General features: G+C 43.6%; 1 pseudogene; it reads left to right on the top strand.

The window, feature by feature from the left end:
• On the top strand, window positions 84,090-281,263 carry LOC110259450 (annotated as a pseudogene).

Raw genomic sequence — 288,358 nt, 5'->3', positions numbered from 1 at the left:
TGGGTCTTTCCTCACGAAATCAGCGCTTGCCTATTTCTCCCCTAGCCCTATGCTCCTCATAGGGCCAAGGAGGGTCTCGGCTGCCTCTGGCTCCCTGGGCACTGCTGCTTGGCTGCTGGTCTCCGCAGCTTGAAACCAACTCCAAACGTTTTCTTCTTCATGGAGAAGGCTAATTTGGCATGAAAGGCCTTGTTTGCACAGGCCCCAGCCACCCACAATGAGCCAGCTAAGGAGGGACCCACCTAAGGCCTATCTCTGAAACGGTAGAAATCTCGCTTCTAGGAGCTGCATTCCTGCAAAGGGAAACTGGGCTCGGACACACCTCAGCCCCATGCGTCTTTGCTCAAGAACGCAACACTTGCAATGTTTCTCCCTAGCCCTATGCTCCGTAGGGCCAAGGAGGGTCTGGGCTGCCTCTGGCTCCGTGGGCACTGCTGCTTGGCTGCTGGTCTCCGCAGCTTGAAACCAACTCCAAACGTGTTCTCCTTCATGGCAGGAGGCTGATTTGGCATGAAAAGGCCTGTTTGCACAGGCCCCAGCCACCCACTGAGCCAGCTGGGAGGGACCCACCTAGGCCTATCTCTGAAACGGCAGAAATCTCGCTTCTAGGAGCTGCATTCTGCAAAGGAAACGTGCTGGGAACAACCTCAGCCCCAATGCGTCTTTGCTCAGGAACGCAGCGCTTGCCTATTTTCACCCTAGCCCTATGCTCCCCGTAGGGCCAAGGAGGGTCTGGGCTCCAAACTGTCCCTGGCAGCGTGGCTGTCTCGCATGAAACAAAAGGCTTGGGGCTCAGGGCCCCAGCCCACCACCTGAGCAGCTAGGAGGGACCCTCTAGGGCTCTCTCCGAAACGCAGAAACTCACTCCTAGGACTGCATTCTGCAAAAGGAAAATTTCTGGGGAAAAAACCTCAGCCCCAATGCGTCGTTCAGGAACCAGGATTGCCTATTCCACCAACCCTAGGCTCCCAAGTGCCATGGAGGTCTGGGCTGCCTCTGGGCTCCGTAACACTGCTGCTTGGCTGCTGGTCTCTGCAGCTTGAAACCAACTCCAAACGTGTTCTCCTTCGGGGAAAGGCTGATTTGGCATGAAAAGGCCTTGTTTGCACAGGCCCAGCCACCCACAATGAGCCAGCTAGGGAGGGAACGACCGAGGGTCCTATTCTCTGAAACGGCAGAAATTTCGCTTCTAGAGCTGCATTCTGCAAAGGGAAACTATGCTCGGGGAACAAATTTCAACCCCAATGGCGTCTTTCCTCAGGAAACGCAGCGCTTGCCTATTTCTCACCTAGCCCTATGCTCCCATGGGCCAAGGAGGGTCTGGGCTGCCTCTGGCTCCATGGGCTCTGCTGCTTGGCTGTGGTCTCCGCAGCTTAAAACCAACTCCAAACGTGTTCTCTTCGGGATATGATGATTTGGCATGAAAAGGCCTTATTTGCAAAGGCCCCACACCCACCCCAGCCAGCTGGGAGGGACCCACCGAGGGCCTATCTCGAAACGGCAGAAATCTCGCTCTAGGAGCTGCATTCTCAAAGGGAAACTGGCTCAGGACACAAACCTCAGCCCCAATGCGTCTTTGCTCAAGAAGCAACACTTGCCTGTTTCTCCCATAGCCCTATGCTCCCATAGGGCCAGGAGGGTCTGGGCTGCCTCTGGCCCTGGGCTCTGCTGCTTGGCTGCTGGTCTCCGCAGCTTGAAACCAACCCAAACGTGTTTCTCCTTCATGCAGGAGGCTGATTTGGCATGAAAGGCCTTTTGCACAGGCCCCAGCCACCCACCCCGAGCAGCTATGGAGGGACCCAATAGGGCCTATCTCTGAAACGGCAGAAATCTCGCTTCTAGGAGCTGCATTCTGCAAAGGGAAACTGGGCTGGGGACAAAACCTCAGCCCCAGCGTCTTTGCTCAAGAACGCAACACTTGCTGTTTCTCCCTAGCCCTATGCTCCCTCTAGGGCCAAGGAGGGTCTGGGCTGCCTCTGGCCCTGGCACTGCTGCTTGGCTGCTGGTCTCGCAGCTTGAAACCAACTCCAAACGTGTTCTCCTTCAGGCAGGAGGCTGATTTGGCATGAAAGGCCTTTTTGCAAGGCCCCACACCCACCTGAGCCAGCTATGGAGGGACCCACCTAGGGCCTATCTCGAAACGGCAGAAATCTCGCTTCTAGGAGCTGCATTCTGCAAAGGGAAACTGTGCTGGGGAACAAACCTCAGCCCCAAGCGTCTTTGCACACGAACACGCTTACCTATTTCTCCCCTAGCCCTATGCTCCTCATAGGGCCAAGGAGGGTCTGGGCTGCCTCTGGCTCCTGGCACTGCTGCTTGGCTGCTGGTCTCCGCAGCTTGAACCAACTCCAAACGCGTTCTCCTTCAGGAGAAGGCTGATTTGGCATGAAAAGGCCTTGTTTGCACAGGCCCCAGCCACCCACTGAGCCAGCTAGGGAGGGACCCACCTACGGCCTATCTCGAAACGGCAGAAATCTGCTTCTAGGAGCTGCATTCTGCAAAGGGAAACTGTGCTGGGGAACAAACCTCAACCCCAATGGGTCTTTCCACACGAACGCAGCGCTTGCCTATTTCTCCCTAGCCCTATGCTCCTCATAGGGCCAAGGAGGGTCTGGGCTGCCTCTGGCTCCTGGGCACTGCTGCTTGGCTGCTGGTCTCCGCAGCTTAAACCAACTCCAAACGTTCTCCTTCGGGGAGAAGGCTGATTTGGCATGAAAAGGCCTTGTTTGCACAGGCCCAGCCACCCACCCGAGCCAGCTAGGGAGGGACCCATAGGGCCTATCTCTGAAACGGCAGAAATCTCGCTCTAGGAGCTGCATTCTGCAAAGGGAAACTGGCTCGGACACAAACCTCAGCCCCAATGCGTCTTTGCTCAGGAAGCAGCGCTTGCAATTTCTCCCCTAGCCCTATGCTCCCCATAGGGCCAAGGAGGGTCTGGGCTGCCTCTGGCCCTGGGCTCTGCTGCTTGGCTGCTGGTCTCCGCAGATTGAAACCAACTCCAAACGTGTTCTCCTTCGGCAGGAGGCTAATTTGGCATGAAAAGGCCTTGTTTGCACAGGCCCAGCCACCCACCCAGGCCAGCTATGGAGGGACCCTTAGGGCCTATCTCTGAAACGGCAGAAATCTCGCTTCTAGGAGCTGCATTCTGCAAAGGGAAACTTGCTCGGGAACAAACCTCAGCCCATGCGTCTTTGCTCAAGAAAGCAAACGCTTTTTGCCATGCCCTATTGCTCCCCGTAGGCCAGGAGGTCTGTGCCTCTGGCCCCTGGCTGCTGCTGGCTGCTGGTCCGCAGTTAACCACCCAACGTGTTCTCCCTCAGGAGGCTATTTGGCTGAAAGCCTTGTGCTCAGGCTCAGCCACCCACCCTGGCAGTAGGAGGTGACCTTAGGCCTCTCTGAACGCAGAAAGCTTCCTGGACTGCATTCTGCAAAGGAAACTGTGCTGGGAAAACCTCAGCCAAGCGTCTTTCAGACGCACGGATGTTTCTCCTAGCCCTAGCTCCCTAGGGCAGGAGTCTGCTGCCTCTGTCGCACTGTGCTTGGCTGCGTCTCTGCAGCTTGAAACCACTCCACGTGTTCTCCTTCGGGGAGGCTGATGGCAGAAAGGCTTATATCAAAGGCCACAACGCACCCTGACCAGCTAGGGAGGGAAACCTAGGCTATCCCGAAACGGCAGAAATTCGCTTCTAGGAGCTGCATTCTGCAAAGGAAACTTGCCTTGGGAAATTTCAACCCCAATGGGTCTTTCCCACGAAATCAGCGCTACCTATTTCTCCCTAGCTATGCTCCTCATAGGGCCAAGGAGGGTCTGGGCTCCTCTGGCTCCCGGGCACTGCTGCTTGGCTGCTGTCTCCGCAGCTTAAACCAACTCCAAACGCGTTCTCTTCGGGAAAGGTGATTTGGCATGAAAAGCCTTGTTTGCAAGGCCCCACCACCACAAAGCAGCTAGGGAGGGACCCACCTAAGGCTATTCTGAAACGAGAAATTCGCTCTAGGACTGCATCTCAAAGGGAAATGCTCAGACAACCCAGCCCCATTGGTCTTTGCTCAGAAGCACGCTTGCAAATTTCTCCCTAGCCCAATGCTCCCGTAGGGCCAGGGAGGGTCTGGGCTGCCTCTGGCTCCTGGGCCTTGCTGCTTGGCTGCTGGTCTCCGCAGCTTGAAACCATCTCCAAACGTGTTCTCCTTCAGGCAGGAGGCTGATTGGCATGAAAAGGCCTTGTGGGCTCAGGCCCACCACCCACCCTGAGGTCAGCTAGGAAGGGACCCATCCAGGGCCTTTCTCCGAAACGCAGAAACCTCACTCCTGGAGCTTGCATTCTGCAAAAGGAAAGTGCTGGGAAAAAACCTCAGCCCCAATGCGTCTTTTCAGGAACGCAGGATTGCCTATTTCTCACCAAGCCCTAGCTCCCCATAGTGCCAGGAGGTGTCTGGGCTGCCTCTGGCTCCGTTAACACTGCTGCTTGGCTGCTGGTCTCTGCAGCTTGAACCAACTCCAAACGCTTCTCCTTCGGGGAGAAGGCTGATTTGGCATGAAAAAGGCCTTGTTTGCACAGGCCCCAGCCACCCACAATGAGCCAGCTAGGGAGGGAACCACTCGACAGTCCTATGCTCTGAAAACGGGCAGAAATTTCGCTTTCTAGGCGAGCTGCATTCTGCAAAGGCGGATTAAGCTGATGGCTTCGGGGAACAAAACTCAACCCCCAATGGTCTTTCCTCAGGAAACCAAGCGCTTACCGCCTATTGTCTTCCTCCTAGCCTTATGCTACCTCATTGAGCCAAGGAGGTTTCTGCGCTCTGCTCCTCTGGCCCTGGGCTCTGCTGTTGGCTGCTGGTCTCCGCAGCTTGAAACCAACTCCAAACGTGTTCTCCTTTCGGGAGCTAATTTGGCATGAAAGGCCTTGTTTGCAAGGCCCCAGCCACCCACCCCAATGAGCCAGCTATGGGGGGAACCCGACCGAGGTCGCTACTCTCCTGCAAGCGGCAGAAATTCTGCTCCTAGAGCAGCTGTCATTCGTCTTGCAAAGGGAAACCTTGGGCTCGGGACACAAAACTTCACCCCAATGTGTCTTTGCTCAGGAAGGCACACTTGCCGTATTTCACCTATGCCCTCCAATGTTCTCCTCGGGCCGTGAGGCTGATTTCCATAAAGGCCTTGTTTTGCAAGGCCGCAGGCCACCCACTGAGCCAGCTGGAGGAACCGAGGCTATTCAAACGGAGAAATTCGCTCTAGAGCTGCATCTCAAAGGGAACTGCTCGGAACAAATCACCCCATGCTTTCTCAAAGCACCTTGGCATGTTTCCCAGCCATCCCCATGGCCAGAGGGTCTGGGCTGCCTCTGGCCCCTGGTCTGCTGCTGGCTGTGTCTTCCCATTGAAACCAACTCAACGTGTTCTCCTTTGGGGAGGCTATTTGGCATGAAGGCTTTTCACAACACCACACCCCGAGCAGTGGAGGACCAAAGCCTATCTTGAAACCAGAAATCTCGCTTCTGAGCTCATTCTGCAAGAAAATGCTGGCAAACTCACCCCAAAGTCTTGCTCAGAACGCACCTTGCATTTCGCCTAGCTTGCTCCTTATGGCCAAGGAGGTCGGCTGCCTCTGGCTTCCGGGCACTGTGTTGGCTGCGGTCTGCAGCTTGACAACTCAAACGTGTTCTCCTTTCGGGAGGGCGATTTGGATGAAAAGCCTTTTCAAGGCCCACACCACCCTGAGCCAGCTAGGGAGGGACCCACCTACGGCCTATCTCCGAAACGGCAGAAATCTCGCTTCTAGGAGCTGCATTCTGCAAAGGGAAACTGGCTCGGGGAACAAACCTCAACCCCAATGGTCTTTCCTCAAGAAGCAGCGCTTGCCTATTTCTCCCTAGCCCTATGCTCCCATTAGGGCCAAGGAGGGTCTGGGCTGCCTCTGGCCCTGGGCTCTGCTGCTTGGCTGCTGGTCTCCGCAGCTTGAAACCACTCCAAACGTGTTCTCCTTCGGCAGGAGGCTGATTTGGCATGAAAAGGCCTTTGGGCTCAGGCCCAGCCACCCACCCTGAGCCAGCTAGGAGGGACCCCCTGGGCCTCTCTCCGAAACGGCAGAAATCTCACTCCTAGGAGCTGCATTCTGCAAAGGGAAATGTCTGGGGAAAAAACCTCAGCCCCAATGCGTCTTTTCAGGAACGCAGGATTGCCTATTTCTCACCAAGCCCTAGGCTCCCCATAGGCCAAGTTGTTTCGGCACTTCGGCCGCAGCACAGGCTGATTTGGCTGAAGTTGGCCAGCCGAGCAGATCATGGCCTAGGGACCGGCGAATTAGGAGCCTTATCTCTGAAAACGGAGAAAAGCTCCTTGCTCTGCGAGGCTGCTTCTGCAAAGGGGAAACTGGATGCCTCAGGGCACAAATTTCAGCCCCAAAGGCGTCTTTGCCTAAGGACGCAAGCGCTTGCATATTTCCCCCTCCCCTTAAGTCCTTAGCTCCTTCCGTAGGGGCAAGGAGGGTCTGGGCTGCCTCTGGCTCCTGGGCACTGCTGCTTGGCTGTGGTCTCGCAGCTGAAACCAACTCCAAACGTGTCTCCTTCGGCAGGAGCTGATTTGGGCATGAAAAGGCCTTGTTCAAGGCCCACACCCACCTGAGCAGCTAGGGAGGGACCCACCGAGGCCTATCTCCGCAAACGGCAGAATCCTGCTCTAGGAGCTGCATTCTGCAAAGGGAAAACTGTGCTCGGGCAAACGCTCAGCCCCAATGCGTCTTTCCACGAAAGCAGCGCTTGCCTATTTCTCCCTAGCTATGCTCCCATAGGGCCCGGGAGGTCTGGCTGCCTCTGGCCCTGGCCTGCTGCTTGGCTGCTGGTCTCCAGCTGAAACCCCCAAACGTTTCTCTTTGAGAAGGCTAATTTGGCATGAAGGCTTGTTTGCACAGGCCAGCCACCCAAGAGATAGGAGGGAACCTAAGGCTATCTGAACAGAAATCTCGCTTCTGGAGCTGCATTCAAAGGAACTGGGCTGGACAAACTTCAGCCCATGGTCTTTCTCAAAACACTTGATTTTCTCCCTAGCCTATGCTCCTTAGGGCCAAGGTCGGCTGCCTCTGGCTCGTGGGCTGTGCTTGGCTGCTGGTCTCTGCAGCTTGAAACCAACTCCAAACGTTTTCCTTCAGGGAGAAGGCTGATTTGGCAGAAAAGGCTGTTTGCACAGGCCCCAGCCACCCCATGAGCCAGCTGGGAGGGACCCACCTAAGGCCTATCTCTGAAACGGTAGAAATCTCGCTTCTAGGAGCTGCATCTGCAAAGGGAAACCGGCTCGGAACAACCTCAGCCCCATGCGTCTTTGCTCAGGAACGCAGCGCTTGCATTTCCCCTAGCCCAATGCTCCCCATAGGGCCAAGGAGGGTCTGGGTGCTCTGGCCCTGGGCACTGCTGTTTGGCTGCTGTCTCCGCAGTTGAAACCATCTCCAACGTGTTCTCTTCAGGCAGGAGGCTGATTTGGCATGAAAGGCCTTGTGGCTCAGGCCCAGCCACCCACCTGAGTCAGCTAGGAAGGGACCCTCCTAGGGCTTCTCGAAACGGCAGAAACTCACTCTAGGAGCTCATTCTGCAAAAGAAAATGTGCTGGGAAAACCTCAGCCCCAATGCGTCGTTTCAGGAACGCAGGATTGCCTTTTTCCACAAGCCCTAGGCTCCCCATATGCCATGGAGTGTCTGGGCTGCTCTGGCTCCGTAACATGCTGCTTGCTGTGGTCTTGCAGCTTGAAACCACTCCAAAGTGTTCTCTTTCGGGAGAAGGCTGATTTGGCATGAAAAGGCCTTGTTTGCACAGGCCCAGCCACCCACAATGAGCCAGCTAGGGAGGAACGACGAGGTCTATCTCTGAACGGCAGAAATTTCGCTTCTAGAGCTGCATTCTGCAAAGGGAAACTATGCTCGGGAACAAATTCAACCCCAATGGGTCTTTCTCAGGAACGCAGCGCTTGCCTATTTCTCACCTAGCCTTATGCTACCCATTGGGCCAAGGAGGGTCTGGGCTGCCTCTGGCTCCTGGGCTCTGCTGCTTGGTGATGTCTCCGCAGCTTAAACCAACTCAAACGTGTCTCTTTCGGGATATGAATGATTTGGCATGAAAGGCCTATTTGCAAAGGCCCACACCCCCACCACTTGGAGGGACCACCGAGGCCTATCTAAACGGCAGAAATCTCGCTCCTAGGAGTGCATTCTCAAAAAATGGCTCAGGACACAAACCTCAGCATTGGTCTTGCTCAAAAGCAACACTTGCTGTTTCTCATAGCCCTATGCTCCCATAGGGCCAGGAGGGTCTGGTGCCTCTGGCCCTGGCTCTGCTGGCTGCTGGTTCCGCAGATTGAAACCAACCCAAACGTGTTCTCCTTCATGCAGGAGGCTAATTTGGCATGAAGGCCTTGTTTGCACAGGCCCAGCCACCCACCCGAGGCAGATATGGAGGGACCCAATAGGGCCTATCTCTGAAACGGCAGAAATCTCGCTTCTGGAGCTGCATTCTGCAAAGGGAAACTGGCTTGGGGCAAAACTCAGCCCAAAGCGTTTTGCTCAAGAACGCACACTTGCATGTTCTCCCTACCCTATGCTCCTCGTAGGGCAAGGAGGGTCTGGCTGCCTCTGGCTCCGTGGCACTGTGCTTGGCTGCGGTCTCTGCAGCTTGAAACCAACTCCAAACGTGTTCTCCTTCAGGCAAGGCTGATTTGGCATGAAAAGGCCTTATATCTAAAGGCCCCACAACGCACCCTGAGCCAGCTAGGAGGGACCCACCTACGGCCTATCTGAAACGGCAGAAATCTCGCTTCTAGGAGCTGCATTCTGCAAAGGGAAACTGTGCTGGGAACAAACGTCAACCCAATGGTCTTTCCACAGAAATCAGCGCTTACCTATTTCTCCCCTAGCCCTATGCTCCTCATAGGCAAGGAGGGTCTGGGCTGCCTCTGGCTCCGTGGGCACTGCTGCTTGGCTGCTGGTTCCGCAGCTTGAAACAACTCCAAACGCGTTCTCCTTCGGGAGAAGGCTGATTTGGCATGAAAAGGCCTTGTTTGCACAGACCCAGCCACCCACAATGAGCAGCTAGGAGGGAACGACCGAGGTCCTATCTCTGAAAGGCAGAAATTCGCTTCTAGCAGCTGCATTCTGCAAAGGGAAACTATGCTCGGGGAACAAATTTCAACCCCAATGGTCTTTCCTCAGGAACGCAGCGCTTGCCTATTTCTCACCTAGCCTTATGCTACCCATTGGGCAAGGAGGGTCTGGGCTGCCTCTGGCTCCATGGGCTCTGCTGCTTGGTGATGGTCTCCGCAGCTTAAACCAACTCCAAACGTGTTCTTTCGGGGATAATGATGATTTGGCATGAAAAGGCCTTATTTGCAAAGGCCACAACCCACCCAGCCAGCTTGGGAGGACCCACCGAGGCCTATCTCCCAAACGGCAGAAATCTCGCTCCTAGGAGCTGCATTCTTCAAGGAAACTGGGCTCAGACACAACCTCAGCCCCATTGGTCTTTGCTCAGAAAGCAACACTTGCCTGTTTCTCCCATAGCCTATGCTCCCATAGGCCAGGGAGGGTCTGGGCTGCCTCTGCCCCTGGGCTCTGTGCTTGGCTGCGGTCTCCGCAGATTGAACCAACCCCAACGTGTTCTCCTTCATCAGGAGCTATTTGGCATGAAGGCTTGTTTGCACAGGCCCAGCCACCCACCCGAGGCAGATATGGAGGGACCCAATTAGGGCCTATCTCTGAAACGGCAGAAATCTCGCTTCTCGAGCTGCATTCTGCAAAGGGAAACTGGCTGGGGCAAACCTCAGCCCCAAGGTCTTTGCTCAAGAACGCAACCTTGCATGTTTCTCCCTAGCCCTATGCTCCCGTAGGGCCAAGGAGGGTCTGGCTGCCTCTGGCTCCGTGGCAACTGTGCTTGGCTGCCGGTCTCTGCAGCTTGAAACCAACTCCAAACGTGTTCTCCTTCAGGCAGGAGGCTGATTTGGCATGAAAAGGCCTTATATCTAAAGGCCCCACAACGCACCCTGAGCCAGCTAGGAGGACCCACCTAGGCCTATCTCCGAACGGCAGAAATCTCGCTCTAGGAGCTGCATTCTGCAAAGGGAACTGTGCTTGGGGAACAACTCAACCCAATGGGTCTTTCCCACGAAATCAGCGCTTGCCTATTTCTCCCCTAGCCCTATGCTCCTCATAGGCCAAGAGGGTCTGGCTGCCTCTGGCTCCTGGGCACTGCTGCTGGTGCTGGTCTCCGCAGCTGAAACCACTCCAAACGTTTCTCTTCAGGAGAAGGCTAATTTAGCATGAAAAGGCCTTGTTTGCACAGGCCCAGCCACCCAAATGAGCCAGCTGGAGGGACCCACCTAGGCCTATCTCTGAAACGGTAGAAATCTCGCTTCTAGGAGCTGCATTCTCAAAGGGAAACTGGCTCGGAACAAACCTCAGCCCCATGCGTCTTTGCTCAGAAGCACACTTGCATTTCTCCCTAGCCTATGCTCCCATAGGCCAGGAGGGTCTGGGCTGCCTCTGGCCCCTGGCACTGCTGCTTGGCTGCTGTCTCGCAGCTTGAAACCAACTCCAAACGTGTTCTTTCATGGCAGGAGCTAATTTGGCATGAAGGCCTTGTTTGCACAGCCCAGCCACCACCTGAGCAGTAGAGGGACCCATAGGCTATCTCTGAAACGCAGAAATCTCGCTTCTAGGAGCTGCATTCTGCAAAGGAAACTGGCTCGGGAACAACCTCAGCCCAAGCGTCTTTGCTCAGAACGCAACCTTGCATTTCTCCCCAGCCCTATGCTCCCGTAGGCCAGAGGGTCTGGCTGCTCTGGCTCCTCACTGCTGCTTGGCTGCTGGTCTCCGCAGCTTGAAACACTCCAAACGTTTCTCCTCAGAGGAGGCTGATGGCATGAAAGGCCTTGTTCAGGCCCAGCACCACCCTGAGCAGCTAGGAGGGACCCACCTAGGCCTATCTGAAACGGCAGAAACTCGCTCTAGGAGCTGCATTCTGCAAAGGAAACCGTCTGGAAAACCTCAGCCCAATGCGTCTTTCAGGAAGCAGGTTGCCAATTTCTCCCCAGCCCTGCTCCCATAGGCCAGGAGGTCTGGGCTGCTCTGCTCCGTCACTGCTGCTTGGTGCTGTCTCGCAGCTTGAACAACTCCAAACGGTTCTCCTTCGGGGAAAGGCTGATTTGGCATGAAAAGCTTGTTGCACAGCCCAGCACCCACATGAGCCAGCTAGGAGGGACGACCGAGGTCTATCTCTAAACGGCAGAATTCGCTTCTAGAGCTGCATCTGCAAAGGAAACTATGCTCGGGAACAATTTCAACCCCAATGGTCTTTCCTCAGGAACGCAGCGCTTGCCTATTTCTCACCTAGCCTTATGCTACCCATTGGGCCAAGGAGGTCTGGGCTGCCTCTGGCTCATGGGCTCTGCTGCTTGGCTGATGGTCTCCGCAGCTTAAACCAACTCCAAACGTGTTCTCTTCGGGGATAATGATGATTTGGCATGAAAAGGCCTTATTTGCAAAGGCCCCAACCCACCCCAGCCAGCTTGGGAGGGACCACCGAGGGCCTATCTCCAAACGGCAGAAATCTCGCTCCTAGGAGCTGCATTCTTCAAAGGGAAACTGGGCTCAGGACACAAACCTCAGCCCCATTGCGTCTTTGCTCAAGAAAGCAACACTTGCCTGTTTCTCCCATAGCCCTATGCTCCCATAGGGCCAGGGAGGGTCTGGGCTGCCTCTGGCCCCTGGGCTCTGCTGCTTGGCTGCTGGTCTCCGCAGATTGAAACCAACCCAAACGTGTTCTCCTTCATGCAGGAGGCTAATTTGGCATGAAGGCCTTGTTTGCACAGGCCCAGCCACCCACCCCGAGGCAGATATGGAGGGACCCAATTAGGGCCTATCTCTGAAACGCAGAAATCTCGCTTCTCGGAGCTGCATTCTGCAAAGGAAACTGGGCTGGCACAAACCTCAGCCCAAGCGTCTTTGCTCAGAACGCAACACTTGCATTTTCTCCCTAGCCCTATGCCCTCGTAGGGCCAAGGAGGGTCTCGCTGCCTCTGGCTCCGTGGCACTGTGCTGCTGCGGTCTCTGCAGCTTGAACCAACTCCAAACGTGTTCTCCTTCAGGCAGGAGGCTGATTGGCATGAAAGGCCTTATTAAGGCCCACAACCACCCTGAGCCAGCTGGGAGGACCCACCTACGGCCTATCTCCGAAACGGCAGAAATCTCGCTCTAGAGCTGCATTCTGCAAAGGGAAACTGTGCTTGGGGAACAAACGTCAACCCCAATGGTCTTTCCAAGAAACAGCGCACTATTTCTCCCCTAGCCTATGCTCCTCATAGGCCAAGGAGGGTCTGGGCTGCCTCTGGCTCCGTGGCACTGCTGCTTGGCTGCGGTCTCCGCAGCTTGAAACCAACTCCAAAGCGTTCTCCTTCGGGGAGGCTGATTTGGCATGAAAAGGCCTTGTTTGCCAGGCCCAGCCACCCATGAGCCAGCTAGGGAGGACCCACCTAGGCCTATCTCCGAAACGGCAGAAATCTCGCTTCTAGGAGCTGCATTCTGCAAAGGAAACTGTGCTGGGAACAACTCACCCCAATGGGTCTTTCCCAGAACAGCGCTTCCTATTTCTCCCCTAGCCCTAGCTCCCATAGGCCAGGAGGGTCTGGGCTGCTCTGGTCCGTGGGCACTGCTGCTTGGCTGCTGGTCTCGCAGCTTGAACACTCCAAACGGTTCTCCTTCAGGAGAGGCTAATTTGGCATGAAGGCTTGTGCCAGGCCCAGCCACCCACGAGCAGTAGGAGGACCTTAGGGCCTCTCTGAAACGGCAGAAATCTCCTCTGGAGTGCATTCTCAAAGGAAATGGCTGGAACAAACCTCAGCCCCATGCGTCTTTTCAGAAGCAATTGCCTTTTCTCCCCAGCCCTAGCTCCCCATAGGCCAGGAGGTCTGGGCTGCCTCCGGCCCGCCTGCTGCTGGCTGCTGGTCTCGCAGCTTGAAACCAACTCCAAACGTGTTCTCCTTCGGGAAGGCTATTTGGCATGAAGGCCTTGTTTGCACAGGCCCAGCCCACCCCAATGAGCAGCTAGGGAGGGAACGATGAGGCCTATCTCTGAAACGGCAGAAATTCGCTTCTAGCAGCTGCATTCTGCAAAGGGAAACTATGCTCGGGGAACAAATTTCAACCCCAATGGGTCTTTCCTCAGGAACGCAGCGCTTGCCTATTTCTCACCTAGCCTTATGCTACCCATTGGGCCAAGGAGGGTCTGGGCTGCCTCTGGCTCCATGGGCTCTGCTGCTTGGCTGATGGTCTCCGCAGCTTAAAACCAACTCCAAACGTGTTCTCTTTCGGGGATAATGATGATTTGGCATGAAAAGGCCTTATTTGCAAAGGCCCCACAACCCACCCCAGCCAGCTTGGGAGGGACCCACCGAGGCCTATCTCCCAAACGGCAGAAATCTCGCTCCTAGGAGCTGCATTCTTCAAAGGGAAACTGGGCTCAGGACACAAACCTCAGCCCCATTGCGTCTTTGCTCAAGAAAGCAACACTTGCCTGTTTTCTCCCATAGCCCTATGCTCCCCATAGGCCAGGGAGGGTCTGGGCTGCCTCTGGCCCCCTGGGCTCTGCTGCTTGGCTGCTGGTCTCCGCAGATAGAAACCAACCCCAAACGTGTTCTCCTTCATGCAGGAGGCTAATTTGGCATGAAGGCCTTGTTTGCACAGGCCCCAGCCACCCACCCCGAGGCAGATATGGAGGGACCCAATTAGGGCCTATCTCTGAAACGGCAGAAATCTCGCTCTCGGAGCTGCATTCTGCAAAGGGAAACTGGGCTTGGGGCACAAACCTCAGCCCAAAGCGTCTTTGCTCAAGAACGCAACACTTGCATGTTTCTCCCCTAGCCCTATGCTCCTCGTAGGGCCAAGGAGGGTCTCGGCTGCCTCTGGCTCCGTGGCAACTGTGCTTGGCTGCCGGTCTCTGCAGCTTGAAACCAACTCCAAACGTGTTCTCCTTCAGGCAGGAGGCTGATTTGGCATGAAAAGGCCTTATATCTAAAGGCCCCACAACGCACCCTGAGCCAGCTAGGGAGGGACCCACCTACGGCCTATCTCCGAAACGGCAGAAATCTCGCTTCTAGGAGCTGCATTCTTCAAAGGGAAACTGGGCTCAGGACACAAACCTCAGCCCCATTGCGTCTTTGCTCAAGAAAGCAACACTTGCCTGTTTCTCCCATAGCCCTATGCTCCCCATAGGGCCAGGGAGGGTCTGGGCTGCCTCTGGCCCCCTGGGCTCTGCTGCTTGGCTGCTGGTCTCCGCAGCTTGAAACCATCTCCAAACGTGTTCTCCTTCAGGCAGGAGGCTGATTTGGCATGAAAAGGCCTTGTGGGCTCAGGCCTCAGCCACCCACCCTGAGTCAGCTAGGAAGGGACCCTCCTAGGGCCTCTCTCCGAAACGGCAGAAACCTCACTCCTAGGAGCTGCATTCTGCAAAAGGAAAATGTGCTGGGGAAAAAACCTCAGCCCCAATGCGTCGTTTCAGGAACGCAGGGATTGCCTATTTCTCACCAAGCCCTAGGCTCCCATAGTGCCATGGAGTGTCTGGGCTGCTCTGGCTCCGTAACACTGCTGCTTGGCTGCTGGTCTCTGCAGCTTGAAACCAACTCCAAACGTGTTCTCCTTCGGGGAGAAGGCTGATTTGGCATGAAAAGGCCTTGTTTGCACAGGCCCCAGCCACCCACAATGAGCCAGCTAGGAGGGAACGACCGAGGTCCTATCTCTGAAACGGCAGAAATTTCGCTTCTAGCAGCTGCATTCTGCAAAGGGAAACTATGCTCGGGGAACAATTTCAACCCCAATGGGTCTTTCCTCAGGAACGCAGCGCTTGCCTATTTCTCACCTAGCCTTATGCTACCCATTGGCCAAGGAGGGTCTGGGCTGCCTCTGGCTCCATGGGCTCTGCTGCTTGGCTGATGGTCTCCGCAGCTTAAAACCAACTCCAAACGTGTTCTCTTCGGGGATAATGATGATTGGCATGAAAAGGCCTTATTTGCAAAGGCCCACAACCCACCCCAGCCAGCTTGGAGGGACCCACGAGGCCTATCTCCCAAACGGCAGAAATCTCGCTCCTAGGAGCTGCATCTTCAAAGGGAAACTGGCTCAGGACACAAACCTCAGCCCATTGCGTCTTGCTCAAGAAAGCAACACTTGCCTGTTTCTCCATAGCCTATGCTCCCATAGGCAGGAGGGTCTGGGCTGCCTCTGGCCCCTGGGCTCTGCTGCTTGGCTGCTGGTCTCCGCAGATAGAAACCAACCCCAACGTGTTCTCCTTCATGCAGGAGGCTAATTGGCATGAAGGCCTTGTTTGCACAGGCCCCAGCCACCCACCCCGAGGCAGATATGGAGGGACCCAATTAGGGCCTATCTCTGAAACGGCAGAAATCTCGCTTCTCGGAGCTGCATTCTGCAAAGGAAACTGGGCTTGGGGCAACAAACCTCGCCCCAAAGCGTCTTTGCTCAAGCAACTCAACACTTGCATGTTTCTCCCCCGTAGCCCTATGCCTCCGTCGTGGGCCAAGGAGGGTCTCGGCTGCCTCTGGCTCCGTGGCAACTGTGCTTGGCTGCCGGTCTCTGCAGGTTGAAACCAACTCCAGACGTGGTTCTCCTCAGGCAGGAGGCTGATTTGGCATGAAAAGGCTTATATCTAAAGGCCCCAAACGCACCCTGAGCCAGCTAGGGAGGACCACTACGGCCTATCTCCGAAACGGCAGAAATCTCGCTTCTAGGAGCTGCATTCTTCAAAGGGAAACTGGGCTCAGGACACAAACCTCAGCCCCATTGCGTCTTTGCTCAAGAAAGCAACACTTGCCTGTTTCTCCCATAGCCTATGCCCCCATAGGGCCAGGGAGGGTCTGGGCTGCCTCTGCCCCCTGGGCTCTGCCTGCTTGGCTGCTGGTCCCCGCAGCTTGAAACCATCTCAAACGTGTTCTCCTTCAGGCAGAGGCTGATTTGGCATGAAAAGCCTTGTGGGCTCAGCCTCAGCCACCCACCCTGAGTCAGCTAGGAAGGGACCCTCCTAGGGCCTCTCTCCGAAACGGGCAGAAACCTCACTCCTAGGAGCTGCATTCGCAAAAGGAAAATGTGCTGGGGAAAAAACCTCAGCCCCAATGCGTCGTTTCAGGAACGCAGGATTGCCTATTTCTCACAAGCCCTAGGCTCCCATAGTGCCATGGAGTGTCTGGGCTGCCTCTGGCTCCGTAACACTGCTGCTTGCTGCTGGTCTCTGCAGCTTGAAACCAACTCCAAACGGTTCTCCTTCGGGAGAAGGCTGATTTGCATGAAAAGCCTTGTTTGCACAGGCCCAGCCACCACAATGAGCCAGCTAGGAGAACGACCGAGGTCCTATCTCTGAAACGGCAGAAATTTCGCTTCTAGCAGCTGCATTCTGCAAAGGGAAACTATGCTCGGGAACAAATTTCAACCCCAATGGTCTTTCCTCAGGAACGCAAGCGCTTGCCATTTCTCACCTAGCCTTATGCTACCCATGGCCAAGAGGGTCTGGGCTGCCTTCTGGCTCCATGGGCTCTGCTGCTTGGCTGATGGTCTCCGCAGCTTAAAACCAACTCCAAACGTGTTCTCTTTCGGGGATAATGATGATTTGGCATGAAAAGGCCTATTGCAAAGCCCCCAAACCCACCCCAGCCAGCTTGGGAGGACCCACCGAGAGCCTATCTCCCAAACGGCAGAAATCTCGCTCCTAGGAGCTGCATTCTTCAAAGGGAAACTGGGCTCAGGACACAAACCTCAGCCCCATTGCGTCTTGCTCAAGAAAGCAACACTTGCCTGTTTCTCCCATAGCCCTATGCTCCCCATAGGGCCAGGAGGGTCTGGGCTGCCTCTGGCCCCCTGGGCTCTGCTGCTTGGCTGCTGGTCTCCGCAGATAGAAACCAACCCCAAACGTTTCTCCTTCATGCAGGAGGCTAATTTGGCATGAAGGCCTTGTTTGCACAGGCCCCAGCCACCCACCCCGAGGCAGATATGGAGGGACCCAATTAGGGCCTATCTCTGAAACGGCAGAAATCTCGCTTCTCGGAGCTGCATTCTGCAAAGGGAAACTGGGCTTGGGGCACAAACCTCAGCCCCAAAGCGTCTTGCTCAAGAACGCAACACTTGCATGTTTCTCCCCTAGCCCTATGCTCCTCGTAGGGCCAAGGAGGGTCTCGCTGCCTCTGGCTCCGTGGCAACTGTGTTGGCTGCCGGTCTCTGCAGCTTGAAACCACTCCAAACGTGTTCTCCTCAGGCAGGAGGCTGATTTGGCATGAAAAGCCTTATATCTAAAGGCCCACAACGCACCCTGAGCCAGCTAGGGAGGGACCCACCTACGGCCTATCTCCGAAACGGCAGAAATCTCGCTTCTAGGAGCTGCATTCTTCAAAGGAAACTGGGCTCAGGACACAAACCTCAGCCCCATTGCGTCTTTGCTCAAGAAAGCAACACTTGCATGTTTCTCCATAGCCCTATGCTCCCCATAGGCCAGGAGGGTCTGGGCTGCCTCTGGCCCCCTGGGCTCTGCTGCTTGGCTGCTGGTCTCCGCAGCTTGAAACCATCTCCAAACGTGTTCTCCTTCAGGAGGAGGCTGATTTGCATGAAAAGCCTTGTGGCTCAGGCCTCAGCCACCCACCCTGAGTCAGCTAGGAAGGGACCCTCCTAGGGCCTCTCTCCGAAACGGCAGAAACCTCACTCCTAGGAGCTGCATTCTGCAAAAGGAAAATGTGCTGGGGAAAAACCTCAGCCCCAATGCGTCGTTTCAGGACGCAGGGATTGCCTATTTCTCACCAAGCCCTAGGCTCCCCATAGTGCCATGGAGTGTCTGGGCTGCCTCTGCTCCGTAACACTGCTGCTTGGCTGCTGGTCTCTGCAGCTTGAAACCAACTCCAAACGTGTTCTCCTTCGGGGAGAAGGCTGATTGGCATGAAAAGGCCTTGTTTGCACAGGCCCCAGCCACCCACAATGAGCAGCAGGAGGGAACGACCGAGGTCCTATCTCTGAAACGCAGAAATTTCGCTTCTAGCAGCTGCATTCTGCAAAGGGAAACTATGCTCGGGGAACAAATTTCAACCCCAATGGGTCTTTCTCAGGAACGCAGCGCTTGCCTATTTCTCACCTAGCCTTATGCTACCCATTGGGCCAAGGAGGTCTGGGCTGCCTCTGCTCCATGGGCTCTGCTGCTTGGCTGATGGTCTCCGCAGCTTAAAACCAACTCCAAACGTGTTCTCTTCGGGGATAATGATGATTTGGCATGAAAAGCCTTATTTGCAAAGGCCCCACAACCCACCCCAGCCAGCTTGGGAGGGACCCACCGAGAGCCTATCTCCCAAACGGCAGAAATCTCGCTCCTAGAGCTGCATTCTTCAAAGGGAAACTGGGCTCAGGACACAAACCTCAGCCCATTGCGTCTTTGCTCAAGAAAGCAACACTTGCCTGTTTCTCCATAGCCCTATGCTCCCCATAGGGCCAGGAGGTCTGGGCTGCCTCTGGCCCCTGGGCCTGCTGCTTGCTGCTGGTCTCCGCAGATGAAACCAACCCAAACGTTTCTCCTTCATGCAGGAGGCTAATTTGGCATGAAGGCCTTGTTTGCACAGGCCCAGCCACCCACCCCGAGGCAGATATGGAGGGACCCAATTAGGGCCTATCTCTGAAACGGCAGAAATCTCGCTTCTCGGAGCTGCATTCTGCAAAGGGAAACTGGGCTTGGGGCACAAACCTCAGCCCCAAAGCGTCTTTGCTCAAGAACGCAACACTTGCATGTTTCTCCCTAGCCCTATGCTCCTCGTAGGGCCAAGGAGGGTCTCGGCTGCCTCTGGCTCCGTGGCAACTGTGCTTGGCTGTCGGTCTCTGCAGCTTGAAACCAACTCCAAACGTGTTCTCCTTCAGGCAGGAGGCTGATTTGGCATGAAAAGCCTTATATCTAAAGGCCCCACAACGCACCTGAGCCAGCTAGGGAGGACCCACCTACGGCCTATCTCCGAAACGGCAGAAATCTCGCTTCTAGGAGCTGCATTCTGCAAAGGGAAACTGGGCTTGGGGAACAAACGTCAACCCCAATGGGTCTTTCCACACGAAATCAGCGCTTACCTATTTCTCCCCTAGCCCTATGCTCCTCATAGAGCCAAGGAGGTCTGGGCTGCCTCTGGCTCCGTGGGCACTGCTGCTTGGCTGCTGGTCTCCGCAGCTTGAAACCAACTCCAAACGCGTTCTCCTTCGGGGAGAAGGCTAATTTGGCATGAAAAGGCCTTGTTTGCACAGACCCCAGCCACCCACAATGAGCCAGCTAGGGAGGGAACGACCGAGGTCCTATCTCTGAAACGGCAGAAATTTCGCTTCTAGCAGCTGCATTCTGCAAAGGGAAACTATGCTCGGGGAACAAATTTCAACCCCAATGGGTCTTTCCTCAGGAACGCAGCGCTTGCCTATTTCTCACCTAGCCTTATGCTACCCATTGGGCCAAGGAGGGTCTGGGCTGCCTCTGGCTCCATGGGCTCTGCTGCTTGGCTGATGGTCTCCGCAGCTTAAAACCAACTCCAAACGTGTTCTCTTTCGGGGATATGATGATTTGGCATGAAAAGGCCTTATTTGCAAAGGCCCACAACCCACCCCAGCAGCTTGGGAGGGACCCACCGAGGGCCTATCTCCCATACGACAGAAATCTCGCTCCTAGGAGCTGCATTCTTCAAAGGGAAACTGGGCTCAGGACACAAACCTCAGCCCCATTGCGTCTTTGCTCAAGAAAGCAACACTTGCCTATTTCTCCCATAGCCCTATGCTCCCCATAGGGCCAGGGAGGGTCTGGGCTGCCTCTGGCCCCCTGGGCTCTGCTGCTTGGCTGCTGGTCTCCGCAGATTGAAACCAACCCCAAACGTGTTCTCCTTCATGCAGGAGGCTGATTGGCATGAAGGCCTTGTTTGCACAGGCCCCAGCCACCCACCCCGAGGCAGATATGGAGGGACCCAATTAGGGCCTATCTCTGAAACGGCAGAAATCTCGCTTCTCGGAGCTGCATTCTGCAAAGGGAAACTGGGCTTGGGGCACAAACCTCAGCCCCAAAGCGTCTTTGCTCAAGAACGCAACACTTGCATGTTTCTCCCCTAGCCCTATGCTCCTCGTAGGGCCAAGGAGGGTCTCGGCTGCCTCTGGCTCCGTGGCAACTGTGCTTGGCTGCCGGTCTCTGCAGCTTGAAACCAACTCCAAACGTGTTCTCCTTCAGGCAGGAGGCTGATTTGGCATGAAAAGGCCTTATATCTAAAGGCCCCACAACGCACCCTGAGCCAGCTAGGGAGGGACCCACCTACGGCCTATCTCCGAAACGGCAGAAATCTCGCTTCTAGGAGCTGCATTCTGCAAAGGGAAACTGTGCTTGGGGAACAAATTTCAACCCCAATGGGTCTTTCCTCACGAAATCAGCGCTTGCCTATTTCTCCCCTAGCCCTATGCTCCTCATAGGGCCAAGGAGGGTCTCGGCTGCTTCTGGCTCCCTGGGCACTGCTGCTTGGCTGCTGGTCTCCGCAGCTTGAAACCAACTCCAAACGTTTTCTTCTTCATGGAGAAGGCTAATTTAGCATGAAAAGGCCTTGTTTGCACAGGCCCCAGCCACCCACAATGAGCCAGCTAAGGAGGGACCCACCTAAGGCCTATCTCTGAAACGGTAGAAATCTCGCTTCTAGGAGCTGCATTCTTCAAAGGGAAACTGGGCTCAGGACACAAACCTCAGCCCCATTGCGTCTTTGCTCAAGAAAGCAACACTTGCATGTTTCTCCCATAGCCCTATGCTCCCCATAGGGCCAGGGAGGGTCTGGGCTGCCTCTGGCCCCCTGGGCTCTGCTTCTTGGCTGCTGGTCTCCGCAGATTGAAACCAACCCCAAACGTGTTCTCCTTCATGCAGGAGGCTAATTTGGCATGAAGGCCTTGTTTGCACAGGCCCCAGCCACCCAACCCGAGGCAGATACGGAGGGACCCAATTAGGGCCTATCTCTGAAACAGCAGAAATCTCGCTTCTCGGAGCTGCATTCTGCAAAGGGAAACTGGGCTTGGGGCACAAACCTCAGCCCCAAAGCGTCTTTGCTCAAGAACGCAACACTTGCATGTTTCTCCCCTAGCCCTATGCTCCTTGTAGGGCCAAGGAGGGTCTGGGCTGCCTCTGGCTCCGTGGGCACTGCTGCTTGGCTGCTGGTCTCCGCAGCTTGAAACCAACTCCAAACGTTTTCTTCTTCATAGAGAAGGCTGATTTGGCATGAAAAGGCCTTATATCTAAAGGCCCCACAACGCACCCTGAGCCAGCTAGGGAGGGACCCACCTACGGCCTATATCTGAAACGGTAGAAATCTCGCTTCTAGGAGCTGCACTCTGCAAAGGGAAACCGTGCTCGGAGACACACCTCAGCCCCAATGCGTCTTTGCTCAGGAACGCAGCGCTTGCCAATTTTCCCCTAGCCCTCTGCTCTCCGTAGGGCCAAGGAGGGTCTGGGCTGCCTCTGGCTCCGTGGGCACTGCTGCTTGGCTGCTGGTCTCCGCAGCTTGAAACCAACTCCAAACGCGTTCTCCTTCGGGAGAAGGCTAATTTGGCATGAAAAGGCCTTGTTTGCACAGACCCCAGCCACCCACAATGAGCCAGCTAGGGAGGGAACGACCGAGGTCCTATCTCTTAAACGGCAGAAATTTCGCTTCTAGCAGCTGCATTCTGCAAAGGGAAACTATGCTCGGGGAACAAATTTCAACCCCAATGGGTCTTTCCTCAGGAACGCAGCGCTTGCCTATTTCTCACCTAGCCTTATGCTACCCATTGGGCCAAGGAGGGTCTGGGCTGCCTCTGGCTCCATGGGCTCTGCTGCTTGGCTGATGGTCTCCGCAGCTTAAAACCAACTCCAAACGTGTTCTCTTTCGGGATAATGATGATTTGGCATGAAAAGGCCTTATTTGCAAAGGCCCCACAACCCACCCCAGCCAGCTTGGGAGGGACCCACCGAGGGCCTATCTCCCAAACGGCAGAAATCTCGCTCCTAGGAGCTGCATTCTTCAAAGGGAAACTGGGCTCAGGACACAAACCTCAGCCCCATTGCGTCTTTGCTCAAGAAAGCAACACTTGCCTGTTTCTCCCATAGCCCTATGCTCCCCATAGGGCCAGGGAGGGTCTGGGCTGCCTCTGGCCCCCTGGGCTCTGCTGCTTGGCTGCTGGTCTCCGCAGATTGAAACCAACCCCAAACGTGTTCTCCTTCATGCAGGAGGCTAATTTGGCATGAAGGCCTTGTTTGCACAGGCCCCAGCCACCCACCCCGAGGCAGATATGGAGGGACCCAATTAGGGCCTATCTCTGAAACGGCAGAAATCTCGCTTCTCGGAGCTGCATTCTGCAAAGGGAAACTGGGCTTGGGGCACAAACCTCAGCCCCAAAGCGTCTTTGCTCAAGAACGCAACACTTGCATGTTTCTCCCCTAGCCCTATGCTCCTCGTAGGGCCAAGGAGGGTCTCGGCTGCCTCTGGCTCCGTGGCAACTGTGCTTGGCTGCCGGTCTCTGCAGCTTGAAACCAACTCCAAACGTGTTCTCCTTCAGGCAGGAGGCTGATTTGGCATGAAAAGGCCTTATATCTAAAGGACCCACAACGCACCCTGAGCCAGCTAGGGATGGACCCACCTACGGCCTATCACCGAAACGGCAGAAATCTCGCTTCTAGGAGCTGCATTCTGCAAAGGGAAACTGTGCTTGGGGAACAAACGTCAACCCCAATGGGTCTTTCCACACGAAATCAGCGCTTACCTATTTCTCCCCTAGCCCTATGCTCCTCATAGAGCCAAGGAGGGTCTGGGCTGCCTCTGGCTCCGTGGGCACTGCTGCTTGGCTGCTGGTCTCCGCAGCTTGAAACCAACTCCAAACGCGTTCTCCTTCGGGGAGAAGGCTAATTTGGCATGAAAAGGCCTTGTTTGCACAGGCCCCAGCCACCCACAATGAGCCAGCTAGGGATGGACCCACCTACGGCCTATCTCCGAAACGGCAGAAATCTTGCTTCTAGGAGCTGCATTCTGCAAAGGGAAACTGTGCTTGGGGAACAAACGTCAACCCCAATGGGTCTTTCCACACGAAATCAGCGCTTACCTATTTCTCCCCTAGCCCTATGCTCCTCATAGAGCCAAGGAGGGTCTGGGCTGCCTCTGGCTCCGTGGGCACTGCTGCTTGGCTGCTGGTCTCTGCAGCTTGAAACCAACTCCAAACGCGTTCTCCTTCAGGGAGAAGGCTAATTTGGCATGAAGGCCTTGTTTGCACAGGCCCCAGCCACCCACCCCGAGGCAGATATGGAGGGACCCAATTAGGGCCTATCTCTGAAACGGCAGAAATCTCGCTTCTCGGAGCTGCATTCTTCAAAGTGAAACTGGGCTCAGGACACAAACCTCAGCCCCATTGCGTCTTTGCTCAAGAAAGCAACACTTGCATGTTTCTCCCACAGCCCTATGCTCCCCATAGGGCCAGGGAGGGTCTGGGCTGCCTCCGGCCCCCTGGGCTTTGCTGCTTGGCTGCTGGTCTCCGCAGATTGAAACCAACCCCAAACGTGTTCTCCTTCATGCAGGAGGCTAATTTGGCATGAAGGCCTTGTTTGCACAGGCCTCAGCCACCCACCCCAAGGCATATATGGAGGGACCCAATTAGGGCCTATCTCTGAAACGGCAGAAATCTCGCTTCTAGCAGCTGCATTCTGCAAAGGGAAACTATGCTCGGGGAACAAACTTCAACCCCAATGGGTCTTTCCTCAGGAACGCAGCGCTTGCCTATTTCTCACCTAGCCTTATGCTACCCATTGGGCCAAGGAGGGTCTGGGCTGCCTCTGGCTCCATGGGCTCTGCTGCTTGGCTGATGGTCTCCGCAGCTTAAAACCAACTCCAAACGTGTTCTCTTTCGGGGATAATGATGATTTGGCATGAAAAGGCCTTATTTGCAAAGGCCCCATAACCCACCCCAGCCAGCTTGGGAGGGACCCACCGAGGGCCTATCTCCCAAACGGCAGAAATCTCGCTCCTAGGAGCTGCATTCTTCAAAGGGAAACTGGGCTCAGGACACAAACCTCAGCCCCATTGCGTCTTTGCTCAAGAAAGCAACACTTGCCTGTTTCTCCCATAGCCCTATGCTCCCCATAAGGCCAGGGAGGGTCTGGGCTGCCTCTGGCCCCCTGGGCTCTGCTGCTTGGCTGCTGGTCTCCGCAGATAGAAACCAACCCCAAACGTGTTCTCCTTCATGCAGGAGGCTAATTTGGCATGAAGGCCTTGTTTGCACAGGCCCCAGCCACCCACCCCGAGGCAGATATGGAGGGACCCAATTAGGGCCTATCTCTGAAACGGCAGAAATCTCGCTTCTCGGAGCTGCATTCTGCAAAGGGAAACTGGGCTTGGGGCACAAACCTCAGCCCCAAAGCGTCTTTGCTCAAGAACGCAACACTTGCATGTTTCTCCCCTAGCCCTATGCTCCTCGTAGGGCCAAGGAGGGTCTCGGCTGCCTCTGGCTCCGTGGCAACTGTGCTTGGCTGCCGGTCTCTGCAGCTTGAAACCAACTCCAAACGTGTTCTCCTTCAGGCAGGAGGCTGATTTGGCATGAAAAGGCCTTATATCTAAAGGCCCCACAACGCACCCTGAGCCAGCTAGGGAGGGACCCACCTACGGCCTATCTCCGAAACGGCAGAAATCTCGCTTCTAGGAGCTGCATTCTTCAAAGGGAAACTGGGCTCAGGACACAAACCTCAGCCCCATTGCGTCTTTGCTCAAGAAAGCAACACTTGCCTGTTTCTCCCATAGCCCTATGCTCCCCATAGGGCCAGGGAGGGTCTGGGCTGCCTCTGGCCCCCTGGGCTCTGCTGCTTGGCTGCTGGTCTCCGCAGCTTGAAACCATCTCCAAACGTGTTCTCCTTCAGGCAGGAGGCTGATTTGGCATGAAAAGGCCTTGTGGGCTCAGGCCTCAGCCACCCACCCTGAGTCAGCTAGGAAGGGACCCTCCTAGGGCCTCTCTCCGAAACGGCAGAAACCTCACTCCTAGGAGCTGCATTCTGCAAAAGGAAAATGTGCTGGGGAAAAAACCTCAGCCCCAATGCGTCGTTTCAGGAACGCAGGGATTGCCTATTTCTCACCAAGCCCTAGGCTCCCCATAGTGCCATGGAGTGTCTGGGCTGCCTCTGGCTCCGTAACACTGCTGCTTGGCTGCTGGTCTCTGCAGCTTGAAACCAACTCCAAACGTGTTCTCCTTCGGGGAGAAGGCTGATTTGGCATGAAAAGGCCTTGTTTGCACAGGCCCCAGCCACCCACAATGAGCCAGCTAGGGAGGGAACGACCGAGGTCCTATCTCTGAAACGGCAGAAATTTCGCTTCTAGCAGCTGCATTCTGCAAAGGGAAACTATGCTCGGGGAACAAATTTCAACCCCAATGGGTCTTTCCTCAGGAACGCAGCGCTTGCCTATTTCTCACCTAGCCTTATGCTACCCATTGGGCCAAGGAGGGTCTGGGCTGCCTCTGGCTCCATGGGCTCTGCTGCTTGGCTGATGGTCTCCGCAGCTTAAAACCAACTCCAAACGTGTTCTCTTTCGGGGATAATGATGATTTGGCATGAAAAGGCCTTATTTGCAAAGGCCCCACAACCCACGCCAGCCAGCTTGGGAGGGACCCACCGAGAGCCTATCTCCCAAACGGCAGAAATCTCGCTCCTAGGAGCTGCATTCTTCAAAGGGAAACTGGGCTCAGGACACAAACCTCAGCCCCATTGCGTCTTTGCTCAAGAAAGCAACACTTGCCTGTTTCTCCCATAGCCCTATGCTCCCCATAGGGCCAGGGAGGGTCTGGGCTGCCTCTGGCCCCCTGGGCTCTGCTGCTTGGCTGCTGGTCTCCGCAGATAGAAACCAACCCCAAACGTGTTCTCCTTCATGCAGGAGGCTAATTTGGCATGAAGGCCTTGTTTGCACAGGCCCCAGCCACCCACCCCGAGGCAGATATGGAGGGACCCAATTAGGGCCTATCTCTGAAACGGCAGAAATCTCGCTTCTCGGAGCTGCATTCTGCAAAGGGAAACTGGGCTTGGGGCACAAACCTCAGCCCCAAAGCGTCTTTGCTCAAGAACGCAACACTTGCATGTTTCTTCCCTAGCCCTATGCTCCTCGTAGGGCCAAGGAGGGTCTCGGCTGCCTCTGGCTCCGTGGCAACTGTGCTTGGCTGCCGGTCTCTGCAGCTTGAAACCAACTCCAAACGTGTTCTCCTTCAGGCAGGAGGCTGATTTGGCATGAAAAGGCCTTATATCTAAAGGCCCCACAACGCACCCTGAGCCAGCTAGGGAGGGACCCACCTACGGCCTATCTCCGAAACGGCAGAAATCTCGCTTCTAGGAGCTGCATTCTTCAAAGGGAAACTGGGCTCAGGACACAAACCTCAGCCCCATTGCGTCTTTGCTCAAGAAAGCAACACTTGCATGTTTCTCCCATAGCCCTATGCTCCCCATAGGGCCAGGGAGGGTCTGGGCTGCCTCTGGCCCCCTGGGCTCTGCTGCTTGGCTGCTGGTCTCCGCAGCTTGAAACCATCTCCAAACGTGTTCTCCTTCAGGCAGGAGGCTGATTTGGCATGAAAAGGCCTTGTGGGCTCAGGCCTCAGCCACCCACCCTGAGTCAGCTAGGAAGGGACCCTCCTAGGGCCTCTCTCCGAAACGGCAGAAACCTCACTCCTAGGAGCTGCATTCTGCAAAAGGAAAATGTGCTGGGGAAAAAACCTCAGCCCCAATGCGTCGTTTCAGGAACGCAGGGATTGCCTATTTCTCACCAAGCCCTAGGCTCCCCATAGTGCCATGGAGTGTCTGGGCTGCCTCTGGCTCCGTAACACTGCTGCTTGGCTGCTGGTCTCTGCAGCTTGAAACCAACTCCAAACGTGTTCTCCTTCGGGGAGAAGGCTGATTTGGCATGAAAAGGCCTTGTTTGCACAGGCCCCAGCCACCCACAATGAGCCAGCTAGGGAGGGAACGACCGAGGTCCTATCTCTGAAACGGCAGAAATTTCGCTTCTAGCAGCTGCATTCTGCAAAGGGAAACTATGCTCGGGGAACAAATTTCAACCCCAATGGGTCTTTCCTCAGGAACGCAGCGCTTGCCTATTTCTCACCTAGCCTTATGCTACCCATTGGGCCAAGGAGGGTCTGGGCTGCCTCTGGCTCCATGGGCTCTGCTGCTTGGCTGATGGTCTCCGCAGCTTAAAACCAACTCCAAACGTGTTCTCTTTCGGGATAATGATGATTTGGCATGAAAAGGCCTTATTTGCAAAGGCCCCACAACCCACCCCAGCCAGCTTGGGAGGGACCCACCGAGAGCCTATCTCCCAAACGGCAGAAATCTCGCTCCTAGGAGCTGCATTCTTCAAAGGGAAACTGGGCTCAGGACACAAACCTCAGCCCCATTGCGTCTTTGCTCAAGAAAGCAACACTTGCCTGTTTCTCCCATAGCCCTATGCTCCCCATAGGGCCAGGGAGGGTCTGGGCTGCCTCTGGCCCCCTGGGCTCTGCTGCTTGGCTGCTGGTCTCCGCAGATAGAAACCAACCCCAAACGTGTTCTCCTTCATGCAGGAGGCTAATTTGGCATGAAGGCCTTGTTTGCACAGGCCCCAGCCACCCACCCCGAGGCAGATATGGAGGGACCCAATTAGGGCCTATCTCTGAAACGGCAGAAATCTCGCTTCTCGGAGCTGCATTCTGCAAAGGGAAACTGGGCTTGGGGCACAAACCTCAGCCCCAAAGCGTCTTTGCTCAAGAACGCAACACTTGCATGTTTCTCCCCTAGCCCTATGCTCCTCGTAGGGCCAAGGAGGGTCTCGGCTGCCTCTGGCTCCGTGGCAACTGTGCTTGGCTGTCGGTCTCTGCAGCTTGAAACCAACTCCAAACGTGTTCTCCTTCAGGCAGGAGGCTGATTTGGCATGAAAAGGCCTTATATCTAAAGGCCCCACAACGCACCCTGAGCCAGCTAGGGAGGGACCCACCTACGGCCTATCTCCGAAACGGCAGAAATCTCGCTTCTAGGAGCTGCATTCTGCAAAGGGAAACTGGGCTTGGGGAACAAACGTCAACCCCAATGGGTCTTTCCACACGAAATCAGCGCTTACCTATTTCTCCCCTAGCCCTATGCTCCTCATAGAGCCAAGGAGGGTCTGGGCTGCCTCTGGCTCCGTGGGCACTGCTGCTTGGCTGCTGGTCTCCGCAGCTTGAAACCAACTCCAAACGCGTTCTCCTTCGGGGAGAAGGCTAATTTGGCATGAAAAGGCCTTGTTTGCACAGACCCCAGCCACCCACAATGAGCCAGCTAGGGAGGGAACGACCGAGGTCCTATCTCTGAAACGGCAGAAATTTCGCTTCTAGCAGCTGCATTCTGCAAAGGGAAACTATGCTCGGGGAACAAATTTCAACCCCAATGGGTCTTTCCTCAGGAACGCAGCGCTTGCCTATTTCTCACCTAGCCTTATGCTACCCATTGGGCCAAGGAGGTTCTGGGCTGCCTCTGGTTCCATGGGCTCTGCTGCTTGGCTGATGGTCTCCGCAGCTTAAAACCAACTCCAAACGTGTTCTCTTTCGGGGATAATGATGATTTGGCATGAAAAGGCCTTATTTGCAAAGGCCCCACAACCCACCCCAGCAAGCTTGGGAGGGACCCACCGAGGGCCTATCTCCCAAACGACAGAAATCTCGCTCCTAGGAGCTGCATTCTTCAAAAGGAAACTGGGCTCAGGACACAAACCTCAGCCCCATTGCGTCTTTGCTCAAGAAAGCAACACTTGCCTATTTCTCCCATAGCCCTATGCTCCCCATAGGGCCAGGGAGGGTCTGGGCTGCCTCTGGCCCCCTGGGCTCTGCTGCTTGGCTGCTGGTCTCCGCAGATTGAAACCAACCCCAAACGTGTTCTCCTTCATGCAGGAGGCTGATTTGGCATGAAGGCCTTGTTTGCACAGGCCCCAGCCACCCACCCCGAGGCATATATGGAGGGACCCAATTAGGGCCTATCTCTGAAACGGCAGAAATCTCGCTTCTCGGAGCTGCATTCTGCAAAGGGAAACTGGGCTTGGGGCACAAACCTCAGCCCCAAAGCGTCTTTGCTCAAGAACGCAACACTTGCATGTTTCTCCCCTAGCCCTATGCTCCTCGTAGGGCCAAGGAGGGTCTCGGCTGCCTCTGGCTCCGTGGCAACTGTGCTTGGCTGCCGGTCTCTGCAGCTTGAAACCAACTCCAAACGTGTTCTCCTTCAGGCAGGAGGCTGATTTGGCATGAAAAGGCCTTATATCTAAAGGCCCCACAACGCACCCTGAGCCAGCTAGGGAGGGACCCACCTACGGCCTATCTCCGAAACGGCAGAAATCTCGCTTCTAGGAGCTGCATTCTGCAAAGGGAAACTGTGCTTGGGGAACAAACGTCAACCCCAATGGGTCTTTCCTCACGAAATCAGCGCTTGCCTATTTCTCCCCTAGCCCTATGCTCCTCATAGGGCCAAGGAGGGTCTCGGCTGCTTCTGGCTCCGTGGGCACTGCTGCTTGGCTGCTGGTCTCCGCAGCTTGAAACCAACTCCAAACGTTTTCTTCTTCATGGAGAAGGCTAATTTAGCATGAAAAGGCCTTGTTTGCACAGGCCCCAGCCACCCACAATGAGCCAGCTAAGGAGGGACCCACCTAAGGCCTATCTCTGAAACGGTAGAAATCTCGCTTCTAGGAGCTGCATTCTTCAAAGGGAAACTGGGCTCAGGACACAAACCTCAGCCCCATTGCGTCTTTGCTCAAGAAAGCAACACTTGCATGTTTCTCCCATAGCCCTATGCTCCCCATAGGGCCAGGGAGGGTCTGGGCTGCCTCTGGCCCCCTGGGCTCTGCTTCTTGGCTGCTGGTCTCCGCAGGTTGAAACCAACCCCAAACGTGTTCTCCTTCATGCAGGAGGCTAATTTGGCATGAAGGCCTTGTTTGCACAGGCCCCAGCCACCCAACCCGAGGCAGATACGGAGGGACCCAATTAGGGCCTATCTCTGAAACAGCAGAAATCTCGCTTCTCGGAGCTGCATTCTGCAAAGGGAAACTGGGCTTGGGGCACAAACCTCAGCCCCAAAGCGTCTTTGCTCAAGAACGCAACACTTGCATGTTTCTCCCCTAGCCCTATGCTCCTTGTAGGGCCAAGGAGGGTCTGGGCTGCCTCTGGCTCCGTGGGCACTGCTGCTTGGCTGCTGGTCTCCGCAGCTTGAAACCAACTCCAAACGTTTTCTTCTTCATAGAGAAGGCTGATTTGGCATGAAAAGGCCTTATATCTAAAGGCCCCACAACGCACCCTGAGCCAGCTAGGGAGGGACCCACCTACGGCCTATATCTGAAACGGTAGAAATCTCGCTTCTAGGAGCTGCACTCTGCAAAGGGAAACCGTGCTCGGAGACACACCTCAGCCCCAATGCGTCTTTGCTCAGGAACGCAGCGCTTGCCAATTTCTCCCCTAGCCCTCTGCTCTCCGTAGGGCCAAGGAGGGTCTGGGCTGCCTCTGGCTCCGTGGGCACTGCTGCTTGGCTGCTGGTCTCCGCAGCTTGAAACCAACTCCAAACGCGTTCTCCTTCGGGGAGAAGGCTAATTTGGCATGAAAAGGCCTTGTTTGCACAGACCCCAGCCACCCACAATGAGCCAGCTAGGGAGGGAACGACCGAGGTCCTATCTCTTAAACGGCAGAAATTTCGCTTCTAGCAGCTGCATTCTGCAAAGGGAAACTATGCTCGGGGAACAAATTTCAACCCCAATGGGTCTTTCCTCAGGAACGCAGCGCTTGCCTATTTCTCACCTAGCCTTATGCTACCCATTGGGCCAAGGAGGGTCTGGGCTGCCTCTGGCTCCATGGGCTCTGCTGCTTGGCTGATGGTCTCCGCAGCTTAAAACCAACTCCAAACGTGTTCTCTTTCGGGGATAATGATGATTTGGCATGAAAAGGCCTTATTTGCAAAGGCCCCACAACCCACCCCAGCCAGCTTGGGAGGGACCCACCGAGAGCCTATCTCCCAAACGGCAGAAATCTCGCTCCTAGGAGCTGCATTCTTCAAAGGGAAACTGGGCTCAGGACACAAACCTCAGCCCCATTGCGTCTTTGCTCAAGAAAGCAACACTTGCCTGTTTCTCCCATAGCCCTATGCTCCCCATAGGGCCAGGGAGGGTCTGGGCGGCCTCTGGCCCCCTGGGCTCTGCTGCTTGGCTGCTGGTCTCCGCAGATTGAAACCAACTCCAAACGTGTTCTCCTTCATGCAGGAGGCTAATTTGGCATGAAGGCCTTGTTTGCACAGGCCCCAGCCACCCACCCCGAGGCAGATATGGAGGGACCCAATTAGGGCCTATCTCTGAAACGGCAGAAATCTCGCTTCTCGGAGCTGCATTCTGCAAAGGGAAACTGGGCTTGGGGCACAAACCTCAGCCCCAAAGCGTCTTTGCTCAAGAACGCAACACTTGCATGTTTCTCCCCTAGCCCTATGCTCCTCGTAGGGCCAAGGAGGGTCTCGGCTGCCTCTGGCTCCGTGGCAACTGTGCTTGGCTGCCGGTCTCTGCAGCTTGAAACCAACTCCAAACGTGTTCTCCTTCAGGCAGGAGGCTGATTTGGCATGAAAAGGCCTTATATCTAAATGCCCCACAACGCACCCTGAGCCAGCTAGGGAGGGACCCACCTACGGCCTATCTCCGAAACGGCAGAAATCTCGCTTCTAGGAGCTGCATTCTGCAAAGGGAAACTGGGCTTGGGGAACAAACGTCAACCCCAATGGGTCTTTCCACACGAAATCAGCGCTTACCTATTTCTCCCCTAGCCCTATGATCCTCATAGAGCCAAGGAGGGTCTGGGCTGCCTCTGGCTCCGTGGGCACTGCTGCTTGGCTGCTGGTCTCCGCAGCTTGAAACCAACTCCAAACGCGTTCTCCTTCGGGGAGAAGGCTGATTTGGCATGAAAAGGCCTTGTTTGCACAGACCCCAGCCACCCACAATGAGCCAGCTAGGGAGGGAACGACCGAGGTCCTATCTCTGAAACGGCAGAAATTTCGCTTCTAGCAGCTGCATTCTGCAAAGGGCAACTATGCTCGGGGAACAAATTTCAACCCCAATGGGTCTTTCCTCAGGAACGCAGCGCTTGCCTATTTCTCACCTAGCCTTATGCTACCCATTGGGCCAAGGAGGGTCTGGGCTGCCTCTGGCTCCATGGGCTCTGCTGCTTGGCTGATGGTCTCCGCAGCTTAAAACCAACTCCAAACGTGTTCTCTTTCGGGGATAATGATGATTTGGCATGAAAAGGCCTTATTTGCAAAGGCCCCACAACCCACCCCAGCCAGCTTGGGAGGGACCCACCGAGGGCCTATCTCACAAACGGCAGAAATCTCGCTCCTAGGAGCTGCATTCTTCAAAGGGAAACTGGGCTCAGGACACAAACCTCAGCCCCATTGCGTCTTTGCTCAAGAAAGCAACACTTGCCTGTTTCTCCCATAGCCCTATGCTCCCCATAGGGCCAGGGAGGGTCTGGGCTGCCTCTGGCCCCCAGGGCTCTGCTGCTTGGCTGCTGGTCTCCGCAGATTGAAACCAACCCCAAACGTGTTCTCCTTCTTGCAGGAGGCTAATTCGGCATGAAGGCCTTGTTTGCACAGGCCCCAGCCACCCACCCCGAGGCAGATATGGAGGGAGCCAATTAGGGCCTATCTCTGAAACGGCAGAAATCTCGCTTCTCGGAGCTGCATTCTTCAAAGGGAAACTGGGCTCAGGACACAAACCTCAGCCCCATTGCGTCTTTGCTCAAGAAAGCAACACTTGCATGTTTCTCCCATAGCCCTATGCTCCCCATAGGGCCAGGGAGGGTCTGGGCTGCCTCCGGCCCCCTGGGCTTTGCTGCTTGGCTGCTGGTCTCCGCAGATTGAAACCAACCCCAAACGTGTTCTCCTTCATGCAGGAGGCTAATTTGGCATGAAGGCCTTGTTTGCACAGGCCCCAGCCACCCACCCCGAGGCATATATGGAGGGACCCAATTAGGGCCTATCTCTGAAGCGGCAGAAATCTCGCTTCTAGGAGCTGCATTCTGCAAAGGGAAACTGGGCATGGGGCACAAACCTCAGCCCCAAAGCGTCTTTGCTCAAGAACGCAACACTTGCATGTTTCTCCCCTAGCCCTATGCTCCTCATAGGGCCAAGGAGGGTCTGGGCTGCCTCTGGCTCCCTGGGCACTGCTGCTTGGCTGCTGGTCTCCGCAGCTTGAAACCAACTCCAAACGTTTTCTTCTTCATGGAGAAGGCTAATTTAGCATGAAAAGGCCTTGTTTGCACAGGCCCCAGCCACCCACAATGAGCCAGCTAAGGAGGGACCCACCTAAGGCCTATCTCTGAAACGGTAGAAATCTCGCTTCTAGGAGCTGCACTCTGCAAAGGGAAACCGTGCTCGGAGACACACCTCAGCCCCAATGCGTCTTTGCTCAGGAACGCAGCGCTTGCCAATTTCTCCCCTAGCCCAATGCTCCCCGTAGGGCCAAGGAGGGTCTGGGCTGCCTCTGGCTCCGTAACACTGCTGCTTGGCTGCCGGTCTCTGCAGCTTGAAACCAACTCCAAACGTGTTCTCCTTCGGGGAGAAGGCTGATTTGGCATGAAAAGGCCTTGTTTGCACAGGCCCCAGCCACCCACAATGAGCCAGCTAGGGAGGGAACGACCGAGGTCCTATCTCTGAAACGGCAGAAATTTCGCTTCTAGCAGCTGCATTCTGCAAAGGGAAACTATGCTCGGGGAACAAACGTCAACCCCAATGGGTCTTTCCTCAGGAACGCAGCGCTTGCCTATTTCTCACCTAGCCTTATGCTACCCATTGGGCCAAGGAGGGTCTGGGCTGCCTCTGGCTCCATGGGCTCTGCTGCTTGGCTGATGGTCTCCGCAGCTTAAAACCAACTCCAAACGTGTTCTCTTTCGGGGATAATGATGATTTGGCATGAAAACGCCTTATTTGCAAAGGCCCCACAACCCACCCCAGCCAGCTTGGGAGGGACCCACCGAGGGCCTATCTCCCAAACGGCAGAAATCTCGCTCCTAGGAGCTGCATTCTTCAAAGGGAAACTGGGCTCAGGACACAAACCTCAGCCCCATTGCGTCTTTGCTCAAGAAAGCAACACTTGCATGTTTCTCCCATAGCCCTATGCTCCCCATAGGGCCAGGGAGGGTCTGGGCTGCCTCTGGCCCCCTGGGCTCTGCTGCTTGGCTGCTGGTCTCCGCAGATTGAAACCAACTCCAAACGTGTTCTCCTTCATGCAGGAGGCTAATTCGGCATGAAGGCCTTATTTGCACAGTCCCCAGCCACCCACCCCGAGGCAGATATGGAGGGACCCAATTAGGGCCTATCTCTGAAACGGCAGAAATCTCGCTTCTCGGAGCTGCACTCTGCAAAGGGAAACTGGGCTTGGGGCACAAACCTCAGCCCCAAAGCGTCTTTGCTCAAGAATGCAACACTTGCATGTTTCTCCCCTAGCCCTATGCTCCTCGTAGGGCCAAGGAGGGTCTCGGCTGCCTCTGGCTCCGTGGCAACTGTGCTTGGCTGCCGGTCTCTGCAGCTTGAAACCAACTCCAAAGGTGTTCTCCTTCAGGCAGGAGGCTGATTTGGCATGAAAAGGCCTTATATCTAAAGGCCCCACAACGCACCCTGAGCCAGCTAGGGAGGGACCCACCTACGGCCTATCTCCGAAACGGCAGAAATCTCGCTTCTAGGAGCTGCATTCTGCAAAGGGAAACTGTGCTTGGGGAACAAACGTCAACCCCAATGGGTCTTTCCTCACGAAATCAGCGCTTGCCTATTTCTCCCCTAGCCCTATGCTCCTCATAGGGCCAAGGAGGGTCTGGGCTGCCTCTGGCTCCCTGGGCACTGCTGCTTGGCTGCTGGTCTCCGCAGCTTGAAACCAACTCCAAATGTTTTCTTCTTCATGGAGAAGGCTAATTTAGCATGAAAAGGCCTTGTTTGCACAGGCCCCAGCCACCCACAATGAGCCAGCTAAGGAGGGACCCACCTAAGGCCTATCTCTGAAACGGTAGAAATCTCACTTCTAGGAGCTGCACTCTGCAAAGGGAAACCGTGCTCGGAGACACACCTCAGCCCCAATGCGTCTTTGCTCAGGAACGCAGCGCTTGCCAATTTCTCCCCTAGCCCAATGCTCCCCGTAGGGCCAAGGAGGGTCTGGGCTGCCTCTGGCTCCGTGGGCACTGCTGCTTGGCTGCTGGTCTCCGCAGCTTGAAACCATCTCCAAACGTGTTCTCCTTCAGGCAGGAGGCTGATTTGGCATGAAAAGGCCTTGTTGGCTCAGGCCCCAGCCACCCACCCTGAGTCAGCTAGGAAGGGACCCTCCTAGGGCCTCTCTCCGAAACGGCAGAAACCTCACTCCTAGGAGCTGCATTCTGCAAAAGGAAAATGTGCTGGGGAAAAAATCTCAGCCCCAATGCGTCGTTTCAGGAACGCAGGGATTGCCTATTTCTCACCAAGCCCTAGGCTCCCCATAGTGCCATGGAGTGTCAGGGCTGCCTCTGGCTCCGTAACACTGCTGCTTGGCTGCCGGTCTCTGCAGCTTGAAACCAACTCCAAACGTGTTCTCCTTCGGGGAGAAGGCTGATTTGGCATGAAAAACAGGCCCCAGTTTGCACAGGCCCCAGCCACCCACAATGAGCCAGCTAGGGAGGGAACGACCGAGGTCCTATCTCTGAAACGGCAGAAATTTCGCTTCTAGCAGCTGCATTCTGCAAAGGGAAACTATGCTCGGGGAACAAACGTCAACCCCAATGGGTCTTTCCTCAGGAACGCAGCGCTTGCCTATTTCTCACCTAGCCTTATGCTACCCATTGGGCCAAGGAGGGTCTGGGCTGCCTCTGGCTCCATGGGCTCTGCTGCTTGGCTGATGGTCTCCGCAGCTTAAAACCAACTCCAAACGTGTTCTCTTTCGGGGATAATGATGATTTGGCATGAAAACGCCTTATTTGCAAAGGCCCCACAACCCACCCCAGCCAGCTTGGGAGGGACCCACCGAGGGCCTATCTCCCAAACGGCAGAAATCTCGCTCCTAGGAGCTGCATTCTTCAAAGGGAAACTGGGCTCAGGACACAAACCTCAGCCCCATTGCGTCTTTGCTCAAGAAAGCAACACTTGCATGTTTCTCCCATAGCCCTATGCTCCCCATAGGGCCAGGGAGGGTCTGGGCTGCCTCTGGCCCCCTGGGCTCTGCTGCTTGGCTGCTGGTCTCCGCAGATTGAAACCAACTCCAAACGTGTTCTCCTTCATGCAGGAGGCTAATTCGGCATGAAGGCCTTGTTTGCACAGGCCCCAGCCACCCACCCCGAGGCAGATATGGAGGGACCCAATTAGGGCCTATCTCCGAAACGGCAGAAATCTCGCTTCTCGGAGCTGCATTCTGCAAAGGGAAACTGGGCTTGGGGCACAAACCTCAGCCCCAATGGTTCTTTCCTCACGAAATCAGCGCTTGCCTATTTCTCCCCTAGCCCTATGCTCCTCGTAGGGCCAAGGAGGGTCTCGGCTGCCTCTGGCTCCGTGGCAACTGTGCTTGGCTGCCGGTCTCTGCAGCTTGAAACCAACTCCAAATGTGTTCTCCTTCAGGCAGGAGGCTGATTTGGCATGAAAAGGCCTTATATCTAAAGGCCCCACAACCCACCTTGAGCCAGCCAGGGAAGGACCCACCTACAGCCTATCTCCGAAATGGCAGAAATCTCGCTTCTAGGAGCTGCATTCTGCAAAGGGAAACTGTGCTTGGGGAACAAACATCAACCCCAATGGGTCTTTCCTCACGAAATCAGCGCTTGCCTATTTCTCCCCTAGCCTTATGCTACCCATTGGGCCAAGGAGGGTCTGGGCTGCCTCTGGCTCCCTGGGCACTGCTGCTTGGCTGCTGGTCTCCGCAGCTTGAAACCAACTCCAAACGTTTTCTTCTTCATGGAGAAGGCTAATTTAGCATGAAAAGGCCTTGTTTGCACAGGCCCCAGCCACCCACAATGAGCCAGCTAAGGAGGGACCCACCTAAGGCCTATCTCTGAAACGGTAGAAATCTCGCTTCTAGGAGCTGCACTCTGCAAAGGGAAACCGTGCTCGGAGACACACCTCAGCCCCAATGCGTCTTTGCTCAGGAACGCAGCGCTTGCCAATTTCTCCCCTAGCCCTCTGCTCCCCGTAGGGCCAAGGAGGGTCTGGGCTGCCTCTGGCTCCGTGGGCACTACTGCTTGGCTGCTGGTCTCCAGAGCTTGAAACCAATTCCAAATGTGTTCTCCTTTGGGGAAAAGCCTGATTTGTGCCTTCTTTGCAGAGGATATCAACCCTTGCTTTTTCCACAGATGGATTTTTCCCATTAATGTGGTACAGTATCCCAAGTGTTCCATCTTTACCTCAGCCCTGGTATGGTGCATTGTCTCTCCAGTGCATTAAAGGCATTTCAAAGTTTTATCCTTTTGGGAGTTGGCACTTTTGCATTGACCATGCCTTGTTTTCACAAACGGGAAGCAGCACATCGCTATTTCATAGAAACAGGACATAATGTTCTTCAAAATAAATCCAGAAAGCCAGAGATTTCAAGCAATGTGGTTGTTTTGTGTATTCACTTCTGTATACGGACAATATCCCCAATTCCTCTTTGCTCAGGAAACCACTGTTGCCTCTTTCCCACTTTGAATTCTCCTATCATTATGGCAAAGACACCAATGTCCTTCTTCTACCTCTCTGAACACTGGTGTGAAACAGGGAATTTCTATTGCCTGAATAGAATTCCAAAGTGTTTTCTGTAGAGGAAGGGTCTGATTTGGCCTGAGAATTCCTTCTTTGCAGTATTAGGGAGTATGAGCACAGAGCTAGTTCATACAACCAGGGCAAAATTGATATTTCACAAACATCACAAACAAGAGTTTGGAAGCATCGTGGCTGGAGAGGATATTCACCTCAATGAGTGAACACCAGCCCCAATATGTCTTGGTTCAGGAATGCAACCCTTGCCTGTTTCCTAAATACACGTATAAAATTGCATGGAAAATTACAATGAGCTGCCTCTTGCTATCTGAGCCCTGGTGCAATGCACGGATTTTCCATCTCTCAAAATGCACTCCAAATATGTTTTCCCTTGTGGAGACCTCTGAGGTGGAATGAGAAATCCTTATTTTCCATATCAGGGAAAAGAAACACATAGCCAGTTCCTACAACCAGGGCTAAAATATCCTTACACAAATTCAGCAACCAAGCGTTTGGAAGCTCCCTGTTTCAACGGGTAAACCAAACCCATGAATGTACAGTAGCCCCAATGCCTCTGAGCTCAGGAAAGCAACCCTTGCTTATTTCCCACCTAGACTTTTCCAGGAATTATGGCTCATTAGCAAATATGCTGCCTCATCCTCTCTGAGTGATAGGTTGGTGCAGGAAGTTTAGATGGCTTGAAAGCCACTGCAAACGTGTTCACCTTAGAAGTGAAGTCTGATTTGGCTTGAGAAATCCTTCTTTTTGATATCAGTGATAAGCAGCACATAGCTAGTTCATATCAGCAAGACTAAATGGCCTTTATAGAAACATCACCAACAAGAGATTGGAAGCAACATTCTTGCAAAGTGTATGCATTTCAGAGAAAAGACACTAGCAAAAGACATCTATGCTCCGGAAAGAAACCATTGCCTTTTTCACCCATAGAGTTCTCCTACAGGTTGCAGGAGGTAAACCAATGTGTTGCCTCTTGCTCTCTGAGTACTGGTTCCTTGCATGGTGTTTTTATCCCATGAAAGGCATTCCAAACTTTGAGGAGAAGCATCATTTGGAAAGGGAATTCCTTCTTTCACTTATCAGGGAAAATCAGCACAGAGCTAGTTCATACAACCTTGGAAAAGAACCATTTCCCAAACACCTTGAGGAAGAGTTTGGATGCTTCCCTGTTCAACTGTATCATCAAACCCATGAATTCTCCCCAGCTCCGTTGTGATTTCCCTCAGGAAATCAACCCTTGCTTTTTCCACAGCTAGGCTTCTTCTATAATTAGGGCACAGAATCAAATGTGCTACTTCCTGGAATCAGAGCCCTGTTTTGGTGCAGGGACATTCCACTGCCTGAAAGACAATTCAAACGTGTTCTCTGTTCAGGAGATGGCAGGTTGGGCATGACCATGCCTTGTTTGCACAAGCAGATAAAAGCAGCACATGGCTCTTTCAGACAAACAAGGCAGAATGGCCACCACAAAAACTCCAGAAAACAAGAGACTTGAAGCATCCTGGTTCCTTCATACATTCATCTCAGTATACAGACTCCATTTCCAATGCCTCTTGGCTCAGGAAATCCACCCTTGCCTATTTCACATGTAGACTTCTCCTATCATAAAGGCAAAGAAACCAATGTTCTGCCTCTTCTTCTAGGAACACTAGTGTGTGGCAGGTAGTTTACTTAGAAGGCATACCAAAAGTGGTCTCTGTAGAAGAGGAATCTGATTTGGCATAAGAATTGTTTCTTTTCAATACCTGGGAATATCAGCACATAGCTAATTCATATGACCAGAGAAAAATGGACATTTCACATACTTCAGAAACAGGAGTTTGGAAGCATCATGTTTGCACAGGATATTCAACTAAATGAACAGACACCAGCCCCAAAGCGTCTCGGTTTATGAAATCCACACATGCCTATTTCCAAACTAGACTTCCCCTACAATTGCAGGAAACAATCCAATGTGTTGCCTCTTGCTCTCTGAGCCCTGTTTAATTGCATGAGTGTGCCATCACTCAAAAGCACTCCAAAAGTGTCCTCCTATGTGGATAATTTTGTGGTGGCATGAGAAATCTTTCTATTCCATATCAGGGAAAAGCAGCATGTAGCCACTTCATACAATTGGGGCAAAATGCCATTTCACAAACTCAGCCACCAAGCGATTGGAGGCTTCCTGGTTCAACAGGGAAAACAATCCCATGAATGTACAGCAGCCCCAATGCCTCTGTGCTCAGGGAAGCAACTTTTGCCTATTTTCCACCTAGACTATTACAGTAAATATTGCTCATATGCAAAAGTGCTGCCTCATCCTCTCTGAGCAATGGTTTGGTTCAGGAAGTTTAGATGGCTTGAAAGCCACTCCAAACGTGTTCCCTTAGAAGAGAATTCTGACTTGGCAAGTGAAGTTCTTCTTTTCAATATCAGTGATAAGCATCACATAGCCAGTTTGTACCACCAGGGCAAAACAGCCTTTACACAAACATCACCAACAAGAGAATGGAAGTGACAGTAATGCATCATGTATTTGACTCTGAAAAGACACTATCCCAAATGCATCTATGCTCAGGAAATCAACCCCTGCCTTCCCCGCCCTCAGATCTACTACACATTGCTGGATACAAACCAATGTGTTGCCTTTTGCTTTATGAACATGGTACATTGTACGGATTTTCCATCATTAAAAAAGCACTACAATCCTCTCCTCCTTTGTGGAGAACTCTGAGGTGACATGAGAAATCCTTCTTTTCCATATAAGGGAAAATCAGCACATAGCAAGTTCATACAATGAGGGTAAAATTGCCATTTCCCAAACTGAGCCACCAAGCTTTTGAAGATTCTGGGTTGAATATGTAAACCAACCCAGTGAATGTACAAGATCCCCAAGGCCGCTGTGCTCAAGAAAGCAACTCTTGCCTATTTCCCACCTAGATTTTTCTAGGAAATATTATTCATAACCAAATTGCTGCATCATCCTCTGAGAAATATGTTGCTGCAGGCAGTTTAGATGGCTTGAAAGCCAATACAAAAGTGTTCTTCCTAGAAGAGAAGACTGATTTGGCATGAGAAATCCTTCTTTGCAATATTGGGGATAAGCACCACATAGGAAGTTAATACTACCAGGGCAAAAAGGCCTTTACACAAATGTCACCAAAAAGAGTTTAAGTGACATTGGTGCAAAGTGTATTCAACTCAGTGAAAAGACTCTAGCCCAAATGCATCTATGATCAGGAAAGCAACACTTGCCTTTTTCTCCCCTAGAAATCTCCTACACATGGTGGGAGATAAACAAATGTATTGCCTCTTGCTCACTGAGTATAGTTATTTCATCCCATGAAAGGCACTCCAAACTGGATTTCCTTTGAGGGGAAGCCTGATTTGGCAGGAGCTTTCCCTCTTTTCCATATCAGGGAAAAGCAGCATGGAGCTAATTCATACAACCTGGGCAAAAGAGCCATTTCCCTAACACCCCTTAGAAACCTCCTACACATTGCAGGAGATAAACCAAAGTGCTGACTCTTGCTCTCAGAGTACTGGTTCCGTGCATGGTGTTTCCATCCCATGAAAGGCACTTCAAACTGGATCTCCTTTGAGGAGAAGCCAGATTTTGCAGGAGAATTCCATCTTGTCCATATCAGGGAAAAGCAGCACGGAGCTAGTTCATACACCCAGGGCTAAAGAGCCATTTCACTTACACCACAAAAAAAAAAAAAAAAAAAAAGAGTTTGTCAGCTTCCTGTTTCAACTGTGTCATCAAATACGTGAATGTAATCCAGAACCATTGTGATGTCGCTAAGGAAACCAATATTTGCTTTTTTCACAGCTACACATCTCCTATAAATAGGGCACAGATAACAATGTGCTTCTTCTTGTTCTCGGATCCCTGGTTTGGTGCAGGGACATTCCATTGCCTGAAATGCACTTTAAATGTGTTCTCCATTCAGGAGAAGGCAGATTGTGCCTGACAACGCCTTGTTTGCACAAGCAGGGAAAAGCAGCACAAGGCTAGTTTGTACAAACAGGGCAGAAAGGCCATCACAAAAACTCCAGAAAACAAGAGATTGGATTCATCATGGTTGCTTCATACATTCACCTCAGTATATGGACTCCATCCAACATGCCTCTTTGCTCAGGAAAGCCACCCTTGCCTCTTTCCCACATAGACTTCTCCTATCATTATGGCAAAGACAGCAATGTCCTGCCGCTTCCTCTCTGAGCACTCATGTGTAGGATGGAGTTTCCTTTGCTTGTAAGGCATTCCAAAAGTGTTTTCTTGTAGAGGAGGAGTCTGATTTGAAATGAGAATTTCTTCTTCAATATCTGGGAAAACAAGCACATAGCTAGCTCATACCACCAAGGCAAAATGGGAATTTCACAAAATTCAACAGCAAGCGTTTGGAAGCATCCTGGTTGCAGAGGATATTCACATCAATGAATGGACATGAGCCCCAATGCACCTTGTTTCAGAAAAACAATCTTTGCCTATTTCCAAACTAGACTTCCCCTACAATTGCGGGATGTAAACCATGTGCTTCCTCTTGCATGGATTTTCCGTCACTCAAAATTCACTCCAAACATCACCTCCTTTGTGCTGAACTCTGAGGTGGCATGAGTAATCCTTCTTTTCCATATCAGGGAAAAGTAGCATATAGCCAGTTCTTTCAAACTGGGCAGAATTGCCATTTAACAAACTCAGCCACCAAGCTTTTGGAAGCTTTCTGATTCAACAGGTAAACAAACCCCATAAAGTTACAGAAGCACCAATGCCTCTGTACTCAGGAAAGCAACCCTTGCCTATTTCCCACCTAGATTTCTCCAATAATTATGACTCATAAAAAAAGTCCTGCTTCATCCTCTCTGAGCAATAGTTCTATGCAGGATGTTTAGATCACTTGAAAGCCAATCCAAATATGTTCTCCTTAGAAAATAATTCTTATTTGGCATAGACATCCTTCTTCCCTGTATCAAGGAAAATCAGCACATAGATAGTTCATACCACCAGGACAAAATGGCATTTAAACTAACATCACCATGAGATTGGAAGTGACATTTTTGCAATGTGTATTCAACTCAGTGAATACACACTAGCCCAAATGCACCTATGCTCAGAAAATAAACCCATGCCTTTCCCCCTATAGAAATCTCCAAGTTGTCAGAGAAAAACCAAAGGGTTGCCTCGTGCTCTCTGAGCACTGGTTCTGGGCATGGTGTTTCCATCCCATGACAGGCACTCCAAACTGGATCTCCTTTGAGGAGAAGCCAGATTTTGCAGGAGAATTCCTTCTTTTCCATATCAGGAAAAACCAGCTCAGAGCTAGTTCATGCACGCAGGGCATAAGAGCTATTTCACCTTATTTCATCACAAACAAGAGTTTAGAATTTTCCCTGTTCAACTGTATCATCAAATCTGTGAAAGCACCCAGACCCCATTGTGACTTCACTCAGGAAATCAACCCTTGCTTTTTTCACAGCTAGACTTGCCCTATAATTATGGCACAGAAACTAATGGGCTCTATTTTGGTCTCAGAGACCAGGATTGTTGCAGGGACATTCCATTGCCTGAAAGGCACTTCAAAAGTGTTCTCCATGCAGGAGACCACAGATTGGGCATGACAATGCCTTGTTTGCACAAGCAGGTAAAAGCAGCACATGGCTAGTGTGCAATAACTGGGCAGAATGGCCATTGCAAAAACTCCAGAATACAAGAGATTGTAAGCATCCTGGTTGCTTTGAACATTCACTGCAGTTCATGGACTCCATCTCCAATGCCAATTTGCTCAGTAATTCCACCCTTGCCTCTTTCCAACATAAATTCTCCTATCATTATGGCAAAGACACCAAAGACCTGCCTCTACCTCTCTGAGCACTGGTGTGTGCAGAGATTTTCCATTGCTTGAAAGTCATTTGAAAAGTGTTCACTGTAGTGGAGGTGTCAGAATTGGCCTGAGAATTCCTTCTTTTCATTATTGGGGAATATCAGCACATAGATAGCTCATACAACCAGGGCCAAATGGACATTTCACAAACTTCACAAACAAGAGTTCAGAGGCGTCCTGTATGCAGAGGATATTTAACTCAATGAACAGACATCACCCCAATGAGTCTTGGTTCAGGAATGCAACCCTTGCTCATTTCCAATCTAGACTCCCCTACAATTGTGGGATGTAAACCAATGTGCTGCCTCTTGCTCTCTGAGCCCTGGTTCATTGCACAGATTTTCCATCACTCAAAAGGCACTCGAAACCTGTTCTCCTTTGTGGAGAACTCTGAGGTGGCATGAGAAATTCTTCCTTTACTTATCAAGGACAAGCAGCACATAGCTAGTTTGTATGACAAGTTCAAATTTGCCATTAAACAAACTCAGCCACGAAGCTATTGGAAGTGTCCTGATTCAACAGGTAAACCCAGACAATGAATATACAGCAGCGCCAATGCATCTGTGCTCAGGAAAGCAACCATTGCATATTTTGCACCTCGAGTTTTCCAGTAATTATGGCTCATAAACCAATGTGCTGCCTCATCCTCTCTGAGCAATAGGTTGCTGCAGGAATGTTAGATGGCTTTAAAGCCACACCATATGTATTCTTCTTTAAAGAGATATGTGATATGGCATGAGAAATCCTTCTTTCCTATATCAGGGATAAGCAGCACTTAGCTAGGTCATACCACCAGGGAAAAACAGACTTTTCACAAATATCACCAACAAGGGATTGGAAGTGATATTATTTCAACATGTATTTGACTCAGTGAAAAACATTACCCCAAATGTATCTATTCTCAGGAAAGCAACCCTTGACTTTTTTCCCCCTAGAGTTCTCCTTCACTTTGTGGGAGATAAGTCAAAATGTTTCCTCTGTTCTCTGAGCAATGGTTACATGCTTGGTGTTTCCATCCTTTGAAAGCCACTCCAAACTTGATTTCCTTTGAGCAGAAGCCTGATTTGTCAGAATTCCTTCTTGTCCATATCAGGGAAAAGGAGAACAGAGCTAGTTCATACAACCAGGGCAAAATAGACATTTCTCAAACCCCACAAGCAAGGGTTTGGAAGCTTCCCTTTTCAATTCTATGATCAAATCCGTGAATGCAATACAGACCCATTGTGACTTTGCTCAGGAAATCAAACCTTGTTTTTTTTCACAGCTAGACTTCACATATCATTATGGCACAGAAACCAATGGGCTCCCTCTTCCTCTCAGAGCCCTGGTTTGGTGCAGGGACTTTACATTGCCTGAGAGGCACTTAAAACATGTTCTCCCTTCAGGAGATGGAAGATTGGGCATGACCATGCCTTGTTTGCACAAGTGGGAAGAAGCAGCACAGGATAGTTCATACAGACATGGCAGAATGGCCATTGCAAAAACTCTAGAAAACAAGAGATTGGATGAATCCTGGTTGCTTCGTACATTCGCCTCAGTATACAGACTCCATCCCCAATGCCTCTTGGCTCAGGAAATGCCACCCTTACCTCTTTCCCACATTAACTTCTCCTATCATTATGGCAAAGACAGCAATGTCCTGCCTCTTCCTCTCTGAGCACTGGTTTGAAACAGGGAGAGTCCTCTGAAAGAAAAGCATTCCAAAAGTGTTCTCTGAGAGGAGGATTCAGATTTGGCATGAGAAGTCCTTTCAATATCAGAGAATATCAGCACATAACTTGTTGAGATGACAAAGGAAACAGGGACATGTCACAAACTTCACAAAAAAGACTTCCCCTACATTGGTGGGAAATTAAATAAAATTAAACAATGTGCTGCCTCTTTCTCTTTGAGCCCTGGGTAATTGCACTAAAAAGGCATTCCAAACATCATCTCTTTTGTGGAGAACTCTGAGGTGGCATGAGAAATTCTCCTTTTCCACATCAGGGAAAAGCAGCACATATCCAGTTCATATATCCAAGGCAAAATTTCCATTTCACAAACTCAGCCACCAAGCATTTGAAAGCTTCCTCATTCAACAGGTAAACCTAGCCCATGAATGTACAGCAGCCACAATGCCTCTGGGTTCAGGAAAGCTATCCTTGCCTAATGGCTCATAAACAAATGTACAGCCTCATTGCATCCTTGAACACACATCAGCCCCAATGTGAAATTATCAGGAAATCAACCCTTGCTTTTTTCACAGCAAGACTTCTCCTATAACTATGGCACAGAAACCAATGGGATCCCTGGTTACTTCATGCATTCACTTCAGTATATGGACTCCATCCCCAATGCCCCTTTGCTCAGGAAACCACCCTTGCCTCTATCCCATAATGATTCTCCTATCATCATGGAAAATATATCAATATTCTGCCTCTACCTCTCTGAGCATTGGTGTGCCACAGGGAGTTTCCTTTGTTTTAAAGGCATTCCAAAAGTGTTCTCTGTAGAGGAGGAGCCTGATTTGGCATGAGAAGTCCTTCTTTGAAATATCAGGGAATATCAGCAACTAGACAGTTCATATAACCAGGAACAAATGGACATTTCACAAACTTCACAAACAAGAGTTTGGAAGTGTCCTGTTTGCAGAGGATATTCAACTCAGTGAATGGACACCAGCCCCAATGCATCTTGGTCCAGATAATCAACCCTTGCCCATTTCCATTCCAGAATTCCCCTAAAATTTTGGGAAATAAATCAATGTGCTGCCTCGATCTCTGAGCCCTGGCTCATTGCAAGTTTTTGTTCATCACTTAAAAGGCACTCCAATCGTGTTCTCCTTTGTGGAGAACTCTGAGGTGGCATGAGAAATCCTTCTTTTCCATATCTGGATAAGTGGCACATAGCCACTTCTTAGAAACTGGGCAGAATTTCCACTTCACAAACTGAGCCACCAAGCATTTGGAGCTTCCTGGTTCAACAGGTAAGACAACTATGTGAATGTACAGCAGCCCCAATGCCTCTGTACTCAGGAAAGCTACCATTGCCTATTTCCCACCTAGACTTTTCCTGTAATTATGGCTCATAAACAAATTTTCTCTCTCATCCTCTCTGAGCAATAAGTTGGAGCAGGAATTTTAGATGGCTTGAAAGCCACTCCAAGGTGTTCCCCTTAGAAGAGAAGTCTAATTTGGCATAGACATCCTCTTTTCTCTACAGGGGATAAGCAGCACATAGCTACTTCATACCACCAGGTCAAAACCGCCTTTACACAAACATCACAAACAAGCAATTGGAAGGGACATAGTTGCAACGTGTATTTGACTCAGTGAAAAGACACTAGCCCAATTGCATCTATGCTCAGAAAATAAACCCATTCCTTTCGGCCTCCTAGAATTCTCCTACACGCTGTGGGAGATTAAACAATGTTTTGCCCCTTTCTCTCTGAGCACTGGTTCCAGGCATGGTGTTTCCATCCCATGAAAGGCACTCCAAACATGTTCTCCTTTGAGGAGAAACCTGATTTGGCAGGAGAATTCCTTCTTTTCCATATAAGGGAACATCAGCACAGAGCTATATCATACAAAGAGGGCAAAGTAGCCATTTCATAATCACCACAAACAAGAATTTGGAAGCTCCCCGGATGAACTGTTTCATCAAATCCATTAAAGCACACTAGCCCCAATATGACTTCACAATAACTAAAGAAAACAAGAGATTGGAAGCATCCTTGTTGCTCACTATATTCACTGCAGTATATGGACTCCTACACAATTGCTCCTTGCTCAGGAAATCCACACTTTCTTCTTTTCCACATGCACTTCAGTTATCATTATGGCATAGTCAACAATGTCCTCCAAACTAGACTTCCCTTACAGTTGCTGCAAATAAACCAATGTGCTACCTCTTCCTCTCTGAGCCCTGGTTCATTGGGTGGATTTTCCATCACTCAAAAGGCACTCCAAATGTGTTCTCCATGCAATGATGTCGCTTCCAATCTCTGTTGGTGATATTTCTGTAAAGGCCGTTTTGCCCTGTTTGTACGAACTAGCTATGTTTTGCTTATAAACAAGATGGAAAAAAATGATTTCTCATTGCAAATCAGACTTCTCTTCTAAGGAGAACACATTTGTATTGGTGATCAAGACATCTAAACTTCCTGCACAAACCCATTTCAATTCGTACATCCAAGGCAAAAGAGCCATTGCACGAACACCACAAAAAAGAGTTTGGAAGCTTCTATGTTTAGCTGTATCATTAAAACCGTGAACATATACCAGTTCCATTCTGACTTAGATCAGAAAATCAACCCTTGCTTTTATCACAGCTAGACTTCACCTATCATTATGGCACAGAAACCAATGGGCTCCCTCTTCCTCTCAGAGCCCTGGTTTGGTGTAGGGATATTCCATTGCCTGAAAGGCACTTCAAACGTGTTCTCCCTTCAGGAGATGTCAGATTGGGCATGACCATGCCTTGTTTGCACAAGTGGGGAGAAGCATCACAGGGCTAGTTCATACATATGTGGCAGAATGGCCATTGCAAAATCTCTAGAAAACAAGAGATTGGACGAATCCTGGTTGCTTCGTACATTCACCTCAGTATACGGACTCCATTCCCAATGCCTCTTAGCTCCAGAAATCCACCCTTGACTCTTTCCACAGGAATTCTACTATCTTTATGACAAAGTCACCAATGTCCTGCCTCTTCCTTTCTGAGCACTCATGTGTGGCATGGACTTTCATTTGCTTGAAAAGGCATACCAAAAGTGTTCTCTGAGAGGAGGATTCAGATTAGGCATGAGAAGTCCTTCTTTCAATATCAGGGAATATCAGCACCTATCTAGTTCATATGACCAGGGCCAAATGTGCATTTCACAAACTTCCCAAACAAGAGTTTGTAAGCATCCTGGTTGCCAAGGATATTCAACTCCATGAATGAACACCCGCACCAATGTGTCTTGTTTCAGGAAAGCAACATTTGTCTATTTCCAAACAAGACATACCCTACAACTGTGGGAAAAAAATTGTTTGGCATGCCTTTCAAGTGATGGAGACACCACACACTGAATCAGTCCTCACAGAACTCGAGGCAGCACATTGGTTTATTTCCACACATTGTGAGAGAACTTTAGATGGGAAATAGGCAGTGGTTGCTTTGCCAAGCACAGTGGCACTGGTGTTCACTCACACAGTTGAAAAGCATTTTAAACCCAGATGCTTCCAGGTTCTGGTGTGTGTATTTTGTGTGATGGTCATTTTGCCTTGGTTGTCCAAACTAGCTCTGTGGTGTTTTGCCCGCTTATTGAAAAGAAGGCATTTTCATGCCAAATCAGGCATCTCCTGAATGGAGAACATGTTTGGAGTACTTTTTAAGTGATGAAACCTCCCTGAACCCAGCTATTGCTCAGAGAGCCAGAGGCAGCCCATTGGGTTTTTTCTGTGTTTATAGGAGAACTATGGGGGGAAAGAGGCAAGGGTTGGGTTCCCAAGCAAAGACACACTGGGGCTAGTGTCCTTTCCCTGTGTTGAGTTTACTTAGCAACCAGGATGCTTCAAAGCTCTTGTCTTGTGGCATTTGTAAGGTGGCCACTCTTCCCTGTTTGTCCTAGCAAACTATGTGCTACATTTCCCCGCTTGTGAAGAGAAGGTGTTGTCATGCCAAATCAGAATTCTCCCCCAAGGAGAACATGTTTGGAGTGCCTTTCAAGAAATGTAACCTTCCTGCACCAAACCAGGGCTCAGAGAGGAAGAGCCAGCCCATTGGTATCTTTGAGAGAGTTATATGAGAAGCTTAGGTGGGAAATAGGCAAAGGTTGCTTTCCTGAGCCAAGATGCATCGGAGCTGGTGTTCGTTCATGGAGTTGAATATCCTTTGGCACCAGGGTGCTTCCAAACTCTCATTTCTGGAGTGTGTGAGATGGCCATTTTGCCCTTGTTGCATGAATTTGCTCTGTGCTGCTTTTCCCTGCTATTGGAAAGAAGGGTTTTTCATGCCAGCTAAGGCTTCTCCTAAATGGAGAACATGTTGGCCATGCCTTTGAAGGGATGGAAAATCTCTGCACCAAACTACTCCTCAGAAAGCAAGAGGCAGCACTTTCATACATTTGGTGTTGTTATAGGAGATGTCTAGGTGGGAAATAGGCAAGGCTTGCTTTCCTGAGCAAAGATACATTGGGGCAGGTGTTGGTACACTGAGCTGAATATACTTTGCCACCAGGATGCTTCCACACTCTTGTTTTCTGGAATAGGTGACATGGTCATTTTGCCCTGGAGGTATGAACTAGCTAGTGCTGCTCTTTCCTGATATTAAAAAGAAGGCATTGTCATGCCAAACCAGGCTTCTTCTGAGTGCAGAACACGTGTGAAGTGCCTTTTAAGCAGTGGAAACTTCCTGCACCAAACTATTGCTCAGAGAGCAAGAGGCAGAACATTGGATTTTTTGCCCTATGGATAAGAGAAGTCTAGGAGGGAAATAGGCAAGGGTTTCATCCAGGAGCGAAAACGAACTGGGGCTTGTGTCCTTTCACTGAGTTGAAATTATTTAGCAACAATGAAGCTTCCAAGTACTTGTTTTGTGGGATTTGTGCGATGTCCACTCTGACATGTGTGTATGAGCTAGCTATGTGCTGCTTTTTGCCACTAGTGAAAACAAGGCATTGTCATGCCCAATCAGACTTCTCCTCAAAGGAGGATATTTTGGAGTGCCTTTCCATCAATGGAAACTCCCTTCCACCAAACCAGTGCTTGGAGAGGAAGAGGATGCTCACTGGTCTATTTGCCAGAGTTGTAGGAAAAGTCTAGGTGGGAAATAGGCAAGGGTTGCTTTCCTGAGTAAGATTCATTGGAGCTGGTGTTCGTTCACTGAAGTGAATATACTTTTGCACCAGGATGCTTCTAGACTCTGGTTTCTGGAGTGTGTGAGATGGCCATTTTGCCCTGGTTTTACAAACTGGCTCTGTTCTGCTTTTCCATGATATTGAAAAAATTGGTTTTTCATGCCAAATCCTGCTTCTGCTCCAAGGATAACACATTTGGTGTCACTTTCAAGAGATGGAATATCCTTGCACTAAACCAGTCGTCCAAGAGATAGAGGCAGCATATTGCTTTCTTTCTCTTAGTTAATGGAAATATTAAGTGGAAAATAGGCACTGGTCTCTTTACATAGCTCAGAAGCATTGAGGCTTGTGTTTGTTCACACAGTTAAAAATATCTTTGAATGAGGACGCTTCCAATCTCTGGTGTGTCTAGTCCAAATGATGGTCATTTTGACCTGGTTTTACACATTAGCTCTGTGCTTCTTTTCCCCAATATTGAAGATAAGGCCTTTTTCATGCCAAATCAGGCTTCACCTAAATGGAAAACACATTGGCAGTGACATTGAATGGATGAAAACTCCCTGCACCAAACTATTCCTCAGAAATCTAGAGGCAGCACTTTCTTTTCCTTGCCCTAGTTATAGATGTCTAGGTGGGAAATTGGCAAGACTTGCTTTCCTGATCAAAAATGCATTGGGCCATTGTCAGTACACTGAGTCGAATATACTTTGCAACCAGGACACTTCCAAATTCTTGTTATCTGGAATACGTGACATGGTCATTTTGCCCTGGTCTTCTCTGATTTTGAAAAGATGGCATGTTCATGCTAAGTCAGGCTTCCCTGAGGGAAGAACACATGTGGAGTGCCTTTAAAGTGATGGAAACTCCTGGCACCAAACTATTGCTCAGAGAGCAAGAGGCAGCACGTTGGGTTATTTGCCCTATGTATAAGAGAAGACTAGGTGGGAAATAGGCAAGTGTTGCTTTCCTGAACATGACGCATTGGAGCTGGTGTTCGTTCACTGAGTTTAATATACATTTTCACCAGGATGCTTCCAGACTCTGGTTTCTGGAGTGTGTGAGATGGCCATTTTGCCCTAGTTCTAAGACCTGGCATTGTGCTGATTTACCCAGATATTGGAAAGAAGTGTTTTGCATGGCTAATCAGGCTTCACATCAAAGGAGATCAGGTTTGGAGTGCCTTTCAAGCGATGGAGACACTGTGCACTGAATCATTTCTCAGAGACAATAAGGCCACACAATGGTTTGTTTCCACAAATTGTAAGAGAATTTTAAATGGGAAATAGGCATTTGTTGTATTGCAGAGCACAGAATCTTTGGGACTGTTGTTCGCTCACACAGTTGAAAAGACTTTTGAATGAGGATGCTTCCAATCTCTGGTTTGGGGAGTTCGTGTGATGCTCATTTTGCCCTGGTTTCATGAGTTTCTCTGTGCTGCTCTTCCCTGATTTTGAAAAGAAGGCCTTTTTCATGCCAAATCAGGCTTCTCATAAATGGGGAACACATTTGCAGTGCCTTTAAAGGGATGTAAAATCCCCTCACCAAACTATTCAGAATGTAAAAGGCAGCACTTTCATTTCCTTGCCCTAGTTTTAGGAGATGTCTAGGTTGGAAATATGCAAGGCTTGCTTTGCTGAGCCAAGACAAAATGGGGCAGGTGTCAGTACACTGAGTTGAATATACCATGCCAAATCAGACTTCTCCTCAAAGTAGAAATGTTTGGTGTGCCTTTCAAGCAATTGAGACACTGTGCACTGAATCAGTACAGGACTATTCCAAGCTCTTGTTTTATGGCATTTGTAAGATGACCACTCTTCCCTAGTTGTTGTAGCAAATTATGGGCTAAGTTTTTCCGCTTGTGAAGAGAAGGTATAGTCATGCCAATAGAGACTTCTCCAAGAGAACACTTTTGGAGTGGCTTTCAAGCAATGGAATCTACCTGCACCAAACCAGGGCTCAGATATGAAGAGGCAGCCCACTGAAGTTTTTGAGATAGTTATAAAAAATACTTGAGTGGGTAATAGGAAAGCGCTGTTTTCCAGAGCCAAGATGCATTGGAGCAGGTGTTCACTCACTGACCTGATGATGCTTTGCAACCATGATGCTTCCAAACTCTTGTGTGTGCAGTTTGTGAAATGTCAATTTAGCCCTGAATGTATGAACTACCTATGTGCTGTTAGTACCTGATATTGAAAATAAGGAATTCTCATGCCAAATAAGACTCCACCACTACAGAGAACACTTTTGGAATGCCTTTCAAGAAAACAAAGCATGGTCATGCACAGTCTGCCCTCTGCTGAGAGAATAAAATATTTGAAGTGCTTTTCAGTCAATGGAATGTCCCTTCACCAAAACAAGGCTCTGAGACAAAGATGGATCCATTGGAAATATGTGCCATAATTATAGATGTCCAGCTGTGAAAAAAGCAAGGGTTGACATCCTAAATTACATTTGGGCTGGTGTGAGTTCATGGATTTCATGGTACAGTAGAACCAGGAATCTTCCAAACTCTTGTTTGTGGTGTTTTGGAAATGGCTATTTTGCCCTAGTTGTATGAACAAGCTATGTGCTGCTTTTCACTGATACAGAAAAGAAGGATTTCTTCTGCCAAATCAGGCTTCTCCTCAAAGGAGGTCAAGTTTGGAGTGCCTTTCATGGGATGGAAACAACTTGCACTTCACCATTGCTCAGAGAGCAAGAGACCACACATTGGCTTATCTCCCCCTATGTGTATGAGAATTGTATGGGGGAAAAAGGCAAGGGTTGCTTTCATGAGAATAGATGCATTTGGGCTAGTGTCTTTTCACTGAATTGAATACACATTGCAAAAATGTCGCTTCCAGTCACTTGTTGTGAGGTGTGAGCAAAGGCCGTTTTCCCCTAGATGTACAAACTACCTATGTGCTGCTTAGCCCTGATATTGAAAAGAAGGACTTAGCATGCCCAGTAAGACTCCTCCTCTACAGAGAACTCTTTTGGAAGGCCTTGCAAGCAATAAGAACTCCCTATGATAAATCAGTGCTCAGAGAGGAAGAGGCAGGACATTGCAGGAAAGAGGAAAGGGTGGATTTCCTCAGCCAAGAGGCATTGGGGATGGAGTCCGAATACTGAGGTGAATGTACGAAGCAACCAGGATATTTCCAATCTCTTTTTTCTGGAGTTTTTGCAATGTCCATTCTGCCATGTCTGTATGAACTAGCCCTGTGCTGCTTGTGCAAACAAGGCATGGTCATGCCCAATCTGCCATCTCCTGAAAGGAGAATATGTTTGAAGTGCCTTTCAGGCAATGAAAAGTCCCTGCACCAAACCAGGGCTCTGAGAGGGAGAGGGAGCCCATTCGTTTCGGCACCAGAATGATATGTGAAGTCTAGCTGTGAAAAAAGCAAGGGTTGATTTCCTGAGCAAATAACAATGGGGCTGGTGTTTGTTCATGGATTTGATGATACAGTTGGACCAGGAAGGTTCCAGACTCTGGTTTGTGGTGTTTGTGAAATGGATATTTTGCCCTGGTTGTATGAACGATCTCTGTTCTCCTTTTCCCTGATATGGAAAAGAAGAAATTCTCCTGACAAATCATGCTTCTCTCCAAAGGACATACAGTTTGGAGTGCCTTTCATGGTATGGAAACACCATGTAAGGATCCAATGCTCAGAGAGCAAGAGGCAACACATTGCTTTATCTCCAGAAATGTGTAGGAGAATTCTAGTGGGAAAAATGGCAAGGGTTCCTTTGTGGAGCACAGATGATTTTGGGCTAGTGTCTTGTCACTGAGATGAATACACATTGCAACAATGTCTTTTCCAATCTCTTGTATGTGAAGTGTGTTTAAAGGCCATTTTTTGCTGGTTGTATGAACTAGCTATGTGTTTCTTATCTCTGAGACTGAAAGAAGGATTTCTCAGCCGATTCAGACTTCTCTTCTATGGACAACTCGTTTGGAGTGGCTTCCAAGACATCTAAACTTCATGCACCATTCTATTGCTCAGAGACAATGAGGCAGCACATTGGTTTATGAGCCATAATTACTGGAAAAGTCTAGATGGGAAATAGGCAAGGGTTTCTTTCCATGGCACAGAGGCTTTGGGGCTGCTGTACCTTCATGGGTTTGTTTTACATGTTGAACCAGGATGCTTCAAAATGTTTTTGGCTCAGTTTGTGAAATGACAAATTTCCCCTGGTTGTATGAACTGGCTATGTGCTGCTTTTATCTGATATGGAAAATAAGGATTTCTCATGCCATCTCAGAGTTTTCCACAAAGGATAACACTTTTGGAGTGCATTTTCATTGATGGAAAATTCGTGCAATGAACCAGGGCTCAAAGAGAAAGAGTCAGGACATTGGATTATTTCCTCCAATGGTAGGGTAAGTCTAATTTGGAAATAGGCAAGGGTTGATTTCCTGAACCCAGTTGCATTGGGGCTGGTGTCCATTCACTGAGTAGAATATTCTCTGCAAACATGAGGCTTCCAAACTCTTGTTTGGGAAGTTTTTGAAATGTCCAATTTGCCCTGATCATAGGAACTATTTGTGGATATTCACCGATATTGAATAGAAGTAACTTGTCATGCTAAATCAGATTCCTCCTCTACATAGGACTCTTGTGGAATGCCTTCCAGCAATGGAAACTCCTTGCCACCAACCAGTGCTCCGAGAGAAAGAGACAGGACATTGGTGTCTTTGCCATGATGATAGGAGAATTCTATGTGTGAAAGAGGAAAGGGAGGGGTTCCAGAGAATGGAGGCATTGGGGATGGAGTCCATTAACTGATGTGAATATAGTAAGCTACAAGGATGCTTTCCAAACTCTTTATTTATGGAGTTTTTGAAATGGCCATTCAGACCTGTTTGTACAATCTAGACATGAGATTTTTTTGTCTTTTTGCTATTTCTTGGGCCACTTCTGCAGCATATGGAGGTTCCCAGGCTAGGGGTCTAATCGGAGCTGTAGCTGCCAGCCTACACCAGAGCCACAGCAGTGCCAGATCATTAACCCACTGAGCAAAAGCAGGGATCAAAACCGCAACCTCATGGTTCCTAGTCGGATTCATTAACCACTGTGCCACGATGGGAACTCCATAGCCATGAGATACTTTACCCTGCTCATACAAACAGGCATTGTCATGCTCAAGCTGACGTCTCTGGAAAGGAGAACACATTTGAAGTGCTTTTTAGGCAATGGAAAGTACCTGCACCAAACCACCACTACAAGACAAAGAGTGATCCATTGGGTTATGTGCCATAATTATAGAAGATGTCTAGCTGTGCAAAAAGCAAGGTTTGATTTCCTGAGAAAAGTCACATTGGGGTTGGTGTGCATTCATGGATTTGATGATACAGTAGAATGAGGAAGCTTCCAAACTCTTGTAGGTGGTGTTTGTGAAGTGGCAGTTATGACCTGGTTGTACGAACTAGCTCTGTGCTGCTTTTCCCTGATATGGAAGAAAAGGAATACTCTTGCCAAATCAGCCTTCTGCTCAAAGGAGATCAAGTTTGGTGTTCCTTTCATGGGATGGAATCACTGCGCATGGCAACAGAGCTCAGAGAGCCAAAGTCAAAATATTGGCTTATCTCCCTCAAAGTGTAGGAGAATTCTAGGGGGAAAAAGCAAGGGTTGTTTCCTGAGCATAGATGAATTTGGACTAGTGTCTTTACTAAGTTGAATACACATTGCAAAAATATTGCTTCCAATCTCTTGTATGTGAAATTTGTGAAAAGGAATTTTGACCTTTTTTGTACGAACTAGCTAGGTACTGCTTATCCCTGAAATTGAAAAGAAGGATTTCTAATGCCAAACCAGACTTCTTATCTATGGAGAACACGTTTTGAGTGCCTTTCAAGCCAACAAAACTTCCTGCAACAACCTATTACTCAGAGAGGATGAGGCAGCACAATGGTGTATGAGCCATAATTACTGGAAAAGACTAGAAGGGAAAAGGGAAGGGTTTCTTTCCTGAGCATAGATGCTTTGGGGCTGCTGTAAAATCCTGAGGTTGGTACATGTTGAACCAGGAAGCTTGAAAACTCTTGGTGGCTGAGTTTTTTAAATGGGAATTTTACCTATGTTGTACGAACTTGCTATGTGCTGCTTGTCCCTGATATGGAAAAAAAGGATTTCTCACACCACCTCAGAGTTTTCCACAGAGGCGAACATGATTGGAGTGCATTTTGAGTGATGGAAAAATATGTGCAATGAAGCAGGGCTCAGAGAGCAAGAGGCAGCACATTGGTTTATTTGCCACAATGGTAGTGGAAGTCTAGTTTGGAAATAGGCCAAGGTTGCTTTCCTGAACCAAGATGCATTGGGGCTTGTGTCCGTTAATTGAGGTAAATATCCTCTGCAGCCAGCACGCTTCCAAACTCTTGTTTGGGAAGTTTGTGAAATGTCCATTTTGCCCTGCTCATACGAACTATCTAGGTGCTGATATGCCCAAATATTGAAAAGAAGGATTTTGTATGCTAAATCAGAGGCCTCCTCTTGAGACAACAATTGTGGAATGCCTTTCAAGCAATGGAAACACCCTGCTGCACAGGAGGGCTCACTTAGGAAGAGGGAGGACATTAGTGTCTTTGCAATATGATATGAGAAGTCTACTTGGGAAAGAGGCAAGGGTGGCTGACCTGAGCAAAGAGGCATTGGGGATGGAGTCTGTATACTGAGGTTAATGTACAAAGCAACCAGGATGCTTCCAATCTCTTGTTTCCGGAGATTTTGTGATGGCCATTCTGCCCTGTTTGTACAAATTAAACATGTGCTGATTTTCCCCTCTTGTGCAAAAAGTAATGGTCATGCCCAATCTGCCATCTTTAACAGGAGAACAATTTTGAAGTGCCTTTCATGTAATGGAAATGACATGCAGCAAACAAGGGCTCTGAGACAATTAGGGAGACCAATGGTTCCTATGCCATAATTATAGGAGAATTCTAGCTGTTAAAAAGCAATGTTTGATTTCCTGTACAAACTCAAAATGACCTGGGGTGCGTTCACGGATTTGATGATACAGTTAAACCAGGAAGCTTCCAGACTATTCTTTGTTGTGTTTATGAAGTGGCAATTTTGCTCTGGTTGTGTGAATTAGTTATGGGCTGCTTTTCCCTGATATGGAATAGAAGGAAATCTCCTGCCAAATCAGGCTTCTCCTCAAAGGAGATCAAGTCCGGGGTGCCTTTCATGGGATGGAAACACCATGCATGGCAAAAATCCTCAGAGATAAAAGGGCAACCCATTGGCTTATATCCCACAACATGTAGGAGAATGCTGGGGGGATAAAGCAAGGGCTGCTTTCCTGAGCATAGACGCATTTGCTCTAGTGTCTTTTCACTGAGTTGATACACTTGGCAAAAATGTCACTTGCAATCTGTTGTTGCTGATGTTTGTGTAAAGGATGTTTTGCCCTAGTGGTACAAACTAGCTATGTGCTGTTTATCCCTCAGTTTGAAAAGAAGGATTTCTCATGCCAAATCAGATTTCTCTTCTAAGGAGAACATGTTTGGAGTGGCTTTCAAGAAATCAAAAATTCCTGCACCAACATATTGCTTAGAGAGGATGAGGCAGCACAATGGTGTATGAGCCATTATTCCTGGAAAAGTCTAGGTGGTAAATAGGCAGGAGTTTCTTTCCTGATCACAGAGGCATTGGGGCTCCTGTACATTCTTGTTGTTGGTTTACCTGTTGAACCAGGATGCTTCCAAATGCTTGGTGGCTGAGTTTGGGAAATGTCAATTTGCCCAGGTTGTACTGGCTCTGTGTTGCTTTTCCCTGATATGGAAAAGAAGGATTTCTCATGGCACCTCAGAGTTCCCCACAAATGAAAACACGTTGGGAGTGCAATTTGAGTGATGGAAAATCCGTGCAATGAACCAGGACTCAGAGAGCCGGCAGAAGGACATTTGTTATTTCCCACACTTTCAGGGGAAGTCTAGGTTGGGAATAGGCCAGTGTTGCTTTCCTGAACCAAGATGCATTGGGGCTGGTGTCTGTTCATTGAGTTGAATATCCTCTGCAACCATGAGGCTTCCAAACTCTTCCTTCTGAAGTTTGTGAAATGTCCATTTTGCCTAGGTCATAAGAACTAGCTATGTGCTGATATTCCCCGATATTTAAAAGGAATATTTCTCATGGCAAATCAGAAGCCTCCTCTACAGAGAACACTTTTGGAATGTCATTCAAGCAAAGGAAACTCCCTGCTGCACACCATTCCTCAGAGCAGAAGAGGCAGGACATTAGTGTGTTTGCCATAATGATAAAATTCTATGTAGTAAAGTGGTGAGGGTGGCATTCCTGACCAAGAGTCATTGGGAACGGAGTCTGTATACTGAGATGAATATACGAAGCAACCGGTTGCTTCCAATCGCTTGTTTTCTGGAGTTTTTGTAATGGTAATTCTGCCCTGTTTGTATGACCTAGCCATGTGCTGCTTTGCCCCACCTGTGCAAAAAGCTATGGTCATGCTCATTCTGACATCTAATGAAAGATAACAGGTTTGATGTGCCTTTCAGGCAATGGGAAGTCCCTGCACCAAACCAGGGCTCTAAGAAAAATATGGATCCATTAGTTTTGTGCCATTATTATAGAAGATATCTAGCTGTGAATAAAGCAAGTGTTACTTTCCTGAGCATAGTCACCATGGGGCTGGTTTCTGCTCGCGTATTTGATGATACAGTTGAAACCAGAAGCTACCAAACTTTTGTTTGTGGTGTTTGTGATATGGCAATTTTGCCCTGGTGGTACAAACTACCTCTACAAAGCTATTACCTCAAATGGAAATGAAGGAATTCTCCTGCCTGATCAGGCATCACCTCAAAGGAGTTCAAGTTGGGAGTGCCTTTCATGGGCTGGAAACACTGTGCAAGGAACCACTGCTCAGTGAGCAAAAGGAAACACTTTGGCTTATCTCCCACAATGTGTAGGAGAATGCTAGAGGGGAAAAAGATAAGGGTTACTTTCATAAGCATAGGTAGTTTTGCGTTAGTGTCTTTTTACTGAGTTGAATATACTTTGCAAAAATATCATTTCCAATCTCTTGTTGGTGATGTTTGTGTAAAGGCGCTTTTGCCCTGGTGGTACAAAGTAGCTATGTGCTGCTTATCCCTGAGATTGAACAGAAGAATTTCTCATGCCAAATCAGACTTCTCGTTGAAGAAGAACACATTTGGAGCAGCTTTCAAGCCATCTAAACTGCCTGCACCAACCTAGTACTCAGAGAGGATCAGGTAGCACATTAGTTTATGAGCCATAATTCCTCAAAAAACTAGATGGGAAATAGGCTAGGGTTTCTTTCCTGAGCACAGAGGCATTGGGGCTGCTGTACATCCATGGGGTTTCTTTACTAGTTGAACCAGTAATCTTCCATACGCTGAGTGGCTGAGTTTCGAAATGTCAAATTTGCCTCAGTTGTACAAACTGGCTACAAGCTACTTTTCCCTGATATGGAAAAGAAGAGTTTCTCATGCCCCCCTCAGAATTCTCCACAAAGGGAGCATGTTTGGAATGCCTTTTGAGTGATGGAAAATCCGTGCAATGAACCAGGGCTCAGATAGCAAGAGGCAGCACATTGGTTTATTTGCCACAATGGTAGTGGAAGACTAGCTTGGAAATAGGCCAGGGTTGCTTTCCTGAACCAAGAGGCATTGTGGCTGGTGTCCATTCATTGAATTGAATATCCTCTGCTACAATGATATTTCCAAACTCTTGTTTGGGAAGTTTGTGAAATGTCTATTTTGCCCTGGTCGTACGAACTAGCTAGGTGCTGATATTCCCTGATATTGAAAAGAAGCACTTCTCATGCCAAATCCGACTACCGCTCAAAAGAAAACGCTTTTGGAGGGCCTTTCAAGCAATGGAACCTGCCTGAACCAAACCAGTGTTGAGAGTGGAAGAGGTAGGTCATTGCTTTTTTTGCCAAAATGATAGGAGAAATCTATGTGGGAAAGAGGTAAGGGTTGCTTTCCTGAGCAAAGAGGCATTGGGGCTGGAGTCTGTGTACTGGGTTTAATATACTAAGAAAACATGATGCTTCCATAATCTTGTTTCCTGGAGTTTGTGAGATGGACATTCCACCCTGGTGGTACAAACAAGCTATGGCCTCCTTTACCCTGGTTGTGCAAACAAGGAAATCTCATGCCCAATCTTAAGTCTCCTGAATGGAGAACACTTTTGGAGTGCCTTTCAGGCAATGGAAAGTACCTGTACCTATCCAGGACTCTGAGAGGAAGAAGCAGCCCCTTGGTTTATTTGCCATAATTGTAGGAGTAGTCCTGGTGGGACACAAGAAAGGGTTGCTTTCCTGAGCAAAGACCCATTGGGGCTGGTGTTCGTTTACAGATTTGATTATACTGTTGAACCAGGGATTTTCCAAGCTCTTGTTTTTGGAGTGTGTGGAATGGCTATATTGCCCTGCTCGTATGAACTAGCTATGTGCTGCTTTTCCCTGCTTTTGAAAAGGATTTCTCATGTCAAATCAGGCTTCTGATCTAAGGAGATCAAGTTTGGAGTGCCTTTAATGCAATGGAAATTCTGTGCTTGGCTCCAGTGCTCTGAGAACAAGAGGAAACACATTGGTTTAGCTCCCCAACATGGAGGAGACATCTAGGGTGGAAAAAGGCAGAAGTTGCTTTCCTGAGCAAAGATGGATTTGAGCTAGTGTCTTTTCACAATGTTGAATACACATTTCCACAATGTTGCTTCCAATCTCTTGTTTGTGGTGTTTGCGTAAAGGCCATTTTGCCCTGGTTGTACAAACTAGCTATGTGCTTCTTATCCCTGAGATGGAAAAGAAGGATTTCTCATATCAAATCAGAGTTCCTTCTAAGGAGAACATGTTCGGAGTGCTTTTCAATCAATCTAAACTTCCCTCACCAGTCTATTGCTCAGAGAGGATGAGGCAGCCATAGCTATTGGAAAAGCCTAGAGAGGAAATGAGCAAGGGTTTCTTTCCTGAGCACAGAGGCATTGGGGGTGGTGTTCATTCACCAATTTGGTTAGAGGGTTGAACAAGGATGATGCCAAACGCTTGTTGGCTGAGTTTGTGAAATGGCAATTTTGCCCTGGTTGTGCAAACTGGCTATTTGCTGCTCTTCCCCAATATGGAAAAGAAGGATTTCTCATGCCAAACCGAGTATTCCACCAAGGAGAACACGTTTGGAGTGCCTTTTGAGTGGTGGAAAATCCGTGCACTATATCAGGACTCAGAGAGCAAGAGGCATCACATAGGTTTCTTTCCCCAAGTTGTAGGGAAATCTAGTTTGGAAATAGGCAAGGGTTGCTTTCCTGAACCAAGGGGCATTGGGGCTGGTGTCTGTTTCCTGAGTAGAATAGCCTTTGAAACCATGATGCTTCCAAACTCTTGTTTGTGAGGTTTGTGTAATGTCCATTTTGGCCTGGTTGTACAAAATAGCTATGTTTTGATATTTTCTGATATTGAAAAGAAGCACTTCTCATGCCAAATCAGAGTACTCCTCTACTGAGAACACGTTGGAAAGCCTTTCAAACAATGGAAACTTCATGCCCCAAAATCAATGCTCAGAGAGGAAGAGTCAGGGCATTGTTTTATTTTCCATAATGATAGGAGAATCTATGTGGGAAAGAGGCAAGGGATGATTTCCTGAGCAAAGAGGCACTGGGGGTGGAATCTGTATACTGAGTTGAATGTACTAAGCAACCAGGATGCTTCCAAATTCTTGTTTTGTGGAGTTTGTGAGATGGCCATTCTACACTGGTTGTATAAACTAGCTCAGTGCAGCTTTTCCCCGCTTGTGCAAAGAAGGATTTGTCATGCCCAATCAGATGTCTCCTGAAAGGAGGACACATTTGGTGCGCCTTTCAAGGAAAGTCTTTGCCCCAAACCAGGGCCCTGAGAGGAATAGTCTCCCCATGGGTTTATTTGCCATAATTATAGGAGAAATATAGGTGTAATAAAAGCAAAGGTTGATTTTCTGAGCGGCGACCCATTGGGGCTGGTGTTCATTCACATAATTGATTATACTGTTGAAACATGAATCTTCAAAACTGTGTATGTAGTGTTTGTGAAATGGCTATTTTGCCCTGGTGGTATGAACTATATATGTGCTGCTTTTCCCTGATATTTAATAGAAAGATTTCTCCTGCCCAATCAGGCTTCTCCTCCAAGGATATCAAGTTGGGAGTGCCTTGCATGCAATGGAAACTCCGTGCACTGAACCTTTGCTCAGATATCATGAGGCACAACATTGGATTAGCTACCAAATGTGGAGGAGAAATCTAGGGTGGGGAAAGGCAAGGATTGCTTTCTTCAGCAAAGATGCATGTGGACTAGTGTAATTTCACGGATTTGAATACTAATTTACACAATGTCGCTTCCAATCTCTTGTTTGTGATGTTTGTGTAAAGCCCAATTTGCCCTGGCTGTATAAACTATGTGCTGCTTATCCCCAAGATGGCAAGTAAGGATTTCTCATGCCAAATCAGACTTCCTTCTAAGGAGGTCACGTTTGCAGTGCCTTCCATGCCATGTAACCTTCCTACACCAATCTATTGCTTAGAGAGGATGATGCAGCCATAGCTATTTATGAGCCATAGCTATTGGAAAAGTCTAGATGTGAAATAAGCAAGGGTTGCTTTCTTCAGCACAGAGGCATTGGGGGTGGTGTTCATTCACCAATTTTTTTAGAGGGTTGAACCCTGAAGCTCTCAAAGTCTTGTTGGCTGAGTTTGTGAAATGGCAATTTTGCCCTGGTTGTATGAATTGGCTATGTGCTCCTTTTCCCCGATATGGAAAATAAGGATTTCTCATGATAAAACCAAGTATTCCACCAAGGAGAACATGTTTGGAGTGCCTTTTGAGTGGTGGAAAATCCGTGCAATATACCAGGGCTCGGAGAGCAAGAGGCAGCACATTGATTTCTTTCCACAAATTGTAGGTGAAGTCTACTTTGGGAATATGCAATGGTTGCTTGCCTGAACCAAGACACATTAGGTCTGGTGTCCATTCACTAATTTGAATACAGTTCAAAACATAATGCTTCCAAACTCTTGTTTTGGAAGTTTGTTAAATTTCCATTTTGCCCAGGTTTTAAAACTAGCTATGTGCTTCTTATCCCCAATATTGAAAAGAAACACTTCTCGTGCGAAATTGGACTACTCCTCTATGTAGAACACGTTTGGAGTGACATCATGCAATGGATACTCCCTGCACCAAACCAGCACTGGGGGGATATAGGCAAGGGATGATTTCCTTAGCAAAGAGGCTTTCGGGCTAGTGTCGTTTACTGATTTGGTTATTCTGTTGAATCATGAAGCTTCCAAATGCTTGTTTGTTGTGTTTTTCAAATGCCAATTTTTGCCTTGGCTGTACTAAATGGCAATGTGATGCTTTTCCCTGATATGGAAAAGAACTATTTTCATTCCCAATCAGAGTTATCCACAAAGAACATATTTGGAGTGATTTTTAGTGATGGAAAATCCATGCAATGAACCGGGGCTCAGAGAGCAAGAGGCAGCACATTGGTTTATTTTCCCAAATTGTAGGAGAATTCTATATTTGAAATAGGCAAGGGTTGCTGTTCTGAACCAAGATGAATTGCGGTGGTGTCCCTTCACATAGCTGAATATCTTTTGCAAAAATAATGCTTCCAAACTCTTGTTTGTGGTGTTCGTCAAATGGCTATTTTGCCTGGTTGTACAAACTAGCTATGTGCTGCTTTACCTTGATATTGAAAAGAAGGAATTATCCTGCCAAATCAGGCTTCTCCTCAAAGGAGATCAAGTTTGAAGTGCCTTTCATGGGGTGGTAACACCGTGCACTGCATCAGTGTTCAGTGAGCCAGAGGCAACACATTGGTTCATCTCCCCTATGTGGAGGAAAATTCTAGGGTGGTAAAAGGCAAAGCTTGCTCCCCTGAGCTAAAATGGTTTTGGGCACGTGTCTATTCACTGAGTTGAATACACATTGCAACAATATCCCTTTCAATCTCTTGTTGGTGAAGTGTGTTTAAAGGCTGTTATTTGCTGGTTGTATGAACTAGCTATGTGCTTCTTATCCCCGAGATGGAAAAGAAGGATATCTCATGCCAAATCAGACTTCCTTCTAAGGAGTACAAGTTTGCAGTGTCTTTCAAGTCATCTAAATTTCCTACACCAGCGTATTGCTCAGAGAGGATGAGGCAGCACATTGGTTTACGAGCCATAATTACTGGAAAAATCTATGTGGGAAATAAGCAAGGGTTGCTTTCCTGAGCCCAGAGACATTGGGGCTGCTGTTCATTCACCGAGTTGTTTGTGCTGTGAACCAGGATGCTTACACATGCTTCCTTGCTGAGTTTGTGAAATGGCAACATTTCCTTGGTTGTCTGAACTGGCTAGGTTCAGATTCTCCACGATGCGGAAAAGGAGGATTTCTAATGCCACATCAGAGTTCTCCACCAAGGAGTACACTTTTGGAGTGCCTGTTCAGTGATGGAAAATCTGCGCAGTGAACCAGGGCTCAGAGAACAAGAGGAAGTACCTTGGTTTATTTCACCAAATTGTTGATGAAATATGTTTGGAAATAGGCAGGAGTTGCTTTCCTGAACCAAGATACATTGGGGCTGGTGTCCATTAACTGAATAGATATACTTTACAAACATTACGCTTGCAAACTCTTGTTATTGAAATTTGTGATATGTCCATTTTGCCCTGGTTGTAAATACAAGCTATGTCCTGATATTCCCCAATATTGGAAAGAATAAGCTTTCATGAAAAGCAGAGTATTTCTCTAAGGAGAACACGTTTGGATTGCCTTTCAAGTAATGGAAACTCTCTGCACCAATCCAGTTCTCAGAGAAGAATTTGCAGGTTATTTGTTTATTTGCCATAATAATAGGAGAAGCCTATGTGGGAAAGAGGCAATGTTGCGTTTTGGAGCAAAGAGGAATGGGGGATGGATTTCGTATACTGAGTTGAATGTACTATGCAACCAGGATGCTTCCAAACTCTTGTTTCCTGGAGTTTCATAAATGGAAATTCTGCCCTGGTTGTATGAACTAGCTGGTTGCTCACTTTCCTCGCTTTTGCAAAGAAGGAATTGTCATGCCCAATCTGAGGGCTCCTGAAAGGAGAACACTTTTGGATTGGTTTTCAGGCAATGGAAAGCCCCTGTACAAAACCAGAACTCCAAGAGAAAGAGACAGCCTGTTGGTTTATTGCCATAATTATTGGAGATGTCAAGGTGGGAAAAAAGTAAGGGTTTATTTCCAGAGTGAATACCCATTGGGGCTGGTGTTAATTCAAGGATTTGATTACACTATTGAACCAAGAAGCTTCCAAACTCTTGTTTTTGGTGTTTGTGAAATGGCTATTTTGCCCTGGTGGTATGAACTAGCTATCTGCTGCTTTTCCATGATATTGAAAAGAAGGAATTCTCCTGCTAAATGAGGCTTCTTCTCAAAGGAGGTCAAATTTGGAGTGGCTTTCATGCGATGGAATCTCCTTGCACTGACCAGTGATCAGAGAGCTAGAGTGAACACATAGATTTATCTCTCCAAATTAGAAGAGAAATCGGGGCGGGGGGGAGGAAGTGGTTGCATCCTTAGCAAAGATGTATTTGGGCTAGTGTCTTTTCACTGAGTTCAGTACACATTGCAACAGTGTCACTTCCAATCTTTTGTTGGTGACGTTTGTGTAAAGGCCATTTTGCCCTGGTTATAAGAACTGGCTATGTGCTGCTTAACCCCGATAATGAAAAGAAAGATTTCTCATGACAAATCAGGCTTATATTATAGAGAATACACGTTTGGATTGCCTTTAAGCCATCTAAACTGCCTGCACCAACCTATTGCTCAGAGAGAATGAGGCAGCACATTGATACTTTATCCATAAATATTGTAAAAGTCTAGGTGGGAAATATGTAAAGTTGCTTTCCTGAACCAAGATGCATTGGGGCTGCTGTTCATTCACTAAGTAGAATACCCTTCACTATCATCATACTTAAAAACTCTTGTTTGTGAAGTTTTTAAATTGTCCATTTTGCCCTGGGTGTAGGTAATAGCTATATGCTGATATTTTGAGATACGAAAAGAAGGACTTCTAATGAGAAATCAGACTACTCCTCTAAGGAGAACATGTTTGGAGTGCATTTCAAGCAATGGAAACTCCCTGAACCAACCCAGTGCTCAGAGAGGAAGAGGCAAGGGATTGGTTTATTTGCCACAATGACACGAAAAGTCTATATGTGAAAAAGTCAAGGGTTGCTTTCCAGAGTAAAGAGGCATTGGGGATGAGTCTGCATACAGATTTGAATTTACTAAGCAACCATGATGCTTCCAAAGTCTTATTTCCTGGAGATTGTGAGATAGCCAATCTGCCCTGGTTGTATGAATTAGCTAGGTGCTCCTTCTCCCCACTTGTGCAAAGAAGGTATTGTCATGCCCAATCTTAAGTCTCCTGAAAGGAGAACATTTTGAAGTGCCTTTTAGGCATTGGAAAGTCCATGCACCAAACAATGACTATGAGAGGAAGAGGCAGCCCATTGGTATATTTGCCATAATTATAGGAGTAGTCCTGGTGGGACAAAAGCAAGGGTTGATTTCCTGAGTGAATGCCCATTGGTTCTGGTGTTCATTCACGGATTTTATTATTCTGGTGAACCAGGAAGCTTCCAAAATCGGGTTTGTGGTGTTTGTGAAATGGCTGTTTTACCCTGGAGGTAGAAATGAGTCACATGCTACTTTTCCCTGATATTGAAAATAAGGTTTTCTCATGCCAAATCAAGCTTCTCCTCAAAGGAGATCAAGTTTGGAGTGCCTTTCTTGTTTCTTGAATCTCCGTGCACTGAACCAGTGGTCAGAGAGCAAGAGGCAACACATTGGTTTATCTCCCCAACGTGTAGGAGAAATCTGGGGGGGGGGGAAGGCGAGGGTTGCTTTCCTGAGCATATATGCATTTGGGCTAGTGTCTTTTCACTGAGTTGAATACACACTGCAAAAATGCCTTTTCCAATCTCTTGTTTTTGAAGTTTGTGTATAGGGTGTTTTGCCCTGTTTGTATGAACTAGCTATGTGCTTATATTCCCCGATAATGAAAAGAAGGATTTCTCATGCCAAATCAGGCCACTCTTCTAGGAAAACACTTTTGGAAAGCCATTTCATCAATCTAAATTTATATCACCAGCCTATTTCTAAGAGAGAATGAGGCAGCCCATTGTTATATTTGCCATAGTTATAGGAGAAGTCTAGGTGGGAAAAATGCAAGGTTTGATTTCCTAAGTAAAGAAACATTGGGGCTGGTGTTCTTTCACGGATTTGATTATACTGTTGAACCAGGAAGCTTCCAAATTCTTGTTTGTGGTGTTTGTGAAATGACTCTTTTGCCCTTTTGTAAGAACCAACTCTGTGCTGCTATTACCTGATATGGAAAAGAAGGAATTCTCCTGCCAATTAAGGCTTCTTCTCAAAGGAGATCAAGTTGGGAATGCCTCTCATCTGATGGAAAGTCTGTGCCCTGAATGAGTGCTCAGAGCACAAGAGGCAGCACATTGATTTATCTGGCCACCATTTAGGAGAAATCGGGGGGGGGAGGCAAATATTGTTTTCCTGATCAAAGAGGCATTGGGCTTGTGTCTTTTCACTGAGTTGAATACACATTGCAACAATGTCACTTCCAATTTCTTTTTTGTTAAGTTGGTGAAGAAGCCATTTTGCCAAGCTTGTAAGACCTATATATGAGCTGCTTATCCGCGATATAGAAATGCAGGATTTCTCATGCCAAATCAGACTTGTCTTCTAAGGACAACATGTTTGGAGTGCCCTTGAAGCATATAATCTTCCTGCACCAACCTATTGCTCAGAGAGTATGAGGCAGCACAGTGGTTTGTGATCCATAATTATTGTAAAATATAGTTGGGAAATAGGCAAAGGGTTGCTTTGCCATTGGGGCTGGTGTACCTTCAGGGTGTTGATTATAGTGTTGAACCTGGAAACTTCAAAATGCTTGTTTGGTGAGTTTGTGAAATGGCAATTTTGCCCTGGTTGTACATAATGTCTATATGCTGATTTCCCCCAGTATGTAAAAAAAGTATTTCTCATGCCAAATCAGAGATCCCCACAAAGGAGAACATATGTGCTCTTTAAGTAATGGAAAATCCATGCAATGAACCAGGGCTCAGAAAACAAGAGGCAGCATAGTGGATTATTTCCCTAAATTCTAGGGGAAGTCTAGTTTGGAAATAGGCAAGGGTTATTTTCATGAACCAAGATGCATTGGGCCTGGTGTCAATTCACTCAGTTGAATATCCTTTGCAACCATGATGCTTCCAAACTCGTGTTTGTGAAGTTTGTGTAATGTCCATTTTGCCCTGGTTGTACAAAAAAGCTATGTGCTGATTTTCACTGACATTGAAAAGAAGGATTTCTCATGCCAAATCAGGTTACTACCCTAAGGATAGCATGTTTGGTGTGTCTTTCAAACAATGGAAACTCCCTTCACCAAACCAGTGCTAAGAGAGGAAAAGGCAAGACATTGTTTTATTTGCCATAATTATAGGAGAAGTTTATGCAGGAAATAGGCAAGTATTGCTTTCCTGAGCAAATTCACATTGTTGCTTTTGTCTCTATCCTGAATTTAAAGTACTAAGCAACCAGGATGCTTACAAACTCGTGTTTTCTGTAGTTTGTGAGATGGCCTTTCTGCCCTGCTTGTACAAACTAGCTATGTGCTTATTTTCCCACTTGTGCAAAGAAGGCATTTTTATGCCCAATCAGACGTTTTCTGAAAGGAGACCACATTTGGAGTTCCTTTAAAGCAATGGAATGACCATGCACTAAACCAGGGCTCTGAAGGGAAAAGTAGCCCATTGTTTTTTTGCCATGATTATAGAATAATACTAGATGGAAATAAGCAAGTGTTGATTTCCTGAGCACAGACACAGTGGGGCTATTGTTCATTCACAGATTTGATTATACAATTGAACCAGGAAGCTTCCATACTTTGGTTTGTGGAGTTTGTGAAAGGGATATTTGTCCAGGTTTTACAAAATAGCTATGTGCTGATTTTCCCTGATATTGAAAAGAAGGATTTCTCATGCCAAATCAGGCTTCTCCTCGAAGATCAAGTTTAGAGTGTCTTCCATGTGATGGAAACTCTGTGCAATGAACCATCTCTCAGAGAGTAAGAGGCAACATATTGCTTTAATTCCCCAAGGTGTAGGAGAAATCTGGGGGGGGGAAGGCAAGGGTTGCTTTCCTGAGCATAGATGCATTTGGGCTAGTATAAATTCACTCAGTTGAATGCAAATTGCAACAATGTCACTTCCAATCTCTTGTTTGTGAAGTTTACTAAAAGGCCATTTAGCACTGGTTGTATTATCTAGCTATGTGCTGATATTCCCTGATAATGAAAAGAAGGAGTTCTCAAGCCAAATCAGACTCCTCTACTAAAAGAGAACACGTTTGTTGTGCCTATCAGGCAATCTAAATTTCCTGCTCTAACCTATTGATCAGAGAGTATAAGGAAACACAATGGTTTACTAGCAATAACTATTGGAAAAATCCAAATGGGATATAAGCAAAGGGTTTCTTTCCTGAGCAAAGAGGTTGGGGCTTATGTTAATTCACTAGTTTGGTTATACTGTTGAACTAGGAAGCTTCAAAACATAGGATTGTTGAGTAGGTGAAATAGCAATTTTTTAATTTTATTTTCCAACTGTACAGCAAGGGGATCAAGTTATATATATTACATTTTTCCCCACCATTTGTTCTGCTGCAATAAGAGTATCTAAACATAATTCTCAATGCTACTCAGCAGGATCTCCTTGTAAATCTATTCCAAGTTGTGTCTGATAACCCCAAGTTCCCGATCCCTCCCACTCCCGCCCTCTCCCATCAGGCAGCCACAAGTCTTTTCTCCAAGTCCATGATTTTCTTTTCTGAGGAGATGTTCATTTGTGCTGGATATTAGATTCCAGTTATAAGTGATATATGGTATTTGTCTTTGTCTTTCTGGCTCATTTCACTCAGGATGAGAGTCTCTAGTTCCATCCATGTTGCTGCAAATGGCATTATGTCATCCTTTTTTATGGCTGAGGAGTATTCCATTGTGTATATATAACACATCCTCCAAATCCAATCACCTGTCGATGGACATTTGGATTGTTTCCATGTCCTGGCTATTGTGAATAGTGCTGCAATGAACATGCGGGTGCATGTGTCTCTTTGAAGTAGAGTTTTGTCCGGATAGATGCCCAAAAGTGGTTTGCGGGGTCATATGGAAGGTCTATGTATAGGTCTCTAAGGTATCTCCAAACTGTTCTCCATAGTGGCTGTACCAGTTTACCTTCCCACCAACCGTACAGGAGGGTTCCCTTTTCTCCACAACCCCTCTAGCGCTTGTTATTTGTGGACTTATTAATGATGGCCATTCTGAATAGTGGGAGGTGGTATCTCCTGGTAGCTTTTGATTTGCATTTCTCTTATAATCAGCGATGTTGAGCATTTTTTCATGTGTTTGCTGGCCATCTATATATCTTCCTTGGAGAAGTGTCTATTCAGGTCTTTTGCCCATTTCTCCATTGGGTTGTTGGCTTTTTGGCTGTTGAGTTGTATATGTTACTTATATATTCTAGAGATTAAGCCCTTGTCGGTTGCATCATTGGAAACTAGATTCTCCCATTCTGAAAGTTGTCTTTTTGTTTTCTTTTTGCTTTCCTTTGCTCTTCAAAAGTTTGTCAGTGTGATGAGGTCCCATGGGTTTATTTTTGCTCTAATTTCTATTGCTTTGGGAGACTGACCTGAGAAAATATTCATGATGTTGATGTCAGAGAGTGTTTTGCCTATGTTTTCTTCTAGGAGTTTGATGGTGTCCTGTCGTCTATTTAAGTCCTTCAGCCATTTGGAGTTTATTTTGGTGCCTGGTGTGAGGGTGTGTTCTAGTTTCATTGCTTGGCATGCAGCTGTCCAGGTTTCCCAGCAATGCTTGCTGAATAGACTTTCCTTTTCCCATTTGATGTTCTTGCCTCCCTTGTCAAAGATTAATTGACCATAGGTGACAGGGCTTATTTCTGGGTTCTCTATTCTGTTCCATTGTTCTGTCTGTCTGTTTTGATACCAGTACCACACTGTTTTGATGACTGTGGCTTTGTAGTATTTCTTAAAGTCTGGGAGAGTTATGCCTCCTGCTTGGTTTTTGTTTCTCAGGATTGCTTTGGCGATTCTGGGTCTTTTGTGGTTCCATATAAATATTTGGATGGTTTGTTCTAGTTCTGTGAAAAATGTCCTGGGTAATTTGCTAGGGATTGCCTTGAATCTGTAGAATGCTTTGGGTAGTATGGCCATTTTTACAATATTGATTTTTCCATTCCAGGAACATGGAATATCTTTCCATTTTTTTACATCTTCTTTGATTTCTTTCATTAAAGTTTTTTTTTTTTCCCACTCTACAGCAGGGGGTCAGGTTATCCTTACATGTATACATTGCAATTACAGTTTTCCCCCACTCTTTCTTCTGTTGCAACATGAGTATCTAGACATAGTTCTCAATGCTATTCAGCAGGATCTCCTTGTAAATCTATTCTAGGTTGTGTCTGATAAGCCCAAGCTCCCGATCCCTCCCACTCCCTCCCCCTCCCATCAGGCAACCACAAGTCTCTTCTCCAAGTCCATGATTTTCTTTTCTGAGGAGATGTTCATTTGTGCTGGACATTAGATTCCAGTTATAAGTGATATCATATGGTATTTGTCTTTGTCTTTCTGGCTCATTTCACTCAGTATGAGAGTCTCTAGTTCCATCCATGTTGCTGCAAATGGCATTATGTCATCCTTTTTTATGGCTGAGGAGTATTCCATTGTGTATATATACCACTTCTTCCGAATCCAATCATCTGTCGATGGACATTTGGGTTGTTTCCACGTCCTGGCTATTGTGAATAGTGCTGCAATGAACATGCGGGTGCATGTGTCTCAAATCAAAACTACCATGTGATACCACCTCACACCAGTCAGAATGGCCATCATTAATAAGTCCACAAATAACAAGTGCTGGAGGGGCTGTGGAGAAAAGGTAACCCTCCTGCACTGCTGGTGGGAATGTAAACTGGTACAGCCACTATGGAGAACAGTTTGGAGATACCTTAGAAATCTATCCATAGAACTTCCATATGACCCTACATTCCCACTCTTGGGCATCTATCCTGACAAATCTCATTAAAGTTTTATAGTTCTTAGCATATACGTCCTTTACCTCCTTGGTCACATGTATTCCGAGGTATTTGATTTTGTGAGGTACAATTTTAAAAGGTATTGTAATTTTGTGTTCCTTTTCTAATATTTCATTGCTGATATACAGAAACGCCACTGACTTCTGAATGTTAATCCTGCTACTTTGCTGAATTTATGAATCAGTTCAAGTAGTTTTGGGGTTGAGTTCTTATGGTTTTCTATGTATAGTATCATGTCATCTGCATACAGTGACAGTTTGATCTCTTCTCTTCCTATATGGATGCCTTGTATGCATTGTTTGTCTGATCGCTGTGGCTAGGACTTCCAACACTATGTTGAAGAGCAGTGGTGAGAGTGGGCATCCCTGTCTTGTTCCAGATTTGAGTGAGAAGGCTTTCAGTTTTTCCCCATTGAGGATTATATTTGCTGTGGGTTTATCATAAATGGCTTTGATTATGTACAGGAATGTTCCCTTTATACCCACTTTGGTGAGGGTCTTGATCATGAATGGATGTTGAACTTTGACAAATGCTTTTTCTGCGTCTATTGAGATGATCATATTATTTTTGACTTTTCTTAATGTGGTGTATGATGTTGATTGATTTGCGTATGTTGAACCATCCTTGTGAACCTGGGATGAACCCTACCTGGTCATGGTGTATAATCTTTTTGATATGTTGTTGGATTCGGTTGGCTAAGGTTTTGTTGAGAATTTTTGTGTTTATATAAATCAGTTCTATTGGGTGATAGTTTTGTTTTTTGGTGGTATCTTTGTCTGGTTTTGGAAGGAGGGTGATGGTGGCCTCATAGAATGTCTTTGGGAGTATTCCTTCTTCTTCAACCTTTTGAAAGAGTTTAAGGAGGATGGGCACCAATTCCTCTTTATATGTTTGGTAGAATTCACCTGTGAAGCCATCTGGTCCTGGGCTTTAATTCGTAGGGAGTATTTTTAATGACATCTTCAATTTCATTTCTAGTGATCGGTCTGTTCAGTTGGTCTGTTTCTGCTTGATTCAGATTTGGCAGGCTGTAAGATTTTAGAAAATTGTCCATTTCTTCCAGATTGTCAAATTTGATGGCATATAGTTGTTCATAGCATTCTCTTTTGTTTGTTAGGTTTTTTTTTTTTTTGTATTTCTGCTGTGTCTGTTGTGATTTCTCCTTTTTCATTTCTAATTTTGGTTATTTGGGTTCTTTCTCTCCTCTTTTTAGTGAGTCTGGCCAGGGGGTTGTCAATTTTGTTGACCTTTTGAAAGAACCAGCTCTTGGTTTTATTAATTTTCTCTATTGTTTTTTGAGTCTCTATTTTATTGATTTCTTCTTTGATCTTTATAATTTCCTTCCTTCTGCTGACTTTAGGAGTTTTTTGTTCTTCTTTCTCTAATTCGTGTAGGTGGAGGGTTAAGTTTTCTATTTGGGATCTTTCTTCCTTTTTGAGAAAGGCCTGCATTGCTATAAATTTCCCTCTGAGCACTGCTTTCACAGCATCCCATAGATTTTGAGAGGTTGTGTCTTCATTATCATTTGTTTCAAGGTATTTTTTAATTTCCTTCTTGATTTCCTCATTGACCCATTGGTTTTTTAGTAGCATGTTGTTTCATCTCCATGTAGCAGGTTTTTTCTCATTTCTTTTCCCATGGTTGATTTCTAATTTCATGGTGTTGTGGTCAGAGAAGATACTTGAGATAATTTCTATGCTCCTAAATTTATTGAAGTTAGCTTTGTGTCCCAATATGTGGTCGATTCTTGAGGATGTTCCATGTGCAGTTGAGAAGAATGTGTATTCTGATTTTTTCGGATGTGTGGTGTCCTGAAGGTATCAATGAAGTCTAACTTTTCTATTGTTTCCTTTAGGCTCTCTGTTGCTTTAATGGCTTTCTGTCTAGAGGATCTGTCCACTGGTGTGAGGGGGGGATTAAAGTCTCCTACTCTGATTGTATTCCCATCGATTTCTCCCTTTATGTTTGTAAATATTTGTTGTATGTATCTGGGTGCTCCTGTATTTGGGGCATATATGTTGACGATAGTAACATCCTCTCCTTGGATGGATCCCTTAATCATTAAGTAGTGTCCTTCTTTGTCTTTCTTTATGCCTTTTGTTTTAAAGTCTATTTTGTCTGATATGAGTGTTGCAACTCCTGCTTTTCTGTCACGTCTATTGGCGTGAAATAGTTTTTCCCACCCTTTCACTTTCAATCTATATGTATCCTTTGTTCTAAGGTGAGTCTCTTGTAGGCAGCATATTGAAGGTTTTTGCCTTTTTATCCACTCAGCCACTCTGTGTCTTTTGATTGGGGCATTCAGTCCATTGACATTTGCATTGATATTGATAGATGATTATTTATTGCCATTTTGAACCTCGTGTTCCAGTTGATTCTTGGTTCTCCATTCTTCCCTTCTTTTTTTGGGGGGGGGTGGATGGTCTCCAGTTATTATCTGCTTGAGTGTATTCTTTTTTTTTTTTCATTTTTTGCGAATGCAGTGTTTGGTTTTTTCTTGTGGTTGCCCTGTTTCTTAAGTATGGTAACCCCTTCCTATAATTGTGTGTTTTAGCCTGATGGTCCTGTGAGTTCAAACACTTCATTACTATATTAAAATTAAGAAGAGAAACAAACAAAAAGTGTCTCTTTATTTCCTAACATCCCTTGCCCACATTTTATGATTTTGATGTTTCTTTTTAATTTTATTTTGTTTGAAGCATGTTCATGATTAAATCTGTATGCTGGCTTATTTGAGTGACTGCTCTCTGATTGCCGTTTCCTCAGTCCTAGTTTATCTACTTTTTTTTTCTTCCCTTTCTTACCTTCCTTTCTTTTTGGTTTAGAGAAGCCCTTTCAGTATTTCTTTTAGCCTGGGTTTTGTGTTGCTGTATTCTTTTAGCTTTTGTTTGTTGGAAAAAACTTTTATTTCCCCTTCTATTTTAAATGATATTCTTGCTGGATAGAGTATTCTAGGTTGCATATTTTTTCCTTTTAGCACTTTAAATATCTCTTGCCATTCCTGCCTGGCCTGTAGTGTTTCTGTAGAGAAATCAGCTGATAATCTTATGGAGGCTCCCTGGAAGCTAACATTCTGCTTATCTCTTGCTGCCTTAGGATCCTCTCTTTATCACTAATTTTGCCATTTTTACTATAATGTATCTTGGTGTGGGTCTATTTGGGTTCAACTTGTTTGGGGCCGTCTGTACTTCCTGTATCTTGTACTCAGTATCCTTTAGATTTGGGAAGTTTCCAGCGATAATTTCCTCAAATATGTTTTCCATCCCCTTATCTTTTTCTACTCCTTCTGGAATTCCTATTATGCATGGATTGGCCTGCTTTATATTATCCCATAGGTCTCTTATATTGCTTTCCTGTTTTTTCATTTGGTTTTCTGTCTGCTGACCAGATTGAGTGATTTCCATTATTCTACCTTCCATATCACTGATTCATTCTTCATTGTTCATTCTGGTGTTTACTGCCCTTAGCTCAGTTTGTATCTCTGCAAGTGAATGTTCTAGTTTTTCTTAGCTCCTCCTTATATTTTCTAGCTCCTTTCTGAGGGTGTCTGCATTACTGTTCATATCTTCTCTTAATTCCTTCAGTAGTGTCACTATTTCTCTTTTGAACTCCAGGTCTGTCAGAGTGCAGAGATCTGTTTCATTGTTGACTGTTTTAGGTGAGTTCTCCTGTTGGTTTAACTGGGGGTGGTTTCTCAGCTTCTTTATCTTGCTTGTTGTTTTCTTTCTCCTGAGGGAGTTGTACTTTCCGTTATCGGGAAGTGTTTGCCTTGTCACTGCCGTGGAATGTTTCCTGAGGTCTGGCATTATTTGTCATTTTTGAAGCCGTGTGGCTTTTCTGGAATGTAGATGGGATGAACAGGGTCTCTTTGAAGCATAGGAGGACTTCCTGAGGGCAGACAGGACTAGGAGGTCCACACCACGATGGTAGCAGATTTCACTCATCTGGGGAGAGCTTGCTCTGGTTTTTTTAGGTTGTGGGAGTCTTGCAGGGGATTGGTGGCTTTCAGAAGATGTTCCTTAGGAGTGCCACACCCCCCATGGTCTGGAGCAGCTATCTGCGTCACTGAGAACTCGAGAGGCTCTTCCCCAGGGCAGCCTGACTCAGAAGGACTGTCTGAGAATGTAGGCAGACCTTTTCATGGCCAAGCCAAGCTTGTTGTAGCTTTTCTGGACTGCATGAGCTCCTGCAGGGAGCTGGCAGTCCTGTGCAGCTGTCCAATGGGAGTGCAGCACCCCCTGAGGGCTGGAGCGGATAGCTGGGCTGCTGCGAACCCAAGAGGCTCTTCCAGGGCAGCCAGACTCGGAGGGACTGTCAGAGAATTAGCCAGATCTTTTCACAGCCTGTCCAAGCTTGTTATAGCCTTTCTGGACTGCAGACCTTTTCTCAGGGGCTGGTAGTGCTTGGTGCTGCTCAGTGGGGGTAGCCCCTCCAAAGGGCTAGCAGGCCAGGACAGGGACAGCCCCTGAGGTGGTAGGCTTCTGGCAACTGTTGAGACCAGCCCTTCTGGATGGCAGTCAGCCCCAGGCCAGGCATGGGCATAGGGGTGTCAGGTGCTGGGGGAGTGGATGCACTGGGAAGCACAGCTTTCTGATAGCTAGCAGGCCGGTAAGCTTGCTGTGTCATGGGGAGTATTCTATGGGGGCCCACTCCTTCTCCTCTCCCCTCCCCAACACTGGTGCAGACCCAGCTCTTCTCCCATGTTCCCTCTGATGTGGCTTTCCCCTTCCCTGCCCTTAGCATATTGCTCCCTCCCCCTGCAACATTCTGTTTTCTAGTCTCCCAGGCTCTCCCTGCCCTGTCAAACTTGACAGACTGGTTTCTAGACCCCCCAAGCAGTCTCCATTCCACCCCCCCCAGCCCTTTCCTGTGGACTAACCTCAGGAGCCGAGGTCTTGGTGCCCAGCCCCCACCCAGGTGTCTCAATTTTTGGTGACTCTGCCAGTAGTTCAGATGATCTGTTCGGTTCTTGCTCTGCTTTTCAGAACTCCAACTTACTGCTACACTCTTCTCTGCATCCGGAGATTCCTCCAGTTTGGTTGATCTTTCCCTCGAGTAGGTGACTTTCCAGGGTGCAGGATCCCTTTCTCCTCTGCAGTTCCCTTTTGGGAGCTCCCATCTAGCTTGGATTCACCTTCTCTCACTCTCCTCTTTTCTCTTGTTTTACCTAGTAATGTCACAAAATTCTTGCCATTATTGGAGTTTAGGTTCTTCTGCTGTTCTATGTGAGTCGTTTATCCTGTAGATGTGTTTTTGTGTGTGTGTGTGTGTGTTTGTGGGAGAGGGCGAGCTTTTCCCCCTACTCTTCCATCATCTTATCTCTTTATCCTGAAATGACAATTTTGACCTGGTTATATGAATTGGCTAAGTGCTACTTTTCCTCCATATGGAAGAAGTATTTCTTTTTTTTTTTTTTTTGTCTTTTTGCTATTTCCTGGGCTGCTCCCATGGCATATGGAGGTTCCCAGGCTAGGGGTCCAATCGGAGCTGTAGCCCCTGGCCTACACCAGAGCCACAGCAATGCAGGATCTGAGCCATGTCTGCAACCCACACCACAGTTCACTGCAACGCCGGATCATCAACCCACTGAGCAAGGGCAGGGACCAAACCCGCAGCCTCATAGTTCCTAGTCGGATTCGTTAACCACTGTGCCATGATGGGAACTCCCTGGTAGAAGTAGTTCTCATGCCAAAACAGAGTTAACTACAAAAGAGAGCACGTTTGGAGTGTCTTTTATGTGATGGAAAATCCATGCAATATACAAGTGCTCAGAGAGCAAGAGGCAGCACATTGGTTTATTTCCCCAAATTGTAGGTGAATAGTAGTTTGGAAATATGAAAGAGTTGTTTTCCTGAGCCAAGAAGCTTTGGGGATATTGCCTGTTCACTTAGTAGATTATGTTTTGCAACAATGATGCTTCCAAACTCTTGCTTGTTGTGTTTGTGAAATGGCTGTTTTGCCCTGGTTGCATGATCTAGCTATGTGCTGATTTTACCTGATATTGAAAAGAAGGATTTCTCATGCCAAATTAGGACTCTCCTCAAAGGATATCATGATTGGAGTGCCTTTCATTTAATGGAAAATTTGTGCCATGAAACAGTGCACAGAGAGAAAGAGGCAGCACATTTTTTTATTTCCACAAATTTTTAGGAGAATCTGGGGGGGAGGGCAAGAGTTGCTCTCCTGAGCAAAGTTGCATTGGAGCTACTGTCTTTTCACTGAGTGGAATACACATTGCAACAATGTCGCTTCCAACCTCTAGTTTGTGAAGTTTGTGAAAAGTTCGTTTTGCCCTGGTTTTATGGACCTGCTATGCTGCTTTTCCCTGAATTGAAGAGTAGAATTCATCATGCCAAATCAGATTTCTCTTCAAAGGAGAACACGTTTGCTGTACCTTTGAAGCAATGGAAACTCCATGAACCTAACCATTCTCAGAGAGGAAGAGGCAGGACATTGTTGTCTTTGCCATGATGATTGGAGAATTCTATATGGGAGAGGCAAGGGTTGCTTTCCTGAGTAAAGACACTTTGGGGCTGGAGTCCATGTACTGATTTGAATGTACTGAGGTACCAGAATACTTCAAAAATGTTCTTTTCTGTAGTTTATGGGATGGCCATTCTGCACTGGTTGTACGAATTATCAATGTCCTGCTTTTCACCACTTGTGCAAAGATGCCCAATCTGATGTCTCCAGAACAGAGAATACGTTTGGACTGCATTTTAAACAATGGAAAGTCCCTGCACCAAACCAGGGCTCCAAGAGGAATAGGCAGTCCATTGGGTTATTTGCCATAATTATAGGAGAAGTCCACGTGGTATAAAAACAAGGTTTGATTTCCTGAGTGAAGACCCATTGAGGCTGGTGTTCATTCACGGATTTGATTATGCAGTTGAACCAGGAATCTTCCAGGCTCTTATATGTGGTGTTTGTGAAATGGCTATTTTTCCCTGGTTGTATGAACATGCTATGATCTGTTTTTCCCTGATATTGAAAAGAAGGATTTCTCAGGCCAAATCAGGCTTCTCCTCAAAGGAGATCAAGTTTGGGATCTCATTCATATTTTGGAAACTCAATGCATTGAACCATTTATCAGAGAGCAAGAGGCAACACAAACGTGTAGGAGAAATCTAGGGGGGTGAATGGCAAGCATTGCATTCCCGAGAAAAGACGCATTTTGGCTAGTGTCTATTCATCAAATTGAATTCTCATTTCAACCATGTCGCTTCCAATCTCTTGTTTGTGGAGTTTGTGTAAAGGCCGTTTTGCCATTGTTGTATGAACTAGCTAGGTGCTGCTTATCCCCAATTAAAAATAATTATATCACTAGCTAAATCAGACTTCTGTTCTATGGAGAACAAGTTTTGTGTTTCAAGCAATATAAAATTCCTGCACCAACCTATATCAGAGAGAATGAGGCAGCACATTGGTTTATTAGCCATAATTTTTGGAAACATAGAGGGTGGGGTACAGGCAAGTGTTGTTTCCTGATCAAAGATGTATTGGGGCTGGTGTTCCTTCCCGGATTTGATTATACTGTTGAACCAGTAAGCTTCCAATCTCTTGTTTGTTGAGTAGGTGAAATGGCAATTTTACCCTGGTTTTATGAACTGGCTATGAGCTGCATTTCCTTGATATGGAAAAGAAGTACTTCTCATGTCAAATCAGTGTTCTCCACAAAGGAGAATGCATTTGGATTGCCTTTTGTGTTTGAAAATCCATGCAATGAATAAGCACTCAGAGAACAAGGGGCAGCACATTGGTTTATTCACCAAAATTGTAGGGGAAGTCTCGTTTGGAAATAGGCAAAGGTTGCTATACTGAACCAAGATGGGGCTGGTGTCCGTTCACTGTGTAGAATATCCTTTGTAACCATGATGCTTCCAATCTCTTCTTAATGAAGTTCGTGAAATGTCCATTTTGCCCTGGTTCTACAAGCTAGCTGTGTGGTGATATTACCCCATAATGAAAATAAAGACTTCTCATGCCAAATCCAACTACTCTTCTAAGGAGTACACATTTTCAGTGTCTTTCAAGCAATGGAAACTCCCTGCCCCAAACCAGTGCTCAGAGAGGAAGAGGCAGGTCATTGATTTATTTGCCATAATGATAGGAGAAGTTGATGTGGGAAAGAGGCAAGGTTGGCTTTCCTGAGCAAAGAATAATTGGGGATGGTGTTTGTATACTGAGGAGAATATACTCAGCAACCATGATGCTTCCAACCTCTTGTATTCTGGAGTTTTGGGGATGGCATTTCTGCCCTGGTTGTATGAACTAGCTATATCTTGCTTTTCCTTGCTTATGATAAGAAGGCATTGTCATGAAAATACTGAGGTCCCCTGAAAGGAGAACATGTTTGGGTGCCTTTCAGGCAATGGAAAGTCCTTTCACCAAACCAGGGCTCTGAGAGGGAGAGGCAACCCATTGGTATATGGCCATAATTATAGGAGAAAGCTAGGTGTGAAAAAAGATGGGGTTGATTTCCTCAGCAAAGTCACATTGGGGCTGTGTTCATTCACATATTTGATTATACTGTTGAAGCAGGTAATTCCAAACTCTTGTGTTTGGAATTTGTGAATTGGCTATTTTGCCCTGTTTGTACGAAATACGTATGTGCTACTTTTCCCGGATATTGAAAAGAATGATTTCTCATGCCAAATCAAGCTTCTCTTCAAAGGTTAACAAGTTTGCTGTGCCTTTCATGTGATGGAAACTACATGCACTGAACCATATCTCAGAGAGCAAGAGGCAACTCATTAGTCTATCTCCCTAACTTGTAGGTAGGAGAAGTCTATTGGGGGGGGGGAGGCAAGGGTTGTTTTCCTGAGAAAATGTGCATTTGGCCTATTGTCTTTTCCCTGAGTTGAATATACATTTCCATAATGTCACTTCCAATGTCTTGTTTGTGAAATTTGTGTAAAGGCCATTTTACACTGGTTGTACGAACTAGCTATGTGCTGCTTATTCCTGAATTGAAGAGGATTTTTCATGCCAAATCAGACTTCTCTTCTAAGGAGAACACATTAGGAATGCCTTTCCAGCCACCTAAACTTCCTTCACCAACCTATTGCTCAGAAAGAATGAGGCAGCACATTGGTTTATTATCCATAACTATTGGAATTTAATGCACTAAGCATGAAGAATGCTTCCAAACACTTGTTTTCTAGCCCTTGTAAAATGGCCATTCTGACCAGTTTGTAGGAACTAGTTTTATGTTTCTTTTCCCCACTTATTCAAAGAAAGCATTGTCATGCCCAAAACTGAAGTCTCCTGAAAGGAGAACACGTTTGGAGTGCCTTTTGAGCATTGGAAAGTCCCTGCACCAAACCAGGGCTCTGAGATGAAGAGACAGCCCATTGGTTTATTTGCCATAATTATAGGAGAAGTATAGGTGGGAAAAAAGCAAGAGTTGATTTCCTGATCCAAGACACTTTGCCACTGGTGATTGTTCACGTATTTGATTATAGAGTTGAACCATGAATCTTCCAACTCTTGTTTGTGGAGTTATTTAATTGTCTCTTTTACCCTGGTTGTACAAACTGGCTATGTGCTGCTTTTGTCTGATATTGAGAAGAAGGTTTCCTCATGTTAAATAAGGCTTCTCCTCAAAGGAGATAAATTTTGGAGTGCCTTTCATGCAATGGAAACTCCATGCACTGAACTATTTCTCAGAGAGCAAGAGGCAACACATTATTATTTCTCCCAATTGTGTAGGTGAAATCTGTGTGTGGGGGGAAAGACAAGGGTTGTTTTCCTGAGTAATGGTGCATTTGGGCTAGTGTCTTTTCACTGAGTTGAATAAACTTTTCAGCAATGTCACTTCCGATCTCTTATTTGTGAATTTTGAGTTTAGGCCGTTTTATCCTGGTTGTACAAACTAGCTATGTGCTGCTTGTTCACTGAGGTGAATACACATTGCCACAATGTTGCTTCCAATCTCTTGATTGTGAAGTTTGTGAAAAGGCCATTTTGCCGTGGTTGTACCAACTAGCTATGTGCTGCTTATCTGCAATATAGAGAAGAATGATTTCTCATGTCAAATCAGATTTTCTTCTATAGAGAACACGTTAGGTGGGGCTTTCAAGAAATATAAAGTTTATGCATGAAAATATTGCTAAGAGAGCATAATGCAGCACATTTTTTATTTAGCCATATTTATTGGAAAAGTCTAGGTGTTAAATAGGCAAGGATTGCATTTCTGACCAAAGACGCATTGAGGCTGGTGTTCCTTCATTCTTTTGATTATACTGTTGAACCAGGAAGCTTCCAAATGATTGCTGAGTAGGTGAAATGGCAACTTTGTCCTGGTTGTACAAACTGGATATGTGCTTCCTGTAGCCCATATGGAATAGAAGTCCTTCTCATGACAAATCAGAGTTCTCCACAATTGAGAATAAGATTGGAGTGCCTTTTGAGGGATGGAAAATCCTTGCAATGTGCAATGGCTCATAGAACAAAAAGCAGCACATTGGTTTGTTCCCCAAAATTGTAGGTGAATTCTAGTATGGAAATAGGCAATGTTGATTTCCTCAAACAAGATGCATTGGGCCTTGTGTTAGTCCACATGGTAGAATGTACTATGCAAACATGACTCTTCAAAGCTCTTGTTTTTGAAGTTTGTGAAATATCTATTTTGCCCTGGTTGTACAAAATAGCTATGTGCTGATATGCCCCCATATTGAAAAGAAGGATATCTCATGCCAAATCAGACAACTCCTCTAAGGAGAACATATTTGGTATGCCTTTCAATCAATGAAACTCCCTGCACCAAACTACTGCTGAGAGGAAGAGGCAGGACATTGGTTTATTTGCCATAATGATAGGAGAAGTCCCTGTGGGAAATAGACAAGGATTGCTTTCCAGAGCAAAGTTTCATTGGCACTGGAGACCGTATGCTGAGTTTAATGTATAAAATAACAAGGGTGCTTCCAAACTCTTATTTTCTGGTGTTTTTTAGATGGCTATTCTGCCCTGTTTGTACAAACTAGCTATGTGCTGCTTTTCTCTGCTTGTGTAAAGAAGACATTGTCATGCCCATTCTGAAGTTTCCTGAAAGGAGAACACGTTTGGAGTGCCTTTCAAGCAATGGAAATACACTGCACCAAACCAGGGCTCCAAGAGGAAGAGGCAGCCCATTGGTTTATTTGCCATAATTATAGGAAATGTCAGGATGTGACAAAAGAATATGTTGATTTCCTGAGTGAAGACACATTAGGGCTGGTTTTCATTCATGGATTTGATTATACTGTTGTACCTGGAAGCTTCACAACTCTTGTTTGTGGTGTTGTTAAAAAGATATTTTGCACTGGTTGTACAAACTAGCTTTGTTCTGCTTTTCCCTGATATTGAAAAGAATGATTTCTCATGCCAAATCAGAATTCTCCTCAATGCAGGTCAAGTTTTGAGTGCCTTTCATGCAATTGAAACTCACTTCATTGAACCATTTCTCCTCAGACAGCAAGAGGCAACACATTGGTTTATCTCCCACCATGTGTAGGAGAATTCGAGGGGTGAAAAAGGTAAGGGTTGCTTTCCTGAGCAAAGATACGTCTGGGCTAGTTTTTTCACTGAGTTTAATACACTTTGCAACAATGTCTCTTCCAATCTCGTGTTCTTAAAATTTGTAAAGTCCGTTTTGCCTTGTTGTATGAGCCGCCTATGTGCTGCTTATCCCTGATATTGAAAATAAGGAATTCTCATGCCAAATCAGATTTTTCATCTAAGGAGTACACGTTTGGTGTGCCTTTCAAGAAATCTAAACTTCCTGCACCAACTTATTGCTTTGAGAGAATGAGGCAGCACTTTGTTTATTAGCCATAATTATTGGAAAATCTAGTTTGGAAGTAGGTAAATGTTACTTTCCTGAGCAAAGGGGCATTGGGGCTGGTGTTCCTTCAATGAGCCTCAAAATGCTTGTTTGTAGAGTTTGTTAAATGGCAATTTTGCAAAGGGGCATTGGGGCTGGTGTTCCTTCAATGAGCCTCAAAATGCTTGTTTGTAGAGTTTGTTAAATGGCAATTTTGCCCTGGTTTTATGAACTGGCTATGTGTTTATTTTCCCTGATATGGAAAAGAAGGACTTCTAATGCGAAATCAGGCTAATCCTCTAAGGAAAACACATTTGGGGTGCCTTTCAAACAATGGATACTTCCTGCACCTAGCAAGTACTCAGAGATGAAGAGGCAGGACATTTGTGTATTTGCAATAAATGTAGGATAATTCTATGTGGGAAATAGACAAAAATTCCTTTCCTGAACAAAGAAGCATTAGGACTGGTGTCTGAATACTGAGTTCAATGTTCTTAGCAAATAAAATGCTTCCAACCTCTTTTTTTCTGATGTTTTTTAGATGGTCTTTCTGCCCTGGTTGTATGAACAAGCTATGTACCCACTTGTGGAGTTTGTGATATGGCTATTTTGCCATGGTTGTACGAACTAGCTCTGTGCTGCATTTTTCTGGTATTCAAAGAAGCATTTCTTGTGAAATCATGCTTCACCACAAAGGAGATCACTTTTGGAGTACCTTTCAAGTTATGGTAACTCTGTATACTGAATCTTTGCTCAGAGAACAAGAGGCAGCCCAATGGTATATCTCCCCAATGTGTAGGAGAATTCTAGGTGGAAAAAAGGCAAGGTTTGCTTTGCTGAGCTAAGATGTTTGGGGCTTCTGTTTGTTCACTGAGTTGAATACATTACAACAGGATGCTTGCAAAATCTTGTTGTTGAGTGTGTGAAATGGCCATATGCCCTCTTTGTAGGAATTATCTATGAGCTGATTTACCCCAATATTGTAAAGATGGACTTCCCATGCCAAATCAGACTACACCTCTAAGGAGAACACGTTTGGAGTGCTGTTCAAGCAATGGAAAATCCCTGAACCTAACCAGTGCTCAGCGAGGTAGAGGCAGGACATTGGTTTATTTGCCATAATTATTGTAGAAGTCTATGTGGGAAATAGGCAAGGGTTGCTTTCCTGAGGAAAGACACATTGGGGGTGGAGTCTGTATACTTAGTTGAATGTATTAAGTAAAGAGGGCTCTTCCAAACTCTTGTTTTCTGGAGTTGTGAGATGGCCATCCTTCCCAGGGTGTACAAACTAGCTACGTGCTGTTTTCCCTGCTTGTGCATAGAAGGTGTTGTCATGACTAATCTAACTTCTGCTGAAAGGAAAATATGTTTGGAGTGCCTTTCAAGCAGTGGATAGTCCATGCAAAAAAAAACAGGTTCTCATAGAGAAAGAGGCAGGTCATTGCGATATTTGCCAAAGTTATAAGAGAATTCTATGTGGGAAATAAGAAAGAGTTGCTTCCCTGAGTGAAGATGCATTGAGGATCCAGTCTGAATACTGAGTTGAATGTATTAAGAAACCAGGAGGCTTCCAATCTCCTGTTTTCTGGAGATTGTGAGATGGCCATTCTGCCCTGGTTTTAAGAACTAACTATGCGCTGCTTTTCCCTGCTTGTGCAAAGAAGGCATTTTCATGCCCAATCTGATGTCTCCTGAAAGGACATCACGTTTGGACTACCTTTCAAGCAATGGAAACTCCCTGCACCAAACGAGTGCTGAGAGAAGAAGAGGCAGGACATTGTTTTATTTGCCATAATTATAGGAAAATTCTATGTGGGAAAGATGCATTGGGGCTTGTGTCTTTTCATTGATATGAATACACATTGCAACAATCTTCCTTCCAATCTCTTGTTTGGAAATTTGACAAAAGGCATTTTGCCCTGGTTGTAAAAACTTGGTGTGTGCTGCTTATCCCCGATATGGGAAAGAAAGATTTCTCATGCCAAATCAGATTTTCTTCTAAGGAGAACACGTTTAAGTGCCTTTCAAGTAATCTAAACTTCCTGCATCAACCTATTACTCAGAGAGATTGAGGCAACACATTGGTTTGTTAGCCATAATTGTTGGAATATTCTAGGTGGGGAATAGGCAAAGGTTGAATTCCTGAGCAAAGAGGAATTTGGCTGATGTTCATTCATGGAGATGATTATACTTTGAACAAGGGAGCTTGCAAACTCTTGCTTGTGGAGTTGGTAAAATGGCTATTTTGCCCTGGTTGTACGAACTAACTCTGTGCTGATTTTCCCTGGTATTAAAAAAAAAGGATTTCTCATGCCAAATCACAATTTTCTGCAAAGGAGATCTCGTTTGGAGTGCCTTTCAAGCGATGGTAACCCTGTGCACTGAACGAGTGTTCAGAGAGCAAGGACAGCCCATTGATTTATTTTCCAAAATTGAATGAGAAATCTGGAGGGTGGACAGCAACGGTTGCTTTCCTGAGCTAAGATACATTGGGGCTGTGTCCGTTCACTGTGTTGAATATACATTTCAAACATGAGGCTTCCAAATTCTTGTTTTTGAAGTTTGTGAAATGGCCATTGTGCCCTGGATGTCGAATTTGTTAGGTGCTGCTTATACCTGATATTGAAAAGAAGGTCTTCTCATGCCAAGTCAGACTACTCCTCTAATGAGAACATGTTAGGTTTGCCTTTCAAGAAATGGAAACTCCCTGCACCAAACCAGTGCTCAGAGAAGAGGCAGGATATTGGTATATTTGCCATAAGTATAGAAGTCTATGTGGGAAATAGGCAAGGGTTGCTTTCCTGAGCAAAGACACATTGGGGCCAGAGTCCATATACCAAATTGAATGTACTAAGCAACCAGAACACTTCCAAACTCTTGTTTTCTGGAGTTTGTGAGATGGCCATTCTGCCCTGGTTGTATGAACTAGATATGTGCTGATTTTCCCCGCTTGTACAAAGAAAGCGTTGTTGTGACAAATCTGACATCTCCTGAAATTAGAACACGTTTGGAGTGCCTTTCAAGCAATGAAAAGTCTCTGCAACCTAAAGGGCCCAGAAAGGAAGAGGAAGCCCACTGGTTTATTTACCATAATTATAGGAGAAGTCTAGTTGGGAATAAGTCATGGGTTGATTCCTGAGAGAAGACACATTGGGGCTGGTGTTTGTTCATGGAGTTGATTATACTGCTCAAACAGGAAGCTCCCAAACTCTTCTTTGTGGAGTTTTTGAAATGGCTATTTTGCTCTGGTTGTACAAACTAGCTATATGCTGCTTTTTCCGGATTTTGAAAATAAGTATTTCTCATGCCACTTCTGACTTCTCCTCTAAGGAGAACACATTTGGAGTGCCTTTCATGTGATGGAAACTCCATGCACTGAACCAGTGTTCTGAGAGCAAGAGGCAGCACATTGGTTTATCTCCACAAAATGTAGGAGAATTATAGGTGGGGGGAGGCAGGGGTTGCTTTCCTGAGCAAAGATGCATTGGGGCTTGTGTCTTTGCACTGACTTGAATACACACTGCAACACTCACTTCAAATTGCTTGTGTGAAGTTTTTGAAAAGGTATTTTGCCCTGGTTGTATGAACTAACTATGTGCTGCTTATCCTGATATTAAAGGAAGTATTACTGATGCCAAATCAGACTTTTCTTGTAAGGAATACACGTTTGGAGTGCCTTTCAAGCAGTCTAAACTGACTGCACCAACCTATTGCTCAGAGAGGATGAGAAAGCACATTGGTTTATTAGCCAAAAATATTGGAAAAGTATAGGTGGGAAATAAACAAACTTTGCTTTCATTGGGGCTGGTGTCCACTCCTGGAGTTATTTATCCTGTTGAATCAGGTACCTTCTGAACCCTGCTTTTGGAGTTTGTGAAATGGCCATTCTGCCCTGGTTGTATGAACTATCTATGTGTTGCTTTTCCCTACTTGTGCAAAGAAGGCATCGTCATGCCTAATCTGATGTCTCCTGAAAGGAGAACATGTTTGGAATGGCTTTCAGGAAATGGAAAGTCCCTGCACCAAACCAGGGCTCTGAGATGAAAAGGGAGCCCATTGGATTATTTGCCATTATTATAGTAGAAATCTAGGTGGTAAAAAATCATGGGTTGATTTCCTGAGCAAAGACTCATTGGTGCTGGTGTTTGTTCATGGAGTTGATTATACTGCTCAACCAGGAAGCTCCCAAGTTCTTGTTTGTGGAGGTTTTTAAATGGCTATTTTGCCCTGGTTGTACGAACTAGCAATGTGATGCTTTTCCTGGTATTGAAAAGGATTTCTCATGTGAAATATTGTTTCTCTGTAAAGGAGATCACGTTTGGAGTGCCTTTCAAGAGATGGTAACTCTGTGCAATGAACTAGTGCTCAGAGAGCAAGAGGCAGCCCATGATTTTATTTTCCCAAATTATTGGTGTTGTCTGGGGGGAAATAGGCAAGGGTTGCTTTCCTGAGTAAAGAGGCATTGGGGATTGTGTCCATTCACTAGGCTGAATATACATTGCAAACATGAAGCTTCTAATCTCTCGTGTTTTAAGTTTGTGAAATGGCCATTTTCCCTAGTTTTATGAAGTATCTATTTGCTGATTTTCCCTGATATTGAAAATAAGGCACTCCAAACATGATCTCCTTTGAGGAGAAGCCTGATTTGGCAGGAGAATTCCTTCTTTTCAATATCATGGAATAATAGTTTGACAAGAGTGCAAAATAGCCACTTCACAAATACAACAAACAAGAGTTTAGAAGTTTCCTGTTTCAACAGTATAATCAAAACCCTGTAAGAATACCACTCCCAATGTGTCTTCAATCAGGAAATAAACCCTTGCTTTTTTCCAAATTAGACATCTATAATTATGGCAAATATACCAATGGGCCCCTCTAACACACAGAGCCATAGTTTGTTGCAGGGATTTTCCATTGCTTGAAAGGGAAAAGAGTTCTCGATTCAGGTGACATCAGATTGGTCATCACATAGCCTTATTTGAACCAGCAGGAAGAAGCAGCACATAGCTATTTTGTACAACCAGGGAGGAATTGCCATCTCACAAAAGCCAGAAAACAAGAGTTTGGAAGAATCCTGGTTGCTTAGAACATTCAACACTATATACGGATTCCATCCCCAATGCCTCTTTGCTCAGGAAAGCAACACTTGCATATTTCCCCACGTATAATTCTCCTAGAATTATGGCAAATAAATCAATGCCTGCCCCTTCATCTCTGAGCACTCATTTTGTTTGTGGAGTTTCCATTGCTTGAAAGGCACCCCCAAATGTGTTCTCCTTAGAGCAGTAGTCTGATTTGGCATGAGGAAACCTTCTTTTTAATATTGGGGAATATCACACATAGAATTTTATACAACCAGGGGAAAATTGACATTTTACAAACCTCACAAACAAGCGATTGGGATCATCATGTTTGCAAAGTATATTCTACTCAGTTTATGGACACCACCCCAATGCGTCTTGGTTCAGAAAAGCAACCCTTGCCTATTTCCAAAGTAGACTTCACCTACAATTTGGGGGAATAAACCAATATGCTTCCTCTTGCGCTCTGAACCCTTATTCATTGTGTGGATTTTCCATCACTTATAAGGCACTCCAAACCTGTTCTCCTTTTGGGAAAACTCTGATTTGGCATGAAAATTACTTCTTTTCCATATTGTGGAAAAGCAACACATACCCAGTTCCTAAAACCAAGGCAAATATGCATTTTGCAAACTCAACAAACACGCATTTGGAAGCTTTCTCATTCAATAGTATATTCAAATCCATGAGGGAACACCAGTCACAATGCTGTTTTGCCCAGGAAAGCAACCCTTTCCTATTACCTGTCTAAACATTTCCAAAAATTATGGCTAGTAAACCAATGAGCTTCCTCATCCTCTCTGAGTAATAGGTTGGTGAAGAAAGTTTAGATTGCTTGAAAGGTACTCCAAAATTGTTCTCATTGGAAGAGAAGTCAAATTTGGCATAAGAAATCCTTCTTTTCAATTCATAGTTAAGCAGCACATAACTCATACATACAACCAAGGTAAAATGGCCTTTAAACAAAATTCACAAACAAGATATTGGAAGTGACATTGTTGTAATGTGTATTCAAATCACTGAAAAGACACTAGCCGCAATGCACCTTTGCTCAGGAAAGCAAGTCTTGCCTTTTTCCCCCATAGATTTGCTCCTCAAGTTGGGGAGATAAACCAATGTGTTGCCTCATGCTCTCTGAGTATTGTATCAGTGTATAGAGATTGCATCACATGAAAGGCACTCCAAAAGTGATCTCCTTTGAGGAGAAGCCTGATTTTATATGAGAAATCTTTCTTTTAAATATCAGGGAAAAGCAGCACATAGATAGTTTGTACAATTAGGGCAAAATAGCCATTTCACAAACACCACAAAGCTTCCTAGTTTGGAAGCTTCCTGGTTGAACAGTATGATCCAATCCATGAACAAACATCAGCACCATTGCATCTTTGCTCAGGAAATAAACCCATGCTTTTTTCCCACCTAGATTGCTGTTATAATTATGGCAAATAAACCAATGGGGTCTCCCTCCTCTCTGAGCCCTGGTTGGGTTCAGGAACTTTCCATTGCTTGAAAGACCTTCCAAATGTGTTCTCCTTTCAGGGGAAGTCAGACTGTGCATGACAGTTCCTTCTTTGCACAAGTGTGGAAAATCAGCACATAGATAGTTCATACAACCAGGGCAGAATGGCCATCTCACAAACTCCAGAATACAAGAATTTGCAGGCTGCCTGGTTGCTTAGTACATTCAAATCTGTGAATGGATACAAGACCCAATATGTCCTGACTTATCAATGCAACACTTGCCTTTTTCCCACCTAGATTTTTCCTATAACTTTAGCAAATAAAAAATTGTGGTGCCTCTTCATCTCTGAGCTATATTTTGTTTCAGGAAGATTCCATCACTTAAAAGTAACTCCCAACGTGTTCTCCTTTGAACTTAACTCTGATTAGTAATGAGTAGTACTTCTTTTATATATTGGGGGAAAGCAGGACATGGCACGTTTTTACAAACAGGACAAAATCATCAATTCATAAAATCCACAATCAAGAACACTCCCTAACACTATACACAAAAATAAACTCCAAATGGATTAAAGACCTAGATAGAAGACTAGACACTATCAAACTCCTAGAGGAAAACATAGGCCAAACACTCTCTGACATAAACGACAGCAACATCTTCTCAGATACACCGATCAGAGTGTTGACAATAAAAAGAAAAATAAACAAATGGGATCTAATCAAACTTCGAAGTTTCTACACAGCAAAGGAAACCCTAAACAAAATGAAAAGACAACCCACAGAATGGGAGAAAATCTTTGCAAGTGGATCAACTGACAAGGGATTCATCTCCAAAATTTATAAACACCTTCTGCAGCTCCATACCAAACAAACAAACAACCCCATCCAAAAATGGGCAGAAGATCTAAACAGACAATTCTCCAAAGAACACATACAGATGGCCAAAATACACATGAAAAGATGTTCAGCATCACTCATTATTAGAGAAATGCAACTCAAAACCACTCTGAGGTACCACCTTACACCAGCCAGAATGTCCATCATCCAAAAGTCTACAAACAATAAGTGCTGGAGAGGGTGTGGAGAAAAAGGAACCCTATGACACTATTGGCGGGATTGTAAATTGGTGCAACCACTGTGGAAAGCAGTATGGAGATGCCTCAGAAAACTAAACATAGAACTACCATTTGACCCAGTAATCCCACTCCTGGACATCTACCCAGAGAAAACCACGACTTGCAAAGACACATGTACTCCAATGTTCATTGCAGCACTATTTACAATAGCCAAGACATGGAAACAACCTACATGTCCACACTGGAATATTACTCAGCCATCAAAAAGAATGAAATACCAGCATTTTTTGCAACATGGATGGACCTAGAAACTATCATGCTAAGTGAAGTCAGCCATACAATGAGACACTAACATCCAATGCTTTCACTGACATGTGGAAACTAAAAAATGGACAGACTGAACTTCTTTGCAGAATAGATGCTGACTCACAGACATTGAAAAACTTATGGTCTCTGTAGGAGACTGTTTGGGGGTGGGGGGATGTGCTTGGTCTGTGGTATGGAAATCCTGTGAAATCAAATTGTTATGATAATTAAAAAAAAGAATTTTTAAGTATATTGCTTCAACAGTGTCATGAAATCCATGACCAAAACCAACCCTAATGTGTCTTTCTCAGGAATGCAAAATTTGCCTTTTCCCTTTTAGATTTCTGCAATATACAGGGCAGAAAGCAATGTGCTGCCTCTTGCTCTCTGAGCAATAGTATGGTTCAGGGAATTTCCATCAGTTAAAAGGCATAACAAGAGTGTTCTCCTTTGAGAAGAAACCAGGTTTGGCATGAGGCATCCTTATTTTCAATATTGGGGGAAAGCAGCACATAGCTAGTTTGTACATTGCAAAATGGCCATCAAATGAACACCAGAAAACAAGAGTTTGCAAGCAACATGTTTGCAAAGTATATTCTACCCAGTGAAAGAACACCAGCCCCACTGCATCTTGGTTTGGGAAAGCAACACTTTCCTATTCCCAAACTGGACTTCACCTACAATTTGGGGAAATAAACCTCGATCTCTCTGAGCCCTGGTTCATTGTGCAGTTTTTCCATCACTCAAAAGGCACTCCAAAAGTATTCTCTTTGCATAGAACCCTGATTGGCATGAGAAATAATACTTCTTTGCCATATCGGGGAAAAGCAGCACTAGGCTAGTTTGTAAAACCAGGGCAAATTTGCCACTTCACAAAATCAACAAACAAGTGCTGGAAGCTTCCTGGTTCAACAGTCTAATCAATTCTGTGAATGAACACCAGCCCCAATGCCTCTTTTTTCAGGAAAGCAACATTTGCCTATTTACCACCTAGATTTTTCCAATAATTATTGATAATAAACCTACGTGCTTCCTCATCCTCTCTGAGTAATATGTTGGTGCAGAAAGGTTAGATTGCTTGTGAGGCACTCCAAATGTGTTCTCCTAAGAAGAGAAGTCTGATTTTTGAGAAATTTTTCTTTTCAATATTGGGTTTAAGCAGGACATTGGTAATTCTTACAACCAGGGCAAATGGGACTTTACAAAAACTTCACAAACAAGAGATTGGAAGTGACATTGTTGCAATGTGTATTTGACTCAGTGAAAAGGCACAGGCCCAATGCATCTTTATTCAGGAAATCAAAGCTTTCCTCCCTACCCCCAGATTTCTCCTACATGTTGGGGAGATAAAACAATGTGCTTACTCATGCTCTCTGAGCACTGCTCAGTGCACGAAGTTTCCATTGCATGAAAGGCACTCCAAAAATGATCTCATTTGAGGAGAAGCCTAATTTGGCATGAGAAATCCTTGTATTCAATATCAGGGAAAGGCAGCACATAGCTAGGTTGTACAATCAGGCCAAAATAACAATTTCACAAACACCACAAACAAGATTTTGGAAACTTTCTGTTTCACCAGTGTAATCAAATTCGTGAAGAAACACCAGCCCCAATATGTCTTTGCTCAGGAACTCAACCCTTCCTTTTTTTTCTACCTAGACCTCCCCTATAATTTTGGCAAATAATAAAATGGGCGGCCTCTCACTCTCAGAGCCCTGGTTTGGCGCAGGGACATTCCATTGCTTGAGAGCCACTCCAAACATATTCATTCTTGAGAAGTCAGATTGGACATGACAATGCCTTCTTTGCACAAGCAGAGAAAAACTGCACATTGCCAGTTTGTACAACCAGGGCAGTATTGGCAATTCACAAATTCCAGTAAACAAGTGGTTGGAAGCATCACGGTTGCTTAGGACATTCAACACAGTATAGGGACTCCAGCCCCAATGTGTCTTTGTTCAGACCAGCAACACTTGCCTATTTCCTACATAGACATCTCCTGTAATTATGGGAAAAAAATGAACAACTTGCCTCTTTCTCTCTGAGCACTGATCAGGTGCAGGGACTTTCCATTGCTTGAGAGAAACTCCAAACGTGTTCTCCATAGAGGAGTTGTCTGATTTGGCATGAGAAATCCTTCTTTCCAGTTTTTGGGAAATCTGCACATAGCATGTTTGGAAAACCATGGCAAAATAGCCATTTCACAAACATCACAAACAAGAATTTTGAAAAGTCATTGTTGCAATGTAAATTCAACTCATGGAAGGGACACAAGACCCAAAGCATCTTAGCTCAGGAAAGCAACACTTGACTTTTTCAACCCTATATTGCTCCTAAAACTGGGGAAGTAAAACAAAGTGCTACTTCTTGATCTCTGAGCACTGGTTTAGTGCACAGTGTTACCATCGCTTGAGAGTCAATCCATAGTTGATTTCCTTTGTGGATAAGCATAATATCGCATGAGAAATCCTTCTTTTCAATACCAGAGAAAAGAAGCACATAGCTTGTTTGTACAATGAGGGCAAATGGCCATCACACAAACTCCATACAACAAGAGTTTGCAAGCATTCTGGTTGCTTAGTACATTCAAACCAGTGAACAGAATCCAGCTGCAATGTGTCTTTGCTCAAGAAAGCAAACATTTCCTATTTCCCACATAGATTTCTCCTATACTTATGGCAAAAATACCATTGTCCTGCCTCTTCCTCTCTGAATGCTGGTTTGGTGTAGGGAGTTTCCGATGCTTGAAAGGCACTCCAAACGTGTTCTCCTTAGAGGAGGAGTCTGATTTGGCATGAGAAGTCCTTCTTTTCAATATCAGGGGGAATCACCACATAGCTAGTTCATACAACCAGGGCAAATAGGCCATTTCATAAACTTCAAAAACAAGAGTTTGGAAGCATCATGTTTGCAATGTATATTCAATACATGGAAGGGGCACAATACGCAGGGCATCTTAGCTCAGGAAAGCAACCCTTGCCTTTTCCAATATAGACTTATGCTGAAATTTAGGTAAATAAACCAATTGGCTGCCTCCTGCTCTCTGAGCACTGGTTCGGTGCACAGAGCTACCAGAACTTGATAGGCACACAAAATGTGTTAACATTTTCAGAGTATCTTGATTAAGCATGATAAATATTTCTTTTCATTACCAGGGAAAAGAAGCACAGAGCTTGTTCTTACATCCAGGGCAAAGTAGCCATTTCAATAACTCCACAAACAAGAGTTTGGAACTTCCTGGTTCAACAGTATAATCAACTCCATCAGCCCAATCGCATCTTTGCTTAGGAAGTTAACCCAGGCTTTGTCCCCCCTAGATTTCTCATATAATTAAGGCAAATAAACCATTGGGCTGCCTCTTCTTCTCAGAGACCTGGATTGGTGCAGGGACTTTCCATTGCTTGAAAGGCACCTCAAAATTTTTCTCCATTCAGGAGAAGCCAGAATTGGCATGACAATGCCTTCTTTGCACAACCAGGGAAAAGAAGCACATAACTAGTTCATACAAACAGGGCAGAGTGGCCACCTCACAATCTCCACAATACATTACTTTGGAAGATGCCTGGCTGCTTAGTACATTCAACTCTGTGAACAGACATAAGACACAATGCGTCTTGAATCAGGAATGCAGCACTTTTCCTTTTCCCCACCTTGATGTTTCCTATGACTAGGGCAAATAAACCAATGTGCTGCATCTTACTCTCTGAGCAATAGTTGGTTGCAGGGAGTTTCCCTCACCTAAAAGGCACAACCAACGTGTTCTCCTTTGAGCATAACTCTGATTTTGTGAGAGAAATACTTCTTTTCAATATTGGGGAAATCAGGACATAGCTTGTTCATACAACCACCGCACAATGGCCATTTCCAAAACTCAACAGGCAGTGGTTTGTAAGCCTACTGCTTAAGCAGTGTACTCAATTCTGTGACCAAACATCAGCCCTAATATGTCTTCACTCAGGAAAGCCTTTTCCCATCTAGATGTCTCCAATAACTAGGGCAAATAAACCATGTGCTGCCACTTGCACTCTGAGCAATAGTTTGATTCAGGAAATTTCCATCATTTAAAAGGCATGAGAGTGTACTCCTTTGAGAAGAATCCTGATTTGGCATGAGACATCTCTCTTTTCAAATTCGGAGAAAAGCAGCACATAGCTAGATCACACAACCATGGCAAGATGGCCGTCATATGAACACTGGACAACAAGATTTTGCAAGAATCATGGTTGCAAAGTATATTCTACTCAGTGAACAGACACCAGCCCCAATGCGTCTTGGTTCAGGAAGGCAACACTTGCCTATTTCCAAACTAGATTTAACCTACAATTTGGGGAAATAAACCAATGTGCTGCCTCTTGCTCTCAGAGCCCTGGTTCATTGCATGGATTTTACATCGTTTAAAAGACAATCCAAGACTTTTCTCCTTTCAGGAGAACTCAGACTTTGAATGAGAAATACTTCTTTTCCATATTGGGGAAAATTAGCACACAGCCAGTTAGTACAACCAGGGCACAATTGCCAATTCACAAAGTCAAAAAACAAGCATATGGAAGCGTCCTGGTTCAACAGTATAATCAACTCCTAGAAGGAACACCAGCCCCAATGCCTCTTGGATTATGAAAGCAAACATTGTCTCTTTCCCATGTAGACTCTCCCATTTAATTTTGGCTCATAAATCAATGGGAAGCATCGTCCTATCTGAGCAATAGGGTGGTGCACGATGCTTAGACTGCTTGAAAGCCACCACAAACTTGTTCTCTTTAGAAAAGAAGTCTGATTTGGCATGAGAAAAATCACCTTTTATATTCAGAAAAAAGCAGATCATAGCTAATTTGTACAACCAGGGTGAAACGGCCTTTACACAAACTTCACAAACAAGAGACTGGAAGCAACATTATTGAAATGTGTATTCAATTCAGTGAAAAGACATTATCCCAAATGTATCTTTGATGAGAAAAGCTACCCTTGCCTTTTTTCCACCAAGATTTCTCCTGCACGTTGGGGAGATAAACCAATGTGTTGCCTCTTGCTTTCTGAGCCCTGGATTAATGAACGAATTTTCCATCGCATGAAAGGCACTCAAAACTTGATCTCCTTTGAGGAGTAACCTGATATGGTATGAGAAAGCCTTCTTTCAATATCAGGGAAAAGCAGCATACAGCTGGTTTGTACAACCAGGGCAGAAAGGCCATCTCACAAATGCCAGAAATAAAGAGTTGGAAGCATCCTTGTTGCTTAGTACCTTCAACACAGTATATGGGCTCCAGTTCCAATGCGTCCTTGCATAGGAAAGCAACCCTTGCCTATTTCCCAGATAGACCTCTCCTATAATTATAGCAAATATAACAATGTCCTGCCACTTCCTCTTTGAGTACTGGTTAGGCAAAGGGATTTTCCATTGCCTGAAAGCTGCTCCAAAAGTGTTCTACATAGAGGAGTAGCCTAATTTGGCATGAGAAGTCCTTCTTTATAATATCAGGGAATATCAGCACATAGCTAGTTCATACAACCAAGGCAAAACTGCCATTTTATAAGCTTGACAAACAAGAAGCATCATGGTTGCAAAATATATTATAAACAGTGAATGGATACCAGCCCCAATGATTCTTGGTTCAGGAAAGTAATGCTTGCCTATTTCCAAACTAGAATTCGCCTACAATTTGGGGAAATTATCCAATGTGCTGCCTCTTTTCACTGAATGCTGTTCATTACAAGTATGTTCCATCACATAAAAGGCACTCCAAATATGGTCTCCTTTGTGGATAATTCTGATTTGGCATGAGAAATACTTCTTTTTCCATTTGGCATGAGAAACAAAGGCAGTTTGTACAATTAGGGAAAAATTGCCATTTCACAAACTTAACAAACTAGCATATGGAAGCTTCCTCTTTCAACAGTATAACCAAATCCCTGAAGGAACAGCAGCTCCAATGTGTCTTTGCTTAGGAAAATCACCCTTGCCTATTGCCCACCTAGATGTTTCCAGTAATTATGACTCATAATCCAATGTGTTGCCTCATCTTCTCTGAGCAATAGTTTGGTGAAGAAATTTTAGATTGCTTGAAAGGCACTCCACACGTGTACTCCTTAGAAGAGAAGTATGATTTGGCATGAGAAATCCTTATTTCCAATTTGTGGATAAACAGCACATAGCTAGTTCATACAACCAGGGCAAAACCACCTTTACGCAAACTTCACAAACAAGAGATTGGAAGCGACATTGTGGCCATGTTTATTCAACTCAGTGAAAAGACACAAGCCCCAATGCATATTTGCTCCCAATAGCAACCATTGCCTTCCCCCACCCAGATCTCCTTAACGTTGGGGAGATAAATCAATGTGTTGCCCCATGACTTCTGAGAAATTGTTCAGTGCATGGAGATTCCATCACAGAAAAAGCACCCCAAACTTGATCTCCATTGAGGAGAACCCTTTTTTGGCATGAGAGTTCCTTCTTTTCAATATCTGGGAAAAGAAGCACATAGATAGTTCATACAACCAGGGAAAAATAGCCATTTTACAACCACAACAAATAAGAGTTTGGAAGATTCCTAGTTCAACAGTATAATCAATCCATGAATGAACACCAGACCCAATGTGACTTTGCTCAGGAAATCAAACCTTGCTAGACTTCTCCTATAATTATAGCAGATAATCCAGTGGGCTGCCTCTATCTCTCAGAGCCCAGGTTTGGAGCTGGGATTTTCCACTACTTGAAAGACACTCCAAACGTTTCCTCCTTTCAGGAGAGGTCAAATTGGTCACAACAGTTCTTTCTTGGCACAAGCAGGCAAAAGCTGCACATAGCTAGTTCATGCAACGAGGGCAGAATGGCTATCTCAAAAACTCCAGATATCAAGAGTTTGGAAGCATTCTGGTTGCTTAGTACATTCACCTCAGTGTATGGACTCCAGCACTGATGCCTCTTTGCTAGGAAAGCAACTCTTGCCTATTACCCATCTATACATTTTGAATAATTATGGCTAATATACCAATGTGCTACCTCATACTCTGTGAGCAAAAGTTTGGTGCAGGAAGTTTACATGGCTTGAAAGCCACTCCTGCACCAAACTTTGATTTGGCATGAGAAATCCTTCTCTTCACTCTCGAGGATAAGCAGCACATAGCTAGTTTTTACAACCAGGGCAAAATGGCCTTTACATACACTTCACAAACAAGATATTGGAAGTAACATTGTTGAAATGTGTATTCAAATCTGTGAAAAGACAATAGCCTATTTGCATCTTTGCTCAGGAAAGCAACCTTTCCTTTTCCACCCTAATTTTCCCCTACACTTTGTGGAGATAAACCAATGGTTTTCCTCTCACTGTCTGAGAAATTGTTCAGTGCGCAGAGTTTCCATCCCATGAAAGGGACTCCAAACTTGATCTCCTTTGAGGAGAAGCCTGATTTGGCATGAGAAAGCCTTCTTTTCAATATCAGGGAAAAGCAGCACAGAGCCATTTCACAAACACCACAAACAAGCAATGGAAGCTTCCTGGTTCAACAGTATCATCAAATCCATGAATGAACACCAGACCCATTATGTCTTCACTTAGGAAATCAACCCTTGTTTTTTTTCCCACCTAGACTTCTCCTATTATTATGGCAAAAAAAAAATGGCTGCCTGTTGCTTTTGGAGCCTTGGTTTGGTGTAGGGACTTTTGATTGCTCAAAAGACACTCCAAACGTGTTCGTTTTCCTTTCAGGAGATATCAGATTGGGCATGACAATGCCTTGCTTGCACAAGCGGGGAAAAAACAGCACATAGCTATTTCATTCAAAGAGGACAGAATAGATTCTCACAAACTCCAGAAAACAAGAGTTTGGCAGCATCATGGCAGCTGAGTACATTCAATACAGAATATGGACACTATCCCAAATGTCTCTTTGTTCAGAAAAGCAACCCTTGCCTATTTCCCAGATAGAATTATCCTATAATTATGGCAAACAAACCAATGTTCTTCCCCTTCCTCTCCTAGCACTTATTTGGTGGAGGGAGTTTTCAATGCTGGAATGGCATTCCAAAAGTGTTCTCCTTGTGGGAGTAATTTGATTTGACATGAGAAGTCCTTTTTTTTTACTGTCCAGAACATCAGCACCTAGCTAGTTAATGCAACCAGGGCACAATGGTGATTAAACAAACTTCACAAACAATATTTTGGAAGGGTCATGTTTGCTGAGTATATTCTACTCAGTGAACAGACACCAGCCCCAATGCATCTTGGTTCAGGAAAGCAAGCCTTGTCTGTTTCGAAACTGGAATTCACCTACAATTTGGGGAAATAAAACAATATGCTGCCTTTCATTCATACAGCCCTAGTTAATTGCATGGAATTTCCTCCAATTAAAAGGAACTACAAACGTGTTTTCCTTTGTGGAGAACTCAGATTTAGCTTGAGATACTTCCTTTCCATATCAGGAAAAGAAGCACACAGCCAGTTTGTACAACCAGCTCAGTAATGCCACTTCACCAACATTACAACAAGCACTTGGAAGCTTCCCGTTTCTACAGTATAATCAACTCCATGAAGGAAAGCCAGCCTGAATGCCACTTTTATCAGGAAAATGACCACTGCCTATTTGCCACCTAGACATTTCCAATAATTATGGCTAAATTACCAATGTGCTGCCTCATCCTCTCTGAGACATAGGTTGGTGCAGGAGGTTTAGATTGCTTGAAATAAACTGCAAATGTGTTCTTCTGAGAAAAGAAATCTGCTGTGGAATGAGAACAATCTTTTATATTAGGAGATAAGCAGAACAAAGCTAGTTCGTACAGCAAGGGCAAAACAGCCTTTACACAAACATCACAAACAAGAGATTGGAAGCGACATTGTTGAAATGTGTATTCAAATCTGTGAAAAGACAGTAGCCCAAATACATCTTTCTTCAGGAAAGCTACCCTTGCCTTTTTTACATCTAGATTTCCCCTACACCTTAGGGAGATAAACCAATGTGTTGCTTCTTGTGTTCTGAGCTCTGGATTAGTGAACGAATTTTCCATTACATAAAAGAAACTACAAACTTGATCTCCTTTGAGGAGAAGCCTCATATGATATGAGAAAGACTTCTTTCAATATCAGGGGAAAGCAGCACACAGCTAGTTCATACAATCATGGCAGAAAGGCCATTCACAAATGCCATAAAACAAGAGATTGGAAGCATCATTGTTGCTTAGTTCATTCAACACAGTATACGGACTCAAACCCCAATGCCTCTATGCTCAGAAAAGAAAACCTTGCCTATTTCCCAGAGAGAATACTCCTATAATTATGGAAAATATATCAATGTCGTGCTACTTCCACTCTGAGCAATGGTTAGGTACATGGAGTTTCCATTGCTGGAAAGGCATTCCAAACAAGTTCTCAGTAGAGGAATGGTCTGATATAGCATGAGAAGTACTTCTTTTGAATATCAGGGAATATGAGCACATAGCTAGTTCTTATGACCCAGGCAAAATGGACAATTCACAAACACAAAAAAAACAAGAGGTTGGAAGCTTCCTGGTTCAACAATATCATCAAATACGTGAATGCACACCAGTTCCAATATGAGTTCGCTCAGGAAGACAACCCTTGCTTTATTCACAGCTAGAATTCTCCTATCATTATGGCACCAAAACCAATGGTCTCCCTCTTAGACTCAGAGCCCTGGTTTGGTGCAGGGACTTTCCATTGCATGAAAGGCATTTCAACAACATTGTCCTTTCAGGAGATGGCAGAAAGGGCATTACAATGCCTTATTTGCACAAGGGAGGCAAATTAGCACATGGCTAGTTTGAACAAAAAGGGAAGAATGGCCATCACAAAAAACACCAGAAACAAGAGTTTGGAAGCATGTTAGTGGTTTGGTGAATTCACCTCAGTATACTGACCCCATTCACAATGTCTCTTTGCTAAGGAGAGCCACACTTGCCTCTTTTCCCACATAGATTTCACTGATCATTATGGCAAAGACAAAAATGTCCTGCCTTATCCTCTCTGAGCACTTGTGAATGGCAGGGAGTTTCCATTGATGAAAGGAATTCCAAAAGTGTTCTCTGTAGAGGAAGAGTCAGTTTGGCAAGAGAAGTACTTCTTTTCAATATGGGGAATATCAGCATATAGCTTGTTGGAAAACCAGGGCAAAATGGACATTTCACAAACCTCAAAACAAGAGTTTGGAAGCGTCAATTTGTGGTGCATATCCTAATCAGTGAATGAACAATATCCTCAAAGCGTCTTCATTGAGGAAAACAGCCCATTCTTATTTATATATGAGAATTACCCCAAATTGGGGGAAATAAAAAAAGTGCTGCCTATTTCTCTCTGAGCACAGGTATATTGCACGGATTTTCCATCCCTCAAAAGGCACTCCAAACGTGTTCTCCTTTGTGGATAACTCTGAGGGGCATGAGGAACCCTTCTTTTCCATATCAGGGAAAAGCAGCACATAGCCAGTTCATACAACCAAGGCAAAAAATGCCATTACACAATCTCAGCCAACAAGCCTTTGGCAGCTTCCTGGTTCAACAGGGAAACTAACCCCGTGAATGGACAGCAGCCCCAAGGCATCTGAGCTCAGGAAAGCAACCTTTGCCTAGCTCCCACCTAGAGGTTTCCAGTAATTATGGCTCATAAGCCAAGGTGCTGCTTCATCCTCTCTGAGCAATCGGTTGGTGCAGGAGGCTTAGATGACTTGAAACCCACTCCCAACGTGTTCTCCTTCCAAGAGAAGTCTGATTTGGCATGAGAAGTCCTTCCTTTCCATTTAATGGATAAGAAGCACATAAGTAGATCATAAAAAGAGGGCAAAATGACCTGTAAACAAAGGTCAATATCAAGACATGAGAAGCGACTAGGTTGCAAAGTGAATGAAACTCATTGAAAAGACAATAGCCCAAATGCATCTATGATAAGGAAAGCACCTTTGCTTTTTCCCCCCTTCAATTTTCCTACACACTGTGGGAGACTAAAAAATGTATCTCTCAAAGAACTATAGAAAAGTGGCTAGAGCAAATGAATGTATGCTCAAATTTTGACTTGGTATATGAAATAAACTCTTACATTTTCACGGATAGAATTCTATAATTAGGGCTGCTCTGCCCTGTTTGTACAAACTAGCCATGTGCTACTTTTCCCTGCATCTGAAAGGCATGGTCATGCCCCATCCACTATCTCCTGAAGGGAGAACACATTTGAAGTGCCTCTCAGGCAATGGAAGGTCCCTGCACCAAACCAGGGCTCCAAGAGGGAGAGGGAGCCCATTCATTTCAGTGCCAGAATGATGGATGAAGCCTAGCTGTGCCAAAAGCAAGGGATGATTTCCTGAGTGAAGTCACATTGGGGCTGGTGTGCATTCCTGCATTGGGTGATACAGTGGAACCAGGAAGCTTCCAAACTCTTGCTTGTGGTGTTTGTGAAATGGCTCTTTTGCCCTGGTTGTACGAATGAGCTCTGTTCTGCTTTCCCCTGATATGGAAAAGAAGGAACTCTCCTGACAAATCAGGCTTCTCCTCAAAGGAGATCCAGTTTGGAGTGCCTTTCGAGGGATGGAAACACCATGCCTTGAACCAGTGCTCAGAGAGCAAGAGGCAACACTTTGGTTTATCTCCCCCATTGAGGAGGAGCATTCTGGGGGTGGGGGGAAGACAATGGTTGCTTTCCTGAGCAAAGATGCATTGGGGCTGGTGTCTTCTTCACTGAGTTGAAGACGCATTGCCAGCCATTCGCTTCCAATGTCTCATTTGTTCAGTGTGTGTGAAGGCCGATTTGCACTGGTTGTGTGATCTAGCTATGTGCTGATTATCCCCGATAGTTCAAAGAAGGATTTTGCATGCCACATCAGACTTCTCTTTGAAAGCAACAACGTTTGGTGTGGCTTTCAAGCCATGTAAACTTCCTGCACCAACCAACCAGAGAGAATGAGGAAGCACGTTGGTTTATGAGCAATAATTCCTGGAAACGTCTAGCACAGATGCATTGGGGCTGCTATACACTCATGGTGTTGCTTTACCTGTGGAACCAGGAAGCTTCCAAATGCTTGGCGGCTGCATTTGTAAAATGGCAATTTTGCCCTGGTTTTACAAATTAGCTCTAGGCTGTTTTCCCCTGATATGGACAAGAAGGAATTGTCCTGCTACATCAGGCTTCTCCTCGAATGAGATCACCTTTGGAGTGCCTTTCAGGGGATGAGAACACCGTGAGGTGCACCAGTGTTCAGAGAGCAAGAGGCAACCCATTGGTATATCTCCCACCACCTGGAGAATTCAAGGGGCTGAGGAAATGCAAGGTGTTCCTTCCTGAGCACAAATGCATTTGCACTCGTGTCTTTTCACTGAGTTCAGTACCTGTTGCTAAAATGTTGCTTCCCATCTCTTGTTGGTGATGTTTGTGTAAAGGTGGTTTTGCCCTGAGTGTACAAACTAGCTATGTGCTGCTGATCCCTGAAATCGAAAAGAAGGACTTTTCATGCCAAATCAGACTTCTCTTGGAAGGAGGACACGTTGGGAGTGGGTTTCAAGTCATCTAAGCCTCCTGCACCAACCGATTGCTCAGAGAGGATGAAGCAGCACCTTGGCTTATGAGCCATAATTACTGGAAACCTCTAGGTGGGAGCTAGGCAAAGGTTGCTTTCCTGAGCTCAGATGCCTTGGGGCTGCTGTCCATTCACGGGGTTAGTTTCCCTGTTGAACCAGGAAGCTGCCAAAGGCTTGTTGGCTGAGATTGTGTAATGGCATTTTTTGCCTTGGTTGTATGAACTGGCTATGTGCTGCTTTTCCCTGATATGGAAAAGAAGGGTTCCTCATGCCCCTCAGAGTTATCCACAAAGGAGAACACGTTTGGAGTGCCTTTTGAGGGATGGAAAATCTGTGCAATAAACCAGGGCTCAGAGAGCAAGAGGGAGCACATGGGAATATTTCCGCAATTGTAGGGGAAGTCTATTTAGGAAACATGCAAGGTTTGCTTTCCTGCACCCAGATGCATTGGGGCTGGTGTTCGTTCATTGAGTTAAATATCCTTTGCAACAATGATGCTTCCAAAACTTGTTTGGGTATTTTGTGAAATGTCCATTTTGCCCTGCTCGTACAAACTATCTAGGTACTGATATGCCCCACTGTTGAAAAGAAGGACTTCGCATGCCAAATAAGACACTTCCTCTACAGAGATCATATTTGGAATGCATTTCAATCAAAAGAAACTCTTTGCCTCACACTAGGGCTCAGAGTGTCAGAGGCAGTCATTAGTGTTATTGACATAATGATAGCAGTTATGCACCAAACCAGGGCTCTGAGGTGATTCCCAATTGATGTGAGAAAGAGGCAAGTGTGGCTTTCCTGAGCAAAGAGACATTGGGGATGGAGTCCATATACGGATGTGAATATATGAAGCGACCACATTGCTTGCAATCTCATCTTTCCTAGAGTACTTCCATGGGGATTCTGCCTTGTTTGTACCAACTAACCTTGTGCTGTTTTCTCTACTTGTGCAAACAAGGCATGGTCATGCTCAATATGACATCTCCTGAAAGGAGAACATGGTTGAATAGGCTTTCAGGCAATGGACATTCCCTGCACCAAACCAGGGCTCTGAGGTGAAAAGGGACCACTTTCTTTTCTGTGCCTTTATTATAGGAGATGTCTAGCTGTGAAAAAAAATGGTTGATTTCCTGAGCATAGTCACAAAGGGGATGATGTGCATTCATGGATTTGATGGTACAGTTGAACAAGGAAGTTTCCAAACTCCTGTTTGTGGTGTTTGTGAAATGGCTCTTTTGCCCTGATTATGTGAACTACTTCTGTGCTGCCAAATCAGAATTCTCTTCTAAGGAGAAAAATTTTGAAGTTGATTTCAAGCCATCTAAACTTCCTGCACCAACTTACTTCTCAGAGAGGATGAGACAGAACATGTATATAGGAGCCAAACTTACTGGAAATGTCTAGGTGGGAAATAGGCAAATGTTGCTTTCCTGAGCAGAGATGCATGGGGGATGCTATTCCTTCATGGGGTTGTTTGATCTGCTGAACCAGGAAGCTTCAAAAATCTTGGTGGCTGAGTTTGTGAATTGCCAATATTACCCTGGTTGTACTAACTGGCTATGTGTTGCTTGTCACTGATAAGAAAAAGAAGGACTTCTCTTGCTCCCTCAGACTTCTCCACTAAGGAGAGCAAGTTTGGAGTGCCTTTTGAGTGATGGAAATATCCGTGCAATGAAGTAGGGCTCAGAGAGCAAGAGGCAGCACATGGTAACTTTTCCTGAAATTGTAGGAGAAGTCTATTTAAGAAATAGGCAAAGGCTGCTTACCTGAACCAAGACAAATTGTGCCTAGTGTCCATTCATTGAGTTGAATATCCACTGCAAACATATCGCTTCCATACTCTTTTTTGTGATGCTTGTTAAATGTCAATTTTGCCCTAGCTATGTGTTGACATTCCCTTATATTGCAAAGGATTTCTCATGCCAAATCAGACCGTTCCTCTATAGGGAACACTTTTGAAATGATTTTCAAGCAAAGGAAAATCCCTGCTCTACACAAAGGCACAGAGAGGAAGATGCAGGACAATGGCATCTTTGCCATAATAGTAGCAATTATGCTCCAAACCATAGCTCTGTGGAGATTCCCAAGTCGATGTGGGAAGGAGGCAAGAGTGGATTTCCTGAGTAAAGGGGCATTGGGGATGGTGTCCGTATATGGATATGAAAGTATGAAGCAACCAAATTGTTTGCAAGCTCTTGTTCTGGAGTATATTGATAGCCATTCTGCCCTGTTTGTATGAACTAGCCCTGTGCTGTTTTCCCCACCTGTGCAAACAAGGCATTGTCATGCACAATCTTCTGTCTCTTGAAAGGAGAATACATTTGAAGTGTCTTTCAGGCACTGGAAATTATGTGCACCAAACAATGAGTCTGAATCAACAAGGGACCGCTTTGGTTTCTGTGCCCTAATTATAGGAGAAGTCTAGCTGTGACAAAAGCAAGGGTTTATCTCCTTAGGGAAATCACAATGGGGCTGGTGTGCATTCACAGATTTGATGATACAGTTGAAACAAAATCTCCCAAACTCTTGTTTTTGGTGTTTATGAGTGGCACTTTGCCCTGTTTGTACGATCTAGCTCTATGTTGCTTTTCCCTGATATGGAAAAGAAGGAATTCACCTGAAAAATCAGGGTTCTCATGAAAGGAGGTCAAATTTGGAGTGCCTTTCGTGGGATGGAAACTCCATGCATGGCAGCAGTGCTCAGAGAGCATGAGGCAACCCATGGTTTTATTTCCTGCAACATGTAGGAGAAATCTAGGGAGGAAAAGGGCAAATGTTGCTTTCCTGAGCATAGATGCACTTGGTCTAGTGTCTTCACTGAGTTGAATACATGTTGCAACCAAGTCGCTTCAAAGTTCTTGTTGCTGGCATGTGTGTAAAGGCCGTTTTTACATGAATGAACAAGCTAGCTATGTGCCACTTATCCCTGAGATTGAAAAGAAGATTTCTCATGCCTTATCAGACTTCTTCTCTAAGGAGTACATGTTTGGTGTAGCTTTCTTGCCATCTAAACTGCCTGCACCATCATATATCTCAGAGAGGTTTTGGCAGCACTTTTTATTATGAGCCATACTTACTGGAAATACCTAGATGGGAAAAAGGCAAAGTTTCTTTCCTGAGCCCATTGGCTTTGGTGCTCATTAACCTTAATGTAATTGGTTTACCTGTTGAACCAGGAAGCTTCCAAACACTTGGGGGCTGAGTTTGTGAATTGGCAATTTTACTCTGGTTGTATGAACTGGCTCTGTGCTGCTTGTCTGTGATAAAGAAAAGAAAGATTTCTCTCATGCTCCCTAAGAGTTCACCACAAAGGAGATCACATTTAGAGTGCCTTTTGAGTGATGGAAATTCCTTGCAATGAACCAGGGTTCAGGGAGTGCAGGAAGCACATGGGAATTTTTCCCACAATTGTAGGAGAAGTGTCATTAGGAAAGAGTCAAGGGATGCTTTCCTGAACCAGGACGCATTGGGCTAGTGTCTGATAATTGAGTTGAATATCCTTCACAACCACGATGCTTCCAAACTCTTGTTTGTTTGGATTGTTAAATTTCCATTTTTCCCTGGTTGTACAAACTAGCTCTGTGCTGATATTCCCCGATGTTGCAAAGAAGGACTATTCATGCCAAATCAGACCCTTCCTCTACAGAGAACACTTTTGGAATGCCTTTCAAGCAAGGGAAACTCCCTGCCACACACTAGGGCTCAGGGAGGAAGGGGCAGTACATTGGTGCCTTTGCCATCATGATAGGAGCATTCGATGTTGGAAAGAGATAAGTGTGGGTTTCCTGAGCAAAGAGTTATTGGGTATGTAGTAGGTATACGGACGTTAATATGCACAGCTATCAAGTTACTTCTAATCTCTTGTGTTCTGTTGCTTTTTGATAGCCATTCTTCCCAGTTGGTAAAATATACACCTGTGATGTTTTACCTGCTTGTGCAAACAAGGCATGGTCATGCCCAATCCACCATCTTCTGAAAGGAGAACACGTTTTTAGTGCCTTTCAGGAAATGGAAAGTCCCTGCACCAAACCAGGGCTCTGAGGCAAAGAGTTACCACTTTGATTTCTGTGCTCTAATTATAGGAGATGTCTAGCAGTGTGGAAATCAAGGCTGGACTTCCTGAGTGAAGTCAAAATAGGGCTGGTGTGTGTTCACAGATTTGATGATACAGTTGAACCAGGAAACCCCCAAACTCTTGTTTGTGGTATTTGTAAAATGTCTCTTTTGACCTGATTGTATGAACTAGATCTGTGCTACTTTTCCCTGATATGGAAAAGAAGGAATTCATCTGCCAAATAAGGCTTCTCCTGAAAGAGATCCAGTTTGGAGTGCCTTTCATGGGATGGAAACTCCATGCATGAACCAGTGCTCAGAGAGGTAAAGGAAACACATTGGTTTATCTCCTGCAACTTGTAGGTGAATTCTATTGAGGAAAAATGCAATGGTTGCTTTCCTGAGCATAGATGCATTTTGGCTAATGTCTTTTCACTATGTTGAATACACGTGGCAAGCAAGTCGCTTCCAAACTTTTGTCGGTGATGTTCTTTTAAAGGCTGTTTTGCCCTGGTTGTATGAACTAGCTATGTGCTGCTTATCTCTGAGATGGAAAAGAAGGATTTGTCATGCCAAATCAGACTTCTCTTTGAAGGAGAACACATTTGGAATGGATTTCAAGCCATCTAAACTGCCTGAACCAACCTATTGCTCAGAGAGAATGAGGCGGATCCTACTGGAAAAGTCTAGTTGTGACATAGGCAAGGGTTGCCTTCCTAAGCACAAAGGCATTGTGGCTGCTGTACCTTCAAAGTTCTGGTTTACCTGTTGAACCTGGAAGCTTCCAAATGCTTGGGGACTGAGTTTATGAATTGGCAATTTTACCCTGGTTGTATGAACTGGCTCTGTGCTGCTTGTCCCAGATACGGAAAAGAAGGATTTCTCATGCTCCCTCAAAGTTCTCCACAAAGGAGAACACGTTTGGGGCACATTTTGAGTGATGGAAAATCTGTGCAATGTCCCAGGGCTCAGAGAGGAAGTCTCAGCACATGATATTTTTCCCACAATTGCAGGAGAATTCTAGTTAGTAAAGAGGCATTGGTTGCTTTCCTGCACCAAGATTCATTGGTGCTGGTGTCCGTTCTTTAATTTCAATATCATCTGTACCCATGACACATCCAAACTCTTGTTTGTGACGTTTGTGAAATGTCCATTTTTTCCCTGGTCGTATGTACTAGCTATGTGCTGATATTCCCCGATATTGCAATGAAGGATTCTCATGCCAAATCAGACCCTTCCTCTACAGAGAACACTTTTGGAATGCCTTTCAAGTGAAGGAAATTCCCTGCTACACACCAGTGCTCATAGAGGCAGAGGAAGGACATTTGTGTCTTTGCCCTAATGAGAGGAGTATTGGATGTTGGAAAGAGGCCAGGGTGTCTTACCTGAGTAAAGTTGCATTGGGATTTTGGTCCATATATGGAGGTGAATGTATGAGGCAACCACGTTGCTTGCAATCTCTTCTTTTCTGGAGTTATTTCAATAGCCATTCTGCACTGTTGTTATGAAATAGCCCTGGGCTCTTTTCCCCACTCCTGACAAGAAGGCATGGTCATGCCCAATATGCTGTCTCCTGAAATGATAACACGTTTGAAGTGCCTTTCAGACAACAAGAATCCCTGCAACAAACCACAGAACAGGGAAAATGAAGGACCATATTTGTCTCCATGCCCTAATTATAGGAGAAGTCTAGCTGTGGAAAAAGCAAGGGTTAAATTCCTCAGTGAAGTCACAATCGGGCTTGGGTGCTTTCATGAATTTGATGATACAGTTGAACCAGGAAGCTTCCAAACTCTTTCTTGTGGTGTTTTTGAAATGGCCCTTTTTGCCCTATTGTAGGAGAAAGATCTGTTCTGCTTTTCCCTGATATGGAAAATAAGGAATTCTCCTGCCAAGAGGCTTCTATTCAAAGGAGATCCAGTTTGGAGTGCCTTTTATGGGATGGAAACACCGTGCATGGAACCAGTGCTCATAGAGTAGGAGGCAACACATTTGTTTATCTCCCGCAATGTGTTGGAGAATTCTGGGGGGGGGGGGCAATGGTTGCTTTCCTGAGCATAGATGTATTTGGGCTGGTGTTTTTTCACTGAATTGAATACACTTTGCAACTAAGTCGCTTCCAATCTCTTGTTGGGGACGTGTGTGTAAAGGAACATTTGCCCTGGTGGTATGAACTAGCTATGTGCTGCTTATCCCTGAGATGGAAAAGAAGGATTTCTCATGCCAAATCAGACTTCTCTTCAAAGGAGAACACATTTGGAGTGCATTTCAAGCCATTTAAACTGCCTGAACCAACCTATAACTCAGAGAAGATGAGGCAGATCATTTGTATATGAGCCATACTTACTGGAAAAGTCGACATGGGAAATAGGCAAGAGTTGCTTTCCTGACCACAGAGGCATTGGGGCTGCTGTACCCTCCGCAATGTGGAGGTTTACCTGTTGAACCTGGAAGCTTTCAAATGCTTGGGGGCTGAGTTTATGAATTGGCAATTTAACCCTGGTTGTGTGAACTGGCTCTGTGCTGCTTGTCCCAGATAAGGAAAAGAAGGATTTCTCATGCTCCCTCAGAGTTCTCCACAAAGGAGAACACGTTTGGAGTGCCTTTTGAGTGATGCAAAATCCGTGCATTGACCCAGGGCTCAGAGAGTATGAGGCAGCACATTGGCATTTTTCCCACAATTGCAGGAGAAGTCTAGTTAGTAAAGAGGCATTGGTTGCTTTCCTGAACCAAGATTCATTGGGGCTGTTGTGCTTTAATTGATTTGAATATCCTATGCAAACATGAAGCTTCCAAACTCTTGTTTGTGATGTTTGTGAAATGTCCATTTTGGCCTGGTCATACGAATTAGCTCTGTACTGATATTCCCCAATATTGCAAAGAAAGACTTCTCATGCAAAATCCGATCTTTCTTCTACAGAGAATATCAATCAAAGGAAACTCCCTGCCACAAACCAGCACTCAGAGAAGAAGGGGCAGGACATTTATGTCTTTTCCAAAATGATAGGAGAATTGGATGTGGGAGATGCCAGGGTGATTTACCTGAGCAAAGAAGCAATGGGTATGGAGTAGGTGTAGAGAGGTGATTGTGCAAATCAACCAGGATGTTTGATCTTTCTTGGTTTATGGAGTTTTTTTGATGGCCATTCTGCCCATTTCATAAAAAATAGCCCTGTGTTGTTCTCCCCGTTTTTGCAAATATGAACTGGTCATGCTTAATCTGCCATCTTACGAAAGGAGAAGAGGTTTTTAGTGTATTTCAGGCAATTGAAAATTCCTTCACAAAACCAGAGCTCGGAGGCAAAGAGTGAACACTTTGGTCTCTGTGCCCTAATTATAGGAGAAGTCTAGCTGTGTGAACATAAAGGCTTGAATTCCTGAGAGATGTCACAATGGGGCTGGGTTGTGTTCACGGATTTGATGATACAGTAGAAAGAGGAAGCTCCCCAACTCTAGTTTGTGTTGTTTGTGAAATGGCCCTTTTTCCCTGATTGTACGAACTAGATCTGTGCTGCTTTTCCCTGATACGGAAAAGAAGGAATTCTCCTGCCAAATCAGGCTTCTACTCAAAGGTGATCCTCTTTGGTGTGCCTTTCATGGAATGCAAACTACATGAAGATTCCAGTGCTCAGAGAGAAAAAGGCAACACATTGGTTTATCTCAGGCAAATTTTAGGAGAATGCTACTGGGGAAAAAGGCAAGTTGCTTTCCTGAGCATAAATGCATTTGGGGTAGTGTCTTTTCACTGAGTTGACTACACGTTGCAACCAAGTCTCTTCCAATCTCTTGCTTGTGACATTTGTGTAAAGGCCGTTTTGCCCGGGTTGTATGAACTAGGTATGTGCTGCTTAACCCCAAGATGGAACCGAAGGATTTCTCATGCCAAATCAGATCTCTTTTCTAAGGAGAACACGTTTGGAGTGGCTTTCAAGCACTCTAAACTTCCTGCACCAACATATTGCTCACAGAGAATGAGGCAGCACATGTGTTTACCCGCCATATTTACTGGAAATGTATAGGTGGGAAATAGGCAAGAGTTGCTTTCCTGAAAACAGAGTCACTGGGGCTGCTATACATTCATGGGGATGGTTTTTCTGTTGAACCAGGAAGCTTCCAAATGCTTGGGGGATGAGTTTGTGAATTGACAATTGCACCATGGTTGTACGAACTAGCTATAGGCTGCTTGTCTCTTATAAGGAAAAGAAGGATTTCTCATGCCCCCTCAGAGTTCTCCACAAAGGAGAAAACATTTGGAGTGCCTTTTGAGTGATGGCAAATCCATGCAATGACCCAGGGCTCAGAGAGTAAGAGGCAGCACATTGGAATTTTTCCTGAAATTGTAGGAGAAATCTAGTTGGGTAATAGGCAAGGGTTGCTTTCCTGAAACAAGATGCATTAGAGCTTGTGTCTGTTCATTGAGTTGAATATCCTTTGCAACCATGATCCTTCCAAACTCTTGTTTGTGAGGTTTTTTAAATGTCCATTTTGCCCTGGTTGAGTGAACTAGCTCTGTGCTGAAATTCCCCAACATTGCAATGAAGGACTTCTCATGCCAAATCAGACACTTCCACTACAGAGTACACTTTTGGAATGTCTTTAAAGAAAAAGAAACTTCCTGCCATACACCAGGGCTCAGAGAGGAAGAGGCATGTCATTGGTGTCTTTGCCATAATGATAGGGGAATTTGATGTGGTAAAGAGGCAAGGGTGGCTTCCCTGAGCTAAGAGGCATTGCGGATGGATTTCATATACGGAGGTGAATGTACAAAGCAACTGTGTTGCTTGGAATATCTTGTGTTCTGGAGTTTATTCGATAGCATTCTGCTCTGTTTGTATGATCTAGACATGTACTACTTTTCCCCACGTGTGCAAACAAGGCATGGTCATGCCCAATCTTCCATCTCCTGAAAGGAGAACACTTTCGAATTGCCTTTCAGGCAATGGAAAATTCCCGCAGCAAACCAGGGATCTGAGGCAAAGAGGGATCACGTTGGTTTCTGTGCCCTAATTTAGGAGAAGTCTAGATGTGCAAAAAGCAAGTGTTGTCTTCCTAAACAAAGTCACAGTGGGGCTGTTTTGTGCTCACGTATTTGATAATACATTTGAACCAGGAAGCTCCCAAAATCTTGTCGTGGTGTTTGTGAAATTGAACTTTTGCCCTGGTTGTAAGAACTAGCTCTGTGCTGTTTTCACTGATATGGAAAACAAGCAATTCTCCTGCCAAATCAGGTTTCTCCTAAAAGGATATCATTTTTGGGTGCCTTTCATGGGATGGAAACAACTTTTACTGAGCCACTGCTAAGAGAGCAAGAGGCAACCCATTGGATTATAGCCAACAACGTGTAGGAGAATTTTAGGTGGGAAAAAGGGCAAGGGTTGCTCTCCTGAGCATAAATGCATTTGGGCAAAGTCTTTTCACTGAGTTGAATACATGTTGCAATCAAGTCGCTTCCAATCTCTTGATGGAGATTTTTGTGTAAAGGCCGTTTTGTACTTGTTGAATGAACTAGCTATGTTCTGCTTCTTCCCTAGATGGAAAAGAAGATTTTTTCATGCCAAATAAGATTTCTCTTCTAAGGAGATGAATTTTGGTGTGGTTTTCAAGCAATGTAAACATCGTGCACCAACCTATTTCTCAGAGAGGATGAGGCAGCACATTTTTATGAGACATACATACTAGAAAACCTGTGTGGGTAATAGGCAAGGGTTGCTTTCCTGAGCTTAGATGTATTGAGGCTGATGTACCTTCACTGGATGGTTTATCTGTTGAATCAAGAATCTTCCAAACACTTGGGGCCTGAGTGTGTTAATTGGCAATTTTACCATGATTGTATGAACTGGCTATGAGCTGCCTGTCCCTGAAAAGTTAAAAAATGGATTTCTCAAACTCCCTCAAATTTCTCCACAAAGGAGGACACGTTTGGAGTGCCTTTTGAGGGATGGCAAACCCGTGCAATGACCCAGGGCTCAGAGAACAAGAGGAAGCACATTGGAATTTTTCCTGCAACTGTAGGAGAAATCTAATTGGGTAATAGGCAAGGGTTGCTTTCCTGAACCAAGACGCAATGGGACTGTTGTCTGTCCATTGAGTTCAATATCCCCCACAACCATGACCTTTCCAAACTCTTGTTTGTGAGAATTTTGAAATGTCCATTTTGCCCTGGTTGAGTGAACTAGCTCTGTTTTGTTATTCCCCAATATTGCAGTGAAGGACTTCTCATGCCAAATCAGACCATTCCTCTACAAAGAACACTTTTTTAAAATGTTTCTAAAATTTTATTCCTCCTGAATATGGTACAGTCGTCATCTCCAAGTTCTGAGATATGCCCCGTTTTATCAGAAAAGTAATTTCAGGAAATATAGATCTATACCAGGGAACTAAAAATCAAATCTGTTTTATTGTCAGTGCTGATTGACCTTGACTCCTTAGTTCTAGTATATGGGCTTCTGTTTGCTCTTAGATTTTATTTTTTTAAATTTTTTATTACTCAAATGAATTTATCACATCTGTAGTTGTATAATGATCATAACAATCTGATTTCACAGGATTTGCGTTGCAAGCCCAGGCACATCCAGCCACCCTCCAAACTGTCTCCTATGGAGACCATAAGTTTTTCAATGTCTGTGAGTCAGCATCTGTTCTGCAAAGAAGTTCAGTCTGTCCTTTTTTTAATTTCCACATATCAGTGAAAGCATTTGATGTTGGTGCCTCATTGTATGGCTCACTTCACTTAGCATGATAATTTCTATGTTCATCCATGTTGCAAAAAATGCTAGTATTTCGTTCTTTTTGATGGCTTAGTAATATTCCATTGTGTGTATGTACCACATCTTCTGGATCCACTCCTCTGTCGATGGACATGTAGGTTGCTTCCATATCTTGGCTATTGTAAATAGTGCTGCAATGAACATTAGAGTACATGCGTCTTTGCGAGTCACGGTTTTCTCTAGGTAGATGCCCAGGAGTGGGATTGCTGGGTCAAATGGTAGTTCTATGTTGAGTTTTCTGAGGCATCTCCATACTGCTTTCCACAGTGGTTGCACCAATTTACAATCCCGCCAATAGTGTCATAGGGTTCCTTTTTCTCCACACCCTCTCCTGCATTTATTATTTGTAGACTTTTGGATGATGGACATTCTGGCTGGTGTAAGGTGGTACCTCAGAGTGGTTTTGAGTTGCATTTCTCTAATAATGAGTGATGTTGAATATCCTTTCATGTGTTTCTTGGCCATCTTTATGTCTTCTTTGGAGAACTGTCTGTTTAGAGCGTCTGACCATTTTTTCTTAATATCAACAATATTGATTTTAATATTTGCCCATTTTTGGATGGGGTTGTTTGTTTGTTTGGTATGGAGCTGCAGAAGGTGTTTATAAATTTTGGAGATGAATCCCTTGTCGGTTGATTCACTTGCAAAGATTTTCTCCCATTCTGTGGGTTGTCTTTTCATTTTGTTTAGGGTTTCCTTTGCTGTGCAGAAACTTTTCAGTTTGATTAGGTCCCATTTTTTTATTTTTGTTTTTGTTGTCACTACTCTGATAGGTGGATCTGAGAAGATGTTGCTATGGTTTATGTCAGAGAGTGTTTGGCCTATGTTTTCCTCTAGGAGTTTGATAGTGTCTAGTCTTCTATCTAGGTTTTTGACCCATTTTGAGTTTATTTTTGTGTATGGTGTTCAGGAGTGTTCTCATTTCATTCTTTGCCATGTGGCTGTCCAGTTTTCCCAGCACCACTTATTGACAGAGCTGTCCTTTCTCCATTGTATAGTCTTGCCTCCTTTGTCGTAGATGAGTTGGCTGTAGGTGCGTGGGTTTAATTCTGGGCTTTCTATCCTGTTCCACTGACCTATATGTCTGTCTTTGTGCCAGTACCATATAGTTTTGATGACTGTTGCTTTGTAGTATCATCTGAAGAATGGGAGCCTGATTCCTCCAGCTCCATTTTTCTTTTTCAGGATGTCTCTGGCTATTCTGGGTCTTCTGTGCCTCCAAACAAACGTTAAAATATTTTGTTTGAGTTCTGTGAAAAAGGTCCTTGGTAATTTGACAGGGATTGCATTGAATCTGTAGATTGCCTTGGGTAGTATAGTCAGTGTGATAATATTAACTCTTCCAATCCACGAGCATGGTATATCTTTCCATCTATTTGTGTCATCTTTGATTTCTTTCATCAGCGTCTTATTGTTTTCAGAGTACAGGTCTTTTGTCTCTTTAGGTAGGTTTACTCCTAGGTATTTTATTCTTTTGGATGTGATGGTAAATGGGATTGCTTCCATAATTTCCTTTTCTGCTCTTTCATTGTTAGTATATAGAAATGCTATTGATTTCTGTGTATTGATTTTGTATCCTGCAACTTTGCCAAATTTGTGGATGAGCTCTAACACTTTTCTGGTGGAGTCCTTAGGACTCTCTAGGCATAGTATCATGTCATCTGCAAATAGTGATAGTTTTACTTCTTCCTTTCCAGTTTGGATTCCTTTTATTTCTTTTATTTCTCTGATTGCTGAGGCTAGGACTTCCAGATATATGTTGAAGAGTAATGGAAAGAGCAGATATCCATGTCTTGTTCCTGATTTCAGGGGGAATTCTTTCAGCTTTTCACCATTAAGAATGATGTTCACTGTGGGTTTGACATTTATGGCCTTTATCGTGTTGAGGTAGGTTTCCTCTCTGTCCACTTTCTGAAGGGTTTTTATCAGAAATGGGTGTTGGATTTTGTCAAAGGCTTTTTCTGCATCTATTGAGAAGATCATATGGTTTTTCTTCTTCAGTTTGTTAACGTGGTGTATCACACTGATGGATTTGCAGATATTGAAGAACGCTTGCATCCCTGGGATAAATCCCACTTGATCATGATGTACAATCCTTTTAATGTATTGTTGGATGCTGTTTGCTAGGATTTTGTTGAGGATTTTTGCATCAATGTTCATCAGTGAAATTGGCCTATAGTTTTCTTTTTTGGTGGAAACTTTGTCTGGTTTTGGTACCAGGGTGATGGTGGCCTCATAGAATGAGTTTGGGAGTATCCCTTCCTCTGCAAATTTTTGAAATAGTTTCAGAAGGAGAGGTGTTATCTCTTCTCCAAATGTTTGACAGAATTCGCCTGTGAAGCCATCTGGTCCTGGACTTTTGTTTGTTGGAGGTTTTTAAATCACAGTTGCAATTTCAGTTCTTGTGTTTGGTCCATTAATCTTTTCTATTTCATCTTGGTTTAGTCTTGGAAGATTGTACTTTTCTAAGAATTTGTCCATTTCTTCTAGGTTTTCCATTTTGTAGGCATATATTTTCATATAGTAGTCTCTTATGCTCCTTTGTATTTCTGTGGTGTCTGTTGTTACTTCTCCTTTTTCATTTCTAATTTTATTGATTTAGGTCCTCTGTCTTTTTTGCTTGATAAGTCTGGCTAGGGGTTGATCAATTTTGTTGATCTTTTCAAAGAATCAGCTTTACATTTCATTGATCTTTTCTATGGTTTCCTTTTTTTTATTTCATTGATTTCTGCTCTGATCTTTATGATCTCTTTCCCTCTCCTAACTTTAGGTCTTGTCTGTTCTTCTCTCTCTGGCTGCTTTAGATGTAAATTCATCTTGTTTATTTGAGCTTTTTCTTGTTTCCTGAGGTGGGCTTGTATTGCTCTAAACTTTCCTCTTAGAATGGCTTTTGCTGCATCCCATAGGTTTTGGAGTGTCGTATCTTCGTTGTCATTTACTGCTATGTATTTTTTAATTTCCTGTTTGATTTCTTCAGTGATCCATTGGTTGTTTAGTAGCATGTTGTTGAGTCTCCACGTGTTTGTGTTTTTTGCAGTGTTTTCTTGTTGTTGATTTACAGTCATATAGCATTGTGGTCGGAAAAGATGGTTGATATGATTTCGATTTTCTTAAAATTACTGAGGTTGGATTTGTAGCCGAGGATATGTTCAATCTTAGAGAATGTTCCATGTGCACTTGAGAAGAATGTTTATTCTGTTGCTTTTGGATGAAATGTCCTATAAATATCTATTAAGTCCATCTGGTTGAATTCAGGGCCTGTGGTTCCTTATTGATTTCCTGTCTTGTTGATGTGTCCATTGCTGTAAGTGGGGTGTTAATGTCCCCCACTATGATTGTGTTATTGTTGATTTGTCCTTTTAAGGTTGTCAGCAGTTGCCTTATATATTGTGGTGAACCTGTGTTGGGTGTGTAGATATTTAAAATTGTTATATCATCTTCTTGGAATGCTCCTTTCATCATTATGTCATGTCCTTCTTTGTCCCTGAAAATATTCTTCATTTTAAAGTCCATTTTGTCTGATATGAGTATTGCTACTCCAGCTTTCTTTTGATCCCCGTTTGCATGAAATATTTTCTTCCATCCTCTCACTTTCAATTTGTATGTGCCCCTAGAAGTGAAGTGGGTCTCTTGAAGACAGCGTATATATGGGTCTTGTTTTTGTATGCATTCAGCCAGTGTATGTCTTTTGGTTGGGGCGTTTCGTCCATTCACATTTAAGGTAATTATTGATATGTATGTTCTTATTGCCATTTTATTAATTACTTTGGATTTGTTTTTTCTGCTCTTTTTCCCTTCCTTCTTCTCTTGTTCTTTTCTGCCTAGAGAAGTTCCTTTAGTATTTGTTGTAAGGCTGGTTTAGTGTTGCTGAATTCTCTCAGCTTTTGCTTATCTGTGAAGCTTTTGATTTCTCCTTCAAATCTGAATGAGAGCCTTGCTGGGTAGAATAATCTTGGTTGGAGGTTTTTTCTTTTCATCACGTTGAGTATATCATGCCACTCCCTTCTGGCCTGCAGAGTTTCTGTTGAAAAATCTGCTGATAGCCTTATCGGGGTTCCTTTGTATGTTATTTGTTTCTTTTCCCTAACTGCTTTCAAGATTTTCTCTTTGTCTTTAATTTTCATCAGTTTGATTAATATGTGTCTCAGGGTGTTCCTCCTTGGGTTTGTTTTATATGGTACTCATGCTTCCTGGATTTGAGTGAGTGATTCCTTCCCCATGTTAGGAAAGTTTTCAGCTATTATCTCTTGGAATATTTTTTCTGTCTACTCTCTCTCTTCTCCTTCTGGCGTCCCTATAATACGAATGTTGGTGCATTTAATGTTGTCCCAGAGGTCTCTGAGACTCTCTTCATTTGTTTTCAATCTTTTTTCTCTTTTCTGTTCTGCATCCATAATTTCCACTAATTTGTCCTCCACCTCGCTTTTTCATTCTTCTGCCTCCTGCAGCAATCTGGTATTTCCTGTAAACAGAAGGTAGCTTATCAAAATCATTGTTACATTTATTTGAGACTATTAGCTACTACTGTTAGCTGCTTCTAGTGAATTTTTTATTTCAGTTATTGTGTTTTGGATTTCTTCTTGTTTAAGTTTTATATCTTGTATCTCTTTGGTCAGTGTTTCCTGTGAGTTATCCATCTTTGCCTCCAGCTTATTTCCAATGTCTAGCATCATCTTCAGCATCAACAGTCTAAAATCTGTTTCCTGGAGGCTAAGAATCTCCTCCTCGCTTAGCTGATTTTCTAGGGTTTTTCCTTTCTCCCTCATCTGAGTTATAGTTCTCTGTCTTTTCACTTTTATAGGTTTTTGGTGTGGTGACCTTTTTACACATAGTAGAGTTGTAGCCTCTCTTCCTTCTGATGTCTGCCCCCCTGTGGCTGAAGTCAGTATGGGGGCTTTCTGTAGTTTTCCTGATGGGAGGGGCTGATGCCTGCCCCCTGGTAGGAGGAGCCGAGTCTAATCCCTCTGGTGGGTGGGGCTTAGTCTCTGGATGGGATTAGAGGCAGCTGTGTGCCTGAGGGATCTTTAGGCAGCCTGTGATCCACAGCCTGTGGGGCTGTGATCCTACCTGTGTTGTCTTTTGCCCTGGGGCTTCTCAGCAGCTGATGGATGGGTGGGGCCAGATTTTCCCAAAATGGCCCCCTCTAGAGAAAGGGACTGCTGCTAAATATTCCTGAGAGCTTTGCTTTCAATGTCCTTCCCTCACAACAAGCCACATTCACCCCTGTTTTCCCAGGATGTCCTCCAAGTACTGCAGTCGGGTTTGACCCAGATTCCCTTGGAAACTTTGCTTTGCCCTGGGACCCAGTGCATGTGAATGTCTGTGTGCACCTTTTAAGAATGGGGTCTCCATTTCCCCCAGTCCCGTGGAGCTCCTGTGCACAAGCCCCACTGGCCTTCAGTGCCAGATGCTCTGGGGATCTTTCTCCCAGTGCCATATCCCCACAGGTGAGAGTTTGATGTGCAGCTCAAAACTCTCACTCCTGTAGGTGAGTCTCTGTGAAGCAGTTAAGTTTCCAGTCTGTGGAGCTTCCCACCCAGGAGGTATGGGGTTGTTTATATCGTGACATAACCCCTCCTACCTCTTGATGTGGCCTCCTCTTTTTCTTCTGGAGTAGGGTATCTTTTTTAAGGTTTCTGGTCCATTTTGGTGAGGGAAGCTCAGTCTTTAGTTGTGAATTTTGTTGTTTTTAGGCAAGAAGTTGAGCTCCAGTCCTTCTATTCTGCCATCTTAATCCTGTCCCTCCTGATCTTTGTATATTTTAAAGGAAGTAGTGAGCAAGCCACCTCTAATCTTTTCCTAAATGTGAAAAAAAATTCTAGTGTAATATGACCTTAATTAACATGTCATCCCAGAGTACAAACAAGGAATACATATCCCTCTGCCTTCACCAAGCACAAGACTCTTGATATCACCCCTGATAAAGACATTCAAAATGGTGCATTTCCTGCTCCACTCTTCTGAATGTACATGTCAATAGTTGAAACCACATGCTAGCAGTCCAAAGACAAAGTAATTGTAAGCAGAAAATGGAATTGGGATATTTCAGGTTGGATAACCACGGGTTAATAGGCACAAGCCTCCTTTCTCTTTGGGTGCTGGCTGGTATTTTTGTGATGAGGGACAGTGCCAACTTGTCAGTGGTGTCCACATTTGTAAGAAAGGGAAGGCAATCTCTATGTTGAATTAGTGAAAGCAATCACGTGAAGTCTTCATGTTGAGTGTGTTGTGGGTTCCACCTTGGAGGAGAGGGGACTCTGTCCCTGTAAGCAGTGGGTCTAGAGAAGAATGAGTTGTTTCCCATAATAGGCTGGGTTTGGGTGACAGATGTCTTTTACTGTGGCCCATTGTCAGCCAGGCCTTGGTCAGGATTGCTCAGACCGGTGTTCAGATGCCAATTCAGTGACACATGAAGAGTCACAGACATCCATTCCTAGATACCACATGAACTAGAGCAAGTGTCTACCACACCAGGGAATCCACAAGACCTAATCTTCCTTGTGTGGGCAGCTGCAGGAAAGCTGATTCTTGATAGATCCATCATCTGAATGTGGTTGAAAAGTTTTTATTTCTGAGTCCAAATTTCAGCCAATTACAACGTAGTACACAAGAGGTTCTCAGGGGGTCACAGTGAAGGGCTGATAATTGGATTACTGGGAGGAGGATGGCCCGAGTTTGAATGTCTCTATTCCAACAGAGGGTCTCTTCCTGGAACACCAACTGTACTTTGAATGGGGTATCATATGACGGAGGAAAATATCGGGTAAAAATTTGGACAGATCTCCTGGAGGAGAAAATTTTTTTAGGATTACCAGAGGAAATCTTGTGGCAATACTATTTGAGAGAAAGTGAGAGAAATGAGAGATAGAGTGAGAGGTGTGGAGATAATGTGATTTTGATTCAAGCAAGTGTTCAGGGCAATATCTTAGCACCAAGGAGGTGTCAGTGTTTCAGGTGGATATCCGATTTCAGGGAAGAAACAGCACTATTGTCCAAACGATTTCACTCATTATTGGTGAGACTATTGAAATATGGCCCTAAAACTCCCTGATCTCCACTGGAAGATAAGAGTTTGAGCTGAATTTTGGCACCCTTTTCCACTAAAATGGCATACTGTGGGGATCAGGGTAAAGGACAGCAGACCTTTTCCCTGAGCCAAAAAACTGCTTCCCATATACAGTGATTCTCATGTTGTGTTCTTCCTCACTTTTTACTAGGTTTCAGGATCCAATCTATATGTGAAGCGGGTCTTTGTTGCTCACATACATTCTTTGCAACTTGAGAGTAATAATGTGTTGTTCTGCGATGCAGATTTAAATAAAATATTAACTCTGAACTGCAACACATGTCCAGGCAAATACCCACAATTCTATAGAGAGAAGGTGGGCCCGGATTGGGTGGAAATGAACTCCTCTGAAATATCCAGACCAACTGGTAACCAATGCAATGGGATGATGCCCATTGAGCCTTGTGTCATAAATGCCACTCTGTGAATAAGAGGTACATGTGGGGGAGCAGGTGGGAAGATCTCCCCCTCACACCTCGAGGGTTGGTCGATGGGTAATCTGAGCTGTTGATCTCAAGGTTGTTGATACTGATCTAAAGGCTCTCCCATCAGATGGGTGGTATATTTGTATGAATAATATTATCACAATTTTTAAACTCATAGCCAAAACTCTCATCAGTCTACTGAGCTAGATATTGATTATACAGCCTTGCAGGTGGATCAAGGTATATCTTAAAGGAAGCAGTGAGCAAGCCGCCACAAATCTTTTCATAAATGTGAAAAAATAAATAGTGTCTTCTTCCCATAATTAAAGTGTCATCCCAGAGTACTATCATGGAAATCATGCCCCTCTGCCTTCACCAAGCATGAGGCTCTGGATATCACCCCTGATGAAGACATTCAAAAGAGGTAATTTACTGCTCCACTCTTCTGAATGTACATATCAATAGCTGAAACCACATGCTAGCAGTCCACATGCAAAGGAATTTTAAACAGAGAATGGAACTGGGATATTTCAGGTTGGATACCCATGGGTTGATGAGAACAAGCCCACTCTCACTTTGGGTTCTGGATGGTAGTGAGGTGACCAGGGCCAGTGCCAACTTGTCAGTGGTGTCCACATTTGTAAGAAAGGGAAGGAGGATATCTCTGCTGAACTTCTGTGGGCCCTGGTGTGAATTTCATGTCGATGTTCTTGAGGGTTCCATCTTGGAGGAGCAGGGACTCTGTCCCTGCAAGTCATGGGTCTAGAGGAGGATGAGTTCTTTCCCATAATACACTGGGTTTGTGTGACACAAGACTTTCACTCTGGCCCATTGTCACCCAGGTCTTTGTCAAGATTGCTCAGACTGGTGTTCTGATGCAAATGCAGTGAGACATGGAGAGTCACAGACATCAATTCCTAAATTACCCATGCACTAGACCACGTGTCAACCTCACCAGCGAATCCACAATCCCTTACCATCTTTGAGTGGGCTCCTTCAGGAAAGCTGACTCTTGATAGAGTCCTCATGTAAATGTGGTTGTAACGGTTTTGATCTCTGAGTCCAAATTTTAGCCAATTAGAATTGAGTTCTCAAGAAGTTGTCAGGGGGTCCCAGTGAAGGGCTGCTATTTGGATTATTAGGGGGGAGGAAGGCCTGAGTAGAATGTCTCTATTATGACAGAGGGGATCTTTCAGGAATACCAAATGTACTTAGGAAGAGGGCTCACAAGATGGAGGGAAAATATTGGATAAATACTTGAAAAAATCTCCTGGCTGATAGTTTTTCCAGTATCAACAGAGAAAATATTGTGGCAGTACTATTCAAGAGAAAGTGATATGAGGACATGGGGGGGGGATAAAGGAGATTTTGATTCAAGAAAAAGTCCAATGTCAGATCTCAGCGCTGAGGAGGTGTCAGTGTTTCAGGTGGATATGTGAATTCAGGGAGGAGACAGTAGTATTATCCTAAATATTGCAATCATTATTAATAAAACTTTTGAAACGTGACCCTAAAATTCATGGCTCTCCACTAGAAGATAGGGGTTAGGGCCTCTGTTCGGCACCATTTTCCACTAAAATGGCAAGATGTGGGGATCAGGGTAAAGGAGAGTATACCTTTTTCCTGAGCCAAAAGGCCACTACCCATTTAAAGTGATGGTCATATTGGGTTCCTCCTGACTCTTTACTAGTTTTCAGGATCAAGTCTATATATGAAGTGGGTCTTTGTTGATCACATACATTCTTTTCAACCTGAGAGTACTAATGTGTGGTTCTGGGTTGCAGATTTTTAATAAATCGATGAAACAGATGACCCTGACCTTCCACACATTCCAGAGAAACAGCCAGAATTCTATAGATAGCAGGTGGGCCCAGAGTGGGCAGAATTACCTTCCTTCCGAAAGTTCCAGGTCATCTGGTTGCCAAGGCAATGAGATTATGCACATTGAGACTTGTGTCACAACTGTCACTCTAAGATGAGAGGTGTGTGTTGGGCAGCAGGTGGGAAGTTCTCGCAATCACGCCTCAAGTGTTGGATGATGGCTACACTGAGCTGTTGGTCTCGAGGTATGTTGATACTGATCTTAGGTCTGTTCCATCAGATGGGTTGTACATTTGGATGAAAAATATGATCTCCATCCTTCAACTCATGACCAATACTCTCATCAGTCTACCAAGCTGGAAATCAATTATTCATGCTTGCAGGTTGATCATGGTAGATCTTAAAGGTAGCAGTTAGCAGGCAAACTCAAATCTTTACATAAAGGAGAAAAAAATATAGTGTCTTATGGCCATAATTAACAGGTCATCCCAGAGTACAAATATGAAAAACATGGCCCTCTGCCATCACCAAGCACAAGGCTGTTGATATCACCATAATAAAGACATTCAAAAAGGGGGAATTTACTGCTCACCTCTTCTGAATGTATATGTCAGTAGCTGAAACCACATGTTAGCACTCCACAGGCAAAGAATTTTATTTATTTTTTATAATTTATTTATTTCCCACTGTACAGCAAGGGGATCAAGTTATCCTTACATGTATACATTTTTCCCCACCCTTTGTTCTGTTGCAACATGAGTATCTAGACATAGTTCTCAATGCTACTCAGCAGGATCTCCTTGTAAATCTATTCCAAGTTGTGTCTGATAAGCCCAAGCTCCCGATCCCTCCCACTCCCTCCCCCTCCCATCAGGCAGCCACAAGTCTTTTCTCCAAGTCCATGATTTTCTTTTCTGAGGAGATGTTCATTTGTACTGGATATTAGATTCCAGTTATAAGTGATATCATATGGTATTGGTCTTTGTCTTTCTGGCTCATTTCACTCAGGATGAGAGTCTCTAGTTCCATCCATGTTGCTGCAAATGGCATTATGTCATTCTTTTTTATGGCTGAGGAGTATTCCATTGTGTATATATACCACATCCTCCGAATCCAATCATCTGTCGATGGACATTTGGGTTGTTTCCATGTCCTGGCTATTGTGAATAGTGCTGCAATGAACATGCGGGTGCATGTGTCTCTTTTAAGTAGAGTTTTGTCCAGATATATGCCCAAGAGTGGGATTGTGGGGTTATATGGAAGGTCTATGTATAGATTTCTAAGGTATGGGATGCAGATTTTAAATAAAACATTGACACTGAACTGCCACATATGTCCAGGGAAATAGCCACAATGCCATAGAGAGCAGGTGGGCCCAGAGTTTTGGCATTGCCTTCCCTCTGAATGTTCCAGGCCACCTGGTTGCCATGTCAATGGGAAGATGCCCAGTGAACCATGTGTCACAATTGCCACACTGAGTTGAGAGGTGCCTGTTGGGCAGCAGCTGGGAAGATCTCACCCTCACACCTCGAGGGTTGGGTGATGAGAAACCTGAGCTCTACATCTCGAAGTATGTTAATACTGATCTAAAAGCTGTTCCATCAGATGGGTGGTTCATTTTCATCAAAAATATTATCTCTTTCGTTACATTCATGGCCTCCACTCTCATCAGTCCACTGAGCTAGAAATCGATTATACAGACTTCTAGGTTGATCATGGTATATCTTAAAGTGAGCAGTGAGCAGGACATATCAAATATTTTCCTAAATGTGAAGAAAAATTAACTAATATCTTATGGCCATAATCAACACCTCATCCCTGAGTACGAACACAGAAATCATGCCCCTCTGTCTTCACCATGTATGAGGCTCTTTATATCACCCATGATAAAGGTATTCAAATTGGGGAAATTACTGCTCTACTCTTGTGAATGTATATGGCAATAGCTGAAGCCACATGCTAGAAGTCCAAAGGCAAAGGAATTTTAAAGAGAGAATGGAACTGGCATATTTCAGGTGGGATATCCACAGGTTAATGTGCACAAGCCCCCTTTCACTTTGAGTGCTGACTTGTATTGTGGTGACCAGGGCTAGTGCCAACTTGTCAGTGGTGTCCACATTTTTTATGGAAGGGAAGGAGGGTCTATCTCTTGATACCCCATGACCCCTGGATTGAACACTTAATGTTGCGTGTTTTGAGGGTTCACTCTTGAAGAAGAGGGGACTCTGTCACAGCAAATCAAGGGTCTAGAAAAGGATGAGTAGTGTCCAAATTTTAGACTGGGTTTGGGTGACAGAAGACTTGCACTCTGACCCATTGTCAGCCAGGCATTTGTCAATATTGCTAAGACCATTGTTATGATGTCAATTTAGTGAGACATCTTCATATCACAGAGTCATAGACTTCATTTCCTAAATCCCCAAGCTCTAATCCCGATATCCACCTCCCCTGTGAATCCACAAGTACAGATCATCCATGTCTGTTCTGCTGCAGGAAAGAAAATGATTCCTAGAGCACTCGTTTGAATGTGGTTGAAAATACTTTGGTCTCTGAGTCAAATTTTGGAGCCAAGCAGGCTGCAGTTCACATGAGCTGATTAGTGGGTCACCGTGAATGTCTGACAATGTGAAGACTTGGGGGCTGATTGCCTGAGTTTTAATGTCTATTCCTAGAGAGAATCTCTTTCTGGAGCACCGATTGAAATTTGGATTGGGGATCAGAAATCAGAGAGAAACTGTGAGGTAAACACTTGGATTGTTCTCCTGGCTGAGGTATTTTTTCCAGGAACCACCCCAGGAAATATAGGGGCAACAGAATTGAAGAAATAGTGAAAGAGAGTGAGAGAAGGAGAGACAGAGAGAAAGGAATTTGACTTCAAGCAATAGTCCTGGCTAAGTTCTCAAGCATTGAGCAGGTGTCTGTGGTTTAAGTGGATATCAGACTTCAGGAAAGAAGAAGAACTCTTGTCCCATATTCTTCACTCCTTATTGGTGTGACTCTTGTAATTTTTCACTTATATTCACTGCTCTCCACTGGAAAATAAGGGTTCAAGCCCATGTTTGGCACTCTTTTCCTCTAAAGTGTAATAATTTTTATATCAGTTTTAAAGACAGCATATATTTTCCCTAAGATGAAAAGTCCCTTCCCATGTATAGGGCTTCTCAGGTTGTGTTCTTCCTCACTCTATCCTTGTTTTCAGTATCCAGGCAATTTTGGAATTCAGTCTTTTTTCACTCACATATTTTCTTTTCCCACAGAGAGTAATACTGTGTGGTCCTGGGGTGCAGGTTTTGAAATAAAAGTTTGGCCCTGAACTGCCACACATGTCTATAGAAACAGCCATAATTATGTAAAGAGCAGGCAGGCCCTGAATAAGTGGAGTTGCCTTCCCTCTGAACGTTCCAGGCCAACTGGTTGTGAAGGCAATTCAATGATGTCCATGGAACGTTGCAGCCCAACTGCCACTCTGTGAGATGAGCCATGTGTGTTGGGCGGCAGGTGGGAATTCCTTAACCTCACACTTTGCAGGTTGGATGGTGGGCACCCTGAGCATTTTTTCTGGAGGTATGTTGATACTAATGTAAATGCTGATCCTTCATAATTGTGGTATATTTTGACAAATAATATCATATCCATATTTATACTCATGGCCACAACTCTCATCAATCTACCAAGCTTGACATCAATTATACAGGTTTGCTGTATAATTATGGTATATCTTCAAGGGAACCATGATCCTACCACCTCAAGCTTTTCCTAAATGTGAAAAAAGACTCGTGTCTCATGGCCGTTTTAATAATGTCATCCCAGAGCATAAACAAGGAAATCATAGCCTTCATCTTTTAACCAAGCACAAGGCCCTCGATGGTACCAATGAAGTAAATATTCAGAATGGGCAAATTACATCTCCTCTCTTCTGAATGTACATGTCAATAGCTGGAACCACATGCACACAGTCCAAATGCAAAGGACTTTTAACAGAGAATTAAATCCGTATATTTCAGGTTGATTATCCACAGTTTGAAAATCAAAAGCCCTCTCTCTTTGGGGCTGGTTGGTAGTGTGGTGTCCAGAGCCAGTGCCGGTAGGTTAGTGGTGTCCACATTTGTAAGGAAGTGAATGAGTGTCTTTCTCATGTTCCTCCATGAGCCCTAGGTTGAGGTGTTCATGCTTAGGGTATTGAGGTCTCCCTCTTTGAAGGAGAGGTGTCACTGTCCCTGCAAATTGAGGGTCCAGAGAAGGATGAGTTTTGTCCCAAATAGAGACTGATTTTGGGTGACAGAAGAAGATTTGCACTCTGGCCCATTGTCAGCCAGGCCTTGGTCAAGTGTGCTCAGACCATATTTTCTTTTCCAACCGAGAGTAATACTGTGTGGTTCTGGGATGAAGTTTTTGAAATAAAATGTTGACCCTGAACTGCCACACATGTCCAGGGAAACAGCCACAATTACATAGAGGGCAGGCAGAACCAGAGTGGTTGTAGTTGCCTTCCCTCTGAAAGTTTCAGGCCAACTGGTTGCCATGGCAATGGCCTGACACCCATCGAGCATTTTGCCCCAACTTCCACACTGTGAGATGAGAGGTGCATGTTGGGCAGCATGTGGGAAGCTGTCACCCTCACACCTCTAGGGTTGGACGATGGGCACCCTGAGATGTTATTCTGGTGGTATATTGATGCTCATCTAAAGTCTGTTCCATCTGCTGGGTGGTACATTTAATGAAAAATATGATCTGCATCTTTATCTTTAATGAAGAGTATTATCTCCATCTTTAGCCTCATGGCCACCACTCTCATCAGTCTCCTGAGCTATATGTGGAATATAGAAGCTTGTTGTTTCATCATGGTATATATTAAAGGGACCAGTGAGCCGACCATATCAAGGTTTTCCTAAATGTGAAAAAACGACTCCTGCCTAATGGCCATTATAAACACGTCATTCCAGAGCACAAACAAGGAAAAAAAACAAACAAACTCTGCCTTCAACCATGTATGAGGTCTTCGAATGTACCCCTGAAGTATACATTCCAATAGGGGAAATTACAGCTCCACTCTTCTGAATGGACATGTCAATAGCTTAAACCACATGCTAGCTATATAAAAACAAAGGAATATTAACACAGAATTAATCTGGGATATTTCAGGTTGGATTTCCATAGTTGATAAGAAAAAGCCCCCTGATTCTTTGGCTTCGGACAGATAATGTGGGGACCAGGGCCACTTCCAACAGGTTAGTGGTTCTTTCATTTGTAATGAAAGGATGAAGGGTCTCTAGTGAACCACCTTGAGCCCTGGATAGAGGTCTTCAAGTTGAGGATCTTGTGGGTTCCCTCTGGGAGGAGAGGGGACTCTGCCCTGAAAATCAAGTGTCTAGAGAGGGATGAGGGGTGCCCAGAATATGGACCTAGTTTAGGCGACAGAATATTGCACTCCAGCACATTGTCTGCCAGGGCTTTTTCAATGTTTCTCAGACCAGTGTTCGGTTGCAAATTCAGTGAGACATGTAGAGTCAAAGACCTCTTCTCCTAAATCCCCAAGCACAAGTCCAGATGTACACCTCCACAGTGAATCCACAATTCCTGATTGTCCAGGTGTGGTCCACCAGAGGAAAGCTTATTCTTGTGAGAGCACTCATGGGAATATGGCTGTAAATATTTTGATGTCTGAGTCAAATTTGGGAGCCAAGTAGACTGCAGTTCACATGAGGGGGTCAGCGGGTCACCATGAAATGCTGAAAATGGGAAGAGTTGGGGGAGGATGGCCCGAGTTGGAATGTCTGTATTCCTACAGAGGAGCTCTTACTGGAACATTGCTTGTATTTTGGATGGGGGATTGGATGATGGAGGGAAAATGTTTGGTAAAGACTTGGAATTCTCTCCTGGCTGAGATATTTCATTCAGTATCATCCCATGTAAACGTGTGGCAGCAGGTCAATAGAGAGTGAAGTTGGGAAAAGAGAGAGAGACAGTGAGATGGAGAGAGAGAGAGAGAGAGAAAGGCATTTTAATTCAAGCAATAGTCCAGGGCATGATCTCAGCACTGAACAGGTGTCAGTGGTACAGGTGGATATCCGACTTCAGGGAAGAAATAGCACTCTTGTCCCTGAATATTCAACCTTATTTGCATCTTTCTTGAAATGTGGCCCTAATATTCACTGTGCTCCACTGGAAGATACGGTTTAGAGCCCCTGTTTGACAACATTTTCCTCTAAAATATCATGTTGTGGGGATCAGAGTAAAGGGCAGTAGATATTTTCCCTGATCCCAAAAGCCTCTTTCCATGTAAAGGTCTTTTTATGTTATATTCTTCCTCACTTTTTCTGTGTTTTGAGGATCCAGGCTATTTGGGATGTCAGTCTTTTTCACTCATATGTTTTCTTTTCTAACTGAGAGTAATACATTGTGTTACTTGGATGTAGGTTTTATAATAAAATGTTGAAACTGAACTTCCACACATATTCAGAGAAATAGCCACAAATATGTAGAGAGCAGGTGGGCCCAGAGTGGGCCGTGTTGCCTTCCCTCTGCAAGTCCAGGGCAAGTGCATGATGCCCATCGAGGCTTGAGGTCCAACTGGCACTCTGAGATCTGAGGTGCATGTTGGGTGGCAGGTGGGAAGCTCTTATCCTCACACCTCAATGGTTTGACATTGGGCAGCCTGAGCTGTTGCTCTGGAGGTATGTTGATACTCATCTAAAATCTGTTCCATCAGATGGGTGGTATATTTTGATGAAAAATATCACCTCTATCTTTATCCTCATGGCCACCACTCTCATCAATCTACTGAGATAGACATGGATAATACAGAATTCCTATTTGATATTTGGTATATCTTAAGGGGAACAGTGAGCCAACCACCTCAATCCTTTCCATCATGTGAAAAAAGCCTCGTGTTTAATGGCCGTTTTAAATATGTCATCCCAGAGCACAAACATGGAAAACATGCCTCTCTACCTTCAATGAAGCATGAGGCTCTTCATGTCACCCCTGAAGTAGACATTAAAATGGGGGAAATTATGGATCCACTTTTCTGAATGGACATGTCTATAGCTGAAAACACATGCTAGACATCCAAATGCAATGAATATTAACAGAGAATGAAACCAGGCTATTTCATGTTGGATTTCCCTGGGTTGAGGAGCACAATATCACTGTCCCTTTTGGGTGCTCGCTGTTAGTGTATTGACCAGGACCAATGCAATATGGTTAGTAGTGTCTAAATTTGTAAGGAAGGGAAAGAGGTTCTCTCTGGTGAACCTCCGTGAAACATGGGATGTGGTATTCAATTTGAGGGTCTTGAGGTCTCCCTCTTTGAGCAGAGTGGACTCTGTCCCTGTAAAATAGAGGGCCTGGAGTAGGATGAGGGGTGTCCTATATATATACTTGTTTTTGGTGACAGACGACTTACACACCAGCCAATTGTCAGCCAGGATTTGGACAAGTTTCCTCAGACCGGAGTTCACATGCAATTTCAGTGAAAGAAAAAATCAAAGACTTCTTTTCCTAAATCCCCTAGCATTTCTCCAGATGTCCACCTCCCCAGTGATCCCTCAGGACCTGATCTTAGAGGTGTGGTCTGATGCAGGAAAGTTGATTCTTGCTGCAGCACCCATGTGAATGTGGTTGAAAGTGTTTTAATCTCTGAGTCGAATTTGGGAGCCAAGTAGACCACAATTTCCATGAGGTGGTCAGCAGGTCACCATGAAGGACTGATAATGGGAATATTGGGGGAAGATGGTCCCATTTTGGAATGTCTCTTTTCTTACAGAGGTGCTCTTTCTGGAGCACTGATTGTATTTTGGATAGGGGATCAGAAATTGGAGGGAAAATATGGGGTAAAGATATGGAATGCAATCCCGGCTGAGATATTTTCTCCTGATTACACCACGAAATCTTGGGGCAACCGCATGAGAAAGAGAGAGAGAGAGAGAGAGAGAGAGAGAGAGAGGTGGAGAATGAGAGAGATAGATAGATAGAAAGAGAGAGGGAGGTAGTGAAAGGAGATTTTGATTCAAGCAAGAGTTTAGGGCAAGATCTCAGCGCCAAGCAGGTGTCAGTGGTTCATATGGATATTCAACTTCAGGGAGGAAAGAGAACCCTAGAACCTGAACCTTCAGTCCTTATTGGCATGACTCTTGAAACGTGGCTCTAACATTCACTGATCTCCGCTATAAGAATGGGGTTAGATCCCTTGTTTGGCACAATTTTCCTATAAAATATCATGATGTGGGATTCAGGGTAAATGTCAATAGACATTATCCCTGAGCCAAAAAGCCCCTTCCCATATAAAGGTCTTCTCATGTTGTGTTATTCTTTATATTTTCCTTGTTTTCATTTTCCAGTCTATTTAGGAAGTGAGTCTTTTTCACTAACATCTGTTCTTTCAAACTGAGAGTAATACTGTGTTGTTCTGGGATGCAGTTTTTGAAATAAATTGTTGAACCATAACTGCCACACATGTTCAGGAAAAGAACCAAACGTATGTAGAGTTCAGGTGGACCCAGAGTGGTTGGAGTTGCCCTCCCTCTGAAAGTTCCAGGCCAACTTGTTGCCATGGCAATGGCATGATGCCCCTCTAGCCTTGCTGGCCTACTACCACTCTGTGAGATATAAGGTAAATGTTGGACGGCAGGTGGGAAGATCTCAGCCTCACACCTCTCGAAGAGAGAAAGTAAGAATTATTGTGAGAGAGAGAGAGAAGATTTTTTTATTCAAGTAAGAGAACAGAGCAAATTTCAGCGCTAGCAGGTGTTCTTCTCATCACATTACAGACGGAAAATATTTGGTAAGGCTTGGACTTCTCTCCTGGCTGAGATATTACCTCCAAGATCATTCCAGGTAAACTTGGGCAGCAGGAGTTGATAGAGAGTGAAGGATGTAGAAGAGGAGAGAGTGAGGAAAGAGAGATATAGGAGATTTTGATTAAAGAAAAAATCCAGGACATGATCTCAGTCCTGAGCATGTGTCTGTGGTTCAGGTGGATATCAGACTTCAGGGAAGAAATAGCACTCTTGCCCAGATTATTCACTCTTTAGTGGCATGACTCTTGAAATCTGGTCCTTACATTCCCTGCTCCCAACATGAAGATTGGTTTGGAGCCCCAGTTTGGCACTAAAATGGCTTGATGTGGAGATCAGGGTAAAAGATAGTAGACATTTTCCCTGAGCCAAAAAGCCCCTTCCCATGTAAAGGGATTCTCATATAGTGTTCTTCCTCACTAGTTCCTTGTATTCAGTATCCAGGCAATTTGGGAATTGTGTTTTTTCCACTCACATATTTACATTCCAACTGAGAGCTTTTACTGTGGATTAATGGGATGCAGGTTTGGAAAAAAATGTTGACCCTGAACTGCCAGATGTGTTGAGGGAAAGAGCCATAATTATGTCGAGAGAAGGTGGGCCAAGAGAGGGAGGAGTTTCCTTCCATTTGAACATTCCAGGCAAACAGGATGCCATTGCAAAAGCATGACTCCCAATGAGGCTTGTGAACCAACTGACACTCTGTGAGAGGAGAGGTGTGTTTGGGGTGGCATGTGAGAATCTCTCACCCTCATACATCAAGGGTTGAATGATGGGCACCCTGAGCTGTTGTTCTGGAGGTATGTTGCTACTGATGTAAAGGATGAACCATCAGATGGTTGGTAAAATTTGACAAACAATATTATCTCCACCTTTACACTCATGGCCACTACACTCATCTGTCTCCCAATCTAGACACTGATTAGACAGGCTTGCTGTTTTATCATGTTATGTATTAAAGGAACCAGTGGGCCGGTCACCTCAAGTCTTTTGCTACATGTGAAAAAAGACTCATGCTTAATGACCATTTGAACACGTCATCACAGAGCACAGAGAAACCTTGCCCCATGCCTTCAACCAAGCACGAGGCCCTCAATGTGACCCCTGAAAGAAGACATTCAAAGAGGGAAATTACAGCTCCACTCTGTCAAATATACATGTCAATAGCTACAACTGTGTACTAGCCCTCTAAATCAAAGGAATTTTTACCAAGAATGAAACCGGAATATTTCAGGTGTATTATCTGCAGGTGGATAAAAACAAGCCCACTCTCTTTGGGTGCTGGCTGGTAGTGTGGTGACTAGGGCCAGTGCCAGTTTTTTTGTGGTGTCCACAATTGTAAGGAAGGGAAGGAGGTTTTCTCTTGTGATCCAACAAGATCCCTGTGGTGAGGTCTTCAAGTGGAGGGTCTTGAGGTTTCCCTCTTGTAGGAGAGGGGCCTCTGGCTCTGCCAATTGAGGGTCTAGAGAAGGTTGAGGAGTATCCCATATAGAGACTGATTTTGGGTAACAGAAAACTTGAAATCTGGACAATTGTCAGCCAGGTCTTGGTCAAGGGTGCTCAGACTGCTCTTTGGATGCCAGTTCAGGGAGACATGAAGAGTCACAAGCTTCTTTACTTAAATTCCCCAAGCACAAGTCCAGATATCCACCTCCCCAGAAAATCCAGAAGACATGATCGCCCTGGTGTGATCTGCCCCAGGAAAGTTAATACTTGCAGGGGCACTCATGTTAACGTGGTTGAAAATCTTTTGATCTCTGAGTCAAATTTGGGACCATGTAGACCACAGTACACAAGAGGCGGTCAGTGCGAAGGGCTGACAATGGGAAGAGTGGGAGTAAGATTGCCCAAAGTGGAATATCTCTTTTCCTACAGATGAAGTAATTATGGACCACCGATTTTGTTTTGGAAGGTTGATCAGAACCTGGAGGGTAAATGCTGTGTAAATACTTGGACAGCTCTCCTCGCTGAGATATATCATACAGGATCACCCCAGGTATTCTTGGGGCAGCAGGATTTGAGAGAGAGTGAAGGAGGGAGAATGTGAGAGAGAGAGAGAGTGAAAGAGAGAGAGATAAAGGAGATTTTGATTCAAGAAACAGTCCAGGGCAAGACCTCAGTGCAGGGCATGTGTCTGTGCTTCTGGAGGATATCTGAATTCAGGGAAAAAACTTCAATCATGTCCCAGATTCTTCACTCCTTATTGGCGGGATTCTTGAAATGTTGGCCTTACATTTACTGCTACCCATTTTAAGATAGGGGTTAGTGCTCCTGTTTGGCACATTTTCCTCTAAAATGGCATTAGCTATTGTTCTAGAGGTATGTTGATAATGATGTAATGGAGGATCCATCAGATGGGTGGTACATTTTGACGAACAATATTATCTCCATCTTTAGCCTCATTGCCACAACTCTGATCAGGCTACTTAGCTATACATTGATTATGCATGCTTGATTTTTCATCATGGTATATCTGAAAGGGACCAGTTATCTGACCACCTCAATATTTCCCTAAATGTGACAAAAGATTCATGTATAATGGCCATTTGAAACACATCATCCCAGAGCCCAAACAAGGAAACCATTTCCCTCACGCCTTCAACCAAGCACGAAGCCCTAGATATCACCCCTGAAGAAGACATTCAAAAATGATAAATTACAAATCCACTCTTAATAATATACATGTCAATTCCATGCTACCACATCTAGCCCTCTTAACGAATGGAATTTTAACTGAGAATTAAACCAGTATATTTAATGTGGATTATCCAGTGGATAAAAAGAAGTCCTCTCTCTCTTTGGGTGCTGGCAGGTAGTGTTGTGAATAGGGCCTGTACCAGCATGTTTGTGGTATCAACAATTGTAAGGAAGGGAAGAAGGGTCTCTCTTCTGATCCTCAGTGAGCCCTGTGGTGAGGGCTTCATGTTGAGTGTCTTGAGGTTTCCCTCTTGGAGGAGAGGGGACTCTAGCCCTGCAAATCTAGGGTCTAGAGAAGGATGAGTGTCTCAAATAGAGATTGGTATTTGGTGACATAAAACTTGTGCTCTGGCCCATTGTCATCAGACCCTGCTCAAGGGTACTCAGACTGGTGTTTGGATGCCAATTCACTGATGTATGGGGAGTCACAGACTTCATTTCCCAAATCCCCCAAGCACGAGTCCAGATATCCAACTCCCCCGCAAATCCACAAGACTTATCATCATCCGGGTGGGGTCTGTTGCAGGTAAGCTAGTTCTTGTTAGAGCCCTCACAGAAAACTTGTACTCTGGCCCATTGTCAGCCAGGTCTTGTTCAAGGGTGCTAAGACTGGTGCTCGGATGACAACTCAGTGAGTCATGAAGAGTCACAGAATTCATTTGCTAAATGCCCCAAGCATGGGTCCAGATGTCTATCTCTCCATCAAATGCAGAAGACCTGATCATACATGTCTTGTATGATGCAGGAAAGGTATTAATTGCTAGAGCCTTCCTGTGAACCTGTTTGAAAGGATTTTGATCTATGAGTCAAACTTGGGACTATGTAATCCACCATAAATATGTGGTGGTCAGTGAAGGGCTGAAAATGGACATGTGGGGGGAGGCTGGACAGAGATGGGATCTTTCTATACCTACAAAGGAGTTGTTTCAGGAAAACAACTTGTATTTTGGGTCAGGGCTCAGAAGACAGAGTGAAAATGTTGGGAAAAGGCTTGGATTTCTCTCCTGGCTGAGATATTTTATCCAGGATCACACCAGTTAAACTAGCTGCCTCAGGATTTGAGAGAGACTGAAGGGAGTCAAGCAGATAGAGAGAGAAAGAGAGAGAGAGAGAGAGAGAGAGAGAGAGAGAGAGAGAGAGAGAGAGAGAGTAAGGAGATTATGATTCAAGCAACATTCCAGGGCAAGATCTCAGCACCAAGCAGGTGTCTGTAGTTCAGGTGGATATCCGACCTCAGGGAAGAACAAACACTTTTCCCCGATTCTAATCACCTTCTTGACATGACTCTTGAAATACGGCCCTTGCATTCACTGCTCTCCGTTGGAAGATAGGGGTTAGAGCCCCTCTTTGGCACCCTTTTCCTCTAAAATGTCATGATGTTGGGATAAGGTTAAAAGACTGTATACATTTTCCCTGAGCCAAAAAGCCCCATCCCATGTAAAGGTCTTCTCATATAGTTTTCTTACTCCATCTTTCCTTTTTTTCAGTATCCAGGCTTTTTTGGGAAGTGGGTCTTATTCACTCACATATTTTCTTTCTGACTGAGAGTTTATACTGTGGATTTCTGAGATGCAGTTTTTGAAAAACTATGTTGACCCTGAACTGCCAAACATATTCAGGTATTTATCCACAATTATGTAGAGATCAGGTGGCCCAGATTGATCAGAGATTCCTTCCCTCTGAAAGTCCCAGGCCAAGAGGTTGCCATGGCAATGGCATGACATGCATGGAGACTTGCAGCCCAACTGCCACTCTGGGAGATGAGAGGTGCATGTGGGGTGTCATGAAGGAAGATCTCAACCTCACTACTTGAAGGCTGGATAATGGGCAGCCTGAATTGTTCTGGAGGAATGTTGATACTGATGTAAAGGATGATCCATCATATGGGTGGTACATTTTGATGAACAATACTATCTCTATTTTCGCCTCATGACCATACTCTATTCAGCCTCTTGAGCTAGGCATTGATTTTATAGGCTTGCCGTTTGATCATGGTATCTTATAGGGACCAGTGAGCATAACACTGAAAGTCTTTTTGTACATGTGATAAAAGACTCGTGCCTAATGGCCATTTGTAACACGTCATGACAGAGCACAAACAAGGTAACCATTCCCCTCTGCCTTCAACAAAGCATGAGGCCCTTGATGTCACCCCTGAATAAGACATTCAAAAGGGGGAAATTACAGCTAGACTGTTCTGAATATACATGTCACTAGATGAAACCACATACTAACCATCCAAAGCAGGCAGATTTTAACCGGGAATTAAACCAGGATAATTCAGGTGGATTTTCCATAGGTGGATAAGACCAAGATCCCTCTCTCTTTGGGTGCTGGCTGATTGTGTGGTGATTAGGGCCATTGTCAACTTGTTTGTGGTGTCCACAATTGTAAGGAAGGTAAGAAGTGTCTCCCTTATGATACACTATGAACTCTGTTGTTAGGTCTTCATCTGGAGTGTTTGAGGGTTCCCTCTTCGATGAGAGAGGATTCTGAACCTTGCAATCGAGGGTCTAGGGAAGGGTGAGGAATATTCTGAATAGAGACTGGTTTGGGGTGACAGAATACTTGCACTCTTCCCCATTGTCAGCCAGGCCTTGCTCAAGGGTGTTCAGACCATTGTTCAGATGCCATTTCAGTGAATCATGTAGAGTCACAAGCTTCATTTCCCAAAACTGCCAACAAGAGTTGAGATGTCCACCTCCCCAGAAAATCCAGAAGATTTGATCATCTAGGTGTGGTCTCCTGCAGGAAAGATAATTCTTGATAGAGCCATCATGTGAACATCGTTGAAAATGTTTTCATCTCTGAATCAAATTTGGGACCATGTAAACCACAGTACAAATGAGGTGGTGAGCGGTTTACTCTGAAATTCTGACAATGGGAAGAGTGCAGGGAGGATGGCCCGAGTTGGAATGTCTCTATTCCTAGAGAGGAATTCTTTCATTAGAAACACTGGTATTTTGGATGGGGGCTCAGAAGATGGAGGAAAACATTGGGGAAAGACTTGGACTGCACTCCTGGCTGAGATATTAAATCCAGGATCACTCCATATATTCTTGGGATAGCTGGATTCAAGGGAGAGTTAACTATAGAGAATCAGAGAGAAAGATAGTGAGAGAGAGATAGAAATAGAGGTAGAGAGAGATAAAGGAGATTATGATTCAAGCAACTGTCCAGGGCAAGATCTCTGCACAGAGCAGGTGTCTGTGGTTCAGTTGGATATCCAACTTTGGAGAATAAACTCCACTCTTGTCCCAGAATCTTCACTCCTTATTGGTGTGACTCTTGAAATGTGGCCCTTATATTCAAGATTCCCCACTGAAAGATAGAGGCAAGAGCCCCTGTTTAGCACCCTTTGCCACTAAAATGGCCTGATGTTGTTATAAGGTTAAAGGTCAGAAGACATTTTCCCTGAGACAAAAAGCCCCTTCCCATGTATAGGGCTTATCATGTAGTGTTCTTCCTCACTCTTTCCTTTTTATAAGTATCCAGGGTATATGGGAAGTGGGTATTTTTGGTCGGGAGCCATAAGGCTGCTCCAGTAAAGAAAACAAATCCACAGTTGGCACCTTCGTGAGGCTTGTCTGGTTAGCAGAGCTACAGACAAGCTGAAGAAAGAAGGATTACAGATGTGTGAGGCTTGTCTGGTTAGCAGAGCTACAGACAAGCTGAAGAAAGAAGAAGGGTTCCAGAGCAATTCCATGAAAAACATCAATTTCCTAGAAAAGAAAAATGACACCCCCTAAAAAATATGTTTATTTATTTTTTCTGTTTATTCTTCTCTTTCTATCTTTGATTCACAGCTTTCTTACACCTAATGATTTGCCCTGGGAACGTAAACACCTGGAACAAAACAGAGTGAAGTCACTCCAACAGTGTAATGGAAAAAGCCTTTGTTTAGGAGTAACAATTTATGGCACATATTTTGTAAGCGTATACATGGGAAACTTTTAAGATTTCAGTCCCTTCACATGAAAAGAAGTTCAGGGCTTGGAAAAGTGTTGTATGGCCTACAAATTGCCATTTTTTACAACAGATATATTTTTTATTAAATAACAGTGTCATCTGTAACTTTCATCCCTTTTGGGGACACTTGAAAATTTTTAGGTATAATATTCCTCTATATTTAAATGGGTGGTTTGGAGCTTAGTAAGCAGGACAATAGGTTATATGCTTAGCTTGCTGGTGCCAAATAAACTGCAGCCTCAAGAATGTCATGAGCCTAAGGCTCTCATGCATTTGTGTTAACTACATATGCCTCTAGCTAAAGAATGTTAGGTATCACAGTCTATTATTTATTAAAGCATTGTTCTTAATATAGAATAGAGTAGCTACTGTTATTAACCTATTAAGAAAAACACAGTGTGAAACTTTAAGTTTGTACTCTTGAAGAAAAATCTGAAACTAAAGGAACATATTTTAAATAACATTTTTTTTTATCACAGGTGGAGGGAAGAGAAAGGGCTTTAAACCAAATGTTTTTTTTTTTTTTTTTTTTTTTTTCTTTTTAAAAAAATATTTATTTTGTTGAGGTGTAGTTGATTTCTTATATTAGTTTCAGGTATACAACATAGTGATTCAGAATTTTTTTATATATTTTTTTTTTAAATTTTATTTTCCCACTGTACAGCAAGGGGGTCAGGTTATCCTTACATGTATACATTACAATTACAGTTTTTCCCCCACCATTTCTTCTGTTGCAACATGAGTATCTAGACATAGTTCTCAATGCTATTCAGCGGGATCTCCTTGTAAATCTATTCTACGTTGTGACTGATAAGCCCAAGCTCCCGATCCCTCCCACTCCCTCCCCCTCCCATCAGGCAACCACAAGTCTCTTCTCCAAGTCCATGATTTTCTTTTCTGAGGAGATGTTCATTTGTGCTGGATATTAGATTCCAGTTATAAATGATGTCATATGGTATTTGTCTTTGTCTTTCTGGCTCATTTCACTCAGTATGAGATTCTCTAGTTCCATCCATGTTGCTGCAAATGGCATGATGTCATCCTTTTTTATGGCTGAGTAGTATTCCATCGTGTATATATACCACATCTTCCGAATCCAATCCTCTGTCGATGGACATTTGGATTGTTTCCATGTCCTGGCTATTGTGAATAGTGCTGCAATGAACATGCGGGTGCATGTGTCTCTTTTAAGTAGAGCTTTGTCCGGATAGATGCCCAAGAGTGGGATTGCAGGGTCATATGGAAGGTCTATGGATAGATCTCTAAGGTATCTCCAAACTGTTCTCCATAGTGGCTGTACCAGTTTACATTCCCACCAACAGTGCAGGAGGGTTCCCTTTTCTCCACAGCCCCTCCAGCACTTGTTATTTGTGGATTTATTAATGATGGCCATTCTGACTGGTGTGAGGTGGTATCTCATGGTAGTTTTGATTTGCATTTCTCTTATAATCAGCGATGTTGAGCATTTTTTCATGTGTTTGTTGGCCATCTGTATATCTTCCTTGGAGAAATGTCTATTCAGGTCTTTTGCCCATTTTTCCATTGATTGATTGGTTTTTTTGCTGTTGAGTTGTATAAGTTGCTTGTATATTCTAGAGATTAAGCCCTTGTCAGTTGCATCATTTGAAACTATTTTCTCCCATTCTGTAAGTTGTCTTTTTGTTTTCTTTTGGGTTTCCTTTGCTGTGCAAAAGCTTTTCAGTTTGATGAGGTCCCATGGGTTTATTTTTGCTCTAATTTCTATTGCTTTGGGAGACTGACCTGAGAAAATATTCATGATGTTGATGTCAGAGAGTGTTTTGCCTATGTTTTCTTCTAGGAGTTTGGTGGTGTCCTGTCGTATATTTAAGTCTTTCAGCCATTTGGAGTTTATTTTGGTGCCTGGTGTGAGGGTGTGTTCTAGTTTCATTGCTTTGCATACAGCTGTCCAGGTTTCGCAGCAATGCTTGCTGAATAGACTTTCCTTTTCCCATTTGATGTTCTTGCCTCCCTTGTCAAAGATTAATTGACCATAGGTGTCAGGGCTTATTTCCAGATTCTCTATTCTGTTCCATTGGTCTGTCTGTCTGTTTTGATACCAGTACCACACTGTTTTGATGACTGTGGCTTTGTAGTATTTCTTGAAGTCTGGGAGAGTGATGCCTCCTGCTTGGTTTTTGTTTCTCAGGATTGCTTTGGCAATTCTCGGTCTTTTGTGGTTCCATATAAATGTTTGGATTGTTTGTTCTAGTTCTGTGAAGAATGTCCTGGGTAATTTGATAGGGATTGCATTGAATCTGTAGATTGCTTTGGGTAGGATGGCCATTTTCACAATATTGATTTTTCCAATCCAGGAACATGGAATATCTTTCCATTTCTTTACATCTTCTTTGATTTCTTTGATTAAGGTTTTATAGTTCTCGGCATATAGGTCCTTTACCTCTTGGGTTAGGTGTATTCCGAGGTATTTGATTTTGTGAGGTGCAATTTGAAAAGGTATCGTATTTTTGTATTCCTTTTATAATGTTTCATTGCTGGTATACAGAAATGCAACTGACTTCTGAATGTTAATCTTATATCCTGCCACTTTGCTGAATTTATTAATCAGTTCAAGGAGTTTTGGGGTTGAGTCCTTAGGGTTTTCTAGGTATAGAATCATGTCATCTGCATACAGTGACAGTTTGATCTCTTCTCTTCCTATATGGATGCCTTTGATTTCTTTGGTTTGTCTAATTGCTGTGGCTAAGACTTCCAAAACGATGTTGAAGAGCAGTGGTGAGAGTGGGCATCCCTGTCTTGTTCCAGATTTGAGTGAGAAGGCTTTCAGTTTTTCCCCATTGAGGATTATATTTGCTGTGGGTTTATCATAAATGGCTTTGATTCTATTCAGGAATGTTCCCTCTATACCCACTTTGGCGAGGGTCTTGATCATGAATGGATGTTGAACTTTGTCAAATGCTTTTTCTGCATCTATTGAGATGATCATATGATTTTTGACTTTTTTTTTGTTAATGTGGTGTATGATGTTGATTGATTTGCGTATGTTGAACCATCCTTGTGAACCTGGGATGAACCCAACCTGGTCATGGTGTATAATTTTTTTGATATGTTGTTGGATTCGGTTGGCTAAGATTTTGTTGAGAATTTTTGCATCTATATTCATCAATGATATTGGGCGATAGTTTTCTTTTTTGGTGGTATCTCTGCCTGGTTTTGGAATGAGGGTGATGGTGGCCTCATAGAATGCCTTTGGGAGTTTTTCTTCTTCTTCAACCTTTTGAAAGAGTTTAAGGAGGATGGGCACCAATTCCTCTTTATATGTTTGATAAAATTCACCTGTGAAGCCATCTGGTCCTGGGCTTTTATTTGTAGGGCGTGATTTTATGACCTCTTCAATTTCATTTCTGGTGATTGGTCTGTTCAGTTGGTCTGTTTCTGCTTGATTCAGTTTTGGCAGGCTGTAAGATTCTAGAAAATTGTCCATTTCTTCCAGATTGTCAAACTTATTGCCATATAGTTGTTCATAGTATTCTCTTATGGTTTTTTGTATTTCTGCTGTATCCGTTGTGATTTCTCCTTTTTCATTTATAATTTTGGTGATTTGGGTTCTTTCTCTCCTCTTCTTAGTGAGTCTGGCCAGGGGTTTATCAATTTTGTTCACCTTTTCAAAGAACCAGCTCTTGGTTTTATTAATTTTCTCTATTGTTTTTTGAGTCTCTATTTTATTGATTTCTTCTTTGATCTTTACAATTTCCTTCCTTCTGCTGACTTTAGGACTTCTTTGTTCTTCTTTTTCTAATTCATTTAGGTGGAGGGTTAAGTTGTCAATTTGGGATCTTTCTTCTTTTTTGAGAAAGGCCTGGATTGCTATAAATTTCCCTCTGAGCACTGCTTTCGCAGCATCCCATAGATTTTGAGAGGTTGTGTCTTCATTATCATTTGTTTCAAGGTAGTTTTTAATTTCCTTCTTGATTTCCTCATTGACCCATTGGTTTTTTAGTAGCATGTTGTTTAGTCTCCATGGAGTAGGTTTTTTCTCTTTCCTTTTCCCATGGTTGATTTCTAATTTCATGGCATTGTGGTCAGAGAAGATACTTGAGATAATTTCTATGCCCCTAAATTTATTGAGATTCGCTTTATGTCCCAATATGTGGTCGATTCTTGAGAATGTTCCATGAGCATTTGTGAAGAATGTGTATTCTGATTTTTTTGGATGTAGTGTCCTGAAGATATCAATAAAGTCTAACTTTTCTATTGTTTCCTTTAGGATCTCTGTTGCTTTATTGGTTTTCTGTCTAGAGGATCTGTCCATTGATGTGAGGGGGGTATTTAGGTCTCCTACTATGATTGTATTCTCATCAATATCTCCCTTTATGTCTGTTAATATTTGTTGTGTGTATCTGGGTGCTCCTGTATTTGGGGCATATATGTTGACGATAGTAACATCCTCTCCTTGGATGGATCCCTTAATCATTAAATAGTGTCCTTCTTTGTCTTTCTTTATGTCTTTTGTTTTAAAGTCTATTTTTTCTGGTATGAGCGTTGCAACTCCTGCTTTTCTGTCATGTCTATTGGCATGAAATACTTTTCCCCAGCCTTTCACTTTCAATCTATATGTATCTTTTGTCCTAAGGTGAGTTTCTTGTAGGCAGCATATTGAAGGTTTTTGCCGTTTTATCCACTCAGCCATTCTGTGTCTTTTGATTGGGGCATTCAGTCCATTGACATTTAAGGTGATAATTGATAGATGATTATTTATTGCCATTTGATCCTCGTGTTCTATTTGATTCTATGGTTCTCCATTCTTCTTTTTTTTTTTTTTGTTTGGATGGTCTCCTGTTATTATCTGCTTGAGTGTATTTTTTTTTTCATTTTTTGCAAATGCAATATTTGGTTTTGGCTTGTGGTTGCCCTGTTTTTTAAGTATGCTAACCCCTTCCCATAATTGTGTGTTTTAGCCTGATGGTCCTGTAAGTTCAAACACTTCATTATTATATTAAAATTAAGAAGAGAGACATACATAGAAACAAAAAGGATTATTTACCTCCTAACATCCCTTGCCCACATTTTATGGTTTTGATGACTCTTTTATTTTTTTCTTTTTAATTTTATTTTGTTTGAAGCATGTTCATGATTAAATCTGTATGCTGGCTTATTTGAGTGACTGCTCTCTGATTACGGTTTCCTCAATCCTAGTTCTTCCTCTTCTTCTTCTTCTATTTTTTTTTCTTTTCTTTTTTCTTCCCTTTCCTTCCTTTCTTTTTGGTTTAGAGAAGCCCTTTCAATATTTCCTTTAACCTGGGTTTTGTGTTGCTGTATTCTTTAAGTTTTTGTTTGTTGGGAAAAATTTTTATTTCCCCTTCTATTTTAAATGATATTCTTGCTGGATAAAGTATTCTAGGTTGCATATTTTTTCCTTTGAGCACTTTAAATATCTCTTGCCATTCCCTCCTGGCCTGTAGTGTTTCTGTAGAGAAATCAGATGATATTCTTATGGGGGTTCCCTTGTAGGTAACATTCTGTTTTTCTCTTGCTGCCTTTAGGATCCTCTCTTTATCACTAACTTTTGCCATTTTTATTATGATGTGTCTTGGTGTGGGTCTGTTTGGGTTCAGTTTGTTTGGGGCCCTCTGTGCTTCTTGTATCTTGAATCCAGTATCCTTTAGATTTGGGAAGTTTCCAGTGATAGTTTCCTCAAATATATTTTCCATTCCCTTATCTTTTTCTACTCCTTCTGGAATTCCTATTATGCGTAGATTGGCCCGCTTTATATTATCCCATAGGTCTCTTATATTGCTTTCCAGTTTTTTGATTCGGTTTTCTGTCTGTTGACCAGATTGAGTGATTTCCATTATTCTATCTTCCATATCACTGATTCGTTCTTCTGCATTATTCATTCTGGTTTTTACTGCCCTTAGTTCAGTTTGCATCTCTGCAAATGAATGTTCTAGTTTTTCTTGGCTCCTCCTTATATTTTCTAGCTCCTTTCTGAGGGTATCTGCATTGCTGTTCATATCTTCTCTTAATTCCTTCAGTATTTTCACTATTTCTCTTTTGAACTCCAGGTCTGTCAGACTGCAGAGATCAGTTTCATTGTTGACTGTTTTAGGTGAGTTCTCCTGTTGGTTTGACTGGGGGTGGTTTCTCAGCTTCTTCATCTTGCTTGTTGTCTTCTTTCTCCTGAGGGAGTTGTACTCTCCTTTATCGGGTAGTGTTTGCCTTGTCACTGCCCTGGAATATTTCCTGAGGGCTGTCGTTGTTGGTCAATCTTTTTTTGAGGCAGTGTGGCTTTTCTGGAGTGTTGATGGGACTAACAGTGTTTCTTTGAAGCAAAGGAGGACTTCCTGAGGGCAGACAGGACTGGAAGGTCCACCCCACGATGGTAGCAGATTTCACTTGGTTCTCAGCACCCCCTGGGGTCTTGGGCGGGTAGCAGGGCCCTTGGAGACTCAAGAGGTTCCTCCCCAGGGCAGCCCGACTCAGAAAGACCGTCTGAGATCTTTTCCCGATTCCGCCAGGCTTGTTGCAGCTTTTCTGGGCTGCAGGGGGTCCTGCCTGGAGCTGGCAGTCCTATGCAGCTGGTCCACTAGGTCTCAGCACCCCTTGGGGTCTTGGGCGGGTAGCAGGGCCCTTGGAGACTCAAGAGGCTCCTCCCCAGAACAGCCCGACTCAGAAAGACCGTCTGAGATCTTTTCCCAATTCGGCCAGGCTTGTTGCAGCTTTTCTGGGCTGCAGGGGGTCCTGCCTGGAGCTGGCAGTCCTATGCAGCTGGTCCACTAGGTCTCAGCACCCCTTGGGGTCTTGGGCGGGTAGCAGGGCCCTTGGAGACTCAAGAGGCTCCTCCCCAGGGCAGCCCGATTCAGAAAGACCGTTTGAGATCTTTTCCCGATTCGGCCAGGCTTGTTGCAGCTTTTCTGGGCTGCAGGGGGTCCTGCCTGGAGCTGGCAGTCCTATGCAGCTGGTCCACTAGGTCTCAGCACCCCCTGGGGTCTTGGGCGGGTAGCAGGGCCCTTGGAGACTCAAGAGCCTCCTCCCCAGGGCAGCCCGACTCAGAAAGACCGTCTGAGATCTTTTCCCGATTCCGCCAGGCTTGTTGCAGCTTTTCTGGGCTGCAGGGGGTCCTGCCTGGAGCTGGCAGTCCTATGCAGCTGGTCCACTAGGTCTCAGCACCCCCTGGGGTCTTGGGCGGGTAGCAGGGCCCTTGGAGACTCAAGAGCCTCCTCCCCAGGGCAGCCCGACTCAGAAAGACCGTCTGAGATCTTTTCCCGATTCCGCCAGGCTTGTTGCAGCTTTTCTGGGCTGCAGGGGGTCCTGCCTGGAGCTGGCAGTCCTATGCAGCTGGTCCACTAGGTCTCAGCACCCCCTGGGGTCTTGGGCGGGTAGCAGGGCCCTTGGAGACTCAAGAGGCTCCTCCCCAGGACAGCCCGACTCAGAAAGACCATCTGAGATCTTTTCCCGATTCGGCCAGGCTTGTTGCAGCTTTTCTGGGCTGCAGGGGGTCCTGCCTGATGCAGCTGGTCCACTAGGTCTTAGCACCCCCTGGGGTCTTGGGCGTGTAGCAAGGCCCTTGGAGACTCAAGAGGCTCCTCCCTGGGGGAGCCCGTCTCAGAAAAACTGTCGGAGAATTAGGTCGATCTATTCACGGCCTGGCTAGGCTTGTTCTAGCTTTTCCGGGCTGCAGGCCTTTTCTCAGGGGCTGGTGGTGTTTGGTGCTGCTCTGTGGAAGTGTAGCCCCTCCAAAGGGCAAGCAGGCCTGTGCAGGGAGAGCCCCTGCGTTGGTAGGCTTCAGGCAATTGTTGAGGCCAGCCCTCCTGGGTGGCAGGCAGCCCCAGGTTCCGCGAGAGCGTAGGGGGTGGCGGGGGTGGGGGGAGGGAATGCACTGGGAAGCACAGCTTTCTGCTAGCTAGCGGGCCTGTAAGCTTGCTGTGGCGTGGGGGGTATTCTATGGGGACCCACCCCTTCTTCTCTCCGCTCCCCAGCACGGGCGCAGACCAGGCTCTTCTCCCAGGTTCCCTCTGAGGCGGCTTTCCACTTCCCCGCCCCTAGAGTATTGCTCCCTTCCTCTGCGACAGCTTTGTTTTCTAGTCTCCCAGGCAGTCTCTGCCCCGTCAAATGGTTTAGAGACCTCCCAAGCAGTTTCCGCTCTTCCCCGCCCCCCTAGCCGGGGGACTAATCTCTGGAGCCGAGGTCTCGGTGCCCAGCCCCCACCCAGGCGTCCTCCGGCCCTTTCTTGGGGACTAACCTTCGGAGGCGAGGTCTCGGTGCCCAGCCCCCACCCAGGCGTCCCCCGGCCCCCTCTCGGGGACCAACCTTCAGAGGCGAGGTCTCGGTGCCCAGCCCCCACCCAGGCGTCCCCTGGCCCTTTCCCGGGGACTAACCTCTGGAGCCGAGGATTCGGTGCCCAGCCCCCACCCAGGCGTCTCAATTTTTGGTGACTGTGCCCGTAGTTCAGATGGTCCGTTGGGTTCTTGATCGGCTTTTCTGTACTCTGACTTACTGCTACACTCTTCTCTGCATCTGGGGATTCCTCCGGTTCGTTTGATCTTTCGCCCGTTAGGAGACTTTCCAGGGTGCGGGGTCCCTTTCTCCTCCGCAGTTCCCTTTCGGGAGCGCCCGTCCCTCTTGGATTCACCTTCTCTCACTCTCCTCTTTTCTCCCGTTCTGCCCAATAATGTCACGAACTTCTTGCCGTTATTGGAGTTTAGGTTCCTCTGCCAGCGATTGGTTGTTGTTCTGTGCGAGTCATTTCTTCTGTAGATGTGCTTTTTTTGTTGTGTTTGTGGGAGAGGGCGAGCGTGTCCCCCTACTCCTCCGCCATCTTGTCCTCTCCCTAAACCAAATGTTAATGTCGGGGAGGAGACAAGATAGCAGAAGAGTAGGGGGACAGGCTCGGCCTCTCCCACAAACACAACAAAAAGAGCACATCTACAGAATAAATGACTCACACAGAACAGCAACCAATCGCTGGCAGAAGAACCTAAACTCCAATAACGGCAAGAAGTTCGTGACATTACTAGGTAAAACAAGAGAAAAGAGGAGAGTGAGAGAAGGTGAATCCGAGCTGGACAGGCACTCCCGAAAGGGAACTGAGGAGGAGAAAGGGATCCCACACCCTGAAAAGTCACCTACTCTGGGGAAAGATCAAACAAATCGGAGGAATCTCCAGATGCAGAGAAGAGTGTAGCAGTAAGTTGGAGTTCTGAAAAGCAGATCGAGAACCAAACGGACCATCTGAACTACTGGCACAGTCATCAAAAATTGAGATGCCTGGGTGGGGGCTGGGCACCGAGTCCTCGGCTCTGAAGGTTAGTACCCAGGAAAGGGCTGGGGAGGGCGGGGCGGAGCAGAGACTGCTTGGGAGGTCTAGAAACTGGTCTGTCAAGTTTGACAGGGCAGAGACTGCCTGGGAGACTAGAAAACAAAGCTGTCGCAGAGGAAGGGAGCAATACCATAGGGACGGGGAAGTGGAAAGCCACATCAGAGGGAACCTGGGAGAAGAGCCTGGTCTGCGCCCATGGTGGGGAGGGGAGAGAATAAGGGGTGGGTCCACATAGAATACTACCCAAGCCACAGAAAGCTTACAGGCCCGCTAGCTAGCTGAAAGCTGTGCTTACCAGTGCATCCCCCACCCCTTCCACCCCCTACACACTCACCGGACCTGGGGCTGCCTGCCATCCGAGTGGGCTGGCCTCAACAATTGCCTGAAGCCTACCACCACAGGGGCTGTCCCTGCACAGACCTGCTTGCCCTTTGGAGGGGCTACACCCCCGCAGAGCAGCACCAAATACCAGCAGCCCCTGAGAAAAGGCCTGCAGCCCAGAAAATATAGAACAAGCCTACCCAGGGGATGAAAAGATCTGCCTAATTCTCGGATGGTCTTTCTGAGTTGGGCTGCACTGAGGAGGAGCCTCTTGGATTTCCAGCGGCCCTGCTAGCCGCCCAAGACCTCAGGGGGTGCCCCACTCATGCAGAATAGCTGCTCAGCACCACCAGTCCCCTGGAGGAGCCCCTGGAGCCCAGAAAAGCTACAACAAGCTTGGCCAGACTGTGAAAAGATCTGTCTACATTCTCAGGCCATCCTTCTGAGTTGGGCTGCCCTAGGGAAGAGCCTCAGGTTCTCAGTGACCAGATAGCTGCTCCAGCCCCCAGGGGGCGCTGCACTCCTGAGGAACAGCTGCCCAACACCAGCAACCCCCTGCAAGAACCCCACAGCCTAAAAACACCAGAGCAAGCTCTGCCTGACCGAGTGAAATCTGCTACCATCGTGGTGTGGACCTCCCAGTCCTGTCTGCCCTCAGGAAGTCCTCCTTTGCTTCAAAGAAACCCCGTTAGCCCCATCAACACTCCAGAAAAGCCACACTGCCTCAAAAAAGACTGACCAACAATGCCAGCCCTCAAGAAGCATTCCACAGCAGTGACAAGGCAAACACTGCCCGGTCACGGAGAGTACAACTCCCTCAGGAAAAAGGAAACAACAAGCAAGATGAAGAAGCTGAGAAACCACCCCCAGTCAAACCAACAGGAGACCTCACCTAAAACAGTCAACAATGAAACAGATCTCTGCACTCTGACAGACTTGGAGTTCAAAAGAGAAATAGTGACACTACTGAAGGAATTAAGAGAGATATGAACAGTAATGCAGACACCCTCAGAAAGGAGCTAGAAAATATAAGGAGGAGCTAAGAAAAACTAGAACATTCACTTGCAGAGATACAAACTGAGCTAAGGGCAGTAAAAACCAGAATGAATGATGCAGACAAATGAATCTGTGATGTGGCAGATAGAATAATGGAAATCACCCAATCTGGTCAGCAGACAGAAAACCAAATCAAAAAACTGGAAAGCAATATAAGAGACCTATGGGATAATATGAAGCAGGCCAATCCATGCATAATAGGAATTTCAGAAGGAGTAGAAAAAGATAAGGGGATGGAAAGCATATTTGAGGAAACTATCACTGGAAACTTCCCAAATCTAAAGGAGACTGGGTTCAAGATACAGGAAGCACAGAGGACCCCAAACAAATTGAACCCAAATAGACCCACACCAAGACACATCATAATAAAAATGGCAAAAGTTAGTGATAAAGACAGGATCCTCAAGGCAGCAAGAGGAATGCAGAATGTTAGCTACAAGGGAGCCCCCATAAGGTTATCAGCTGATTTCTCTACAGAAACACTACAGGCCAGGAGGGAATGGCAGGAGATATTTAAAGTGCTCAAAGGAAAAAATATGCAACCTAGAATACTCTATCCAGCAAGAATATCATTTAAAATAGAAGGGGAAATAAAAGTTTTTTCCAACAAACAAAAGGTTAAAGAATACAGCAACACAAAACCCAGGCTAAAAGAAATACTGAAAGGGCTTCTCTAAACCAAAAAGAACGAAAGGAAAGGGAAGAAAAAAGAAAAGAAAAAAAAGAAGAGGAGGAAGAACTAGGACTGAGGAAACGGCAATCAGAGAGCAGTCACTCAAATAAGCCAGCATACAGATTTAATCATGAACATGCTTCAAACAAAATAAAATTAAAAAGAAAAAAATAAAAAAGAGTCATCAAAATCATAAAATGTGGGCAAGGGAAGTAGGAAATAAATAACCCTTTTTGTTTGTATGTATGTATGTTTCTCTTCTTAATTTTAATATAGTAATGAAGTGTTTGAATTTACAGGACCATCAGGCTAAAACACACAATTATGGGAAGGGGTTACCATACTTAAAAAACAGGGCAACCACAAGCCAAAACCAAATATTGCATTTGCAAAAAATGAAAAGAAAAACAAAACAAAACACTCAAGCAGAAAATAACTGGAGACTATCCAACCCCCACCCCAAAAAAAAGAAAGGAAGAATGGAGAACCAGAGAATCAACTGGAACACGAGGTTCAAAATGGCAATAAATAATCATCTATCAATATCAATGCAAATGTCAATGGACTGAATGCCCCAATCAAAAGACACAGAGTGGCTGAGTGGATAAAAAGGCAAAACCCTTCAATATGCTGCCTACAAGAGACTCACCTTAGAACAAAGGATACATATAGATTGAAAGTGAAAGGGTGGGAAAAACTATTTCACGTCAATAGACATGACAGAAAAGCAGGAGTTGCAACACTCATATCAGACAAAATAGACTTTAAAACAAAAGGCATAAAGAAAGACAAAGAAGGACACTACTTAATGATTAAGGGATCCATCCAAGGAGAGGATGTTACTATCGTCAACATATATGCCCCAAATACAGGAGCACCCAGATACATACAACAAATATTAACAGACATAAAAGGAGATATTGATAGGAATACAATCAGAGTAGGAGACCTTAATACCCCCCTCACACCAGTGGACAGATCCTCTAGACAGAAAGCCATTAAAGCAACAGAGAGCCTAAAGGAAACAATAGAAAAGTTAGACTTCATTGATACCTTCAGGACACCACACATCCGAAAAAATCAGAATACACATTCTTCTCAACTGCACATGGAACATCCTCAAGAATCGACCACATATTGGGACACAAAGCTAACCTCAACAAATTTAGGAGCATAGAAATTATCTCAAGTATCTTCTCTGACCACAACACCATGAAATTAGAAATCAACCATGGGAAAAGAAATGAGAAAAAACCTACTATATGGAGACTAAACAACATGCTACTAAAAAAACCAATGGGTCAATGAGGAAAACCAAGAAGGAAATTAAAAAATACCTTGAAACAAATGACAATGAAGACACAACCTCTCAAAATCTATGGGATGCTGCGAAAGCAGCACTCAGAGGGAAATTTATAGCAATGCAGGCCTTTATCAAAAAAGAAGAAAGATCCCAAATGGACAACTTAACCCTCCGCCTAAACGAATTAGAAAAAGAAGAACAAAAAAGACCCAAAGTCAGCAGAAGGAAGGAAATTATAAAGATCGAAGAGGAAATCAATAAAATAGAGACTCAAAAAACAATAGAGAAAATTAATAAAACCAAGAGCTGGTTCTTTCAAAAGGTCAACAAAATTGACAACCCCCTGGCCAGACTCACTAAGAAGAGGAGAGAAAGAACCCAAATAACCAAAATTAGAAATGAAAAAGGAGAAATCACAACGGATACAGCAGAAATACAAAAAACCATAAGAGAATACTATGAACAACTGTATGGCAACAAGTTTGACAATCTGGAAGAAATGGACAATTTTCTAGACTCTTACAGCCTGCCAAAACTGAATCAAGCAGAAACAGACCAACTGAACAGACTGATCACTAGAAATGAAATTGAAGAGGTCATAAAATCACTCCCTACAAATAAAAGTCCAGGACCAGATGGCTTCACAGGTGAATTCTATCAAACATATAAAGAGGAGTTGGTGCCCATCCTCCTTAAAGTCTTTCAAAAGGTTGAAGAAGAAGAAATACTCCCAAAGGCATTCTATGAGGCCACCATCACCCTCATTCCAAAACCAGGCAGAGATACCACCAAAAAAGAAAACTATCGCCCAATATCACTGATGAATATAGATGCAAAAATTCTCAACAAAACCTTAGCCAACCGAATCCAACAACATACCAAAAAAATTATACACCATGGCCAGGTAGGGTTCATCCCAGGTTCACAAGGATGGTTCAACATACGCAAATCAATCAGCATCATACACCACATTAACAAAAAAAAGTCAAAAATCATATGACCATCTCTATAGACGCAGGAAAAGCATTTGACAAAGTCCAACATCCATTCATGATCAAGACCCTCGCCAAACTGGGTATAGAGGGAACATTCCTGAATAGAATCAAAGCCATTTATGATAAACCCACAGCAATTATAATCCTCAATGGGGAAAAACTGAAAGCCTCCTCACTCAAATCTGGAAAAAGACAGGGATGCCCACTCTCACCACTGCTCTTCAACATCGTTTTGGAAGTCCTAGCCACAGCAATTAGACAAACCAAAGAAATCAAAGGCATCCATATAGGAAGAGAAGAGATCAAACTGTCACTGTATGCAGATGACATGATTCTATACCTAGAAAACCCTAAGGACTCAACCCCAAAACTCCTTCAACTGATTAATACATTCAGCCAAGTAGCAGGCTATAAGATCAACATTCAGAAGTCAGTCGCATTTCTGTATACCAGCAATGAAACATTAGAAAAAGAATACAAAAATACGATACCTTTTAAAATGGCACCTCACAAAATCAAATACCTCGGAATACACCTGACCAAGGAGGTAAAGGACCTATATGCTGAGAACTATAAAACATTAATCAAAGAAATCAAAGAAGATATAAAGAAATGGAAAGATAGTCCATGTTCCTGGATTGGGAAAATCAATATTGTGAAAATGGCCATCCTACCCAAAGCAATCTACAGATTCAATGCAATCCCTATCAAATTACCCAGGACATTTTTCACAGAACTAGAACAAACCATCCAAACATTTATATGGAACCACAAAAGACCCAGAATCGCCAAAGCAATCCTGAGAAACAAAAACCAAGCAGGAGGCACAACTCTCCCAGACTTCAAGAAATACGACAAAGCCACAGTCATCAAAACAGTGTGGTACTGGTATTAAAACAGACAGACAGACCAATGGAGCAGAATAGAGAATCCGGAAATAAGCCCTGACACCTATGGTCAATTAATCTTTGACAAGGGAGGCAAGAACATCAAATGGGAAAAGGAAAGTCTATTCAGCAAGCATTGCTGGGAAACCTGGACAGCTGCATGCCAAGCAATGAAACTAGAACACACCCTCACACCAGGCACAAAAATAAACTCCAAATGGCTGAAAGACTTAAATAGACGACAGGACACCATCAAACTCCTAGAAGAAAACATAGGCAAAACACTCTCTGACATCAACCTCATGAATATTTTCTCCGGGCAGTCTCCCAAAGCAACAGAAATAAGAGCAAAAATAAACCCATGGGACCTCATCAAACTGAAAAGCTTTTGCACAGCAAAGGAAACCCAAAAGAAAACAAAAAGACAACTTTCAGAATGGGAGAAAACAGTTTCAAATGATGCAACTGAAAAGGGCTTAATCTCTAGAATATATAAACAACTTATACAACCCAACAGCAAAAAAGCCAATCAATCAATGGAAAAATGGGCAAAAGACCTGGATAGACTGTTCTCCAAGGAAGATATATAGATGGCCAGCAAACACATGAAAAAATGCTCAACATCACTGATTATAAGAGAAATGCAAATCAAAACTACCATGAGATACCACCTCACACCAGTCAGAATGGCCATCATTAATAAGTCCACAAATAACAAGTGCTGGAGGGGCTGTGGAGAAAAGGGAACCCTCCTGCACTGCTGGTGGGAATGTAAACTGGTACAGCCACTATGGAGAACAGTTTGGACATACCTTAGAAATCTATACATAGACCTTCCATATGACCCTGCAATCCCACTCTTGGGCACATATCCGGACAAAACTCTACTTAAAAGAGACACGTGAACCCACATGTTCATTGCAGCACTATTCACAATAGCCAGGACATGGAAACAACCCAAATGTGCATCAACAGATGATTGGATTCGGAGGATGTGGTATATATACACAATGGAATACTCCTCAGCCATAAAAAGAATGACATAATGCCATTTGCAGCAAGCTGGATGGAACTAGAGACTCTCATCCTGAGTGAAATGAGCCAGAAAGACAAAGACCAATACCATATGATATCACTTATAACTGGAATCTAATATCCAGCACAAATGAACATCTCCTCAGAAAAGAAAATCATGGACTTGGAGAAAAGACTTGTGGCTGCCTGATGGGAGGGGGAGGGAGTGGGAGGGATCGGGAGCTTGGGCTTATCAGACACAACCTAGAATAGATTTACAAGGAGATCCTGCTGAGTACCATTGAGAAATTTGTCTAGATACTCATGTTGCAACAGAACAAAGGGAGGGGAAAAATGTAATTGTAATGTATACATATAAGGATAACGTGATCCCCTTGCTGTAAAGTGGGAAAATAATAAAAATAAATTAATTAATTAAAAAAAACAAAGCCATTCAGAGCCACATAGATGGAACTAGAAACCCCAAGACTAAGTGATATAAGTGAGATAAAGACAAAAATCCTAGGATAACCCTTCCATCTGTAATCCAACAAATGGCACAAATGAACCCCTCTACAGAAAAGAAACTCATGGACTGGAAAACAGAAGTGTGGTTTTGATGAAGTTCCCATTGTGGCACATCAGAAATGAATCCAACTAGGAACCATGAGGTTGCAGGTTCAATGCCTGGCCTTGCTCAGTGGGTTAAGGATCCAGCATTGCTGTGAGCTATGGTGTAGGTCACAGATGCCTCTTTGATCTGGTGTTGCTGTGGCTCTGGAGTAGGCAGCTGGATACAGCTCTGATAAGACCCCTAGCCTGGGAACATCCATATGCCACAGCTACAGCCCTAAAAAGGACAAAGGACAAAAAAAAAAAGGCTGTGTGGTTGTGAGATTGGAGGGTGAGTGTGTGGGAAGGACTGGGATTTGGGGGTAATAGATGTGAAATCTCCCCTTGGAATGGGTAAGCAATGAGTCCCAATGTATAGAATCAGAAAGTATATCTAGTCACTTACATTGGAAAAAAATCAAGGATAATGTGAGAAAAAGAATATGTACGGACATGTATACCTCTTACTTTGCTGTTTAAGAGAACTTGAGAACTACCAATCAGCTAAAATGGAAATAAAAATTTATGAAAAGCACCCAAATTGCCAGCTCAAAAAAAAAAAAAAGAATGAGCAATATGTACAGTAGTGTAGAGTACCCAGTATCTGCAAGCCACAAATGGGTGCAGAAAAATAAATAGCCAAGTAAAATAAATACATAAGTAAAGATGTTAATAGAGAGATACTTTCATACACCTCAGGTAATTACTTAAGGTCCCATGTTACATGGCTAAAATTCTTGACAAGTTCAACAGAGTCATGTTACCTCTTTTTTTTCTTGGGAGGCAGTAATGTAGACTCAGGCACCTTCTCTAGTCAACAGGGAGCTGGTAATTTTGGGTGTTTTTCATCATTTATTATCTCCTTTACAGCTGATTCATCATGCTCGGTTTCACTTTGACAGCAAAGTGAACCAGAAGCATGTGTATATACATATTCTTTTTCTCACATTATTCTTGATCTTGTTCCAAAGAAATGTGAACAGATACACTTCCCCATACTATATATCAAGATCTCATTGCTTACCCACTCCAAATGCAAGATTTTGCATCTATTACACCCCAAGTCCCAGTCCTTCCCACACACTCCCCTTCTAATCTGGCAACCACACATCTGTTTTCTTGTCAATGAGTTTCTTTTCTGTATAGGGGTTCATTTGTGCCATTTGTTAGATTCCAGAGAGAAGGGATATCAAAGACTATATTTTTTTCTCTATCACACTTATATCACTTAGGATGGGAGCTTCTATTTCCAGCTATTTGGCTTGGAATGGTCTTATTTGGTTTTTATTTTATGGCAGAGTAGTGTTCCATTTTGTACCTGTACAATATCTACCTAACACAATCATCTGTCCATGGACATTCTGTTTGTATCCCTAATTAGCTATAGTTAAGAGTGCTGAAATGAACATGGTGGGGCCTTTAATTTTTGGAAAAAGAGCATTTTTTTCCAGATATATGCCCAAGAGTTGGATTTCTGTGTACTACAGTGGTACTTTTTTTTTTTTACCTCAATCCTGTTTTCCAGAGCAATGGTACCAAATTACATACACCACCCACACTGTTGGAGGGCCCCCTCTTCAGGTAACCCTCCTCAGGAATTATTATTTGTAGACTTACTAATTGTGGACATTTGGACAGATGTCTGGTGGTGCCCAAGTGTAGTCTGTATATCCATTTCTCTCCTAATGAGAGAAGGTGATCTTTTTTTTTCCCATATCTTATTGCCCTCTGTATATCTGGTTTAGGGAAATGTCTATTTAGGACTTTTTCCCTTTTATCAACTGGGTTGTTGGTTTTGTTTTGCTGTTGGGTGGTATCAGTTGTTGAGCTGGTAATTTGGAAACCCTGGCCTGACTCATCTTTGGGATCCAGGTCAAGTGCCCTCGGGTTGTGCATGCATGGTGGTAAAATGAGATATTTTAGTGAGCAGCTGCGCTCACCCCTGTGGGTTTTCTAAGAAGAGGTCTGCTGAAACTCTGTATTTTCCTTTCAATGGGAGTCTCATTTTTCTCTCTATACATGTGGTCGGAAGACTGGATTTGTAGCCAAATTCAGGTGAATTAAGCCCAGAAGGTTGATATAAAGCAAGGTCTCATGGAGATCCCACCTGGCTCTCTTGGAAAAAGTTCTGTCTTTGCACTGGGAGGTGGTTTGGTAACCTCTGTGGCTTGAAATCTGTTGGTGGGCTGGCACCACAAGCATGCCTCAGGCAGAGTCAATAAAGTAAAAATGAAACAGGGATTAAGAGAAAGAAAAAATAAAGAAAAAAGCAGGACTATACAAATGAAGGCAGAAGAGTTGGAAAACTATGAAAAAAATCAAGAGATCTATATATACACACCTATCTTCATCTGTACATAAGTGCAGTAATATCTAAACAGGGAAGAAGGCTGTAATGAGCTGATGGGTTGGGAACTGTGGGTTTGATTGGAGTTGCATGGGGAAGATTGGCATCAGGGCTCTGAAACCCTTTGAGTGAGAAATAGTCCACTTGGAAAGGCACTACTTGGTATTTCAACAAAGTAGAATAAGGAAATCCAAACAGCATATTGCTCAAAGCCAATGCAGCCCCAGGGCTTGCAGAGCCAGAGAGAGGAGGAAAACTTGAAAGTTGCTGTTAGAGCAGATGTCCACAAGATGGCATCTGAGTACCTTCTGGACCCAGGTGCCATTCCAAGGCTGCAGGTGCAGGCTCAGAAGTGGGGGTTGATGTGGTGTTGGCAGTACCCACAGCAATCACCAGAAAGTTTGTGTTATTTTTCTGGGCACTAGGGACTCTCTGCTCCAAGATGCTTCCTTTCAGGTAGAGGACATAGGTGTCCCTTCATCATTTGCTGTGGATTGGCAGCCAGGTTGGGGGGGGGACAGTGTGTTTTGAATGCTAGAGGCAGTCACTGGGTTTCAGAATTTCTTGCATTCCTCCAGAGGCAGGAGCCTAGACCCGCACCACATTGGTGCTCACTCATGAGCTGGCCATCTTCAAGCCCCTGACTGTCAGGGGTTTAGGTATGTGGAGAGAGAGGCTGACGGTGATGAATGAATGTGGGACTTCACTAGCATTATTATATTTGCTAATCCCCATGCTGTTTCAGCTCAAGAGACCTGTGAAACTTCCTTCTTACCCTTTGGGATGAGCCTCACTTTTCAGTACATCACCAGGGTAGGGAGGCCTGACCAAAACCAGGTATGATGAAATAAGCAGGGTTGATTCTTATCATCAAGAAAGTGCTCAGGCTGTTCCCTCTTGGCTGCCAGGCTAAGGAATCTCCCTCTTAGCTTATGTGGCTGAGGTAAGAGCTGCATTGCAAAATCAAATCCTGGCCAGAAAACAACCCAATGTTGCAGGTGGCACTCCAAAAATTATAAAGAAAAATAAATATCAATAAGAATGAGCTCTCTGGTTATAGAAATGAATAAATATGTATATACATGACTACAGAATAGCTAGAGGAAATGATAGATAAGGCAATCTTTCTTTTATGGCTTTTGTCCTTTTAGGGCTGCACCCACTGCATATGGAGGTTCCAAGGCTAGGGGTTTAATTAGAGTTACAGCTGCTGGCCTACACCACAGCCACAGTCAAAGCCAGTTCATATCCAAGCTGCATCTGTGATTTGCACCACAGCTCACAGCAATGCTGTATCCTTAACCCAATAAGCAAGGCCAGGGACCGAACCCACAAACTCATCATTCCTGGTTGGATTCATTTCCACTGGGCCATCATGGGAACAATCTTAAAAAATCTCCTGACACAACAGCTCTGTTGGCAGAGGGTTTTAAGTACTAGCATGGGGTTATACAGCAGTGGCATGGATTGAATTCCTAGCCAGAGAATATTTGCAAGACTCAAATTGGGGCAGAAAAATAAACAGGTAAGTTAAATAAATAAATAAATAAATAAATAAATAAATAAATAAGTAAAAATATTAATAGAAATAAATTCATACAACTTAGGTAATTAGTTAAGGTCACATGTCATATGGCTAAAAATCTTGACTGATTCAACAGAGTCAGGTTGACTGTTTCTTTTTATACCAATCATCTGGACAGAGACACCATTTCTGGTTAACACTGAGATGGCAATTCGGGTGCTTTTCATAAATTTTTATTTCCATTTTAGCTGATTGGTAGTTCTCAAGTTCTCTTAAACAGCAAAGTAAGAGGTATACATGTCCGTACATATTCTTTTTCTCACATTATCCTTGATTTTTTTCCAATGTAAGTGACTAGATATACTTTCTGATTCTATACATTGGGACTCATTGCTTACCCATTCCAAGGGGAGATTTCACATCTATTACCCCCAAATCCCAGTCCTTCCCACACACTCACCCTCCAATCTCACAACCACACAGCCTTTTTTTTTTTTGTCCTTTGTCCTTTTTAGGGCTGTAGCTGTGGCATATGGATGTTCCCAGGCTAGGGGTCTTATCAGAGCTGTATCCAGCTGCCTACTCCAGAGCCACAGCAACACCAGATCAAAGAGGCATCTGTGACCTACACCATAGCTCACAGCAATGCTGGATCCTTAACCCACTGAGCAAGGCCAGGCATTGAACCTGCAACCTCATGGTTCCTAGTTGGATTCATTTCTGATGTGCCACAATGGGAACTTCATCAAAACCACACTTCTGTTTTCCAGTCCATGAGTTTCTTTTCTGTAGAGGGGTTCATTTGTGCCATTTGTTGGATTACAGATGGAAGGGTTATCCTAGGATTTTTGTCTTTATCTCACTTATATCACTTAGTCTTGGGGTTTCTAGTTCCATCTATGTGGCTCTGAATGGCTTTGTTTTTTTTAATTAATTAATTTATTTTTATTATTTTCCCACTTTACAGCAAGGGGATCACGTTATCCTTATATGTATACATTACAATTACATTTTTCCCCTCCCTTTGTTCTGTTGCAACATGAGTATCTAGACAAATTTCTCAATGGTACTCAGCAGGATCTCCTTGTAAATCTATTCTAGGTTGTGTCTGATAAGCCCAAGCTCCCGATCCCTCCCACTCCCTCCCCCTCCCATCAGGCAGCCACAAGTCTTTTCTCCAAGTCCATGATTTTCTTTTCTGAGGAGATGTTCATTTGTGCTGGATATTAGATTCCAGTTATAAGTGATATCATATGGTATTGGTCTTTGTCTTTCTGGCTCATTTCACTCAGGATGAGAGTCTCTAGTTCCATCCAGCTTGCTGCAAATGGCATTATGTCATTCTTTTTATGGCTGAGGAGTATTCCATTGTGTATATATACCACATCCTCCGAATCCAATCATCTGTTGATGCACATTTGGGTTGTTTCCATGTCCTGGCTATTGTGAATAGTGCTGCAATGAACATGTGGGTTCACGTGTCTCTTTTAAGTAGAGTTTTGTCCGGATATGTGCCCAAGAGTGGGATTGCAGGGTCATATGGAAGGTCTATGTATAGATTTCTAAGGTATGTCCAAACTGTTCTCCATAGTGGCTGTACCAGTTTACATTCCCACCAGCAGTGCAGGAGGGTTCCCTTTTCTCCACAGCCCCTCCAGCACTTGTTATTTGTGGACTTATTAATGATGGCCATTCTGACTGGTGTGAGGTGGTATCTCATGGTAGTTTTGATTTGCATTTCTCTTATAATCAGTGATGTTGAGCATTTTTTCATGTGTTTGCTGGCCATCTATATATCTTCCTTGGAGAACAGTCTATCCAGGTCTTTTGCCCATTTTTCCATTGATTGATTGGCTTTTTTGCTGTTGGGTTGTATAAGTTGTTTATATATTCTAGAGATTAAGCCCTTTTCAGTTGCATCATTTGAAACTGTTTTCTCCCATTCTGAAAGTTGTCTTTTTGTTTTCTTTTGGGTTTCCTTTGCTGTGCAAAAGCTTTTCAGTTTGATGAGGTCCCATGGGTTTATTTTTGCTCTTATTTCTGTTGCTTTGGGAGACTGCCCGGAGAAAATATTCATGAGGTTGATGTCAGAGAGTGTTTTGCCTATGTTTTCTTCTAGGAGTTTGATGGTGTCCTGTCGTCTATTTAAGTCTTTCAGCCATTTGGAGTTTATTTTTGTGCCTGGTGTGAGGGTGTGTTCTAGTTTCATTGCTTGGCATGCAGCTGTCCAGGTTTCGCAGCAATGCTTGCTGAATAGACTTTCCTTTTCCCATTTGATGTTCTTGCCTCCCTTGTCAAAGATTAATTGACCATAGGTGTCAGGGCTTATTTCCGGATTCTCTATTCTGCTCCATTGGTCTGTCTGTCTGTTTTAATACCAGTACCACACTGTTTTGATGACTGTGGCTTTGTCGTATTTCTTGAAGTCTGGGAGAGTTGTGCCTCCTGCTTGGTTTTTGTTTCTCAGGATTGCTTTGGCGATTCTGGGTCTTTTGTGGTTCCATATAAATGTTTGGATGGTTTGTTCTAGTTCTGTGAAAAATGTCCTGGGTAATTTGATAGGGATTGCATTGAATCTGTAGATTGCTTTGGGTAGGATGGCCATTTTCACAATATTGATTTTCCCAATCCAGGAACATGGACTATCTTTCCATTTCTTTATATCTTCTTTGATTTCTTTGATTAATGTTTTATAGTTCTCAGCATATAGGTCCTTTACCTCCTTGGTCAGGTGTATTCCGAGGTATTTGATTTTGTGAGGTGCCATTTTAAAAGGTATCGTATTTTTGTATTCTTTTTCTAATGTTTCATTGCTGGTATACAGAAATGCGACTGACTTCTGAATGTTGATCTTATAGCCTGCTACTTGGCTGAATGTATTAATCAGTTGAAGGAGTTTTTGGGTTGAGTCCTTAGGGTTTTCTAGGTATAGAATCATGTCATCTGCATACAGTGACAGTTTGATCTCTTCTCTTCCTATATGGATGCCTTTGATTTCTTTGGTTTGTCTAATTGCTGTGGCTAGGACTTCCAAAACGATGTTGAAGAGCAGTGGTGAGAGTGGGCATCCCTGTCTTTTTCCAGATTTGAGTGAGGAGGCTTTCAGTTTTTCCCCATTGAGGATTATAATTGCTGTGGGTTTATCATAAATGGCTTTGATTCTATTCAGGAATGTTCCCTCTATACCCAGTTTGGCGAGGGTCTTGATCATGAATGGATGTTGGACTTTGTCAAATGCTTTTCCTGCGTCTATAGAGATGGTCATATGATTTTTGACTTTTTTTTGTTAATGTGGTGTATGATGCTGATTGATTTGCGTATGTTGAACCATCCTTGTGAACCTGGGATGAACCCTACCTGGCCATGGTGTATAATTTTTTTGGTATGTTGTTGGATTCGGTTGGCTAAGGTTTTGTTGAGAATTTTTGCATCTATATTCATCAGTGATATTGGGCGATAGTTTTCTTTTTTGGTGGTATCTCTGCCTGGTTTTGGAATGAGGGTGATGGTGGCCTCATAGAATGCCTTTGGGAGTATTTCTTCTTCTTCAACCTTTTGAAAGACTTTAAGGAGGATGGGCACCAACTCCTCTTTATATGTTTGATAGAATTCACCTGTGAAGCCATCTGGTCCTGGACTTTTATTTGTAGGGAGTGATTTTATGACCTCTTCAATTTCATTTCTAGTGATCAGTCTGTTCAGTTGGTCTGTTTCTGCTTGATTCAGTTTTGGCAGGCTGTAAGAGTCTAGAAAATTGTCCATTTCTTCCAGATTGTCAAACTTGTTGCCATACAGTTGTTCATAGTATTCTCTTATGGTTTTTTGTATTTCTGCTGTATCCGTTGTGATTTCTCCTTTTTCATTTCTAATTTTGGTTATTTGGGTTCTTTCTCTCCTCTTCTTAGTGAGTCTGGCCAGGGGGTTGTCAATTTTGTTGACCTTTTGAAAGAACCAGCTCTTGGTTTTATTAATTTTCTCTATTGTTTTTTGAGTCTCTATTTTATTGATTTCCTCTTCGATCTTTATAATTTCCTTCCTTCTGCTGACTTTGGGTCTTTTTTGTTCTTCTTTTTCTAATTCGTTTAGGCGGAGGGTTAAGTTGTCCATTTGGGATCTTTCTTCTTTTTTGATAAAGGCCTGCATTGCTATAAATTTCCCTCTGAGTGCTGCTTTCGCAGCATCCCATAGATTTTGAGAGGTTGTGTCTTCATTGTCATTTGTTTCAAGGTATTTTTTAATTTCCTTCTTGGTTTTCCTCATTGACCCATTGGTTTTTTTAGTAGCATGTTGTTTAGTCTCCATATAGTAGGTTTTTTCTCATTTCTTTTCCCATGGTTGATTTCTAATTTCATGGTGTTGTGGTCAGAGAAGATACTTGAGATAATTTCTATGCTCCTAAATTTGTTGAGGTTAGCTTTGTGTCCCAATATGTGGTCGATTCTTGAGGATGTTCCATGTGCAGTTGAGAAGAATGTGTATTCTGATTTTTTCGGATGTGTGGTGTCCTGAAGGTATCAATGAAGTCTAACTTTTCTATTGTTTCCTTTAGGCTCTCTGTTGCTTTAATGGCTTTCTGTCTAGAGGATCTGTCCACTGGTGTGAGGGGGGTATTAAGGTCTCCTACTCTGATTGTATTCCTATCAATATCTCCTTTTATGTCTGTTAATATTTGTTGTATGTATCTGGGTGCTCCTGTATTTGGGGCATATATGTTGACGATAGTAACATCCTCTCCTTGGATGGATCCCTTAATCATTAAGTAGTGTCCTTCTTTGTCTTTCTTTATGCCTTTTGTTTTAAAGTCTATTTTGTCTGATATGAGTGTTGCAACTCCTGCTTTTCTGTCATGTCTATTGACGTGAAATAGTTTTTCCCACCCTTTCACTTTCAATCTATATGTATCCTTTGTTCTAAGGTGAGTCTCTTGTAGGCAGCATATTGAAGGGTTTTGCCTTTTTATCCACTCAGCCACTCTGTGTCTTTTGATTGGGGCATTCAGTCCATTGACATTTGCATTGATATTGATAGATGATTATTTATTGCCATTTTGAACCTCGTGTTCCAGTTGATTCTCTGGTTCTCCATTCTTCCTTTCTTTTTTTTGGGGTGGGGGTTGGATAGTCTCCAGTTATTTTCTGCTTGAGTGTTTTGTTTTGTTTTTCTTTTCATTTTTTGCAAATGCAATATTTGGTTTTGGCTTGTGGTTGCCCTGTTTTTTAAGTATGGTAACCCCTTCCCATAATTGTGTGTTTTAGCCTGATGGTCCTGTAAATTCAAACACTTCATTACTATATTAAAATTAAGAAGAGAAACATACATACATACAAACAAAAAGGGTTATTTATTTCCTACTTCCCTTGCCCACATTTTATGATTTTGATGACTCTTTTTTATTTTTTTCTTTTTAATTTTATTTTGTTTGAAGCATGTTCATGATTAAATCTGTATGCTGGCTTATTTGAGTGACTGCTCTCTGATTGCCGTTTCCTCAGTCCTAGTTCTTCCTCCTCTTCTTTTTTTTCTTTTCTTTTTTCTTCCCTTTCCTTTCGTTCTTTTTGGTTTAGAGAAGCCCTTTCAGTATTTCTTTTAGCCTGGGTTTTGTGTTGCTGTATTCTTTAACCTTTTGTTTGTTGGAAAAAACTTTTATTTCCCCTTCTATTTTAAATGATATTCTTGCTGGATAGAGTATTCTAGGTTGCATATTTTTTCCTTTGAGCACTTTAAATATCTCCTGCCATTCCCTCCTGGCCTGTAGTGTTTCTGTAGAGAAATCAGCTGATAACCTTATGGGGGCTCCCTTGTAGCTAACATTCTGCATTCCTCTTGCTGCCTTGAGGATCCTGTCTTTATCACTAACTTTTGCCATTTTTATTATGATGTGTCTTGGTGTGGGTCTATTTGGGTTCAATTTGTTTGGGGTCCTCTGTGCTTCCTGTATCTTGAACCCAGTCTCCTTTAGATTTGGGAAGTTTCCAGTGATAGTTTCCTCAAATATGCTTTCCATCCCCTTATCTTTTTCTACTCCTTCTGAAATTCCTATTATGCATGGATTGGCCTGCTTCATATTATCCCATAGGTCTCTTATATTGCTTTCCAGTTTTTTGATTTGGTTTTCTGTCTGCTGACCAGATTGGGTGATTTCCATTATTCTATCTGCCACATCACAGATTCATTTGTCTGCATCATTCATTCTGGTTTTTACTGCCCTTAGCTCAGTTTGTATCTCTGCAAGTGAATGTTCTAGTTTTTCTTAGCTCCTCCTTATATTTTCTAGCTCCTTTCTGAGGGTGTCTGCATTACTGTTCATATCTCTCTTAATTCCTTCAGTAGTGTCACTATTTCTCTTTTGAACTCCAAGTCTGTCAGAGTGCAGAGATCTGTTTCATTGTTGACTGTTTTAGGTGAGGTCTCCTGTTGGTTTGACTGGGGGTGGTTTCTCAGCTTCTTCATCTTGCTTGTTGTTTCCTTTTTCCTGAGGGAGTTGTACTCTCCGTGACCGGGCAGTGTTTGCCTTGTCACTGCTGTGGAATGCTTCTTGAGGGCTGGCATTGTTGGTCAGTCTTTTTTGAGGCAGTGTGGCTTTTCTGGAGTGTTGATGGGGCTAACGGGGTTTCTTTGAAGCAAAGGAGGACTTCCTGAGGGCAGACAGGACTGGGAGGTTCACACCACGATGGTAGCAGATTTCACTCGGTCAGGCAGAGCTTGCTCTGGTGTTTTTAGGCTGTGGGGTTCTTGCAGGGGGTTGCTGGTGTTGGGCAGCTGTTCCTCAGGAGTGCAGCACCCCCTGGGGGCTGGAGCAGCTATCTGGTCACTGAGAACCTAAGAGGCTCTTCCCTAGGGCAGACCAACTCAGAAGGACGGCCTGAGAATGTAGACAGATCTTTTCACAGTCTGGCCAAGCTTGTTGTAGCTTTTCTGGGCTCCAGGGGCTCCTCCAGGGAGCTGGCAGTGCTGAGCAGCTATTCTGCAGGAGTGAGGCACCCCCTGAGGTCTTAGGCGGCTAGCTGGGCCGCTGAAAACCCAAGAGGCTCCTCCCCAGGGCAGCCCAAATCAGAAAGACCGTCTGAGATCTTTTCTCAGCTTAGCCATGCTTGTTGAAGCTTTTCTGGTTTGCAGGTGGTCCTGCCTGGAGCTGGCAGTCCTATTCAGCTGATCTGCTAGAGCTCGGCACCCTCTGAGGTCTTGGGCGGCTAGCTGGGCTGCTGCCAACCCAAGAGGCTCCTCCCCAGGGCAGCCTGACTCAGAAGGACCTTCTGAGATCTTTTCACAGTCCAGCCAGGCTTGTTGCAGCTTATCTGGGCTTCAGGGGGTCCTGCCTGGAGCTGGCAGTTCTATGCAGCTGATCCACTAGAGCTTGGCACCCCCTGTGGCCTTGGGCATCTAGCTGGGTGCTAAAAACCCATGAGGCTCCTCCTGCTCATTCTTACACCACTATGCCACCAGAGATGTTGTACCAGGAGAGCTTATATGAATGCCTTATCTATCCTTTACTGTAGATATTCTGTAGGCCTGTACATTTTTATTTATTGATTTCAATATCCATTGAGTGCAATCTTTTCAATATCTATTTTTCTTTATAAATTTATTTGGGTGCCAACTGGGACATTGCCTTCTAGTCTGTCCATGGCTTGAGTTCCCAACTCAGCTCTGGCCACAGCCACAGAGAGGATGGAGGGAGCACCTTGAGATCATTCTTGATGATACCAATCAACCCTGCTTAATTCATCAGACCTGGCACTCTACTGAAAAGAGAGGCTCATCAAGAAATGCAGGAAATTAAAAAAGAAATAAAGACAGGAAAGAAATTTCACTAGGTCTCTTGAGAAAAAACACCAAGAGATTAGCACATCTGCCCACCAAAATGCCAGTGAAGCACTCTATTCATTCATTATCCCAGCCTCTCCATCCATATACCTAAACCCCTGGCAGTCAAAGGCTTGAACAAGGCCTTCCCATGAGTCAACACCAATGCAGTGTGATTCTCAGCTCCTGCATCTGGAGGAATGCAAGGCATTCCAAAACCCGGTGATCACCTCAAGCATTCAAAACACACTTCCCCACAACCAGGATGCCAATCCACAGCAAATGCTAAAAGGACACTTTTGTCCTATGCCTGACATTAGGCATCTTGGAGCAGAGAGCCCCTGGTGCCACGAAAACAACCACAAACCTCTGTGAGCTTGCTGTGGTTTTGGGCCAACATACAACCAAGCCTACCTCTGAATCTGCATGTGCAGCCTTGGAGCTGATCCTGGGCCCAGAAGGTACTCTGGTGCCCTCGTGTGGACATCGATTCTTAGAGCCACTCTCATGTTTTCCTCCTCTCTCTGGCTCAGAAGCCTCCATGGCTGCAAAGCCCTTAGGCAAAATTCTGCTTGGATTTCTTTCCTCCTCTGTCCTGAAATAGCAAGAAGGGCCCTTCCAAGTAGGTCATTTCTCTCTCAGTCTTTCAGAGTCCTGAGGCCCCTCTACCCAATGCCACTCCATTCAAACATTCATCTCCTGACCCATAGAGTCATGATGGCATTATTCCTGTTTTTGATATCTATGCACTTATATGCTGAGGAAGATAGGTATGTAGATAGAAAAATAGATAGATGGATAGATAGATAGATAGATACTCTTGAATTTTCTTAATTTTCCACCCGTTATTCCTTTATTCATACAATGTCTTGCTTATTTTTTTTTACTTTTTGTATCTCTCAATCCCTCTTTCATTCTTACTTTATTGACCCCATCTGAACCATACATGAGGTGACTGCCCATTGAAGGATTTCAACCCACAGAGGTTACCAAACTGACACCAGCGCAAAGAATTTTTACCTAGAGAACCAGGTGGGATCCCCATGAAATCTTGCTTTATATCAATCTACTGGCCTTAATGCACCTGAATTCAGCTATAGATACAGTCTTGATACCACATGTATAGAGATTACCAAAGAGGGCTCCCATGGAAAGGAAATGAAGGAGTTTCCACAGGCCTCTTGAGAGGAAAAGCCACAGGGATAAGCACAGCTACTCACAATATCACCATTTTACCACTTTCCATGCACAACCCACAGGCTCTTGATCCGGATCCCAAAGACAGGTCAGTCTGGATTTTCACAATTTCCAGCTCGACAAATGATACCACACAGCAGCAAAACAAAGCAAACAACACAATTGAAAAATGGGCAGAGCTCCCGAAGAGACATTTCCATAAACCATATATATAAAGGGCAACAAACACTGAAAAAAAAAATCATTGCTCATTAGGAGAGAAATGCATATCCAAACTACAGACCACTTCACACCTGTCCGAATGGCCATTATTAGTAATTCTACAAATAACAAATTGTGATAAGGGTGTTAAGAGGGTGCCCTTCAACTCTGTGTGTATGTAATTTGGTACCAACACTCTGGACAACAGGATTAAGGTAATTCTGATAAATAAATGAAGAACCCCTGTAGTACACAGAAATCCCACACTTTGGCATATATCTGGAAGAAAAAGGTTCTTTTCCAAAAGGAAAAATCCCCACTATGTTCAATTCAGCACCCTTCACAATAGCCAAGACACAGCCACAAACTCAATGTGCATCAACAGATGATTGGATTAGGTGAATGTTGTACAAATACACAATGGAACACTACTCAGCCATAAAATCAGAACAAAAATTCCATTCATAGCCAAATAGATGGAACTAGAGACTCCCAGACTAAGTAATATAAGTGCAATAGAGAAAGACCAAGAGCCTAGGATACCCCTTTTCTCTGGAATCTAAAAAATGGCACAAGTGAACCTCTCTGCAGAAAAGAACCACATGGACTGGAAAACAGGTTTGGTTGCCAGATTGGAGTGGTATTTTGTGGTAAGGACTGGGATTTGGGGGGTAATAGATGCAAAATCATGCCCTTGGAGTGGTTGAGCAATGAGATCCTGATGTATAGTATGGGGAAGTATAAATAGTCACTTACTTTGTGGAAGAAATCCCAGGATAATATTTTAAAAATATGTATATACATGTATGTCTGCTTCACTTTTATTTCAAAGAGAAATTGAGCACTATCCATCAGGTATAATGGGAAAAAAGATGCAAAAATTACCTGCTCAATGTTCACAAGAGAACATGTCTGGATCTAGACAACTGTATCACAAGAAAATACAACAGGTAACCTGACTTGGTTGAACCTGTCAAGATTTTTAGCCATGTGACATGTGACCTTAGAAATTACCTAAGGTGTATGAATTCATTTCTATATTAACATCTCTATCTATATATTTATTTTACATACCTATTTATTTTTCTGTACCCATTTGTGGATTGCAGACACTCTCTGACTAGGAATGGAATCCACATCACTGCTGTACAACCCCATGCTCATACTTAAACCCCTCTGCCATCAGAGAAGTTGTGTCAGGAGATCTTTTATGACTGCCTTATCTATCATTTGCCTTAGCTACTCTGTAGGCATGTGTATATGCATTTATTTATTTCTATAAGCATTGAGCTCATTCTATATAGTATCTATTTTTCTTTATAAGGTTATTTGGGTTACACTTGTGATATCTGGTTGTTTTCTGGCCAGGGTTTGATTTCCCAATGCAGCTTAGCACAGTCACAGAAGTGACAGAGGGGGATTCTTAAGCCAGGAAGCCATGAGGGATCACCCCAAGAGATTTCTTGAAGATAGAAATCAAACCTCTTAATTCATCAGACCTGGCTTTGGTCAGGCTTCCCTACTCTGGTACTGTACTGAAAAAAAGAGGCTCATCTAGAAAGGCAAGAAGGACATTTCCCTAGGTATCTTGAGCAAAAAACAGAACAAGGGTTAGCACAGCTGTCCATCATCTTACCAGCAAAATCCCTCAATCATTCATCAGCGCCACCCTCTCTCTCCCCATACCTAAACACCAGACAGTCAGGGGCTTGAAGAAGGCCAGCTCATGAGTCAACACTGATGCAGTGTGGGTCTCAGTTCCTGCCTCTGGGGGAAACCAAGGCATTCTGAAATCCAGTGAATCCTTCAAGCATTCCAAACACACTGCCCCAAACCAGGCTGCCAATCCACATCAAATGCTAATGGGACACATATGTCCTCTGCCTGACAGGCGGCCTCTTCGAGCAGAATCCTAGGTTCCCAGAAACAAACGACAAACCTCTGGGTGCTTGCTCAACCCCACCACTGAGCCTGCACCTGCAGCCTTGAACTGGCACCTGGGTCTATAAGGTACTCAGGTGCCATCTTGTAGACATTTGCTCTCTCAGACACTCTCAGGTTATCATCCTCTCTCTGGCTCAGCAGCCCCTGTGGCTATATAGGCCTTAGGCAATATGCTGCTTGGATTTCCTTCCTCCACTTTTCCTGAAATACCAAGAAGGGTCTTCCAAGTGGGCTATTTCTCTCTCAACAACTTCCAGAGCCCTGAGGCCAACCTACCCCATGCCACTCCATTCAAACATTCAGCTTCTGACCCTTCAGGTCTTGACAGCTTGCGTCCTTTTTTTTTATCATGTCCTGCACCAAGGTATTCATGTTGAAATTTGTGTATATATGAACATTCAAATTTTTCTTTTTCTTTTTTTTTTTTTTTTTTTTGTCTTGCTATTTCTTTGGGCCGCTCCTGTGGCATATGGAGGTTCCCAGGCTAGGGGTCCAATCGGAGCTGTAGCCGCCGGCCTATGCCAGAGCCACAGCAATGCGGGATCCGAGCCACATCTGCAACCTACACCACAGCTCACGGCAACGCCGGATCGTTAACCCACTGAGCAAGGGCAGGGACAAAACCCGCAACCTCATGGTTCCTAGTCGGATCCGTTAACCACTGCGCCACGATGGGAACTCCTTTTTTTTTTTTTTAATTTTTTTCTTAATTTTCCACCTGTTAGTCCTTCATAGGTACAATAAATTCTTCCTCTTTTTCTCTTTCCTTTTTTCCTTTCCCTCATTACCTCATTCTTTCGTACTTTACGGACCCCCTGAAGTGTGTGTGAGTTGTATGCCCAGCGATGTTTTCCAAGCCACAGAAGTTACCAAAGGCACCACAGTGAGAAAGACAAGTCTTTGACCCAGGGAGCCAGGAGGGATCTCCATGAGAATTTTCTTTATATCAGCCTAGGAGGTGGAGCAGGAGGTCGTGCACAGCTTCTCCCACAAACACATCAAAAAAAAAAAAATCTACGTATGAAACTACTCACACAGAACATCAACTGAATGCAGGCAGAAGAACTTAAACCTCCAAAAATGACAAGAAACTCAACATAACTGGGTAGAACAAAAGAAAAAGAGAGAGCGAGAAGTAATCAGGACAGGACTAATATTCCTGAGAGGGAGCTGTGAAGGATAAAAGGAACCCACCTCCTGAGAAGCCACCTAACTGATGAAAGATCAGCTGAGTCAGTGGGACATGCAAGTTGCTGAGAAAAGTGCAGCAGCTAGACTGAGAAGAGCAAAGCAGAGTGAGAGCCGCACACAGCATCTGAACCACCGGCCTGGACACCACAGCCTGAGATAGTAGGGTGGGGGCTGGGCACTGGGATTCAGGCTCCAGAGGACAGTCCTTGGGAGAGAAGTGGGGATGGCATGAGGGGCTAAGGAGCAGTGCACCACAGGCTAACCCGGGGAATACCATGACAGAGGGAACCTAGGATAAGTTCTGGAGAGGCAAGGCACCATTGTTGGTGATGGGAGAGGAGGAGGGGCTACCATAGCAAACTCCCCACTCCTAAGCATGCACATATCTGTGGGCTTAGAGGGAGGTTGGTTCTGTGAAGCCTCTTGCTCCTTTAGGGGTGATTAGGCACTTCTTGTGCAGGCTAAGGGTGGCCAGGCACCTATTGTGTGGGCTAAGGGTATAAGGGGGCTAAGTGTAACATGGTTCCTCTTGCACCATCTACAGGTGACAGGAGCAGACTGAGGCAGTCATCTCAGAGGCCAGATGGAGGCGTGGCTTCCCATCACTAGGGGCCTGTTAGTGGGCTCTACCTGCAACTGCAGTCAACTCAGGGGTTTGCAAAAAAAAAAAAAAAAAAAAGAGGGCACTTCAACTAAGCACCATACACTATTGCTTTCACCACCCCTGGGAACATGCCCATCCTGAAGATGCCACTGCCAAACACTCTGGTGACCCTCCAGACACTTGGTCACTGTTCCTTCCAAAGATCCTACAGCTAGGAGCAGCTGGTGCAGCACCTTCTGCATGGCCTAAGTGGGAAAGTGTGCTTCTTGCGTGGTCTGCAGGTGGCAGGGGCAAACTGCTGCAGTTATCCATGGTTCCAGAGGTGGGTGCGGCCCACTGCCATTGGAGATACCTGAACAAAAATCACTTGCAGCCCCATTCACCTAAAGGGCACCACAGAGGAGAGCATTGTGACTGAACACCACCTCTTGGTGCTCTCACACCCCTGGCACATACCCGCCCTGCTGCTGCCACTGCCAAACATTCCAGGCAGTACTTGCATGCCTGACCTTTGTCACTTCCCAGGATCCTGCAACTAGGAGAACCCTGTACAGTACCTCATATGTGGGCTAAGTGAGACGGGTTCCTCATGCATGGTCTACAGGTGGCAGGGGCAAAACACCACAGTTATCACTGACTCTAGAGATGGTCATGACCTGCTCCCACTAGGGGTCCCTGAACAGACACCACCTGTGGTTCCAGTCACCTCAGAGGAGGGCACTGCAATCAAACACAAGCTGTTGTTGCTTTCACTCCCCTGGGAACACATGCACCCTGCTGTTGCTACTGCCAAATGCTCTGGTCAACTTGAAGATCTGCCTAGAGCTTATTACCACTTCCCAGAAGCCTGCAACTAGGAGTAGCGTGTTCCACTTCCTGCTGGTCCTTGCTGCTCTTGAGAGCCCAACCACCGAGAATGGACAGCTGGCCCTACCTGCTGAGGCTAGCTTAGCAGGTTAGGGCTGAAGAACAGGTGATGTGAAACTTAAGGAAAAAAGTTAACATAAAACAAGACACAGAGACATTGATCTTAAGTAAACGTGGGAACCAGGGGACTCAAGCTGTCAGGGACCAAGAGCACTGCCTCAAGAAACCACACTGCTTTTAATGTGCTCTTGAGGATTACGGCAAGTGAGGAGAGTGTTGTAGGTGCGGGATATAAGGATTTTTTAAATTATTTTAAGTCACATAGCCGGTTGCTGATTAAATTTTCATTCTGATATTTAGGCACTTAACAATCATTAGCATTGAAGAAGCTGGGCTTCAGCTATCTATGCATAGCATTCTAGAGAATCACCATTATGCTTCTGTACATGGTGTGCCTATCTGCAGCAACCCCACATGTTTGGGTTCTCCTTGCTAATGTATATCCTTCTAATCACCCCTAAACCCCTTGGGACCATGAGGCTCATCTTCCTCTTATTCTTTAGAGGACATATCATGCTTGTGCAAATGCTCATGCCTATCTGCACATGTCCCATGTGCCTTTACCGATGCATTATGTCCTCATTCAGCTGACCACATGAATAACTTAAGCCTTTAGGTCTTTGTTCTTAAGCTTAAGTCATTTGCCAGCACTGCTACGGTTTTTCAAGCAGGAAGATAGAGTAAAGTAAAGCAGGACAAGATGGAGTTTTCAGCATAGAAAATAGAAGCAAATAGGCTAAGAAAATAGTGTAGAAACATGTCTCATGACACTTACCCATTGCCTCCTTCTCCCTGAAAACACACTGAGCATCCTGGGAATAACAGCCTACTCACATCTAAGAAAGAGACAGCAAATATTCAAACTCCTACACCAAAGATAAATAGTAACCCCCAAAATAGAAAGGGTTATTCTTGCATAGAAGTAGTCTTACAAGACTAGAGTTTGCCTTTCCCAAACTCACAGAAAAAGGAAAACATGAGCAAGATGGAGAAGCACAGAAACCACTCCCAGTTAAAGGAACAGAGGAATTCACCTAAAGCAGTCAGCAATGAAACAGACCTCTGCGGTCTGACAGACATTGAGTTCAAAATGGAGTTATTGAAAATACTGAAGAAATTAAGAGAGAATATGAACAGTAAAGCAGATTCCTTTAGAAAGGAACTAGAAAATATAAGGAGGAGACAAGAAAAACTAGAAAATTCATTTGCAGAAATAAACTGAGCTGAAAGCAATAAAGGTCAGAATGAATAATACAGAGGAACAAATTAGTGATGTGGAAGATAAAACAATGAAAATCAGCCAATCAGGACAGCAGACAGAAAACCAAATGAAAAAACTTGAAAGCAATATAAAAGACCTATGGGATAATATAAAGCAGGCCAATCTACACATAATAGGAATTCCAGAAGGAAAAGAAAGAGAAAAGAGGATTGCAAACATATTTGAAGAAATTATGGCTGAAAACTTTCCAAATCTAAAGGATACTGATATCAAGATACAGGAAACATAGAGGGCCCCAAACAAGTTGAACCCAAGCAGACCCACACCAAGACATATTATAATAAAAATGGCAAAAGTTAAAGAGAGGGTTCTAAAGGCAGCAGGAGAAAAGCAAAGTGCTAATTATAAGGGAACCCCCATATAATATTTCTCTACAGAAACACTACAGGCCAGAAGGGAGTGGAAACGTATATATAAAGTGCTGAAAGGAAAAAATTTGCAACCTAGAATACTCTATCTAGCAGGAATATGATTTCAAATGGAAGGGGAAATAAAGAATTTCTCCAACAAACAAAAGCTAAAAGATTACAGAAATATTAAACCCATTCTAAAAGAAATATTAAATGGGCTTCTCTAAATTAAAAGAGAGAGAGAGAGAAAAGAGAAAAAGAGGAATTAGGATGGAGAAAACCACAATTGGAAAGCAGTCACTTAAATAATCCAGCATACAGATATAAACATGAAGATGTTAAAAAAAAGACATAAAAAATATAGATTTTTTTCTATTTTAATGATGTGTTTGAGCCTGTATGATGGTCAGGCAAAAGCAAGCAGGTATAGGAAGGGCTAAACATGTTTAAAAAAAAGGGTAACCACAAAACAAAACTGAAAATTACATTCACAAAAACTGAAAATAAAAGTATTCAAGCACAAAATAAATGGAAACCATCCAATCCAAAAAGGAAAAGAAGAAAAAAGAAACAAAGAATCAACTGGAAAACAAGGTTTAAAATGGTAATAAATACATATCTATCAATAATCACCTTAAGGAGTTCCCATCATGGCACAGTTGTTAACAAATCTGACTAGGAACCATGAGGTTGTGGGCTTGATCCCTGGCCTTGCTCAGTGGGTTAAGGATCCTGTGTTGCTGTGAGCTGTGGTGTAGGTCGCAAATGTGGTTTGGAACCTCTCATTGCTGTCACTCTTGCATAGGCTGGTGGCTACAGCTCCGATTGGACCCTGGCCTGGGAACCTCCATATGCTGTGGGAAGCGGCCCTAGAAATGGCAAAAAGAAAAAATAATAATAATAATAATCACCTTAAGTATCAATGGACTGAATGATCCTATCAAAAGACACCGAGTGGCAGATTGGATAAAAAGAAAAACCTTAATTCTGCTATCTACAAAAACTTACCTTAGAGCAAAGGACACATATAGATTGAAAGTGAGGGGATGGGAAAAAAATATTTCATGCCAATGGACAAGAGAGGAAAGCGGGAGTTGCAATACTCCTATCAGACAAAATAGACTTTAAAACAAAGGCCATAAAGAAAGACAAATAAGGATGCTATTTAATGGTTAAAGGATCCATTTAAGAAGATGATATTACCATCATCAATATATTTATATCAGTTTACTGGTCTTCATTTAGCTGACCTGGCTTTAGATCAGGTCTTCCTACAATGTGTAGAGAGAGAACAAGGATGCTCACATGCAAAGAAAAGGACACAATTTTAGGAGACCTCTGGAGAGAAAAAACACATGGAGAACTGCAGTGGCTCACCAAAATATCACCTTTTACCAACTTCAAAGCACAACCCTCAGGCACTGGATCCAGATCCCAAAGCCAGGTCAGGCTGGGGTTTCAAAATGACCAGCTTGACACCTGATACCACCCCATAGCAAAACAAAACCAGCCCATTTGAAAAATGGGCAAAAGACCTGAGTGGACATTGCTCTCAACCAGATAGATAGAGGGCAATAACCATGGGAAAAATTGATCACCATCACTCATAAGGATAGAAATGCCTACCCAAATTAATTGCAGGTACCACTTCACACCTGTCTAAATGGCCATGATTAGGAAGTTTACAAATAACCAGTCCTGAAGAAGGTGTCAAAAAGAGGGTGCCCTCCTACAGTGTGGCTGGGTATATACATTGGTATAACCACTATGGACAACAGGATTGAGGTAAATCAGAGAAATCAATACAGAAGCACTGCCACTGTATTACCCAATAATCCCAATCTTGGGTGTATATCCAGAAAAAATATTCTTTTAAAAAATTTAAACACCCTGCTATGTTCATCTCATCAGTGTTCACAATAGACAAGGCATGGAAACAAACACAATGTCCATCGACAGGTGAATGGACTAGGTAGATGTTCTATATATACACAATACTCCTCATCTATAAAACCAGAACCCCACTAATGCCATTTGCAGCCACAGAGATGCAACTGGAATCTCCTGGACTATGTGAAATAATGGTGACAGAGAAAGACAAACACCATAGGATACCACTTCTCTCTGGAATCTCACAATTGGCACAAATGGAAAAAAAAAAGAACACATGGACTGGGATTTCCCATCATGGCACAGTAGAAATGAATCCAAGTAGGAACCATGAGGTTGCGGGTTCTATCCCTGGCCTTGCTCAGTGGGTTAGGGATCCAGTGTTACCGTGAGCTGTGTTGTAGGTTGCAGACACAGCTCAGATCTGGCGTTGCTGTGACTGTGGCAGGTGGCAACACCTCTGACTGGACACTTAGCCTGGGAACCTTCATATGCCAGGGGTGTGGCCCTGGAAAAGACAAAAAATGACAAAAAAAAACACATGAACTGGAAAAAAGTTGGCTCTTTGTCAGATTGGAGGTGTTGTGTGAGGGAAGAACTGGGATTTTGGGGGGTAATCAATGAAAATTCTTATGCATGGAGTGAGTGGGTAATTGATGTGTTACTACTCTATAGCATAGCAAACTACATCAAGTCTCTTATTTTGGAACAAGATGGAGGATAATGTGAAGAAAAAAGCATGTATATACATAGAGGTCTGGTTCGCTTTGCTGTCAGAGAAATGCAGCACTCTAAATCAGCTATAATTAAAATAAAACATGATAAAAATATACCCCAAGATTACTGGCTCCGTGTTTACCAGAGAAGGTGTTTGGGTCCAGATTCCAGTATCTCAAGAAAAAAAAAAAACATGCAGACTGACTCCATTAAATCTGTCAATATTTCTTAGCCATCTGACATCAGACCATATATAACTACCTGGGTGTATGAATTTATTTTTATATTAACAGAAGGTGTCAAAAAGAGGGTATTAGGTATTTATTCTTTTTACTTAGCCATGGGTTTTTTCTGCACACATTTGTGGCACTCAGATACCATCCACCAATAATTTCATCCATGCCACAGCTGCACAATGCCAGGCTCATACTTCCAATCCTCTGCCACCGGAAGTGTTGTGTCAGGAGAACTTTTATTATTGCCTTACCTATCAATTCCCTTAGCTGCTCTTTAGGAATGTATGTATGTATTGATGGACCACTTTATCACTTCAGCACATTCATTTCAATAACTTTTATTTATGAATTAATTTGGGGGCCACCTGTGACATTGGGATATGTTCTGGCCAGGGTTTGATTTCCCAACACAGCTCTTATCACAGCCACAGCACTGAGAGAGAGAGACAGAGAGAGACTTTTATGCCTAGCAGCCATGAGGGAACTCCCATAGAGCTTACTAGATGATACCAATCCACCCTGCTTAATATATCAATCCGGGTTTTGGTCAGGCCCCCATACCCTTGCCCTGTACTGAAAAAAGATGATCATCTCAAAGGGCAAGAAGGAAATATCCCTGGGTTTCTCCAGTGAAGACAGCACAGCATGGGAATTAGCCCCACTGCCCACCATAATGCCAGAGATATCCAAAATTCATTCATCAGTGCCAGCCTCTCTCTCTCAATACTTAAACCCCCATCAGTCAGGGGTTTGGAAATGGCCAGTTCATGATTCAACACTGATGTAGTGTGTGTCTCAGCTCCTGGATCTGGAGGAACACAGGCATTCCAAAACCCAGTGAATCCCTCAGGCATTCTCAACACACCACCCCCCAACCAGGCTGCAAATCCACATCAAATGCTGCAGGGACACATGTGTCCTTTGCCTGAAATGAGGAATCTTTCAGCACAGCCCTGGGTGCCAAGAAATCAACCCAAAACCTCTGGGTTGTTGGTGCGGGTTCCACCCAACACACCATCAACCTCTCCACTGATCCTCCACCTGAAGCTTGGGAATTGCACCTGGGTCCGTTACAGACTCTGGCACTTTATTCTGGACCTCTTCTCTAACAGCCACACTCTAGTTTTCCTCCTCTCTCTCTCTGGCTTAGCAGCCCCCATGGCCGTATTGGCTGTGGGCTATACACAGGTTTGGTCACATTTCCACTCTTTCTCTAGGCAGTGCCCTTCCAAATGTTTATTTCTCTCTCAAAGACTTCCAGAGCCCTGATGCCATCCTACTCCATGCCACTCCATTACAAACACTCAGCTCCTGAACTCTCAAGTCATGACAGCCTTCTTCCATTTTTGCTAGTGTCTTGCACATATGTTTTTTTTTTAATTTAATTTAATTTTGTTTTCCCACTGTACAGCAAAGGGGTCATGTTATCCTTACATGTATACATTACAATTACAGTTTTTTATTGCACATATGTTTTTAAGATGAGATGTTTGTACATACGGAACTCTTGATTTTTTTCTTCATTTCCCACCTCTTACTACTTCATTCATATGATAGTTTTGCTGCTTCTTCCTTTTTTTCTTTTTCACATTTTCTCATTCTTTCTTAATTTACAGACCCCACCTGAAGTGTGTGTGATTTTTATGCCCTTTGACAATTTTCAAGCCACAGTTTTTACCAAAGCCACCACAGTGACAAAGACTGATCTATGCCCCAGGGTTCTAGGAGGGCTATCCATGAGAGCTTTCTTTATATCAGTTTATCAGCCTTCATTCAGCTGACCTTACTTTAAGTCATGTCTTATGCCACGTTTAGAGAAAGAAAAAAAAGAGGCTCAAGTGGAAAGAAAAGGACAGAATTTCAGGAGACCTCTGGAGAGAAAAAGCACATGGATAAGTGCAGTGGCTCACTAAAATATCACCCTTTGACGACTTTCCAAGCACAACCCTCAGGCACTTGATGCATATCCCAAAGCCAGGTCAGACTGGAGTTTCAGAATGACCAGATTGACCCCTGATACCACCCAACAGCAAAACAAAAACAGTAGTCCAATGGGAAAATGGGCCAAAGCCCTGAAGAGACAATGATTAGGAAGTCTACAAACCAGTTACACAGAGGGTAACAAGCTGGGAAAAATTGATCTCCATCACTCAGGAAGAGAGCAATGCCAATCCAATATAATCAGCAGTACCACCTCACACGTGTCTGAATGGCAATGATTAGGAAGTCTACAAATAACAAATCCTGGAGAGAGTGTTGAGAAAATGTTGCCCTCCTACATTGTGGGTGTTTGTGTACATTGCTACAACCACTATGGACCACATGATAGAGGTAAATCCAAAAAATCTATAAAGACCCCCTGCAATACCCAGCAATCCCACTCTTGGGCATATATATGGAGAAATATTACTTTAAAAAAGTTAATTTCACAATAGCCAAAGCATGGATATTGACAGATGAATGGATTAGGTAGATGTTGCACACAGACAATAGAATACTCCTCAGCCATAAAATAAGAACCCAAAAAGTGCCATTTATAGCCACAGGGATGGGACTGGACACTCACAGACTATGTGAAATAAGGGCAACAGTGAAAGACAAACACCACAGGGTACCCCTTCTCTCTGGAACATCACAAAGTCACAAATGAAAACCTCTACCAAAAAAAAAAACTCATGGAATCAAAAACTGGTTGCTGATCACCACATTTGTGGGTGGGCAGGTGTGAGGGTAGGACCAGTATTTTCAGGGTAATCAATTCAAACTCTTTCACTTGGAGTGGGTAAGGGATGAGATCCTGCTCTATAGCACAGGGAACTATATCCAGTCTCTTATTTTGGAATAAGATGGAGGAAATTGTGGGGAAAAGAACATGTACATACATAGAGGTCTGGTTCTCTTTGCTGTTAAAGAGAAAATGAGCACTCTGAATCAGTTACAATTTTAAAAAATGATTTAAAAAAAATACCCCAGAATTACCACTCTGCATTCACCAGAGAAGGTGTCGGGCTCCAGACTCCTGAATCTCAAGAAGGAAAACAGGCACAAAGACTCCAGTCAACCTGTCAAGATTTCTTGGGCATGTGACATCCAACAAGATGTAATTACCTGTGGTGTATAAATTTATATCCATATTGACATCCTTAGATATTTGTTTGTTTTTTTCTTACCAATGGATTTTTTTTTCTGCACCCATTTGTGGCATGAATACTCTCTGGCCAGGAACAGCATCCATGCCCTGGATGCACAACCACAGGTTCATACTTCCTACCCTTAGCCACCAGAGTTATTGTGTCAGGAGAAATTTTATTATTGCCTTATCTATCACTTTCCTTAGTTGTGCTGTTGGAATATATGTATGTATTTATGGATTCCTCTATCACTTTAGCTCATTCATTTTAATATCTCTTTTTCTTTATAAATTAATATGTGGGCCACATGTGACATTGGACAGTGCACTGGCCAGGGTTTGATTTCCCAAAGCAGCACTTGCCACCACCACAGCACTGAGAGAGAGAGAGAGAGACTCTTAAGTGAGGCAGTCATGAGGGAATGCTCAGAGAGCTTTCTTGATGATATCAGACCACCCTGTTTAATAAATCACACCTGATTTTGATGAGCCCTCCATAAATTGGAGCCATACAGAAAAGAGAAGCTCAACTTAAAAGGTAAGAAGGAAATATCCCTGGGTGTCTTGATGAAGTGAGTACAGGGATTAGCCATGCTGTCCACCATAATGCCAGAGATGTCCAAAACTCATTCATCAGCACCAGCCTCTCTTTCCACATACATAAAACCCCAACAGTCAGGGACTTGAAAATGGCCAGCTTACAATTCAACCCCAATTCAGTGTGGGTCTCAGCCTCTGGTTCTGGAGGAATACAGGACATTCCAAAACCCAGTGAATCCCTCAAGCATTCTCAACAGACCACCCCCAACCAGGCTGCCAATCCTTATCAAATGCTGAAGGGACACATTTGTCCTCTGCCTAACAGGAGTCATCTTGCAGCACAGAGGCCCAAGTGCACAGAAAACAACCCCAAAACTCTTGGTGCTTGGTGTGGGTTCCACCTAACACACCATTAACCACACCTCAAAGCCTGCACCTCCAGGTTTGTAGCTGAACCTACATGCAGAAAAGATTTTGGTGCCTTCTTGTTGACATTTGCACTGATGGACACTCTCAGGTTTTCCTCATCTCTCTCTCTGGCTCAGCATCCCCCAGGGCTGCATTGGCCATGGGCCATATGTGGGTTTTTTCTCCTTCCTACACATTCTGGAAATACCAACATGTGCCTTTCCAAGGGGGTTTTTCTCTCTCAATGTCTTTAGGAGCCCTGAGGCCAACCTACCCCATGCCACTCCATTACGAACACTCAGCTCCTGACCCATCAGATCATGACAGACTTCTTCCTTTTTTACTAGTGTCTTGCAATTTTGTATTTATGATGAAAGGAGTGTATATATGAAACTCGATATTTTTCTTAATTTTCTACCTGTTATTCCTTCCTTTGTACAATAAAGTCTTACTTCTTTCTTTTTTCCCCTCTTTCTCTCATTCCCTCATTCTTTCTTACTTTATCCACCCACCTGAAGCCTGTGTGAGTTGTATGCCTACCAAGGTTTTTCAAACCACAGAGGTTACCGGAGCCACCAAAGTGACAAAGACAGATTTTGATGCAGGGAGCCAGGAGGGATATCCTTGAGAGCTTTCTTTATATCAATCTCCCAGGCTTTATTCAGCTGACCTGGCTTCAGATCATGTCTTCCTACCACATGTTGAGAGAGAAAAAAAAGAGGCTCACATGGAAAGAAACAGAGATTCAGGAGACCTCTTGAGAGAAAATCATGGAGATAAGCATTGCTGCTCACCCTTTGACCAATTTTCCAAGCACAACCTGCAGGCACTTGATCTGGTTCCCAAAGCCAGGTCAGGGTGGGGTTTCCAAATAACCAGCTTAACACTTGATACCCCCCAAAAGCAAAACAAAGCCAGCAGCCCAATTGAAAAAATGGCAAAAGCCCTGAAATTAGATAGTCAGAGGCAAACAAGCCCCCAAATAATTGAATACCATCAATCATTAGGAGAGAAATTCAAATCCAAACTGTTTGGAGATATGACCTCACACCTGTCTGAATGGCCATGATTTGGAAGTCTACAATCAACCTGTCCTGGAGAGGGTGTTGAAAAGAGTGTGCCTTCATACATTGTGGGTGTGTATGTACATTTGTACAAACACTATGGACCTCAGGATTGATGTAAATCTGAAAAATCAACAAAGATCTCCTTTATTACACAGTAATCCCACTCTTGGGTATATATATCCAGGAACATATTCCTTCCACAATGTTAAAGACCCTGCTCTGTTAATTTCAGCACTATTCACAATAGCCAAGACATGAAGACAAACACAATGTCCATCAACAGATGAATGGATTAGGTAGATGCTGTACATACACACGGTGGAATGCTCCTCAGCCTTAAAGTAAGAACTCAAAAAATGTCCTTTGCATACACAGAGATAGAACTAGAAACCCCCAGACTATGTGAAATAATGTGACAGAGAAAGACAAATACCATATGATACCCCTTCCCTCTGGAATCTCACAAATGGCATAAATGAATGCCTCTACAGAAAAAAAACCTCATGGACTGGAAAACAGGTGGCTGGTTTCCAGATTGGAGGGTAGGTTTGTGGGAAGGACTGGGATTTGGGTGGTAATCGATGCAAACCCATGAACTTGGAGTGGTTTACTGATGAGACCCTGTTCTACAGCACAGGGAACTATATTCAGTCTAGTATTTTAGAACAAGATAGGAGATAATGTGAGAAAAATAGCATGTATATACAATGAGGCCTGGTTCACTTTGCTGTCAAAGAGCAATGGAGCACTGTATATCATTTATAATTGAAATAAAAAATGATAAAATAATACCCCACAATTACCAGCTCAGCATTCACCAGAGAAGGTGTCTGGGTCCAGAATCTTGCCTCTTGAGAAAAAAAAAAACAGCCAGGCTGACTCCATTGAACCTGTCAAGATTTCTTAGCCATGTGACATGTGAACAGATGCAATTACATGGGTGTATGCATTTATTTTCATATTAACTTCTTTAGTTATTTAATAATTTTTACTTACCAATGGATTTCTTGTGCACCTATTTGTGGTTTGCAGATACTGCCTGGCCAGGAATGGCATCCATGCAATGGCTACACAACACCAGGATCAAACTTCAAATAATCTTCCACCAGAAGTATTGTGTCAGGAGAACCTTTATTATTGCCTTATCTATCAATTCCCTTAGCTGCTCTGTAGGAGTGTATGTATGTATTTATGGACTCCTTTTTACTTGAGCTCATTCATTTCAAAATCTCTTTTTATTTGTAAATTAATTTGGGGGCCACACACAATATAGGGGTGTGGTCTGGCCAGGGTTTGATTTCCCAACACAGCTCTTACCTTGGCCAGAGAACTGAGAGAGAGAGAGAGAGAGAGAGGACTCTTAAGCTGGGCATCCATGAGGGAACACCCAGAGAGCTTTCCTGATGATATCAATCAACCCTGCTTAATTCATCAGACCATATTTTGGTGTGGCCTCAATACTGGAGCTGTTCTGAAATGAGAAGTTCAACTTGAAAAGCAGGAAGGAAATTTCCCTGGGTGTCTAGAGTGAAGAGAGCACTGGGATTAGCCCAGATGTCCACCATAATGCCAGCAAAGTCCCTCATTCATTCATCAGCACCAGCCTCTCTGTCCACATACATAAACCCTCAGCAGTCAGGGCCATGAAAATGGCTAGCTCATGATTCAACCCAAATGCAGTGTTTTTCTTGGCTCCTGGCTCTGGAGGAACACAAGGCATTCAAAAACCCAGTTAATTCCTCAAGGCTTCTCAACACACCACCCCCCCAACAAGGCTGCCAATACACATCAAATGTTGAAGGGATACATTTGTCCTCTGCCTTCTACCTTTTGTTTCTAGTGTCCTGATCTTAACTATTTATGATGAGAGGAATGCACATATGGAACTATTGTTTTTTTCTTATTTTTCCAACTCTGATTCCTTCACTAGTAAAATGTAGTCTTGCTTCTTTTCTTTCTTTTTCTCTTTCTATCTTTCTTACTTTATGTACCCCACCTGAAGCATGTGTGATTTGTATGCCCATCGATGGTTTTCAAGTCACAGAGGTTACCAAAGCCACCAGAGTGACAAAGACCCAGAGTGACAAAGACCCAGGGCACCAGAAGGGATCTCTGTGAGAGCTTTCTTTATATCAAACTACCAGCCTTCATTCAGCTCACCTGGTTTTAGATCTGATCTTCCTACCACGTGTAGAGAGAGAACAAAAGAGGCTCACATGGAAAGAAAAGGACAGTTTCAGGAGACCTCTTGAGAGAAAAAGCACACACATGAACACAGCTGCTCACCAAAATATAACCTTTTGTTCACCTTACAAGTATACCCCACAGTCACTTGACCAGATCCCAAAGCCAGGTCAGGCTCTGGTTTCAAAATGACCAGCTCAACACCTGATACAACCCAGAAGCAAAATGAAAACACCAGCCCAATTGAAAAATGGGCAAAATACCTGAATAGATATTGCCCTAAACCAGATAGAGATGGCTATCAGCACATGAAAAATTGACCACCATCACTAATGAGGAGAGAAATGCCAATCCAAAATACTCGGAAGTACCTCCTCACACCTCTCTGAATGGCCATGATTAGGAAGTCTACAAATAACCCAGCCTGAAGAGGGTGTCATGTAGAAGTTGTGCTCATACAGTGGGGTTGTATATGTACATTGGTACAACCACTATGGGGTAAATCAGAAATGTAAATAAAGCACCAATCTATTACCCAGCAATCCCACTCTTGAGCATATATCTGGAAAAATATTCTTTTTTAAATGTTAAAGCCATCGCTATGTTCATTTCAGCACTATTCACAATAGCCAAGACATAGAAATAAACACGAGGTCCATTGACAGATGAACTGATTAGGTAGATGTTAATATATACACAATATAATACTCCTCAGGCATAAAATAAGAACCCCACAAATACCATCAGCAGCTACAGATATGGGACTAGAAACCTCCAGGCTATGAGAAATAAGGGTGACAGAGAAAGACAAATACATTAGAATACCCCTTCTCTCTGGAATCTCAAAAATGCACAAATGAACACCTCTATAGAAAAGGAACTCATGGACTGGAAAACAGGTGGCTGGTTTTCAGATTGGAGGGTCTGTGTGTGGGAAGGACTGGAGTTTGGGGTTAATCAATGCAAACCCTTGCACTTGGTGTGGGTAAGTGGTGAGATCCTGCCCTGTAGCACAGGGAACTTTATCCAGAAGGGGGATAATGTGTGGAAAAGAATATGTATATACATAGAGGTCTGGTTCACTTTGCTGTCAAAGAGCAATGGAGCACTTTAAATCAGCTATAATGAAATTTTTTAAAAAATGATAAACTAAATACCCCACAATTACAGGCTCAGAGTTCACCAGAGAAGGTTTCTGGATCCAGACTCCTGGATCTCAGGGAAAAGGTAATAATAAAAAAAAAAGAAACAGGCAGATTGCCTTGGTTGAACCTGTCAAGAATTCTTAGCCATGTGACATCCAACCCGATGTTACTACCTCGGGTGTATGAATTTATTTCTGTATAAACATATTTATATATTTATTTTTACTTACCAATGGATATTTTTCTGCACCCATTTGTGGAATGCAGATTCTCTCTGGCCAGGAACTGCATCCACGCCATGGCTGCACAACCCCAGGCTCAGACTCCCAACCCTCTGCCCCCAGAGGTATTTTGTCATGAGAAGCTTTATCATTTCCTTATCTATCAATTACCTTGGCTGCTCCATAGGAATGTATGTATGTATTTATGGACTTCTCTACCACTAGAGCTCATTCATTTCAATATCTATTTTTATTTATAAATTAATTTGGGGGCCACCTGTAACACTGGGAGATTGTCTGGCCAGGGTTTGCTTTCCCAAAGAAGCTCTTACAACAGTCACAGCACTGAGAGAGAGAGGGAGACTCTTAAGGTGGGCAGCCATGAGGGAACTCTCAGAGACCTTTCCTGATGATACCAATCAACTCTGCTTAATTCATCAGACCTGGATTCAGTCACAACCTTCATACACTGGGGCCATACTGAAAATAGAGGCTCATCTCAAAAGGTAAGAAGAAAATTTCCCTGGGTATCTAGAATGAAAAGAGCACTGGGATTAGCCCATCTGCCCAATATAATGCCAACAAAAGTCCCTCATTCATTCTTCTGCACCACCCTCTCTCTCCTCATACCTAAACCCCTGGCAGTAAAGGGCTTGAAAATGGCCAGCTCACTCCTGATTCAAACCCGACGTGGTGTGGGTCTCGGCTTATGGCTCTGGAGGAACACAAGGCATTCTGAAACCCAGTGAATCCCTCAGGCATTCTCAACACACCGCTCCCAAACCAGGCTGCCAATCCACATCAAATGTTAATGCGATACTTTTGTCCTCTGCCTGACATGAGGCATCTTGCAACAGAGATTGTCAGGTGCCCAGAAAACAACCAAAATCCTCTGGGTGCTGGGCGTGGTTTCTGCCCAACACACCATCAACCCCTCCTCTGAGCTTGCACCTTCAGCCTTGGAGCTGCACCTGTGTCCAGAAGGGACTCTGGATCCATCTTGTGGACATCTGCTCTAACAGCCACTCTCAGATTTTCCTCCTCTCTGGCTCAGCAGCACCCACGGATGTATTGGCCATGGGCCATATGTAGGTTGGGTCTTATTCAACCACCTTCTGGAAATACCAAGCAGTGCCTCTCCAAGTGGGTAATTTCTCTTTCAAAGGCTTTCAGAGTCCTGAGGCCAACCTACCCCATGCCACTCTATTACAAGTATTCATCTCCCAACATATCAGTCAAGACAGACTTCTTTCTGTCTTTTTTTTTCTAGTGTCCTTCACATATGTATTTATGTTGAGAGGTGGGTGTATGTGGAACTCTGGATTTTTCCTTAATTTTCCAACTCTTAGTCCTTCATTCATAAAATAAAGTATTTTTTCTTTTCTTTCTTTCTTTTTTCTCTTTCTCTTATTACCTCTTTCTTTCTTACTTCCTGGACCCAACCTGAATCATGTGTGACTTGTGTGCCCATCAATGATTTTCAAGCCACAGAGATTACCAAAGCCACCACAGTGACAATGACAGACTTTTGACTCAGGGAGCAAAGAGGGATTTCTGTGAGTGCTTTCTTTATATCAATATACCATCCTTTATTCAGCCAACCTTGCTTTATATCCGATCATCCTACCATGTATATATATAGAGAAAATGAGGCTCACATGATAGGAAAAGGATGCAGTTTCAGGAGACCTCTTGAGGGAAAATGCACATGGATAATCACAGCTGCTCACAAAATATGACCCTTTGAACACCTTCCAAGCTCAACCTACAAGCACTTGATCTGTTTGCCAAAGCCAGGTCAGTCTGTGGCTTCAAAATGAGCAGCTCCACACCAGATACAACCCAAGAGCACAACAAACATGCAGTCCAATTGAAAAATGGTTGAAAGACCTGAATTGTCATTGCCCTAAACCAGAAAGACAGAGGGTAACAATCACCAGAAAAATTGATCACCATCACTCACTAAGAGAGAAATGCCAATCAAAACTCTTGGAGGATCCACATCACACCAGTCTGAATGGTCAATTCCCAAATAACCAGTCCTGGAAAGGGTGTTGAGAAGAGGATGTCCTCCTGCAATATGGATGTTTATGTACATTGGTAAAACCACTATGGACAAGAGGATCGAGGTAAATCCAAAAACCAAAGAATATACGTATTACCCAGCCATCCCACTCTTGGGCATATATCCAGAAAAATATTCTTTAAAAAATTTAAAGGTCCCAATACATTCATTTCAGCACAATTCACAATAGCCAAGACATGGAAACAAACACAATGTCCATTGACAGATGAATGGATTGGGTAGATGTTGTATATATACACAATATTATAATCCTCAGTCATAAATTTTTAAAAATGCCATTTGCAGCCACAGATATGGAAGTAGAAACTCCCAGATTACATGAAATAATGTGATGTACAAAGAAAAACACCATGGGACATACATTTTATCTTAAATCTCACAAAAGTCACACAAGAACCCCTCTACAGAAAAGATACTCATGGACAGGAAAACAGGTGGCTTGTTGCCAGATTGGAGGGTGTGTGTGTGAGGGACTGAGATTTGGGGTGTAATTGATGCAAACTCTTGCACTTGGAGTGGGTAAGCATGGAGATCCTCCTGTATAGCACTGGGACCTATATCTAGTCTCTTATTTTGGAACAAGTTGGAGGATAATGTGAGAAAATGAACATGTACACACATAGAGATCCAGATCCCTTTGTTGTCAAAGAAAAATATAGCACTCTAAATCAGGTATAATTGAAATAAAAAAATGATTTTAAAAAGACCTCACAATTCCTAGCTAGCATTCATGAGAAAAGTGTCTGGGTCCAGACTCCTGCCTCCCAAAGATTAAAACAGGCAGACTGACTCGGTTGAACATGTCAAGATTTCTTAGCCATCTGACATCCGACCAGATGTAACTATGTAAGGAGTATGTATATATTTCTATATAATCCTACTTAGTTTTTAATTTATTTTTACTTACAAATGGATTATTTCTGCACCCATTTGTCACATGTGGATACTCTCTGGCCAGGAATTTCTGCTATGCCATGGCTGTAGAACCCAAGGTTCATAGATCCAACACTCTGCCACCAGAGGTATTGTGTCATGAAAACTTTTATTAATGTCTATCTATCAATCTATCAATTACCTTAGCTGTTCTGTTGGACTGTATATAAGTATTTAAGGACATTTGTATCACTGGAGCATTCCTTTCAATATCTCTTTTTATTTATAAATTTCTTTAGGTGTGACCTGGGATGTTTTGATGTTGTCTGGCCTGGGTTTGATTTCCAATGCATCACTTACCATAACCACAGCACTGAGAGAGAGAGAGAGAGAGACAGAGAAAAGGAGGGAGAGAGACTCTTAAGCCAGTCAACCACCAGGGAACACATGGAGAGTGTTCTTGATGATATTAATCAACCCTGCTCAATTCATCAGACCTTGTTTTGATCAGGGCTCCATAACCTGGCACCATATCGAAAAGAGAGGATCATATTGAAAGGAAAGAAGGAAATTTCCTTTGGTGTCTCAAGCAAAAAGAGCACAGGGATTAGCCCTGCTGTCTGCCTTAATGCCAGTGAATTTCCCCATTCATTCTTCAGCAAGAGCTTCCCTCTCCATATACCTAAACCCTGACAGTCAGGGGCTGGAAAATAGCCAGCTCATGAATCACCACCAATGCTGTATATGTCTCAGCTCCTGGCTCTGGAGGAACACAAGGCATTCTGAAACCCAGTGAATCCCTCAAGCATTCAAAGCACACTGCCCCTAAACCAGGCTGCCAATCCACATCAAGTGCTGAATGGACACATTTATCCTCTGCCTGACATGAGGCATGTTGCAGCTGAGGGTCCCAGGTACCAGAAAGCAAAAACAAACCACTGGGTGCTTGGTGTGGTTTGGACCCAACACACCATTGACCCTTCCTCAGAGCCTGAACCTGCAGCCTTGGAGCTGCACCTGGGTCCAGATGGGACTCTGTCGCCATCTTGTGGACATCTGCTCTCACAGCCACTCTTAGGTTTTCCTCCTCTCTCTGGCTCAACAGCTGCTGTGGTGGGTTGACCTTGGGCCTTATGTGGGTTGTGTTCCCTTCCTCCAATTTCTGGAAATACCAAGAAGTGCCTTTCCAAGTGGTCTCTTTCTCTCTCAAAGACTTTCAGAGGCCTGATACCAACCTATGCCATGCCACTCCATTCAAACACTCAGCTCCCATCCCTTCAGATCATGACAGCCTTCTTCTTTTTTCTAGTGTCCTGAACTTATGTTTTTATGATGAGGTGTGTGTACATTTGGAACTCTTCATTGTTTCTTGATTTTCCGCCCATTAAACCTTCATTCATGCAAGAAAATCTTACTTCTTTTCTTTCTATTTTTCTTTCTCTCATTCCCTCATTCTTCCTTAACTTATGGAACCCAGACAAGCATGTGTGAGTTTCATGCTCATAAAAGATTTTGGAGACATTTTGGGTACAAAAGCCACTAAAGTGACAAAGAAAGATCTTTGACCCAGGGAGCCAAGAGTGATGTCCGTGTGAGCTTTATTTATATCAATCTATCTCCCTTCATTCATCCTATCTGCCTTACATCCAGTCTTCCTTACACGTGTAGAGAGAGAAAAAAAAAAAAGAGGCCCACTTGAGAAGAAAAGGATAGAGTTTCAGGAGTCTTCTTGAGAGAAAAGGGGCATGGATAAGCACATCAGCTCACCAAAATATCACCATTTTACCACCTTCCAAGAACAACCTGAAGGCATATGAGCATCATCCAAAGCCAGGTCAGGCTGTGTTTTCAAAATAACTAGCTTGACAACTGATACCACCCCACAGCTAAACAAAACCAGCACCCCAATTGAAAAATGCACAAATTCATCACTTTACATTGTCATAAGCCAGATAGAGGGCAACAAGCACCAGAAAAATTGATCACATCACACATTACAAGAGAAATTCCAACTGAAACAACACTGTGGTACCATCTCACACATGTCCAAATGGCCATGATTTGGAATTCTACAAATAATCAATCCTGGAGAGCATTTTTAAAGAGGTTGCCCTCTTAAAATGTGGGTTGTTAAGTACAGTGGTACAAACACTACGAAACACACGACCGAGGAAAATCTAAAAAATAAAGAAAGTACACCTGTCTTACCCAGAATTTGCACTCTTGAGCATATATTGAGGAAACCTTCTTCTACAAAAAGTTAACAGCCCCACTATGTTCATGCATCACTATTCACACTAGCAAGACATGGAAACAAATGTCAATAGACAGATGAATGGATTAGAAAGCGTATGTACACAATGGAATATTACTCATCATAACAAAGAGCAAAAAAAAAAAAGCCTTTCACAGTGACATAGATGGAAATAGAAACACTCATGCTAAGCCAAATATGTCTGAAAGAGAAAAAACAAATACTATGTGAAACCCCTTCTCTCTGAAATCTTGCAAATGACACAAATGAACCTTTCTACAGAAAATAAACTTATGCTCTGGAAAACGGATTTTTAGTTGCCAGATTGTAGGGGAAGGGTCTTGGAGGGACTGGGATTTGGGGTATATATATCCAATCTTTTCCCCTTGGATTGGGTTAACAAAGATATCCTGCAGTATAGCACAGGGAACAAAATCTAGTCACTATTTTTGGAACAAAATGTAGGATAATATAAGAAAAAAATATGTATATATATGTACAACTGGATCACTTTGTTGTTAACATGAAATTGAGCACCATAAATCAGCAATAATGGAAATTAATAAGTCATTTAAAAAACCCACAAAGTTAGTTGCTCATTGTTCACCAGATAAGGTTTCTGGGTCAATGCTACTGCCACTCAAGAGAAGAGACAGGCACACAGACTCCGTTGAACCTGTCAAGATTTCCTAACAAAGTAACATCTGAGCAGACCTAATTGACTAGCGTGTATGAATTTATTTCAATAAGACATTTTAATTTATTTATTTTTTACTTACATATTTACAGTCTTGCACCCATGTGTAGTATGCAGACACTCTCTGACAAAGAAATGAATCCACACCTATGCTGTACCTCCCCAGGCTCTTACTTAAAACACTCTGCCACCCAAGGTATAAGTTCAGGAAAGCCTTCAGTATTTCTTTAGGTATTAATTCATTTGTTACTCTGTAGGCATACAGATATATATATATTCATTGTCTTTTTATCAATTAAGCACACTCTTTTCAATATCTATTTTATTTCTCAATTTTCTCAATTTATTAGTGTGCCACCTGAGACACTGGGATATTGTCTGGCCAGAGTTAGACCTCCCAAAGCAGTTCTTGCCACAGCCACAGCAGTAACAATGAGAGATACTTATGCCAGACAGCCATGAGGGAACTCCCTAGAGCTTTCTTGATGATACCAATCAACCCTGCTTATACATCAGACCTGGTTTTTGTCAGGAATCTATACCCTGGTGCCAACCTGAAAAGTCTAGCCTTGCTCAAAAGGCAAGAAAGTAATTTCACTAAGTCTCTTGAGCAAAAATTTCATAGGATTAGCACATTGAGCACCCCAATGCAACAGAGGTCCTCCACTCATTTATCAGCACCAGCCTGTTTCTCTACCTACCAAAACCCCTGAATGTCAGGGGCTTGACAATGGTCAGCTCACAGTACAACGCAGATGCTGTGTGGGTCTCAGCCCCTGTCTCTGTAGGAAAACAAGTCATTCTGAATCCCAGTGAATCCTTCAAGCATTCTAAACACACTGCCACCCAACCAGGCTGCCAATCCACCTCAAAAACCTGAAGGGACACCTGTGTCCTCTGCCTGACATGAGGCATCTTGGAGCAGAGAATCCCTGGTGCCCAGGAAACAACCAAAAATCCTCTGAGTGCTTGCTGTAGGTTCTGCTCAACACACAATCAATCCCACATCTGAGCCTGTACCTGAAGCCTTGGGGCTGCACCTGGGGCCAGAAGGTACTCTAGTGTCCTTGTGTGGACATCTGCTCTAACAGAAACTCTCAGGTTTTCCTCCTCTCTCTGGCTCAGAGGTCCCCCGGGGCTGCATTGGCTGTGGGCAATAGGCTCTTTGGATTTCCTTCCCCCTTCTTTCTTGAAATACCAAGAAGTGCCCTTCCAAGTGGGCTCTTTCTCTCTCAAAGTCTTTCAGAGCCCTGAGGCCAATCTATGCCATGCCACTCCATTCAAACACACAGCTCCTGTCCCTTCATGCCATGACAGCCTATTTTGTTTTTTATATATCCATGAATGTATTTATTTATAGGTTTTTTGGTATGTAAATATTTATTATTTTTCATCATTTGCAAATGTGATTTCTTCATTCATACAGTAAGGTCTGGCTTCTTTCTTTCTCTTTCTCTTTTTCCCTCTTTCATTCTAAATTTATTGACCCCACCTGAAGCACAATTGTCTTGTTTGACCATTGATGTTTTTTGAGCCACAGTGTTTACCAAACCTACCACAGCAACAAATACAGATCTCTTATCCACGGAGCTGGGAGGGATCTTGGTGAGAGCTTTCTTTAAATCAATCAATCTATCAACCTTAATATTGCTGACCTGGCTTTAGGCCAGGTCTTCATAACAGGTGCATAGAAAGAATCTAAGAGGCTCACATGGAAATAAAAGGCTGGAGTTTCAGGAGACTTATTTAGAGAAAAAGCACAGAGATTGGCACAGCCACTCACCAAAATATCAGCATTTTACCAAATCTGCAAGCACTTTATCTGGATACCAAAGCCCAGGTCAGGCTGGGGTTTCAAAATTAACAGCTCAACAGCTGATACCACACAATAGCAAAGCAAAACCAACAACCCAACTGAAAAAATGGCAAAAGACCTGAACAGACATTTCCATATACCAGATATACACAGGACAACAAGAACCAGAAAAATTGATCCCTATCTCTCATTAATAGAGAGAGAAATGCTAATCCAAATGAAGCTGAGGTCCCAACTCACCCCTCTCCGAATGGTCATCTTTAGTAAGTCTACAAATAACAACACCTATATAAGCATTGGAGAAGAAAGAGACCTCCTACAATGTGGGTGGGTATTTAAATTAGTACAACCAGTATGGACCACAGGATCAAGTAATCCAAAAAATAAATATAGAATGACCATATGACTGAGAAATCACACTTGAGCATATATCCAGAAAATGCTCTTTTAAAAAAAGTTAAATGTCCCAATATAATCTTGCAGCACTCTTCAAAATAGCAAGACATGGAAACAAAATCTATGTCCATCAACAGATAATTGGATTTGGAAGAGCATGTACATATACACAATAGAATACTACTCAGACAAAAAAGGAAAACATGAAAATAATGTTTCCAAAGATGGAAATAGAAACTCCTCTACTAAGCAAAATATGTCCAAAAGTGAGAGATTAATACCATAGGATGCCCCTTCTCTCTGGAATCTTGCAAATTGCACCAATGAACCTTTCCACAGAAAAGTAACTCAGGAACTGGAAAATAGACAGTGGATGCAGGATTGAAGGGGGAGAGTGTTGGGAGGTTTGGGATTTGGAGTGTAAGAGATACAAATTCTTGCCCTTGGAGTGGGTAAGCAATGTGGTCCTGATTATAGCACAGGGAACTATATCTATTCACTATATTTATAACAAACTGGAGGATAACCTGAGAAAGGCAATATGTATATACATGTATGACTGGATCACATTGTTGTTAAAGAGAAAGCAAGCACAATATATCAGTGATAATGGAAAATAATAAATGATAAAACAAACCGACAAAATTAGGCTCAGTGTTCACCAGAGAAGGTGTCTGCATTGGTACTCCTGCCTCTCCAGAAAAAAAGATAGGAAAAATGTCGCTGTTGAACCTGTCAAGATTTCCTTGCAATGTGACAAGAGAACAGACCTATTTACTGAAAATGTATGAAATTATTTCAATAATGACATTTTTATTTATTTATTTATTTATTTATGTACCTGCACCCGTGTGGCATATGGATATGCTCTGCCCAGGAAATGAGTCCACCCCTATACTGTACATCTCCAGGCTCTTACTTAAAAACATCTTTCACCTGAATTATACATTAGGAGAGATTTTAGAATTTGCTTATCTATCAAATTCCTTAGCTACTCTGTAACTGTATGTTCATTGATTTCTTTATCAATTAAGTCATTCTTTTCAATATCTATTTTTATTTATCAATTTATTTGGGTACCATCTGCAACATTGGGATGTATGGCCAGAGTTTGATCTCCCAAATCAGCTCTTACCACCGCCATAGCAGTGACAAGGAGAGACACTTAAGCCAGGAAGCTGTGAGGGAATTCCATGAGAACTTTCTTGATGATACCAAACTGAGGCAGAATATTAACTCAGGTAGTCAGTGTAGGATCAAGTGATCCAATACATTCCTTTGCTATATATATTGAGTAACCTTTGTGGCTTAAGGGCTCCAGGGAGTAACACCTCCACAGGCCTTGTTTTATTATCGGAAATGCAAATTCCCCACAGACTTTGTTTACTGTGGGAAATGCAAATCTCTAGCCCACTCCTTGACTGATAAAAAAGGAATGAGAGGAATGGTGACTTAATCTAAGGAAATAAAAGGACAAAGAAACCATAAAACTTTGGGGACATTTCCCCCTAAAACCCCTCTTGAACAAGGACTGATATAGGTAATTGAGAAAGACCAATGGGAGAAAAACCTCATCTTTCTGGCCCTGACATTGGGGTCCTTTAAGAGATAAAAATCCCCACCTTTAAGAGATAAAAATTCCTGAAGGACAATACAAAAAGTAGGAGCTCTTCCCCATCCCAGCCTGTCCTGAGAGCTATTTGCTTTTCTTTAATAAAGACTTTGCTTGCTTGCTGCCAGTGAATTCACAGAGTTCATTTTTCAACCACCATGAACAAGAACCCAAATTTCAGTACCATCTTTCTGGTATCAAAACAAACATGCTCAATTCATCAGACTTGGTTTCTATCAGGGCTTCCTACTCAGGTGCCATACTGAAAAGTGAGGCTCATCTCAAAAGGTAAGAAGAAAAGTTTACTAGATCTCTTGAGCAAAAAAGCTCAGGGATTATCACAGCTGCCCAAAATAATGCCATCAAAGTCCCCAATTCATTCAGAAGCACCAGGCACATTCTCCACCTACCTAAACCCCCGACCACCCAGGGTATGACAGTGGCCAGCTCACAATACAACACTGATGCTGTGTGTGTCTTGGCACCTGACTCTAGAGGAACACAATCCATTCTGACAACCAGTGAACCCTTCAAGCACTCTAAACACACTACCACACAACCATCTTCTGGCCCCATCTTCTAGACATCTGCTCTAACAGCCACTCTCAGGTTTTCCTCCTCTCCTTTGCTCAGCAGTCCCTGCATTCATGAAATACCAAGAAGTGCCCTTCTTTCTCTCTCAAAGGCTTTCAGAGCCCTTGGGTCAACCTACATGAGGCCTCTCTGTTTAAACCCTCAGCCCCCACCCCATCATGTCATGACAGCCTTCTTTCTTTTTCTTATATTCTTGCACATGTATTTATGAAGATATATATATATATATATATATATATGTATATATATATATACACACATATATATGTAACTTTTTTCTTAATTTTCCAACTGGTATTACTTGATTCATAAAACAAAGTCTTTCTTCTTTTCTTTCTTTCTTTTTTCTCTTTCACTCTTTCCCTCTTTCTTTCTTGATATAGTGATGCCACTAGAAGTGTGTGTGAGTTTTCTGCCCAGTGATGGTTTTCAAACCACACAGGATCCTAAACCCAACCCAATGACAAAGATAAATCATTAACGCAGGGATCTAGAAGGGAACTCAGTGAGAGCATTCTTTTTATCAATCTACATGCCTTAATTCACCCAACCTGGCTTTAAATTGTGGCTTTATACAGATGTATATAGAGAACAAAGAAGTTCATATGGAAAGAAAATGACAGTTTCAGGAGACCTCTTAAGAGAAAAAGAACCGAGATTAGCGCAGCTGCTCAACAAAATATTACCATTTTATCACCTTGCATTCACTAACCCCTAACCCTAAATTTAAGCCTAACCCTAACCATAACCCAAAACCTATCCCTAATCCATAAGCCTAAACCTAACTCTAATCCTAACCAAAACCTTAACCCTAACCCCCTAGTGTTAACCCTAACTGTAACCCTAACCCCAAATCTATCCAGCTCTGGATCCTCACAACCTTGTCTCCTGTATCTTCTTCCATGTGCAAAGCTGGAGATTGATGAGGGGTCCTTCCCACAGAGTCACTGATCCTTCTTCTGGCCCCTCATCCACATTTAAGTGCTTTCCTTGCACTGCCTGCCTGGGTGATGGAGGAAATCCCTCTGCCTCAGGCTCAGCCCTTCTGCAACCTGATTCCCCTCTGCCACACAGCCTGAGGAAGTCATAGCTTCCAGGGATCTGGACAACTTTGGACAGTGATTCTGCCCCCTGGAGTCAGGAGGGTAAAGGGCAGGAGGAGACCTCTCCTGGGAGGAAGGTGCCTGAAGGTGGGCTGTCAGGAAGCCCCACTCAGACAAGAGGTAGGGTCTATTCTGCAGGTAGTGGAAGGGGGTGTGCAGGCCCTTTTTACAAGCTCCACCTGGAGTCCAGGTCTGTGGAGGAGGGCAGAGCAGAGAGCAAGGGACTAGTGAGGAGCTGCAAGCAGGGAAGTGGGAGAAGAACAGAGGGGGCAGGGAAGGAAATGTGAGGGTGGGAGGTGGAGGGAAGATGGGAGGGAGCCCAATGAGCCTGAGTTTGGATGGAGGTAAGGAATGAGAAGCCATCCAGGTGCTTTGGGGCAGCTGAGTGGATGTCCCCATAAGTGCCCAGTAGCCCAAGTCCACGGGCAGCAATGACAGAGGGATGAGGGTTCTGAATGGAGGGATGAGAGGCCCCCTGGAGAATTCACCCTAGTCAGCCTCTGAGCTGTCCCAACATTTCTACACTCTGTTCCTTGACTTCCAGCTGGTGCGGGGGGTGCAGGTGGACAAGGCACTTCACTGAGTGGAGGACTCACCAAGAGGAGCAGACAGGAATGAGGAAAGGGGGAGGGACCTTGAGGTCAGCATCAGGTTCAGGTGGGTCTGCAAGTGTGGATGTGCCCTGGGGATCCACTTCCACCCACTGAGGTCACCTACTCTGGTCAGGGCTGTGACAAGGGCCACTCAGGGTGGAAGGGCTGGACACTTCAGTTGAGGACTTAATGGTTTGTTGACCAATGTGCTCAGAGAACGCTGCCATGGGCACTGGGAAGGAAATGCATCAGAGCCCTGGAGTGAGATTTTTGTTTCCTCCAGCCCTAGGATCCAGTGACCACAGTGATGGATAATGACCAGAGCTCAGCCATCTAGTCAGGTCATCTTCATTTCCAGTCCACTGACCACTGAGCCCTGTAGTCACACCCAGGACATCCTCACATCCTGGCCCTCTGACTACTGGCCCCTGAAATCACACTCAGGACCACTTCATTTCCCTATCCTCTGTCCACTGGGAACTGTGGTCACACTCAAAACAACTTCACCTCCTTTCCTATGACCACAGGACCCCGTGGTCACAAATAGCATTCCTCATGTCCAGTTCTCTGACCACTGGATGCCATGGTCACAGGCAGGAGGTCCTCAAGCCCCCTGTGAGGGCCTGGTCAGCCAGGAGGATCTGGCAACCCCCAGCTGTGCAGTGAGATCCCCACAGTGTGAGTCCATCTGGAAGTGGGGGTTGCAGCTGGTGCTGGGATGGGGGCAGATCAGCTCTGGGATGTAGCTCTGCCCACACCCCCAGGGGTGGGAGTTTCCATCCAGTCACAACCCAGCATGTTGGATGACATGCCCAGGCCCCCTTTAGAAGGAGAGATGCTAGGGGAGGCAGAGCTGAGACCGGAAATGCTGTGGGCTCAGAGGTCACAGTAAGTACACTGTCCACCTGAATGCAGACTTGAAGTGGGGTAGGGCTCGAGGGGGGTCCATGCTCCCCTCAGGCCCCCACTCCTCCTTCTATTCTGGGACCTGGGAACTGGAGGGGAAGCCAGAGAAGCTGCAGGGACTGGGGCCCTAGGAAAGCATCTGCTCACAGCCTTGGTGTTCCTAGTGCAGAAGGAGGGGGCCACACTATATGGAGCCACTGAGACATTAGGATTCATGGGATGCAGCTTAGGGGGGCTATGACAAGACCACCATCTCCTGTGCTGCTCACCAAGTCAGTAGGTCAGGTCGGGGTCAGGGAAAAGCTCTTTTCTGAGGTCTCCTTTTGTCCTTATGCTGCAGGGACAGGGCCATCAGGGCTGGTCAGTTTGGGTGAGAACTTGGGGAGACCGCTAACTGTGCAGGGCATCCAATGAGAATTTAGGCAGAAAGTGAGTATTTGGGGAGCCCACTGAGCTTTGAGGTAGCCCAGGGAGTGCTCAGAAGATCTGATGAGTGTTCCATGGGGCCGATGAGCATCTGGGTAGCCTGTTGACCATTCAGAGGGGCCTGGCAAAGCTTTGGGGAGCCAGTAAGCATTGGGGGAGACCTATGAGCTTTTGGGAGGCCTGTGAGCATGTGGAGCCTCTGGAAGGTGGAGGATATGAGCTTTGGGTGGGTTTTCCATCCATATGCACGTTCGTCCTTTCCTTCAGCTGAGAAGGATTTCCCATGTTTACTCTGTGTGAGTCACCACCTGCACATGTGCATGGGGAGAGATGGAGCCGTACTAAGTAGTCACAGGTGGGTGGCCCAAATATATCACCTGGCCATGCTTAACCCATCTCACCCCGCATGCATTTGTGAATGCCTCTCCTTGTGCTCACAGAGTCCCATGTTGACTGAGAAGGCAGAGGGTGTGGTGGTTCCAGCTGAGGATGTGCTCGGTGGAGAGGGCAACAGGATGCATAGGTGCACTCATCTGACTCCCAGTGGTGATTCCCAAGGGCTTGAGGCAAGGGAGTGGAGGCACCAAGGTGGTTCTTGGTTGGCATCAGTGCTGAGCACACTTGAATCTCTACTTGGAAACCAGAGAGCTGTGGTCTGCAGCAAGGGAGAGGATGGGTGACCACATATGTGCACCTGGAAGGTGGTCTGTGCCTAGCAAGTGCAGGATTGATGTCCATGGGGATGGGACAATTTTCCTCCCATCATGGACAAACTCATGACCTTCTCAGGTTGAGGAGCAAATGGGAGGATGAGGGACTTATTACAAAGTGACCCAGATTCTGATGAAACAGGGCTGGGGACATAGGGAAAGGAGGGGACAGGGCACCCAGTGATCAGATGACCTGAGTTATGGGGAGATTCCTGGGAAAATGAGGACCAGAGTGGACAGGATACTCTTAGAGTCATGTGACTTGTGTTTGGGGAGAGATCTCCTTTGCAATGGAGAAGAAGACACAAACCCACAGGTGTCTGCAAATGGTGACAGACACAGAGGTGCCCCCTTATGGTGACAAAGGGCACACCAACAAGTACCCTACCTGATAAGGGACTCACATCCAGAGGTGCCTCATACTGCCCATGCCTGGGCCCTGCGATGAGTGATTTGCTCTATGTCACTCTTGCAGTCCCTTGAGACCTGTGAAATAAATTCAAATCCAGTTGTAAATCTTTTATTTCAAAATAATTATTTTGAGGAAAAAGGGGAGACTATTACAGGGGATGAGGGTACTAATGGGGGAACTGTTACAATGGGGGGTGGTTACTGTAGAGGAAGGACTATATTTCTGCAAGGGGCACTAGGGAGGTGACTCATGTAGAGATATGTCAGTGTGATGGGGATATGAAATAAGTGGGGGCTAAGACAATGTGGGGGCATAATACTGTGGTGAGGGGACTCTTACCATAAAGGAGGACTACTACTGTAGTGGGGGGATGATTACTGTGGGGGGATTTTACATTGGGGGGACTATGATAATGTGGGGGTGTTTCAATAGAGAAGGACTTGTGACAATGGAGGGGCTGCTATAATAAAGGAGATTAGTACAATAGAGGAGGACCATTCTGTAAAGGGGGTGATGACAGTAGAGGCAGCACTATTTCTGTAGAGAGTGGACTCTTACCATAGAGGGGAGACTGTTACCATTGAGAGGGGACTATTATCACGTGGGTGAGGCTACTCCAATGGAGGATAGTCTATTGCCATATATTGGGGACTATTATTATAGAGGGGGGTTATTATTATAGAGTGGGGGCCATAATAGTTGAGGAACATTTTCACTGTAGAGGAGGAGCCACAACAATAGGGAACTATTACTGTAGATCAAGGACTGTGATGCTGGAGTGGCACTGTTAGTATAGAGGGGGATAGACCAATAGAGGATGATGAGTATCCTGTTGAGGAGCTGTGACTCTGGAGGCAGGAGAGAACAATAGAGGAGGACTATTGCTGTAAAGGGGAGACTCTTACTGTAGGGGGAATATAACAATGGAAGAGGGATATTGCTGTGGGGGGTGACTGTGACAATAGAGGTAACTGCCGACAAGGTCTGCAGGCATCTGGGGACTTGGAGCAAAAGAAGTTTCTCTGTGGAGAAGAGTAAACACAAGCATAGGGGCCCAGGTGTGGTGCTGGCATGAAGGTGACCTGAAGGTACATGCTTCAGAGTCCTCAACTCAGGAGGTGCCCAGAGAGGGGCTTCTGCCCAGGTGGAGGGCAAGGGATGCAAGTGAGTGGGAAGGAGGGGGACATGTGGGTAACCAGCTTTGTTCTGACCAGTCATGGGAATGAGTGGGTCACCTAAAGGCTGAGGATCTTGGAAGGACTCTGTCTGTGTGGCCTGGTCAGGAAGGGGGTCCTGAGTCTCAGCTGGGTCTTTGTGGGAAGACCATTCCAGACAAAGAGGGGGAGGAAGTTTCTGGCCCTTCAGGTCACCTTCAACATTGTTGAAAGGCAATGGTCTGTGACATGAGGAAAAGACAGTCAGGCCTGGGCTGTGACATGAAGAGGGGGCACTCCAACCTTGGTTGTGACAGAAGAGAGAGCACATTCCACAAACATGAAAGAGAAAACACCATTTATTCTGGAAGCAATGTGCAACTGCAGTTGACACACATCACAGGTGATATCAGGGGTACCTGCTCAGAGGCAGCAGAGAGGGAAGAGTGTCACAATTTGTGCAGCTGGGTGGAGACCACCTGCTCCATCTAGGCTCATAGATAAATAGTCAAAATTTCTTCATGGTGGAGGCTGGTTTGTGTTAAGAGCCAGACCGGTCTCAAAACATGACGCTTCTAAACTCTTGTTTGTGAAGTTTGAAAAATGTCAATCATGCCCTGGTCGTACGAACTAGCTTTGTGCTGACATTACCCAATAGTGCAAAGAAGGACTTCTCATGCCAAATCAGACACTTCCTCTACAGGGAACACTTTTGCAATGCCTTTCAAGCAAGGGAAACTCCCTGCCACACACCAGGGCTCAGAGAGTAAGAGGCAGGACTTTGGTGTCTTTGCCATAATGATAGGAGAATTTGATGTGGGAATGAGGCAAGGGTGGCTTTCCTGAGCAAAGCAGCATTGGGGATGGAGTCTGTATACTGAGACAATTGTATGAAGCAACCAGGATTCTTCCAATCTCTTGTTTTCTGGAGATTTTTCAATGGCAATTCTGACCTGTTTGTATGAATTAGCCCTGTGCTGCTTTTCCCCGCTTGTACAAACAAGGCATGGTCATGCCCAATCTGCCATCTGAAAGGAGAACACGTTTGAAGTGCCTTTCAGGCAAAGGAAAGTCCCTGCAACAAACCAGGGCTCCGAGGCCAAGAGGGATCACTTTGGTTTCTGAGCCCGATTTATAAGAGAAGTCTAGCTTTGAAAAAAGCAAGGGTTGATTTCCTGAGTGAAGTCACAATGGGGTTGGGGTTTGTTCATGGATTTGATGATACAGTTGAACCAGGAAGCTCCCAAATTCTTGTTTGTGGTGTTTGTGAAATCAGTTTTGCCCTGGTGGTATGAACAAGATCTGTGCTGCTTTTCTCTGATATGGAAAAGAAGGATTTCTCCTGCCGAATCAGGCTTCTCCTCAAAGGAGATCCAGTTTGGTGTGTCTTTCTTGGGATGGAAACCACGTGCAAGGATCCAGTGCACAGAGAGCAAGAGGCAACACATTGGTTTATCTCTCACCGTGTGTAGGAGAATTCTAAGGGGGAAAAAAGGCAAGGTTGCTGTCCTGAGCATAGATGCACTTGGGCTAGTGTCTTTTCACTGAGTTGAATACACGTTGCAACCAAGTCGCTTCCAATCTCTTGTTGGTGACGTGTGTGTAAAGGCCGTTTTGCTCTGGATGTACGAACTAGCTATGTGCTGTTTATCCCCGAGATGGAGAAGAAGGATATCTCATGCCAAATCAGACTTCTCTTCTCAGGAGAACATGCTTGGAGTGGCTTTCAAGCCATATAAACTGCATGCACCAACCTATTGCTCGGAGAGGATGAGGTAGCACATGTGTTTATGAGCCATACTTATTGGAAAAGTCTAGGTGGGATATAAGCCAGGGTTGCTTTCCTGAGGACAGAGGCATTGGGGCTGCTGTACCTTCACTGGGCTGGTTGACCTGTTGAACCAGGAAGCTTCCAAATGCTAGGGGGCTGAGGTTGTGAATTGGCAATTGTACCCTGGTTGTATGAGCTGGCTATGTGCTGCTTGTCCCAGATAAGGAAAAGAAGGATTTCTCATGCCACCTCAGAATTCTCCACAAAGGAGAACATGTTTGGAGTGCCTTTTGAGTGATGGAAAATCCGTGCAATGACCCAGGGCTCAGAGAGCAAGAGGCAGCCCATGGGAATTTTTCCTGCAATTGTAGGAGAAGTCTAGTTAGGAAAGAGGCAAGGGTTGCTTTCCTGAACCAAGACACATTGGTGCAGGTGTTCATACATTGATTTGAATATCCCCTGCAAACATGATGCTTCCAAACTCTTGTTTGTGAAGTTTGTGAAATGTCCATTTTGCCTTGATTGTACGAACAAGCTATGTGCTGATATTTCAAAGAAGGATGTCTCATGCCAAACCAGACACTACCTCTACAGGGAACACTTTTGCAATGCCTTTTGCGCAAAGGAAACTCCCTGCTACACACCAGGGCTCAGAGAGTAAGAGGCAGGACTTTGGTGTCTTTGCCATAATGATAGGAGAATTTGATGTGGGAATGAGGCAAGGGTGGCTTTCCTGAGCAAAGAGGCATGAACTCCATTGGGGATGGAGTTCATATATGGAGGTGAATGTATGAAGCAACTCATTGCTTGCAATATCTTGTTTTCTGGAGTTTTTTGATGGCCATTTTGCCCTGTTTGAAAGAACTAGCCCTGTGCTGTTTTCCCTGCTTAGGAAAAGAAGGCATTGTTATGCACAATCTGCCCTATCCTGAAAGGAGAATATTTTGAAGTGCCTTTCAGGCAATGGAAAATCTATGCTGCAAACCAGGGCTCCAAGGCTAAGAGGCACCACTTTGGTTTCTGTGCCCTGATTATAGAAGTCTAGCTATGGAAAAAGCAAGACTTGATTTCCTAAGCGAAGTCACAATGGGGCTGGGGTTCATTCACGGATTTGATGATACAGTTGAACCAGGAAGCTCCAAAACTCTTGTTTGTGGTGTCTGTGAAATGGCTCTTTTACCCTGGTTGTATGAGCTAGCTCTGTGCTGCTTTTCTCTGATATGGAAAAGAAGGAATTCTCCTGCCAAATCAGGCTTCTCCTCGAAGGAGATCATGTTTGGAGTGCCTTCATGGGATGGAAACACCGTGCCCAGATCCAGTGCTGAGAGAGAAAGAGGCAACACATTGGTTCATCTCCCACCACGTGTAGGAGAATTTAAGGTGCAAAAAAGCAAGGGTTGCTTTCCTGAGCCTAGATGCTTGTGGGCTAGTGCCTTTTCACTGAGTTGAATACATATTGCAAAAATGTCGCTTCCAATCTCTTGTTGGTGATGTGTGTGTAAAGGTCGTTTTGTCCTGGTTTTATGAACTAGCTATGTGTTGTTTATCCCCGAGATGGAAATGGATTTCTCATGCTAAATCAGACTTCTCTTCTCAGGAGAACATGCTTGGAGTGGCTTTCAAGCCATATAAACTGCATGCACCAACCTATTGCTCAGAGAGGATGAGGTAGCACATGTGTTTATGAGCCATACTTATTGGAAAAGTCTAGGTGGGAAATAAGCCAGGGTTGCTTTCCTGAGCACAGAGGCATGGGGCTGCTGTACCTTCACTGGGCTGGTTGACCTGTTGAACCAGGAAGCTTCCAAATGCTTGTTGGCTGAGGGTGTGAAATGGAAATTTTGCCCTGGTTCTATGAACTGGCTATATGCTGATTTCCTCTGATATGGAAAAGAATGATTTCTCATACCACATCAGAGTTCTCCACAAAGGATAACATGTTTGGGGTGCCTTTTGAGTGATGGAAAACCCATGCAATGACCCAGGGCTCAGGGAGCACGAGGCAGCATTTTGTTTTATTTCCCCCAATTGTAGGGGAAGTCTAGTTTGGAAATAGGCAAGGGTTGCTTTACCATAACAAGATGCATTGGGGCTGGTGTCTGTTCACTGAGTCAAATATCCTTTGCAACCATTATGCTTCCAAACTCGTGTTTGTGAAGTTTGTGTAAGGTCCATTTTGCCTTGGTTGTTCAAACTACCTATGTGCTGATATTCCCCGATATTGAAATGAAGGACTTCTCATGCCAAATCAGATTCCTCCTCTACAGAGGACACTTTTGGAATGTCTTTTAAGCAAAGGAAACTCCCTGCCACAAAACAGTGCTCAGAGAGTTAGAGGCAGGGCATGGGTTTCTTTGCCATAATGACAGGAGAAATCTATGTCGGAAAGAGGCAAGGGTGGCTTTCCTGAGCAAAGAGGCATTGGGGATTCAGTCCATGTACTGAGTTGCATATACTAAGCAACAAGGGTGCTTCCAAACTCTTCTTTTACGTAGTTTTGAGATGGCCATTTTGCCTGGTTTTTAGGAATTAGCTATGTGCTGCTTTTCTCTGCTTGTGCAAAGAAGGCTTTGTCATGCCCAATCGCAAAGTTCCTGAAAGGAGAAGATGTTTGGTGTGCCTTTCAGGGAAAAGATAATCCCTGCACCTAAACAGGGTTCTAAGTGAAAGAGGTAGACAATTTTTTTTTGCCATATTGTAGGATAATTCTAGGTTGGGAAAAATCAAGGTTTTATTTCCTGTGTGAATACACTTTGGGGCTTCTGTTGATTTTCAGATTTGATTATACTTTTGAACAAGAAAGCGTCCAAACTCTTGTCTGTGGTGTCTGTGAAATGGCTGTTTTGCCCTTGTTGTATGAACTAGCTCTGTGCTTCTTTTCCCTGATATGTAAAAGAATGATCTCTCATGACAAATCAGGTTTCTCCTCAAAGGAGATCATGTTTGGAGTGTCTTTCATGTTTTGGAATCTCTTTGCACTGCACCAGGGCTCAGAAAGCATGAGGAAACCCATTGCTTTAACTCTCCAACGTGTAGGAGCTATCCAGGGGGAAAAAGGCAAGGGTTGCTTTCCTGAGCATAGATGCATTTGGGCTAGTGTCTTTTCACTGAGTTGAATACACATTGCAACAATGTCTCTTCCAATCTCTTGTTTGGGAAGTGTGTGTAAAGGCCATTTTGCCATGGTTGTATGAACTAGCTATGTGCTGCTTACCCCCAAGATTGAAAAGAAGGATTTCTCATGCCAAATCAGACTTCTCTTCTAAGGAGAACACATTTGGAGTGGTTTTCTAGTGATGGAAAATCCGTGCAATGAACCAGGGCTCAGAGAGCAGGAGGCAGCACATTGGTTTATTTCCCCAATTTTTAGGTGATATCTAGCTTGGAAATAGGTAAGGTTTGCTTTCCTGAACCAAGACACATTGGGGCTGGTGTCCATTCACTGAGTAGAATATCTTTTGCAACCATGAACATACAAACTTTTGTTTGTGAAGTTTGTGAAATGTCCTTTTGGCCATGGTGTGCTATCTAGCTATGTGCTGATAATTACCCAATATTGAAAATAATGACTTTTCATGCCAAATAAGACATCTCCTCTAAGGAGAACACTTTTGGAGTGCCTTTTAAGCAAAGGAAACTACCTGCCCCAAACCAGTGCTCAGAGAGAAGAGGCAGGGCATTGGTTTATTTGTCACTATGACAGGAGAATTCTATGTGGGAAAGAGGCAAGGGTTGCTTTCCTGAGCAAAGAGCCATTGGGGCTGGAGTCAGTATACTGTGTTGAATGTACTAGGCAACTAGGATGCTGCAAAACTCTTCTTTTATGGAGTTTGTGAGAGAGAAATTATGCCCTGGTTGTATGACCTAGCTATGTGCTTGCTTTTCCTATCTTGTGCAAATAAGGCATTCTCATGCCTCATCTGACATCTCCTGAAAAGAGTACACATTTGGAGTGCCTTTCAGGCAATGGAACATCCCTGCACCAAACCAGGGTTCTGAGAGGCAGAGGGACCCCATTGGTATATTTGCCATAATTGAAGGAGAAGTCTGGATGGGTAAATAGCAAGCGTTGATTTCATGAGCAAAGACACACTGGGGCTGCTGTTCATTCATAGATTTGATTATACTGTTGAACCAGGAAGCTTCCAAACTCTCATTTGTGGTGTTTGTGAAATGGTTATTTTGCCCAGGTTGTACAAACTAGCTATGTGCTGCTTTTCCCTGATACTGTAAAGGATTTCTCATGCCAACTCAGGTCTCTCCTAAAAGGAGATCAAGGTTGGAGTTCCTTTCATGTGATGGAAACTCTGTGCACTGAACCAGTGCTCAGAGACCACGAGGCAACACATTGTTTTATCTCCCCAAAATGTAGGAGAAATCAAGGTGGTGTGGAAATTCAAGGGTTTCTTTCCTGAGAAAAGATGCTTTTGGGCTAGTATCTTTTCACTGAGTTGAATATGCATTTCAACAATATCTTTTCAAATCTCTTATTTGTGAATTTTGTATCCAGGTCTTTTTTGCCCTGGTTGTATGAACTACCTATGTGCTGCTTATCCCCGATATTGAAGAGGAAAAATTCTCATGCCAAATCAGACTTCTCTTCTAATTAGGACAATTTTGGAATGCTGTTCAAGCAAAGCTAAACTTCCTGCACCAACCTATTTCTTACAGAGAATGAGGCAACACTTTGGTTTGTTAGACATATCTATTGGAAAAATGTAGGTGAGAAATAGCAAGATTTGCTTTTCTGAGCACAGAAACATTGGGGCTGATGTTTGTTCACTTATTTGGTTATACTGTTGAGCCAGGAAGCTTCCAAATGCTTGTTTGTTGAGTTTGTGAAGTGGAAATTTTGGCTTGGTTTTATGAACTGGCTATGTGCTGCTTTTCCCTGATATGGAATAGGATTTCTCATGCCATATCAGAGTTCTCCACAAAGGAGAACATGTTTGGAGTGCCTTTTCAGCAATGGAAAATCAGTGCAATGAACCAGGGCTCAGAGAGCAAAAGGCAGCACCTTGGTTTATTTCCCCCAATTGGTAGGGGAAGTCTAGTTTTGAAATTGGCAAGGGTTGCTTTCCTGAACCAAGTGCCATTGGGGCTGGTGTCCAGTCAGAGTATAATATCCTTTGCATTCTTGATGCTTCCAATCTCTTGTCCAGTGTTCATGAAATGGCCATTTTGCAGTGATTGTACTAACTAGCTATGTGTTGATTTTCCCCCATATGGAAAAGAAGAACGTCTCTGTCGGGAGCCACAAGACTGCTCCAGTAAAGAACACAAAGCCACAGTCCTCACCTGCATGAAGCTTGTCTGGTTAGCAGAGCTGCAGACAGGCTGAAGAAAGAAGAAGAATTGTAGAGCAATTCCTTGAAAAACCTCGGTTTCCTAGAAGAGAAAAATGATACCCCCTAAAAACATGTTGATTTACTTCTTTGTGTTTATGCTTCTCTTTCTATCTTTGATTCACAGTTTCTTTATAGGTAGGGATTTGCCCTGGGTACATAAACACCAGGACCAAAACAGAGTGAAGTCAATTAAACAATGTAATGGAAAACTCCGAGAGAGGACAAGATGAGGGGCAGTAGGGGGACACGCCCGCCCTCTCCCACAAACACACAAAAAAAGCACATCTACAGAATAAATGACTTGCACAGAACAGCAACCAATCGCTGGCAGAGGAACCAAAACTCCAATAATGGCAAGAAGTTCGGGACATTACTGGGAAGATCGAGAGAAAAGAGGAGAGTGAGAGAAGGTGAATCCAAGCGGGACGGGCGCTCCTGAAAGGGAACTGCGGAGGAGAAAGGGATCCCGCACCCTGGAAAGTCACCTACTCAGGGGAAAGATCAAACGAACGGGAGGAATCTCCAGATGCAGAGAAGAGTGTAGCAGTAAGTTGGAGTTCTGAAAAGCTGATCAAGAACCAAAAGGACCATCTGAACTATGGGCACAGTCACCAAAAATTGAGATGCCTGGGTGGGGGCTTGGCACGGAGTCCTCAGCTCCAGAGATTAGTCCCCGAGAATGGCCTGGGGGGGTGGGGTGGAACGGAGACTGCTTGGGAGGTCTAGAAACAAGTCTGTCAAGTTTGACGGGGCAGAGACTGCCTGGGAGACTAGAAAACAAAGCCGTCGCAGAGAAAGGGAACAATACTCTAGGGGCACGGAAGTGGAAAGCCACATCAGAGGGAACCTGGGAGAAGAGCCTGGTCTGCGCTCGTGCTGGGGAGGGGAGAGAAGAAGGGGTGGGTCCCCATAGAATACCCCCGACACCACAGCAAGCTTACAGGCCCGCTAGCTAGCTGAAAGCTGTGCTTCCCAGTGCATCCCCTCACGCTACCCACGCCACCCTCTATGCTCTCACCTGGGGATGCCTGCCATCCAGGAGGGCTGGCCTCAACAATTGCCTGAAGCCTACCACTGCAGAGGCTGTCCCTGCACAGATCTGTTGCCCTTTGGAGGGGCTACACTTCCGCAGAGCAGCACCAAACATCACCAGCACCAGAGAAAAGGCCTGCAGCCCAGAAAAGCTAGAACAAGCTTAGCCAGGCTGTGAATAATTTGGCCTAATTCTTGGACGGTTTTTCTGAGTCGGGTTGCCCTGGGGAGGAGCCTCTTGGGGTTCCAACGGCCTTGCTACGCGCCCAAGCCCCCAGGGGATGCTCTAGTGGACCAGCTGCATAGGACTGCCAGCTCCAGGCAGGACCCCCTGCAGCCCAGAAAAGCTGCAACAAGCCTGGCCGAGTTGGGAAAAGATCTCAGACGGTTTTTCTGAGTTGGGCTGCCCTGGGGAGGAGTCTCTTGGGTCTCCAATGGGCCTGCTACCCGCCCAAGCCCCCAGGGGGTGCCCCACTCCCATGAAATAACTGCTCAGCACCACCAGACCCCTGGAAGCACCCCTGCAGCCAAGAAAAGCTGCAACAAGCTCGGCCAGACTGTGAAAAGATCCGCCTACATTCGCAGGCTGTCCTTCTGAGTTGGGATGCCCTAGGGAAGAGCCTCTTAGGTTCTCAGTGACCCAGATAGCTGCTCCAGCCCCCAGGGGGTGCTGCACCCCTGAAGAGCAGCTGCCCAACACCGCCAACCCCCTGCAAGAACCCCACAGCCTAAAAACACCAGAGCAAGCTCTGCCTGACCGAGTGAAATCTGCTACCATCGTGGTGTGGACCTCCCAGTCCTGTCTGCCCTCAGGAAGTCCTCCTTTGCTTCAACGAAACCCTGTTAGCCCCATCAATACTCCAGAAAAGCCACACTGCCTCAAAAAAGATTGACCAACAACGCCAGCCCTCAGGAAATATTCCATGGCAGTGACAAGGCAAACACTGCCCGATAACGGAGAGTACAACTCCCTCAGGAGAAAGAAAACAACAAGCAAGATGAAGAAGCTGAGAAACCACCCCCAGTCAAACCAACAGGAGACCTCACCTAAAACAGTCAACAATGAAACAGATCTCTGCAGTCAGACAGACCTGGAGTTCAAAAGAGAAGTAGTGACACTACTGAAGGAATTAAGAGAAGATATGAACAGCAATGCAGATAACCTCAGAAAGGAGCTAGAAAATATAAGGGGGAGCCAGGAAAAACTAGAACATTCATTTGCAGAGATGCAAACTGAGCTAAGGGCAGTAAAAACCAGAATGAATAATGCAGAAGAACGAATCAGTGATATGGGAGATAGAATAATGGAAATCACCCAATCCGGTCAGCAGACAGAAAACCAAATCAAAAAGCTGGAAAGCAATATAAGAGACCTATGGGATAATATAAAGTGGGTCAATCTATGCATAGTAGGAATTCCAGAAGGAGTAGAAAAAGATAAGGGAATGGAAAATATATTTGAAGAAATTATCGATGGAAACTTCCCAAATCTAAAGGAGACTGGGTTCAAGATACAGGAAGCACAGAGGGCCCCAAACAAACTGAACCCAAACAGACCCACACCAAGACACAGCATAATAAAAATGGCAAAAGTTAGTGATAAAGAGAGGATCCTCAAGGCAGCAAGAGAAAAACTGAATGTTACCTACAAGGGAACCCCCATAAGAATATCAGCTGATTTCTCTACAGAAACACTACAGGCCAGGAGGGAATGGCAAGAGATATTTAAAGTGCTCAAAGGAAAAAATATGCAACCTAGAATACTCTATCCAGCAAGAATATCATTTCAAATAGAAGGGGAAATAAAAATTTTTCCCAACAAACAAAAACTTAAAGAATACAGCAACACAAAACCCAGGTTAAAGGAAATATTGAAAGGGCTTCTCTAAACCAAAAAGAAAGGAAGGAAAGGGAAGAAAAAAGAAAAGAAAAAAAAAAAAAAGAAGAAGAAGAGGAAGAACTAGGACTGAGGAAACCGCAATCAGAGCGCAGTCACTCAAATAAGCCAGCATAGACATTTAATCATGAACATGCTTCAAACAAAATAAAATTAAAAAGAAAAAAATAAAAAAGAGTCATCAAAATCATAAAATGTGCGCAAGGGATATTAGGAAATAAATAACCCTTTTTGTTTGTTTGAATGTTTCTCTTCTTAATTTTAATATAGTAATGAAGTGTTTGAACCTACAGGACCATCAGGCTAAAACACACAATTATGGGAAGGGGTTAGCATACTTAAAAAACAGGGCAACCACAAGCCAAAACCAAAGATTGCATTTGCAAAAAATGAAAAAAAAATACACTCAAGCAGATAATAACAGGAGACCATCCAACCAAAAAAAAAAAAAAAAAAAAAAGGAAGAATGGAGAACCATAGAATCAACTGGAACACGAGGTTCAAAATGGCAATAAATAATCATCTATCAATTATCACATTAAATGTCAATGGACTGAATGCCCCAATCAAAAGACACTGAGTGGCTGAGTGGATAAAAAGGCAAAAACCTTCAATAGGATGCCTACAAGAAACTCACCTTAGGACAAAAGATAAATATAGATTGAAAGTGAAAGGGTGGTAAAAATATTTCACGCCAATAGACATGACAGAAAAGCAGGAGTCGCAACGCTCATATCAGACAAAATAGACTTTAAAACAAAAGACATAAAGAAAGACAAAGAAGGACACTACTAAATGATTAAGGGATCCATCCAAGGAGAGGATGTTACTATCGTCAACATATATGCCCCAAACATAGGAGCACCCAGATACATACAACAAATATTAACAGACATAAAGGGAGATGTTGATGGGAATACAATCATAGTAGGAGACCTTAATACCCCCCTCACATCAATGGACAGATCCTCTAGACAGAAAGCCAATAAAGCAACAGAGAGCCTAAAGGAAACAATAGAAAAGTTAGACTTAATTGATATCTTCAGGACACTACATCCAAAAAAATCAGAATACACATTCTTCTCAAATGCTCATGGAACATCCTCAAGAATTGACCACATATTGGGACACAAAGCGAATCTCAATAAATTTAGGAGCATAGAAATTATCTCAAGTATCTTCTCTGACCACAACACCATGAAATTAGAAACCAACCATGGGAAAAGGAAAGAAAAAACCTACTACATGGAGACGAAACAACATGCTACTAAAAAACCAATGGGTCAATGAGGAAATCAAGAAGGAAATTAAAAATTACCTTGAAACAAATGATAATGAAGACACAACCTCTCAAAATCTATGGGGTGCTGCGAAAGCAGCGCTCAGAGGGAAATTTATAGCAATACAGGCCTTTCTCAAAAAAGAAGAAAGATCCCAAATGGGGATCTTTCCTCCACCTAAACGAATTAGAAAAATGAGAACAAAAAAAGGCCTAAAGTCAGCAGAAGGAAGGAAATTATAAAGATCAAAGAAGAAATCAATAAAATAGAGACTCAAAAAACAATAGAGAAAATTAATAGAACCAAGAGCTGGTTCTTTCAAAAGGTCAACAAAATTGACAACCCCCTGGCCAGACTCACTAAAAAGAGGAGAGAAAGAACCCAAATAACCAAAATTAGAAATGAAAAAGGAGAAATCACAACGGATACAGCAGAAATACAAAAAACCATAAGAGAATACTATGAACAACTATACGGCAACAAGTTTGACAATCTGGAAGAAATGGACAATTTTCTGGACTCTTACAGCCTGCCAAAACTGAATCAAGTAGAAACAGACCGACTGAACAGACCAATCACTAGAAATGAAATTGAAGAGGTCATAAAATCACTCCCTACAAATAAAAGTCCAGGACCAGATGGCTTCACAGGTGAATTCTATCAAACATATAAAGAGGAGTTGGTGCCCATCCTCCTTAAACTCTTTCAAAAGGTTGAAGAAGAAGGAATACTCCCAAAGGCATTCTATGAGGCCACCCTCACCCTCATTCCAAAACCAGACAGAGATACCACCAAAAAAGAAAACTATCGCCCAATATCATTGATGAATATAGATGCAAAAATTCTCAACAAAACCTTAGCCAACCGAATCCAACAACATACCAAAAAAATTATACACCATGACCAGGTAGGGTTCATCCCAGGTTCACAAGGATGGTTCAATATACGCAAATCAATCAGCGTCATACACCACATTAACAAAAGAAAAGTCAAAAATCCTATGATCACCTCAATAGACGCAGAAAAAGCATTTGACAAAGTTCAACATCCATTCATGATCAAGACCCTCACCAAACTGGGTATAGAGGGAACATTCCTGAATAGAATCAAAGCCATTTATGATAAACCCACAGCAATTATAATCCTCAATGGGGAAAAACTGAAAGCCTCCTCACTCAAATCTGGAACAAGACAGGGATGCCCACTCACCACTGCTCTTCAACATCGTTTTGGAAGTCTTAGCCACAGCAGTTAGACAAACCAAAGAAAGCAAAGTCATCCATATAGGAAGAGAAGAGATCAAACTGTCACTGTATGCAGATGCCATGATACTATACCTAGAAAACCCTAAGGACTCAACCCCAAAACTCCTTGAACTGATTAATAAATTCAGCAAAGTGGCAGGATATAAGATTAACATTCAGAAGTCAGTTGCATTTCTGTATACCAGCAATGAAATATTAGAGAAGGAATACAAAAATATGATACCTTTTCAAATTGCACCTCACAAAATCAAATACCTCGGAATACACCTGACCAAGGAGGTAAAGGACCTATATGCCGAGAACTATAAAACCTTATTCAAAGAAATCAAAGAAGATGTAAAGAAATGGACAGATATTCCGTGTTCATGGATTGCAAAAATCAATATTGTAAAAATGGCCATACTACCCAAAGCAATCTACAGATTCAGTGCAATCCCTAGCAAATTACCCAGGACATTTTTCACAGAACTAGAACAAACCATCCAAACATTTATATGGAACCACAAAAGACCCAGAATCGCCAAAGCAATCCTGAGAAACAAAAACCAAGCAGGAGGCACAACTCTCCCAGACTTCAAGAAATACGACAAAGCCACAGTCATCAAAACAGTGTGGTACTGGTACCAAAACAGACAGACAGATCAATGGAACAGAATAGAGAATCCGGAAATAAACCCTGACACCTATGGTCAATTAATCTTTGACAAGGGAGGCAAGAACATCAAATGGGAAAAGGAAAGTCTATTCAGCAAGCATTGCTGGGAAACCTGGACAGCTGCATGCAAAGCAACGAAACTAGAACACACCCTCACACCAGGCACCAAAATAAACTCCAAATGGCTGAAGGACTTAAATAGACGACAGGACACCATCAAACTCCTAGAAGAAAACATAGGCAAAACACTCTCTGACATCAACATCATGAATATTTTCTCCGGGCAGTCTCCCAAAGCCATAGAAATTAGAGCAAAAATAAACCCATGGGACCTCATCAAACTGAAAAGCTTTTGCACAGCAAAGGAAACCAAAAAGAAAACAAAAAGACAACTTTCAGAATGGGAGAAAATAGTTTCAAATGATGCAACTGACAAGGGCTTAATCTCTAGAATATATAAGCAACTTATACAACTCAACAGCAAAAGAACCAATCAATCAATGGAAAAATGGGCAAAAGACCTGAATAGACATTTCTCCAAAGAAGATATACAGATGGCCATCAAACACATGAAAAAATGCTCAACATCGCTGATTATAAGAGAAATGCAAATCAAAACTACCATGAGATACCACCCCCACCAGTCAGAATGGCCATCATTAATAAGTCCACAAATAACAAGTGCTGGAGGGGCTGTGGAGAAAAGGGAACCCTCCTGCACTGCTGGTGGGAATGTAAACTGGTACAGCCACTATGGAGAACAGTTTGGAGATACCTTAGAGATCTATCCATAGACCTTCCATATGACCCTGCAATCCCACTCTTGGGCATCTATCCGGACAAAGCTCTACTTAAAAGAGACACATGCACCCACATATTCATTGCAGCACTATTCACAATAGCCAGGACATGGAAACAACCCAAATGTCCATCGACAGATGATTGGATTCGGAGGATGTGGTATATATACACAATGGAATACTCCTCAGCCATATAATTATGACATAATGCCATTTGCAGCAACATGGATGGAACTAGAGAATCTCATCCTGAGTGAAATGAGCCAGAAAGACAAAGACCAATACCATATGATATCACTTATAACTGGAATCTAATATCCAGCACAAATGAACATCTCCTCAGAAAAGAAAATCATGGACTTGGAGAAGAGACTTGTGGTTGCCTGATGGGAGGGGGAGGGAGTGGGAGGGATCGGGAGCTTGGGCTTATCAGACACAAAATAGATTACAAGGAGATCCTGCTGAATAACATTGAGAACTTTGTCTAGATACTCATGTTACAACAGAACAATGGATGGGGGGAAAATGTAATTGTAATGTATACATGTAAGTATAACCTGACCCCCTTGCTGTACAGTGGGAAATTAAAAAAAAATTATAAAAAATTGGAAAAATCCTTTGTTTTGGAGTAATAATTTATGGAACCTATTGTGTAAAAGCATACAAGGGAATCTTTTATGACTTCAGTCCCTTCACATTGGGAAGAAGTCCGGGGCTGGTATAAGTGTTATATATAGCCTACAAATTTCCATTCCCTACAATAGATATATTTTCTATTAAATAACAGTGTCACCTGTAATTTTTATCATCCGTTGTCAGGGCACTTTGCAATTCTTAGGAATAATAGTCCTCCCTTATGGAATTGGTGGTTTAGACAAATAGCTTATATAAAGAGCTTTTGTAAGCCAGGACAATAGGTTATATGCTTAGCTATGCTGGTGCCAAATAAACTGCAGACCCAAGAATGTCATGATCCTAAGGCTCTCATGCATTTCTGTTAACCACATATGCCTTTAGCTAAAGAATATTAGGTACCACAGTCTATAACTCATTAAATCTTTGTTCTTAATATAGAATAGAATAGCTTACTAACTGTTATTGACCTATTAAGAAAAATACAATGTGAAATTTTAAGTTTGTAATCTTAAAGAAAAATCTAAATCTAAAGGAACATGTTCTGACTAATCTCTTTTTTCATCTCTGGTGGAGGGTACAATACGGGTTTCCTTTGAAGCCCCTCCTCCTATTCGTCATCTCCTGGCTTCTTGGGCTGGATCCCAGCATGTCTCATGCCAAATCTGGCTTCTTTTCAAAGAAGAACACTCTTGTTGTGCCTTTTAAGTGATGGAAATTCCCTGAAGCAAACCCTTGCTCAGAGAGCAAGAGGCAGCTCATTGGGTTATTTGCCCTAGTTATTGGAGGAATCTAGATGGGACAAAGGCAAGGGTTGCTTTCCTGAGCAAAGACACATTAGGGCTGGTGTTTGGACACAGAGATGAATACACTGTTGAAGCAGTAGGCTTACAAACTTCTGTTTGTGGAGTTTTTGAAATGGCCATTGTTCCCTTGTTGTAAGAACTAGCCATGTGCTGCTTTTCTGCAATAAGGAAAAGAGGTGTTTCCCATGCTAAATCAGAGTTCTCCTCAAAGGAGGACACGTTTGGAGTGCCTTTTAAGTGAGGGAAACTCCCTGCATCAAACTACTGCTCAGGGAGGAAGAGGCAGCACCTTGGTGTATTTGCCCTAGTTCCAGGAAAAATCTAGGCAGGAAAAAGGCAAGTGTTGCATTCCTGAGTCAAGATGCATTGGGTCTGGTGTCTGATCATTGAGTTGAATGTACTAAGCAACCAGGATGCTTCCAAACTCTTGTTTTCTGTAGTGTGTGAGATAACCATTCTGCCCAGTTTGTACAAACTAGCTATGTGCTGCTTTTCCCCACTTGTGCAAAGAAGGCTTTGTCATGCCAAATCTAAATTCTTCTGAAAGGAGAACATATTTGGAGTGCCTTTCAAGCAATGGAAGGTCTCTGCACCAAACCCAGGCTCAGAGAGGAAGAGGCAGCCCATTTGTACATTTGCCATAATTAAAGGAGAATCTGGGTGGGAAAAATGCAAGTGTTCATTTCCTGAACAAATACACATTAGGACTGGTATTTGGTCCCAGACTTGAATACACTGTTGAAACAGTATGCTTGCAAACTCCTGTTTGTGGAGTTTGGGAAAAGTCCATTGTGCCCTGGTTGTATGAACTAGCTATGTGCTGCTTAACACTGATATGGAAAAGACCCATTTCTCATGCCAAATCTGAGTTCTCCTCAAAGGAGAACATGTTTGGAGTGACTTTTAAGTGATGGAAATTCCCTGCATCAAACTATTTCTCAGAGTGGAAGAGGCAGCACATTGGTTTCTTTTCCATAGTTATAGGAAAAATCAAGGTGAGAAAAAGTCAAGCGTTGCATTCCTGAGTCAAGATGCATTAGGTCAGGTCTCCATTCACTGAGTTGAATGTACTAAGAAAACATGACCCTTCCAAATTCTTGTTTTCTGGAGTTTTTGAAATGGCCATTCCGCCCTGGTTGTTCAAAATAGCTATGGGCTGCTTTTCCCCAATATTGAATAGAAGGATTTCTCATGCTAAATCAGACTTCTTCTGAAAGGAGAAAAGGTTTGGTGTGCCTTTCTATCAATGGAAACTCCCTGCACCAAACCAGAGCTCAGAGAGTTAGAGGCAGAATATGATGGGTTTTTGTTTTTGTTTTTGTTTTTGTTTTTGCCATAATTATAAGAGAAATCTAGGTGGGAAAAAAAAAAAAAACATGCGTTGCTTTCCTGAACAAAGACACATTGGGGCTGGTGTTCGTTCACGGAGTTGATTATACTGTTGAACCAGGAAGCTTCTAAACGCTTGTTTATGGAGTTTGTGAAATGGCCATTGTGACCTGGTTGTACGATCTAGCTATGTGCTGCTTTTCCCTGATATGGAAAAGAAGCATTTGTCATGCCAAAAGACAACACATTGGTTTATTTCCCCAATTGTAGGTGAATTCTAATTTGGAAATTGGCAAGTGTTGTTTTCCTGAACCAAGACGCAATGGGGCTGGTGTCCAGTCACTGAGTAGAATATCCTTTGCATCCATGATGCTTCCAATCTCTTGTCCAGTGTTCACAAGATGGCCACTTTGCAATGATTATAAGAACTAGCTATGTGCTGCTTTTCCACGATATTGAAACTCCTGCACCAAACTATTGCTCAGAGTGCATGAAGCAGCACATTGGGACCAGTTATAGGAAAAAACAAGGCAGAAAAAAGGCAAGTGTTGCATTCCTGAGTCAAGACGCATTGGGACTGGTGTCTGTTCATTGAGTGTATATACTTAGCAACAAGGATGCTTCCAAACTGTTGTTTTCCAGAGCATGTGTGTTGGCCATTCTGCCCTGGCTGCATGAACCAGCTATGGTGCTCTTTACCCCACTTGTGAATAGAAGGCATTGTCATGCCAAGTTAGACTTTTACTCAAAGAACACATTTGCAGTGCCTTTTAAGTGATGGAAAGTCCCTGAACCACACTATTGCTCAGAAAGCATGAGGCAGCACATTGATATATTTTCTCTAGTTATTGGAAAACTCTAGGTGTGAAAAAGGCAAGAGTTGCGTTCCTGAGCTAATACACATCGGGGCTGGTGTTCATTCATGGAGTTGCATATACTTTTGAAACAAGAGGCTTTCAAATTTGTGAAGTTTGTGAAACGGCCATTTTGCCATGGTGTACAAACTAGCTATGAGCTGCTTTTTCCTGATATTGAAAAGAAGGATTTCTCATACCAAATGAGATTCTCCTCAAAGGAGAACATGTTTGGAGTTGCTTTTAAGTGATGTAAACTCCCCGAACCAAACTATTGCTCATTTAGGAAGAGGTAGCTCATTGGTGTATTGGCCCAAGTTATAGGAAAAATCTAGGCATGAAAAAGGTATGAGTTGCATTCCTGAGTCAAGACGCATTGGGACTGCTGTCTGTTCACTGATTTGAATATACTTAGCAACCAGGATGCTTCCAAACTCTTGTTTTATGGAGTTTGCGAGATGGCCATTCTGACCTGGTTGTATGAACTAGCTATGTGCTTCTTTTACACACTCTTGTAGAGAAGGCATTGTCATGCCAAATCAGATTTCTCCTCAAAGAGTACATTTATGGGAGTTCCTGTCATGGTGCAGTGGTCAACAAATCTGACTGGGGGCCATGAGGTTGAGGGTTCAGTCCCTGGCCTTGCTCAGTGGGTTAAGGATCTGGCGCTGCCCTGAGCTGTGGTGTAGGTTGCAGACGCAGCTCTGATCCTGCACTGCTGTGGCTCTGGTGTAGTCCTGTGGCTACAGCTCCGATTTGACCCATAGCCTGGGAACCTTCATATACCATGGGAGCAGCCCCAGAAAAGGCAAAAAAGACAAAAAAAAAGAGTACATTTATGGACTTCCTTTCAAGCAATGGAAAATCCCTGCTCCAAACAAATGTTCAGAGTGGAAGAGAGAGCACATAAATTTATCTACAACAATTATAGGACAGTCTAGGTGGGAAATAGTCAAGGGTTGCTTTCCTGAGCAAAGATACATTGGGGCTGCAGTAAGTTCATGTATTTGAATAAATTTTGCAACAAAGACACTTCCAATCTCTTGTATTCTGGAGTTCATGAGATGGTCATTTTGCCCTGGATGTATGAACTAGTTATGGGCTGCTTTTTCCCAATATTGAAAAGAAGAATTTCTTATGCCAAGTCAGGTTTCTCCTTAAAGGAGGTCACGTTTGGAGTGCCTTGAAGCCATGTAAACTCCCTGCACCTAACTATTCCTCAGACAGAAAGAGGCAGCACTTTGGTTTTTTTGCCCTAGTTATAGGACAAACTAGGTGGGAAAAAGGAAAGGGTTTCATTCCTGAGCCAAGATGCATCATCATGCCTTTTAAGAGATGGAAACTCCCTGCACCATACTATTGCTCAGAGAGCAAAAGGCAGCACACTGGTTTATTTTCCCTAGTTATTGGGAAGTCCAGGCAAGAAAAAGGCAAGAGTTGCATTCCTGAGTTAAGATATATTGGGGCTGGCGTTCGTTCATGGAGTTGAGTATACTTTTGAAAAATGAGGCTTTCAAACTGTTGTTTTCTGGAGTTTTTGAGATGGCTATTTTGTCCTTGTTCTACAAACTAGCTATGTGCTGCTTTTCCCCGCTTGTGAAAAGAAGGCATTGTCGTCTAAACCAGAATTCTCCCAAAGGAGAACATGTTTGGAGTGCCTTTAATGCAATGGAACATCCCTGCACCAAACCAGTGCTCAGAGAGGAAGAGGAAACACATTGGTTTATTTGCCATAATTTCAGGAGAACTCAAAGTGGGAAACAGGCAAGGGTTGCTTTGAGCCAAGATGCATTGGAGCTGCTCTTCCATCATGGTGTTGATTACACTCTTGAACCAGGAATCTTCTAAATTCTTGTTTGTGGAGTTTGTGAAATGGCTATTTTGCCCTGATTGTACAAACTAGCTAATGTGCTGCTTTTCTCTGATATTGGAAAGATTTCTCCTGCCAAATCATGCTTCTCCTCAAAGGAGAACACCTTTGGAGTGCCTTTCAAGCAATGGAAAATCCCTGCACTAAACCAGTGCTCAGGAGTTTATTTATGGCAAATAAACCAAGGAGGTAGCACATTGGTTTATTTTCCATAATTATCAGGAAATGTAGGTGGGTAATAGGCAAGGGTTGCTTTTCTGAGCAAAGAAGCATTCAGGCTGGAGTCCATTCACAGCGGTGAATATGATTTTGCACCATGACGCTTCTAAACTCTTGTTTATGGAGTTTGTGATAATGCCATTTTGCCCTGTTTTTACAAACTAGCTATGTGCTGCTTTTCCCTGTTATGGAAAAGGAGGATTTTTCATGCCAAATCAGAGTTCTCCCCAAAGGAGTACACGTTTGGAGTGCCTTTATATGATAGAAACTCCCTGCACCTCATAGAGCATGAGGCAGCACTTTGGATTACTGGGACTAGTTATAGGAAAAATCAAGGAGGGAAAAAGACAAGGGTTGAATTCCTGAGTCAAGACTCATTGGGACTCATGTCTCTTCACTGAGGTGAATATACTTAGCAACCAGGGCCAAACTCTTGTTTTCTGGAGTTTGTGAGATGGCAATTCTGCCCTGGCTGTAGGAGCTACCTAAGTTCTGCTTCACCCCACTTGTGAAAGAACGTGTTGTCATGTCAAATTTGACTTCTCCTCAAACGAGTACATATTTGGAGTGCCTTTTAAGTGACAGAAATTCCCTGCACCAAATTATTTCTCCGAGTGTATGAGGCAGAACATTGGTTTATTTGCTCCAATTATTGGAAAAGTTCATGTGTGAAAAAGACAAGTGTTCCATTCCTGAGTTAAGACACATTGGGGCTGGTGTTCGTTCATGGTGTTGAGTGTAATTTTGAAACAGGAGTATTTCAAATTCTTGCTTGTAAAGTTTGTAAAATGGCCATTTTGCCCTGGCTGTACAAACTAGCTATGTGCAGGTTTACCCTGATATTGAAAAAAAGGATTTCTTATGCCTGATCCAGCTTCTCCACAAAGAACACTTTTGGTATGCAATGGAAATTACCTGCACCAAACTATTGCTCAGAGAACAAGAGGCAACACATTCGTTTATTTGCCCTAGTTATAGGAAAAATCTATACAGGAAAAAGGCAAGTGTTGCATTCCTGAGCCAAGACGCATTGGGACTGGTGTCCATTCACTGATTTGAATATATTTAGCAACCAGGAGTGCTGAGACCAGCTCAGCAGGATGGGGCTGGAGAACGGGTGCTGTGAAACTTAAGGAAAAAAGTTAATATAAAGTAAGACACAGAGACGGTAAAGGTGGGAACCAGGGGACTCAAGGTCTCTGGAACCAAGAGCCCCGCCTCAAGAAACCACACCGCTTTTATATTACTCTTTTGATGAGATCATGTGAGGAGGGGCTATGGGTGGATGACCAGGCAAGAAGATTAGAAAAACATCTCAGGACATCTCCCCCTTTTTGTTTTTGCAGGAGGACAAAAATAGATCTTGCAACTTCTTTTCTTCATTACTTCTTAAATCTCTCACTTTGTACATCTATAGACAGAACACGAGTCCAAGTTAAGTCTCACATGGAACTCCTCAGGCTTCAACCATGCTTATACTGACCAGTTTCCAGGGGTGGCCAGAGCAGGGCTCAGTGCTCTTTGATGATGGTGAAGGAAGTCTCTGGAACTTCACCATGAGGGGATTCTCGAGATGCTGTACAGCCTCCCAGGTGTCCATGTCAGCAACAGATGCAGACTTCTTGACTATGACATGGTAGCAGAGGATGGTTCCATGGGGTAATAACTATAAACTTTATAGCAGTTGGGGTTCTATGCAACCCTTAATTTACAAATGTTAGTCAATAGCCACATCAAAGAATGTATCAAAGCCCATATTCTCAATCCCCACGCCCGAGTTGGAGACTCTAACTGTGGGAAACGGGGTGACAACTGCTCTAACTTCTTCCTGCTGAAAAGGGGCATCATTAGGGAAAGCAGTTAGGTCTCCAATCACCTTGTAAACTCCCATGTTGACTCCCTATAGCGCTGTAACTACAGCCTCAGCCTTTTCTCTGTCTCTCTTCTTGTTCTCCTTTCATTCTTCATGGCCCTGATTATAACATATTTGAGTTGCTACTCTGAGGAGGTGCTCCAGGTCGTGATCAGGGCCAAAAGCCAATTTTTTGGCACTTTCTCCATATATCTGGCACTGATTGAGCTATGAATTTATCCTTTAGAATTATTTGGCCCTCCATTGATTCTGGGTTCCATGGTATAGGTTTTCTCAATGCCTTTCTGAGTCTTTCTAAGAAAGTTGATGGACTCCCTTGTTCTCCTAGTAAACCTCCAATACTTTTTAATGGGCTTTACTCATGAGGCTTTTAATCCCTCTACTATACAAGTAACAAAATGATTTCTATGCCAATTGTGGTTATCTCCCTCATCAACAGACCAACTGGGATCACTCATAAAAACCACCTGACACCATGTGGGGAATCTTGTTCTATCTCTTCTAATATTCCTCTGGCATTTATAGCATTATTCCCTTCATCTTCCCCAGCTTTGATTTGAGTAGTTTTGAAGACTTTATGTATATTTTTTTCAAGCCAATGTCTGTTTTAGTAATAATGTGACATCCTTCCAGGTTAACTCAAAGGACTGTGTGAGACCCTGAAAGACAGTGACCTCACAAATGTCTCTTAATTTGTTCCCATGATATTACACTAGAATTTTACTCATAGGGAGAAACACAATATGAAGTAAAAGATTAATTAATTCCTTTTTTGACTCTTCATAAGTATAATTTCCATCCCAGATTTAAATATTTTAAAGTCAAGAGGAATTTTTCACAAGTTAATTTGAAGCTTGCTATTATAAAATTCAGGATAGGGAGGCATAATGCCTGAATCTTTCCAACTTATGGGGCTTCTGGCTTTAGTTATTATTATTTTGTTGTTGTTGTTGGCCTAATTGCCTGGAGACTGTCCAAGAGAATAATTCATTAACAGAACACAGAGGTTGATGAGCCATATAGACAGGAATCAGCTTCCCCTTAGGGTACCAATCCCATACAGTTCCATAGGAATTATTAAACAGTACGACCCCCTCTGTAGCCCTGCATATATTCCAATGAATTTGATTTTTCATTCTCTTGAAAGTACATAAAGTCCTGTCAGGCATCCCCATATTAACTGGTTTCACCTGAAGGTAAGCAAAACTCCAGCCTGTAATTATTTGGAGTGAGAAGCTTTCCTTCTCTCCTCAGTAGACCAGCTCAGCAGGATGGGGCTGGAGAACGGGTGCTGTGGAACTTAAGGAAAAAAGTTAACATAAAGTAAGACATAGAGACAGTAAAAGTGGGAACCGAGGAACTCAAGGTCTCTGGAACCAAGAGCCCTGCCCCAAGAAACCACATTGCTTTTATATTACTCTTTTGATGCGATCACATGAGGAGGGGCTATGGGTGGATGATCAAGCAAGATTGGAAAAACATGTCTCATGACACAGGAGGCTTCAAAACTGTGGTTTTTGGTGTTTGTGAGATGACCCTTCTGCCCAGGTCATACAAACCAGCTATGTGCTGCTTTTCCCAGATTGTGAAAGAAGGCCTTGTCAGGCCAAATCATATTTCTCTACAAAGGAGAACACGTTTGGAGTACCATTCATGCAATGGAAATTCCCTGCACCAAACAAGTGCTCAGAGAGGAAGTGGCAGTTCATTGATTTCTTGACCATAATGATTGGATAAATCTAGTTTGGAAATAGGAAACATTGCTTTCCTGAGCAATTAAGCATTGGGGCTGCTTTCCATCATGGTGTTGATTACTCTCTTGAACCAGGAAGCTTCTTAACTCATGTTTTTGGAGTTTGTGAATTTATTATTTTCCCTGGTTGTACTAACTAGTGATGTGCTGCTTTTCTCCAATATTGAAAAGAACGATTTCTCATGCCAAATCAGGCTTCTCCTCAAAGGACATCAGGTTTGGAGTGCCTTTCAAGTGATGAAAATTCTGTCCACTGAACCAGTGCTCAGAGAGCAAGAAGGAGCACATTTGTTTATTTCCCCATATTGTATGTGAATTATAGGTTAGAAATAGGCAAGGGTAGCTTTCCGGAGCAAAGATTCATTGGGACTTGTGTCCGTTCACTGAGCTGAATATACTTTGAAACCATCACGTTTCAAAATGATGATGTCTGGTGTTTGATAGAAGGCATTTTGGCAATGGCTGTACAAACTAGCTAGTTACTGTTTATCCCGGATATTGAAATGAAAGATTTCCATGCCAAATCATTCATCTCCTCAAAGGGAAAATACTTTTGGAGTGACTTCTAAGTGATGGAGATTCCCTGCAACAAACTATTGCTCAGAGAGCAAAAGGCACCCCATTGGTATATTTGCCATAGTTATAGGAAAAATTAGGTCGGAAAAAGGCAAGGGTTGCTTTGCTGAGCAAAGACACGTTGGGGCTGGAGTCTGTTCACTGAGTTGAATATACTTTGCAAACAGGACGTTTCCAAACTCTCGTTTTCTGGGGTTTGTGAGATGGCCATTCTTCCCTGGTTGTATGAACTAGCTATGTGCCGCTTTTCTCCGCTTGTGAAAAGAAGGCATTGCCATGACAAATCAGGCATATCCTCAAAGTAGAGCACATTTGGAGTGCCTTTTAAGTGATGGAAACTCCCTGAACAAAACTATTGCTCAGAGAGCAAGAGGAAGCACATTGGTTTATTTGCCCTAGTTATAGGAAAAGTCTAGGTGGGAAAAAGGCAAGGGTTGCACTCCTGAGTCAAGATGCATTGGGATGGTGTCTGGTCACTGAGCTGAATATACTTACCAGGATGCTTCCAAATTCTTCTTTTCTGGAGTTTGTAGATGGCCATTCTGCCCTTTTTTGTACTAGCTAGTTATGTGTTGCTTTTCCCCGCTTGTGAAAATTAGGGATTTCTCATGCCAAATCAGATTTTTTCCTCAAAGGAGAACATGATTGGAGTGACTTTCAAGCAAAGAAAACTCCTTGAATCAAACCAGTGCTCTGAGAGGAAGAAGCAGCATATTGGTTTATTTGCCATAATCATAGGAGACGTCTAGGTGGGAAATAGACAAGGGTGGCTTTCCTGAGTCAAGATGCATTGGGACTGGTGTCCTTTGACTGAAATTAATCTACTTAGAAATAAGGACGCTTCCAAATTGTTGTTTTCTGGAGTTTGTGAGGTAGCCATTCTGCCCTACATGTACTAGCTAGCTATATGCTGCTTTTCCCTACTTGTGAAAAGAATGGATTTCCATGCCAATCAGACATTGCCTCAAAGGAGAACATGTTTGGAGTGCCATTGAAACAATGCTAACTCCCTGAACCAAACGAGTGCTCAGAGAGGTAGAGGCAGCACATTGGTTTTTTTGCCCTAGTTACAGGAGAGGTATAACTGGAAAAAAGGCAGGAGTTGCTTTCCTGGGCAAAGACGCATTGGGGCTTGTGTTCATTCACAGAGTTTAATATACTGTTAATGCAGCAAGGTACCAAACTCCTGTTAGTATTGTTTGGGAAATGGCCATTTTGCCCTAGTTGTATGAACTAGCTATGTGCTGCTTTTCCTTGATATTGAAAAGAAGGATTATTCATGCCAAATCAGATTTCTCTTCAAAGGAGAAGACATTTTGAGTGAGTTTTAAGCAATGGAAACACCCTGCACCAAACTATTGCTCCAAGAGCAAGAGGCAGCCCATTGGTATATTCGCCCTAGTTATAGGAAAAACCTGGGGGGGGGAAATGGCAAGAGTTGCATTCCAGAGTCAAGACACATTGGTACTTGTGTTAGTTCACTGAGTTGAATATGCTTAACAACCAGGATGCTTCCAAACCTTTTTTTTCTGGAGTTTTTGAAATGGCCATTCTGTCCTGGTTGTAGAACTAGATATTTGTTGCATTCCCCACTTATGAAAAGAAGGCATTATCTGTTTAAATAGAGAGGAGAACAATAGTGGAGTGTCTTTCAACCAATGGAAACTCCCAGCATCAAACCAGTGCTCATAGAGGAAAAGGCAGCACATTGGTTTATTTGTCATAATTATAGGAGAAGTCTAAGTGGGAAATAGGCAAGGGTTGCTTTCCTGAGCAAAGAGACATTGAGGCTGGTGTTCATTCATGGAGTTGCTTATACTGTTGAACCAGGATGCTTCCAAACTCTTGTGTGTGGATTTTGTGATATGGCCATTTTGCCCTGGTTGAATGAACTAGCTATGTGCTGCTATTCCCTGTTATTTAAATGAAGGATTCCTCATACTAACTCAGGCTTTTCCACAATGTAGGTCACGTTTGGAGTGACTTTCATGTGATGGAAATACGTGCACTAAACCTGTGCTCAGGGAGAAAGAGGCAGCTCATTGGTTTATTTCCCCAAATTGTAGGTGAAGTCTAGGTTGGAAATACACAAGGGTTGCTTTCCTGAGCAAAGATGCATTGGGGCTGGTGTCCATTCACTGAGTAGAATATTTTTGCAACAAAGATGCTTCTAAAATCTTGTTTCTGGTGTTCATGAGATGGTAATTTGGCCCTGTATGTACAAACTAGTTATGTGCTGCTTTTCCCCAATATTGAAAAGAATTTCTCATCTCAAATCAAGCTTCTCCTCAAAGGAGAACACATTTTGTGTTCCTTTTATGGGATTGAAATTCCCTGCACCAAGCCACTGCTCAGAGAGCAGGAGGCAGAACATTGGTTTATTTGCCCTAGTCATAGCAGAAGTCTATATATGAAAAATACAAGGGTTGTACTCCTGAGCCAAGACACATTGCGACTGGTGTACGTTCACTGAGTTGAACATACTTAGCAAACAGGACGCTTCCAAACTGATGGATTCTTCAGTTTGTGAGATAGGCATTGTGCCCTGGTTGTAGGAACAAGCTATGTACTTCTTCTCCCTGCTTGTGAAAAGAGGGCATTGTCATGTCAAGTCAGACTTCTCAAAGGAGAAGTTTTGGAGTGCGTTTCAAGCAATGGAATCTCCCTGCACCAAACCAGTGCCCAGAGAGGAAGAGGCACCACATTGTTTTATTTGCCATAATTTTAGGAGAATTAAAAGTGGGAAATAGGCAAGGGTTGCCTTCCTGAGTGAAGAAGTATTGTGGCTGAAGTCCGTTCACAGAGTTGATTATGCATTTGAAAAATGATGCTTCATCTCCTCAGAAAAGAAAATCATGGACTTGGAGAATAGACTTGTGGCTGCCTGATGGGAGGGGGAGGGAGTGGGAGGGATCGGGAGCTTAGGCTTATCAGACACAACTTAGAATAGATTTACAAGGAGATCCTGCTGAATAGCATTGAGAACTTTGTCTAGATACTCATGTTGCAACAGAAGAAAGGATGGGGGAAAAAAATGTAATTGTAATGTATACATGTAAGGATAACCTGACCCCCTTGCTGTACAGTGGGAAAATAAAAAAATATATATATTAAAAAAAAAGAATATACCATCATAAAAACAAAATAGACATATACATAGCTATTTTAAGTTATGACTGAAACTTGCAAATTATTAAAAATAATGCAATTAAATTATAAAAAAAAAGAAAAATGATGCTTCAAAACTCCTGTTCATGGAGTTTGTGAAATGGCCAATTTACCATGGTTGTACAAATTAGCTATGTGCTGCTTTTCCCTGATACTGAAAAGATGGATATTTCATGCCAAATAAGAGTTCTCCACAAAGGAGTACACATTTGGTGTGCCTTTTAAGTGATGGAAACTCCCTGAACAAAACTTGCTCAGAGAGCAAGAGGCAGCACATTGGTTTATTTGCTCTAGTTATTGGAAAAGTCCAGGTGTGAAAAAGGCAAAGGTTGCATTCCTGAGCCAAGACACTTTATGACTTGTGTCCATTTACTAAATTAAATATATGTAGCAACCAGGAGGCTTCCAAACTTTTGGTTTCTGGAGTTTGTGAGATGGCCATTGTGCCCTGGTTGTACAAACTATCTATGTGCTGCTTTTCCCTTGTATTGAAAAGAAGGCATTGTATTTTCCTCAAAGGAGATTCTAGTTAGGAGTGCCTTTCATGTGACAGAAACTCTGTGCACTGAACCAGTGCTCAGAGAGCTAGAGGGAGCCCATTGCTTTATCTCCCCAATGTGTGGGGGAAATCGGGGGAGAGGGAGGCATGGGTTGCTTTCCTGAGCAAAGATTCATTGGGGCTTGTGTCTTTTCACTGAGTTGAATACACATTGCAACAATGTCTCTTCCAATCTCTTGTTTGTGATAAGGCCATTTTGCCCTGGTTGTATGAACTATCTATGTGCTGCTTAGCCCTGATTTTGAAAAGAAGGATTTTTCATGACAAATCAGACTTCCCTTCTAAGGAAAACACATTTGGAGTTCCTTTCAAGCAATCTAAACTTCATGCACCAAACTATTGCTCAGAGAGGATGAGGCAGCACATTGGTTTATTAGCCATAATTATTGGAAATGTCTAGGTGGGAAAAAGGCAAATGTTACTTTCCTGAACAAAGACACATTTGGGATGGTGTTTGTACATGGATTTGATTATACTGTTGAACCAGGAAGCTTCCAAATGCTTCTTTGTGGAGTTTGTGAAATGGCAATTTTGCCCTGGCTGTAGGAACTGGCTATAGGCTGCTTTTCCCTGATGTGGAAAAGAAGGATTTCTTATGCTACAACAGAGTTCTCCACAAAGGAGAACACATTTGGAGTGCCTTTTCAGTGATGGAAAACCTGTGCAATGAACCAGGGATCAGAGAGCAAGAGGCAGCACAGTGGTTTCTTTCCCCAAATTGTAGGTGAAGTCTAGTTTGGAAGGAGGCAAGGGTTGCTTTCCTGAACAAAGATGCATTGGGAGCTGGTGTACATTCACTGAGTAGAATATACTTTGCAACTATGATGCTTCTGAACTCTTGTTGTCCAGTGTTCATGAGATGGCCATTTTGCAATGGTTGTAGGAACTAGCTATGTGCTGCTTTTCCCTGATATTGAAAAGAAGGATTTCTCATGCCAAATCAGAGTTCTCCATAAATGAGTACATGTTTGGAGTGCCTTTTAAGTGATGGAAACTCCCTGCACCAAACTATTGCTCAGAGAGCACGAGGCAGCTCATTGGCATATTGGGATTATTTAGAGGAAAAATCAAGGTGGGAAAAAGACAAGGGTTGCATTCCTGAGTCAAGACTCATTGCGACTGGCGTCTGTTCACTGAGGTGAATATACTTAGCAACAAGGATGCTTCCAAATTGTTGTTTTCTGGAGATTGTGAGATGGTGATTCTGCCCTGGCTGTATGAACTAGGTATGTGCTGCTTTACTCCACTTGTGAAAAGAAGGCATTGTCATGCCAAATCAGATTTCTCCTCAAAGAGAACATGTATGGAGTGCCTTTCAATCTATGGAAACTCCCTTCTCCAAACAAATGCTCAGGAGTTCCTGTGGTGGCACAGTGGTTAAAGAATCCAACTAGGAACCATGAGATTGTGGGATTCAGTTCCTGGCCTTGCTCAGTGGGTTAAGGATCTGGGGTTGTTGTGAGCTGTGGTGTAGGTTGCAGACATGGCTTGGATCCCACATTGCTGTGGCTCTGGCATAGGCCTGCAGCTACAGTTCAGATTCAACCCCTGGCCTGGGAAACTCTATATGCTGTGGGAGCAGCACTAGAAAAGGCATAATAGGAAAAAAAAAGTGCTCAGAGTGGAATAGGGAGCACATTAGTTTATTTTCCATAAATATAGGAGAGTCTAGGTGGGAATAGGCAATTGTTCCTTTCCTGAGCAAAGACATATTGGGGCTGGTGTTCGTTCACAGGGTTGAATGTTCTGTTGACATTGGAAGCTACCAAACTCCAGTTTGCCCTGGTTGTACTAACTATCTCTGTGCTGCTTTTCCACGATATTGAAAAGAAGGATTATTCATGCCAAACCATAATTCTCAAAGGAGAGCACGTTTGGAGTGCCTTTTAAGTGACAGTAACTCCCTGCACCCAACTATTGCTCCAAGAGCAAGAGTCAGCACATTGGTATATTGGCCCTAGTTATAGGAAAAATCTAGGCTGGAAAAAGTCAAGGCTTGCATGCCTGAGTCAAGACGCATTGGGACTGGTGTCTGTTCACTGGTTTAAATATACGTATCAACCAGGAGGCTTACAGACTCTTGTTTTGTGGAGTTTGTGAGATGGCCATTCTTCCCTGGTTGTACAAACTTGCTATGGGTTGCTTTTCCCTGCTCTTGAAGAGAAGGTATTGTCATGCAAATAAGATTTCTCTTCAAAGAGTACACAAATGGCCTTCCTTTCAAGCAATGGAAATTCCCTGCTCCAAACAAATGCTCAGAGTGGAAGAGGCAGGACATCAGTTAATTTGCCATAATGATTGGAGAAGTCTAGGCAGGAAATAGGCAAGTGTTGATTTTCTGAGCAAAGACGCATTGGGGCTGGACTTTGTTCACAGAGTTGAATAAATTTTGCAACAAGGACACTTCCAATTTCTTGTATCATGGAGTTCGTTAGATGGCCATTTTGCCCTGGTTGTATGAACTAGCTAAGTGCTGCTTTTCCCTGTTATGGAAAAGAAGTATTTCTCATGCCAAATCAGAGTTATGCACAAAGGAGATCATGTTTGGTGTGCCTTTTATGTAGTGGAAACTTCCTGCACCAAACTATTGCTCAGAGCAAGAGGCAGCACATTGTTTTATTTGCCCTAGTTATAGGAAAATTCTAGGTGGGAAAAAGGCAAGAGTTGCATCCTGAACCTAGATGCATTGGGACTGGTGTCTGTTCACTGAGTTGAATATACTTAGAAACCAGGATGCTTCCAAACTGTTGTTTTCTGGAGTTTGTGTGATGGCCATTCTTCCCTGGTTGTAAGTACTAGCTAGGTACTGCTTTTCCCCACTTGAGATAGAAATGCACTGTTTTGCCAAATCATATTTCTCCACAAAGGAGAACATGTTTGGAGTGCCTTTCAAGCAATGGAAACTCCCTGCACCAAACCAGTGTTCAGAGAGGAAGTGGAAGCACACTATTTTTTGTGGGTTTTTTTTTTTTTTTGCCAAAATTATAGGATTCTAGGTGAATAGGCAAGGCTTGCTTTCCCGAGCAAAGATGCATTGGGGCTGGTGTTCATTCACAGAGTTGAATATACGGTTGAAGCAGTGAAGCAGTACGCTTACAAACTCCTGTTTGGGAGTTTGTAAAATGGCCATTTTGCCCTGGTTTTATGAACTAGCTATGTGTTACTTTTCCCCAATATTGAAAAGAAGGATTTTTCATGACAAATCAGGCTTCTCCTCAAAGGCGAACACATTTAGAGTCCCTTTCAAGTGATGTAAACTCCTTACACACACTATTCCTCAGAGAGTACGAGGCAGCACATTGGTTTTTGGGGACTAGTTATAGGAAAAACCAAGGTGGGAAAAAGGCAAGTATTGCATTCCTGAGTCAAGGTGCAATGGGACTGGTTTCCATTCACTGAGTTAAATATACTTAACAATCAGAACACTTCCAAACTGTTGTTTTCTGGAGTTTCTGAGATGGCCAATCTTCTTGGCTGTACAAATTAGCTATGTGCCGCTTTTCCCCACTTGTGAAAAGAAGGCATCATCATGTCAAATCAGAATTCTCCTCTAAGGAGAACACATTTGGAGTGCCTTTCAAGCAATGGAAACTCCCTGCACTAAGCCAGTGTTCAGAGAGGAAGAGGCAGCCCATTTTTTTATTTGCAATTATTATAGGAGAAGTCTGGGTGGGAAATTGGCAAGGGTTGCTTTCCTGAGCAAAGAGACATTGGGGCTGGAGTTCGTTCATGGGGTTGAATATACTTTTGAATCCGGAGGCTTCCAAATTCTTGTTTGTGGAGTTTGTGCAATGGCCATTTTGCCTTGGTTGTATGAACTAGTGATGTGTTGAATTTCTTTGTTATTAAAAAAAGGAATTCCCATGCCAAATCAGGATTCTCCTCAAAGGAGATCATGTTTGGAGTGCCTTTCAAGCGATGGAAACTCCCTGAATCAAGCTATTGCTCAGAGAGCACTAGGCAGCACATTGGTCTATTTTCCCTAGGTATAGGAGAACTCTAGGTGGGAAAACAGCAAGGGTTGCTTTCCTGAGCAAAGACGAATTGGGGCTGGTGTTCGTTCATGGAGTTTAATATACTTTTGAACCAGGACGCTTCCAAACTCTTGTTTTCTGGAGTTCACGAGATGGCCATTTTGCCCTGGTTGTATGAACGAGCTATGTGCTGCATTTTCCCACTTGTGAAAAGAAGTCATTTTCATGCCTAATCAGATTTCTTATCAAAGGAGAACACATTTGAGGTCCTTTTCATGCAATGGAAACTCCCTGTACCAAAACAGTTCTCAGAGAAGAAGAGGCAGCCCCCCCCCTTTTTGGCCATAATTATAGGAGAAGTCTTCTTGGTAAATAGGCAATGCTTGCTTTCCTGAGCAAAGACTCATAGGGGCTGGTGATCATTCATGGAATTGAATATACTTTGAACCATGATGCTTCTAATCCTTTGTTTGCAAAGTTTGTGAAAAGGCTATTTTGCCCTGGTTGTACAAACTAGCTATGTTTCACTTTCCCTGCTATTGAAAAGAAGGATTTTGCATGCCAAATCAGGCCTCTATTCAAAGGAGATCATGTGTGGAGTGCCTTTCAAGTGATGGAAACTCCCTGAACCAAAGTACTGGTCAGAGAGCAAGAGGGAGCACATTGGTTAATTTGCCCTAGTTATAGGAAAAATCTAGGTGGGTAAAAGGCAAGGGTTGCTCTCCTGAGCAAAGATGAATTGTATCTTGTGCCCCTTCACTGAGTTTAATATACTGAGCAACCAGGACACTTCCAACTCTTGTTATGTGGAGTTGGTGAGATGGCCATTCTACCCTGTGTGATTCTTTTCCCCGCTTGTGAAATGAAGGCATTGTCATGCCAAATCAGACTTCTCTTCAAAGGAGAACATGTTTGGAGTGCCTTCCAAGCAATGGAAACTCTCTTCACTGATCCATTGCTCTGAGAGGAAGAGACAGAACATTGGTTTATGTGCCTGAGTTATAGGATGAGTCTAGGTAGGAAATAGGCAAAGTTTGGTCTCCTGAGCAAAGACACATTGGGGCTATTTTTCATTCATGGAATTGAATATACTTTGGAACCAGGACGCTTCAAAACTCTTGTGTGTGGAGTTTGTGAGATGGCCATTCTGCCATGGTTTTATGAACTAGCTATGTGCTGCTTTTCCCCAGTATTGAAGAGATGAATTTTTCATGCCAAATCAGGCTTCTTCTCAAAGGAGAACATGTTTGGAGTGTCTTTCAAGTGATGGAAACTCCATGCCCTGAACCAGTGCTCAGAGAGCAAGAGGCAGCACATTGGTTTATTTCCATCAATTATATGAGAAGTCTAGGTGGGAAAAAGGCAAGTGTGGTTTTCCTGAGCAAAATTGCATTGGGACATGTGTCTGTTCACTGAGTATACTGAATATACTTAGCAATGAGGACACTTCAAAACTGTTCTTTGGTGGAGTCTGTGAGATGGCCATTCTGCCCTGTGTGTACTAGCTATGTGTGTGCTGGATATGGAAAAGAAGGCATTTTCATGTCAATCAGACTTCCCCTCAAAGGAGAGCATGTTTAGAGTGCCTTTCAAGCAATGGAAACTCCCTGCACCACACCAGTGCTCATAATGATTTGGACAACACTTTGAAACATTTGACCCAGATATATGTGAGTCCTAAGTTGGAAAGGGGCAAACAGTTTTACTGAGCAAAGACACATTGGGGATCATGTTCGTTCACTAAGTGGAGTATACTTAGCAACCAAAGATGCTTAGGATGCTTCCAAGCTCTTGTTTTCTGAGTTTTTGAGATGGCCATTTTGCCCTGGTTGTATAATTTAGCTATGTGCTGCTTTTCCCTGATATTGAAAAGAAGACCTTGTCATGCAAAATCAGGTCTTCTAATCAAAGGAGACACATTTGGTTTTCCTTTCAAGAGATTGAAACTCTCTGCACCAAACCAGTACTTAGAGAACAAGAGGGAGCACATCGGTTTATTTGCCCTAGTTATAGAAGTCTAGGTTGGGAAATAAGCAAGTGTTGCCTTCCTGAGCTTAGATGCATTGGGGCTTATGTTTGTTCACTGAATTGAATATAATATGGAAACAGGAGACTTCCAAACACTTGGTATTTGTGATAAACCATTTCCCCTGGTTGTACCAACTAGCTATGTGCTGCTTTTCCCTGATACTGAAAAGAAGGCATTGTCATGCCAAGTCAGGCTTCTCATCAAAGGAGAACAGGTTTGGAGTGACTTTCAAGTGATGGAAACTACCTGTACCAAATTATTGCTCTGAGAGCTAGAGGCAGCACATAGTTTTATTTGCCCTAGTTATAGGAGAAGTCTACTTGGGAAAAAGGCAATTGTTGCTTTCCTGAGCAAAGATGCACTGGGACTTGTGTCCATTCATAGAGTTGAATATACTTAGCAACTGGGACACTTACAAATTCTTGTTTTGTGGAGTCTGTGCAATGAAGATTCTGCCCTGTGTGTACTAGCTAGCTATGTGCTGCTTTTCCCCTATATTGAAAAGAAGGCATTGCCATTCCATTTTGGGGATGTTGTTCATTCACTCAGTTGAATATACTTTGCAATGAGGAAGCTTCCCAACTATTGTTTTGTGGAGTTTTTGAGTTAGCCACTCTGCTCTTGTTTTTGATCTACCTATGTGGTACTTTTCCCTGATTGTGAAAAGAAGGCATTGACATTCCAAATCAGGGTTATCCTCAGAGGATAAATCTTTTGGAATGTCATTCAAGCAATAGAAACTCCCTGCACCAAACAGTGATCAGAATGATTTGGGCAAATCTTTGGCTCATTATCCCAAGGTATACCAGAGGCCTAGCTGGGGAAAAGGCAACAATTTCTGTCTTGAGCAAAGACAGATTGGTGTTGTTCTTTGTTCACTGAGTTGAATATACTTTGCAACCAGGATGCTTCCAAATTCTTTTTTTGTGTAGTTGGTGAGATGGCCACTCAGCCCTGGTTGTAGGAACCAGCTATGTGTTCTTTTCCCTGCTTGTGAAAAGAAGGCTTTTTCATGCCAAATCATGCTTCTCCTCAAAGGACAACATATTTGGTGTGCCTTTCAAGTGAAGAAAACTCCGTGCACTGAACCACTGCTCAAGGGCAAAGGCAGCACATTGGTTTTTTGCCCTAGTTATAGGAGAAATCTAGGTGGGAAAAAGGCAAGTGTTGCTTTCCTGAGCAAAGACGAACTGTGGCTGGTGTTCTTTCACTGAGTTGAATATACTTTTCAACCAGGGGGTTTCCAAAATCCTCTTTTTTTTTTTTTTTTTTTTTTTGGAGTTTGTGAGATTGCCATTCTGCCTTGTGTGTACTGGCTAGATAAGTGCTGCTTTTCCCCAATAGTGAAAAGAAGCCTTTCTTAGGCCAAATCAGGCTTCACCACAAAGAACAATTTTCAAGTGCCTTTTAAGCTGTGGTAAATACCTGCAACAAACCAGTGCTCATGGAACAAGAGGAAGCACATTTTTTGCCCTAGTTATAGGAGAATTCTAAGTGATTAAAAGGCAATGATTGCTTTTCTAGGCAAAGGCCCTTTGGGGCTGGAGTTCATTCACTAATTTGTATATAGTTTGTACCCAGGGCACTTTCTCAACTTTTGTTTTGTGCAGTTTGTTAGAAGGCCATTCTGCCCTGTGTGTACTACCTACATAATTGCTGCATTTCCCTATATGAAAATAAAGCATTTTCATGCCAAATTAGGCTTCTCCTCAAAGGAGAACATGTTTGATGGGCCTTTCAAGTGGTGGAAAAACCCTGCAACAAACCAGTGCCCAAAATGTTTTGGGCAAAATGTTGGCACATTTGAGCTACTTATACCAGAATCCTAGGTGGGAAAAAGGCAATGGTTTCTGTCCTGAATAGAAATGCACTGGGGCTGGTTTCTGTTCACTGAGTTTAATATACTTTGAAACGTGTATGCTTCCCAACTCTTGTTTTGTGGATTTAGTGAGATGACAACTCTGCCTTGGTTGTTCAAACTAGCTATGTTATGCTTTTCCCTGCTTGTGTAAAGAAGGCATTGTGATGCAAAATCTGGCTTCTAATCAAAGAAGAAACCCTTTGGAGTGCATTTCAAGTGATGGAAACTCCATGCACCACACCAGGGCTCAGAGAGCAAGAGGCAGCTCTTTGGTTTATTTGACCAACTTGTAGAGCAAAGACATATTGGGGCTGGTGTTCATTCACTGAGTTGAATATACATTGCAGCCAGAATGCTTCCATAGTTGTTTTTTTTTTGTTTGTTTGTTTGTTTGTTTGTTTTTTTTGTGGAGTTAGTGTGATTGCCACTCTGTCCTGCTTGAAGGAACTAGCTATGTGCTGCTTTTCTCTGCTCATGAACAGAGGGTATTCTCATGCCAAATCAGGATTCTCCTCAAAGGAGAACATGTTTGGAGTGCCTTTGAAGCAATAGAAACTCCATGCACCAAACCAGTGCTCAGAATGTTTTCAGCAACTCTATGGCTCATTTGCCCTAAGGATAGGAGAGTCTTAAATGGGAAAAAGTTAAAAATGTTTAATGAGTAAAAATGCATTATTGTTGCTGTTTGTTCACTGAGTTGAATATACTTTGTGACTAGGACACCTCCCAACTCATGTTGTGTAGAGTTGGAGAGATGGCCAAGCTGCTCTGGTTGTACGAACTAGCTATGTGCTGCTTTTCCCTGATATTGACAAGAAGGATTTTTCATGCCAAATCAAGCTTCTCAAAGAAGATCACATTTGGAGTGCCTTTTAAGTGATGTAAACTCCCTGCACCAAACCAGTGCTCAGAATGTTTGGGCAACACTGTGGATAATTTGCCCTAGGTACATAAGAGGCATAGGTGGGAAAAAGGCAAGCATTGCTTTCCTGAGCAAAGACGCTTTGGGGCTAATGTTCATTCACTGAGTTGAATATCCTTTGCAACCAGGATGCTTCAAAACTCTTGTTTTGTGGAGTTTGTGAGAAGGCCATTCTTCCCTGTGTGTACTAGCTAGCTATGTCCTACCTTTTTGATAAGAAGGCATTGTCATGCCAAATCATGCTTCTCCTAAAAGGAAAATTCATTTGGAGTGCCTTTAAAGCTTTGGAAACTCCATTTATCAAAACAGTGCTCAGAATAATTTGGGCAAATCTTTGGATTACTTGCCATTAGTATATGAGATGCCTAGGGGGAAAAAAAATGCAAGGGCTGCTCTCCTGAGCAAAGATGCTTTGGGGATGGTTTTCATTCACTGAGTTGAATATTATTTTCAACCAATATGCTCTGATACTCTTGTTTTGTGGAGCTTCTGAGATGGCCCTCTGCCCTGGTTGTACAAACTATCTACATGCTGCTTTTCACTGACACAGAAAAGAAGGCCATTTCATGCCACAACAGGTTTCTCCTCAAAGGAGAACACATTTGGAGTGCCTTTCAAGTGATGGAAACTCTCTGCTCCAAACCAGTGCTCAGAATGATTTTAGCAACAATTTGGCTCTTTCGCCCTAAGTATACAAGAGGCCAAGGTGGGAAAAAGGCAATTGTTGCTTTCCTGAGCAAAGACACATGGTGTTGCAGTTCTTACACTGAGCTGAATATACTTTGCCAGTAGGAGGCTTCCAAACTCTTGTTTTGTGGAGATTGTGAGATGGCCATTCTGCCATGGTTGTAGAAATAAGTTATGTGCTGCTATTCTCCTCTTGTGACAAAAAAAAAAAAGGCATTGTCATGACAAATCAGGCTTATCCACAGTAGAACATGTTTGGAGTGCCTATCAAGCTATGGAAATTCCCTGCACCTAACCAGAAAGCAAAAGGGAACTCATTGGTTTATTTGCCCTAGTTATAGGAGAAATCAAGGTGGGAAATAGGCAAGTGTTGCTTTCATGAACAAAGACATATTGGGCCTCTGTTCATTCACTTAGTTGAATATACTTTTGAATCAGGATGCTTCCAACTCTTATTTTGTCAAGTTGGTGTGATTGCAATTCTGCCATGCTTTATGAACTATCTATGTGCTGCTTTTCCCCTCTTGTGAAAAGAAGACATTTTCACGCCAATCAGGCATCTCCTCAAAGGAAAATAGGTTTGGGGTGCATTCCAAGTGATGGAAAATCCATGCAACAAACCAGTGCTCAGAGAGCAAGAGGCAGCACATAGGTTTTTTTGCCCTAGTTATAAGAGGAATCTAGGTGGGATAAAAGCAAGGGTTGCTTTCCTGAGAAAAGATACATTAGACCTGGTGTTCCTAAGCTGAGTTTAATATACTTTGCAAGCAGGACATTTCCAAACTCTTATTTTGTAGAGTCGGTGCAATGGGTGCTCTGCCCTGGTTGTGTGAACTAGCTATGTGCTGCTTTTCCCTGATATTGAAAAGTAGGCTTTTTCATGCCAAATAAGGCTTCTCCTCAAAGAAGAACATATTTGGAGTGCCTTTGAAGTGATGCAAACTTCCTGCACCAAACAAGTGATCAGATAGCAAGAGGCAGCACATTGGTTAATTTACCCTAGTTTTAGGAAATATCTAAGTGGGAAAAATGCAAGTATTGTTTCCTGAGCAAAGACTCATTGGGGCTGGTGTTCATTCACTGAGTTTAATATACTTTACAACCAGGATATTTCTAATATCTTGTTTTGTTTATTTTGTGAGGTGGCCATTCTTCCCTCTGTGTACTAGCTATCTATGTCCTGCCTTTGTGATATGAAGGCATTGTCATTCCAAATGTTGCTTCACCTGAAAGGAGAACACGATTGTAGTGCCTTTCAATTGATGGAAACCACCTTCATCAAACCAGTGCTCAGAGCAATTTGGGCAAAACTTTGGATTATTTGCCATAGTTATATGAGATGCCTAGGTGAGAAAAGGCAAGGGTAGCTCTTCTGAGTGAAGAAGCATTGGGAAGGGTTTCATTTTATGAGTTGATTATATTTTGCAACCAGGATGCCTTGATACTCTTGTTTTGTGGAGCTACTGAGATGGCCCTCTGTCCTGGTTGTACAAACTAGCTATGTGCTGTTTTCACCAATACTGAAAAGAAGGCTATTTCATGCCAAATCAGGCTTCTCCTCAAAGGAGAATATATTTGGAGTGCCTTTCAAGCAATGGAAACTCCCTGCACCAAACCAGTGCTCAGAACACTTTGGCTCATTTATTCTAGGTATATGAGAGGCCAAGGTGGGAAAAAGACAATTGTCACTTTCCTGAGCAAAGACACATGGCGTTGCTGTTCGTTCACTGAGTTGAATATACTTTGCCAACAGGAGGCCTCCAAACTCTTGTTTTGTGGAGATTGTGAGATGGACACTCTGCCCTGGTTGTACGATCAATTTATGTGCTGCTTCTCCCCACTTATGAAAAAAAGACATTGTCCTGCCAAAGCTGGCTTCTCCTCAAAGGAGAACATGTTTAGACTGCCTTTAAAGCAATGGAAACTCCATGCAGCAAAACAACAGTGCTCATAATGTTTAGGGCAAAACTTTGGCTCATTTGCCCTTGGAATATGAGAGTTCTAGGTGGGGAAAAGGCAAGTGTTGTTTCCTGAGTCAAGACGCATTGGAGCTGGTGTTTGTTCACTGAGTTGAATATACTTTACAACCAGGAAGCTTCCATACTCTTATTGTGAGATGCAGTTTGTCAGAACTTCACTCTGAGTTTGTGACCTGTGTATACTAGCTAGCTATGTGCTGCTTTTCCCCACTTGTAAAAAGAAGACATTGTCATGGCAAATCAGGCTCCTCCTCAAAGGAGAGCTGTTTTGGAGTGCTTTTCAAATGATGGAAATTACCTGCACTAAACCATTGCTCATAGAGCAAGAGGCAGTATATTGGTTTATTTGCCCTAGTTAGAGGAAAATTCTATGGGGGGGGAGGCAAGGGCTTCTTTCCTGAGTAAAGGCACAATGGGGCTTGTGTTCATTCACTGAGTTTAAAATACTGTGCAACAAGGACACTTCTAATATGTTGTTTTGTGGAGTTTGTGAGATGGCCATTCTGCCCTGTGTGTACAAGCTAGCTATGTGCTGCCTTTGTGAAAAGAAGGCATTCTCATGCCAAATCAGGCTTCTCCTCAAAGGAGAATACATTTGGAGTGACTTTCAAGTGATGGAATCTCCCAGCAACAAACCAGTGCTCAGAATGAATTTGGAAAAATTTGGCTCATTTGCCATAGTTACACAAGAGGCCTAGGTGGAAAAAAGCAATGGTTTCTTTCCTGGGCAAAGACACATTGGGGCTGGTGTTAATTCACTGAGTTGAATATACTTTGCAATCAGGATGTTTCCATACTCTTCTTTGTGCAGTTTGTGAGATGTCCATTCTGCCCTGGTTTATGAACTAGCTATATGTTTTTTTCTCTGCTTCTGTAAAGAAGGCATTGTCATGCCATATATGGCTTCTCCTCAAAGGTAAACACCTTTTTAATGTCTTTCAAGCAATGGAAATTCCCTGCCCCAAACCAGTGCTCTGAATGATTTGGGCAACTCTTTTCTCATTTTCCCTAGTTATACAAGAGGCCTATATGGGAAAAAGAGAACAGTTGCATTCCTGAGCAAAGATGTATTGGTGCTGCTGTACTTTCACTGAGTTGAATATTCTTTTCAAACAGGACACTTCCATAATCTTGTTTCGTGGAGTTGCTGAGAGTCCATTCTGCCCTATGTGTAAGGCGAGCTATGTGCTACTTTTCCGAATATTGACAAAACAGCATTGCCATGGCTATTCAGGCTTCTCCTCAAAAGAGATCATGTTTGGAGTGCCTTTTAAGTTATGATAACTCCTTTCAACAAACCAGTGCTCAGAGAGCAGGAGGCAGGACATTGGATTATTTGCCCTAGTTATAGGAGAAATCTAGGTTGGAAAAAGGCAAAGGTTGCTTTCCTGAGCAAAGACATATCAGGGCTGGTGTTCATTCGCTGAGTTGAATATATTAGCAATGAGGAGACTTGTATTCTCCTATTTTTTGGAGTTTGTGAGATTGCAATTCTGCCCTGCTGGCAGGATCTAGCTATGTGCTGCTTTTCCCCTCTTGTGAAAAGAAGGCATTTTCATGCCAAAACAGGCTTCTCCTCAAAGGAGAAAATGTTTGAAGTGCCTTTCGAGTGATGGAAACTCCCTGCACCAAACCAGTGCTCAGAGCACAAGAGGCAGCACATTTGATTATTTGCCATAGTTATAGGAAATTTCTAGGTGGGAAAAAGGCAATGGTTGCTTTCCTGAGCAGGGACAAATTAGAGCTTGTGTTTGTTCCCTGACTTGAATATACTTCACCACCAGGACACATCTATACTCTTTTTTGTGGAGTTGGTGTGATGGGCACCAGCCCTGTTTGTAATTACTCACTATGTGCTCCTTTTCCCTCATATTGAAAAGAACGTTTTTTTATGCCAAATCAGCCTTCTCCATGAAGGATAACATGATTGGAGTGCCTTTCAAGTGATGGAAACTTCCTGCACCAAAGGAGTGCTCAGAATGATTTGGGCAACTCTTTGGTTCATTTGCCATAGGTATATGAGAGGCCTATGTGGGAAAAAGGCAACAGTTACTTTCCTGAGCACAGACACATTGGTGCTTCTTTTCATTCACTGAGTTCAATATACTTCCCAACATGGAGGCTTACCAACATTTGTTTTGTGGAGATGGTGAGATGGCCATTCTGCCTTGGGTGTACAAACAACCTATGTATTGCTTTTCCCCAATATTTAAAAGAATGTTTTTTCATGCCCAATCAGGCTTCTCCTCAAAGGAGAACAAGTTTGAGTACCTTTTAGGCAATGGAAAATCCCTGCACCAAAACAGTGTTCAAATGATTTGGGCACACCTTGGCTCATTTGCCCTAGGTACATGAGAGGCCTAGGTTGGAAAAAGGCAAGAGTTGCCTTCCTGAGCAAAGACATATTTGTGTTGCAGTTTTTTCAGTGAGTTGCCTATGCTTTGCAACCAAGATGCTTCTATACTCTTGTTTTGTGTAGTATGTGAGATGGAAATTCTGCACTGGTTGTATGAACTAGCTATATGTTTTTTTCCATGCTTGTGAAAAGAAGGAACTGCCATGCCAAATCAGGCTGCTCCTCAAAGGAGAACACCTTTGAAGTGCCTTTCAAGTGATGTAAACTCTGTGCACCAAACGAGTGCTCAGAACGACTTGGGAAAAACTTTGGCTCATTTGCTCTAGTTATATGAGAGGCCTATGTGGGAAAATGGCAAATGTTGCCCTGAGCAAAGATGCATTGATGCTGCTGTTCATTCACTGAGTTGAATATACTTTGCAACCAGGGTGCTTCCATACTCTTATTTTTTGTAGTTGATGAGATTGCAATTCTGCCTGCTTGTAGGAACTAGCTATGTGCTTCTCCCCACCTCCTTGTAAAAAGAAGGAATTTTCATGCCAAAACAGGCCTCTCCACAAAGGAAAACAGGTTTGGAGTGCCTTCCAACTGATAAAAACTCCCTGCACCAAACCTCTGCTTAGAGAACAAGAGGCAGACCATTGCTTAATTTGTCCTAGTTATGATTTGCTCTCCTGAGCAAAGATGCATTAGGGCTTGTGTTAATTCACCAAGTTGAATATACTTCACAACCAGGAGGCTTCCATTCTCTTGTTTGGTGAGTTTGTTGCAATGGGCACTCTGTCCTGTTTGTACTAGCTACCTATATGCTACTTTTCCCCAATATTGAAAAGAAGGATTTTTCATGGCAAGTCAGCTTTCTCCTCAAAGAACATGTTTGGAGTGCCTTTCAAGTGATGCAAACTCCCTATGCCAAACCAGTGCTCAGAGAGCAAGAGGAAGAACATTCATTTTTTTGCCCACGTTGTAGGAGAATTCAATGTGGGAAAAAGGCAATAGTTGCTTTCCTGAGCAAAGACGCATTGGGGCTGGTGTTCCTTCACTGAGTTGAATATACTTTCCAACCATGATGCTTCCCAACTCTTATTTTGTGGAGGTGGAGAGATGTCTATTCTACTCTGCCTACACTATCTAGCTATATGCTACTTCTCCCAATATTGAAAACAATGTTTAGCATGGCTTTTCAGGCTTCTTCTCAAAGGAAAACAGGTTTGGAATGCCTTTCAGGTGATAGAAACTCCCTGCACCTTACCAGTGCTCAGAGATCAAGAGGAAGCACATTTTTTATCTGCCATATTTATAGGAGAATCTTTGTGAGAAAAAGGCAAGGGTTGCTTTCTTGAGCAAAGACACATTGGAGCTGGTATTTGTTCACTGATTTTAATATATTTGCAACCAGCACACTTCCATACTTTTGTTTTGTGTAGTTGGTGAGATGGCCATTCTGCCCTGTTTGAAAAAAGAAGCTATGTGCTGCCTCACCCGTTTCTGATAAGAAGGCATGTTCATGCCATATCAGGGTTATCCTCAAAGAAGAACATGTTTGGAGTGACTTTCAAGTGATGGAAACTCCCTACATCAAACCATTGCTCAAAGAGCAAGAGGCAGCACATGGTATTATTTGTCCTAGTTATAGTACAAGACTAGGTGGTAAAAGGGAAGGGATGCTTTCCTGAGCAAAGAATCATTGAGGCTGGTGTTGGTTCACTGAGTTGAATATACTTTGCAACCAGGACTCTTTCCAAGTTTTGTTTTGAGTGGCTTGTGAGATGGCCAATCTGCCCAGGTTGTGCAAACAAGGTATGTGCTGCTTTTCCCTGAATTTGAGAAGAAGGAATTGTCATGCAAAATCTGGCTTATCCTCAATGGAGAACATGTTTGGATGGCTTTTCAAGTGATGCAAATTCCTTGCACCCAACCAGTGCTCAGAGAGCATGAGGCCCATTGATTAATTTGCACATTGGTATATTTGCCCTAGATATAGGAGTATTCTTGGTGTTAAAAATGTGAGAGTTGTTTACCTGAGCAAAGATGCCTTGTGTCTGGTGTTCAGTCATTGAGTTGTATATATTTGCAATCAGGATACTTTCAAATTCCTGTTGTGTTTAGTTGGTAAGATTGAAAATCTGCTCTGCTTATACAAACTATCTATGAGCTTTTTTTCCACTCTTTTGAAAAGAAGATATTTTCAAGCCATATCAGGCTTCTCCTCAAAGGAGAACACTTTTGGAGTGCCTTTGAAGTGATGGAAAAATCCCTGCACCAAACCAGTACTCAGAGAGCAAGTGGCAGCTCATTGGTGTATTTGCCCAAGTTAAAGGATAATTCTAGGTGGGAAAAATACAAGGCCTTCTTTCCTGAGCAAAGACACATTGGGGCTTGTGTTTGTTCACTGAGATGATTATTCTTTCAACCAGGACATTTCCATACTCTTGTTTGTGGAGTCAGTGAGATGGGAATTCTGCTCTACCTGTACTAGCTAGCTATGTGCTGCTTTTCCCTCTTGTGAAAGATGGGATTGCCATGGCAAATCAGGCTTCTCCTCATAGGAAAACACTTTTGGAGTGCCTATCAAGTAATGGAAACTCCATACACCAAACCAGTGCTCAGAGAGCATGAGGCCCATTGTTTATTTTGCCATTGTTATAGGAGACATATAGGTTGGAAAAAGACAAGAGTTGCTTTCCTGAGCAAAGACAAATTGGGGCTGGTGTTGGTTCACTGAGTTGAATATCCTTTGCAACCAGGATGATTCATTACTCTTGTTTTGTGGAGTTGGATAGATGGCCATTCTGCCCTGGTTGTACGATCAAGCTAAAATTCTCCTTTTCCCTGCTAGTGTAAAGAAGTCATTTTCATGCCAAATAAGGCTTTTCCTCAAAGGAGAGCACATTTGGAGGGCCTTTCAAGGGATGTAAACTCCCTGAATCAAACCAGGACTCAGAATGTTTTGGGCAACACTTTGGCTCATTTGAGAGGCCTAGGTGGGAAAAAGGGAATGATTGTTTCCTGAGGAAGATGCATTAGTGTTGCTGTTGGTTCAGTAGTTGAATATACTTTGCAAGCAGGATGCTTCCCAAGACTTGAATTGTGGGGTATGTGAGATTCCATTCTAACTTGTGTGTACTAGCTAGTTATGTACTACATTTCCCAATATGGAAAGGATGTATTTTCATACCACATCAGGCTTCTCCAAAAAGGAGAACATGTTTGAGGTGTCATTCAAGTGATGGAAACTCCATGCATCAAACAAGTTCTCAGGGAGCAAGAGGCCCATTGATTTATTTGCCCTAGTTATAGGAAGTCTAGGTTGCAAAAAGGCAAGGGTTGATTTCCTGAGCAAAGTCGCATTGGGGCTTGTGTTCATTAACTGAGTTGAATATACTTTGCAACAGGACACATCCATTCTCTTTTTTTTTTTCTGGAATTGGTGAGAGGGCAATTCTGCCCTAGTTGTATGAACTAGCTATGTGCTGCTTTTCCCCAATATTGAACAGAAGTGGTTTTCATGCCAAATCAGGCTTCTCCTCAAAGAAGCACACATTTGGAGTGCCTTTCCAGTGATGGACACTCCCTGCACCAAACCAGTGCTCAGAGAGCAAGAGGCTGCACATTGGTTTACTTTCCCTAGTTATAGGAGGTTTATAGGTCTTAAAAAGCCAATGGTTGTTTTCCTAAGCAAAGACTCATTGGGGCTGGTGTTTGCTCACTGAATTAAATATATTTGCAACCAGCAGGCTTCCAAACTCTTATTTTGTGGAGTTGGTGAGATGGCAATTTTCCCCAGGCTGTATGAACTTGGTATATGCTGCTTAACCCCAATATTGAAAAGAAGGCATTGTCATGCCAAATCAGGATTCTCCTCAAAGGAGAACAGGTTTGGAGTGCCTTTCACGTGAAGGAATCTTCCTGCACCAAACCAGTGCTCAGAGAACAAGAGGCAGTTCATTGGCATATTTGCCCTAGTTAGAGGAGAAGTCTAGGTGGGAAAAAGGCAAGGGTTACTTTCCTGGGCAAAGATGCATTGGGGCTGGTGTTCATTTACTGAGTTGAATATACTTTGCAACCAGATGCTTCCCAACTCTGATTTGTGGAGTTGGTGAGATGGCCACTCTGTTCTGGTTGTATGAACTATGTGCTGCTTTCCCCAATAATGAAAAGAAGTCTTTTCCATGCCAAGTCAGGCTTCTCCTCAAAAGAGAACACATTTGGTATGTCTTTCAAGCAGTGGAAACTCCATGCACCAAACCAGGGCTCAGAGATCAAGAGGTAGCACATTGGTTTACTTGCCACAGTTATAGGGGTGTTCTAGATGTTTAAAAAGGCGAGTTTTTTTTTTCCTGCACAGAGACACACTGGTGCTGGTGTTCTTTCACTGAGTTGAATGTATTTGCAACCAAGATGTTTCCATACAGTTATTTTATGGAGTTGGTGAGACTGCAATTCTGCCCTACTTGTATGAAGTATCTATGTGCTTCTTTTCCCCTCTTGTGAAAAGAAGGCCTTGTCATGCCAAATCTGGCTTGCCTGCCAAGGAGAACATTTTTGGAGTGCTTTTCAAGTGATGGAAACTCCCTCCACCAAACCAGTGCTCAGAATATTTTGGGCAAATCTTTGGCTCATCTGCCCTAGTTGTATGTGAGGCCTAGGTTGGAAAAAAGCTATGGTTCCTTTCACGAGCAAAGATGCATTGGGGCTGGTGTTCATTCACTGAGTTGAATGTACTTTGCAACCAGGATGCTTGCATATGCTTGTTTTGTGTAGTTGATGAGATGTCCATTCTGCCCCGGTTGTACCATCTAGCTATGAGCTAATTTTCCCCACTTGTGACAAGAAGGCATTTTCATGCCAAATCAGGCTTCTCCTCAATAGAGAACACTTTTGGGTATCTTTCAAGTGATGGAAACTCCATGCACCAATCCAGTACTCAGAGAGCAAGAGGAAGCACATTGTTTATTTGCCTTAGTTAGAGCAGAAGTCTAGGAGGGGAAAATGGCAAGGGTTGCTTTTCTGAGCAGAGATGCTTTGGGGCTAGTGTCTATTCTCTGGGTTGAATATGCTTTGAAACCAGGATGCTTCCCAACTCTTGTTTGTGGAGTTGGTGAGATGGCCATTCTGCCCTGGTTGTAGGAAATAACTATGTTCTGATTTCCCTGATATGAAAAGAAGGCATTGTCATGGCAAATCAGGCTGCTCCTCAAAGGAGAACCCATTTGGAGTGCCTTTCAAGTGATGGAATCTCCCTGCAACAAACCAGTGCTTATAGAGCAAGAGGCAGCACATTGGTTTATTTGCCCTAGTTACAGCAGAAGTATAGGTGGGAAAAAGAAAGAGTTGCTTTCCTGAGCAAAGATGCATTGGGGTGGGTTTGTTACTGAGTTGAACATACTTTGCAACGAGTATGTTTCCATACTCATATTGTGGAGTTGGTGAGATGGCTATTCTGCTGTGGTTGAAGGAACAAGCTAAGTGCTGCTTGTCCCTGTTTGTGAAAAGAAGCCATTTTCATGCCAAATCAGGCTTCTCCTCAAAGGAGAACACGTTTGGAGTGCCTTACAAGTGATGGAAACTCCCTGCACCAAACCAGTTCTCAGAATGATTTGGGCAACACATTGGCTCCTTTGTCATAGGTTTACAAGAGGCCTAGGTGGGAAAATGGCAACGTTTGCTTTAATGAGCAAAGACGCATTGGGGGTGGGGTTCATTCATTGAGTTGAATATACTTTGCAACAAGAATGCTTCAATATTCTTAGTTTGTGGCGTAGATGAGATGGCCCTTCTGCCTTGGCAGTAAGAACTAGCTATGTTCTGGTTTTCCTAGATATTGAAAAGAAGATATTTTCATGGCAAATCAGGCTTCTCCTCAAAGAAGAACACTTGTGGAGTGCCTTTCAAGTGATGGAAACTTCCTGCACCAAACCAGTGCTTGGAATGATTTGAGCAACACTTTGGCTCATTTGCCCTAGGTATTCAAGAGGCCTATGTGGGAAAAAGGCAATGGTTGACTTCCTGAGCAAAGATACATTGGGTCTGCTGTTTGTTTACTGAGTTTAAAATACTTTGCAACCAGAAAGCTTCCATACTCTTATTTTCTGGAGTTTGTGAGTTGGCATTCTGCCCTGGTTGTATGAACAAGCTGTGTTGCTTTTTCCTGCTTGTGAAAAGAAGACATTTCATTTCAAATTAGGCTTCCCATCAGAGTAAAACATATTTGGAGTGCCTTTCCAGTGATGGTAACTCCGTGCATGAAACTAGTGCTCAGAGAGCAAGAGGCAGCACATTGCTTTATTTGCCCTATTTACAGCAGAATTCTAGGTGGGCAAAAGACAAGAGTTGCTTTCATGAGCAAAGACGCATTGGGGCTCGTGTTCATTCCCTCAGTGAATATAATTTGCAACCAGGATTCTTCCATACTCTTCTTTTGTAGATTTGATGATATGGCCATTCTGACCTGCTTGTACTAACTACTTATCTGCTGCTTTTACCCACTTGTGAAAAGAAGGCATTTTCATGCTAAATCAGGATTCTCCTCAAAGTAGAATATGTTTGGAGTGCCTTTCAAGCAATGGAAGCTCTGCACCAAAACAGTGCTCAGAATGATTTGGGCAACACTTTGGCTCATTTGCCCTAGTTATGAGAGGCCTTTATAGGAATAAGGCCACTGTTTCTTTCCTGAGCAAAGACGCATTGGGTATGGTGTTTGTTCACTGAGTTGAAGATACTTTGAAACCTGGACACTTCCATATTCTTGTTTTGTGGAGTCTGTGAATTGCCATTCTGCCCTGTTTATACCAAATATCTATGTGTTGCTTTTCACCTGATATTGACAAGAAGGCATTTTCATTACAAATCAGGATTCTCTTCAAAGGAGAACACCCTTGGAGAGCCTTTCAAGTGATGGAATCTCCCTGTACCAAACCAGTGTTCAGAGAGCAAGAGGCTGCACATTGTTTTATTTGTCCTAATTATAGGAGATGTCTAGGTTGTGCAAAAGGCAATGGTTGACTTCCTGAGCAAAGATGCATTGGGGCTGGTGTTCATTCATTGAGTTCAATATACTTTGCAAACAGGATGCTTCCTAACTCATTTTTTGTGGAGTTGTTTTGACAGCCTTTCTGCCCTGCTTGAACAAACTAGCTTTGTGATGCTTTTCCCCAATATTGAAAAGAAGGTATTTTCATGACAATTCCAGCTTCTCCAAAATAAGAACAAGTTTGAAGTGCTTTTAAGTGATGGAAACTCCCTGCACCTAACTAGTGCTCAGAATATTTTGGGCAACCCTTTGGCTCATTTGCCCTGGATATATGACTGGCCTAGTGGGGAAAAGGCAAGTGTTGCTCTCCTTGGCAAAGCCATATTGGGGCTGGTTTCATTCACTGAGTTGAATATACATTGCAACCAGGATGCTCCCATACTCTTGTTTTTTGGCATTGGTGAGACATCAATTCTACCCTGGTTGTAAGAACTAGCTATGTGGTCTTTTTCCCCAGTATTGAAAAGTAGGCATTGCCATGGTAAATCAAGATTCTCCTCAAAGGAGAACACATTTTGTGTGCCTTTCAAGTGATGGAAAATCCCTGCTACAAACCTGTGCTCAGAGATCACGAGTCAGCAAATTGCTTTATTAGCCCTAGTTAAAGAAGGAGTTTAGCTGGGAAAAAGGCAAGGGTTGCATTCCTGAACAAAGACACATTGTAGCTGGTGTTCCTGCTCTGAGTTGAATGTACTTTGCAACAAGGATGCTTCCATACTCTTGTTTTGGAGTTGGTGAGATGGTCATTCTACCCTGGTTGTATACACCAGCTATGTGCTCCTATTACCCAATATGGAAAAGAAGGCATTTCCCCTATGGGAAATCATGCTTCTCCTCAAAGTGGAACATGTTTGGAGTGCCTTTCAAGTGATGGAAACTCCCAGCACCAAACCAGTGCTCACAGAGCAAGAGCCAGCACATTGTTTTATTTGCCCTAGTTACAGCAGGATTTTAGGTGGGAAAAAGGCAAGGGTTGCTTTCCTGAGCAAAGATGAAGTGTGGCTGCTGTTCATTCACTGAGTGGAATATACACTGCCACCAAGATGCTTCCATAACTTGTTTTGTAGAATCTGTGAGATGGGCATCCCACCCTGGTTGTAGAAACTAGCTATGTGCTGCTCTTCCCCCCTTGTGAAAAGGTTTTTCATGCCAAATAAGGCTTGTCCTAAAAAAAGAGAAGAGGTTTGGTGTGCATCTGAAGTGATGGAAACTGCCTCAACAAACCAGTTCTCAGAATGATTCAGGAAACACTTTGGATCATTTGCACTAGGTATATGAGAGTTTAGGTGGGAAAAGGCAGGGTTGCTTTCCTGAGCAAAGAAGCATTTGGGCTTGTGTTTGTTCACTAATTTTATTATTCTTTGCAACTAGGATGCTTCCATACTCTTGTTTTGTGGAATTGGTGAGATGGCCATTCTGCCCTGGTTGTAAAAACCAGCTGTGTTCTGCTGTTACCCACTTGTTAAAAGAAGGCATTTTCATACAAAATCAGACTTCTCCACAAAAGAGAACATGTTTGGAGTGCCTTTCAAGTGAAGGAATCTCCCTGCACCTATTCAGGGCACAGAGAGCATTTAGCAGTCCAAGGGCTCCTTTGAACAAGTTATAGGATATGCCTAGGAGGGGAAAATGCAAAGGATGAACTCCAGAGCATAGCTGCATATGGGCTGGTGTTCAGTCTCTGAGTTCAATATACTGTACGAGGAGGCAGCTTCAATACTCTTGATCTGTGGAATTTGTGAGGCTGCCATTCAGCCCTGATTGTCCCAGCTGGCTCTGTTCTTTTTTGCCCTGTTTGAGAAAAGAAGGCATTTTCCTGCCAAATCAGGCTTAATCACAAAGGAGAACATGTTTGGAGGGCCATTCAAGTGCAGGAATCACCCTGTACCAATCAGTGCTCAGATATCTTTTTAGAACACATTGGCTCATTGGCCCTATATATAGGAGATCCTCAGGTGGGTAAAAGGCATTGGTTGCATTCAAGTGAAAATCTGCTTTGGGACTGGTGTTTGATCCCTGAGTTGAATATCCTTTGCAATGAGAAAGCTTCCATACTCTTGTTTTGCGGAGGTTGTGAGATTTCCATTCTGCCCTGATTGCCCTAGATCACTCTGTGTTCTATTTCACTGCTCATGAAAAGAGGGCAGTTTCAAGCCAAATCAGATTTCTCCACAAAGGAGAACCAGTTTGGAGAGCCTTTCAAGTGATGGAAATTCTCTGCACTAAACCAGTGGACAGAGAGTTTGGGAAGCAAAATGGCTCATTTGCCCTAGGTATAGGAGAGGCCTAGGTGAGAAAAAATCATGGCTTGCTTTCCCAATCCAACACACATTGGGGCTGGTGTTCATATACTGAGTACAATATATTTGCAATGAAGAAGCTTCCTACACTTTTTTGTGGAGTTTGTGAGATTGCCATTCTGCCCATATTGCCCCACCTCGCTATGTGTTGCTTTTCCCCTTTTGTGAAAAGAAGGCATTTTCTTGACAAATCACACTTCTCCACCAATGAGAAAAGTTTTGGAGTTCCTTTCAAGGGATGGGAATTCCCTTAACAAAACCATTGAACCAAAGTCACTGGGTAACACATTGGCTCTTTTGATCTCATTGTTGGTGAAGCCTATGTGGGCAACAGGTAAGGCTGGCTTTCTGGACAAACCCACATTGGGGCTGGTGTTTGTTCACTGATTTGACAAACCTTTGCAATGAGTAAGCTTCCATACTCTTATTCTGTGGAGTTTGTAAGATTGCCATTCTGCTCTGATGGCCCTAGCTCGCTGACATGCAGCTCCACCCCACCTGTGAAAATAAGGCATTTTCATGCCAAATCAGACTTCTCCACAAAAGAGAACATGTTTGGAGTGCCTTTCAAGTGAAGGAATCTCCCTGCACCTATTCAGGGCACAGAGAGCATTTGGCAGTCCAAGGGCTCCTTTGAACAAGTTATAAGATATGCCTAGGAGGGAAGAATGCAAGGGATGATTTCCCAAGCAAGCCTGCATTTGGGCTGGTATTCATTCTCTGAGTTCAACATACTATGCAAGGAGGCAGCTTCAATACTCTTGATCTGTGGACTTTGTGAGATTGCCATTCTGCCCTGATTGCCCTAGCTTGCTATGTTCTGATATTCCCCACTTGAGAAAAGAGGGCTTTTTCATGCCAAATCAGGCCTCTCCACAAAGGATAATATGTTTGAAGTGCTGTTAAAGTGAAGGAAACTCCCTGCACAAAACCAGTGCCCAGAAACCTTATTACAACCCATTGGATCATTTGTATTTTGTATAGGAAAGCCCCAGGTGGGAAAAGGCATGGTTTGCTTTTGAGAGCAAAACTGCTTTGGGGCTGGTGTTCACTCCCTGAGTTGAATATAATTTTCAATGAGGAAGCCTCCATACTCTTGAATTGTGGAGTTTTTGAGATTGCCATTCTGCCCAGATTTCCCTTGCTTGCTATGTGTTCTTTACCCCACTTGTGAAAAGATGGCATTTTCATGCCATATCAGGCTTTTCCATGAAGGAGAACCCATTTGGGTTGCCTTTCAAATGATGGAAACTCCCTGCACCAAACCAGTGCACAGAAATCTTTGGGCAGCCCTTTGAGTCATTTGCCCTTGGTGTATCAGAGGCCTAAGTGGGAAAAAATCCAGGGTTGCTTTCCAAAGCCAACACACATTGGGGTTGGTGTTCATTCCCTGAGTTGAATATACTTTGCAAATGAGGAAGCTTCCATATTCTTGTTTTGTGGAGTTTGTGAGTTTGCCATTTTGCCCTGATGGTCCTAGGTTGATATGTCCAGCTCATCCCTGCCTGTGAATAGAAGGCATTTCCATGCCAAATCAGGCTTCTCCACAAAGGAGAACACATTTGGAATGCTTTTCATGTGAAGGAATCTCCCTGCACTTATTCAGGGCACAGAGTGCTTTGGGCAGCAAAAGGGCTCCTATAAACTCGTTATGGGAGAAGCCTATATGGGAAAAAGCAATGGATGATTTCCCAAGCAAACCTGCCTATGGGTTAATGTTTGTTCTCTGAGTTCAATATACTATGCAAGGAGGCAGCTTCAATATTCCTGATCTGTGAACTTTGTGAGATTGCCATTCTGCCTTGATTGCCCTAGGTCACTATATGCTTTTTTTCCCGCTTGTGAATAGAAGGCATTTGCATGGCAAATCAGACTTCTCTGCAAAGGCCAACAAGTTTGGAGTGCCTTTCAAGCAATGGAAACTCCCTGCATCAAACCATTTAACAGAGAGCACTGGCCAGCACATTTCCTCATTTGCTAATTGTATAGGAGAGGCCTAGGTGGGAAAAAGGTGAGGGTTGCTTTCTCTAGCAAAATTGCATTGGGGATGGTGTTTGTTCACTCTGTAGAATGTGCTTTGCTAGGAGGAAGCTTCCAGACTCTTGTTTTGTGGATTTCATCAGATTTCCATGTGGTGGATATTGCCCTAGCTCATTAAGTTCTGCTTTTCCCCATTTGTGAAAAGGCATTTTCATGCCACATCAGGGTTTTCCTCAAAGGAGAACACATCTGAAGTGCTTTTCAAGCAACTGAAACTCCCTGCACCAAGACAGTGCACAGAGAGTATTGGGCAGCACATTGGCTCATAGGCCCTAGGTATAGGGGAAGACTAATTGGGAAAAGGCAAGGGCTGCTTTCTCAAAGAAACACCAAAGCATTGGGGCTGCTTTTTTCTCACTGAGTTAAATATACCATTTTTTTCCATTTTTTTATTACTCAAATGAATTTATCACATCTGTAGTTGTATAATGATCATAACAATCTGATTTACTTTATAACAAGGAAGCTTCCAGACTCTTGATTTGTGGAGTTTGTATGACAGCCATTCTGCCCTGATTGCCCTAGCTTGCTATGTGCTGCTTTTCCCCAGTTTTGAAAGGAAGACATTTTCATGCCAAATCAGGATTCTCCACAAAGGAGGACATATTTGGGGTCCTTTTCAAGTGATGGAAACTAGATGCACGAAATCAGTGCAGAGAGCCTTGGGAGGCACAGTGGTTCAATTTCTCTCAGTATAGAGAAGGCTTAAGCATGAAAAAGGCAAGGGTTGCTTTCCCAAGCAAGCCTGCATTGGGGCTGGTGTTTGTTCACTGATATGAATATACTTTGCAAGGAGTAATGTTCCACACTCTTCCTTTTTGGAGTTTGTTAGGTTTCCTTCAGTCAGGGATTGCCCTAGCTCTCTATGTTCTGCTTTTCCCCAATTGTGAATAGAAGGCATTTTCATGCCAAATCAGGCTTCTCCACAAAGGAGAACACATTTGAAGTGCCTTTCAAGCAATGGAAACTCCCTGCACCAAGCCAGTTCACAGAGAGCATTGGGCAGCACATTGCCTCATTTGCTGTAGGTGTAGGAGAGGCCTAGGTGGGGAAAATGCAAGGGTTGCTTTCCCAAGTAATCTCACATTGGGGATGGTGTTCATTCACTCTATAGAATGTGCTTTGCAAGGAAGAAACTCCCAGACTCTTGTTTTGTGGAGTTTGTCAGATTTCCAGATGGTGAGGATCACCCTAGCTCGTTAAGTGCTGCTTTTCCCCAATTGTGAAAAGAAGGCATTTTCATGCTACCATAGTGTTCTCCACAATAGAGTAAAATTCTGAAGTTCTTTTCAAGAAATGGAAACTCCCTGCACCAAAACAGTGCACAAAGAACAGAATATTGAGCAGCACATTGGCTCATTGCCCTAGGTATAGGAGACCTCAAGCTGAGAAAAAGGAAAAGGTTGCTTTCCTGAGCAAATATGCATTTGGGATTCCGTCATTTACTGAGTTAAATATATTTTCCAAGGTGTAACATTCCACACTCTTGGGGAGTTTTTGGGATTTCCATTGGACAAAGATCACCCTATCTCGCTATGTGCTGCTTTTTCCCGCTTGTGAAAACAAGGCATTTTCAGGCCACATCAGGGTTCTCCACAAAGGAGAACACTTTTGAAGTGCTTTTCAAGCAATGGAAACTTCCTGCACCAAAATAGTGCAAAGAGAGCATTGGGCAACACATGGGCTCATTTGTCCTAGGTATAGGGGAGGACTAGGTGGCAAAAAGGCAAGTGTTGCTTTCCCAAGCATACACACATTAAGCCAGTGTTTTTTCACTGATTTTAATATACTTTTCAAATGAGGAAGCCTCTATACTCCTGTTCTGTGGAGTTTGTGAGATGACCATTCTGCCCTTGATTGCCCTAGAATTTTTCTGTGCTTCTTTTCCCCAAATTTGAAAAGAAGGCATGTTCATGCCAAATCAGGCTTCTCCACATAGAAGAACACATCTGGAGTGCCTTTTAAGTGATGGAAACTCCCTTCTCCAAAGAGGTACACAGAGAGCATTGGGCAGCACATTGGCTCCTTTGCTTTAAGTACAGCACTGGCCTCATTGGGAGAGAAGCAAGAGTTGCTTTCCTGAGCAAATCCATATTGGAGATGGTGTTGGTTCACTCTGTAGAATGTGCTTTGCAAGGAGGAAACTTCCAGACTCTCATCTTCTGGACTTTGTCAGATTTCCATTGGGTGCAGATCACCCTATCTTACTAAGTGCTGCTTTCCATAATTTGAATAGGAGGCATATTCATGTGAAATAAGGCTTCTCCATGAAGGAGAACATGTCTGAAGTGCATTTCAAGTGATGGAAAAACCCTGCACCAAACCAGGCCACAGAGAACATTGGGCAGAACTTTGGCTCACTTGCCACAGTATAGGTGAGGACAAGTTGGGAAAAGGCAAGTGGTGCTTTCCCAAGCAAGCACATATAGGGGCTGCTGTCATTCAGTGAGTCAAATATACTTTGCAAGGTAGAAGGTTCCACACTCTTGTTTTGTGGAGTTTGTTTTGTGGATTTCCAATGGAGGCAGATCACCCTATCTCACTATGTGCTGTTTTCTCCGCTTCTGAAAACAAGGCAATTTCATGACTCATAAGGGTTCGTCACAATGGATAACCCATTTTAATTGCCTTTCAAGTGATGGAAACTCCCTGCACCAAAGCACTGCACAGAGAGCATTGTTCAGGACATTGGGTCAGTTGCCCTAAGTATATGGGAGGCCTAGGAGGGAAAAAGGCAAGGGTTGCTTTCCCAAGCAAACACATATTCAGCTGGTATTCACTAAGTTGAATATACTTTGCATATGAGAAAGACTCCATACTCTTGTTTTGTGGAGTTTGTGAGATTGCCATTCTGCCCTGATTGCCCTAGCTTACTTCTGTGCTGTTTTTCTCAAAATTTGAAAAGAAGGCATGTTCATGCTGAATCAGGCTTCTCCACAAAGAAGACCACTTTTGGAGTGTCTTTTAAGTGATGGAAACTCCTTTCTCCAAGCCAGTGCACAGATAGCATTGGGAAATACATTTGCTCATTTCCCTTAATATGACTCTGGCTTCATTGAGAAAGATGCAAGGGATCCTTTCCCAAGCAAACCCACATTGGAAATGGTGCTTGTTCACTCTGTAGAATGTGCTTTGCAAGAAGGAAGCTTCCAAACTCTTATTTGGGGGAGTTTGTTAGATTTCCATGGGGCGTGGATCACCCTAGCTTGTTAAGTGCTGCTTTTCCCCAATTGTGAAAAAAAGGCACTTCATGCCACATCCGGTTTCTCCACTAAGTGGAACACATATGAAGTGCCTTTCTACTGATAGAATCTCCCTGCACCAAACCAGTGCACAGTGAGTATTGGATAGTACAATGGCTCATTTGCCCTAGGTATAGTAGATAACTAATTGGGAAAAGGCAAGGGGTGCTTTTCCAAGAAAACAGGCATTGGGGATGGTGTTTTCTCACTGAGTGGAATACATTTTGCAATGAGGAAGCTGCCAGATTCTTATGTTGTGGAATATGTGAGATAGCCACTCCACCCTGATTGCCCTAGCTTGCTATGTGCTGCTTTTCCCCAGTTGTGAAAAGAAGACATTTTCATGCCAAATCAGCCTTCTCCACAAAGGAGAACCCATTGGGGTCCTTTTCAAGGACGGAAACTTGATGCACCATATCAGTGCACAGAGACCCTTGGGCAGAACAGTGGCTCATTTGCTTTGGTATAGGAACGGCCTAGGTGGGAAAAAAGCAAGGGTTGCTTTCCCAAGCAAACCGCATTTGAAATGGTGTTTGTTCACTCTGTAGAATGTGCTTTGCAAGGATGAAGGTTCCAGACTTTTGTTTTGTGGAGTTTGTCAGATTTCCATTTGGTGCTGATTGCCCTAGCTCATTAAGTGCTGCTTTTCCCCAATTGTGAAAAGAAGGCATTTTCTTGCCACATCAGGGTTCTCCACAAAGGAGAACACGTTTGAAGTGCTTTTCAAGCAATGGAAACTCCCTGCACCAAAACAGTGCTCAGACAGCATTGGGCAGTCCATGGCTCATTTGCCCTAGGTATAGGAGAGTTTAGCTTGCAAAAAGGAAAAAGTGCTTCCCAAGCAAATATGCATTGGGGGTGCTGTCATTCACTGAGTTGAATGTACTTTCCAAAGTGGAAAATTCCACCTCTTGTTTTGTACAGTTTGTGGGATTTCCACTGGATGCAGAGGTATTTTCATGCCACGTCATGTTTCTCCACAGAGGAGGACATGTTTGAAGTTCTTTTCAAGTGATGGAAATTCCTTTCACCAAAACAGTGCACAGAGAGCATTGGGCAGCAAATTGGCTCTTTTGCCCAAGTATAAGGGAAGGCTATGAGGGAAAATGGCAGGGGTTACATTCCCAAGCAAATGCACATTGGGGCTGGTGTATGTTCCCTGATTTGAATATACTTTGCAAACGAGGAAGCTGCCATGTTAGTGTTGATGTTAGGGATAGGATAAGGATTAGGTTTATTGTTAGGATAAGCATGTGTGACTGCAATGAGCAGGTACCAGAATGGGGCTACAGATTTTCTAAGTCTACCACTGGAGACTTTTCCAATGAGGTCCCTTCCGGGGAAGTGTAAAGGTTAGGTTTAAGGCTAGGGTTAGTGTTAGTGATATGCTTAGAATAAGTGTTAGGGTTAGGGTTATGGTAAGGGTAAGGTTTAGGGTTAGGGTAAGGGTAAGTTTTAGGATTAATGTAAGCATGTGTGAGAGCAAGAGGCTGGCATTACACATTTTCTAACCAAATCTTACCCTGGAGTCTTTTTCTAGGAGGGTCCTTCCAGGGCAGTGACACATGGTGGTGCAAGAGTTAGAGATGTTTTAGGCTTAGTGTTTGAGTAGGGTAAAAGTTATAGTTAGGGTGAAGGTAAGGGTAAGGGTTACATTTAGGGTTAGTGTGAGGGTAAGTGTTAGGGTTAGTGTTAACATAAGGGTTGGGGTTAAGCTTAGTGTAAGAATGTGTGAGTGAAGCAGAATGAGATTAGGGTTAGGCTTAGGGTTATGGTTATGTTAATGGTTGGGTGAGGGTTAGGGTTAGGTTTAAGCTTAGTGTAAGAATGTGTGAGTGAAGCAGAATGAGATTAGGGTTAGGCTTAGGGTTATGGTTATGTTAATGGTTGGGTGAGGGTTAGGGTTAGAGTTATGGTCGATGTTAGCATGTGTGAGTGCAAGGTTTAGGGTTAGGGTTATCATATGTGAGTGCAAGGTGCATGTAGCAGACTGGGTTAGGTTTAGATGTAGGGTTAGGGTAAAGTTAGCTTAAGAGTTAGGGTTAGGGTAAGTGTTAGGGATAGGGTAAAGGTAAGGCTTAGGGTTAGGTTTATGTGTATCTGTAATGGGCATGTTCCAGCATGGGGTTACCAATTTTCTAAGAAAATCTACCTCTGGTGCATTTTTCAAGGAGGTTCCTTCTAGGGCATGATTCAGGTTAGTCTTAGGGTTAGGTTTATATTTAGAGTTAGGTTACGGGTTAGTGTAAGGTTTTGGGTAGATGTTAGTGTTAGGGATAGCATAAAGCTTAGGCCTAGTGTTGGGTTAGTGTTGAGTTTAGGGTTAGGGTTTGTGTAATCCTGTGTGAGTGCAAGGGGAATGTATCAGACTAGGGTTATAAATTTTCTAAGAAAATCTACCACTGGAGCATTTTTCAAAGAGGGTCCTTTCAGGGCAATGTTAGGGTTAGGGTTATTGTAAACAAATATGTGTTTAAGGGCTTGTACCAGACTGGGGTTAGTGTTAGGATTAAAGTTAAGTTTAGGGTTAGGGTAAGGTTAAGTGCTTTGTTTAAGGTGAGTGTTTGGCTTAGATTTAAGGTTAGGGTTTGGGTTAATGTAAGCATGTGTGAGTGCAAGGGGCATGTACCAGACTGGGTTAGGGTTGAGGTTAGTGTTAGTGTTGGGGTAAGTTTTAGGGTTAGGGTTAGGGTTAGGCTAAGGGTAAGTTTTAGGGTTATGGTTGCAATTGGCATATACCAGACTGGGGTTACAAATTTTCTAAGAAATTCTATCAGTGGAGCCATTTTCAAGGAGGGTCATTCCAAGGCAGGGTAAAGGTCAGTGTTAGGGCTAGGGTTAGGGTAAGGGTTAGGGTTGGATTAGGGTAAGATTAAGGATAAGGGTAAGTTTTAGGGTTAATGTAAGCAAGTGCAAGGGCAAGGGGCAATTACCAGACAGGTGTGACAATTTTATAAGAAAATCTACCACTGGAAAATTTTTCAGGGAGGATTTTTCCAAGGCAAGTTTAGGGTTATAGTTAGGGTTGGGGGTTGGATTAGGGCTAGTTCTAGGTTTAGGGTTAGGGATAGGATAAGGTTGAGGTGTTTTGCTAGGGTAAGCATGTGTGACCACAATGAGCATGTACCATACTGGCGTTACAAATTTTCTGAGAAAATCTACCACTAGAGCCTTTTTCAATGAGTCCTTCCAGGGCAGTGTAAATGTTAGGTTTAGTGTTATGGTTAGGGTTAGTGTTAGTGTAATTGTTGGTGTTAATTTTATAGTAAGGCTAAGGCTTAGGTTTAGGGTAAGGGTAATGGTAAGTGTTAGGGTTAAGGCAAAAATTACCATTAGGTAAGGGTAGGTGTTACTTTTAGGTTTTGGGTAAGGGTAAATATTAGGGTTAGTGTTAGTGCAAGGGTTAAGGTTAGAGTTAGGGTTAGAGTTAGGGTTAGGTTTATGGTAAGCATGTGTGAGTTAAAGGGGTATGTACCAGACAGGAAATTCAAATTTTCTAAGGAAATCTACCAATGGAGGCTTTTTCCACGAGGTTCCTTCCAGGTCATGGTTAGGCTTAGTGCTAGGGTTAGGGTTATGTTTTGGGTTAGGGTAAGGTTTAGGATTAGCAATAGTCTAAGTGTTATTGTTAGGATTATGGTTAGGGTAGGGCTACAGTTAGAGTTAGGGTTAGGTTTAAGATTAGGGTTAGTGTAAGAATGTGTGTGTTCAAGAGTTAGAGTTAGGATAGGGTTATTTTAGAGTTAGTGCAAGCATGTGTGAGTGCAAATTTCATGTACCAGACTGGGTTAGTGTTAAGGTTATGGTTAGGTTAAGTTTAGGTTAAGGTTGGTGTTGCTGTAAGGGTTAGAGTTAGGGTTAAGTTAATGGTTATGTTTAGGGTTAGGGTAAGCATTTGTGACTGAAATTTGCATGTTCCAAACTGGCATTACAAATTTTCAAGGAAATTTATCACTGGAGCCTGTTTCAAGGAGAGTCCTTCCAGGGAAATGTTAAGGTTTATATAAGGGTTAGGGTTATATATATGGTTATGTTAAGTGTTAGTGTTACGGTTGGGAAGGGTTAGTTTTAGAGTTAGTGTAAGAGTTATGCTTAGTGTTATGGTTAGGTTTGCATTTAGGGTTAGGTTAAGGGATAGGGTTAAGCGTACTGTAAGAATGTGAGTTCAAGGCACATGAAGCAGAATGGGATTAGGGTTAGGGTAATGGTTGGGTTAGGGATAGAGTAGGCTTTGTGTTAGGGTTAGGTTAGGATTAGGCTTAAGGTTAGTGTGAGAATGTGTGAGTGCAAGAGGCATTTATAAGAACAGGGTTACAGAATTTCTGAGAAAATTTACCACCGGAACCTTTTCAAGGAGCATGGTTAGGATTAGGATTAGTGTTAGGGTTATTTTGGGGGCTAGGGTAAAGTTTAGGGTTAGGTTTAGGGTGAGTCTTAGGGTTAGAGTTAGGGTTCATGTAAGCATGTATGAATAGGGTAAGGGTAAGGGTTAGATTTAGTGTTAGGTTTAGGGTATGTATATGTGACTGCAATGGGCATGTTCCAGTCTGGGGTTACACATTTTCTAATAAAATATACCCCTGGATCATTTTTCAAGAAGTTCCTTCCAAGGCATGGTTAGGATTAGTGTTTGGGTTAGGACTATGGTTAGTGTTAGTTTAAAGTTCGGAGTTAGGTTTACCATAAGGCTTAGGATTAGTGTGAGCATTAGTGTCATATTTAGAAATAAGGTAAGGTTTAGGGTTTGTTTTAGTGTAAGAATGTGTGAGTACAAGGGACATGAAGCAGAAGGGGATTAGTGTTAGCATTAGGGTTATGGTTTTGTTAAGGTTAGGGTTAAATTAGGGTTAAGCTTAGGGTTAGTGAAAGCACATGTCAGTGCTATGGGAATGTACCAAACTGTGGTAACAAATCTTCTAAGAAAATCTACCCCTGGTTCCTTTGTCACAGAGGACCCTTCCAGTGCACTTTTTATGTTAGTATTAGGGTCAGGGAAAGGGTGAGGGTTAGGTTGATAGTTATGTTTAGGGTTAGGATAAGGTTAAGGTCAAGGTTTAGGGTGAGGGCTTGGGATAAAGTCACGGTTAGGATTAGTGTAAGCATGTGTGAGTGCAAAGGGCATGTACAAGTCTGGGTTATATTTAGGGTAAGTGTTAGGGTTATGGTTAGGGTATGAGTTAGGGTTACATTAGGATAAGTTTTAGTTTAAAGTTTAGGTTAATAATGTGTGACTGCAATGTGCATGTACTAGGCTGGGGTTACAAATTTTCTAAGAAAATCTTCCACAGGAGGCTTTTCAAGGAGGGTCCTTCGAGGGCAGTGTAAAGGTTAGGCTTAGGGTTAGGGTAAGTGTTAGGGTTAGGATTAGAGTAAGAGTAATTGTTAGCATTAGAGTTAGATTAAGGTTCACAAATAATGTAAGCAAGTATAAGTGCAAAGGGCATGTGCCAGACTGGCGTTACAAATTTACAAACCATTGGAGCCTTTTTCTAGGAGGGTCTTTCCAGGGCAGCCACACAAGGTGGTAAAAAACTTAGGGTTGTGTTAGGGTTAGTGTTAGGGTCAGAGTAAAAGTTAAGTTTAGGGTTAATTTAAATGTAAGGGTTAAGTTTAATGTGTGGGTAGGAGTAAGTTTTAGGGTTTTTGTCAGTGTAAGTGATAGGGTTGGACCTAGGCCAAGGGTAAGCTTGTGTGAGTGAAAGACTTTGGGTTAAGGTTAAGGTTAGTATTAGGGTTAGGTTTAATGTAAGGGTTAGGGTAACAGTTAGGGTTAAGGCCAGCATGTGCGAGGACAAGGACCAGACTGGCATTACAAATACTGAACAGACTGATCACTAGAAATGAAATTGAATATGTCATAAAAACACTCCCTACAAATAAAAGTCCAGGACCAGATAGCTTCACAGATGAATTCTACCAAACATTCAAAGAAGAACTTATACCCATCTTCCTTAAACTTTTTCAAAAGATTGAAGGAGGAACATTCGCAAAGACATTCTATGATGCCACCATCACCCTAATTCCAAAACCAGACAAAGATACCACCAAAAAAGAAAACTATTGGCCAGTATCTTTGATAACTATAGACACAAAAATTCTCAACAGAATTTTAGTCAACTGAATCCAACAACATATCAAAAAGATCATACAACATGACCAAGTGGAATTCATCCCAGGTTCACGAGGATGGTTCAATATAACCAAATCAATCAATGTCATATACCACATTAACAAAGGAAAAGTCAAAAACCATGTGGTCATTTGAATAGATGCAGAAAAAGCATTTGACAAAGTTCAACATCCATTCATGATCAAAACTCTTACCAAAGTAAGTATAGAGGGAACATTCCTTAACATAATTAAAGCCATGTCTGACAAACCCACAGCAAATATAATACTCAATGGAGAAAAGCTGAAAACCTTCCCACTAAAATCTGGAATGAGACAAGGATGCCCACTCTCACCACTATTATTCAACATAGTATTGGAAGTCCTAGCCACAGCAATCAGACAAACAAAAGAAATAAAAGGCATCTACAGAGGAAGAGAAGAGGTAATGCAGATGACGTGATACTATATAGAGAAAACCCCAAGGACTCAAGTCAAAAATTTCCTGAACTGATCAGCAAATTCAGCCAAGTAGCAGGATATAATATTAACATTCACAAATAAATTGCATTTCTGAATACTAACAATGAAATATTGGAAAAGGAATACAAAAATACAATACCTTTTAAAATCGCACCCCCAAAAACTCAAATACCTGGGAATAAACCTGACCAAGGAGGTGAAAGACTTACATGCTGAGAGCTATAAAACATAAATCAGGGAAATCAAAGAAGATACAAATAAATGGAAAGATAGCCAATGCTCCTGGGTGAGAAAAATTAATATTGTAATAATGGCCATACTACCTAAAGTGACCTACAAATTCAATGCAATCCCCATCAAATTACCCATGACATTTTTCACAGAGCTAAAATAAACAATCCAAATATTTATATGGAACCACAAAAAACCCAGAACTGCCAAAGCAATTCTAAGGAACAAAAACCAAGCAGGAGGCATAACTCTCCCAAACTTCAGGCAATATTACAAAGCCACAGTCGTCAAGACAGACATACAGACCAATGGAACAGAAGAGAAACCCGGAAATAAACCCTGACACCTATGGTCAATTAATCTTTGACAAAGGAGCCAAGAACGTAAAACGGGAAAAGGATAGTTTTTTCAGCAAGAATTGTGGGGAAACCTAGGCAGCTACATGCAAATCAATGAAACTAGAATACACTCTCACACCATGCATGAAAATATACTCAAAATGGCTGAAAGACTTAAGTATAAGACAAGAAATACCATCAGACTCCTGGAAGAGAACATAGGCAAAACATTCTCTGACATCAACCTGACAAATGTTTTCTCAGGTCAGTCTCCCAAAGCAACAGAAATAAAAACAAAAATAACCCAATGGGATCTAATAAAACTGACAAGCTTTTGCACAGCAAAGGAAACCAAAAAGAAAACAAAAAGACAACTTATAGAATGGGAGAAAATAGTGTCAAATGATGTAACTGACAAAGACTGAGTTTCTAAAATATACAAACAATTTATACAACTCAACAGCAAAAAAGCCAATAACCCAATTCAAAAATGGGAAAAAGATCTGAATAGACCTTTCTCCAAAGAAGATATACAGATGGCCAACAATCACATGAAAAAATGCTCAACATTACTGATTATTGAAGAAATGCAAATCAAAACTACCACAAGGGGAGAAGAGGACAAGATGGTGGAGGAGTAGGGGGACACGCTCGCCCTCTCCCACAAACACAACAAAAAAAGTACATCTACAGAATAAATGACTCACACAGAACAGCAACCAATCGCTGGCAGAGGAACCAAAACTCCAATAATGGCAAGAAGTTCGGGACATTATTGGACAGAATGGGAGAAAAGAGGAGAGTGAGAGAAGGTGAATCCAAGCGGGACGGGCACTCCCGAAAGGGAACTGCAGAGGAGAAAGGGATCCCACACCCTGGAAAGTCACCTAACAAGGGAAAGATCAAACGAACCGGAGGAATCTCCAGATGCAGAGAAGAGTGTAGCAGAAAGTCCCCGAGAGGGAGCAGGGGGACGCCTGGTGGGGGGCTGGGAACCGAGACCTCGGCTCCAGAGATTAGTCCCCAGGCTAGGGGGGCAGGGCAGAGCGGAAACTGCTTGGGAGGTCTAGAAACCATTGACAGGGCAGAGACTGCCTGGGAGACTAGAAAACAAAGCTGTCGCAGAGGAAGGGAGCAATACTCTAGGAGCGGGGAAGTGGAAAGCCACATCAGAGGGAACCTGGGAGAAGAGCCTGGTCTGCCCCCGTGCTGGGGAGGGGAGAAAAGAAGGGGTGGGTCCCCATAGAATACCCCCCACGCCACAGCAAGCTTACAGGCCCGCTAGCTAGGTGAAAGCTGTGCTTCCCAGTGCATCCCCTCCCCCCAGCCCGCCACGCCCTACATTCTCACCGGACCTGGGGCTGCCTGCCATCCAGGAGGGCTGGCCTTAACAATTGCCTGAAGCCTACCACCACAGGGGCTGTCCCTGCACAGGCCTGCTTGCCCTTTGGAGGGGCTACACTTCCGCAAGCAGTGCCAAACACCACCAGCCCCCGAGAAAAGACCTGCAGCCCAGAAAAGCTAGAACAAGCTTAGGCAGGCCGTGAATAGATCTGCCTAATTCTCAGATGGTTTTTCTGAGTCAGGCTGCCCTGGGGAGGAACCTCTTGGGTCTCCAATGGGCCTGCTACCTGCCCAAGCCCCCAGGGGGTGCCCCACTCCCATGAAATAACTGCTCAGCACCACCAGACCCCGGAAGAGCCCCTGCAGCCAGAAAAGCTGCAACAAGCTCGGCCAGACTGTGAAAAGATCCACCTACATTCGCAGGCTGTCCTTCGAGTTGGGTACCCTAGGAAGAGCCTCTTAGGTTCTCAGTGACCCAGATAGCTGCTCCAGCCCCCAGGGGGTATGCACCCCTGAAGAGCAGCTGCCCAACACCGCCAACCCCCTGCAAGAACCCCACAGCCTAAAAACACCAGAGCAAGCTCTGCATGACCAAGTGAAATCTGCTACCATCGTGGTGTGGACCTCCCAGTCCTGTCTGCCCTCAGGAAGTCCTCCTTTGCTTCAAAGAAACACTGTTAGCCCCATCAACACTCCAGAAAAGCCACACTACCTCAAAAATGATTGACCAATAACGCCAGCCCTCAGGAAATATTCCACAGCAGTGACAAGGCAAACACTGCCCGATAACGGAGAGTACAACTCCCTCAGGAGAAAGAAAACAACAAGCAAGATGAAGAAGCTGAGAAACCACCCCCAGTCAAACCAACAGGAGACCTCACCTAAAACAGTCAACAATGAAACAGATCTCTGCAGTCAGACAGACCTGGAGTTCAAAAGAGAAGTAGTGACACTACTGAAGGAATTAAGAGAAGATATGAACAGTAATGCAGATAACCTCAGAAAGGAGCTAGAAAATATAAGGAGGAGCCAGGAGAAACTAGAACATTCATTTGCAGAGATGCAAACTGAGCTAAGGGCAGTAAAAACCAGAATGAATAATGCAGAAGAACGAATCAGTGATATGGGAGATAGAATAATGGAAATCACCCAATCCGGTCAGCAGACAGAAAACCAAATCAAAAAGCTGGAAAGCAATATAAGAGACCTATGGGATAATATAAAGTGGGTCAATCTATGCATAGTAGGAATTCCAGAAGGAGTAGAAAAAGATAAGGGAATGGAAAATATATTTGAAGAAATTATCGATGGAAACTTCCCAAATCTAAAGGAGACTGGGTTCAAGATACAGGAAGCACAGAGGGCCCCAAACAAACTGAACCCAAACAGACCCACACCAAGACACAGCATAATAAAAATGGCAAAAGTTAGTGATAAGGAGAGGATCCTCAAGGCAGCAAGAGAAAAACAGAATGTTACCTACAAGGGAACCCCCATAAGAATATCAGCTGATTTCTCTACAGAAACACTACAGGCCAGGAGGGAATGGCAAGAGATATTTAAAGTGCTCAAAGGAAAAAATATGCAACCTAGAATACTCTATCCAGCAAGAATATCATTTCAAATAGAAGGGGAAATAAAAATTTTTCCCAACAAACAAAAACTTAAAGAATACAGCAACACAAAACCCAGGTTAAAGGAAATATTGAAAGGGCTTCTCTAAACCAAAAAGAAAGGAAGGAAAGGGAAGAAAAAAGAAGAAGAAGAGGAAGAACTAGGACTGAGGAAACCGCAATCAGAGCGCAGTCACTCAAATAAGCCAGCATAGACATTTAATCATGAACATGCTTCAAACAAAATAAAATTAAAAAGAAAAAAATAAAAGTCATCAAAATCATAAAATGTGCACAAGGGATATTAGGAAATAAATAACCCTTTTTGTTTGTTTGAATGTTTCTCTTCTTAATTTTAATATAGTAATGAAGTGTTTGAACCTACAGGACCATCAGGCTAAAACACACAATTATGGGAAGGGGTTAGCATACTTAAAAAACAGGGCAACAACAAGCCAAAACCAAATATTGCATTTGCAAAAAATGAAAAAAAAATACACTCAAGAAGATAATAACAGGAGACCATCCAACCAAAAAAAAAAAAAAAAAAAGGAAGAATGGAGAACCGTAGAATCAACTGGAACACGAGGTTCAAAATGGCAATAAATAATCATCTATCAATTATCACATTAAATGTCAATGGACTAAATGCCCCAATCAAAAGACACTGAGTGGCTGAGTGGATAAAAAGGCAAAAACCTTCAATAGGATGCCTACAAGAAACTCACCTTAGGACAAAAGATAAATATAGATTGAAAGTGAAAGGGTGGTAAAAATATTTCACGCCAATAGACATGACAGAAAAGCAGGAGTCGCAACGCTCATATCAGACAAAATAGACTTTAAAACAAAAGACATAAAGAAAGACAAAGAAGGACACTGCTAAATGATTAAGGGATCCATCCAAGGAGAGGATGTTACTATCGTCAACATATATGCCCCAAACATAGGAGCACCCAGATACATACAACAAATATTAACAGACATAAAGGGAGGTATTGATGAGAATACAATCATAGTAGGAGACCTAAATACCCCCCTCACATCAATGGACAGATCCTCTAGACAGAAAACCAATAAAGCAACAGAGAGCCTAAAGGAAACAATAGAAAAGTTAGACTTAATTGGTATCTTCAGGACACTACATCCAAAAAAATCAGAATACACATTCTTCACAAATGCTCATGGAACATTCTCAAGAATCGACCACATATTGGGACACAAAGCGAATCTCAATAAATGTAGGAGCATAGAAATTATCTCAAGTATCTTCTCTGACCACAATGCCATGAAATTAGAAATCAACCATGGGAAAAGCAAAGACAAAAAACGTACTACATGGAGACGGAAAAACATGCTACTAAAAAACCAATGGGTCAATGAGGAAATCAAGAAGGAAATTAAAAACTACCTTGAAACAAATGATAATGAAGACACAACTTCTCAAAATCTATGGGATGCTGGGACAGCAGCGCTCAGAGGGAAATTTATAGCAATCCAGGCCTTTCTCAAAAAAGAAGAAAGATCCCAAATGGACAACTTAACCCTCCGCCTAAACGAATTAGAAAAAGAAGAACAAAAAAGACCCAAAGTCAGCAGAAGGAAGGAAATTATAAAGATCAAAGAAGAAATCAATAAAATAGAGACTCAAAAAACAATAGAGAAAATTAATAGAACCAAGAGCTGGTTCTTTCAAAAGGTCAACAAAATTGACAACCCCCTGGCCAGACTCACTAAAAAGAGGGGAGAAAGAACCCAAATAACCAAAATTAGAAATGAAAAAGGAGAAATCACAACGGATACAGCAGAAATACAAAAAACCATAAGAGAATACTATGAACAACTGTATGGCAACAAGTTTGACAATCTGGAAGAAATGGACAATTTTCTAGACTCTTACAGCCTGCCAAAACTGAATCAAGCAGAAACAGACCAACTGAACAGACCCATCACTAGAAATGAAATTGAAGAGGTCATAAAATCACTCCCTACAAATAAAAGTCCAGGACCAGATGGCTTCACAGGTGAATTCTATCAAACATATAAAGAGGAATTGGTGCCCATCCTCCTTAAACTCTTTCAAAAGGTTGCAGAAGAAGGAATACTCCCAAAGACATTCTATGAGGCCACCCTCACCCTCATTCCAAAACCAGACAGAGATACCACCAAAAAAGAAAACTATCGCCCAATATCATTGATGAATATAGATGCAAAAATTCTCAACAAAACCTTAGCCAACCGAATCCAACAACATACCAAAAAAATTATACACCATGGCCAGGTAGGGTTCATCCCAGGTTCACAAGGATGGTTCAACATACGCAAATCAATCAGCATCATACACCACATTAACAAAAAAAAAAAAAAGGCAAAAATCATATGATCATCTCAATAGACGCCGAAAAAGCATTTGACAAAGTTCAACATCCATTCATGATCAAGACCCTCGCCAAACTGGGTATAGAGGGAACATTCCTGAATAGAATCAAAGCCATTTATGATAAACCCACAGCAAATATAATCCTCAATGGGGAAAAACTGAAAGCCTTCTCACTCAAATCTGGAACAAGACAGGGATGCCCACTCTCACCACTGCTCTTCAACATCGTTTTGGAAGTCCTAGCCACAGCAATTAGACAAACCAAAGAAAGCAAAGGCATCCATATAGGAAGAGAAGAGATCAAACTGTCACTGTATGCAGATGACATGATACTATACCTAGAAAACCCTAAGGACTCAACCCCAAAACTACTTGAACTGACTAGTACATTCAGCCAAGTACAGGGTATAAGATTAACATTCAGAAGTCAGTCGCATTCCTGTATACCAGCAATGAAATATTATAAAAGGAATACAAAAATACGATACCTTTTCAAATTGCACCTCACAAAATCAAATACCTCGGAATACACCTGACCAAGGAGGTAAAGGACCTATATGCCGAGAACTATAAAACCTTAATCAAAGAAATCAAAGAAGATGTAAAGAAATGGAAAGATATTCCATGTTCATGGATTGGAAAAATCAATATTGTGAAAAGGGCCATACTACCTACCCAAAGCAATCTACAGATTCAATGCAATCCCTAGCAAATTACCCAGGACATTTTTCACAGAACTAGAACAAACCATCCAAACATTTATATGGAACCACAAAAGACCCAGAATCGCCAAAGCAATCCTGAGAAACAAAAACCAAGCAGGAGGCACAACTCTCCCAGACTTCAAGAAATACGACAAAGCCACAGTCATCAAAAGAGTGTGGTACTGGTATCAAAACAGACAGACAGACCAATGGAGCAGAATAGAGAATCCGGAAATAAACCCTGACACCTATGGTCAATTAATCTTTGACAAGGGAGGCAAGAACATCAAATGGGAAAAGGAAAGTCTATTCAGCAAGCATTGCTGGGAAACCTGGACAGCTGCATGCAAAGCAACGAAACTAGAACACACCCTCACACCAGGCACCAAAATAAACTCCAAATGGCTGAAGGACTTAAATAGACGACAGGACACCATCAAACTCCTAGAAGAAAACATAGGCAAAACACTCTCTGACATCAACATCATGAATATTTTCTCCGGGCAGTCTCCCAAAGCCATAGAAATTAGAGCAAAAATAAACCCATGGGACCTCATCAAACTGAAAAGCTTTTGCACAGCAAAGGAAACCAAAAAGAAAACAAAAAGACAACTTTCAGAATGGGAGAAAATAGTTTCAAATGATGCAACTGACAAGGGCTTAATCTCTAGAATATATAAGCAACTTATACAACTCAACAGCAAAAGAACCAATCAATCAATGGAAAAATGGGCAAAAGACCTGAATAGACATTTCTCCAAAGAAGATATACAGATGGCCAACAAACACATGAAAAAATGCTCAACATCGCTGATTATAAGGGAAATGCAAATCAAAACTACCATGAGATACCACCTCACACCAGTCAGAATGGCCATCATTAATAAGTCCACAAATAACAAGTGCTGGAGGGGCTGTGGAGAAAAGGGAACCCTCCTGCACTGCTGGTGGGAATGTAAACTGGAACAGCCACTATGGAGAACAGTTTGGAGATACCTTAGAGATCTATCCGTAGACCTTCCATATGACCCTGCAATCCCACTCTTGGGCATCTATCCGGACAAAGCTCTACTTAAAAGAGACACATGCACCCGCATGTTCATTGCAGCACTATTCACAATAGCCAGGACATGGAAACAATCCAAATGTCCATCGACAGAGGATTGGATTCGGAAGAGGTGGTATATATACACAATGGAATACTCCTCAGCCATAAAAAAGGATGACATAATGCCATTTGCAGCAACATGGATGGAACTAGAGATCTCATCCTGAGTGAAATGAGCCAGAAAGACAAAGACAAATACCATATGATATCACTTATAACTGGAATCTAATATCCAGCACAAATGAACATCTCCTCAGAAAAGAAAATCATGGACTTGGAGAAGAGACTTGTGGTTGCCTGATGGGAGGGGGAGGGAGTGGGAGGGATCGGGAGCTTGGGCTTATCAGACACAACCTAGAATAGATTTACAAGGAGATCCTGCTGAATAGCATTGAGAACTATGTCTAGATACTCATGTCCCAACGTTAGAAAGGATGGGGGAAAACAACTGTAACTGCAATGTATACATCTAAGGAAAACCTGACCCCCTTGCTGTACAGTGGGAAAAAAAAAGAAAATTATAAAAAAAAATCAAGCTTGACTCAAAAACTTTCACACATTGTTTTCTCATAATCTCTGATTTTGATCTCTTTGATTATGATGTGCCCATTGGCACATCTTGGCAGGAAACAGAATTCCAGATGAGCTTTTATCTCTTCATTTTCTCACCTTTGGTTAAAATTGAAAAATCCAGAGTGATATCATGAAAAGGAGAAAGAATTACTTCATGAAAATAAATCAACTTCTATCTTGCTTTATTTTTTTGTCTTTTCCTGTGAATTCCAGTGAAATAATATTCTTCCCAGGAAATTGGCCATATTGAGTGAAAAAATAGACTTCCCTTCGGCTCTTTGGCTTCTACATTAATTAAATCGCAGAATCAGGGTGTTTTCTGTATGCTTCTCTTTTATTTTTCCTCTACCTCTCTATTATTCACACACACACAATCACACACACATGCCTGTATGGAGAGGAAAAAGAATAATCATAAATTCCAGCCTTTGGTTTTTTATTTAGATGTTTTATGGAAGATAGGATGGAGGAGAATGATCTGGGGGGTTTTTTTATTCATGTTCTGGAATTCTTCCAGCTCATTTGCTTATAACAACACATTTCCAGATCTTACTCTTTGTCTATATTAACAAGCATCAAATTCTCACCAGACAGGTGAACAGGCAGTACAATCTAATACAAAATTTTTGAACAGACCATTTATTCGAAACTTATGTTTTGTTCATGTTCATACTTCAATTCTCATCTGGTGACAAAGGGTGAGCATGTTTGCAACTCTGCTCTTGATAATCAAATCCTCCCCTCTATTTTGGTGGATTCTGATTTGTGAACCAAAATGACAAGAGTGAAAAAAGAGAGGGAACTAAAGTAACTGGCAGCTAAGATGGTTGAGACCTTTTGAAGTGATCCAATGAAATTTTTAACAAGGTCAATAGTCCCTCTAATCAGATTATTTCTCAAAATGAGGACTGTTTTTTTTAAGGGGGAGGGGGGCTAGGAGTCTATGGGCAATGATTAGAGATTCATATCCCACTATGGATCTGAGCAGATTTTATGCAATAGAATTGCAAAGGTTAATAAAATATTACGATGTTTACCTCAAAAAACTCACATCTAAGTAGAAATATTAATACTATTTCTATTTAGTGCAGAAGTATACAAAATAATGAAGCAATGTCAGGAATAAACTTCCTATTTTCAGTCTGGAATTTCAAAGAGAAGATAATAATAAAACTAAAATTTTGAAATCTTAAGGATGTGCTTCACTCTTTTAGCCATGGATTTATAGAAGAACAAAATGGTGATGGCTGATGAATTGAGAGTAGAGAAAGAGTGTTTTATATTTTTTAATTTTATTGGAGTATCATTGACTTAAAATTTTCTGTTAGTTTCTGATGTACAGCAATGTGAATCAGTTATACCTGTACATCCATCTTTCCTTTTCAGTTTGTGTATATGTCAAACCCAACTTCCCATTTGATCCCCCCTCTCAACATCTCCCCTTTGTGAACCATAAGCTTGCTTTCAAATTCTCTGAGTGTGTTTCTGTTTTGTGAACAAGTTTCCCAGTATCATTCTTTATAAGATTCCACATATTAGTGATCTCATATGATATTTATCTTTCTCGGTCTGACTTACTTCACTCAGTATCCCAATCTGTACATCCATCCATGCTGCTACAAATGGCATTATATCATTCATTTTTATGGCTGAGTAATATTCAATTGTATATATGTGCCACCATTCTTTTATTCAAGTCAAAGTTATTTACATTTCTCAAGTCATAGAATGTATTTCATTTTAATTTATTCATTTAATTATTAGTTAATATATTATGGGTGTAAAATTGATTTAAAATGTATTAGCTTTAGTTTTCAGAAAATTGAATTAGATAGATAAGCATGTATATATATTTATATATACATATGTATCAAAAGTACTCTTTGAGTCTATTTATGTGCTACATATAAGTTCCTTTGCAAAATTTTTCATTGAAGTGTGTGTTTTAAATTTTCTTTCTAATATCCTTCCTTGAGTGAAGCAGCATGATTCATCATTGATTAAAGAGGAAAATGTTTTACAGAATTTGGAAAAGATGCAAAGCAAGCCAAGATAAAGAAAACCTTAAAGGAGAGTTGCCCAAAACCTTACAGACCATGCCATATTTCTTTCAAAATATCTATGATGGCTTCTAGTGAACCATGTACTATAAATTAGGATGTGATTATTAAATCCACAGCAATCATCTGGATTTCAATGGTGCATATACAGTGAATCTAGAATAAAAGTATATGAGATAATATGCATGGTAGAGGAAAAGCAAGAGAGTCTTATAGAAGAACCTAGAACAGCTCTTGTGTGTTTAGCTATAGATGAGAAGGAAAAAAGCAAGATGTTTCCAAATAGAAAATAAAAATTCTCAGAGGGAAGAATTTCATGGAAAACTCAATGCAAAGCATTAAATTTCAAATAATTTTCCTTTGGACAAAGTTGACAAGATCCATTAAAGAGAAGAAGGCTTTCTCTCTCATAGCAGTTAAGTGTATTATTGGGGAGCTTGAGGACACTGAGTTGAAACTGGAACATGAATGAGTCCTCTCTGAAGAAACATCAAGGAAGAAACACAGGCAGATTCAGACAGTGGGTGGAAATGGTCACTGTAATTAGGATTGAAACAGAGCTCCTTAAACACAGATATGAAATTCCTTTTGGGGGAGTTCATTAATTTAAAAAAAGCATAGATTAAAAGTGTGAAATCAAGGTGTGACTTTGTACCAGAGATTGAATTGTGGTGATTGGATTAAGTAGGTGTCCAAAGGTTTTGCTTCAATCCAATCACTTGGAGGAAATGGAAGTGGTCTTAGAGTATATGTAAACCCTCAAGCAAAGAGCTCTGTCCATTCTTCTTCAGAGCCCAGAGCCCCTGTGTTTGGAGTTGGCTGGGCTGTGGAGACTTTGGAATGTTCCTGCTGCCATAGTTGAACACAAAATCCTTGAACCTAATTTCACAGAATTACTTCTGAACAGGGTGGTGCATTTTATGAACTGCACCCAAAGGTGAGTACTGACCACAGGACAATTAATTTCTGCTATTTCCATTAAAAATGAAATTTTAGTCATAATCTTGGACAATAAGGTTATATTGTTTTTCTTCACTGAAAAAATTTTAATGACAAATGTATCTGTGCACCATCATAATATTGCTATTTGTCAAAACGCATTTTAAAACTGTTTTTTAAATGTTAGATGATGCAATTGTCCACTATCTGGCTACTTGAGCCCAAAAAGAAATCTCAGTCTTTGAAATATGTAGCCTTTCCCATTCAAGTTCTCATATACAGGGAAAATAATAGCAATCCTATAAATATACAAAATATTTAGTCACAATGCAAATAACTGAAGTATGTCTTGTTTAATTTAAATAAACAATTTACCATGGCATGATGGTAATGAAGTGAGGATCTAATCCACAGATAATCTTTGGGCAGATCCAAGGTTTTTACATCCATGGACAATTCTGTCCTGAATATATTATTAAATCTGGTGGTTGTGAAATGATTTTTCTATTTCCTTGATTTCCTCTTACATTGATTGACTGTTGTCTCAGAGTTGGTTTATTCATGACTTGAATGGCCTTGGCAAAAACCCAGGTCTTTCACATCTCTGATATCCTATAGTTGTATTCTTAGGGCCCTAGACAAGAGCAGTTGGTAAGCATACAATGACAGCCCCATTCATCCCCAAAAAGCACTGTCCCCATGAACATAAGGAGTGGACTCTGCCTCATAATTCTCTTACTGATGGAATAAAACTTGGAAAAATGCACCTCAGAATATTTTATTCCAACATGATTGGCCAAATAGAGTCAAACAGCCATATAATCTATCAATGTAATGGGAGAGGGATCAGGAGTATTGTTTGGGTGGATTATGAATATCAGAAGACAAAGAATAGCCTAAATGCTATATATGAATCTGAATATATGACTTAATTTATTCTTTGTCAATCTAGGCTTATGTGACTCTATGGAAGAAGACTATTATTTCTGAATATTGGAAGGTATGTCCTCTCACTGACCAGGAAGAGAAACATTATGTACAGAGACTAGAAGAGGACAGCCAAGAGATTTTTTGGCAACTCAGAGAAAGTCAATACAATATGGACCTCGTGGGGAATCTCTTAAGAGGCTTATATGAGAAACTCAAGGATTTGTGCCATAGACCAGACAGGCAGATGCTACAGGTAAAGATTGAGGAGTGGAGAGTCCTGGTGCTGCGTGATTCATATGCACATTCTCTGCTTCCATCATGTGTTGGGAATGATGCTCTCTGATGCTGGGATACCATGAGTACATGTCTGGGTAATGCTAATGATCAAAGCCCCTCTCATAACACATAAGAATAACTAAGGATTGTGGAAATTAGGCAAAAGCAAACTTAGAGAATAAATCCTCTTAAATTCTGCTAATATACATTCAATTGCTGAACTAAAGAAGATTGTTTAAGGATATATGTGTTGGTATCTGGAACTAAGAATAATGAGAAATTTGGAAATCTCTGCAACACACTTCTCCGTATTTTCATGTACAAAATTTTGGAATTAAGGTTCACTCATACTTGGGAATAAGAAGTTAAGACTCCTCTGTGAATTGTGTGAAATGTACTAAGACTCGATCTTTTCTGTTTCTCTTTGCAGTGTTTTGATATGTGTTCAAAAGGTTAGTTTGCCCTTCTTTTCAAGTTTTGGGAGTTGTCACTGTGATGAGTCAGCTGATGCTGAAATGGGAGCATAAGTTATTGGGACACCATAACCTCTTTCATATCCTATTTATGCTCCCCTTTCCCAAAAGGCAGGAAGAGCTTCCTTCCCTGTTAGGAGTTCAAATGTGGAGCTGGGCAGGGGGCTTATTTATGGGGTTCTGTGCAAAGGTGACATGGAGATAACTATCAGTCCTTATTTTAGTTTTCAGAAATGGAAAAAGTCCTTTAGGATGTTCCCAAAGTCCCAACAAGTTTATGGGCAAGAAATAGGGATTTCAGACAATCTGAATGTGGAATCATGGAGGAAGTGTGCATAAAGAGGATCAGCAGGGTGTTGGGTTTCTATGTGTAGCACATGGGAATTGGAAAAGAAATCTCCATGGTGCAGTTAGATAAATTCTGTGATAGGAAATAGGATCCCTGCCAAGCTAAGCTCCTCAACCACTAACTGAGGTTATGGACACTGAGCACTTCAGTAGTGATGAATGTGGATTAAATCACAGTGCCTTTCTTCAATGTCCTCAATTGCAAGCCATTTTTCAAAGCTCTGTGATTGGTTGAGAAGAACCAGATGCAGTCTTGATTAATCTTAATTAGATGCTAGAATTGCACTGATAGGACCTAGGATAGGATTCTGATAAATTTCATCAAATAAATGGCTATTTGCTGCATTCCCTTCCCTAGTTTGGGGAGTTACATTCATGGATGTGAACCCTAATTATGAGGATTCAAATGAAGCATCTTCAGAGGGGTGTGGTGTGATCCTTGGGATGAAAATTTTGAGCTCCAAAAGAGAAACTCCATATTCTTCCTTGCATGAGTGAGACATTGCACCTGCACCTGCACCTGCCCCAGACTGTAGTCCCCCAGCTCAGTTCCTGGCCCATCTCTGGACTGATGGACTGGCTCTACCAATTCCAAGGTAACAGGATGCCCTCTGGAAGAGCTACACACTCCCCTCTGTTAGTGTCCCATGGGTTCCTTTTCCACATTGCTCCATCTGTGCAATCTTTGCTAGGAACTTTTATAACCAAATGTATCTTTAGAGAAGAATAATACGTAATGGAAAAAAAATTATTGGTATCTAGAAAAAAAGCCATTTATGACAAGTTGTTGTAAGGGTTTCTCGAGGGTAATCAATAGGAAAGGTGTTTGATGGCCTGCAGTGCACTGAGGTGTGGTGTTGACTGCTCACATGAAACAGGTAAGTCTGCACGTACCTTCAGTACATTCCAAGTTGTCAGTCAGTGAAGTTATCACTGGTCATGAGATGCTTAGGGAGGTTTAATTTGGTTTATGAAATATGTTCTCTGTAATACATTCAATAATATATTTTATTCATACCCTACAAACACTGTGTACCCTCAATTTTCTTCCAAACAATGTGAAAACTCATTCACAGTTTATACACGACATTAGCAAAATAAGCTGAGAATTTATTTTATTGGTTTTATACCTTTTCTTTTCAAGATATGCTGGCAGAAAATTCTCATGAACAAACCAAGTCAAGAAATATGAATTTTTCTTTCATTTTATTTTGGTTTTGCATGTGTTATTAAAAAATCCTTATGTCAGGAAAGGTAATCAGGCTTTAGGTGTTACAATAACTATTCTTTGGATTTTTGTACATTTTCTCAGGAGTTGGGCAAGTGACTTTTGTTTCTGACTGTCAATATTTTATTAACTGCCATTTTCAGAAATTCCAAGGAAAATAATGCACAAAATTTAGCAATATACATATCATGATTTCTTCTATTTTGTCTGCTGAAAATCTTATTATGAATACAGACTAGTAGATCTTGGATCACAAAAGATCTCTAGCAGGCCTGCTTCTTATTACCAGTAATAAGCTTGGAAACCCAGACACTAGATAAAGCTCATGTCTATCAGGAATTTACAACACTGCTTGTTCATGTGATTTTTTTCCTTCTTCCTGCAGTGTATTTTGCCTCAGATAATGAATCAGTCACTCACAATGTCCCCCTGTTTGAAGATCTGCAACACTGTTTGTCTGGTCCTGATCATCCTGGTGTGGCCAACACTCCAACAAGACCTAAATATTTCCTTGCCTGGGGAGCTGAGTTGTTCAACTCCAGTCAATATTACCAGGAAGCGAACATGGCAGGCTGTTGCAAGTGGGCTATTGGATTTTGCAATGATTCTCGGGCCAAGAAGAATGACATGGCACTGGATTCAGAGGGCATTTTTCTCCTTTTTTGTATCTAAGAGAATAATCAGTGCAGTCTCTTTACCTGCTCCCCACTAACACCTCAGTATGTCCAAAGGCCTCTGGGTCAGGCTGGGGTGTTCCTGGATTATGAAGCTCGTCTCATGAGCTTTGTCAATGTGACCACCAGTTCCTTCATTTGTGGTTTCCTTTCCCGCTCTTTCTCTCCTCTCAAACCTTTCCTTTGCTCTGGACACCCCTGATCAGGGACAAGACAGGAATCTGACCACAGGTGCCAGGAAAGTCAAGGGCTGAGATTTTTCATTTAGTGCCTGCTTGATTTTCCATAACTTCACTTTCCTTTATGAAATGTATTGAGTTTTGTTAAAGGGTTGATATGTTAAGTGTATAAGTTTATTTCAGTTTTCTTCAAATAAAAATAATGTCTCAAAATAACTGTGCATTCTTCATTTTATTTATTTCTCTTTGGCCACCTGTGGCATATGGAACATTCTTTTTTATGTCTTACATTTTCACTTGATTTTGAAGGTAACTGGAAGTCAGAGAACACCTGAATATGTTTGCCCTGTTTAATGGGTTAAAGCAAATTCACAGGATTCTTTTCCTTGATAGACATGAATTACTATTTTCCAATCAATGCATCAACTAAATCTCAGGCCTTCATGTCTGTCTTAAAATCTCTTTGTTATGGTATAGTTTTTAAAGCTTTTGGAGTAAGTGAGGGCAACTTCATGTACACACTCAGTATATTTTATCATTTTCTTCATAAAATTCACATTTGTATACATTCATATCTATTTTACCCTTCAAAACATGGTTTATGTCTGCAGTATGTACAGACAAATTCTAAGGAAGTAGCACAAATCTGCCAACATGAAATACATCTAGCTGCATAAATTAATAGACGTATAAGACCATAAATTTAAACATCCTATACCACTGTTACAAAGGATTTTAAATGTCATCAAAATCTCATGAAAAATTAGAGATTATTAACAAAAATGTAATTTAGGCTATGTTTAAAATTTCAGTTTCAGCATATTTTCTACTATAGACACACAATAAATATACATAAGCGTATCTTTTTTTTTTTTTTTTTTGGTCTTTGGTCTTTTTAGGTTTGCAACTGTTGCATATGGAGATTTCCAGGCTAGGGGTTGAATCGGACCTGTAGCTGCCAGCCTTTGGCACAGCCACATCAATGCCAGATCTGAGCCATGTCTGTGACCTATACCAACACTGGATCCTTAACCCACTGAGTAAGGCCAAGGCTTGAACCCATGTCCTCATGAATACTAGCCACGTTAGTCAACCACTAAGCCACAACAGGAGCTCCGATATGTGTATCTTAATAGAATGACATTAATAAAGAATATTGCCTATGATGGAAATTTCAGATCTTTTAAAGCATAAAACTATAGCCAGAAATCTTGGGGGTTCCCGTTGTGGAAATAAATCTGACTAATATTCGTGAGGATGCAGGTTTGATCCCTGGCCTTGCTCAGCGGGTGAGGGATCCAGCGTTTGTGTGAACTGTGGTGTAGGTCACAGACATGGATCATATCTGGCATTACTGTGGTTGTGGACTTGGGTAGTGGCTACACCTCAGATTCATCCCCTGGCAGTTGCAGCCCTAAAAAATAAGACAAAAAAAAGAAATCTTAAATTTTCACTTAGCAGATTAGACATTAAAATTTTTTTCTGGGTAAAATGAAGAATGCTAAAACAAAAAGTGCACTTGAGATGTTTCTAAAGTTAAGCAACTCTTAAAAGCTTCAATATAATAGTACATTCTACCATATGATCTATATGATCCATAACTACATTATGAACCAGTAATTCTAATTCTGGATATCTAGTCAAAGAAAACAAAAATATAAATGGGAAACAAACATGTATCTCAATGATCACTGTATCGAATATGATTTCCTGTGCCCCTTCATCAGAAGTTAATCTGACTTCTATAACTCGTATGTTGCAGAGTTATCTGTTTATTGAAGTATTCAATGCATAAATTGCTAGAAGACAGCTACCAATGTTTTTAGAATTCAAATTCATAAACATCTTCATTGAACGGTTAAGTTCCCCCAGGTAATAGGAAAGAGAATCAGGAGGGTGGAAGCAAGAAAGCAAAGGGAAAAGTTAGATCTCCAAAGGACACAATTCTATCTGATGTTTGTGTAGGTGAACTATCATATAAGAAAAATGTTTTTAATGAAACATATTCAGGTGAATGTACATGTCACTGGTAAACATGATGATGAAGCCAATGGCACCCAAAAGAGGAACACTTGCAGGAAATCTCGTTGGAGGCATGGTCAGTCCACTGTTCATGAACCAGACTGGGACCCCAGAACTCACTCCAGGAGCCATCACTGCAGGTATACACAGGAGCAATCACTGCAGTTATACACAGCTTCTGCCACTTCCAAGATGAGTGTAGTCTATTTGTTTGACCACCTTTCTATGACCTTCAAGAATGATTTTGAATCAGCTATCTTTGTCTCTTTATTAGTCTTCAATTTAGGAGAGGAAAGCAGCCTGTGAATAGGCATTTGTAGTCATAGTTCTACTCTGATAATATGGAAAAATCTACATGAGACCTGGTGAAATGATAACGTGATCCAATCCCACAAGAGTTTCCTTGCACAATGAGAACAAGCAAACTGTTTGGAAAAATGTTCCTTGAGACAGAATCATCCATAAATACAATGTCAATTGTTCTTGGAGACCCAGAGAACTACAAATTCATTCAGGACACTCAAACTGCCAATTAAGTGCAATTAATAAATATGATAAGGTGGGATTTTTAACATTTCCCTGACAAACTTTTTAGCAATGAATTATTTATCATGAGCCTTATCACTGACTCAATCATAAAAATACATAAATAAACAAAAAATAACTAAGTGTACAAAGCAATTTTTATGAACAACAACTTAATTCAAGCTGGCATTTGATGAAGCAGTATATAGATCCAAATCTGGAGGGCAAGTAGTAGGCTAAGGAAAATTAGACCTCCTCAGCCACCAGGAGTAAAGGCATATAATTTAGCTCAGGAAATCTCTTCTAAGAAGGCACGTTTAGATTTTATTTTTCAGTTTAAAATTTCTCAACTAGACTCCCATAATAACCCTGGCAAAATGATCACCATTTACTTAGACCTAAAAATTGTCCTCCTCACCCCCAACCCAAGTAAAAGCAGTGGATGTAAGTTCTATTGCTAAAGACTTGCAGCAATGTACCAGTGACCAATTTTCATGTGCCTTGAAAAGTAACCAGAGAGTAACCACAATCTCCTTCCCCTTTATGATCCCAGAGTTTTTAGAAAGCTTTTCCTCTGTGACTAGATAGTGTTTCTTCTGCACAAATACTGGTGGTTCTTGAATCTGATATTTTTCCAGCCAGAACTGTCCATGTTAGTCTTGTTATTTTTTCTTTTAGGATGATTTTAACAGACCATCTTATGTCTGTCATGTCAAAGACAATTTTATATCTCCAACTGGACTCACGTCAACAGTGTAAATTTCCTAAAATAAGGAAATACCCAAATACAATAGCAGGTTGTTATACCATGTGAGAAGTTGGAGGTTGTGGACATGACCATCAAGGTGCATCATTGAGTTCTGAATGATTTAACTCTTAAAATTTATGGTCAAATCCAGTCCTAATAGTGAAAATAAATCTATCAGGTTTGTATCAGTTAGAGTTCAACTGGAAGTAGAACCAGTGAGAAAGGGAGGGACAGAGAGAGGAGGTTCACATAATACAAGGAATTGTCACCTCTGATGGTTATAGAAACTGAATAAGCAAGTCTGAAAACAGTAGGGCAGTTAGGAAGGGAAACACAAGTAGGCTGGAACCAAAGTTATTCAGACTAGGTTGATGTCCACAGGCAGTTGGGACAATGAGAAAAATGACCCACTCCCACTTGCTGTTTGGAATTTTCTCCACGGAGTCTCTAAAACTTCCTTTAAAGACCTCCTGGTGATTAAGTCAAGGGCACCTGGATAATCTTGCCATTTAGATTAAATATCAGAAAATTAACACCCACATGTCTCTTCACAGCAGCACTGTATTCATATTTGTTTAAATAACTACCAGGGATGTGTTTGCTCCAAGATGTCTGCTTTAATCCCTATTAGTTTAGCAAGGCCAGGTTGACACACCAGAAAACCACTACAAGGCTGTATGATATTCATCATTCTGTAAAAAAGATAAAAAATATTAAAACTTAACTCATTATAAGCTTAGTGCCTGGGATTGCTTACCCAGAGAATGACCTGCATTTACAGTCTATATCTCAATAAATGCATCATTTTTGTAAGCTTTTCTTATTGCAATGCTAATAATATGGTAATGCTAATATTGATAATACCCAGAATATTGGTATCACTTTGACTGATATCAGTGCCTTTAAGTATTTAATTTTATATTTTGCAGTACATGAATTGTTTTCTGGTGGTTGTTTTTCATTTGATGCATTGGTTTCAAAACGGTAACAAATCACTTCACTAACAAACAAACACGAGGTATCAGAGACTAAACATTTATTTTAAAAAAATCTTCACTTCTGTAATATGCTGAATAAGATACATGTTTTCTTAAATTATTCTTTATATTGTAGAACATTCAAGCATGTTATTCATCTGTTAGCAATTAAAAGCAATGTTAGAGGAGTTCCATCGTAGTGCAGTGGTTAACGAATCCGACTAGGAACCACAAGGTTTCGGGTTCAATCCCTGGCCTTGTTCAGTGGGTTAAGGACCTGGCGATGCTGTGAACTGTGGTGTAGGTCGCAGACGCGGCTCAGATTCTGCATTGCTGTGGCTGTGATGTAGGCCGACGGCTACGGCTCCGATTAGACCCCTAGCCTGGGAACCTCCATAGGCCATGGGAAGTGGCCCTAGAAAAGGCAAAAAGACAAAAAAAGGGGGAAAAAAACAATGTTAGAAAATATACCTTTGAGTATATCCTTTTTGTGTGAAATTCTACCTGAAAAATTTCTTGAGAGGTTGCTGGCTAAAGGAATTTGTGAATGTGGAGTTCCCACTGTGGTTCAGCAGGTTAAGAACCTGACACAGTATCTATACGGATGTGGGTTTGATCCCTGGCCTTGCCCAGTGGGTTAAAGATCCAGCGTTGCTACACTTGTGGTGTAGGTCTCAGATGAAAACTCCTTTCCTATGTGGCTGTGGCATAGGCCAGCCTCTGCAACTCTGATTCAGCCCCCAGCTTGGGAACTTCCATATGCAACAGGGGGGGCCTTAAAAAGAAAAAAAAATGGTTTAAAAGATAATAGTGATCATTGGGGGTGGGGGAAGACTGGGATTCCCCATCATGGCACAGAAGAAATGAATTAGACTAAATTTTGATAAAGTACAATCTTTCTATTTTTAAAATTTTGCTCCTTGTGCTTTTGGTGTCACATCTAAGAATCCATTACCAAGCTAAGTCTTAGATTTCTTTTCTTTTTCTTTGTCTTTTTAGGGCTGCACCATGGCATATGGAAGTTCCCAGGATAGGGGTTGAATCAGAGCCACATCTGCGACCTCCAGCACAGCTCACAGCAAGTTCTAGATTTCTTGGGGGCAGTTTTGCCCTGGCCTTGATGCCCCCACTTCACACTGGTCTGATGCTGCCCCCCAGTGTCCACATGCCTGACCATGTGGTGGCGTCTACACTGACTGTGCATTTGCATTCTTTCCACCTGGTTCTTCTCCCAGGGCTACCCTGCACTCCTGCCTCACTTGGCCCATGGCAACCCTGCCAGCTGTAGGTGCACTGGCACAGGACAGCTCCAGAATGGTGGAGGGGCCTTGATGGACACCTAGGTTCACACTGCCTCTGCTCTGCCTCCTTTGGGGCTGCAGGTGCATGTCAAGTTGGATGCCGTGTCACCCTCCCATCAGGAAAAGGGCTTTATGGATGGAAGTCAGCTGTGAGCAAATGTTGTCTCATTGTATGGCTGACTTCACTTAGCATGATAGTTTCTAGGTCCATCCATGTTGCTAAAAATGCTGGTATTTCGTTCTTTTTGATGGCTGAGTAATATTCCATTGTGTATATGTACCACATCTTCTGGATCCACTCCTCTGTCGATGGACATGTAGGTTGTTTCCATGTCTTGGCTATTGTAAATAGTGCTTCAGTGAACATTGGAGTACATGTGTCTTTGCGAGTCATGGTTTTCTCTGGGTAGATGCCCAGGAGTGGGATTGCTGGGTCAAATGGTAGTTCTATGTTGAGTTTTCTGAGGCATCTCCATACTGCTTTCCACAGTGGTTGCACCAATTTACAATCCCACCAACAGTGTAAGAGGGTTCCTTTTTCTCCACACCCTCTCCAGCACTTATTGTTTGTAGACTTTTGGATGATGGCCATTCTGGCTGGTGTAAGGTGGTACCTCAGAGTGGTTTTGAGTTGCATCTCTCTAATAATGAGTGATGTTGAACATCCTTTCATGTGTTTTTTGGCCATCTGTATGTGTTCTTTGGAGAACTGTCTGTTTAGATTTTCTGCCCATTTTTGGATGGGTTGTTTGTTTTTTTGGTATGGAGCTGCAGAAGGTGTTTATAAATTTTGGAGATGAATCCCTTGTCAGTGGATTCACTTGCAAAGATTTTCTCCCATTCTGTGGGTTATCTTTTCGTTTTGTTTGGGGTTTCCTTTGCTGTGCAGAAACTTTTCAATTTGATCAGGTCCCATTTGTTTATTTTTGTTTTTACCGTCATCACTCTAAGAGGTGGATCTGAGAAGATGTTGCTGTCGTTTATGTCGGAGAGTGTTTGGCCTATGTTTTCCTCTAAGAGTTTTATAGTGTCTGATCTTATACATAGGTCTTTAATCCATTTTGAATTTATTTTTGTGTATGGTGTTCGGGAGTGTTCTCATTTCATTCTTTTCCATGTGGCTGTCCAGTTTTCCCAGCACCACTTATTGACAGAGCTGTCTTTTCTCCATAGTATATTCTTGCCTCCTTTGTCATAGATTAGTTGGCTGTAGGTGCATGGGTTTAATTCTGGGCTTTCTATCCTGTTCCACTGATCTATATTTCTGTCTTTGTGCCAGTACCATATAGTTTTGATGACTGTTGCTTTGTAGTATCATCTGAAGCATGGGAGCCTGATTTCTCAAGCTCCATTTTGCTTTTTCAGGATGTCTTTGGCTATTCTGGGTCTTCTGTGCTTCCAAACAAGCTTTAAAATATTTTGTTTGAGTTCTGTGAAAAAGGTCCTTGGTAATTTGACAGGGATTGCATTGAATCTGTAGATTGCCTTAGGTAGTATAGTCATTGTGATAATATTAACTCTTCCAATCCACAAGCATGGTATATC

The sequence above is a fragment of the Sus scrofa genome, chromosome 1, assembly GCF_000003025.6.
Source record: "Sus scrofa isolate TJ Tabasco breed Duroc chromosome 1, Sscrofa11.1, whole genome shotgun sequence".
Taxonomy (NCBI): Eukaryota; Metazoa; Chordata; class Mammalia; order Artiodactyla; family Suidae; genus Sus; species Sus scrofa.
This window is presented reverse-complemented; position numbering and strand designations above follow the sequence as displayed.